A 237,240-nucleotide genomic window follows, 5' to 3' on the forward strand; every position below is an offset into this window, starting at 1 on the left:
ATCCCACATCTGCCTAATACGAAGTTTCTTGCACATTCCTCTGTTAAATTTCAAAGATGGGATACTGGACCAAACGGATTTGGTCTTTCGTCCCACCAATGCTGTATTGCTCTGAAGGGATGCTTTAGGCTCCTTCTTGCTCGTCCCTTCCTGTTTTTTCTCGGGATCCTCAAACTACACAGCTTCCCCTTGCCTTCCTCCCCCAGCCTGCCCCATCCCCTCTAATCTCCACAGCGTTTTCTATATTAGTCTGAGTGGCTGGGTAGGTCTCAGCCTCCATCTGGGGGGATTAAACCTAATTTATCCTCTTAAGTCAGCAACAACTTCCCCACTGAGTCCTCTCCCTCGCTTGGCCTTCGCCCCAGCACTTGGCTACCACTTCAGCCCCATCCCTCCCAGGGAAACCAGGGGAAAAAGGAAGAAACCACGCACCCAAGGGTCAATGCCCATGCCCCCTGGGGAGAGCAGCAGCCGAGCTGGGGTCCCGCAGGACGGGGGGGAGCCGGGGACATCCCCTGGCGCAGGGGGAGGGCAGGGGTGGGCAGGGGCTCCCCGCTGAGGGAGCGGTGACACACCGCCCCACGGTGCCCGGGGCGCTCCCGACTGCCCGCCCCGCGGGCAGGGCCGCCCTGCCGAGGGGGCACCGCCGGCACGGGAGCCACCCGGCAGGGGACGCCCCGACCCCTCCCTCGGGGCCGGGCCGGGGCCGGGGGCTGCGGCGCGGCGGGCGGCGGCGGCGCCCCGCGGGGGAGGTGCCGAGCCGTGCCCAGCGCCGCCGCGGCCGCCCCACGGGCGGCGGTAATCCCATCACAGGGCCGGCCCCCGCCTCCTCCCCCCTTCTCTTCCCTTCTTTCCCTCCCCGACCCTGCCCGCCGCGGGTACAAGCCCCGCCGCTCCGCGCCGCGCCGGCCCCAGCCCCGCTCCCCGCCCGGCTGCCGCCCGCGGCCACCCGCCCCCACCTCCCCGGCTCGGGCGGCGGCGGGGGAACGCGGCGCACATGGAGGTGCCGGGCCGCTGCCGCCGCCGCTGCCTCGCCTCGCTGCTGCTGCTGGCTTCGTGCATCGGGTGCGCGGCGGCGCCGCGGAGGAGCATCCCCCGCCGGCAAGGTAGGGCGGGCGGCGGTGCCAGGCTGGGGAGATGCCCGTTCAGCGCCGCGCTTGCAGCCAGCAAAGTTTCGCGTCCCTTTACAACTAGCCTTGCCGCGGGCCGGGGGGCAGACGCCAGCGGGGCCGGGCGGCAGCTCCGCCGGCCGGCCGGGCAGCGGTGGCGGGGCAGGGGCAGTGCCGGCCGCCTCTCGTGCGGCTGCTGGCGCCCGGGGTCCGGTCAAGGCGCTGCCCTGTGAAACGAACGTGCCCGTGAGCTCCGGGCGGGACGAGCCCGCGGGGGGGGGGGGGGGGGGGGGCGCCGCTCCCCGCCCTCCCCTGCAAGCCCCTGCTTTTTTTTACCCGAGTTTCCCTGGAGCCCGTAACCTGTGGTGCTGCCTGAGCAGAGTTAGGAGCCAGCTGAGCCTCTGTGCCAGTCAGAGGTTTCCTGCCGGCACGGCTGCGCTTCGGCTGCGACATGTACGTGTGTGGTAGCGAAGAACGTGAGACATAGAGTAGTACACGTGAAAGAAAAATGGCAAGGGAAGCAATAACTTCATAACAAAAATGTAGTTTTTCAGTCCCAAGCATGATGTGGGCTGCTTCAAGGTCCTGCTTCTGGCTGAGCGTTGCCTGTGACCTGCGGGAGAGTTCCCATGGCTGTCGCCGGGTTTTGCGCGTTGATCAAGGTGGTGGTACGCAGTCCTTAGAGGTTGGAAGTTAAAAACCTGGCCTCTGAGCAGGTTTTACAGCCCCTGCACTCAGTCTGCAGTGTATGGGACAGTAAGGTAAAATGTAAACGGTGAGATGGGACACAGAGCATGGTGAAGTTTGACATTCTGCATACTTAGAAAATTGTGATGCTTAGAGAAAATGTTGATGCCCAGGACGGTTTCAAACACTGAGACTATCCTGGGATCTTTGAGGCCAACACAGATTTTTATCACTAACTTCACTGGTGTCAGATCAATGGAAAATGTAACAAGTGTAGTAAATTCCACTGCAGCTCACAAAGTGTTTGCAGGATCAGACCCTTTTTGTCTATAGTCCACAGTGTTAAAAGATTTGTATTGCTGTTTTTTAGAACCAGTGTTGTGCATTCTCTTGCTCTTGTAAGAAAAAAAAAACAACAACGCCTGTACAGTTGGAAACTTAATACTTAAAGGCAGCCTGAGCTTAAAGCCCTTACTGGACAGATGGCTAATTTTACTGGTCTGACCTTGTCTCTTAGGGATCTAGTCCCATGATCCTTGGTTATCATAATAGCTACCATTAAGTGCTTGAGGAAATCAGATAGACAGTAGTTGTGAGTAAGACGATTAGTAGCTTGTGTCAAAATACTAGAGATGTGAAGTTGGGGATGGAAATCTGTAAGTATTTTTAAAGATTCCTCTACCGTACTGGAGTACTTGTTTCCCCTAATCACAGCAGAATGACAGACCTAGTGGAATTGGAATGTATTCCTATGCATTGAATTAAAACAGTTTAAAATTGGGAAACAAATGATTTGTAGTAGTGGAGAAGATGAATTAATTTGGTAACATTGTGTGTATGTTTGTTTTGTTAGGTATACATTTTATGTTAATTTTTTTATAACTTATGTTTTTTCAAGTTCACTGACTGATTCAGTTGTTCCTTTTCTACTTTTTTGCTGTATAAGAAGTAGCCTGTTTTATATGGGAACAATTTTTTCAAAATCTGTGCAAACATTTGAAAATCCACTTGTAGCAAGATTTGAAGAGGGAAATCCCCCCAGACAGTTTGTGTGCAGCAGTGTGTGATTTAAATCCCATCTGCATGCTGCCAATCTAAAAGTAGTGGGTGAAGAAGAGATAAGATGGTAAAAAGTTCTTTAAGATTTTTTATCTTCCTTTCACTTTGCCCTTTCAATAGCAATAGAAGTGAGACTTGTACAGGAATTGTAACTGAGGTGAAAGCGGAAGGTTGCATTGAGAGAGAAGTGATAAAACCAGTTCATCTTCAATAACAGGAGCTGACCGGGAGGTCCGGTGGATCAAAAGAAAAAAAAAGGATAGTCAAATGCATCTCCATTTGACCAAGTTTTTCGTTCAGGGCTTGCGTTACAAGGATCAATTTTGTAATCCCAAGAAAGCAGCAGAGTGACAAATCAGCCTGTGAAGTTAAAAATGAAGTATATAGTAAAATGGCCACTAATACAACTTCTTAAATTAAACTTCGGGGAAAAAAGCCGTCGTGCTCAAATTTGAAACATCCTGATGACTGCTAAACTCATTTGAACATTTATTTACAGTTACACAATACATTTGCTGGAGAAAAGGAAATGGGATGACAGACAGTTTGGGAATGGCTTAAAACAAATCCTTGGACATTGTGTGGTGGATAGCGCAGTTGGGAACAGATTAGGCTGGGATTCTCTAAATCTTGTACTCCCAGAAGCTGGCAGTCGTGCTGCTGCTGTCACATTGTTTTCTTGCTTTTGCGTTCTGCAAAGACACAGATTTTCACCACTTCCGTTTCAAGTTTCAGTCAACTGATTGAAGGCTGGAGAGCCTAAACCTAGCCCCCGATGTGTAATACTACTAATATAAAAACAATAATATTGAATTTTTATGGCTCTGATTTTAGAGGATTATAGGGAAAAGAGCCGACCACTTAGCTGATTTCCCATGGATGTTCATGGCATGCACTTGTTGCACTATATTGCACTGTTACTTTTTTAGTATCAGAGTGCAAAGTTCCAATACCCTGTAAAATGTTAAAACTGTTGAGTTGGTCTGCACGGAGAAAATAAAATATTCATATCTGATGGCTAGGTATCCTTTTTTTTTTTTTTAATATTATGCTTGCCAATGAATATAAACAAAGAATTTGGCTTGTATTTTATCTATTTCCCAGATGTCTGTAATGGTGGACATCACTGGCTTTGAGTGTAAAAGCTGGAGGAGTCAGACCGGTTAAAGTCTGAAGACTTTACAAGAGTGTAGCACTCAATATCACAGATTTTCGAAAGAGTCCAGCTCCCCAGTCAGCACTACAGTAAATGACTTTTTTCCCAAAGAACTTGGCACTGCGATACTTGAGTACTTTAGAAAATCTGGCTATAAGAAGAGCTGCTGGATATGGAACACTTTTGAAAGTTACAGCCTATTTAGCTATCAAAATAGGTCAAACTATGTTGAAAATCAGGTCTACAGATAGGGAAAATGTAGCAGTCTTTGGGAAGGAAGGTGCTTATTTGAGTTTTTTAAATATTTACATTTTTTTGGAACAACAATAGAATAAGTTGTAGTTCACTGCCATAATAAATTCTGTATGTAAAGTGTGCAAGGGTGAGGTTGATCTGCTGCTGAATGTGACGTGTCTGAGGAAAGGAATGAGTCCGAAGCTGAATGATTCCTAACACGAGGGCTGCAGAGCTGGCAGAAATGGTGTGTATATGTGAGCTAAAACTAATAAAGAAGATGTGAATAATTTATTTGGAGGAAGATTAATATAATTCTTTTATTGTTTCAGACTTAGGCCAAAATGTGGGCTATCAGACTGCACTGTTCGATGTGTTCAACACCAATAAAATCAACCAAGCACTGATTATATATGTATGTTGTTTATCGCATTTGGGTGTAAGTTGTGTCACAATGTTGTGGGACATTTTCATTTTGATTGGACTTGCTCTTGTACCTTTGGTGCCCATCTCCTGGTAAATCCTGCTAGTGCTGATCAATCCCATCACCACCTCGCACAGATAACGAGCGTTCCCCTAATACCCTCCGGGGCAGCAATGGAAATGCGCTAAATTATTTCACCTGAGCATGTTACTTAGTATACCACTGCTAATCACTCATTGTGAAGTATGTTTTCTCATTTTAGTTAGTCTTATTCACAGCAAAACGTGTTCCATCCTTTCCATCCTGAAATCGCTATCTTCTTCTGTAAAAGGGCACTGTTTTGCCATTGCCACCTCTAAAACTCTATAGACTTCCACCAGTGTTCAGAGAGGTAAAAGTAGCCAAGAAATTTTTTAAAATGGGTGAAATTATACCTATACCAGATAATTGGTGTTCCCAGTGATGCTTTGGAGAAGAGGGGTTATTTTGGAGTTAAGGCACTAGAGTGAGCCTTGGGAAATGTTTCTGTCCTGAGGCTGTCACAGACTTGCTTTGAGGGGTTGCCAGTCCTTCCCAGACCAAATTTTCAGTTTTCAAAATGGGGTTAGAGTGGTTTTGTGCTTTTATCCTTTTCCACCCATGCCACATTAGACACTAGTAGGACTTCTGTAGGGTTCTCAGCAGAGCTGTACCTCAATTTTAGTCAAGGCTGCTAGGCATTACCTTAGTAATAATATGTAGGTGAATTCCTCCGTATCTTCCAGTGTGCCTTGCAGGAAAAAACGCCCTCTTTTTCTCTGGCAGATACACAGTGACACTGGGCTAGGCAGGGCACAGCATTGTGTACTGTGCACAGCTTGTTAGGAGTGAGCACATGCAACGATCAGATTCACCTTCTCAAGCTTAATGGCAGGGATTCTGAGTGTCAGTCACCCAAAAGACATCCTGAGGAGCAGGAGAGTACCCTGTTGTCTTAAAACGGAAAGTTTCAGGGGATGAATTCTCTTCAGTGCCCCACAAACTTATCAATTAGCTGAGAGTATACTTAGAGTTTCCCATTCCTCAGATCATGCTTACATTGGGACTCAAACTTCTGCCTGATTCTGCTTATATCCCTTTAATGTGGTCTTACTGAAAATAAAAAAAAAAAAGGTGACTAATATTGTTGCTTCATGATGGAGACTCAAAACAGGACTGATAGGACCTTTTCACAGCTTTTCTGCCACAATGAAGTGAAACACTAAAATAAATGGTTATAGAAAGTTTTTCTTGTGTTAAAAAGTTCTTAAAATATATCAAAGATGCCTGTAATCTGAGTAAATTACCATGAGGAGGTCTTTGCAGACTTTATTATTTCATATCACAGAATCACAGAATCACTAAGGTTGGAAAAGACCTGTAAGATCATCAAGTCCAACCATATATTAAAGAGTGTACAATTTGGTGCCCTCTTTATCGGTGAATGTGCAACAGTGGTCTGTGATCATGTAATAAAAGACTTTCTAAACCACAGGCAGACAGGAGACTATGTTAGCTATGTGATCTTGAATAAAATTTCCTAATGGTTTTCTGTACAAACAAATGATTTATCTAAAAATATCCCTCAAACCAAACAAAACCCAAAACCTGTTCTTCATAATTAATTCAAACTGAAAGGAAATACTTTGGGGTAAGAATGGGCAAGATTTGATTTCATTTTTTATTTTTAGTGAAGATGCTTACATGTGAAAACCAAATTAGTTATTTCATATAACATGAACATCCAAACCACAGCAGATGAACATTATTTTTTCAGACTTTTCAGAGTCGCTGAGCTGAGAACAAGCACAGCCGAATTCATCTTTGAAAGTAACTGCTTCAGGAGGGCATAAGCCACTGAAAATTGGAGGCTTAGGGGGAAAGCTCCATCACAACCAGGGAACAAACCCAGCTAATGATACAGTGTGTGATGATCCATAAAACTCTCCAGGTGAGAGGTGTATAGTGTGAAATACACCAAGTTCACGGCAGTTCTTCTACTGAGCACAGTGTAACTACACCCAGGAGTAAGGACTACTCATGAGGAAAGCACCTCAGGATATTGGCCTCCAATGAAAGAGAAAACCACACAATATTGTCCCAGGGAGTCTTTTATTCAAAAGGGAGAGGACAGCTATGGGGCCGTGGGAGAAACCCTTTCTTCGGTTAGTGAATTGCTGGCCATGTAATTAGATGGTCAAAATACACCAACTTTGTTTTCTTAAAAAGATCTTTTATTCAAGCATTGCCAAAAGTTATCTTGGGTATTTTTTAGACCTAGAAGAGATAAACCATGTGCAGGTGCTAACATATTCTGCACCTGGCTTTCCTGGTGTATCACCAAGTGGTGATGGGGTGTCTTTTCGTTTATCACACAGAATCACAGCATCACAGAATCACTACGGTTGGAAAAGACCTGTAAGATCATCAAGTCCAACCATCAGCTAACACCACCATGCTCATTAAACGATGGCCCACAATGCCTCGTCCACACATTCCTTGAACACCTCCAGGGACGGTGACTCCACCACTTCCCTGGGCAGTTTATTGCAGTGTCTCACCACTCTCTCAGTAAAGAAATTTTTCCTAATATCCAGTCTGAACCTCCCCTGGTGCAACTTGAGGCCATTTCCTCTTGTCCTGTCACTACTCACTTGGGAGAAGAGACCAACACCCACCTCTCTGCAACCCCCTTTCAGGTAGTTGTAGAGAGCGATAAGGTCTCCCCTCAGCCTCCTCTTCTCCAGACTGAACAACCCCAGTTCCCTCAGCCGCTCCTCATCAGACTTGTGCTCCAGACCCCTCACCAGCTTCGTCGCCCTTCTCTGGACACGCTCCAGCACCTCAATGTCCTTCTTGTAGTGAGGGGCCCAAAACTGAACACAGGATTTGAGGTGCGGCCTCACCAGCACCGAGTACAGGGGCACGATCACCTCCCTACTCCTGCTGCCACACTATTTCTGATACAGGCCAGGATGCCGTTGGCCTTCTTGGCCACCTGGGCACACTGCTGGCTCATCTTCAGCCGGCTGTCGGCCAACACCCCCAGGTCCTTTTCCGCCAGGCAGCTTTCCAGCCACTCGTCCCCAAGCCTGTAGCGTTGCATGGGGTTGTTGTGACCCAAGTGCAGGACCCGGCACTTGGCCTTGTTGAACTTCATACAGTTGGCCTTGGCCCATCCATCCAGCCTGTCCAGATCCCTGGAGCAGATCCACAGTCCCGCCCAGCTTGGTGCCATCTGCAAACTTGCTGAGGGAGCACTCAATCCCCTCATCCAGATAATCGATAAAGATATTAAACAAGACCGGTCCCAAAACTGAGCCCTGGGGGACTCCGCTTGTGACTGGGTGCCAACTGGATTTCACTCCATTCACCACAACTCTCTGGGCTCGGCCATCCAGCCAGTTTTTTACCCAGCAAAGAGTGCACCTGTCTAAGCCACGAGTCACCAGCTTCTCCAGGAGAATACTGTGGGAGACAGTGTCGAAGGCTTTACTAAAGTCCAGGTAGGTTATATATAAGGTTATGTATATAATAACCTTATAGTTAATAAACACTTTTTAAATAATAGTGCAGATAGCAGTCATGTTAGACTAGTCATTCTAAGAAGGGGACACCAAGCAGTTCTGAGTTTCCCCATGTCCTCAGAGGATAGTCAGACTGGTGTAACTCACACAGAAAGATCTCCAACGCTGGAAGTATCCCAAGCCAAATTATTCTTCACACCTCTCTTGATTTTTAAAGTAATTTAAAATTGCTGGAACCTGTGAAAATGATGATATAGTCAAATATCAACACCTGTATACACTTGGAACTTGCAATTTGAATTATCTTTCTAAAATGAGGGGAAATAAGCATCTTGTGAATGTTGAGCCTGCTGCTTTCAAATACAGAAATCATTCCAATTCTTCTGATGTGTCAGAGGCACTATTGCAATATAGAGTTAAACCAGTACTGGCTTTGTGTTGCTGAGCTCAAAAATCTTCTGAAAAATATCCTAAGTGCAAAGATTCTAGAGAATTTCACTCAGGTTAAATTCTTTCATGCATTAGAAATTTCAACTAGAAGATCATTTTAGGAAAAAAACATGAACAAAACCTGTCAAACCACAAATGATGGAAGGTAAGTGTCTAGGACCAGAACTTTTGTGGTTTAATTAGAGATAGCAGAAGCCAGAATTTGTTACTTGGAACAGAAATGTTTCAGCTCTGTTTCATATTCTCCTTTCTAGATAATAACAGGAGAAGGCAACATGTTTCTAAAAATAAGCAGTCTTTATACGAAGATGACTGTTTACAGAGATGGTGGCATTGCAGCTGGTATTCCAGCCATGAACGCAGAGACCAACATCTTACTGGCGTTTTCTGTTCCCATTCCCCTTTCGTTATGTTCCCATTCCCGCATGAACCCGTTGCGCGTGGGTTGCTACTGTTTTCATCTTAATTGAACAGTCATAACGGCAGTGCTATGATATGGTGAACTAGACATTCAAGAACTGCAGCTCTTTCCATATACATGCTGTTGGAGTCAGTAGGCTGAGATGAGAGCGTTTGAGCCATTTACCTCTGTGGAGTCATAAGGTGTAGTGATCATGGGGAGGATGGAAGAAGAAACCTGCAGAATATAAGGCGAAGAAAGTCACTGCTGGACATAGGACTAGACAGCACCTAAAATGGGCAGAAAGGGAAAAAGGAAAGAGCTGTTTAACCAGCTGATGACAAGAGTAAGGCATGGCTTGCATGCTGAGGCAGCCCTGGTAAGGGTTTGGGCCAAAGGGTTGGACTCCGCAAGCTGTGGTGGAGCAGGGAATGCTTTGTGGGGATTAGGGAGTATTAGATGCTAGCTTTATGGACATCATAACTGTGCCTGGGTCATTTGCTGTTTGTTCCCTTACATATCTTGTCTTTATTTATGCTGAGATATATTTCCATGTCTCATTGTCTCTTGCAGCAAAGAAGGTTTCATCCCTCCCAGTCATTCTCCCAGCTTTCACATCCCACTGGTTGTTACTGGCTTTTTGGATACACAGCCATGTCCCACACTACATTAGTGTGGGGATTCAGGTTTAAAAAACACATCTATTTCTGTCACTTAATGGAGGCAAAAAATTTCCTCTGTAGTTTTTACTGATAATGCTGGTGAATGGAGAGACTTGCTGACTGCGGAAGGTAGTGAAATTATCCCATTTCTTGTGGTGGAACTGGGTCAGAGAAGAATGTCCTGCTCCTTGAGAAGATGTCACATTTCTTCCCTGACCTGGCCTTCAGCAGCCTTTTACAGAATCACAGAATCACAGAATCACTAGGGTTGGAAAAGACCTGTAAGATCATCAAGTCCAACCGTCAACCAACAAACACCACCATGCCCATTAAACCATGTCCCACAATGCCTCGTCCACACGTTCCTTGAACACCTCCAGGGATGGTGACTCCACCACTTCCCTGGGCAGCTTATTCCAGTGTCTCACACTCTCTCAGTAAAAAAATTTTTCCTAATATCCAGCCTAAACCTCCCCTGGCACAACTTGAGGCCATTTCCTCTTTAATAGAATCAGTTTCAATTGAGCTGGTTTCTCCAGTCAGGCTGGGATCACTGTGCAGTGGCAGCACTGGTGGATGTGTCCTTGCAGCAAAGAAAGCCAGCAGCATTCTGGGCTACATTAGGAGGAGTGCTGCCAGCAGGTCGAGGGAGGTGATCCTTCCTCTCTGCTCAGCACCGGTAAGACGCATCTGGAGGATTTGGTCCAGTTCTGCGCTGCCCAGTACAAGAGAGATGTGAACATACGGGAGTGTGTGCAGCAAAGGGCCACAAAAATAATTAAAAGGACTGAAGCATCTCGGGTACAAGGAGATGCTGAGAGGAACAGTTCAGCCTGGAGAGCAAAAGACTCAGGGAGATCTTATCAATGTATATAAATGTGTGATGAGAGGAGTAATGAAGATGGAGCCAGGCTTTTCTCACTGCTGCCCTGTGACAGCACTGGGGGCAATGGGCACAAACTGAAACACAGGAAATTCCATTTCAACATAGGAAAAAACTTTTTTCCAGTGAGGGTAACCGAGCACTTGCCTGGGGAGGTTATGGAGTCTCCATTCTTAGAGGTAGTCAAAACCCAACTGGGCAAAGTCTTGAGCAACCTGCTGTAGTTGAGCCTGCTCCAAGCAGGGGTTTGGATTGGTGATCTTCAGAGGTGCTTTCCAACCTCATACTTTCTGTGATTTTGCAAAGTGTCACAAGTGTCTTTTGAAACTGTGTATTTCAGCTCTCACGCCTAGCTTCCTTTGAGCTGTCCTCCATCCTGTCATGGCCTGAAAACACCAGCTGGATCAACTGCTCTACTTTCTACAGAGAAAGTGGGTGTTTGCTTTAGTTGTGATCAATACAAAGATGTTTGGTGGGAGGTCACTAGCACTTTTGAGGTGTTGTAGCTGTATGAGACCTGTGCCTAAGCCTTGGCATAACCAACCTACATGTTTATTTGTGTGGTACTCTCTGGGGCATGACCAGATTGTTTTTTGTCCACCAATAATGAGCTTCAAAACAATTACTCAGGACTTGTAGGGATTATGGAAACCCAAGACGCTGTGTATCCTTGTTCTCACCCTGCACATTGGTTGCTTGTCACATGGTCAGCTTTGTCCTCTTTATACTTTAATATTTTGTGTGTATGTTTCCATAATACATGTAAGATTGTCAGGTTTTTCTATCTGGCCACTTTTCAAGAAGTTCCCCTTGAATTTTGTTTCTTATACCAAGTATGCTATTTCTTCAAGAGCTCAGTTTTGTACTGTGTATCAGCGAGACAGAAATTTGTAGTAGATAAAGCAAAGAGATTAAGAGACAACAAGGAGAACATTTTTCAAGTAGCATGGAACAATTTTGCCATGGTTCCCATTGAAGATAATAAGCTTTGGGTAGCAAACACCTAGAAAATATACCCTTAAGTGATACTAATTGATGGGGAAAGAAATTTTCAAGTTATTTATTTGGCATTTTTGTAGCTTAACTGCCCTTTTTATTTATACATATTTTAATATATATAATGAATCTATATTTTTTGATAATAAATATAAAGTCTTTGATATGTGGTTTTCTTATGTATTTTACCCATGTTGTAAACGCTCAGAAAATGTAGCAGGCTGACTTTTGTCCTTATTTTTATCATTGAATTTCAGAGCAGTAATAGCCTGCTTAGTTGAGTTTATTTTCACCAACAATGCCTAAGACTCAGTTAGGAACTCTAAGCACTGTGTGATCAACTTTGTTAATGTTTTCCTGTTTCTGCTTCCAGTAGTGTTTGGAGTGCCATGTTTTCTGGAGCTCCTCCAGAGCACCTCAAATGCGTAACGTATGAGAGGAAAGAGAACGGCCCTTTTTTTTTTTTTCTGGTGGAAGTGGGTTGGATTCTCTTAGGTGATGCCTGAATTGGTGCAAAAGAGGTGGGAGAAGCCCTGGGGTAGGAAGGTGGAGGTAAATGCCTGGAGGGAGAGGGATGGAGGAGTGGGGAGGTGGCAGGGCAGCAGCAGGTGTGAGACCTTGCCCTTGCTGTTGGCAGTGAGCTGCTGCTTTTGCTCAGTGGTAGGATGAAACTGCACCTCTGGATGACACAGTTTTCCTTGGGTGCAGAGTTTCTTCTGCGGCTCTCTGGGTCTTTCTCACCCAGGCAGCATGTGCAAACCCGCTGGGGTGCCTGACTGGAAAGCTACTGCTGCCCGTCAGCTGAGTGGCTTTTTAATTGATTGCTCTTCCCAGTGTAGTCCCATTATAGAAAACCATGGAGGGAGACGGGGTGGAGGGTATGCCAGGGGATGCACTTGGCATGCTGGTTCTCATCCAGCCCATCCTACAGATTATTAAAGTCTATTGCACAGACATGCTAGCATGCTGTCGCATGTTTTCAGCTACTTTCTAATACTTAAGTTAAACCTCCCAGAGACTTTTTTTTTTAAACTGGTGAAGTAGGCAATGAGAAGACAGGCAGTACCACGGCAGGCAGGGCCGTGGCAGCAGGCAGGGCCAGCCACAGCCCACCAGCTGCTGGACACATCTGCAAGGACAAGGCAAGTCTGAGCCCAACCAGGAAATCCCAAGCCAGGAAAAATGTTGAGCTTTGCATTCAAGCAGCCTGTAGGCTGGAGCAGGGAGAGGTAAGCCTCAGTGCTTCCCCTTCTCCGGGAATAGGGATCAGGCTACCATTTTCCTGTGCCAGGCCAAGATGCTGTGGAGATGTCAAGAATTTGGGCAGCCATGTCCCAGTACTGGGGCTTCCACAGCTGAAGCACAAGCCTGGTTTTAGGGGCATGAGCGCATAGTGACAAAGGTTGACGAAAAGCTTGAGGTACTTAATGCTTTCTTTGCCTCAGTCTTTAATAGTAAGACCAGTTGTTCTCCAGGTACCCAGCCCCCTGTGATGGTAGATAGCGGTGGGGAGCTGAATGAAGCCCCCATATTCCAGGGGGAAATGGTTAGTTGACCTGCTACACCAGTTAGACTCCCACAAGTCCATGGGACCAGATGGGATCCACCCAAGGGCACTGAGTGGCAGAAGTGCTCACCAAACCGCTTTCCATCATCTACCAGCAGTCCTGGCTAACCGGGGAGGTCCCAGTGGACAGGAGGTTAGCAAATGTGACATCCATCTTCAAGAAGGGCTGGAAGGAGGATCTGGAGAACTACAGGCCTCAGTGATGGGGAAGATTATGGAGCAGATCATCCTGAGTGCCATCACATGGCACGTACAGGACAACCAAGTGATCAGGCCCAGTCAGCATAGGTTTAGGAAAGGCAGGTCCTGCTTGACCAACCTGATCTCCTTCTATGACAAGGCGACCCGCTTAGTGGATGAGGGAAAGGCTGTGGATATAGTCTACCTGGACTTTAGTAAAGCCTTTGATACCGTTTCCCACAGAATTCTCAGACTCAGGCTTCCAGGAATGTACCTGAGGTTATACAGGTGGCGTTGTCTTGGTGAGGCTTTTTACAGGCATCTATACTATATTTATACTGGAAGTGGAAAGCGCTTCCATTAGGAGAAATATTTCACCAAGTTATCTCAGATACAGGTACAATGTATGCACTTGTGTTAGTCAGACTGGCCTCTGATAAGTAATTATTAAAAAAAAGAAGCCTGTAAGAGTTATCCAGAGATTGCCCTGTCTGTTCCTCTTGACAAAGGCAGGACAGGTATAAACTAGACCTTTGCTCAGAGATAATGGTGTCCCCTGCTTTTAATAACCTTCAGCACCAGGAATTCCCCAAAAGCGGTTCCAGTGTGTAACCATCCACAGCTAGAAGTTTTTTTCTATATTTAGCTCTTAAAAATTTATTTAAAAAATCAGTTTCTGCTTTTCCCTCTCACACCTGGAAGTCACTGTGCACTGTGAAGAGCTCCACTCCTTTCTCCCTCCCTTCTCTGCAGAGTTGGAGCCTTCCCGGGAGCACAGCCTTGCTCTGGGGAGGAGCGGAAGGAGGGGAATGGGGCTTCCCACCTTTGCCCTTCTCTTCTGTGATATGTGGGGCCAAGGCAAAGGAGGAAAAGCCGTGACAAAGTCACTGCTGACACTGTGCCTGTTCGTTTTTAATGGAATTCACAATGTTGCACTGTAGCTTAAGTTCTAAGCTTTGTCTTCTTCATTCCTCTTCCTTGGGCTGTAAATAACCTGATGACCGTTACCTCAGATGTACCTGGGGCAGATAACAGATGCTATATACTGCATCAGAAAAACATCACGTGGGTCCAAGCCTGCCATTATTACAATGTTGAGGGGTTTTTTTCTTTGTGTTTATTACAGTATTTTTGAAGGACTAACCGAGATAAGGTTAGTCTCTCTAAAGTTTTGTGCACCACAGTCTGGGTCAAAAACCGTGATGCCTCTATAGGGCCATACTACCTGCAGTCTCTGCACCGGTGCTCACTGTGGCAGCATGCAGGTGATCCAGTGGATTTCCTCTTGTCAGGAACTAGTGCACTAGCAGTGGTAGGTGACTCATTCAGAGCAATCACTGTCAAGATTTCTCCATTTTTTAATGTTTTTCTTGTTGATGTTGCTGCTCAGGGTACAGGACCAGAAGAGACTGGCTGAAATTTTCTAGTTTCAAGTCATCATCCTTTGTAGTTGTTGCAGCTGGGAGATTCTTAAACCACTGCTGGGCAGTAGGAGCTGGAAAACGCTTCAAAGAGATTAAAAAATGGCACATTTTTTTCATTTAGGATTTCCTGACCTTTTCCGGTTGGTCATGCTGTCTTCATTCCCACGTGGTGTTTGCATAACCTCATTCAGTCTGTAAAAAGAAGGGAAACAAGAAAAGACCCTATCGCTGTTTATTGTTTTACAAATGAGAATTTCACCAATATTTCAGTGAGAGAGTGAATGGGCCCTATTACACTTTGTTTCACCTCTAGGAGTGGACAGATTTTACTTCTTAAAAACAGCTTTTTCAATGATAAAATGCTAGACCAATAAGTCTCAGGTTTTTTTATGAATTAGTGAACTGAATTAAATAATGTTTAAAGCAAAAGAAATCCAAAAGAATTTCTTTTTCTGGAAAATGTTTTGCTCTGAAAACTTCAATTTAGAATTAGTTTAAATTGTCTTTCATGAGGTTTTTTATTCCTGTTGCCTTATATTGTGATGTTAGTAGCGACAGCTGGCATTTCATCAACAAATTTATCTTGTTTCATGAGACACAAATAGGAGACACATCAACCTGGAAAATAAGGAGTCCTTCAGTCTGTACCTCTTAGCTGTCACCCACAAAGACTTAAAAGTAAGATAATGAAATGGTTATCTCATTTTGCTGGCCTATGCCCTATCATTAATAGTAGTAAAGAATATGTAGTATAAAGATTTTGATGTTCCAAACCACAAACTAGTAAATGTGAAATGAACCATCTGTTTTCCCTTAAATGAATTACCGTATTTTTGCATGTGGATTGTATCAATGATTTATTTGTATACTATTTCAGGACCTGTAAGTAACTGTGACTACCTGCATGCCTTGAAAAAAGGAAAGAGAAGATGAAATGCAGAATATAATTAAAATTCTAAAAGAAAATTTTACAACCCCAATCCTTTCAGATATTCCATTCATGAATATTTAAAAAAATACTGTTTTCAGTCAGTATTATTTTCATCTAATTCAAAATGTAAATCAATTTTGAAATTTCCTCTAAAATAGTAATACCAACTGTGACGAGCTTTATCCAACTCATCCAAAGCACTTCAGATGTGAAGCTTATGAATGTATTTATTTTGAAGTTGTTTTTTCCTCATACCTGTTCGTCACTGTAGTAAGATTTTGGGGTCATTTCATGACTAGAAGGAAGGAGGAACTTGCCTGTGTCTGCATGAGCAGTTTTCTTGCAGTAGCTGGAGGAAAGCATCAAGCTGAAAGGGTTGCTCCTGAGCTCTGCACGATGCCAGCATGGTTAGCCTGGGAGCAGTGAGTGGATTAATTTGAAGTGTTCCCATTAGGTACCCAAGCTAACTCTGCTTAAAATTGCAAGGGTAGACATGGAAGTGACATCTCTGCTGGTGGATTCGGTGATGGCAAGGAGCATCCCAAGGCACTGATACATTGACTAGCCCAGGCTGTGGACCATTCTCAGGAGGCACTTTGCCTGTGGCCACCCTGATGGTAGCCTATGGTGTTTAATTTATGGGCAGAGGCTGTTGTATGTGGCAGTGGGAGCCGCAGTGGAAACTATACTTGCATTGATAGGATAAGCTTTTTTACCATTTTTAATTTGAGTTGCTTTTGTGAAGCAAAAAATTAAATAATGGTAATTATTTAAAAATGGTGAAATTAACTCCATCTTAGGAGAGAGCTCATGTATTCTTCAGCTCACTTGGAGAGCTTGTTTGGTGACTTCTTCACTGGTTTAGCAGTTTTTGCATATTTTTAGAAGTACAGAACCAAAGAGATCTATAAAGAAGAAATAAGACAGCCGTAAGCAGAAAAGTAAATACAACGTTGTCAGCTCAACATTGTTTATCTCAGCCGAATCCTCATTAACTTCTTGTATTTTATATACTTTTACAATGTTTAGTCATAATATGTTAATGGCTTCTTTGCATGGGACCAAAGTCATTGCTTCCATCACCAGTTTTATCAAAGCATTTTGGACAGTATCGAACTTTCTGTGCCTGACGGGTCAGAAAAGGAGAACAACTGTGTTTGTACAAAATATGTTTGATTTTATTTTTATATAAATTGGTTCCTTGATCTTTATGATCAGAGCTGATATCCGTGCCTTTGTAGGTATTGACCAGATCTAACTGCAGAGGACATGTGCAGGTGGGATCATCACTGAGGCAGATCTTCAGAGTAAATACCAGTAGTAGATACATTGCACCTCCCTTGTCTGCAGGTTCCCATCTAGCAGGCTGCAGAGGGTAGTAGGCTCCGTTGTGGTTTTGCACTGTGTATGGTGCTACCAGATTAACAGAGACATCATGCTGAATTTTGAGAAGAAAGGTATTTCGGACCTGAACTGTAGGAGGAACTACAAATACGCAGAGTTTTACCCTTGAAAACTATTTTTATTTTTTATAGTCTAAACATGGCCTTTGACATAAAGACGTAAATATTTAGACCAGTTTTAATACCCATTTTTAGCATGCCTAATACATGACATTCTGTAAAATCTTGCAAAATACCTCAAGTGCACATTTATCTAAAAATAATTTGTTAATGAAACAGCGATATGTATTGCAACCGTTGTGATCAGCTGACAAACTGCATTGTTATAGCGTTGCAGCATGGCTGTTTCAAAGCTCTGACATCTGTTGCACCTCAGTGATACAAACATTGCTTGTGTCAGATCGCGCAGTCACTTTGTTATGGTTGTGAAGGGAAAGTTCAGTCCAAAAATGGACATTCTTTGCTTTCTGCCAGGTTGTGTGAAGCTCGGACTCTGGCAACCAGAAGTGACTCTGAATGATGCACATCAATAAGCTGCAAGGTCAGGAGCGGTGACAGCGGAGGGCTGTGGGGACTGCCACAGTGCATGAGATGCTCGTTTCTGCCTTGCCCTCTATCCTCCCCAAGAAATAACTCGGTGCTGGCCCAGGTTTTCCTTTTCCTCTTGGCTCCCGGTTTGACCAGGAGGCAGTGTGGTTGCCGACAGGGAGAGCGCTGCGTCCCTACTTGTCAGCACGGTTTTGTCACGGGGAGGGCAGGATACTGCAGCGCGGTGAGCGGATCCTGCACGCTTACCAAACTTCATCATTTGACCGCTGAGCATCATCTGAGGCTGCTTGCAAGGACAATGCTACGTGCCAATGGTGCTTACACCTGGTTTCCAAGCATGCCCCCTGCCACCGTCTTTGTTGCGTTAGGGGAATTCCCTGACTTCTAGGGAGAATTAAATAAGGAGGATGGAAATATAGACCTCTCCAGCTCCTTGCTCTCGTTTTCCATGGCTTAAGTTTGTATTTACTCCTTCAGTGACAATTTATAGGTCAGTGTAACTGTGGTCAGTATTTGGCTTTCTGTGTCTCTTTCATCATCTGCAAACTGAAGATAGTAGTGTTTAGTATGGCTGGGTGAATAATTCATGGCATGGCTCCTTATTAAACAGATGTTGCCTGTGTTTGCAGATAGTCTGCAAATGGACTGCATTTCTTTCAAATGTATTTGTTGTTCCAAATTATTCACCAAATACTTTCTGTAAATAATTTTATTGGTCTATAGTGCATTCAGAATATGAATTTGAAGCCTGCCTTATAAAGTATTTGTCATTGCTGGTTAATAATAGTTATGTCAGCAACTGTGCCTCCCAGCAAACTTGTCTCATTGAGCCTCCCCAGAAAGTAATACAAGGATGGCACAAATATGAGAAGAGTGAATGTTCAGGGGCTATTCTTTTTCCTTTACTACTGATGCAGCTCTAATACTAATCTGCCTCACTGGGTGCTGTGAAGATTGGAAAGGTGTGATTCAGTTTCTGAATGTGAAATGCTGCTTAAGTAGACAGCGATACCCCAGCCCTGGCTGATCTTTCCAGCCTCTCCTTTCGGTAGCAGGTGGTACGTGGTGGTATATTGTCCAGCTACTGCTGAATGCAGTGCAGGAGGTGAGCATGAGAGGCTCTGCTGTGCTCAGAACCCCTGAACCAAGCAGGGATCCATGAGACTAAGTCAGTGCTAATAAAGAAAATGGGTGAGGGCCCAGAGAGCAAGTTGCATGGCATGGTTTGGCTCTCATCCATATGGCTGAACTCCTTTCCTTCCCAAAAGATGCCTGTACTGACCTGCAGGCTATGAGCGTGCTCTCCTCCAGACCATTCCTGGGAGACTTTCCTAGGAGGCTGAGCCTGTGCCACAGACTGTACAGGCAGTATGGATGTGTAGATGTCCCTGCCTTTGGGTCCTGGGTAGTTTCCAGCATCTCAGGAACATGTTTAAAAGCCTTCGGGTTGCTCAATGGCATTGCTCGAAGCACTGGGTGGTTATTTGTTTACTTGAAGGTCCGTCTAGGATGTGCTCAGCTCCTCTGTGCCCCTTCCCTGGAACCTAGGGGAAGGGAGGTGCTGCTGGGCTCCCTGGAAAGGGGCTGGGAGGGGATTGCAGCTCCCTGGTTTACCCTCTGGGAAACATGACAGGCTGGGAGGGAAACTGGGAATTTGGCCTGTGGCTTGTGTTTACGGAGTGGGAGCCTGTTAGGGCAGACTGTAACTCGTGTGCATGCTCCCATTAACTCAGGTTACATCATTGCAGTAATGAGGACAATTCATGCAAGTAGAGCCCTAAGTGTGTTTTCTCTCCTTAATGTGTAAGTGCAGCCCTGTCCTGTTACAGCTACACAATCTTTTCGGGGATATTATAATAGTGCATTAGTCTTCAGAATTTCTTTCAAGTTGAACTGATAAGCAAGATCATTGGGGTGTGTAGAAAACACAAACCTCTAGCATACAATGGGCAGTCCCTTTTTCTGAAGGTGGTTTGTTTTTTTTTTTATCCCCCACTGTGTTGTTTTAACCATAAAAGGAAAAAAAAAAAAAGTTCTTGCTGAGGAGCCCATTGCATGCAGTCCTTGTGTAGCCTTGCCCAGGAGACAGTCTGCTGGGAATTTTTTTAGGTAAGAATGGCTGAAGCTTCAGGCATAGAGGCTGAATGGTGAGAGAAGTTAGGGTCTCTTAAACCTCATTTATCTATTTATCCTTTCATGATTGCACCTAGCACTGTTCAGGATTTCTTTTAGCGCTGAAGAGAAATAAGTGGATAAAAGGGCCAGGAGAACAAAGAGTCATCGGTGTTAACCGAGAGGTGTGGACCCTGACTGGCTACCCTTGCTCATTCAAAAAATTTCCTAGTGGATGGAAAATGCAGGGTCAGTTTGAAAAGGACCAGAATATCAGTTCTTCTCTTGTTTTAACTACTTGGGTATTGATGCTGATCGATACTGTGCAGAGTTTGCAAGCTGGTATTTTTTGTATTTATTTATCTTCAAATCAAATATGTTGGTGGAAGTGACAAGTATAAATCTGATGTAGGCGTGCTTCACATCTAAAAATGACCTTTACAGTAGCTTGTCTTCTCTTGATATTGTCAGAGATAGTGGAAAAAAAGGGGGAAAAAAGGGTTTTCTTAGCCTTTACTTAAAATTTTCATAAGTAAGGGCGTGCGAAAAACTAAGTATAGTAAAACTGTTGCCTTGAAAAAAATGAAGTTGTTGTTAAAGTGTCTGAATCAGTTCTCTGTTAAAGTTGTTTGTTAGGTGGTTTGGTTTCAAGAGCACGGATGATGGTGTTGAGAAGTTTCGTTAAATGTCTTGCTCAGGTTGCAGAGCAGACATGTTCCTCCGCCTGCCACTTTCTCAGACAGTAAATGCAGTTGCTAACACGTTTCTAGAGACAGGGCTCTCAGGGTTTCCTTCTTCTCCAGCCTTTTTTATTTGAAGTAGTTGAATTAGCCATTGTACTGAAATGCCAGCCTGTACCATGGGAGGAACATAAGTGTGGTGAGACCTGTATAGCCATATAAAAATGCCCTCCTACTGCTGCAGCTGGTGAGAAGTGGGGTTGATCATGGCAGCACTGAAAGCATGATGGCAAGAGACCCCATTGCCATAACCTGCATCTGGAGAGGGGTAGGCAGAAACTGAGAGGTCCATTGTGCTCTTCTCATCAGGCTGAACTTGCTTCTTACTTACATCATTGCCCTTCCCCGCCATAGCTATCATGAAGGAATTGAGGTTGCAGAGGCCAGTGGTGATCAGGAGACCTCTCGGTGGCCCATGAAGGGGGTCTCTTGGCCTGTGCCAAAGCAGCAAAGGGCTGAAGAGGAGACATGTTTTGAGTTTGGTTTGGTTTTTCTCACACCAGGATATTGCTGTTGGACATGAAGCCTGGGTGGGGTGGTGAGGGGGAGGCTGAAGGTGTCCATGAGGTGTCCTGAGTTGATCAACAGCTCCTTGCCACTGAGAGAGGGCATGTCCCCTTCACCCCTCTTTCCTGGTATCCCACTGCTGCCTTGGAGGGCAGAGGTGGAGAGGGAGAAGGTGCACCCAGGTCAAATCTGAGTAGTGGGCTATGTTTCACAGTTTGGAACAAGGGCAGCACACATCTATTCTTCTTCAAAGCCATACCTGCCTGGTGCCTAAAGGCGAGGTTTTATGTCTTATGGCTTCTTATACAATGTCATTTTGCTTTGAGCAGATAGGCTGGGGCCTCCTCTCGATATACTGCTGGATTCACTGAACTGCACAGCGTTCAGTGTGCAATGGAGGATGCCAAAGCAGCATGCGAGCACCATCACGGGATATACGGTAAGTGATCCTCTATGCTGCTAGTAGAGGATTGCAATGCCCTACATGGCCTCAGACTATGCACGCGGCATGGCAAAGCAAGCAGGAGAGCCCGCTCTTGTAGCAAATCATGCCGTTGTCCAGAATGAGGTCAGGGGACAGTGGGCTTGAATGGAGTGAGCTGTAACTTTGAGAAACAAGTGGTTCATGTTTCAGAAGCAGGCTATGATGGGAATTTGGGTTAGATACCAAGGGCTTGTAGTGGATATAGATTGCTCTTCTGCTGTGGTTTTCATGCGAGGATCTTGGCGCTCTCTGCAGCTGATAAAACAGTAAAGTAGAGCAGAGCAGGTTGATACTACACTGTGCAAGTGAAGGGAGATTCATGGTGATTTCAGGGCTGTTCAGATCCTTTGACTCGTACTTCCAGACTGAGGATTGCTTTAACAGGAATAGCTTTTCCAAACTACACCTCTAAACCTTCCCAAAGTGGCAGCAGGTACAAGGGAAGGAGAGTTTCATGGTGTCTCTTCCCCTGATAGATACTGTACTGCATAGCATCCCTGGGAGCCCAGCCACAGTCTTAAATATCAAAAGAGGCTTTTTTTTTATTCCCTCCTACTTCTGTGGTGAATCTCCCTTAGGGAAGTAGGGTGATTTTCCTGTTTTACCCAGCAATTTTGTAGGGGAGGCTCTGACTCCTTTCAAGCCTCTGCCATGTTACCTTCTGCCTTTTGGGCAAAGCGAGTGGCTAGCCTAAACTGGGTGCTGTGTTTTAGTGTGCAAGCAGAAAAACAATGAGCACTAATCTGGCATTTATTCATTTTTATTAGGTATTGCAGGGCAATGAAACTCAGTCCCAAAATGGAAGTTAGCCAGGGAGGAATTAGCACCAAAGATGTGGGATATCAACTAGAATTGGTTGGTTTCCCCTTTAACGAAAAACAAATAGCAGTTGTTTTTGTTACGATTTTCTGTGGAAGGATTTGAAATTTCCAGGAAAAAAAAAATCCAAAATTCAGTTTCATGTGAAAGGGTGGGAAGCAGAAAACTTCTGACTACCTTTATTATTAATGTACACCAAAAGAGTGGGAAAATTCCCTGAAATAAGTATTTCTGGTACGCAAGACCCTTCATTCCATGGTCCTGCAAATGACATTAATGCAGCCCAGGTGCAGGGTTGTTTTTATCGTTACGAAAGGGCTTGTTGTCTAGGTCACTGAGAAGCACTTGCTGTGGCCAGAACCTGTCTCCGTCAGGCTCTGTGCATAGTTGGGTCCATTCTTCTGTGTGAAACCAGAGGTGCAGTGAGTAAGTGGCTTTTCTGTAGGTCATGATATTTTTCAAACAGTTGCAATACTTTATAGTCATAAATCATAAATAGTTTTCACTGTTCATGCAGTACATCAAGCACTCAGGCCCCAGTTTATTTGTAAGCCTTGAGGTCATGTGTGGCATGATGGTAAAACCAATGACAAACAGCATTGGTAGTGCAATACCTAAATCATCTTCACTTCATGTTAGCTTTTGGCCCTCTGGCATCTCAGAGTCTCTGCGCACAGGACATCAGACTCTTCCTGGCTCATTAGTCTCTAGTACACTGCAACAGGCACAGAGAGACATTTGTGATACAGCGATTTCTATAACGACATAATCGCATAATGTCAGTATCTTCCTTATATGAATTAAGATGCCTGACTTACGCAGACCAGTCCCACAAGTCTTCAGCTGCCCAAGCTGACCATGGCCAAATGATGCACCATTAAAGTTGTTAGTTCAAATCTGCCCTGAAAGCTAGACTGTGCTTCACCTCAGTTCAGCATATACGCTGTAAGGTGGTGTCCTTTGGTCATACTGACAACTTCTAGCAAACATGAAGGGAATGTTAAACGGTGTTAGCTTTTCATGCTTTTGAAAAGGTAGGGGATCAAAGACTCAAATGTTGTCCACAATGTGATAACAATGCACTTTTTTTTAAGTCATTCTGAAGCACTGTGTTATTGCTTTAACTGGCTTGGCTATGTCTTCTTCCCAAGGTCTTTTACTCAGAGGTTGAAGATGACAAAGCAGTTAAACAGCTCTCACATGATGTTCCCCTGAGTTTGGATATGCTTAGTATGGTGAGTATTTCTTTCCATCAACAGTCAGAGCACTGGAGTGGAGCTTGCAAGTGGGATCTTGCAACTGTCTACTTGCTGCTGGTTTGTGAATTATGCCGAGGATCCAAGCCCCAGATCTGCTCTGGGTATTAAGCAAAAGAAAATCACAATGTTTTTCTGTCATCCAGTCAGTGTGATACACTTTTGCTCTTTGTTGTCTGACTAGTTTATCATGTAGCACTATTGGGACTTGCTTGTGTCTTCCCAGCACTGACTTTTGACATCTACTGAAATAGAACTTTTAATTTTGAATATGCATTTTCTGTGCATGTCCACACATGGAAGGGGAATTGCATGACTCCATACACAGGCAGAGTTGCAATATCAGTGTATGTGTATTGCAGTGTCTGACACAGGTAAGTGTGTGAGTTAAAGGAGACACAGTTTTCAGTGCATTTTTGTGAGAGACTGTGGCCTCCTGAAATACAGGATTTAAAATTTAATAGTGCTGCTTTAGTTGCAGTTTTGCAAGTCCGTCTCCTAGAAGACTCCCTCAACTTCTGGGTTTTTTTGTTCTTGAAAGCACTACTTTTCCTCCTTGCCTTCCCATTTTCCCCCTTTCCTTTAGTTCTGTTTTTTCCTTTTATTGCTCCTTTGCTTTCATTTCACTCTCCCTTTGTCTTTCCCCTTTTTCTGTCTGATTTCCCCTTCCTTTTCCATTGACAAATGAATACTGCCGATCCTCTTCTGCTGCACGGCTGAGCAACTAGTGCCGAGATGAAAGCAATTCTTCTGTACTTCTGGGTGGTTTTAATACTGTCTGCTTTTAAAGGGTATTCTCAAAACCTGCCGGTGCTTCCTCAGTGCAGAGAAGCTGCTTTTTGAGTTCAGCAAGGCAGAAGGGGAGATTTTCCAGCCTCTGCTCAGGCAGAGAGCGAAGGAGTGTTGCAGGCTGGGTGTTGTGAGGGGAGCACTATCATACCACGCTCTGCAAAAGGCAGTCTGTCCATGAGACAGCAACGGTACCAGCCCAGGAATCAAAGACTTAACATGTGCGCACAGAAGAGCATTCCAATCTTTATGTGGTGATCCTTCTTCACAATTCAGTTTTTTCCTCCTTTCTCTTCTACTTGTCTTCATTCTCCTTTATTTCCTCACCCCTCTTCCTTCAGCCTCCCCACCTGATGTTCAATGATATGCATTCACTGATATTTCCTGATGCCTGCTGGGCAGTGCTCAGAAACCTTCTCTGTGAGAAGCATGAGTGAGAGGGATGCTCAGATTTCCTGCAGTTTTCTGTCACTCTGGTTGTCAGTTCTGACTCCTGCAGGTTTCTGGGATCACAGCAAATGAAAGAATCCCTTTGCTGTGATATATTATTTCTTTATTTATGCATTATTTTCTCCCTTCTGATCTTTATCTTTGTATTCCTTACTTGCTTTTTTTCCTGAAAAAACATTCTTCCTAGTAGTGCCAACAACGATCAAACAGCACATTATTTTTTTATCTTAATCTTGACAGCAGTAATTCTTACTCACAGGGAGAACAGAGTCTGTATCCCAGTACTCACACAGATGAATAACAGCCACATAAACTACTATATGCTGCAGGATTGGCCTTGTTTTAATTCCCTGACCCATTATTTATGTGGTTTTGCCATCACTTTTTGGTATGTTACTTCATTAACAAGTCCTATTTCCCTTTTTCTCAGGGTCAGCTTGAAGGACAAGCAATATTTGTAAGTATTGCTTCACATGAAACTTGGTCACAGTTGTGATTTAAAATGAAATTGAACATTCCTGACCTGGTCTTTCCACAGATTCACACACAAAAATTGATCTCAAATGTTGATTTTAGTTAGCACTTACACAGGATCTTTTGTAGTCAAAATGTGGCAAATAGTAGCTAAAGCTCAAAATCCAGAGGTGAAAAAGGTGGACACATGTAGGTATAGCGGCTCCCTTTTTAGCAATGGATGAACTTTCCTATCAGTCATCAAAAGTATTTATGGATGTCTTGTTTTTCTGGAGGAAATTTGTGTAAAAAATGAGCTATGTCCAGGCAGTGAGGACTTACAGGGGACAGGGACAGCTGGGTAGTCAGACAGAGAGTGATGGGGAAGAATGAAGCAGTCCGGCAGTGGGGGAGGAGACAGGGAGGAAAAAACTTGAGCCAGTCCAGTGAGAGCCAAAGAGGAGGAGCGTGGGATGAGGCCAGCCACGGAACGCCCAGGAGGAAGGAGTGAGAGACTAATAACTAGTATAAAACAGGTTTGAAAGAAATACCAGCCCTCTTAATGACTTTGCAGCTGGTGAATTATTCAGATTAATTATTTCCAGTCATGCACTTGGTCCAGTCTGCTTCCCATTATCAGTAAACAGATCAGGCTTATTCTGAGGGGGGAAACAAGCAGGAGGTGCTTGGGTTTGGGTAGGACAAGGGCAGCAACTTCAGCGTTTAACTGAAATCCCTAACATCAACAACCTCTTGCAAGCTTTTTTTCTCTGAGATCAGATCTAGGAATGGAGAAGTCCCACAAAGTTGGTGGATCTCACACAGCTTTCATGGTCTGAATTAAGGGAAGTTTGTTTGGACTGTCGGAGGCTGATGTCCAGATGAAACCTCAGGATATGCTTGAACCAGGACTATCTGGTTCGATCCCAGCTGAGTTGAGTCTGGATTATGGCATTTCAGAGTTGAGGTTCCACGCTGGGCCCCTTTTTTCTGCTTGATAAAAATAACACTTCGGAGGGGTAGTTGTGAAGATGTATGACTGACTGGGATTAATCAGCTCCCAGCTGTCATTAATCCTCAGGAAGTGGTGTTCTCGCTGAAATGCTTTCTGCTGTGTTCATACCAAACTCAACAGAAATCTGCAATAGTTTTGTGGTGAAGTGTGCATAGTTCGTGTTTCCGTCACTAAGCCTCCCCTCCTGGTGCCGGGTGTGACCTTGCTGCTTTCTCAGAGGCTTCTGTGGACCATGCGTAGCAAGAGCTGAACTGGGTCGCCTGTTTCTGTGTGTGTGCGTGTGCCTGTGCGTTAGCAAAGTGGATAATGTATTATAGCTGTATTATGTCATCTTATAACAGAGAACATCTAAGTGAGAGCAGCAGGAGAAATGCAGATGCAGTAGAATTTAATAAGGCAGTTGTTCTACTGGGCATAATATTCATGAAGTTGAGCACAAATCTTAAAAAAAGAAAAAAGCAAGAAAAATTAGCAGGCTTTAAAGGTGGGAGGGTTTAAGTCAGGCACAGAGCCCTGGGGAGCCATAGTGCTCCCTATCAAATCACCAAACACACCAGTACAAAATGAGGACTGACCAGCTGAGGCCAGTAGTGCAGGGAAGGAGTTATCAGGGAATCAAGTGTCATTAAATCCAGCTCAGTGTCTGCAGCTACGCTGTAATCCAGGATTTGATGTTTTTTTGGATTAAACCAAAACAAACCAGAAAACAGGTTTTCTTTGGAAAATAATTTGTAATCCAGGTTTCTGTGAGGCGGCTTACTGTGCAGCCTCACAAGCAGTTTCAACACACTCGGAGGGAGTGCAAGCTGTGTGGTGAGGCAGGGAGGGATATATGGTTTCTACGTACACCTCTACCACAGAAAACGCATCGCGTTGCTTTACCCTATTCAAGGATGTGAGATTGTAATGAAAACACAAAATGTCATTTTGCAGGGTTTTAGCCAGAGTGTTGTATAAGACAAGAAAGTGAGGTTGGTGCCTGGTAAAGCCTCATCGGCAATATAGTGTCCAGTTTGAGGTATCATGCTTCAAAATACAGAGGCAATCTGAGTGGAGAGAAAGACTACAAAAATGATGGGGAGCTAACTCTTCCACATACCACCTACATTCCTTATCTGTGAGGCCACTGTGTGTCTTTTGGGAGAAAACTTGGGTTTAGGACCCTTCTAAATACAAGCAAAAAAAAAAGAGATTAAATATATACTCCCAGGCTCCTGGACAGTGGGGTACAAGGAAATGTGTTTCTTCTCCAGAATCTCTTTTGAAAGTGTTCTGGTGTGAGGTGGGTATTCTCTGAGACTGCCATGGGTCAGGGTAGCTTGGTGATGTTCTGACTCTTCCTTCACCTGTTCACAAATGTCTTGATCCTAGAAGATTAGAAGATACTTGATCTCAGAGATATCCACTGTATGTCCAACAGCGGTGTTCATGGAGAGGACATTGCCAGAAGAAAGAGGCAGATAGCCATGTGTGTAAGGCAAGAGAGCACCTTGCTGAGGTTTTGAGAGTACACATGTTGCCCTTAAATGCCTAAGTAGATATTAGGACTTTGATCTTGATTGGCTTTGCAGTCAATGAGATTCGTTCTGTTTAGTTTATAGTAGACTTGAGTGTAGAGGTAATAATAATATGAGGCAAGTACATCAATATCCCAGTCTCTGCAGAGGCCAAGTTCCTGAATAGTGTAAAAGCAATAAGACACATAATGAAGGATTTTTCTCATAAGAATGAATGTAGTAAAGAGGGATGCCAGCAGGAACAAATGCACACAGTTTAAATACAGACGGACAGTACATATGGTATGGAGGATGGAATGGCAGGAGCAGGATTATCAGTATTGTCATTGGGAGGAGGTACTGGCTTTTCAGCAACTGGCTTTTCAGATCATGTTTTTGAAAGATGTCAGTCACTTCAGCTGTGAGACTGAAAGACCCGGATAAATCTTTCAGTGTGAGTGTTCTTGCTGCCTCTCTCTGGGCAGTTACTTTTCCAGCATTGTTATCATCTCTCTCAGATGAATCCAAATCATTCAAACAGATCAAGGGTGAATGATGGAAAAACAGGAAAATGGTCAGGTGGTCCATGTTAATAGGAAATCAGTGATGGAGCTCCAAAACCACGGCTAGAGAAAAGACAGATGACAGGGTGTTGCCGAACAATGTTCTAGTAATGACATAAGTTCCCCAAAGAATAGAGAGGGAGACTTTGTCCAAAAGACCGTCATAAGGAAATTTAGCAGTAAATAAAATTTTGGGATTGTTTACTATTTTACTGCAACTGGAAATGCAGATTTAAAGTGTGTTCCAGTGTGAAGAGAAAGGAGATCTCTGCATTTTCACATGCACTGTAAATAATGTTTTTAATGTCAGAGAATGAAAAAAAGAAGAAAAGTCTCTGTGAAAGAGTTTTTATAAGTGGTTTTTTTCACAACAAAACAGCCTGTGGTGTAGAACCTGGTATTTCTGTTTACTTGTATGTGCTGTCAAAATGTGTAAATCTGGGATTTGCATCTCTCTACAGATAGGCTGCAGGTAAAGAATACTGAATTTCTATACACATGTACCCATGCACCATTAAAGACCAGATGTAAATGTCCTAAGCTGATCCATGCTAAGTGCACCAGCCAGTGATAAAATGTAATTTGTTGGTGACATTTGCCAATTTCTGGGAGATTTGAGCAGGGTCCTCTGAACAGTATTCAGCAGCACAAGTTCTTCATGTGGAGGTTAACATTGCCTTTCTTACAGTAGTTGTCTGTGGGTTAATCTTTCTGTGTTTGTAGCAAAAGGACAAATACGGGAAAAGCTTGCTTTAGGTCCAGGCTGATAGCTAGGCTAGAAAAATTGTGAGAGGCGATGGGACTGGTCTGCGCCCTGAAAAATTAAAGATCTTTAGATCACACTGCAGCAACTTGCTTTGTTCTCGGGAGCTTCTACGGTCTCTGGATTTAAAAAAAACACAAAAAAAAAAAAGAAAAAAAAAGAAAAAGCACCAGACTGATACTGAATGCCAGCACTTGGCTCAAGGGAGGAAGTATGTGACTTCGACTTCACCAGCAAAAAAGCCAGACAGTGAACGCAAACGATCTGCAACCTCGTGAGTCATGCTGAGAAATGGGTCCAGGTCACCCCTGTGGATTCCCCCGGGGCAAAGCTGCAGCTTGAGAGGAAACACGTGGTGCTGTTTGTGTTTGTTGCTTCTGAGCTGTGCTGGGGACAATCCTCCTAAGAGGTTCCATGGAAAATGACATGTAAGATCCCTGAATCCTAAGTCACAGCGCCGTCCCCAGTTACATGGAAGAGCTTTCACAATTTTCTTGTCTTGTCTTGACTCTGGTAGGAGGTTGTTATTGGTGATCTAAAGCCAGGCACTCCACACCGCGTTAGCGTTGGAGCGTACGGCTGGGCAGGGAAAGGACGACCCAGCATGCCCAGAGACGTGACAACCTTATCCCAAGGTAATGCTGCGTACATGGCTTTCTGTTGCAAAACTGGCAGGGCACACGTCTGTATCACAGCAGGTCACTCACAGCTAAATCTCTGTCATGTGCAGTGTCGTAATATTTTACTATTACCTTTCCACAAGTATGGGGTTTTAGAGGGCAACAGGAAGAGGGAGAAGCCTCTAAATTTGATTCCCAAGTCTGTGGGTGTTGGGTTTAAGTGTGTGTTAGCCCATCCACTTCTCTGATGCTGTTCCTTTGCATTTCTTCTGGCTTAGATAAGTGCGTGCCCCCTGCACCACCCTATCAGCCCCAGATCGTGGTAGTTTCTGATTCAGAAGTTGCATTATCCTGGAAGCCCGGAGTGAGCGAAGGAAGTTCTCCCATCCAGTACTACACGGTGGAGTTTATCAGGCAAGTTTGCCAGTGGAGTTTGAGTTTCAGTGTTTGTGCACTACAGGTTCTTTTTACCTAAACTGCACTATTAAACTGCATGTAGATTCTTCTCATTATTTATTTACTTACTGTGTATAGTACACTTAGTTTTCCTCTTGATGTGTGTTGAATTACCATGAAAGTTTAAAGACAAAACCAGAAATAATCTAATTTATTATAAAATCACCAATAAGTTGTACGTTCTGATTGAAGAAAACAAGGTCTCAATTGATCTATTCCCTCTAATAAAGGCCTGGGTGAATGAAGTTTTAAGTTTCTTCTGTCATCCAATGCTGTCGCACCATGCTGAGAAAAGAGTGTGTGGCAGAGCAGTTCCCCTGAGCAGGAGTACCCTGGGCTGCTGTAGGAAACAATCCAGGGATTGCAAACTCAGCGTGTTGGGCAATTTTGCCTGACAAAAATCTTTTGGGTCTTGCGCTTGCCGGCCTCAGACTTGCTTTGTTATCCTAATGCTAATCAAGTTTACATGAAATGTAAACTCACCACTCATTCGTGGTGAATGCAGTCAAATCCAGCTGGCAGCCGGTCACAAGTGGAGTCCCCCAGGGCTCAGTTTTGGGTCCAGTCTTGTTTAATATCTTTATTGATGATCTGGATGAGGGGATTGAGTGCTTCCTCAGCAAGTTTGCAGACGACACCAAGTTGGGCGGGAGTGTTGATCTGCTCGAGGGTTGGAAGGCTCTGCAGAGGGATCTGGACAGGCTGGATCGATGGGCCCAGGCCAATTGTATGAAGTTCAACAAGGCCAAGTGTCGGGTCCTGCACTTGGGTCACAACAACCCCATGCAACTCTACAGGCTTGGGGACGAGTGGCTGGAAAGCTCCCCCGCAGAAAAGGACCTGGGGGTGCTGGTTGGCAGCCGGCTCAGTATGAGCCAGCAGTGTGCCCAGGTGGCCAAGAAGTCTAACGGCATCCTGGCTTGTATCAGAAATGGTGTGGCCAGCAGGAGTAGGGAGGTGATCGTGCCCCTGTACTCGGCGCTGGTGAGGCCGCACCTCAAATCCTGTGTTCAGTTTTGGGCCCCTCACTACCAGAAGGACATGGAGGTGCTGGAGCGTGTCCAGAGAAGGGCGACGAAGCTGATGAGGGGTCTGGAGCACAAGTCTTATGAGGAGCGGCTGAGGGAACTGGGGTTGTTCAGCCTGGAGAAGAGGAGGCTGAGGGGAGACCTTATTGCTCTCTACAGTTACCTAAAAGGAGGTTGCAGAGAGGTGGGTGTTGGTCTCTTCTCCCAAGTGAGTAGTGACAGGACAAGAGGAAATGGCCTCAGGTTGTGCCAGGGGAGGTTCAGACTGGATATTAGGAAAAATTTCTTTACTGAGAGAGTGGTGAGACACTGGAATAAACTGCCCAGGGAAGTGGTGGAGTCACCATCCCTGGAGGTGTTCAAGGAATGTGTGGACGAGGCATTGTGGGCCATAGTTTAATGGGCATGCTGGTGTTTGTTGGTTGATGGTTGGACTTGATGATCTTACAGGCCTTTTCCAACCTTAGTGATTCTGTGATTCTGTGAAATGTTGGCCTTTCTGTTTAGATTTTTGGGGGGAAGGTGAGGTGTTGGTGGGTTTTTTTTTTCTTCTTTTATGTTGGAACTCTCTAAAGTTTGCAGTAATAGAACTGAACTGTGAAAAGTTGCCAATCAAGTTGCTTTTATAAGACGCATATGAAGGGTCAGGAGGAGGTTGTTCTATCTGTATGCACAAACAAGTATTCACACCTGACTGTTCATATACTTGTGTAAGCTGATATCTGCATACAAAGCTGTTTATTTTCATGTGCTTGCCCCTATGTTTACCTTACAGTGAATGCAAAATTCAACCTTTGGAGGTTTAATCCGTTGGGTGAACACTTGATGACAGGTTTTAGTTGAGGTTCCTGGGTAAGAAGAGGGAATTGCTTCTTTAACTACTCTGAGCTGCAAAGGTCAAAAAATTGTTCTTAGAAAAACACATTCATTTTTAAAAAAGAGTTGTTGTTCAAACAGACAGAAAGAACTATTGCTTTTCAGTGCTTGAAGTATGGTTGCCAGCCAGAAGATACTGATATAATGAAAAGAATTCCCAGGCGCAAAGCCTGCTTGTGAACTTATGTTGCACTTTGTGTTTGAATCAGAATGCCCCATGTTTAGTGGGAAGCCATCCAACGTTGGTTGCACTGGGAGGCAGGATGTGAGGGCTGAAGATAGGTCATGGCCATCATGTAAACTCTGCTGTAGCATTACCATGAAATTTCTCCAATAACTGTTTTTCAAACACAATCATTATCTGAGCCCTTCTCTCTTCTCTGTCATTTGCTTGGTGGATGGTAGGGGGATTTTGCTGGGTTCTGATTGACTGAACTTCTGTTGCCTCTATGCTTTTCCTGGAAAGTGGAGCCTGGAGGTTTATGTACACCTCTTCATAGCACCAAGGGCCTGCTAATGGAAGAAGAAGTGGGCACCATCATCTCCATCTGACAGATTGAAAGTGCACCCTTGAATGTTTTTGTTCAGTCAGAGAATGGAAAGCTGCCTTCACTGTTTAAGTTGAAAGATGCAAGTAATTGAAATTTCACTGTTTGGTTGTTTTTAGACTTTGGGAAAGAATTGCTAACAACACAATGTTTTGATTACACTGTTTAGTTTGAGGTTTAAAGCTAAGCTTGAGGTGTATTTGTTAATTTTGGGATTATGCTCTCTTAGACTTGGAAGCTTGATTACGTTTTTGGAGAAAGTTCGATGAGCCATAAGCCCTAATGGCAGTTAGAGGTAAAGATTTAACTTTAAGCTTCATTGTCTTTTGCTGCATACAGTTTTAATTACTATAAAATGTATTAACATGAGTTAAAGCTGTTAAATTGAACCAATGTAAAACCAAAACAAAACAGTGCAAGTAAATTTAGAAATAAGTCCTCTTATGTCAAAGAAATACAATATTATTCCATGCTTTTGCAAAATTAATGACTTTCTTATGAAAATCTGTAATTTCTCCTGGGTGCAGCACAAACCTCTGAAAACAATGACATTGTTTAAATCATTTCAGTCCCCTTAGAACTAACTTTATGACTTTAACCCTAAAAAAAACATGCTAGGAGACTGAGATGAGGGAAACCCACTCTTTTCGTTTGCTCAACTGTGATATTGGGGATTAAAACCTCATGAAAATACAACATATTAATTGTTTGCACATACCAGAATCTAATCAGAACCTGAGCTAACCTGCGGTCTGTTTCTGCTCAGGGTCTGAATTTGGGCCTTTATTTAGGCACTTGCCTGGGTTTTCCTTGGGACCTTTTGGTTTGCTGTAGGCAGTGGAGGGCTGCAGGTGGTTTCAGATGTAGGATGGGCTGGGCTAACTCAGGCTCTGCTCTGCTGATGACTATAAGAGGACGCTAACAAGACCACAATCCCAACTTGGCTAAATGCTGAAGATCAGGAGGGTGAATGTAGGTCTCGCTGCTCACTGCACAGTTCACAGGAAATGTATAAAAGAATGTGTTAAACCCAAAATAGCTAATGTAATCTGTGGCAGATTGCAGGCTCAATGTTAATAGGCTGTTGCTTTATGCTGAGAAATATTTTATGACAAACAGCATTCTTATGAAAGCCCCTCAACAAGACCCTGGACTTAAACATACTAGTTTGGATGTTTTTCCTAAAGATACTATAAAAAATTAATTCTTAAAACTGTCTTGAATATTTTCACTGGAATACTCCAAATTCTCACATTTTTAATCTGTTGAATGCCTACCCAGTTTTCTAAACATGGAGACTAACTTGTCCAAATTTTTATAGTCAGCTGGCTTCTACAGAACCATACGTGTTTCAGCAGCATATCCTTTAAAAGGATCCTTGGTACTTAGATGGACTCAACAGCTTTCAGTATTAATCTTGACATAGAGGGGAAAATTTTCAGTGTCTCAGTAGTGACATGAAACTTCTGCTGCAATGAACTAGGTGGGTTCTACCGATAAAACTGGGGAGATTTATCAGTGTACAAATGTTAGGATGGAGCAGACTGAGCGTAGTGTTGTGGGCGGATTTCTTGATTAGTTTGAAGCCTTCCCCCTAAAAAAAAAAGTGTATCCCTGAATCCATTCCATGCCAAATTAGCTGTCTGTGGCACTGCACTGAACTGGGCAGTCACATTTGCTTTCGTTTGCAAAGAGCCCAAAACAACAGATCTGACCAGGGACACGCCTCCTAATGCCCAGCAAAAATACCTTTAATACTGCTTTCCTGATTAATGCATGAAACATACATCTGCCTCAACATTTACCTCACTATTTGTGAGGGTTAAATCCTTGCAAAGGTAATTAATGAAGAAAGAGGAGTGAAAGGTGTAGAAATTAGGGAGAAAATTCTTAATGATGTTAGACAGCATCAGAGTAATATTTAAAAAAAGGATGAGGTTAGAAAATTCTCTACTTTTCCTTTCCTCAGAGTTGAACTGGCATATTGGTTGATAACGTTTTGTAGAAAGTATCCCAATAAAGCTAAATAATAATTACTAAAAATAATATCCTATAGTGTGTTATCTTCCATATTGAGTATTTTCCATAGCGAGTAAGAATGTATTGTAGTTGTCACCATATTTATTATTTGTAGGAATATTTTGAAAAGAATTTGGTAGAGCTGAATTTGCCACTTGAGATGAGTACGAACATGGCACAAAAGAACAATCAAAAACCGTATAAAAATTGGATTGCTAGCAGGTGCTTCACTCCTTTAAATCATTTCCAGGTGATTTTAAGAGGAAGTTCAAGTGAGTATAAAATTGCTGTTCTCCACATCAGAAAGATTTCCTTTCCTAAATTGAATCAGTCCCCAGATTAGAAGGTAAAGCAATGTTCCAAAGTTTTGGGTACATTTGGGGCAGAATTCTGCCCTCAGTTTATATCTGTCCTATTGACTTTACCCATATGTTTATTATCTTAAAAACACTCTGACTTTGTCACTGGCCAGATTCTTACTGCATGGCCTTTCTGTGTTGGAGATGCACAGCTGTAATTTCTAGCGCAGAAAATGCCTGTAGAAGTAGTCTGATTTCTCCATGTGCAGACACATCATCCGGAGCAGCCCTGCAAGGTCCTGGCTGGAGACAGATTTGTGCGGGTCCGGGGAATGTAGTTCTGCAGAAAGACATGAAAAAATGGCATCAAAATGAGCCCTTCCGGTGTAGAAGTTGACACAAACTGAACGTTGATGCAAAAAGGACCACGGGGACTGTTTTCAACCAATATGTTCCCAGCTTAGAAAACACAGGAGCTGCCTGGCCCTGGATGCCATCACCAGCTGAGTTTATTGTGTTCCTCTCTCCATCTGTTTGCCATTTTTTCATCTCATGCTGATTTGTTCACACAGGGAACGTTCTGGAGAAATAGCAAAGGTCAGGTGATAAATCTGCCTCTTTCCCTGTCCTTCAGCTGCACGTGCTTATGTTTGCAGGCATTTCCTTTAGTATTGACTTCTGCAGAGGGAAGTCTTGCGAGAGACAGTAAGTTGAAGGCTAGCCTACGGTTTGTGTTATCTCCTAAATCTTTGTAGGGTGCAATATCTCCTTCAGGTCCCTTCCTCAGAGGCGTGTGTTTCGATTCAGACACAGACACTAGCAGGGTCTGTTGCAAAGAGACTGTGAGACAGCTCTTGAGCTAGCAGGAATTCCTTAGGCTGGAATTAGAGCCGAAAAAAGATGTGCACAGGAAAATTAAAAACACTGCTAAGCAAGTATGTGGAAGGAAGTGATGTTAAGAGCTTTCATTTGGAAAACACTGTGCATTTTCATTTTAGCCCAGGCTCAGAGAAGGGAAACAATAAAAGAGTAGCAAAAATAAATGCCCTCCTGTCTACCAGGAAGGGGTGGTGGAGGGTGACTTAGGATGGTCTGTTTAGCTGTCATTGCATCTTGTGCATTTGCCTGATTTTATTTTTAAGTTTAGCAAGACGAAGTATTTGCATGATGTGTGCCATTGCACACGGGAGCCAGGCAGCTGGGAGCTGCCGCTTTCTCACTGCATTAGCCCTGCTGGCACAAAGCAATGAAACCTCAGTGATCAATAACTCTTGTATTGACCAGTAAAAGAAAACATACATTAACTTTGCCATTTCCTTCCAGCTGCAAATAAACAAATACAAAATGCCTGCCTTGTGCTGTAATTTTCATTGGAAGACTATTGGAGACATTTGCAGCTAGTCCTATATAAACATTTGTAGATTCAGGGAGCACTTGGAGGTTATTTCCTGTAATAAATATCACAAGGACATCTTAGAAAAGGACACTGGAATAATTTTCTCTGAAAGTAATTTCTGTCCCTATTGTACTTTCCTGGGCTTCAATTTGAGTATTTTGGGTGGCCTAGACTTAATGTTTACATTTTTATTTTGTTTGTATTTGTTTACCTTCTCATCCCGTTCTCTCTTTGATGAGAAGAGACCACTTTTAGAGAGAGTAGAAATTGTGTAAAAGCATCAGAATACTCTCTCAAAGTATTTGAAGTAGCCCTCCCCTTTCTGATGTCCCTCTGCATATGCACTTAAACATGAGACCAAACTAACATGTGAATGGTTGTACTGATTTCAGATGGGTTATAACAGCACTTAGGGCAAGGATTTATTGGCAGTTGGCTTCCACTATGAATCAGGAGTTAACCAGGCATTTTCCAGAGGCAGACATGGGAATTTTGTTGCAAAATCCACATACATAGGCCAGGTCCTCTGCATTATTGTTCTGTTTTTTGGTTGTTTATTTTCTGAAGAGAAGGCTTTGGATTGAGATTTTCCATTGTGGGTGGATTAACCTGATTGCCTGGGAGATCAAATGTTAGATTCTCATCCTGCTAATGCTTGCGTATGTTCGAAGGGACTTAGTGGCATTAGAGCACAAACTCTTAGAAATAAATCAGGATCTTTCCCTCTATTGCAAAGTATTGCTTTATACAGCCAAATAGGAGATTGGGAACTGCTAGTATTATACTTCCACTTGAAAACTGTGAACCCCAAATCCATGAAAACAGATAAACAGAACTTGAATTGTCAAACTGTCCTCTAAACAACCCCTTGGCTTTATAAGCAATATCTGAATATTGGTTTTGTATCACTGTGTAATTTTGATATCACAGGCTTCGCAGCTTAGTAATGGTTGCACAGTCTGGCCCCTTCGAGTGAAGTCCGTGATGATTTAGCAGGCTTATATCTCATTTATTTTGTGTATTTCCCAGGAAAGTTTAAAGGCAATTAATTTATACAGCCAGCTTTAGTTATTTATGATCCTGGCTTTTTCTGATCCTGAAGGCCAGACCTGGACAGCAATTGGACAGTAATAAGAGAGCAGATCCAGATGGAATCCATGGTTCTCAAGGGACTTCTCCCAAATACCAAGTATCAGTTTGCCATCCGAGCATCAAACTCCTATGGATCCAGCCCTGCCAGTGCACCGAGCGACATCATCCAAACATTCAGTGAGTAGAACCACCTTTTTGTAATTAAAGCTATACAAAAATAAAGTATATCTGCAAATAAAGTGTATCTGTGGAGCCTGTGGAGGGCGCTGGTGGAAGGAGTCGCTCTCCAAGCACAGGCACTGCCAGTCTGACACCTCTCGGTCCTGTCCATGGAGCTTGCAGCATCCTGTGAAAGTCAAGCCACAAGCAAAGATTTGAAAAGCTCCAGGCAGAAATGCTCTTATGCCATTTCTTTGCTTTGGAAGTCATTTCCAGATATTTTTGAATCGATACTTACTGACTTTTGTGCTGGCTTCATGCAGAACTGATAAGTTAAAATCAGGGGGATAAATGAGAGAGACAGGTCTATTGTTCATCTTTTTTTTCTGTTCTTTGGAAATGAACTGTGTATATTACATTTATAATTTAAACAACTTGGAAAAGCCAAAGCAAATCTATACTGTTTTCTGAGGAGTAAGGCTCTTAAACTATTAAGCACAATTATGAAAATAATGATAGAAACAAGTAAGCATTGCTTTTTGGTCAGAAGCTGCATAGCAAAAATATTAGATGAAAATGCATTCAAACATACTTGAATAATCACAACTTGTTAACAATTATATTCACATTTGAGTAGTGATGTAGGCCATGCACATTGCAATAAGGGGAAGGCCCTGCGCCCATCTCCTGGTGGCCTTCCTCAGGATATAATCCTCTGTTAGTGCTAGTGTCTGTATGGGCTGACTTTGAGGTGCTGTTGCTCCTCATCACCCCCAAAATCACAGCTGTATGTGAGAATCCCAATCAAGCTGACACAGAGCACATTGGGAATCGTACAAATAACGTCTCACACACAGCGAAAAACCCAATGTCACAAAAAGAGTCAATGCAGGAAACAGAGCCAAGGCTGGCAGGGTATGGGGACTAACTGAACTACGTCCTTAATGTGCCAGACTTCTTATTGTCTTTAGAAGGTTTCAGTACTTTCAAGTTCCAGTTTTGAAGGCATTTATAGGGGACAGAATACCATGCAAGAAAATGCCTGGATATGATTTTAGCAGATTAATGAACTATTAAAAAAAGCAACAAAACTGACTTTTTTTCTTTTCTCACCTGCACACTCAATTGCAAATTATCTTCAATTACCTGGTAGAAAATGAACAGCTGATATTCAGGTAGGACTGTGAGCTGTGCAAGAAGAATTTGCGTACTGCAGAAACGTGGACCACATCCATAGTGATCCACCAATTTAACCCACTAAGGATTTATTTCAAAATTGCCTACCTATTTTGGAATCCCTCATTTTCATTGACTCTTATATAGCAGTTCCCGTTCTTTTTTCCCCTCTGTCATAAATTCAGTCCCTTGAAAAGTTTGCATGAAGTTTGTTATGGCTGCTGAACTCGTAAGTTTAACTTCTGAAACAAATGTTTGTGAAAACCATGAAGGTGCAGCATGCACTGGGATTCCTTGGCCCCTGGATCCTCAAGGGTCAGTTCATGCTGGCTCTGGCACGCTTCTGTGCTCCTCGGTATCCTGTTTATCTTTGGATGTGAGTGGCTGCATTCTTTGGTCAGAAAAGATAAAGTGTTTAGATCTCTTAATAATGGTGGAGTAGTCTTCATGCTGTGCTTATTACGGCGGTACGCTAGGAAAGGCACTTTGCCTTTGGAAACCGCCTGTTCTTCAGAAACCTGTCAAAATGGCTCTCAAACATGGATTTTTGTCAATAGAGCTTGGAATTGAGTTCATGCCTGGTGTATACAAACACTGATTTCTGGAGATGTTCACAGACACTCTGTGCCTGGACCTGATCTGAAAAGTGAATGTATTATGCATGTTGCGCTGCTCTCTGAATAGGCTCAAAAACTCTGTGCTGGTCCATGGTAGGCACGTGGATGTCACTGTAGCTGAGAGGCTGGTTTCCCTGCACCAAGGGGCTGGCAGCACTTGGGGGGCACCCTCATGAGCGGGCAGAACTCCCCCAGCCTAAGGCCACATCATGTCCATGATATGCTCCAGCCCTGCACCTGGTTGCTTCTGCTTAAGGCTACTTTGGCAAACTCTGGGTCCTTCGGCAAATGCAAATGTGCTTTCTTTGCCAGTCTGCTCTTAGTTTCCAGTGTGGATTTTGCAAATAGGGTTAAAAACTGCATATATCCACTATACATGAAAGCCTGTGTTATCTTGTGGATACTTGTCTTCATAACAACTAGCTTTTTGCAGAGCAAGGAGTGGTGTTCAAAGGCAGCAAAGGATGCACGCCTTTAGAAATAAATTCTGTGGCTTTCTGGAAGCAGGAGTGTAAGTATAGCAGCTGTCACTTGGCTTTTGTGGTGATGTCTGTGTAAGAAACTAGGTTGATGTTAACCAGATACACAAGTACATTGTGCATTAGTAGAATGAAATGTTGTGAATGTTGTGAAAAAATGTCTTGATTAAAGCCATGCAGAGCCTGAACATTTGTTTTTCCCCAAAACACTAAAAAACCCTGAAGAGTGATTTAAACTGTTGACAAGTTTAATGTAACAAAAAAAATGCATGCTAAGCTTAAGGGCAACCGAGTAAAACTTACTCCTAGTTCACATTATGTATCTGCAGGTACCTTCCCACTTCTAGTAGCCAGAAAGCCAATGGTTACCTTCTTTGGCCCAGTTAATCATTCATGTCAGTTGCTCAGGTACAGACATTTGGTGGCTATGAGGTCCCCTAGGTCCTGTGGTTTTCAGCTGTCACTGCAGGAGGACATGTGCTTCCTTTGCATCTCCCACACACCTGACAGTCCTCTGGGGATGTCTCAGGTACCGTACTGTGTCTCAGATGGCATCAGATGCCTGAATCTGTCAGAGTGCCAGCAGATACCTCTTAGTCACCTATAATTGCTGGAAGGGTGTCAGACAGTTGGCATGTCTGAAAATAGTGCATCTTTGCTCTTCGGGGTGCGCATTGAAGGAATTACTACCTTCATTATTAAAATGGTACCTCCTCCCATGTAAACAGTGAAACATGCCACAAATACTTGATGCTATTTTCTGAGTGACTGTATATTCCTCAGAAGTACCTGAAACATCTTAGGAAGCTGGCAGAAGTCCATACGATATCTGGCTCCTTTGCATTACACTCAGTCCACATAGTGGTGGCACTAAGGTCCTTAGTGTGTTTGGGTTTTAAGAATTTGTAGCTTTATGCTTGTATATTCTGGATTTTTATGCTTGTTTTGAAATAATTAGTGCTTTTCTGATGCTTATTTTAACTGAAGAACAAATTCCCAGCATTACCTCAAATGCAATGGACCTTCAGCGTCTGTGTTGAATTGCATAGTCCATTGCAGCTCTTGTAGGCAGGCTGAGACAGAGATGAGTCCTGCAGACACTGAGTCCATGCTACTTGGGAATGTTTTCTCTTGGGGTTTATCTCACTCTTACACGTAATTCTGTTATTTTGGTTTTAAAAGGTGGCTGGCTTTGCAGTACTCGTGACTGCATTGTTTCAGGTCAGCATAGGAAACCATTGTCTTTGTTTGCTAAAATGTTCCTCTGAAGGGGTGTGGATGGTATCACCTGATGTGACAGACCTCCCAAGGTCTGTGCAAGTAGAACATGTGGCCTTGATTATAAGCAGTTACCCTCTTACCTAGTAAAAAATGCATGCTTGGTTTATGTTACATTGCTCCATTTTCAGGGAGGAAAGAGAGGGCAAGCTTCCCCAAGGGTTCTCATTTATTTGTGATTTGTTTTTTTTTTTTTCTGGAGGGAAATGATGTAATCAATCTTTGTTGCCTTTCTTAATTACAGATGCAGGTTCCAGATATTTCACTTACATGGTTGTTGGGTTTTTGCTATATTGAATCTTTCAGTATGTCATGGACAACTTGAAAAAAAGATTTCACATATCGAGTTTAGTAACAAAATAAACTGTCCCAAAGAATCAAACAAACAATGTGTCATCACCTGCATCGCCTAAATACTCTTCATCTCCTGGGGAAACAGATGGGGTTTGCACCGTGCCTGGAAGGTCACCAGCCTTGGGCTTTGCCAGACCAACAGAGGAAGCATCTTCTGTTAAAAATACCCTCTTGCTTGTCTCCGTAGCAAACGTGACAGAAGTGGCTGCTTCATCTGGGTACATCCCTTCCTCTGGTCCTGGCTGTCACCACCAGGCTCATACTGAGCAAGACACTGTCACAGGTGCTTAAATGTTCTGCCTGGTTCTTGAATATGTCTGCTTAGGCTCAGGCACAGGAAAACAGCAGTCTCTTGGGCCCAAACCTTGATGTAAGTGATGGTGATGAGTCTTGGAGATAGCAAATGGAGAAGGTTTTCCACAGAACTGTTTCCCACAGATCTCCAAAGGCTTTACAAAGGCAGCGTTCACGTTTATACAGACAGGGACAAAAAGCAAGAGACAGGCCAAGCAATATGCAGTGCCTCGCTGTGAGTCACTGACAAGACTAAAACTCAGATTAAAATGCCCCTGATGTATTTTGGATTTAGACCTCTGAGGGGTTCTGCATGAAAGCGATCAGTCTGTTAACACTTCCATTCGATCTGCCCATGTTGCAGTGCCTGGTGGTCTACCTTCTACACGCTCCTGTGTCTCCTGATCAGTATGATGGTGGCCACCTAATTGGCAAAACACAAGTTTGTGTGGCTTTCTGTTTGTTTTGAGGAAGATTTCTTTGGTATAACTTAATCCCTGACTATTAGGGAAGAAGCTGGCTAAAGTTCATGACCCTTCAGGTTTTCCAATTAATTATAGAACAGGATTATAGGACCCGGTAAAGGGTCTTAAACAGGCTTCATCTCCTTGTACACTGAAACACTGATTTAATGAAATATACCACACTTATAATCTCTGTAGTCATTGTTTTCGTATTTGCAGAGTACCACTTTGCTTAATTGTCCCTGATTTGCCACCCATTATGCGATGAGCTCTCCACCAAAGCTACCTAAGTGCTCTTAAGAGATGGGCTTACATGGGGGCTTCTCTACAAAAAGTCATGTTAGCTTCTCTGCTTTCTGTTATTTTGCAGTTTTGTTGCATCAGATCACATATGGGTATCATGTCACATCCAGTGAGCAAACACCAAATGTAAGGCAGAGCAAGGCAACTAAGAAGCCAGTGGGCTGTTAGATGGTCTCATCATTTGTGTGTGTACTCACCTGTCTAAATTCAGGCATAGTTAGAAGACAGTACATATCCACGTCTTTATTGCTCCCAGGTGCGTTATGCGTTACCAGAACTGCTCACAGATCAGCAGGTAGCGTAACGTAGCACGTGCTGGGTGAAACTCAGATGAAGCCGGGGGGAGTGAAAGCAGAGATTTGGGGCCATATTAGACACCTGTGGGTATTAGGACACCTTCTGAAGTTATACTTCTCCTGGTGATGCCAAACTTATGTCCTGAAGGTCTTTGAAGAAGGGTCTCAAAAGCAGTCTTTTCTACCAGCCACAATAAGCCGTAACTTCTTTCCTCTCTCCAGGCTTTAAATGTTGTACCAGTGCAATAAGGTGAAAGGAATCGTTGTCTGGTTTAACATAGTGGGTACATTTTGTCTCCCAAGGTCTTCTGTTGGAAAGCACAGAATGGTTTGGACTGTCAGATGAGAGAGGCACACCTTGTGCTTGGGCAACTGCCTGTCTCTCCTAAGTTACCAGGTGTCATTGCATGCTGGTGGTTATTGATGTAGTTTAGTGATAACTCCACTCAAATCAGGAGAGTTACACTTCTGTACAACTAGCACAGCATTAAAATCATATCTATACATGTAAGCAAGTGTGCATATCTGAATGTGAATTCGAGACCTAACATTTTCCTACGTGTGAATATGAAGATACTTCATTCTCTGTATTGCTTCATTCCTGCCATCCTTATTGAACCTAAATCCCATTAAGCCAATAGAAAGTTTACTTGAGAGGAGTAAAAATGTGGCAGAATTTGGACTACAACAGATATTTATTTTGTAGTTTGTGACCTCTAAATTAGAAAATGGAGTTTGTGTATCACAGCTTGTTTGAATACAGATTAAATTGTTTTCCCTGACACATGATTTTTCGTTTCCTTTTCCCACCTTAGCTTTATGGCTTCTGCTACTCTTAGGTAAATTAGTTTCATCCGTTAGAAGAACTAAATTAGTTCTGAAGTAGTTTCACACACACAGTATGCAGGCAATAGGTAATATGACAGACCTGACTTAAAAGCAACAGCATTCCAGTGAGCTGAAAATTGCTGCATCTGCTGGGAGCTGAGTTAGTGCTGGGCTCTGCTTCATTCATGTAATTTCTGTTAAACTGCAAGTCACATTTATAGTGTTTATGTTTGAGATTTTTCACACTGAAATTCTTTTGTAGAAATGCACACCTTATAAAATCACTGTTGCCAAAGGAGATTCTGATGCAGTGATGGATGGAAGAGGTCAACCTTGCAGTTGGACTAAATAATTGTTGTAGGTCCCTTCCAACTGAACTATTCTATTCTATTCTATTCTATTCTATTCTATTCTATTCTATTCTATTCTATTCTGTTCTGTTCTGTTTTGTTCTGTTCTTCCTACCTGGAGTAAAATTATCCAGTGATGGTGATTAACCTGAGTAGCTATTCAAGTGAATACTAGGAGTAAGAGGTTTTGCCCACATTTTGATAATACCTATTGTTTTCCATAATGAATGCAAGACTGGGACCAGTTCATAAACGTGCAGTCTGTTTCTCCAATAGTAATCCTTCGCCTGTGCATTCACAATCACCAGCAGAAATAATCTGGAGGTAGTTTGTCCAATTGGCCTCATCTCATTACCAGTCATAAAGCTATGAGTTCTCTGTTTAGCTCGGTTGGTAGAACTCTGTGTTGAATAATTCTGTTTAATGCACAGTTAAATTGTATTATTAAAGGATGATTAGGTATACATGTTAGAGTGGAAAGCTTTATACACACTCTTTCCTGGCCTAGAATGTTGTTTTGATTGCAAATGTGTATGCCTCATTACCTCTACTCATTTGCCTCTGATTTTTCTGTCTGCTGATGTAACATGTAAAGCCCATTGATAAGTAACTCCCACAGAGTGTATGGTAGGCAGCCAATTAGCCAGCCAGGGCATGCGTTTGTATCTGGTGCACATATGCTTGATTTCATAACTGTCTGCCAGGATTTCTGGGTTGCAGTCATGGCAAAGGAAGAGAGAGTACAGTAAGATTTAGAAAGTGTGCTCTTGCCTGAATCAGGTAAAGTGAGATACTTTTCCTTTATTCTCCACTGAAGTGGGAGGTGGCTGACCCAAGCTAGACTGGCTCAAACGGCCCGACAGCACTGTGCCCACACTGCTCCCTCTGAAAGTCTGCTGAGCCTCGCTAGCTTTCGCTGGCTCCATTGGGTTGTTCAGTGGTGGCAGTGAAACTCTCACTACTATGAAGGGGCACTTTCTGGCTTGTCAGGTCTCCTTTCTGCAGACAGCCACTGCCCATCAAGACTTTGCATCTCTGCATCTTGCAATGTGAAGGACCTGCTAACTTACGAGAAAATATGGGCAGCTTGTGGCTGCTAAAATAAACAAGCACACATGGTCAGCCTGTACAGAGCCTTTGTAAAGGAAGGATTACCTATGCTATTTTTAAGTGACTGCAAAATATTTTATGGAAAAGGCAAATGTATGAAGTCTGTTGTTTTAATGGTTATCAAACGTTTGTCTATTCTTAACCTTGTTGAAATGGCAAGTAACAATAGTGATGCAGTTACCTGTATTATCTTTCTTCATGAATTCTGGTAAATTTTAATAGTTAAAAAGCATAAACCATTGTTTAAACAGGATTTGCTATGTAAAGTGCAGAAAAGCACAGGTATTTTCTACAAGGACCCTCTTACTGTTTAAACTGGCCATTCCCAGCCCAGAGTCCTTCACAGCGCAGTTCAGTGCTCCAGGGAGAGGCAGCAGCAGATTATGCACATGAAAAACACATGATGCTTGTGCACATTTCTTTTTTCAAGGTGCTAAATTATGTTTTTAAAAAATAGCCTAAAAATACACTTAGGATGCTAATTTCAGGGCCATTGGAGCCAGTGAAGTCAGATAAAGTCCTAAGCAGAGTTTCCCAGAAAAGTCCTACCTAGATGCATCTCTTTTGCTGTTCCAGTTATTTGGTCACCAGTAGGGCAGGTACGGGACTGTGTATTTATAAAGGGGGAAAGTTTGATCTAAAACCAATACAGTTATTAAAATGTTGTCTGTGTCAAACAAGTTCAGAGCCAGGAAGAATGATGGATAAAAGTCAGTTTGCAGTGAGAGAACTGAGCTTTGCCTGCTTTGTTTGGGAATCACAGTAAGTGACTAAACGAAGGTCTTCACTTTGTTTTAAGTTGCATGTGTATCACTTGGACAGTGTCTCCCATCTTCAGGCTGACACTTGTGTTGTCTGTACAGGGTGAACATTAACACCACTTCAGATTTCAGTGTGGCAAATCAGGGGGTGGTAAGATCTGAGTTGCTGTGTATAAAGAGAAAAAAAATATATGAACTGAATATGCCAGTTCTGTCTTTTTAGGCTCTGAGGAGTTAGGAAGTGGAAGCTATGGGCATCGGTATATCACAGACACAGTGACTGGTGATGATGATGGATTTGATATTGATGACTCAGACTACGACATTTACATAGAAGAGGTAAATTTCAAGATTCTACTTCGGCATTTCTGTTTTCTTTACAGTCTCAATACTTTAAAGTGTCTGATCTTGTCAGGAATTTTAATGTCTGATATTATATGCTCAGATATAATAATGTGGTTGTTTCTTTTTCTTCAGTGAGGATCAGTGTGTTGCCTCAGATCTGTATGTTGAAAGGTATTAATTTCATTTGCATATAGTGTTTTATGTTTTACTTAATTTGTGTTTCTTTATTTCCTTTTAGCTCAGACCGCTTCCTGCTATCAAAGGAGGCAACAGAAAATTTCTGGTTGAAACTAAGGTCACGCCAGGGTCTAGTTCCAGGCTGCTGTCACGGGTCCTTACAACCACTTCTGAACCTACTACTTCCACTCTCACCACCACACGGCCTTCAACCACAGCGAGGGCAACTACGGCTCGGGCAGTGAGGAGGGGCGGCATGTCTTCTGCAACGCGCCTCTTTGATCTCTCCTGTGATGAGGCCGTCTGTTCTGCAGACAGCTTTTGTGTCAACGACTATGACCGGGGCGGCTCGCGCTGCCACTGCAACTTGGGAAAAGGAGGAGAGACGTGTGCGGAAGGTAGGTTTCTGCGTGCCCACTACTGCTGGCTTCTCTTTGGGGCAAGGAGCAGCTTCGTGATGATCCAACCACAGTGCACTTCGGGAATAGCCAGCTGGGCTTTATGGATTCCTAAGGACAGCAGCAGCTTCCACATCCCAGTTCAGACATCAGCCCCTTTGCTTCTTTTTCCCCAGCTAGGTGTGAAGAAGTTACTCTTTAACAGAGTTGAATGCAGACCGTGTGTGAAGGTGCACAGGTTAATCCTCCTTCCCCCCACTAGGAGTGGTAGGGTGATGGAGCCACATATGTTGGTAGGCACCCAGGCCTGACAGGGTCCAGCCATGGCATCCACAGCTTCTAGCAGGGACATTCAAGCCCTCTTTGACCCTTGCCTTTTGCCTGCTGCTGAAGCCCTGAACCACCCGCATTTCCAGCATAGTCCATTGGATGATGCTGATCCTGCAACAGGGATGTGGGACAGAGCACCCGTTGTAAAACCATCTCCAGAGGAGGCTTTCCCCATGGTCTAGTGCTGGAGTGGTAGGCCCAGCACTCATGTCAGGCAGCCTGGGGCAAGGGAAGAACAAAACACTCTCCCCAGCTCAGAATGCATGACCTGAAGCCTGGGTCAATGTGCGGAGGTGTGGTGGTCCCTGTCAGGAATTGCCATGCATCCTCTTGGCTCTCTGCACGGTGGCTGAGCCAGGGCAAGAGCTTGCTGAACTGAAGGAGGCCATGCTGCTTGTCCTTCCTTTGCCACCTTCCTGTCCTCTCCCTCTGCCGACCTAACCTTGCCCTTTTGCTGGATCTGACGTTGAGCTGATCACCTGGTGAGCCAGTCCAGCTCACTTACCACACCATAAGCAGGTCACTTCCCTGCCCGCCCCCCCCACCTCGGAGTTGTTTTTCTTCTGGTTTGGTGACCAAGGGGTGAGATGAATGCCAGAGCTCATGCATAGTGAGTGTCCCGTTGCTTGTAGTGGTGCTGTCCCACCAGCTAAGAAAGACCTGATCCATCCTTCTGCATGCTGATCTGATCTGCCAAGGCCCTGCCACACAGCAGAGCATCAGAGACACACGTTTCTTCTGCAGGCTTGTGTTAGACATCCGTGATGCATAGTGTCGTGCATCGGGGATACAGACCCTGAGGGTGTTTGATCTTCTCCTGGTGCTGGAGTAAAGAAAGCTCATTCTAAAAGCAATCTATTGTGACTCAGCCACATGGAGCAGCTGCAGATGTGCTTTTTGGCCTCCATCAAGTATGAAGAGTCAAGAATTTACTTGAACTGACATAACTATACAACTTGTAGAGTGGGTTTGTTAACCACCATTTTTCACAAGGGAGTGTGTTATTCCTTGGTAAGCAGTAGCATCATGTACCAATATTCCCTTGTATTGAATTTCTCCACAGCAGCCAATATTTTTAAATAGTCTATTAATCTGAATGAAAACAGACTTTTTTTTACAATCAACAGCTGCATGGCACTCTGGTCTAGTCAGTTCTGCTTGTGATCAGGGCATGAGTTAATTGCTGTCTGCTGTGGTTGCATTCAGGTTTATACCACCAGTTCTTTTCACCTCAGCCTAAAATGTATGCCTTGCATACAAAAATGCTGAGAGAGATGTGTCCAGATCCAAACAGGCAAGAAAAACCCACCCAGTATTCAAATAGCAAAGAGGAATAGGACTCCTCATCCTTCCTTCCTCATTAGACTTAGATCCTCTGCAAAAATAAGAATTCAGGTCTGAAACTGTGTCTGTCCTCAGTGCTGCTTAGGAAAATGAGCTGCAAACATAGCAGTAAGACATCTCTCTGATTTTCTTTTTCTGTGCTGAAGCCAGGATGGTACTCTAACATAAGACAACAAAGGGTGAGGATTGATAACGCCAACTGACAAGAGCAATATGAAGGGCCAGGGATGGAGAGATGCCTGCAGGCACTCTCTTCTCCCCATCTCTCCCTTTACCTTCTGTCCTGAGCTGGCTTGCGGGAAGCACTGGAAGCTGCTTTGCTCTTATGAGCCATCCAAGGATTCTGCGGATACTGGACGCAGCAGCTATGGAGTAGCAGTGACTAATGTGGCGTGGAGTCTGGCCACATTTCCCGCATATGTTTTTATAATCCTGCAAAACAGAAAATTACTTTCTTGCATCTGTGTTAAATGAATTCTTAAAAGGAGATAAATATAAAGTAGATGGGTTCTGTCTTCTGTAACAAGGATGAAAATCTGGAGAAAGTTCCACTGAAGCCAGCAATTAAACTGTTGAGCAGTATTTGGCCCTCAGTATCCTGTTTCTTTCCAAGTTCACCAGATCCTTGGGAATAAAATTAGTTGTGAAAGGTGGTAGGAGGACAAGGCAATAGGTTAACTGATTGTTGACTGCTGCTGACTAATGCTTGTCTCTGGAGGAACTTTGCCTTGTGTTTTTACCTGATATTATCTAGTGCTAAATGTGTGTATTGATTTTTATATGGGAGAAAAATGCTAAATAACATGCTTCTGTCTTTGCTTTTCAGATATTATTATCCAGTATCCTCAGTTCTCTGGCTACTCATACATCACGTTTGAACCACTGAAAAACTCATATCAGACATTTCAAATTACCCTTGAATTCAGGGTAAGTTTAAGCAATTCCAAGCCCACATAGGAGCTTTAAATTTTATTCGCTTATTCTGATGATGTGGACAATGGAACAATAACTTAGCTTCAGTATAGCTTTAATGTAATTGTAGTGAACCAATACATAATCTTCATCTCTAAAGATCTGGCTTCACCTTCAATAAATGCAAATGAAGATGGTAAACTGAGCTAAAATGTTTACATCCATTATTGGTAGGCAGTGTGTGAGAGAATCCCTGGGACTAGTAATACTGGCATTGAAGACTGGTGGCAATGTACATTGGCAGGGTTATAGCTATGTGAATGAGCTACAGGCTGAAGGACACCTCAAATTTTTATGAATTACAGTTTGGAAGTAGCATGCAGTATTTTTGCATATAAGAAGCTGTGGTCTTGTTCTGCTGAGCAAAATACTGCCCTCTATCCAGAGTTCCTTTCCTATCCTGCAGGATGTAAATAGGCATTATTTTCCACCTCTGAAGTTTAGGACACCAGCTACTAATACGTGCAAGATACTAGACTACTTAAACTACAGTTCTGAAGTGTACATCCCACAGCGACTTGTGTTAATGCTGTGTGTGTGTTACAGGCAGAGCTGATATGGCTGCCTGTAGGGAGGGTGGACGACCGCTCGGATCCACCCCTGCTCCCACATAAGGCAGACTTGCCAGCCTTACAGCCTAGGTATGAGACTGTCACTAGAGCAGCAGCAGTCGGTTGGCTCATGTGGTGCTCTGACACTCCTCTGGCAATTTGTCAGCTTAAAATGCAGGATGACTGCGAAAAGCCACTATGTCAGCTGCTATGTAGATACGGAGAAATCCTGCCTGCACAGGTTGTTTGGCTTCAGAAGTGTCAGGCTCTCTGAACACGTGAAGCAGGGTGTATGTATTCCTGTGCAGTAAGTCTGATGTGTCTGCCCTTAACAGGCTTGCTAGGACAACCTTCCTAGGCTTTGTGCTCAGAGGTCTCATATGGGACATGTCTGACCGTCTTTAATGCTAGTATCATACTATAAGTAGAAGAGATGTTCTTAAACCATTTAAACATTAAGGCAATGTTTTTCTAGGTTCTTCAAATGCAGGATTCAAAATTGATCAACCAATTTCTGATTCTGCAAGTTAAAAACTCCATCTGAAAAATGCTGTCCCTTTTCTGGAGAAAAGTCCCCCAGTGCTGCTTGCATTTATCTGTCACTGTGAGGCTTAGAGTTTGATTTTTCATGTTGATGTTGTGATTGCAGGCTGAATCAGAAGATGGTTTGCTGCTATACTGTGGAGAAAATGAACACGGTCGTGGAGATTTTATGTCACTAGCAATCATCCGACGTAGCATCCAGTTCAGGTAAAAGTCCACCCTAAATCTGAAGTAAAGAGAAGAGGCCGTTGCTGCCTCCTGGGACTTGCTATATGTGATGAGTATCTGTCATGTCTTAGAATTCTGCCCCATGCAGTGCACAAATTGGACAATACTACTTCATTTAACAGTTCTTCAATATTTTTTTCTCTCATCCTTCTTTAGTGTGTGGACATATGCCCTGTTGAACACTTTTTACTCAGACCTTCGTGTAAAGGCAAAATAATCAGTTTTCTTCAAGGCATTGAAGAAGTCTGGGGCTCATTGCTATGTTACCAGAAATGCTAGCGAACCACTGCTTTTGCTAAGCTTATGCTATACCGAACTGTGCATAGTCAATGTTTTTTGCTTCACGGCAACAGGACCTGCAGATAACGTAGCAAAATAAAGGATTTAATGCCAGCAAGGCACCAGGAACTTAATCTTATATCCCTGGTTTAAATGGGAGTTGGATGTTTTTTAAATGAAGATGGAGGGGGTTTCTTGCAGTCCCATAGATATGAAGCATGCAGAAGAATATCTCAAGGATCTCCTTACTTGGGGGGGTGAGTCGTTTGAAGGTGTAGAATAACAAAGTGGGTGATGTGCCTTAGTTGTGTTTCTGTTCACCTGCACTGAACAGCAGTCAGGGAAAATGGCACGTTTTGTGAACATTCAGCTCCATAACAACTCTCCTGGAGGTCTCCTTGTCAATCAGTACTGAGTTTCACATAGAATCGCAGAGTTATTAATGTAAGCACTGCGTTTCACCAGGGAGCTAGAAAAATTCCCAAGATAAATTACAGTGATAGCAGGAACTCAGATTGTAATAGTCTCCATCCTGAAACAGTTTCAGCTGTTGGCAAGCTTTGTAATGCACTTGGTACGGCCAGAGGATGCAAAAACTTATCCATGGGAGAAAGACAGACAATGAAGTTTGAAACTTAGAACAATTCATATGTAGACCCGCTGTCTAATTTTCCTGTGGTCTGCTAATATGCAATGTGAAACAGAGGTTCCCAGAAGTGGAGGGAAAATGTGGAGTCTAAAACCGACTTTCGGTTTTTTGGTAATGTAAGATTGTCACCTTGCCTTCTGTGTCTCACGCTCCCAGGTTCAACTGTGGCACTGGAGTTGCAGTCATAACGACTGAAAACAAAATCAAGCTGGGGAACTGGCACAGTGTCACATTGTTCAGAGACGGGATAAATGGCTGGCTCAGGATGGACAACGATGCTCCAGTGACAGGAAAATCTCAGGTGGGTAGTCCTGCACCTGCAGCTTGACCTTGGGCTCTCTCAAGATTATGATGACATTTTTTCTTGCCAGCAGAAGTCTGATCAGATTTAGAAGGTACATTTTTATTTATCAATGTTGGGGCATTTAGTGAACCAGGATCAGTGTACAGATTACTCTTCCACATGCGTAGTTTAGAAATCGTATAGATAAATATCCCAGTGTTGAATCCCATCATGGGTTCCGTGTTGTCCTCCATGCTTGCCCTGCTGCCCTTCTGCTACGCCTCTCTAGTCTCAGATACAGGCTGCTGTTAAAAGTTTGCTAGGTTTTACAGCTGCTGTCCCTGATTGCCTTCTTTTTCAAGCCTCAGAGAGCTGCTCTGCTTCCTCAGCCAGAAAAATTAGATGCATATGTGTATGCATGTATATATTTAAATGCATATAGCCACATGAGGTTTGTATACAGAAGTGTAGTTACGTGTATACCATGGACATAGATTTAAGCACACTAATGGAGATAGACATTCTGCCCTGACTTGTATTAACACCAGCAATTTCATATGAGGCCACCAGCATAAAATATAATAGCGGAAGATGTCTTGACTTGCTTATCTGTTGCCAGGCCAGAAAACAGAAGCGGAATTAAGGCACTGAAAAAAAAGGCAGTTGCAGATTGTTTCAGATGTCTTTTCTCTTCCCTTTGATAGCCACTATTGGCATGCCATCCCTAGCCCTGAAAAAAAGTGGCTTCAGACATCTTATTACTTTACACTTTCATGTGCAGGCACTGAAGGGAAAAAAATGCTGCGCATTGAGTTCTCATCAGCTGGAAACGATGGAGGAAAGAATTTCCATGTCTGTCACGTGTCACTATGTGTTACGAATGCTGTGAGGCCACACAAAGGGCAAATGTGAATCAGGAGAGATATGTCCCACAAAGACTAGTTCAGCACTTTGGTAAGACTGCATCTGGCTCCACATGGCCAAGAAGGATGAAGTTGAAGAAGTAAAGGTGCAACAAAGGACTAGTAGGAGGGTCGTGGTTCACAGAGTCTATTACAAGAACAGTTTGACAGTGGACACACATCTTTCTAGCTACAGGTATACCAGGTGCTCCAGGTGCTGTTCTCCACCAGAACTTGCTGCTCCTGTAGTATTGTTGCTCCAGTGAGTCCTCCTCAGCCCTTCCTAGTTAGAATGACTGAATTAGTCTCAGCAGAGTGGTAGCCTTTTCTGACCTGGTTCATTTTGACTGGAACAGTTTAGGGAGTGCCTACAAGAGAAGTGGAGCTTGGCAGACCAAGGAGGGTAGGAGCATCAAAGGCACTGGAAAACGGCAAGCGGCTGGAGACAGGCTGGAGAGCTGTATGCCCACAGGCCTGGCATATACGCACCATGAAACCCTGTGGACATATGAACTCTCTTTAGCCATAGGCTCCACCTGAATTATTTTTCCTTGCTGAAATTGAGATCTGTTTGATGTGTTTCTGCAGTGCACTGTGCAGTGAACACCCCTAGACACAATAACCTTGGCTTATTTAGCCTGGCAAAATATAGCCTATGGGGATATAATTTATTGTTATAAATACCAGGGAGGCAGGGCAGGGGTGAAAAATCCAGACAGCTTTTAGGCTAAAGGTCATCGCTGGCAGGAGGACACTTGCCTATGAATAAATGTGCGAATTTTGAATGTTTTCTTCTAAAGGGCAGTGAGGTTTTGAAACAGCCTTTGAGTAGGAGGCAAAAGACATACACACTGACCTATTTATGGAAGGAGTTATGACTCCATTGTCCGCAATAGCATGGAGTTTGATTCTATGATCCAAAAAGTTCTGTTTAGTTGGGGTTTTTTATTCCTTCCTGGGCACTATAGCAGTGTTAGTAAACTTGTATGTGTATGTTTCTGTAGGTAGATTAAGGTAAAAAAAAAAAAAGATGGGGAGTAAATTTAGTGCTGGCAAAGTGAGCAAAACCCCACTGAAGTTGTAGTTGTGTCAGTTTATGCCTTGTCTTGGTTTTTCTTGTTGTTTTTTTGTCATTTTATTATTATTCAGCATTAAGCACTTTCTGGGTTCTGTGCAAAAGGCAATATCCCATTGGTCTGTGTCCCACAGGGCTTAGAGTTTCGAAGACAAACAATTGTGGCAAAATTAAAGGTAGAAATTGCAGCAAAAGGCAGATCACAATCCCTCCTCAGAACATAGTGATTTTTAAGCTTTTTATGTTGCATTAAATAGTCCATGTTATCATGATGGATGCAGGTGCAAAAAGTAACATTTAAAGCGATAGACTGGGTAGAGTAATGACTAATGGAAAGGAATTACCAATGAGCGACCTGCATATCCCCTGACACAATTCTTTGTGGAGAAAAAAATTGATTATACATAGAGTGGCTTAATTAGTTATCCTGTGTTATATCTGTTCTACACCATGTCGTCCTCTGTTTTCCCTTCAGGGCCAATATAGTAAAATTACATTCCGGACTCCCTTCTACGTTGGCGGTGCCCCCAGCGTGTACTGGCTGGTCAGAGCCGCAGGTACCAACCGTGGGTTTCAGGGCTGCGTTCAGTCCCTCAGTGTCAATGGAAAGATAATTGATATGAGACCCTGGCCATTAGGAAAAGCTGTCAGTGGTGCTGATGTTGGTAAGTGTAATGGTATGGGGTCTGTAATCAGTGATAAACCAGGGGCTACTTTTTTTGCCTGTTGAAAAAATTGAGCAATGGTCCAGGTTTGAGAGATGGAATGTGTGGTTTCTATTTTTGGCATGGTATTTCTCTGTGGCTTTGTACATAACTTTTGCTGGGTCTGTAACAGGAGAATTTTATCACTTTGTACAAGTAAACATCACTGTAGTATATGAAAAACCCTTGTGGATGCAGTTATGCAGCACAATGGTAAAACCAGTTTTCATGAGCAAACAGGAAACTCAGTGTTGCTGATATAATTACGTCTGCACCGGTATTTCTGCCAACATGTCTCAGGATGCCTCTTCATGCTCCTGACTGATACGGTCATATCATCAGAAATCAATAGTATGCACGCTGTGTTTGTATTTAAAACACTGTGGACACAACTAAATGTGTTTTGCCTGAAGGCATTGTTGCTCTTGTCCAAAGCAATGCAATCTTTCAGACCCACAGCAGTGCTGTGGCCATTCCCCATGAAACCCCATTACTGCTGAGGCAAATAGGCTTCCCTGTCAACCATCCATTGTTTTAATTTCCAGTATGTTTTGAAAGTACCATGGAATAAATTCTTTGAACAGCTTTATGAAGTGGTATTATTATCTCCCCTTCACAGATTAAAAGATGGAGAAGCAGAGAAGTTAATTAACTAGTCCTGTCTTATTTATTCATTTCTATTTCATCCATGTAATGGGCACTTGAAAAAAAGACAGGGAAACAAAATCCTTGCTTTAATGACCTCCCAGTCTAAACAGTTTAAGAGTAAGAGTAAACCCAAGTCAGAAAGCAAGTGGTAAAGGCAGGAGATAGACCCCTTATCACTAAACTCTCTGTGCCATGCTTCAGCCACAAAGTCATCTTTCTTCTCTTCTATAGCTGTGCATTTGGCATCCCAGGAAGGAAGTGATTAATGAGAAACTTCCTAACAATCACTCTGTATTCTCTAGATAACATGACCAAACCTCTGTGCAATACAGGCGGGGAACACAGTGGCCCAAGAAACAGATGCTGAAAAGAAGAACTTTGGAAGCAGAGAGTAATTTCACAATAGAGTGAGAATCTATGGAATTTAGATAGATAGATGAAAGCCCTGCTGAAGTTCTCCAAGCCCTAATCTCTATTGCCTTTTGGTTGCAGCTAGCTTCATTCCCATCCATGAATGCTCCACATGCTACTGTATTAACAGTCAACGTCAATGAAAATAAATGCTGGGTTCTGCCATGTGTGACTCAAAACTGAGTGATAGAGCCTTGCTGTCCTTACGTGGCTGCACATGCTTATATGAAACTGTACCAGGAGAGACTTGCGAACAATATGCCATATAAGTTAAGCTTAAAATAAAAAAATTGCAAGTGAACTCTGCTAGGGTTTAGGGATGGTTTTTGCCAGCCAGTCTGTTTTCTATTGGCACAGTGTATAAATTAGGGGTGCTGTGGTATGTGGACTGCAGAATTGAGGGTGGGGAGGAGAGGGGTCCATCCTGCCCCTGCTCCATCTCTGCTGGCTGCAGTGGAAGTCCCACCGGACCGTGAGCTAAGGGGCTGATTGGGGAGGCAGCGCTAGTGGTTTGGAGCCAGCGCGGCAGGACCCTGTAGTCCCACGGCAGCTTCCCTCCTTCCTCATCTGCTAGTGCACCCAAGCAGATGCAGCCATCAGACCTGTGGTTTGCCTTTTTGGTGTAGTCACCTCTGCTGGCCCGAAGGCTGTGATAAGTCACTGAGACATTGTGAGAGCAGCCTGTCCTTAAATACCGAGACTGCTCCAGTTCAAGCTGTCCCTCAAACCAGTGAGCCTGTGACTTGTTCCATTATTGTTATCTTCCTTGTCTTTTTCTGTTTCTCAAAGACTTTGTTTAACTTTGATCTGTTTGAACATACTGCCAGCATTGACTAACAGTGTAGCAGATGCAGTAAAGGTGAGCGTTGTCTTAGTTTTTTGTTTGTGTCTCAACTCGATACATCTAGATCCTTGTTTACCCACATGTCTTGGCTCTGTTTCCTTGTCTGTAAAACACAGCTAGTGCTGCTCATTTCTGTCACTGTCACAATAATTGAGGAGTATGTGAGGGATCTCAGAGACCAGATACCCATCCTGCTCCGGTTCACCGTGGCTATTACAATGCAGCCCAGAAGGGGAAAAGATGGCTCAATAAGCACTGTGAGCACTGCTGCTCCCCCGGCTGGGCATGGGCCAGCCATTTGAAGGGGTAGTTGTCCCCTTCCACATAGAAGGAGAATTTGTTCCCTTCTGGAGGACTTGTGTATTTTGCTTATGCTCCTTGGGTTAGCCCTGGAGCCCTGCATTATGACTGCTGTGCTCAGACCTTTCCTCTTTACAATGAAAAATGGGCCTGGCAGGAGTTCTGTAGATGTGCGATACGAGAGAAGTCTGGTCTGGCAGGGAGTTGTACCAGATGACCTGAGAGTTGTTACTCCCTCTGTCCTGAGTCGGTGAGAAAAGGTAATTTTCCACCATGGGCAGCAGAGTGATTGGGATGAGCTAGCACATCAGCCATTCACATCTACATACTTCTCTGTGCTTTTATTTCTGGCTATAGAATGGGAAATCAAACTGTAAAGCTGGCACTGTATTAAAGCCAGTACCTTATTGAAGATTTGTAGAGTCCTGGTCTGGAAACAATCTTTACAATCAGAGTGCTGTATTTAAACAAAACAAAAAGGGCATATCCCCTTCTTGCAGTAGTTCTGCAAAATTTCTCTCAGTCATCTCAGATAACAAAACTTCTCCAGTGCTTATTGTCAGAGCTGCCTCATGATGCCTGTGTCATCTCCGAGGTGATATTTCAATGTGCCTCAAAATAAATGTCCAGTTCTTAGTTTGTCATAAACACTTTGCCCCTCCAAATGACGTGCTTACACTTGTCCACCACGAATGTCTTATTTGGGCTTTCTTAATCTTATAAGATCAGTTTGTTACTATCAACGAGGAGAGAATTATTTAATCAGAAACTAAAATAAAGGAGAAAGTAAACAAAATCAACAAGAGCTTCATCAGATGTACATTTGACCATTGCATAATCTAATGTTATAGATATCAGTTTTACAATGTAAATGAGTAAATTATTTGTTCTACAACAATTTCAGCTTAATTCCAGGAAGAACAAATCATCTCCTTGTTATTTTAGTTGATATGCCAGCATAGTAGAAATGCTTCTTAAACAGGCCATATGCTGATGATATGGATCCCTTTTAGTGCAGACAAAAGGGCTGATAACTCATTTTAGTTAATAAGATTAGTGGATGATGATTAACACCTTCCATGCTCACCATGGCATGAATTTACAGTGAACAAAGAAGCACTTAAGGTAATTGAAATTAAACACATCACACTGCTTGTAAACAATCTAGAGAGATTTCTGTTTTATGAGAAAATAAAGATAGGAACAAGAGCAGAAGAAAAGTAATCCAGGGAATGATTGAAAGCTACAACTGTCATGGTTTGTTAGTAAGGGCTATTCTTTGCTACTTTTAAGGTCTCTTGCTGGTCTGGTACTAAAAAAAAAGGGCTAAAAACCAAGTTACCTTGTCTAAATTGCACAGCATTTGACAAACTGGGAAAGAATCTAGGCAGGAGAGCAAATTCTATTGTTAGTAGCAATGATCAACAGCCAAATAAATCTTCTTTAACAAACTTTTCTGATAAATCAATGTTCTGGCTCTGTGTTTAGGTGAGTGTAGCAGTGGCATCTGTGATGAGGCATCCTGCATCAACAGTGGTACCTGTACTGCGAGCAAAGCAGATTCATACATTTGCCTTTGCCCTCTTGGATTTAAAGGTCATCACTGTGAAGAAGGTGAGAGGATGCTGGGCTGCGTATATTTCTTTGTATGTCTTAGTGTTCAGTGTGTTTTCCACATAGTGATATCCAAGGAGGTCTTAAGCTATTACATTGACAGAAGAGAGTACTTGTTACTTCGTCTTTTTAAAATCACATAATGAAACCCTCCCCCACCATTCATTTTGGGGCTACATCCAGCTCCTACATAATCAGTGATTCTCCAACCTCTTTGCTTATTTAAACTAACTATAATTAAGCATCTCAAACTTACTTTTCAGAAGTTAGAATACTGTACCACTCCACAGCTGCACGTTAACTCTAAAAAAATCCCCACTTTCCTCCTAAAACCAGTGTCAGTTGTATATTCTGAAATGTGAAGGACCCTATATCAATGTCCTGCTGAAATCACAGAGATACAAACAAATAGTCAAATACATATAGCATTATTTTCTGTGCTGCAGAACTTTTCACACCACCACCCACTGTGTGCATACTTGCTCCTTTGAAAAATACTGTGGTGAATCAGTAAAGAAAAGGAGCACAAAGCTTTATAATACAAATATATCACTGGAAAAGGAAGGGATTAAGGAGGAAAGCAGTGTTGGCTAGGATAAAAAAATGTTTTTAATTTGGAAGATGAAATTTTTAGGTTGTTTCTCTTAACGTTAGCTTTAAGTACCTAACAAGGGAACTGACACTGGTAGGTAGGAGTCAATCCCTTACCTTTGAGCATCAAGTGACCTGCTTGTGTATTCTGGATTTCCAGCACTCACCTTGGCCATACCTCAGTTCAACGAGTCCTTAAGGTCATTTGCTAGCACACCCTGGCCCTTGGAACCACAGAATTACCTTTCCTTCATGGAGTTTGAGATGACATTTCGTCCAGATTTAGAGACTGGTGTCCTTTTGTACAGCTACGACACAGACAGCAAGGACTTCCTCTCCATTAATATGGTGGCTGGTTACGTGGAGTTCAGGTTCGACTGTGGCTCAGGAACAGCTGTTATCAGGTAAACAGCGTTGCTTGTGTTTCCTTTCCAACAGTGCCATGGTGCTGATCCAGGAAACAGCTTCCACAAATACATCAAGACCCTTCAACCTGGAAAAGAAAGAGTTTGGTGGAAGTATGATAAAGGTTTTAAAATTGTGAATGACGTGGACATAAATAAGGAATGATTATTCTGTGTTTTTTCAATATGAAAGAATTAGAAGGAGCCCAGTGAAACTGCAAACCAAAAATTAACAAAGAAAGAAAATAAGACTTTTTTTTTTCAGACAGCACATAAATAAGTTGTGGAAACGAATTGTCACAGCATGTTACAGATGCCAGAACTATAAATAGATTAAAAAAAAAACTTAGACGAATTTGAAGAAAGCTCCATTGAGAGAGATCAAACACAGTTGTACGGATGCAGCCTCTGACTCAGGAAATTGCTAAATGACAAGTTGCCAGAAGCCAGGAGGTTATATCAAGGGAAGAATTACTCTATACTTGCCCTGTTCTTTTCTCTTGCTGAAAAGCGGCAGAAATAGCTAATGTCGGAGACCTTTGCTCCAACCCAAAATGGCCCTTCTTAGAACAGCCTTCAATCTTTTTCTGATTACAGCCATCTCATTCCTATTACTGGCAACCATAAGACATTAAAGTAGATATCATTCATCATTTTTTTTGCCCCAAGAATATTGTTGTGCTTCAAAACACCTTGGACTAAAGTTTAACTGAGATGTAGGCTTGTAAAATGTGGCAAGAGCCACAGGCATGAGCCTGGGAGTGGAAACTGCCCCTTTCTATTGGAAAGCAGAAGAGCAAGCAGGATGCCAGCTAGCACCTGGGTCATGTGCATTGGGGAACAAGAGTGTGGTGAGATAGCTGGGTAATGGGGGAGACTCATGAGACCAGCAGGCTTTGTTGAAAGTTGTCAGGATGTCCTGTACAGCTCCTTTTTCTAGAGAAAGTGTGCAACTCACACCCTGTCATCAGCTCTGTCAGTGATTAAATAAGATAAATAGATTCCCTGTTTTTCATGCCTGCTTAGCCAATATCCACTTAAAAGTCTGCCTTGATCTTCATCATACTGCTTCACGCCTACCCCTTGTCCTAAACAGGGATATAACTCTGGTCATCCTGACTATAGGACCAGGCTTTACTATATTATGATATAACCAGAACACAATCATAATGTCTTTATAATTAAGGATGATGCAAGCTCATTTATGTATGTCAGAAGCAGCAGTAGGAAGGCTGACATTGGTGAAGCTTGGGTTTTGCCTGAAGTGTCCTGGGATGGAAGCAGCACAGTGTGCGCAGGGGGCTCAGGAGGGTGCAGGGATGCCGAGCGGATGGACGGATGCGAAACCTGAGCTATTCACCAAGGTGTCCCAGAGGGGAATTTGTTGTCCCCTGGGATTTCCCTTGGCCAGGCATTCGCAGGATCAAGATCTTCATCATTTGGTGTATTTTTTAAGGTTCAGTTAATGCGGGGAGAAGTAATCCTTAAGCCCACAGCACATGAAGAGCCAGAAGTGTTCAAATGCCTGCAGAAAGCATTACCAGACTCATGCTGGTTTCAAAAAGCCCGTGAATCCAATAGCTAGCTTGCAACTCGGAAGTGATGACTCTGCAAGGCTTAATCATCCCTAATTGTAATTAAATCTAGCAGAGCAGGAGGGTTAGCATGATGATGACCTAATCAACAGAGGAGATAAAATGTATGTATTGCCACTTATTAGGTAGCCAAACCTAACTGGTTCATTTATATGTACATATTGAGTTCTTCAAGGTGATTAAATTCTGTTACCTGTTGATTTACCCAAGGCAGGTAAACCCTGAATGCTACTACAAAAGAAAAAGGACAAGTGAATGGCATTGCTTGATTATATTTTTTTGTGGAGGTTTTCTGAACCAAGTGTCAAAGTAATATTGCCAACATCATCCAAATAGATGAAAATGGGCTTTGAGAAAATTTGGAGGAGTAAAATAGATACAACAAAAAGATATCAAAGTTCATGTTGATTGTTCAGAAAAAAAGAAAAAAATGAAATTGCTATTTTCACATTTTCAAAATTATATAACTTTTTAAATCAGCATTTGAATCACTATTGACTCAGTATTTCAAATTACAATTTTTTCAGTTCTTTCATTTTGAAATGCATCTTTTTTTCATTTTTAAATGTAATTAGCCAGAAAATACAGAACATTGTTTCACGCAAAACAATTTTGTATTTTTTCATTGAAAGCTAGAAAGTCTTTAGGTGCCATAGGTAACCCAGTTTCTGATTTTTCCAGCTTGACCAGTGAATCAAACACAAATTTTCATTGCTCCTGGAGGAAAGGCTGCAAGATAACATTTAGACGTAAAATGCTTTAACCAGTTTAGTAAAATGACATTCGAAAACAAGATCTAAAGTTCTGCAGAACTTGTAAAGGGGAATGTGGCTTTGCCCTTTATACAGGCTGCTATTCCTATTAGTGTTGAACTAATAAAGATTGTAAGAACAGTTTTTAAAGTGCTCCCTTTGGGACTGGTGAATACTTTGCACAACTGGGGATTATTGTTCCTAGCCAGGATCTCATCACATCATTAGGATCATATTTTAGTTGCTTCCCCTTAATGTACAGCAGCTGGGCTGCGTGTGTGCTTGTGTGTGTGTGCGCGCGCGCGTGTGTGTGTAGATTTCACTGTAACAGGCTGCATAAATAGAACTGATAAGCCAACACAAAGTAGTTCTGTTTTAAAAGAGGATGAAGAATGTGAGACTAGATCAGCCATTAAGTGGGAAGCTTTATCTCCAAGCTTAGGTCATTGTGAAATGAGGTTGTACAGTTGAGACAAAAATTTGTCTTTATGCATTATAAATGAATGAGCAGGAAAATTAGCTCAGAGGTAGATGAAACACATGCTGATTATAGAAATGTTTCATTTATAAATAAAAGTAGAGTGCTTGTTACTTGCCGTAGGAACATGGTCTTACTTTCTTTTGCTGCTGGGGCTCAGAAATTGTGTTACTTCCTCACAAGGAAAGAAATGCAGTGATTTATTTTTATTTTTTATTTAGAAAATCATCCCAGAGGACTTGACTTTTTAACATCACAACAATATTTTAAAATATCAGAAAGGCAAAAGCATAAAATACTTGAAAGTTTTCTTCCCCTTCAAACAGGAGTGAAGAACCTGTCAGTCTGGGTCAATGGCATGAATTGCGAGTGTCTCGCACAGCGAAGAATGGTATCCTACAAGTGGACAAACAAAAGCCAGTGGAAGGGATGGCAGAGGTGAGCATATGGCATGGCTTGTCGTGAATACAGCTGTTAGACTATAAAATGTTTGCATGGTAAACTGCACAGGCTGCTCTCAAAGCTCTTATAAGCTCAAAAAAGTATACACGTTAGGGCAACATTTTCTTAAGCCCCAAATTGGAAATTCGTACATGAAGTCTTCCCTCTCAGGACAGGGATCCTTGTAAAGGCAGCTGAAACTACAGCCTTACCTGCTCTTGCCATGTAACTGGACTCACATTTTTGTGTTTCGTTCATACATGTTCTTGAGGTTGTTTTCTTGGTACTTACTGGTTGTGGCTAAGTCTGTGGAATGACATGTGCACGATGAAGTGCGTCATCTGATACTGAAAATTACATTCACAAAGTCCTGTTTTTACTTCTCTCTGAATATTGTGCTGGAAAGGCAGGCCAAAAGAGAATTGTTTCTTTGACTTCTCCTTGCAAAAGTAATTTTCAGGACAGAGTAAGGGCTGGAATACTCAGACAGTTGATGACTTGCATTTTATTCTTCCCTCACTAAGAGGTCATAGTGAGTCAAGCTTGTAATAAGGTGAAATTTTGCTTGTACCGAGCAGGTTATTCACTCTAAGCATTCAAATGCATACACAGAGGTACTTTTTTATCCCAGGTACCTGAGGCTAGAACTGCTTAGAAAATGTCTTTATTCTTTCCTAGTGGAAAGTGTGGCCAGAAAACCAGAACCCAGATCCTGTTAGCAGAAGAATCTGAAGGTTTTTCTGCAAACTGGAAAACTATTGAAAGCTTAGACTTTTCTTGAAAAATGTAAAAAAATTGAAATCCCAATTGTCTGTCAAAAAACAGATTGAGTGGGAAGCCTTCAAATGGAGCAGTTAAGACTTCTTTAGATAGATAGGTCAAGATGAAGACTCCATTTTTTTTCTCTAAGTGCTGCAGTGCTGCTGCAGAAGGAGGTTGGCTGGGATCTGCCAACAGAGAAATCACAGGAGCTTCTGCAGGACTGGAGTTATGCAGTTATCCTGTCCTTAGCTGCTAAACATTTTTCAGTTTACTCCAGGATCCTGACTAGTCCCATCAGGTAACTGCTTCTGGTAACTAATGCAAAATCAGTTTCTTTCATTTAACCCCATAACTTGCTATGGGTTATCTTTTTAGATGTTGGAAACATTGAGTAAGTCTCTGTTGCATGGGTTTTGCTCTGATTTTAACTTTATGAACCTCATTCTGATTCTAGATTTACATCAACGTACCTCAAGTCATTGCAAATAGAGCTAGATGTGCAGTCAGAAATCATAATGAGTCAATCTTTCTTTCTTCCTTCAGTATTCCCATTTTGAAATACTTTTGAGATTTTTCTCAAGTTTCTCTAGTTCTGATTAGGGTAAAGCGCAGTCAGTAGAGAGTGTCCTACAGTGACTTTCTTGAGAGAATGGGACAAAGAAATGCAATAACGGAAGTAAAGAGACACTGAAGTAAGCTATAACATCTAATGTAGGCTAATCTGAAGATAGAAGCATGGTTCCAGCTACTCTAATAAAACGTTATTCTTATGTTTCTTGCAGGGGGCTTTCACACAGATTAAGTGCAGCTCTGAAATATTTATTGGTGGAGTCCCTAGTTATGATGCTGTGAAGAAGAACTCTGGGATCCTCAGACCCTTCAGCGGGAGCATCCAAAAGGTATGTGCCCAGAGAAACACACTGAAGGCATTTATTTCCGTCTCATCCAGTGCACACTTTAGGTAGAAACCTGCCCTTTCACCGCTGGCAGTATTCAAATAATCCAAGATTTCACCTCAGGAGCCCACCACAAAGTGATTCAACACATATTTCACAGTGAAAAGTAATTCTAACTTTAATAGCCAGTAAGCATTACCACTGCCGATCTCCCTATTAATTTCCATACTGTGAGCAGCAAGTGAGCAGAATCCATACAGGATCGAGTTCAGAATGATGCACAAAGCTATGTCAAGATTAGAGTCCTCAGAGTGCCCTGTAGCATCTTATATAAACAAATGAACAGAAGAAATGCTCAAGTACTTCAGCGTATGCACACTGAGGCAGCTAAATGTCTGATGTAACCAATACAGTAATGGGTGAAAAAGAAGGTGCAAATTAAAGTGGATCCCAGCCCAGCTAGAGTATTCTTATACCACACAGCAGTTGCACGCCTCACTGCCTTCCCCTCTTACAATTTTATATGGGGTATATGAATGGAGGAGATCTTTTTCGTTGTTGGCAAACATTAGGAATGATGTTCCAGTGGGGTCAGCTGTGCATGGGTGCCGTTCTCTTCTGGAGAATAAATCTGTAAATTCATAGTAAGGCCTAAATAAATAATAAAAAGAAAGTTCAAACGGAACTAACATTTGCTTTCCCTAGGCATACTTAAAATAATTTGGATAAAGCTAGTGTGTTGGCTCTGAATCCTCAGAGTTTTAAATGAGTGAATTATTGCATCAGATTTACTTAACAAATAAAAAACTCTGATAGAGCATATCATAACAATTGGTCAAGGGCAGAAAGGTAACTGCAATTCAGTGTAAATGGTTTCATCACTTGGGCCAACATTTTTCACTATCTTTGTCAGCTGTCTGGGGGAAAATATGAAGTTCAAGAAAACTGGGGGAGTGTGTAATAGTGATGGGAATAGGTCAGTCACATGAACATCATTGGAAAGGTGGGCTTGACTAAATACAGTGCATTTTGGAGTACAGGAAAGAGAGCCTAGGAGCAATTAACATAGGTCACACTTATAAAGTGAGGGGTTGTACTCTAGAATACAGAGGCACTGGTAAGGGTTGGGAAATGCTGAGCGTGAGCCCTTACATCTATGGTGTAGTTAGGAAGGTGGATTTGCCCTCTGAGAGGCCTGAATGGGATGTGAAGGAAGAGTATCGCCTGCCTTTTGGGCACTGGGAGACTATTAGTTGACTGCTGTGTTTACACATAGTAGGATTTTTGAGAATTGTATAGAAATAAAGCTGCAAACATCACCAAGTACTGGAAAACAAGCTGTATATAGAAAGACCTAAGATCACAATCTATTTAGTTTACTCAGATAAAGTTAGGAATTGAATTCATTGTGGTCTGCTGGTTCACATGAGAGTGAGATTTCTTTGAGTACCTGGCTCTGAAATGATGCAGAAAAAGACACAATGAGAAACAATGTCTAGAAGCTGAAGATAAGTTTAAACCCAGAAATGAGACACATTTTTAAGAGTGGTGGCTTGTTAACCTCTGGAACAATATATCCAGAATTTAGAAAGCAGCTGAAAAAGTAATGGAGTCTTCACTGGTCCCTATTAACATAGGTCTGGATGTTTTTCTGCTGTTGAGTTGTTCAGTGCTGTTTCAAACAGAGTATATATGCTTGATGCAACCCCTTCTCCCAGTAGAACCCCCTAAGGTGCATCGTCTGAGTTTTGCAGGAGCCAAGAGTAACTATTACCATTCTGACTTCCGGCCTTAAAATCTTATTTGTTTGTGAAAATGGACTTCTTACTTTGATGTAGCTGAGATCAGAAGCCATACCCACATGTAATCTCTCTGCCAAGGTATCAGCTGAGATTATAGAAATGTCACTTTATATTGGAGAACATATGTTGCTGGCACATTGGAAAAATCCCAACATTTAAGAATTCTCTTCAGTTTATATGCAAACAGTTTTGTGAAGTCATTAATTATGTTTTTCATCCCTCTTAACTCTAGCTTCTTTCAGGCAAGATGAGGTACTAGAAAGCAATAGAAGATGTCAAAAAAAAGCTGTTCTGCTTAGTATTTCTGTTGTCAACACTCATGTCCTGGGGGGTTTCCTGATCTCAGAAATGCTTTTCCTCAGCAGTGCTAATCTAATTTTACTGTCCTAGCTCACAGCTCAGCTACAAAGCATTGCACCAGTGTTCAGACACAAGACTGGTAAATGCCACAGAGCTTCACCCCATGCAGGTGTTGCCTAAGGCTGTGTCACAAAGCGCAACAGAAACTCGTCTCCAGTGGGTCAGGGTGAGCAGCAGAATGACTTAGACCTCTGCGACTTGAAAACACACATTACAAGAAACAGGTTTTTGGCCAAATTTTGAGGGTTAAGTTTCTCTGAAGTCTTTTAGAGAAGTCTTCTGACTAGCAGTACAATATTGGGAATTTGGAATTTTTTAGCATGTGTTTTCCTTCCTTTCTTTTTGTTTTTTTAACACATAGATTATCTTGAATGACCGGACAATTGATGTGAAACAGGATTTCACTTTTGGAATCAACCTAGCGAATGCTGCCCACCCCTGCGTGAGCTCACCATGTGCAAATGGAGGCACCTGTGTTCCCAAGAAGGACAGCTACGAATGTGACTGTCCCCTGGGCTTCGATGGGCAACATTGCCAAAAAGGTAACGATAGTTGCATTTCAATCCAGACATCCGGAGCTGATCGCAAAAATACAAGAGATTTAGCACCTGCAACTGCTGTTGTACACATCCATTGAAACAGAAAGCCTGGAGGCCAGAGCTCCATTTGCATTCATGCACATTCCGTGTACCCAGGGAAGAATTCATTTTGTTATTCAGGAACATGGTAACTGTTATCCCAGCACAGAGTTATGATCCATAGATAGCAGCCTGGTATCTGGTTGCTTGTGGTGGCCAACACTGAACGCTTCATACACCTCCCTAACTATGCAGTGCTATACAAAGGGGGAATTCCTGCCAACGTCCTCCAGCCAGTGATTACATTATGTCCTGAAGCATGAGCATTGATAATGCTTGTAATTTTATCCTCCCTAGGGCTCACAACAAGTGCTGTTCTCATGTACAGAAAGGTCTAGTCCTTTTTCAGACACTGACTACTCTGATGGTAATTTCACCATCTGCACAAACCCTACCTTGATACAGCAATGGAGACCACCAAGGAGGAAAAACTGCCCAGGTGCACATTATTCTTCTTTCCTCAGAGCCACTGTAATAGTTGAAACCTTAGCTTAAGGAAAGTGTTCAGATTGCATGAAAAGTGTTAAAAAAAAAAGTGCTTTGGATTATTCCACTAGATGGAGATGTTTCCCTTCTGTCAGGCTTGATCTTGAAAAATTCCTAAGGGAAAGTTTTGTAATGTAACAGTGAACTCAGTTCAAAAGCGCAGACTGACATTATTGTCCTCACCCCCTCCTTCATTTCTCACAGACACAAACTTCAAAGTTGAAAGTAGTGGTTTTGGTTAAATTGTGATGAGTAGATTGGCTTTTTCTTCCAAAAAAGACAGTGTCTTAGAACAAAAAAATTTTATTAAAATACAATGCAAGAAACCCCTTCGCTTACATTGTTGTGGTCTAACTAATAGCTGGAGAAACGTCATTTATCCCAACTTCTCTGTGGGGAGGAGGGAGAATTGCAATTGTGGCTTTCTAGGTATGTGCAGGGTGCTAAGCTCCTGACTTCAAGATGGTATCTGCAGCAGTACAGAGGTCTTCAGGGGGAGTCAAGGCAAGTGAACGCTTTGTAGCTTGGGTGTGTGACTACCTGCCTGTTCAGTGAGCTCCTGTGCCTCGGTTGGGCCACAGCTCTTCACCACTCGTCTGCTTCTGACCTGCATTAAGCCCGAAGAGCAGCATGCCGAGCTGCCCACTGCTGCACCTGCCTCATGGGCACCAGCAGTGCCGCCGCTCGGCTGGCATGCCACCGCTCTCCTCCGTGTCATAACCTGAATGGGTGTCTAGGCTTTCAGAGACAATCTGAAGCACCTTGTGCCTTTGGCTTAGGCTGGATCCTGGGTGTTGCTTCCTATGTGAATCCAACCTTAATTCATTTTTAAGAGTGTCCAAAAACATGAGTCACCTGCTGCCTGTGGCTGCTGTTCAGGTGCCTCTCAACCCCCCTGCACTTGTGCAGCCTCAGCTGCCACCGAAAATCCAAGTTTTTGCTGATGGATGTTCAGAGAGCATGGAGGTCCCTCTTGAACCTCAGTCCATGACAGACTTGATGAATCTGCAGCAGATTTCTCAAAATAATCCTTACCTCTGTCTCTTTGGTAGGGTGTAGACATGGCTAAGGCAGGATGCATGTGCGTGTCCACTTCTATTTCAGAACGGGGTTTTGGTTAGTGCACTCAGCTGGTATGTGAGAGGCTGAAGGTGCAGTCTCCATCCTGCTTGCTGGTGGGCTGCTGTTACCCTACAGCCTGAAAAAACAAAGTGCTTGTGAGGGACTGCACCTCATTCTCCAGAATTATACATGCCACTTATAATGCTCAACTTAAATGATGCTGGTATGAGTTATTGTAACGGATCATTGGCCGAGGATTCAGTGGAGATTCTGCTGGCATTGCTGGATTTTATATCTTCTGTCCAGGCTGTGGGGAGTGTTAAAGGTATTTTTGTACTTAATTGTAAGATGTAGTAGAACAGCGAACTGTTGCTTTCCCGTGGTTAGAGCAGATCCCTGGGTAAACCATGGTGAGTCACTGGGATTTGAAAACTAAGACTAGCAGAGAAGTTTCGTGCTGGTCTTACCTGCCTTTACCTTTGTGTGTTTTGAGCAGGCAAATAGAAATACTTGAGGCAAAACAATAATAAAAGAGTGCTACCTTCATAGGTGATTATAATTGCTTATGGAAATGGGAAGCAGGGATCACGCATTTGCAGGGAAGTGGGCATGAAACTGGATGAAGGGAGATTTTTATGCTATAGAAAAATAAAACGAGAATGTTCTTGTTTTGTTTTGTGCTGACTCACTGCAGAGTGTGGAAGTTACTGCCTAAACAGTAAGTACTGCAAATTATGTGAAAACTGCTCTGTCATTGTGCGTCTGTGTCTGCTCTAGCAAGCTGGATGTTGGATTTCCATTAAGCCTGGCAAGCTTCTGTCAATAAGCCAAAATATTTTCTGGGGTTATACAGTACTTCCTTAAACCTTGTCCTGTTGATTTTTTTAAACTGCATCCAGAGCATCTGCCAAGTGCAGAGTGGTGGCTGTAGGGCTGGTCCCTGTATTCGCAAAGCAGTGGGGCCAGGCCACTGGCTGAGTCCTTTGTAGGGGTAGGTGCTACTTCAGGCTGCCCTGCAGTTCAGAGCTCATGCCCACTTCTCATGAGAGCTTTGGTGCCTCTCTGCCGAATTGTGATGAGCAGAGAGTGAAGGTGTTTGGTCCTAGATCTCCTTACTGGCCCTGTTCCCTTCCAGTTGCAAAGATCCTGCAGGCATCAAGGGTACTGCTATACTTGGTTTTCTGCAGTCAGATTCAGTGCTGCGAGTGAAGGGCCTACAGAAGAGCAAGCAGAGATAAATGACCATCAAGCTCCATAGAGGAAATGCAAGGGCAAGGACTGCTGCATGGCATGGGCACGTTCCCCTGCTGAAGGCAAGAGCAGTGGGGCTCTAGTGCTGGTGCGGGGTGTGATGGGTGAGGAAGGGCTCCTTTCATGCTCTGCTGCCATCCGCCGTGGTTCAGAGACTGTCCAGTGCAGAAAGTGTCAGACCCGGCAAGAAATGTCTGGCTGAGTGTAACACATCTTTTGCAATCTTCCAACGGTGCTGGCAGGCTGCAGGCTGTGGACAGCCTGTGGTGGTTTCTTTAGACACATTAGGCAGCTTTCCTGATTTCACTACGGATGAAGACAGCTGTTTGTCACTATCTGAAATTCTCAGTCTTACCACTTAGAGCTAAATTTCGTGTTGCTGTTGTTGGCTGCCAGACTACATCAATTGTTGCATATCTGTGTTACAGTGAGCTCTTAAAGCCCAGGCAGTCTCTGCTTTGCGTAAAGAAACCAAGCACCCATGCCCTGAAAAACTTGACATTTATGTAGATGGGATTAGCTGTGGGTTGAAGGGATTAGTTCTTAGGAAGGATGAAGGCAGCTATTCTAAAAAATTTATAAAACTGATTTATATTAATACAGCAGTCAGTTATGAGAGACCAGCCACAAACTGTAGGATGTTCACTTGAAAGAAAATCTGTTCAGGCCAGTGCTCATAGCCTACTGAAGGCTGTGTATCAGGGATGTTCAGTGATTGATAGCACACACCTGAGTTATTTTGCCAAGTCTTCTCCATGGGCAGCAGTACACTAGCTCCAGGCCTGGTTGCAGTGTGTGCTGCTGTCCCAGCAGCTGTACACCACAGCAGTACTGGGGCTGTCCCTAGAGAGATGGGAGATGCTGTGTGTGTGACACTGGTAATCTTGAGCAAAACACCCTCCAAGACAGCACTGCAGCATGTCAAATGCACGTGCCAAGAGGCTTTGCAGCCTCTGTCATACAGCCTTTAGCGTAGTCTCAGTTGCTTTCAATAGACCTAAGTGATTAGAGGCACCCTGTATATCCTCCCCAGAGACAGCCTTCCCCCACACTGTACCCCAGAGGTGAGCCCTGAGCAGGCAGCAACTGCTCTATGCAAAGTCACATACGCAAAAGGAGAAAGTGGGGAGCTCAGAGGTTGCCTGTGCTGCCTCCTGGCCTTGCTTTTCAGGGGTGAGAGGTCCCAGCATCTGCTCTGCACTTGGTGCTCCATTAGGAGCCAGGGAAGAGTTTCTTAGACTAAGAGCAAAGGGTGGTTAGTGCATAAACTTTGGCAGGAGGGTGGCTTGAACCACATGGAGAATCAAGGAATGTGGAAACAAGGATAAAAATTAAATTTGCAATGTTTTCCCAATACTTCATATTTTCCTGCGCTAACATTTATGGTGGCGCAATACATTAGGCCCATGACATGAAGGCTGTAAGTAGAGGACTGTCATCAGTTTAAACTACCTCAACTACTGCACCTACATTTAGGTACAAACTGGTAGTGCCTTTTTGCAAACCAGTGTGAGTTCAGCTCAGTTCTGTGCCACCGGCGGGTACCTGCGAATGCAGGAGTGAATCAATAAAACAGTCTCATCTCTTTTTTTTATCTTCCATTTCCACGTCAGCTAACTGACATTCATCTTCAGTTTTTTTATTTACTTTTCAGCCATTACAGAAGCAATTGAAATCCCACAATTTATTGGTCGCAGTTACCTCACATATGATAATCCAGATATCCTGAAAAGGTAATATATCTCCTGTGAACATAAATATTCTGTTTGTTAACCATTATAATCCTAGGAGCCTCATGAGGGAGGATGGTGCATATTTGAGTGTTTTAAGCTGTATTTGACATATTTCTAAATTTCAGGAAAAAAATACATTTTCTTTGCATATGCTTATGGCTCAGTTTGTTATAACATCTGAGCATCTTGCAAGCTGTAGAGAAGTGGCATGCACAGCCTGTGTCTGGCATGGAGAAGGACTGGTATGCGCTTTCTGAGAGCAAAGAACAGACATACAGACCCTGAATCTGTAAAGAGACTAAGGATTTTAACTCCTACTTTAGCCCAAAATTTAGGTCCTCAAACTTCTTTTTGGCTGCTCTGTACCCTAGAAGATGCCCAAACCATTCTGTGAAATTGTGGGTTGTTTCAACAAATTCCTCCATCTGCCTGTATTTCAGCCACTGGCTAGAGCAGGCTTCACAGATGTCCTCACCTTCAGCTCAGTACCTCTCGCCTACCAGGACTTTCTGATTTGCCCTTCTTACGCTTCTTCCACTGGCTTCTGAGGGCACCAAATGTACTGGATGTCCTCAAATTTTGCTTGTTCAATTGGATTTCACACTAGGCTGGGGGAGATAACGGATTTTCTCTTAGTTATGTGGAGTAACTGAGTAGCTATTGTGTTTGGGATTCTGGAGGGACAAGTCCAATTCCCCCACCCCGACATGCTGGAAACGGGGAAGTGAGTCCCTCACACATCAGCATGCAAGCAAGTTGCAAGACAGTAACCCCCAAGACCAGTGGAGAAGAAATGCTGCATCATCTTTTATGTTTTTTTGAAAGAAGACTGTCCCAGTTCAATATTTTACTATTATTTCCTTCTTCTACATTAAACAGGGTATCAGGATCAAGAACGAATGTGTTCATGAGGTTTAAAACCACAATGAAGGAAGGTCTTTTGATGTGGAGGGGAGACAGTCCCATGCGACCTAACAGTGATTTCATTTCTCTAGGCCTTCAAGAAGGAGCATTAATATTCAGGTAAACTTTCTCTCCCTTATTTGTGTTACACACAGTACACTCAGGGCTTGAAGGAATTGCCATAACACATCCAGTGCACTTGTCCTTTGATATAGCATGAGACAATCACATCCTCAAGGTTTTGTTCAGTGATGGGTCCCGTTGTTTTCTGCGAAAGGATGTGAATTGAAAAGATACGTGCTGTAAGCTTTGCATCACTCCCCCTCTGTCCCTCCCTCCCTCCCTCCCAATTTTTAAAATGTGATTTTCTAAAAGCTACCTTATGAGGGTACAAGTACTGCCAGTAACTCCCCCCATGCCTCTTGAAACATTTGCCATCTCAGTTAAGCAGAGCAGGTATAGGGTTTGCAGAGAGAGCAGGGGTCAGGGAAAAACCCTGCTGATGCCCGTGCTCACTGCAGGCTCACTCTTCACCAGGGAGTGCACATGGCAGCAGGGCTCCCACCTTCTCAAGCCCCCAAATATCCAACCCTGTGTCACAAACCTAACTGCCACCAGGCTTTATTACTGCCACCATCCACAGAACCACTTATTTAAGAAACAAATAATATTACTGTCAAAAAATTGAAATTGGGAAGTGTTGGGAAGTGTTGGGCTGAACTCATTTTCTCTCTCCAAAACACTTTCTCCCTTGCAGACACTTAGGCAGACTCAGTGCAACTTTCTGCATGGTGCTTTTTTGGGACTTCTGTCTTTTGAAAGCCCTATCTTTCCTCATGATCCCCTTTTAGGTTGTGTAAGACAAATATTGAAACAGCAAACTACAAATGCCATCATTATTATGGATTGTTGTGAGACACTGTTGATTAAAAACCAAAGATTTTGTTAATCATTTAAGCTAATTTGAAGCTATCTTTTACTTGACTTCCCTGATTGCTGTTTGCTACCATGGATACATAGACAAGTTGTACATTTCTATTTAAATTAATTTCTTTTAAGCTTTTTTTCATGAGATTTTCTGTGGTTAACTTTGCAAAAACTCTTAGTTTCCTCATTGTTTTATAAACAAGGAACTGGCTCTGCATAAATAGAGCATTTTTTAAATGTCTTTGGGAAAGCCTGTCTTTCCAAGATACGTGGTAGTAAGTAGCCACTCTATTCTGTCTGTTCTCTGGGCACAGTGCATTTTTATTAGAGTTGTTGCTATCCCCCAGAGATGAAGATACACGAAAGTTTTAGCCCAAAACAGCTTAATTTTATTGAAATATCTGTACCTTCCACACTCTTTTAGGAAGGTGAAAAATTAAGATCCCAAATTAAAACTCTCATAAACAATCACTGCATACTGAAAGGGAGCACCGAAGAAGATGATGAAAGGACAAATGCAGAAAAAAAAAGTATCAACTTCTTTGAGAAAGAGTGATCCTCATGTTGCTTTTCCACCTTTTGAGAGGTGAGATCAGGAGAGTATCAGGTCTGTCAATTGGTCAGAAGTATTTTCCTGCAGTCCAAAATTAGGTATCTGTGTTCTGGTTCAGTTTGAAATTCAAAACAAACCTTTTCTTTCCCATTTTCTGTGGTCTAGCAGAGTAGGTTCCCTGTACAGCGTAACTGCTGCTGTAAATCCTTTCTGTTGCTCCCTGCCTCTGTAGAGAGTTATATCACTATTGTAGGGGATCCCTATTCATTAGGGATATGAATCTCCTTTTTGTAACCAAAGTTCTAACACTTAGAGACAATCCTGAACACTCGAATCCTTCTGTAGCTCTCGACCTAGATGAGTAGCTGCATACTGGGTAAAAGGAGATATTGTTTGAGACTCACTTAAACCTCTGGGGAGGAGTCAAATTTAGGACAACCGTTTTGCTCTGGGCAGCTCATGACTTAACATGCTGTTCTGGAGTACCTAGCCCTGGCCATGAACTTAATTCCAGGTTCAGCCTTTTTTGAAGAGGTGATGATGTTGGCTTTAATCTCTCTAGCTTGGTACAGGCTGAAGGCCAGCAGTGGCTGGAACAGGCTAATTCATCCTGCTTATTTAGGCAGCTGAGCACCCAATAGCTCATTGTGTTGTAGCATCTACTTCTCCTTTGTGAAGGGAAGGTTGTAGAGAGGTGGGTGCTGGTCTCTTCTCCCAAGTGACAAGTGATAGGACAAGAGAAAATGGCCACAAGTTGCGCCAGGGGAGATTTAGATTGGATATTAGGAAAAACTTTTTCACTGAAAGGGTCGGGAGACACTGGAATGGGCTGCCCAGGGAGGTGGTGGAGTCACCATCCCTGGAGGTATTTGAAAGATGTGTGGATGAGGCACTTAGGGACATGGTTTAGTGGTGGACTTGGCAGTGTTAGGTTAACTGTTGGACTTGATCTTAAATGATTCTACGATTCTGTGTTTATGTCTGCTGAGCAGGTTTAGTACCAGCAAACACAAAGATATAATCAGAGCTGCAACTGTAGCAGGGAACTTAATGATTGTCTCTACATTTATTTATTAGGCTTCATCCTTTCTAACATCACAGGTCTCAACCTTCCCTATAATTCAGATGATTTGTAGATCTGTTATAGGTCACGTGCTTATTTGCTCTTGTAATAATTTACTCATTAACCCTGTTTGCAACCTGCCACTGCTCTCTCCCATTAGGCCAAAGATGTGGAGGTCACTGACCTTTATAACCTCCTGTTTCAGGGAGGAACTGCCATGCAGAGGCCCGCTTCTTGATCCCATGGGATGGTGGTGATGGTACCCATGCTGACCTGGGGAGGAGGGAGTTTTGCCTGTTGCTCCATGAGCCTGGCTTTGCAAAATATGTGCATTGCTGCTGGGCTTCCAGAGGACTCCACCAGTCCCCTCCAGAATCTGAGCCATAAGGGGACCTCTGGGGGCTGAGCAGGTGGGGCACAGAGTAAGGATGCCTGAGCAGTTTGGCAGGCAGCCAGTCTTTGCAAGGGAGGCAGTAACATTTTCTTTTTTTTTTTTAATTGTAGCTACAATTTGGGCAGCGGCATTACTTCCATCATGGTGAACGGCTCTTTCAGCGATGGCCGGTGGCACAGAGTCAAGGCTGTTCGGTAAGTGGCCACGCTTCATCTGGGAGGCGTTTTGGAGCCATTCTGCCATTAAAGGTGCTGGCTGGTGTGTCTGGATGCTGATCGGGTGTGAATCACTGCGGCTCCACACTCTCACATCACTTAGGAGTTGAACTGTTAGCAACTTGGCTGTTTCAGGACGAGGTACACAAAGATTATTGTATTAGAGGTGACAGTGCCAACTCAGCACAGCTCAAGGCAGGCTGCCAAAGTCACGCAGGGCTATTCTGGGGCTGTGACAGACATTCTATTAAACCATACCATTTGGATTAAGAGTATTTTTCTTTAATGTCTGCATTTTGAAATTCCCTAGTGAACATTTTGTGGGCTGGCACTAGCACAGGAGCATGGACAGTGTATGCCTACTTTTTCTATTTGGAGGAGGTGCAAACATCTTGCAGTGTATATATAACTCGTATTTATAACTCATTACTTCATGGGAGGCAAGTGTGCCCAGCAGGGAAAGCACACGTCCCTCTCTTCATGGGATGGTCGTTCCCTGGAAATCGCAGGCTGACATTAGCACAACTTGTTACCAAATTCAGTGAGAATAGGAGCCCATCAAGTGGCTCTTCTGTCAATGTGGTTATTGACCATATATAAAATGGAAGCGCCCTAAAAGCTCTACTAAGAAACAAAACTGCTTATGTTTTACCTTAGCTTCCTTATTTCTTCCCTTCTGTTGAAGCTCCTGCTGTTTACTTTTTATATTACATCTGATTTTTAACAACACGCCAGAACCTGTCCATCCTCCCCTCTCCCCCAGCTGTGCAATTTACTTCTTTCCCAGTTTTTTCTCCTCCGCAAATGTGTCCCACACCCTTTGCAGGTCTCTGACATATTAGTTGCTGGAAAGTCACCCTGAAAGGTCTGGATTGCCGTAGCACACTGCTGTCTTTGGGGCTCCCCAACATCAGTCCCAAGCCTTTGCCATGAACCCTGCCGAGCACTGAGTTGCCCTGGTCTCCTGGCAAGGGGGAGATGCTGTTGCTCCTCCTCCCGCCTGGCTGTAGGCTAAATGCATGAGAGTGGGGTTTTTTTCGTTTCAGGGATGGACAGTCTGGCAAAGTAACCGTGGATGATTACGGTGCCAGGACCGGTAAATCCCCTGGGAAGATGAGGCAGTTAAACATCAATGGAGATCTCTATGTAGGTGAGTGCTAACCATTCACTTTCATGACCCAGATGCATTTTTGTGTTTGTGAGATCAGCTGCAAGGCAGGGCATCCCAGCTCCATCCATCTCAAGGTGAAAGTTTCACGCGGCAGCCTCTGGTCCTCCACAGCCTTGTTTTTGTGGGGAGGCCTCTCTGGGTGGGATGGGGCGGACTGGTATGAGAAGGGACCAGCACTGTGGGGTGCACTGTGGTACCCCCAGCAGGTACATAGGGAAACAGCGAGTGGCAGCTGCAAACCCTGCACCTTAGTGGGAATCTGGGCACAAGCTTATTTAGCTCTTACTGATGCTACAATTTCTGCAACAAATAGCTAGCGTCCTAGTTTATTACCTCCTGCTTATCTCCTCTGTACTTCCAAGTGCTTAAAAGCTGTATTTAAAAAAACACAGAGCAACCTGTAAATTAAAATTCACTTCTGAGGTGCACTAGGAAGGCTACTGGCATTGCTGGGCATGCAGTCTGCCAAGCAGGAGCAGACACCTGTGTCAGTGAAGAGTTTCTCATCTCTGCCTTTCCCCCAGGTGGCATGAAGGAAATAGCCCTGCACACAAACAGGCAGTACATGCGGGGCCTGGTGGGCTGCATCTCCCACCTCACGCTTTCAACCGATTACCACATCTCGCTGGTGGAGGATGCCACCGATGGGAAGAACATCAACATGTGTGGAACCAAGTGACAAGAGAGGAATCCCGGTGCCGAGGACCTGTCGTGTGCTTGCGTGTGTGGCTGAGCACGAGCTGGCTGCCACAGCCCTCTACGGCCAGCCCATGTTTGCCATCTGGGAAGGTGACAGAGCCAAAGGGAAACCTGAAAAAAAAAGAGAACATTTTTCCCTCTCCTTTCCTCTGCTGATCAAACCAAACGAAGTATTTTGTGTAGGAGCCGTCCCCTCTACCTGCTAAGTGTTTAGTAAATGCTAAAGTTTGTGCATCGGTGCAAACAACAAAGAAATGTGTGATGTTACAAGTAGCTCCATGACTGTGTTGTGCTCCTTAGGTTATCTTTTGTAATATCAGAGAAAGCAGTCTTGAAACACTTGCATTCATCCCACCCTGCAGTGGTACAATGGCTGTGCTGTTCAACAAATACACCACTGGGCAGTGCATCTGTGCATTCAAATGTATGTCCCAGAACAAGCAGTTCTCCTTACCACTCTCTGATTTCGCTAAATTATGTTTCATCCTCTGTAAATAACAGCTACAGTGACTGTTTTCAAAATATTGTTGTTTGTTGAGGAGGAAAGTTCTTAAAAGTCTACTTTTTTATTACAAGCAACAAAATCAACGAACCAATTTTGTAGAAGTAATTTTATACTTGTATATTTTTTATAGCAGCAGCAGACCTGCTTACATGATACAACTTTTAACATTTAGGTGTACTATATAATTAGCTCTTTGCACACTTTCCTAAAAATAGCTAAGTGACCTGTGGTTTAAATTTGTTATACGGGAGGCTTGATGTCTGTATTATACAGTTTTGGTGGGGATATTTGTGAGTTATGACCAGCTTTAAATCTGACTCTTTTTGTTTTGTAAATTTTGACAGTTTATAATTGTACATTATGAAGCTTTCCTGGCTTAAACAGATTAAAAGATTAGGAAAAAAAAGAGCAAATGCTTGCTACTGTGGTATTATAAATCACTATTTTTTTTTGCTGAAAAATGAGAGAAGGGATGTGCAAGAGACCTTGGTGGGTCACAGTCCTCTTAAAATAAAATGTTTTCTAGGCACTGGACCAACACTTATGCAACCTTGATTGCCAAACGGTAATTTAAGCAGGCGAACAGAGTGCTGTCGAGACACTAAGGAAATAGTCCAGAATTTCATAGTTTGGAGATTTTTCTTCCTTAACTCTTTGTTCGAAGCAGATCAGTGAGCCATCAGGGGGGAGTGCAGTGGGGCGCCCCATGGCTCACCACATGCCAGCGATGGGAGAAGCACAAACCTCCTCAGCAGTGCAGGCTTGTCTGAATGCCTATGAGTTAAAAGGACCTGATGTGGCAAAAGCAATGGAGACCAGGAGGTTTCTGCTGCATTTCCACTGTGCCCAGGGTGCTCCTGGCTCCCTGGGAGTTAAAATACGTTCCTGAGGCTCGTCCCACCTACAGCTGCCCGTGAGCAGCTGCAGGCTCAGGTGGAAAAAATAGTAGCTGGTACTAGATAATGGCACAGGCAAAATAGGTGCCAAGTAGACCCCAGCCCCTCTTCTGCATGCTGAAAGGCATAACTTGATCACTTATGTAAAAGAGCTTGTGCTCCTTGTATACATGGCAGCAGTGGTCAAAAACAAATACTGAGACTTGTCAGAAATAGAAAGGAACAGGAAAATATGTTGTGGAACATGTGCACCTGTGCTGTGCCCCCTGTTCAAAGCACACTTCAGAAAAACTGTCTGTAAAAGACATAGGCAGCTTGCAGAGGAGCTGGAGACACACATGGCTCTCCTTCCAGGAGAGGTGCAGTTTTGTTTGACTTGGAGAGCCCAAGAAACCTGTGCACGGTGGGGGAAAAGCAGGATAAAGTATATGATCAAGATGTGGCTTTAAAATGAAAGTAAATGGAATTACATGCTATGGGTTGTGAAGGGGAATTGTGCAGAGTTTGAAAAAGGGTGAAAACTAAAAGCTCTGGAGGCTGAAGGTCTTGCCGGCCACTCACTGCAGCAGCCCTGCGGCGGTGGCCAGACACAGCCTGCGCTCGGGTTGTGTCTCAGCCACTGGCTGCTGGAGAGGAAAGAGTCACGTTTTATGTGCCACCAAATGGTGGTGACCTCTCCTGACCTGGTGCAGGGTAGGGAGATCCGGATGGCTGTACTCCAAGTCCTGGGGGCCAGCCGTGCCACCGGTGACAGTGGACAACGCTGGTCCAGAAACAGCATCAGCCTCTGTCACATGTGCCTCGCCTTTCCCATCCTTTCCTTTCTGTCGCAGGGTTTGGAGAGTGGCTCCAAGACAAACATCTGGTGAGAGAGGTCTCTATTTTAAGATAATTTACTGCAGAATAACAGGCATTTTGGTACAAGGCAATACTTCTCCAGAACAAAAACTGCTCTTTGAAATGCAGGGTAGGGGTGGGGGAGTGGGTAGGAAATACCTCTGTCGTTGTTGTGGAAAAGGAAGAGCAACAAACAGCAGCTCCCCAAATGCCTGTTTCCAATTGTGCATATCACCGCGCGAGAATTCAGAGGTGGTGGCATCACCCCGCTGCCACACAGACTGAGCATGAGCAGCACAGCTGCATGGTGCCGGCCAGGCAGCGGGGAATAGCAAAGATGCTCTGGGGTTTGAGTCCTCTAAAGAAAAAAAGAAAAAAGTCCTTTCTGCATCCTTTTAAAGACAGTCTGAGAAACTTTCGAAGAGGGAAGCATCCTGCATCCACATCTCCAGTCTCCCTGGCGAAGCTCGGAGCCGGGTTAGGGGCATGGGTTTCTGCTCAAGGGACTGAGCAAGAAAAAGGTGCCAGAAACACAGGACCATCTGACCAGATGTGGGGTCGGCAACCCCCTGATGCTGGGCCAGGGAATGAGAGGGGAAAGGCAGACGGTGTGTGGCATAGGGCTTAGTCATATTCCCAGGAACTGGCCTGGATGTGATGCTCACTGTCTCCGATGCTGTTTATTAATCATGTTATTTATTGCTGGGGCCATATGAGATGCTCGGCATGACCCTGGTGCTGCAGGAGGAACTCATGACCGTTGACAGCCATGTCCTTTTGCCACAGATGCCTGTGCAAACCAGCAATGAAGCCAGCAGTCCCAGGTGCCTGTGCCTCTCTCTGCAATTTAATCCCCTTCCTAAAATTGCAGTCCTTAGCTTTCTTCCAGATTTTCCACATTTATCCCAAAAGAAATCCCTCTCCACCTTCTAGGCTGAACACCCCCCCTTAGTGCCAGTCTTGGATGGGCCAAGTCAGGCTTTGTGCTGGGCACTGGCAGTTGGGCAGAGCTGCTCCGTGCCTGCCTGTTGCCCTGCCCAGGGCACAGCTTATCTCACTGCTCTCCAGCACTCCTCCATCTCCCTGGGGACCAGCTGCTTGGGAATCAGCCATTAGGTTTACTGAGGTCATCCTAAAGCAAAATAAGGAGAGGAAAAAAAAAGAAAACAGAAGAGGAAAAAAAAGGCAAGCAAAAAGAGACATCAAGTGGACCTAAAGCTAGACAAGACTCAGCAATGGTCCCCATGATAGGCAAATCCTTGCTGCACTGGTGTGCCCTAGGTGGTCAAAGGTGGGGGGCCAGGAGCTCTTTTCTGTCCCAGTCATCCCAGCCTGGCCCAAGGGAGCAAAGAGGCAAAGAGGAGGAGGGGGCTGCCAGGGATGGGGAGCTGCCCATTGCGCCTGGCATATCAGCCTGCCACAGGTGCCTGTTAAAGTTATTATTTCAGCAACCAGGCTTTGCTTTTGAGTGTTCATTCTTTGAGGCTTTTGCTTTGAGTTTTCATTTTGTTGATAAAGCAAAATAAGCTGTGTGGGAAACGCATCGACCCAGCTCTGCATGTGTGGCTCCCTCTGCATCACCCCTCAAGGGGCAAACCTCCTCACTTTAAAGGACTAGATAAAATGGAGCCACAGTTTACTCATGGAGAGCTGCAGCCACATCCTATCAGCCAGATGCATCTTTTTATCAACATTTTATTTCTTTGGGGGGGGGGGGGGCTATGCATGCACACAGTGGGGTATTCCCCTCTCTGAAGCCACACCTTGCTCTGATGTCCGAGTCAGGGCATTGCCTGCTCTGGCGAGCACATCCTTCCCTCCCACTCTGTTTTTCCATCGGTTTGAGTCACCACGGGCACCCCCGGTTCTCTTGTTGGGCAATGATGTGTCCCTTCCCCTGTGCTCGCGCATCTCACACATGAGTAACAGCCCGGCGCCGGCACCTGCGGTCGCTGCAGCTCTGCGAGGGCCTGGCTTTCCACCCCAGGGACACGACCCGACTCTTCTGTGAGTGCCCTCTTCCCAAACCCCTGTGACAGAGACTGCCTGGCAGCACTGCGACAGACTGCCCTTATTTCTCTTGAATATCCATTCACTGTCAGAGCATTTTTCTTTGTTTATTGTGTGGAGGACAAAGACAACGTTGTTCCTCTCCTCCTCCATTTCTTTTTTAAGTTTCCCTCAGTCTTCCTTTCTAGGAAAACAGCAGTGCCAGTTCTTTCAACACCGTCCCCACAGGTTGTTCTTTCCAGCACTTTACGTTACCGTGATGTATGGGGACAGCACGGAAGAAACGGGACTGCTGAGCATGGACACCCCACATTCAGGCTCACAAAACAGCAGCTCTCCAACCTTTTGTTTGTTTGTTTTGCAGATCCTTGAATAGTTTCTAGTGGCAGTAGCGGCGGTGTACATGGTTGCTTTTTGTGGACATGGTGGAATTTTCCTCAATTTTCCTGTCTGTTGAAGACACCGGAGAGGCAATATTTCATATTTTCTTTACAATTTCTGTTGCTTTCATTTTTCTTCCTCACTACAGCGTTTAATGTTGGCGTCAGCAAAGCAGAATTCAAAAATGAAATCGCCAATTTTAGGCAGTTTTCATTTGAACTTCTGATTGCTCTTACCAAAATACAGGGTTTTTTTTTAAAGACTAGCAAATGCCTCAAACACAGGGACTCTGTAACCTTTATTTATGTGTTGAGAATAACTTTTTTCAGTTGCAAATGCAGGGAAACGCGGGATGCTAATGCTACAGCCGGTGCCGCGTTAGGAGCCGCCAGCATTGACAGCACAGGGAGTCAAGCAGAAGGTAAGGATGTGTGCTGGAGCAGGCCCAGGAAACACAGACGGTTCGATTCCCTCTCCCAATACTTGTCCTGATGTTGAAAAACGGGGCAGTCCACACACCCCATCGTTACCCAACCTTCGAACTCGGTTGCTGTGATATTTTGTAGCACAACTTACTTTCTTTGAAAGGCTGCCATGCAACGGGAAATTCAGACTCTGTGATTTTAACTACTCTGTAGAAGTGCCTGTATTTGTAGTTCCCAGGTACCTCATAAATGCACCCAAATTTAAGAGCTCCAGCTCACAACTGGCTTGGGGTATTTCACCTACAGTGGCTGTGCTTTGTAAACGTGACGCAGCAGGACACGTCCGTAACTGATTCCTGCGCTGGCTTAGTGGCTAGGACCCCCCCATTTACCCCCGGGCTGAATCAGCCCAGGCGCGGGGCCCGCAGAGCCGCGCACTCCCTGCGCGTGGGCAAGGCATGCGGTGGGGCCGTTGGCCGCAGCCGAGCATCCTGCGCCAGGGCAGGGATGGAGGGGGTCAGACCCACCTCGCCTCTCCCAGGGCCCGAGCTCTCAGCTGCTCTGGCACATGCGCTTTGCAGTGGCAGAGCACAGCCTGGGCTAACTGCTCTGCACCCACTGTGGACATGACACAGCTCCATCCCTGCAAAGAAACCAGCTACTTCCATGTTCTTCTGGTGCTGCCGTCGCATGAGTACCTCCACGCCAACGGACGGGGAACCCCAGCTGTCCCTGAGCTGTGTGAAATACCAAACCCAACAGGATGAGTCTGATTTTGCCAAGGTTTGAATGAGCTGTATCTGGACAACTTCCAGCATCTTCAGAAGATATTGCGAAACCATCATCCTTTTTTCTTCTTTTAGTCCTGAGGCCCAGATGATGGACTGAGACCTGTCTTGAACTCATCCCTGGTGTTCCTGCACTGGCCAAAGCAGTTGCAGGGCTTGAGAGCACAGCTGTGGGATTTGCCTGTTGGAACAATCGAAGCTTTTCCTCATTTCCACAGCTCTATGCACTTCAGTCTTTTCAGAGCAGTACTCTTCAGTCCTGCTTAAAGGACTTAGTACCCTTGATCCCACACCTCCCCAGAGCTCAGTGGAGCTCACCCTTCTGCCTAGTTGCTGTCATACCAATAAGCTGCACCAATTTGCTATTGCAAGACAAGGAATTGACTCTTTGACTTTCGAGACTGCCTCCAAAGAGATAGAGCACAGTGCATCTATCTCAAAGAGATGGAGTGCACACATGCAACAATGGCCTTCATGTGACATGCTGTGATGTGTGGCACAGGTCTGTCTGCACACTGCTAAGCCCGTGAGTCACTCCCTAGTTCAGATGGTGGTTAGATGAGACACAAAATGCCTTGGCTATCACTAGGACAACAAGTAAGTGCTGTGACATAAATGGCATCAAACATAAGGCCCATGTTAGAGCCACCATAGAAGCTGATCATCTCCATTCCACTAAAACACTGAGAAAGTGTCCTGTGTCACACAAACCAAGCCCACGGTCTGCAGCCCGGGCCCCTTTTCCTGCCGCTATATATTTCACCCCGAAATAGGGATGTCCACCACACAGACCTGTCCCCAGGGACAGCCTCCAGCTGCTCATCTCTGCAAACCCTCAGCCCAAGCCCACAGGGAAATCACATCTCAAAACCGCCGTTGTGTTACAGCCATAAACCGAGGAGGACATGGGTAAGTCAACGAGCCTTCTTCCTATCATCACATTGCACGGCAGAAACCGGGAGGGCTTCAGTGAACCATGTATGTACACACAACGGCATGCTGTGCTTAGGAGAAGCTGCTCAGAGAATACCCGCGTTACTACCCGCTCTGCCGATCAAGAAGCCAAGGCTGTGCTTGCCAGATCCTGTGGTTATTTACTCTGGCACAAAATTAAAATAACTGTTTGTACTGGAGCATGAACAGCATTTAACTCTTACTTAAACATGCAAGCAAGGAATATCAAAACATGTAAGAGTGTAAGAAAATATATTTATTAAATTCCATGGCAGTACTATGGTAAAAGTGTTAAATACATGCGTATTTTTAGACACCCAAGCAATACAACAGCAGTTACAACAGCCAAGCAAACTAGGTTTAAAACATATGCAAAGTTGGTATCTTAGTGTTAGGTTAGTCTTAAATGTCATCTGCCACATAGGAATATCATTTCCCCAACATGATCCCACGCTTCCTTTTTCAAGCATGCATTTGTTTAAATGCTTAGCTAATGAATTTTCACGTTGATACACTTCGTTGAATCAGTATTTTACGTGGTATGCTACAACTTCACTAAAGTGCCTTGTGATAATTTTGCTTAAATTGTGAAAGAAATGTATTTTCAATAGCAGATTTGGAAGCTGGAAATCTTCAGTATGATTCAGCAACAGAAGTATGTTAAATGAATGATTAGATTTAGTGTGTTAGGAAGACTGTTTTGTCAGCTCGATTTATTGATTTATTCTCAGAGTTTCTATAGATTACTATTTCAAACTGGCAAACAATACTTTCACTAGTATTAAACAAAAGTCCATTAAAATCTTTGTAAAAACAGAACATAAAAACATCTCTAAACAAATTATTTACGCTGTAAAAAATATGGTATAAAAAGAGCTAAAAAAATTGAACCTGTTCACAGTATATATTTTAAAAGTTACAGCATTATAGTACAATGTTGTGTTTTTTTTCCAGGTGACCTGTATGACTCCAGAAGCTCTGCCGTTCTGTGCGCCACGACAGGATCAAAGTTCAAATTACTGTTACCTTCGGGTAGGATTTCAGACATGAGTCGATTCAGTTATCTTCTTTTTTTTGCTATCCCCTGCTTTACAAACTTTTCAGACATGCTATGAAGTATAAAGTGTTGTTCATTCTAAGCCACTCTTGAATCCCATTAAGGAAACATTGACAACATGATGTTCAAGGATTCTTTTTTTATTGTATTACTATTAAAAAGTGTGAGACCTTACCAGTTTCTATTTTACTTTGCCCTGCTTGAGCTGTTTCTTTTCTGAATTTTCTCAGCCCAAATAACGGAAATGAGAAAGTTTCATTTTTTCCTTTGTCCCTGGGTAAGTCTTTCTTACTACATTTTGCACAACGTGAGACCACATGAGATGCGAAGGTATTGAACCTTCTCATGGAAGTTGTGCATACACTTCCACTGGAGCTTGCTTTCATGTAACAACAGTCAAAGTGCAGATTTTGGACCATCCAAAAACCTACCCAGAGATTCTCTTGGGTATCACATTAAAAAATAAGGATGCCATCTGCTCTGCTGCACCACAAAGTCACCCGGGGAGCACTAGCAGAAGGAGAGGGTAAGACTGGAGAGGGATTAACCCTATAATCCTGCCATTAGACCAGCTCACCTGCATGGGGATGCTGAGCCCCTGCCCTCCAAAATACTGAAGTTTTCTGGAGACTTTTTTGTTGTAAAAGCAGAAGGAATTAATAGATTTTTTTTTTTTTCTGGGGAAAAAGTATTGTCATGCACTCTGGGACAACTTGTAAAGTTACAGAAACCCCTGCCAATATCATCTGAGGTTTGTTTGCAAAACATGCAAAAAGGAAACAAACACTGGCTATCTTAGAAACACAGCGGAAAATCCAGAATTATATAAACGGGGGAGGAGAGGAAAGAAAATTGTTATGGAAGACACTGTTTTCCAGCTTCTAAGGACATACTTAAAAATTTAAGACAGGCCTAAACGTGAGGAAAGTAATTTTTAAACACTCCAACATTTCTGAATCCGTGTCTGGCATTTGGGGGTCTGGGACTGTGTTTCCAGGCTTGCTAAGGAAAAGGCAAAGAAAATGCCAACAACGAATCAGCATCTCTGAGCATCACCCACACAGGGCACCACTTAGTGCACAGCAGCACAAACTCTGTGCAGTGAGTTGGGAGGAACACAGATGGCAGCTGTCTCCTCTAGACAAAACTGCATCTCAGAAGGCATATATTCAAGTACGGGGCTCCAAAAAAAAAGCTTTGGGAATTGCAAGCCAACTTCCTCTGCAATATGTGCTTAGGTACATAATGATGTAAGCACATATGTGCATAAAGGGATAGGACTTTTCTTAGTGTTAAAAATATTAATGCCATTTGCACTGAAGTCTCCATCAAAGTCTGTGGTGGAAGAGAAGATGCTCTCTACATGGGAAGCTCTTCATAAATTGATGGTACACAGAGCCTTGTTAGCAACCTGATTCTTAAAATGTTACATTTTTTCTATGTATTTCAAATTGTTTTACTATATTTCTATCTACTTTAGGTATACAAATATTCTATTTACAAAGCAGTATTTGTCTAAAAATAGAGCAAACAATTTCTCCCTGCCTTTTCAGACTGATGTCTAAACGCCTTCTCCCCCCAATGCGTCCAATTACCTTCATTTTTGCTACTATTCGTGTTCAACCGAGTGTCCTGGAGGACAAGATCACAGGAAAAACCACAGCCCTAAGCTTTACCCAGCTGAACACATCAAAAAAAGAAAAAAGAAAAAAAAAAAAGGCAGCTTGAACGTGCCTCTTCAGAGCAGCCTAAAACTCGAGGTCAGCAGGAGCTTACTGCTGCCATGTTCCCAGCAGAGGAAAGCTCTGGTCCCACACATAAACCAAAGACAAAGAAACATGTTGCATTTGCCAATTGTGCCGTGACTGACAACACGGCTACTGGTTCCCTTTGGAAATGGTTTAACCATGAAAGCAGCAACTACAGGTAATAAAGACAGCTACCACAGCAAATGTCAGTCATTGGGTCCTAAGTCTGCCTATGCAGCCACTGCATAGCAGGGGAGGTAATTCACTGCCTGCCTGTAATATTAGCTTACTATCTTGTTGATTATTAACTAGTAGTTCTGTGAGGTATATTACATGCAGGTCTACCATCCCAATATTTAACACACAAAACCAAGATCCCAGATCCCCCTGCATGTCAGAACAACAAAAATAATGAATGCATCAAATAGGACAGTGCACGATGTTACATCAAATGTGACTGATGTTCCACGCATACAGTGAACAGTACAAAAACCCATTACAATCCCCAAATTGTCACATACGACAGGCATGGCTCAAAAATAAAAAGCAGCAGCACTGATGATTTGCTTCAGAAAGAAATTGCTTGGCATTAACACCCTACACCTCTGAACACTAATCCAGCTGAAGGATTGAAGCACTGAGTTAGGAGTAACAGTGTTTTGGACACAATCCCTTCTGGTCATATCCCTTCTGGAAGTTACTTTTTTGTTGTTTTTTAAAAAAGCTGAACTTTCTATTCTTCTAGAAAAAAGCAAAAAGCCAAAAGAACTAAAACAAAATAGAGGTTCAATAAAGAAATAAGATCTTTCAGAAAATGATGGTTAGGAAATGCAGTACTTTAAGTTTCCTATGACATTTTTCAGAAACAATTTGACTGAAGAGGCTCACCAGGAAGCCCGAAAGCACTAATACAAGGAGTCTGATCCCCTCTGAAGCTCAAAGTTTTAGTCTTACAATCGTTATCAGTGCATTTAGAAGCTAAACAGCACCGTGCTTTGAAAGTGAATTTGGTAAGAAGACATTCCTAAAGACGCTTCACTGGTTTAACAGGGCACTTCGGCTCAAAAAGCAAGTCCGTTCCCTGACAGTCCTTGTCACTCATTCTCACTGCTCCATACACCTAGGGGTGTCTTCACATGGCCACTAAATTAGCACACACCTTTTCACTACCCATCTGGCATCTGGATTCACTGCTGAAGGTTTAAGATAGGCATTTGAAAGGAGTCCTTACCAGCAGCCCTGAACAAGCTCAAAGGAAACCACAGAGGAGAAGCAGCTAAGCTTTCAAGTGCTGGAATGAAAACTGCTTACTGGTTCATAATCATTAAGCAACAGTAAATGATGCTACATATGCTGCACGAGCCTCTGTCTCTCCCCCGTTTGCCTCACTCTTCTGCTACTGACAGAAGGTGATGCATATGGTAAGCCATTGCTATTAACAGGATTCTTCTGCCCTACATCCTGGAAGTCAGAACACCAGTCAAATAAAATACATAGTCAGTTTAAAAAAAAAAAAAGTGACAGATAATCAGATGAGAGTGCTTTGATAACATCAAGGCAGACCCTGTATTTGTGGACCTTTCCCCTACCTAATCACTAAGAAATGAAGCAATTTAAAATGCTCTTGCCTTTACTGAATAGGAAGAGCAGCACAAAGGAAAACCTGAGTATGTGATGCTTGTGTTTAAGTGATTCACCGTGGGAGCACTGTGAAGGGTGTTAGGCTGCTCCCTGTGAGTTCTGTGTATTCTCTGCAGCTGCCCCAGCTTCCTGTCTTCCAAATTAAAAATTGCTAGTACTCTCAAACTTCAGTTTGGTTTTGATTCTTGCAATAAACAGCCTTATGAAAGCAGAGTTATTCTTTATGATCAGCTGTTCCGCTACAGAGGGGTTTTTTTGTTTGGATCGCCATGCAATACTGACTGCTCCTCTGCATTGAGAAACTGCCCCATAGAAAACCCGAACCACTACCCATACACTCTGACCTTGACACCTTCTGCTTTCAATTAAAAGCATATGGCAGCACAATCTAAAATTCATCTTAGGAGATAAACACATTAAGCCAAATCTACACTAGTGAAAAGAAATCTGCTCTAGAAGAGATACTGTGAGAAAGAGTTGTTACTATTAGGACATAGCCACCTCCCAGCTATCAAGCACGAAGGGCAGAACTGCTTCCTTTTATGTATTAGTTTAGTGTTCTGAGTAATAGGCAGTAATAGATCAGGCATGAAACTGTCTCTTGTGGTGATGTCTGGTGACAGATGAGCACCAGCTCTTTGCACTGCCTGTCTGTCTTTTCACTCGCAGCTCTGCTAATTCCAAGTTTCAACCTCAAAAGCAGAATCCTATCTGCACTTTCTCTTCTTTCAGACACACCTTGCACTCTGTCAGCTCTGCAGACAGATCCTTTTTTTACTGGCTTCACGTTTCACTCTTCCAGGAGGCACACACAGACAGTTGTTACTGATGATGATTTGGATGCTATTTAGTGTTTTGCCGTTTTGGCAGTTTTGAAATCCCTATGTATTTTCACTCTATGGAAATGGCAGAGACATACCAACATCTGAAACTGCACCATCTGTTGCTGTGACTAGGTTTACCTGACACTTAGTTTTATTTTGATGGCCAGACCATGTGGTTTGGAGACCAAATGTCTGACAGGCTAGCCATCCTCCAGCTCTCACACCTTTACTACTAGCAGCTTAGCCAATACAGCCTCCTTATCTGTTTTGGGATCGTGTTTAGAAAACCATTCCCCCATCTTATTTATTCAAAAAACCACAAAGTAGCTAAGGAAATTGAAGTCTAAAAAACCCATTTGATTAGGACTTAATGGAGACCTTTTTTGATCAAGTTTTTTAACATTTGACCTCTCACCACTGTGTTTTACAATAAGGAAGAGGTTAAGGTAGAAAACACTTTCTCCTGTAAGCTAGTGAAATCCATGTGTGCCAGAGTCTGAAGTTTACACAGTGAAATGTTACAACTACAGCCGCCTAGAGATGCATATGTGAAAACAAGGATTTTTAAAGTTGATTGTTCTGAACACTCCTTTAAGCACACAAATGTACATCATTTAAGCTTTTTTTGCATCACATGTTTGGTAAAGGAGAGGTAGAATTAGTGGCACTAAAACCTTGGTTTCTCCCTGCCACTAGAGAAATCCCACCTTGTAATCCCAGGTAGGATTTGTAGAGAAGGTCCTGTTAGGTAGACACTGGAGAACAGCCAGGCAGCAGGTGGCAAAGCTAATACAATGAAGACCATCCAAAGAGCAATTTGTTCTCAAGGAGCTAGTACTACTACCTCTAATTTCACGTGCCAAACTGCTTGGACAACTAATGTTAGTAGACAGAGATTTCCCCATGGCTTACATTACTGTATAGTGCAAAGACTGCTGAACACTGGGGGTGAATGGAGTACTGTACCACTTTGAAGCAGGAGATCTGGAGCTGAAGCTATGAAATACAAAATGCATTAGTGCAATGTATTAGGAAAGATTAACTCCTTAACCAAAGGATAGAAAAAATATAAAGCATTCTAAGTTCTTTTAAAAAAAATGTTTTAAACTTTATGCAGTTCTTGTTGAGGTTTAAATCAGTGTTACACTTTTTTCCCCAAGTTTGTACCCCTGAGTCAAACATTGAATAAACATTGTACAGTAGGTACAGAAACTAGTGTCTAGTTAAAAAGCAGCAGATTTGAATGGCCATTGCTTCAGAAGTGTTAAACAGTGACAACACCCTTCTGTATGGGAGAAGAAAAAAAAAAAAAAGCACTCTCATTTGTTCTTGGTTTATAACTACTTAAAAGATCTCAACAGTTTTCAACCACATTGTTTCCATGTGTTAGGCTGAGGTTTGTGATAAATGAAACCTTCATAAGGAAACCTGTTGGGCCTGCGTCATTTGAGTATGCACAGTTGAGAACAACTACAACAAAGCAAAGCAATCTTTCCAAGTTATAAGTTGCACGAGACCATATTAATCTTGGAGCACTATGTGAAGGTAGGCAGAGTTCTTGGGCTATGATTATCAGGAGCTCTAAACTCAATACCCCTTATATCCAATATATTTTACTAGAGTAATAACTAAATTGCTATAACTTTGGCTGCTCTGCCTCTATTAAAATGGAACATTAACACTTTCGCTAACTTAAACATAGCATTCAGCTCACTAGAACCTCTGCTGACTCTCTCCAAGAATAATTCATGCCTTTTGCACTTTTCCTCCTCCTTTCTTTACAACATCAGGAATAAGAGCTTATCTAGAAGGCAGGTTCAGGTGCAACAAGGACTCACTGTTAATCACTTGGTTTGTTCTGGAAAAAGTGTGTGAAGGACCACCCTGTGTTACTGGGTTTGGGAGAGTCTTCATCATCTTTGGGGGGAAGCAGAAACTGTCGGGAATTAATGGAGCATGGGCTCCCAAAAGATGCATTTTCATTGTTGCTTTCAACTGATCCAGGAGAGTCTGGAGTGTCCATGTTCCAGGCATTTGTGTTTGCTTGAGGTCTGTAACCTGCAGTTTTATCCAATTCTTCCTCTGTAGGTGAGCGACTCTCTATTTTCAGAGCACTGATAGGCAGCTGCATTTGCGGCTTATAGCCTGCTGTAGTCACTAAGTCTATTTCTGGCTCCTCCTCTGGTTTAATTTGAGGCTGATACATTGACTGGATGTCAATGTAAACCACCTGAGATGACCCCACAGGTTCATCCATAGGGGGATTTGAGATCTCCTCTTCAATGATAGGGGGGCAGTAGGACACAACCACATGGTTCTCCGTTTCTGAGTCAGAGCCATCCTCAGGCACAGTGGTGTCTGCTGCCGGGGACATCATCTCTGTGTCTTCAATCTTGGGAGCTGCAGACCGTGTTTCCACCACTTCAACACTATTGGGGGTGCAGGGGTTCATTTCCAGTGTTTTAAGTGTTTTACTGCCCTGAAGTGAGAAAAAGGAGAAGGGGGAGAGACTAAGCCAAAGACCTGGAAATCCTGAAAGCAACAACTTGCCCAAATTAAATTGGTATCTTAGCTTGTGGTTTGCACTCATCCTACTACCATTAGTACAATATAAAAAAAAGTTACTTAGTTCTCATTTTCTGGCTCATCATACATTCCTGTTAGTGTTAAAAGTATTTTAGCCAACTTAAAGAGACTCCAGATCTTGCAGAAAGTGTTTGAGAACTCCTTCCCCAAATCTCATCTTTGTCTAACTCATTCCAGAAGGTTATTTAAATATTACACCCAGTTCCAGCTACTATGTCTACCAGGAGGTTGGGGATATGGCATGTACACGTCTCCACACTTTCTGCTTCTCCTAACACTATGACAAAGATGGGTACATTACTCCCCCATTGTTATCATGTATTGACACTTCCCATTAGTGCAGGGGGAGAGAAATGCAGCAGTCCTTTCCTAGTTCAAACTTTGCAAGTAACTACATTAACAAGAAAGCTCTAGATAGCACCTGGCAGAAGTTACTCAGAAACTTGTCCTGTTCCATCCTGCCACAGAGGTTTTGTTCTACAGCTGGAGCAGAAGACTCAAAGTTTGTGGAAGAATTCTTTATTTGCAATACCTTTTAGAAGTTTAAAATACTAGATTTAAAATGAGGGTTACCTCACAGATGTTCTTCTGAAACTGCAGTGCCTTACTGTTCTCAGGATTCGGGATCTCTGGATAAAACGTTTCTTTAATCCTTTAAAGAGGAAAGAACAAACTTTTAAAAGTTACCAAGCCCTGAAACAGACGGCAAATACACAAAAGGAGTCAGGACATTTCCCTTTAATTCAGAATACTGAAGACATCTGGCACAAAGATTTAGTGTGTTACACTTTCACTGAGTATTTAATGGAAAAAACAGCAAACCTTTTTTTTTTTTTTTTAATTTTTAAACTGGGGAACTTGATATGCCACGTATGAAAAGCTGAAGACAGGATGTCTACCTGAGTGTTTGTGGATGGCTCACAAATTACAGTATGTCGCCAGCTTATTTCCACTTGGGAACTATTTGTAAGTGGTGCTTACTGGGAGACAGGCTCCTGCAAAACCTTTTTGAATTCCTGACCCTGACCTCTCTCCAGCTCAATTTCTCCTTGACCTTCTACAATGTGTTTTTGCCACCCACCTTTAAACAAAGCCCACTGACATCTTTGGGTCCTTGAAGAAAACAAAGAGTAACTAAAGTGGTGGAAAACTCTAGCACTGAAGCAAACACATCCAGGAAAAGATCAGAACTGAATGCATTTACCATTCCCTCTTTCGGTAGCAGAAGATGCTGGCCACCACTCCAAGCAGCACAACCACTGCCACGGGGATGAGAATTGCAATGATTAATCCTACAGCTGGGGGATGAAAAAAGAAAAGACAGTAAATATATCTCTGAAGTTACCAGCAAGTTTTATGCCTTTTCTGATATTCCCATAGAATACAGACTGTTTCACCAAACTCATCTAGCAGTGGTCTGCAAACAGTGACAGTGAAGTTTATGTACACCATACACTTGCCCTTTGCTGGAAGGGCAAAAGTCCATCCATAATCAGAACTGATGCCGTGATAACTACAGGAATCAGCAGATACTTCTCTCTGATTGCTTAATTGCGAAGGGCTTCATACGCAATGCAAGACTGATTGCCACTGTAATTTCTGTCCTCAGTAAACACTGGAATTGCACTTTCAGCTTATGTGAAATGGCCAAATCTCTGGTAATGGCTCTCACAGGCCAACAACTCACTGCACAAACTGCACTGCCTTTTATATGATTTGCAGTGCTTCTAATCCCCAGGGTTTAGGTCCAATACATTCGTGTTGCCTTCCTCCACTGATGTTAAGTGCCTCAAGTTTGATTTCTCGTGTATTTTAGTTGCACCCTAGTGTTTAGTCTTTCATATTAAATACTTCCTTTTTTTTTTTTCTTCATTCCCCAAAGTCAATCTCTTTTTTCCTAACTGTCTTTCTGGGTTTGTTTCTGTCAGGGGATCGATAAAACTGAATTCAAAGCAGAGACGCATCTGTTTACAATTCTGAAACTGGTAAATATTTCCACAACATCTTTCTTCCCACCATGTATTAGCAGATACTCATCATGGGAAACTTGACAAAAACAACTAGCTGCTTGAGAAGACTCAGACTCCACCATATTTAGAAGTAGTTTAGAAGTTATTTTTCTTGCATACATTACCATGAACTACAAGGTAGCTGTAATAGGAAAGGATTTTCCTCACCCTGAACTGTACCAATTTTTGTATTTAAAAATAACCAACTCAATAAATTAAAAATTAGACTGTAGGCCCAAGCTACCTAAAGGGACCAGAAGAAAACCAAAATAAGCTCAGCTTTATATACATTGCACAGGCCCTGTGCTGAAGACTATTAATGAACAGGGATATTCAACTTACAGTCCTCCTTTGTCACCACATAGAGGCTGTTTGGAGGGCTCAACCCACCAGCAGTGTAGGCTTGTAGGTCCAGTTGGTAACTTGTTTTGCCTTGAAGATCAAGTATTTTCAAAGACTTCTTTGTTAAGTCAGTGATATTCTTAACTTTAAGTTCTGGATTCCCTGTTTGTTTGGAAGCAGTAAGAAAAGCATAACCTTGTAAGAAAGGATTCACAAAGACAGCCTCAACTTTAGCAAGACTTTCTTGAAGTCAGCGTACAAAACCTGAAGAGCAGTCTGTGCAATGGAAAACTGAAATAAAGAATCCTAGCACTGCTGCTTGCTTACACAGCACCAAACAGCACAGGAGTGTGGTGTTGCTGCAGATTGACTTCAGTTTCTTACACTCCTGCTTGTCCTCTTACGTTAATTTGAGTCATGCTTCAGTTCTGTACAGAGATGTCCTTACAAGATGGGTGCTGGAAGAATATACCCAATTAAATATAACCACATAACCGCTCCCATGTCTCATCTACCCAGGGTATCTGTACACAGGGCAGTGTGTCACATTGCCACTTAGTCACTGAATAGCTTTATGGCCTCAGTGAGCCAGGGTTTTCTCCGACTTTTGCCTTATATTAAAAAACAACTGTGCTGACCACACAAGGAGCTGATTATTTCAAATGCTTTTGTCACATATCAGCGGCCAGTTATGCCAGTGAGTAATACAACTGAATTATGATTAAAGCATCTTTTTTTAAAGTGAAATTAAATTATTAAAAAAAAGAAAAAAGCTTGAGCAAGGAAGTTGCAATCTATAGAGTTCATTTACCTGATTCTGAAAGTCTAGGCTTTAAAGCATCTTTTTCACCTTTTGCAAAGGAAAGCCGATATCCTTCTAAAAACCCCTGACAATCTTCAACAGGAATGTCTTCCCATTTAACCAATATAGAATCTGAAGAAGTTTCTTCTACAGTAAAATTTGGTGCACGTTTTGGAGCTGTAGGGAGAATTACGAAGGAAAAAGCTAGTAAGAAACCACCTTATCATTAAATGCTGAATCCATGTAAGCGTTACATCAGTTTTATTTCAGGGCTAGCATTTTCAACTTCTTCCTGAATACTTTTTCCTCATTCTCAAGAACATGTGAAAAGACTTGCTCTTGTGCAAAGTGAATACATTTCTCAGTTGCTAGTAAATTTCTTCTGCATGTTCGATGCATTTTTTGTCCCATAAAGTCTTCATCCTTTTACCTTGAAAGCTTCCAATCTGTTGAGAATACGTATGGAGAAACCTTCTGGGAAACTGTTCAGGATTTTTACAGAGATAAAAATGACTGAAAGCTGAGTTTCTGGTAAAATTGCCTTAACCTCACCTTCAACCTTAGCAATGAAATAAGCAATGGCATTTCCAAGGGCTCAGATTATGTCAGCAGCTCAGTTTTCCAAGCAAACTATTTTAGCAGAAAACACATTAAACTTAAAAGTGAAATGGGTTCTGTAGTTACAATACAATACAGTTGTGATGTTAAAAGGTAAAACCATGTTCAGATTCCTGTGAACAGAAAGCATTCAGACACCAATGCATCTCCAGGCAAGCAAAACTCAGCCCTGACCAAACCACAGTTACCCAGACGTGGTTGGTATGGGAGGGAAGGCAAGTGCAGTTCTCAAAGTGGCTTGTATGCTAGGATCTAGTTCTGGTCTAAGAAGTGCTTCTAAACAGAAATGTTGTAGACACTTTTACTATTTGCTGAGCTGTACCAAATGTGCTCAGAAGTTTACTTTGACTTGACAAATCAAAAAAAGTTGCCTCCTCTCCTGTGGAAGTGATCCCATCCCTGTGGTTCAAATGATGCCTGTGCCTTCAACTCCGAAGACAACTGTCTTCAGGGCAAACTTCTGTGTCACCTTGTGCCACCACACAAGCTGGAGAACACAGGGTTATTGCATGCTGAGAACTGGAAGTAGCTAAAGAAATGTATTACCACTATATACAGAAAATGAACAGAATTCAGTAGTAGGGTATGGGAATTCTGGTCTCAATGTTCTGCCAACACTGACCTAAAAAGACGCAGTCTAAATTCACTTTATAAAGCTCCTGAATGATAAAGTGCACTTACGCAGCTCTTTCATATACCCAGTTATGTTTTTCAATAACTGATATCCACTGGATTTGCAGCCATATAGTGAAAAGCTGTATCTCACACCAGGTTTAAACAGAGCTGCAAGAAAAAAATTGCTGTAAGAATATTTCACTTACGAAGAGTGATACTTCTAGATTTCACATAATGCAGACTCACATAAATGCGTATTAAAAAATTACAAAGTCTTAGACCACAGTGTTAGGTATAAGTACTATCCCTACTTGTAATTCCTAAAAAAGCTATGCCATCAGATGCAGTTTAGAAGCAGTAAGCAAATCTAGCTCCTGGAGAAATTTTGGTTCTAAACAAATAGGATTCAAAACAAGCTGCTCAAATTGCATAAATTGCTCTTTCCATGGGGAAACGCAAACTGAAGTTACCAGAAACAATCCCCTTCCTTCCCTCCCACAGCAGCCATTTAGATCCTGCCTCCTCCTCAGAAATACAAATGTATTTTGAAATACCCAGGCTTATTACAGCAACAGTACAAAAGAAATTCAGAGAACTCTCAAAAGCGGTAGTGGAGCACTTTAGCAATGAACTCCAGGCCTGAACTGACTCTACAAAACACAGATAATCATCATCACATCTTCACATCTCTTTGGTGGAGGCACAGGTGTTTGGCACTATAATGTGTCAAATAATTTACCACTTCCTGGGATTTCCTCGAGTCAGAGGTGTACACTACTTTCAAGATTTTTTTCTAAACAAGATGCCACTGTGAAACTCTACAGAAGTCAACTGGGTTTTGCAAGAGTTCAGGTCCAGCCTGAGAGATTCTCCTGGCAGGACTAAGCACAGAGGTGAATTTGCCAGCTTGAGCCCAGCCCTAGCAGCCTGGTAACTCCCACAATGTGCCGCAAGAAGCATCCCGGGAAAGAGCTCAGGACTAGAGCAGTGCATCATTGGACAGACATAGTATTGTCTGCTTAGAAAAAGGAAGCTCTAGCCAGCAAAAATGAAAACAACATGGGCACAACGTTGCAATTACAGGCAGGAAAACATATTGCCCCCCCCCCGCCCCCAACCTTCCTATGTGCACAGCTCCAAGTTGTTTTCTCTAATGGAGACTTTATAAGTAAACTCTTCTGTATACCCTTTTAGACAGCAGAGAAAAATCCTACATCTTTCCTGGGTCTTCTCTTTCCTCTTCTGCTCCTCCTAGTCCCACCACAGCTGAGTTTCATTTCCCTGATCTGCCCACCAGCACCTAGAGACCTGGAATGTGCCCTGTTCCAGGAAATTTCAATTGCTGACAGCAAGCCAATACATGGAGGTCACACTTAAAAAAATCTGCCTCATGTAAAACCAACAGATTAGTCTTCCCCCATCCTGAGCAGCACTGTTTATGTTTAGAATCCAAATAAAACCCAAAATCCTAGATTAACCATTATGAATTAGGCTGAGTTAGGAAGTTGTTGGGTGTAGCTAGAAGAAGTAATTCCAAAACAGTTAATAAACACAGAACTATAATAGTTAAGACTGATATTTGGATTTGTCAAGGCTGTGTAAGAAATTAAAATAAACACAGTACCAAGAAGGGGTTCATTTATATACACAAGCACACAGCTATGCAACAATCTTCAACCTATAGCATTGGTGCTGCTGTCATTTCACTCGCTGCTCAGGCTCTCAACCAGAAAGACTCACAAAAAATTATTTTTGACTTACCAGACTTTATCACTGCATCTGTTGTATTTGAAGGAAATTTCTGCCAGTCCACACTACAGGGTTCAGACCCAGATGAATGACACCATTTTACTATGTAGCCACAGGTCATGTTGGGGTAAGAATTCCAAGAAATATAAATTCCATTCCCCATTGCCACAGCCCGATCTGTTTTGACATTGTCTGCAACAAAGAGGACACCAAAATCCATCAGAGAGCAGACACTTATCTGTAGTCCAAGCTGGAAGAAAACCTTCCATCCACAGCACAAAGGTTTTATAAACTGCAGTCATTTCTAAGAACAAGAGGCGCACTCCCGGTACTGTGAAATTTGAAGCAGTGCACTCAGCTATGCTTTCTGAAGTGCTGGAGATCAGACGTAGCCTGCAGCAAATCCCTCAGCCAGCCTTAAGTATTATGATGAGAAGTGCTGCAGCTCATGACTGGCTTAAAAAGCACTTATTTAAGGTAAGGATTTACAGCAGATGTCAGGTTCAAATCTGACTTGACACCAATTTGGCAGGAGCCTCCAGCTATACATTCCTACTGTCATTTCATCAAACAGTTTGCTTTGTGTTTCCTTCAAAGTGTCTTGCTGTCACTCGCCCGAACACAGACAACCATTTTTCACCAAGAATCAACAGCAAAAGTCAACTTTATGGAGGCTCCAGTCTTCCAAGGGTAAATTAAGAAAAAAAAAAAAAAAAGGTTTGCCTTTAGTCTATTTTTCTTGTTTCTGATTATCAAAGGTTTAGCTGCCCTTGAAGTGATCAGATCTGGGAACGACTTATAATTCCTGCAGCTTCCCTCCATGGCTGTCCATCAGATGGGACCCTGCAGAGCTAAGGGATGTTTTCCAAAGGCCACCACAACAGCTGTGGCCCCACAACAGATCTGCAAAAACAATCTCAGGTTTCAGTTTTCCCTTTTTCAGTGTTCTCATTTATGCTCCCTATTGAGTGTATTATTTCATCTTATTAAAGCCATAAACTATGGAAGGCTGAAGGGCAAGGGCAGTTTTTAAGAAGCAGTGCTGTAAAAACTTCACTCTCACAGACGTGCTGTGAATGTCGGAGGACTATTTCTAAACAATCTTAACATACAGCTAAGTGTACAATCCTTTTCTGGCTTGCTCATGGCAAGAAAGACACACATGATTAAAAAAAGACAAGTCAATTCCAGAAGTCTTTCAAAACTTTTCCCTAAAAAACTACTATGCATCCAGTGAAACTATACTTATATGATACTGGAAGAGAGCATATGTCTAATTAGACTGCTTTAATTTTCCTATTTACAGGAAAGACTTTTTACTGACAGTGAGCACATACTCGCTAAAAAATGCTTAAATATACCACACTCAATTTTATTTCCTGAGCCAGACGACTAGAAATTCACCCAGGGCAGTACTGCTCATTTTGCTGTATTTATAGCTGCAACCTAGACTAGTAGAAATAACTCCTACCATTACAGTACTACTGTGGTAGGGGAGCCTAACAGCCAGATTATATGCCCCGACTCCCTACAGAGCACTTTTCAGAGACAGTGACAAGTTAATTATGGCAGAGTACCCTTTGTTTGTGTTTTTAGTTTTTACAAAACCTCAGCAGATCTCGAGCTTCAGAGCCACTGCTCTCTTACGGACATTAAAAGTACTTACAGACTGTACACAGGAAGCAGCCAGAAAAGATGTTTGGGCAGAAATGTCATCCAGTTCAGTGAATGAGTCATCTTTCATGACTCCAGTCAGTGACTCAGATAATTCCTATACCAACTTGAGAGCAAATCTTCAACGAGTACAAGTTGGGTAACACCAAAGGGAACCTCAGACATCCGAGAGAAAGCTATAAATGAATGCAAAGCTCCAGCTGCCATCAGCTGTCCCACACCACAAACCTATTACAGAGACCTCCCCGACTCCCAGTCTCTTTCTTGCACTGCTGAAGGAGAGCTATAAGAGTATTTTCATTCGTTCAACTGTCCCATACAATCACTTTTCCCTCCAAGGAGCAGACTGAGAATATACTTTTAGGTATTGGCATTTTGGAGAGGCCCAAGAAACATTAAGAGCAATGGTCTTCCTTTGCATAGAAACAAATGCATATTTCTCTCACTGCGAATCTCAGTCAAAGCACATTTCTTCCTGTGAGGGATGGCACTGTCTTAACCTGAGTTGCAAGAGGAGCAACTGTGATACCTGTTCTCGGGGTGGGGAAGGAGAAGCAACACCGTACATGCTCTGGACAAACAAGCAGAGAGGGGCCTCGCTGTGTAAATCTGTCCTCCCTGCAGAGGATCAGCCAGATCGGGAGTTAAAGGTTTGGGCTTTGGGAGATTACACTCTCCTGGTGTGCAGGGAAGCATGGACTCTCAATAGCCACATGCAATATTATCTTCTCCCCAGGCTCAGTGTTAGGAGTAGAAAATCATTATCTGGCTCAGCTATTTCCCATTACAAAAGCCCGCAGCAAGAGTGGCAGTGTTTTAATTGGGAAGCTAAAGTCCTACCTCCTTTTCAAACCCCAGCTCCTAGCACAAGAGTGCCAACACTCTACCAACAAGCCCAATTAATATTCTCCTGCAGAGCTCACAGGCATTGAACTGACAATTCTCTCCTTAAAAAGCCACACAACACCCCAAAACTTTATTCTGATTCTCTTTAGCATGTAACACTTTTCAGCGTCTCAACAAGAACACACAGAAATAAACGGAGCTCCCTAAACGTCAGAGATCAACACTAATGCTTTGAAGTATCATCCTTGCTGTTCCTGGGAGGTCTCCAGAAAAGTGCAAATAGCTGCAGAGACTGCACACTATCACGCTCCTTTTATGCAGCCAGCACAATTAACTGGTGAGACACTACCCTAAAAGCAATTTTTTTATTCCCCTACCCAGTAGATTTGGGTGGGGAAATAAACCATAAACCAAACACAAACAAACAAAGCATGTATCATCTTATTTTTCAATAAACAAACTCGCCCAGGTATTCCCCAAGCTTTGAAGGTGTTTAGCTCTCTGCTGGGAGCACTCACCACTTGGAAGTTCCACGCTTGTTATCCTCGAAGGAGGAGAGGAACCTGCATGGTTTTTGGCTACAACACTAATTACACAGTCATTTTTTCCAAGTTTTATCTCAGTACTGTTTGAGGGTTCGGTGACTTCTTTATATTCCAGTGATGTCTCTAGCAAGTAGCAGGACACTTCATGAGACACTATTTTTCCATTGGCTTCAGAAAGGGATAAAGGCTATGAACGGACAAAGAGTGCATTAAAACCAAAATGGAATAAACAAAAGACATAGGACAATATGAGTTTAATGTCCTGATCTAGTCTGATGAATGTATAGGACTACAAGGCAGAAAAGACAATTACTCAAATGTGACTTTGAGAATCAACACATAAGTTCGTAAGTTTTTAATTTTCAGCTGGGTTGTATTAAAAATTTAATTCTTCATGTGAAATGCTTCTCAAAGCAATGTTTAAATTATAAAACTTTAATAATATTCTCATTTGGGGAAAAATATTTGTCTCAATGGATGGTTCTATAACAAGGTAAGAAAAGCAGTCCCATTTATTGACTATAAACTTCACTTATTTATATATGTGTAAGGAAGTAGTTTTTCATAGAGTTACATTACATAATATTTTAAAACTTTAAGTGTTCTATCTACCTTCCAGAAGATTTTTAGACTTTTTCCAGAAGGACTCCTCTCTCTCCAGATATCTGGTCCTCTTGCAGGAGCTAAGGAAAAAAAAAAAAAGGAAAAGATGTTTTTGCCCCACCCCCAAGTTGCACAGTAGACAATTTACCATCTATCAAGAAGTTAGCTTTTTAGGTGGCTAATTTTAAAATATATGGCTTCACAAGTTCAATATTTTATCATCAGAGAATTACGTAAACTTACGGGCTTCCAATGTTGTGTGCTCCTCTATCCTGCTCCATCCACTCCACCTCCAGAAATGGTCAGCAGCCGAACAGCGCACCCTGAACTGGTATTTGGTATACGGGTGCAATGCGTTCAGCTGAGCTGTGTAAATTGAGAATTTTCCACCAGGCAGGGAGACGTTGTGCTGTTAAAAGTTTACAGAAATTGACATGCTACATATATGTTGCTTGCTCCTAGATTATGCTGAAAGTTAATACCTAAAAAGGTGGTATTTTTCCCCAAGAATATTAACAGTGTGAAAAAAAAGCTGCAGTCATGCCCTAATAAGAAAGTAATGAATGAGAAAAATATTTCCTATGCAGTCACCCTAAACAAAGGATAATTTTTCAGAGATCTGCCAAAATAAAGTCATATATAGCACAGAAGTTGAAATATGACAGAAGGTAGCACCTTTAAGATGTAAAGCATGAAAAGGAAAGATAACACTGATGAGCCTTCAACGGGATGAGCTCTGCACAGAGTAAGAGGCTGCTGCTTCCCATCTGTCCTGTCCAGTCCCCCTCTCCTATATGCGGCAAAACTTCTGCTCACATGAGGCAGGCCAGGATATCATCTCTGGTATTCAGAACCTGCACTTCCACTGTGCATGTGCACATTAAACTGGGTGGACAAAGGCCTTTTTCCTAAGACACATGCACAGAAGCACACTAAAGAGAGTCTGTCTGACCAAGATGCTTATCATGCAGTCTTCTTCCTTTTTCCTTCAAAAGACGGTACCCAGGTCTTACCCGGGTGATGTCTGTTCACAGCTCTTAAGACAGGACTAGTCTCTCCAGTTGTTCTTAAAATGGTGTAAGTCTAGGGAGTACTTCAGTTTCATGACCACTTAAAGAAACCCTAAGCCTGGGAGTATTTTTTACTGAATCTAATTATAACACATGTGTATCACAGCTGCCAAAAACTGGACTCCAAGTGACTTTAAGCTGCAACTAATTGTGCATTTCTAAAGCCAAATGACAACTTGAAAAATATAAAAAAGCCAACAACCTCTTATATGGACGGAAAAGCTTCTGAAAACATCTTCAAAATGCCATGTAAAAGCCCTAACAATTTCACAGCTACTTTTGCTTGTTACAGGGAACCCTTGGAGGTTTTTTATTAAGCAATCAGAGACAACATAAGAAGGCTGTAAAAGCTTCTACCAAACTGTTTGCTGCATTTCAAAGTATCTGTAGCTGTGGGCTCTGATACAGGTGCAGTGAATCAAACTGCTGTGGCAGCATAAGACCTTACCGTCCCCCACTGCCCCAGATTACTAACCTGGTAGCAGAGTTCACAAGCAAGTGTGTGTCCCAGGCTTCAAGCAGCGTAACTGTGGCTAGACAGAACTGTGCAAACCTACTTTTTTTAGCAGTTTAAGCTAACTGAGCTGGGGGTGGGTGACACTCGGGTGTTTGTTTCCCCTGCTGACTGCTCCAGAAGCAGTAACTGTTGAAAGCAGAGAAATGCAGACAACTGTGGGTGATGGTATCTCAGACTATACACCAAAAATCCAACACAGCTCATCTGTCAGAGCTGTTATGTACATCTAAAAGCGAGTTCCTTCTGCTGTTAATTCTAAAGATATCTATGATTTTCTTTGCAGTACCTAATCTCTGGGTACTACTTTAACACATGTCATTACAGAGAAAATGTAAAAGTTTAAAGCTTCCACACTCATTAAGTGCTTTGGAAGTATTTTAATAACACTCTTGCAGAGCATGCATTAACAATTACCCTATTATTTTAGAGGCAACGTATATAATGATTATCTTCTGTCTTAGCTGCATCACTTCTATTGCTTGAGTGACTTTTTTGAAGGCTGTGCCCAACAGGCAACTAAATGCAGTGGGTAATAGAATACTCATGCTAAAAATCAAACAAGCATTGTAAAAAGCAGCCTCTGACGTTAATGTGCTCAAATTACAAATTCAGGCTCTGTGCACTAAGACCTGGTAATTCAACACGTGCCTACCAAAGCTGGTCAGAGATACTCCATCTGAATGAACAAACACAGAATTTAGGGGTAAAGCTCAGGCCAACTGCATATGCAGTTCTGCCATTAGGCTTTCCCAGTGATACAGATCATCCCACAGTAAGTTAGGCAATACAGAAGAAGAGTATATATTCCCACCACCTACACTCAGTATCTGATGCTGGTGTCTAAATTAGTATCCTAAGCTCCTCGGACAGTCAGCAGAGTAAATATGCGGCTCCAGTCAGTGACGCAGAGCACCAAAGCCAGGCAGCAGCTGGAAGCCTGAACACTGGAAAATCTGAACCCCACCCAGAAATACCACCTTCTCTCCAGCTGCAGAGGTCTTCATTGGGGATTACCCACTGATATGCTCAGTGGGAGAATCCTTCCCTATCCTGTCTCTACACCACTGACATACAAGCAGGTTTAGCAGCTCCATATTACAGCCACATGCATGTCAACTGCTGACAGCAAGCAAATGAACAGTTCTCTGAGGGGAAAAAAAAAAACAAAAAAGAAGAAATTCAACTACAGACTGCAAGAGGCAATCTGAAACAACCACTGTGGAAGTCTGCAGGGCAGCAGTGCATCTTGGAACAAGCGTGTGTTAATGCAGTTTGCACAAGGAAGAACAAAGCACAAGGACTGTTACCTAAAGGCTCAGCATAAAGCACTATGCACCCTCTCCAACTACCAAATAACATGGTGGGTAATTTGACTTTCCTCTAAACTGTTTAAAGCCAACCAAAAAAAAGAAAACAGGCAACAACGGAGATGAGCAGAACTTTTTCTGATTTTAGTAAATGAACTGCCAGTCATTAACACATTAATCATTTAATAAGAAGATCAGAACAAAGCTTTTAGAGAGAAAAGAATTTGAAATGTAATTAGTTCAGTGAAAAAGATCAACATCTGAGCAAAAAGAAAAAAAAAAATCTATTAAAAGCAACACTTACCAGTTTTCGCTCAGAGTGACCACTGCTAATTTCAATTTGACACAGAAGCCTGATCTCAGCAAAGCTGCCGTTTATAAACCAATGCAGACGGACGCTTGTGGAGCTGTTCCCAGAAACAGTTAACTTTTCTGGAGTTTTTGGATGAACTTAAAAAATAAAGAAAAAACCCTCAGTTCTAAGAAAAAAAAACCATTCACTTTAGTTCAGAAAAATCTGATTTTAAAAGATCAAAGAGAATCAGAAGGATAAGTGAGTGATCCAATCAGCAACTAGGACAGCTGGTGCTGGGAAGGCACCTGCAAGCAGTCTTATTCCTGATGCTCTTCTCAGCTATCAAACATTGGAACAGATTTAGTTAAGGCTGAGTGTACTAGCATGTGTGATAAGGAGTTGTAGACACAGAAAAACATTTCCCCTCCTACTGACTTTATCAAAAAAGCGAAACACAAGCTATTTCAAAGGACCACAGTGACGGATGAAATTCACTCAACTTTGTTCACATTCTGGGAACTTTGTACGTTAGAACTTAAAATCTGCAGACTAGGACAGGGTGGGACTCCTGAACAACCTCTCCCTCCCAAAAAGTCCTTTGATGGAATTTGTCAATAACATTTAGTAGCATTATTCATAGCTATAAGAGAAAAAAAATCTCTACTGTTGGAATTGGTCCAGTTACCCTAAAGGAAATACGTACTCTATGTTGGGAATTAAGTGGACAGTGAGGGAAAGAAAGGAAAGGAAAAAATAGGAAATAGCAGTCGTATCGTGCAAAACAGCCCAGTTTGTAATTAACAGAAACAAATTGTGCTTTTTTTGGACCTGCTAATTTAATCTGACAATTCTAATCTCAGGCTAGCTGAACTGGGACATGGACAAGAAAACCGCACCATCTTCAATTTCAAATCCAGTTTTTCAGAGAGAACAGCAGAATTCTGCAACCATTAGGAACCCTTGAATCCTCAGCTGTGGTTGTGGAGGCAGATGGCAAAGGACAGGGAAGACAGCACCAGAAAGTTGGTCATCTTCTCCCTTTCCTTGTTTAAACTGAAGGTCTAATGAAAGAAGTAATTTCTTTCTACGAACCATGACAGCAAATGATCATGGCTATTACCAATAGCAGGTAATACTCCTACTATTACCTTTAACCTTTTAGTGCTACTTTGTTTATGCTCCAAATCCTGCTGTTGTAAACCTGCATAACATTTTGCCCTATAAGCAGACACTGAAATACAGGGTCACTTGCAGTTCATAAAGTTACACCTAAATTTTAATTATTGATGTGTAATAGAATATGAAGTAATACATTAAACAGCAGCTGGCTAATTATTAGATTACAAGTAGCATTTATCCACACAGCAGTGTATACAATCTGGTAGCACTGCTGTTGAGACAGGAATCTCCCTGTACACCCAATTGTCGCCTCAGGACATGTCCTAAACTATTTTCTTTTCAAGTTCAAATTATCAAACACAGCAAAATACTGGTGACAATAAAGCAAAATAATGACAAGCATACGATGACAGAGTTCTTCAAAACCCAAAACAAACAAGTGGTTAGCATGCAGTAAACATCGTAACTTTCTGCCTTTGTAATTCTTAAGTCTTACCTCTCTGAGTTAAATCAACCAAAAGCGATGACTCTGTTTGCCCGATAGGATTGGAGACGCCTAATATGAAATCATAGGTTTTCTGATCAGCCAGTACTGGAAAGCCACAGACACGCTCTCGGTTCATTTCATTGACTTCGCATGAAACATTTTTACCAGATATTCTACAACGTAAAAAAGGTCGGGGGGGGGAGGGGGCAACAACTTAAGTTTTGAGTAAGATACTTTCTAGCAACAGTCAGAAGTCTAGACCGAAAACACAGTAAAGAACAATGGGTTCACTGACACATGGCTTACAGAAAGATTTGATTGCAGAGGCATATCTAACACCACAACGCAGGTTAAAGTGGCATCAGTCATGACTTGCCCTGTTCTCACGTGAAACTCTCCTCTTCCACTAGCATAACATTTCCATCCTCTCACTTCTCAAAAGCCTGGAAAACAGGTAGGTCCTGTAAAACCACCTCACAAGTCACAACTAAGATTCTGATTTAAATTATCTTTGTTCAGATCAGCATACATTTGCATTTAAAGAATGTTCTTAATTGCTTTCTGAACTAGGGAGATGCAACACACATTACGTCTTTCTATCAGCCCTGCCAAATCTAAACTAAGGTTTGTTACTTGGGATACATCCACTAGTCCTAGCTGGTTTTAAATCAAAATCAGGAGAGGCAGTCTGGTTACAGTCAAGACCAGAGTTACGTCTTCAGGGGTAAAATCTAAAGTGTGTATCTGTATGTATGTACATATACAGAAGTTGCTTTAATTACAATCTGTGGAAACCTCTCATTCGTAGCACAAGTTTAATTTCTTCCTTCAGCCATTTTTATTGTGTTCTATCTGAGCTCTCTCCACACCATACCCTCCATTTCAATAGCTCAGTGTGGGCTGAGAACAAGGATGAGAATATTTACCCTGAAATGCAACACATTCACCTCCTCACAGCTTTGGGCTGAGCAAAACAAGTCTGAACTACACCCTCATTTATGAGCTGAACATGGGCAGCCAGTGCCTGGAGCTCCATTCCTTTGAATACGTGCTCTGTTTTGTCCACCTCTTTGCACCCTACCCAATGACTTTTTTAGCACTAGCATCCTGGATGACATCTGTGACAGTAACTCAGTCCTCATTGCCTCTGACTTGCTTCAAAGCCACCATGAGACTCCATTTCCCATCAGTTTGTGTGACTCAGGCCTCTCCTGGCTCCTTTCCCTCACTGCTCCTTTGGCATTACAGGGGAGCCTCCTCCCCATGAGAGTTTTGTTAACTCCTTACTAACTTCTAATCACAACCACCAAGGAATCCCATTTACAAGTGCCATTCCAAAACAATACTTTACTTTTAAGGCTATACATGGCCTAGGATGTTAAGACAAACCACTGGGACACCAGTCTTCACTTCTTTCTGTGGATGATGCCAGCGTTATCTGTCCCTTTCAATGTTTTCCAGGTAACGTGCACTTTGCTTGCTCTACACTCCCTAGTTCTTAATGCTGGGAGGAGAACAGATGTAGGCTTATTGCTATTTTCCCTAGTAGCATTTGGGAAATGCCCTATCGCCTGTTTTACAATTGTTCCTCTGTGAGTTTCTGTCATCCTGCATAGCAGAAGCTCAGTAAATGTCTGACAGATGATCTGACACAGGTTGCATATAAAAAAATTTTTAAAATTAGTGAATGACTCCTACTATCTCCTGAATTTTCATATTGGTCTTACCTACATGTTGGCAGCAGCCTGACACGCTAAGCCCTTTATTTTCTTATGAGCTCATAATGGCATAAGTCTTTGGGAAAAGCGATCCTTAATTCCCATTGGAATTTTGCAGAGCTAGACAAGGGTTCTGCAAGTTTAGTTTAGTTTCAACTTCCACAAACTCTTGAAAAGTATTTTAGGCTCTGAACAATGGAGACTACCTCATTTAAATAGGCATTGTGCAGTAAATCACAGGCAGCAACGGATATATTCCAGTTCTACCCTTTTACTCCTTTTAGTGCTGAATTGTTTTACCTTTCAAATAAACTGTACTTTGTTTTTCGTTTTCCGTATAGTCCACTGGGTCTGCCTGGTTTCCAGGTGCATTTTATTATCAGGAAGTTGGATGTTTCACAGCTGAGGTTTTGCGGAATATCAGGGGCATCTGTAGCATTAGAGAAAACCAAAACAGTTAGCTGATGTTTTGCCATCATAGTGTGACAGTTGGGATGCTACCTTCCTGAAAGCATCACCATTCGTTTCTGCTGGGTCTAGATTGCGTGCCTCACAAATACATGGTAATAGTTACGATCCAACCATGTAAATAATATGCTTTAAAAAAATCCCAATAAAACCGATGGAGAATTATTATCGTCAGCCCCATCTGACTAACACTTGACTCTAGGCTTCGAAGTGGGTGGGTAATCTGGTAAATCACATGCAAATATGTTCACAAGCTCCAGGCTCTGACCTGGAAGTGTTTCACTGAAACTCTGCCAAGACTCTTCCAAGATTCTGAGGATCAGTTTAGCTGCTAAGCAACGCAAGAATGCTGTCAGCTGTGCATCACATTTTCTTACATGCTAGCCCCATCACTGCTTTGAATTCTCCAAGCAAGTCATGTCAAGGAGATGCTCCCTTCAGCATGAATTCCACACTGAATGTGAAAGTTAAAGCAAGCCCTGAGTGGCTCATCCTCTTCACCGTTTCTTTGGAAGTGCCCACCTTTTTCTTTTAAAGCTTGTTCTTTGCCCCCATACTAGAGCAGTATTGAGTGCCTTCCTGGAGAAGATGGGCAGTGCTCCCAACAGAGGGTTACCACACTAACGTGAGACTAAGCAGAGCACTTATTTCAAGTCTCATACACTTTTCCTCAAAAGGTAGCACAGTAATATCCACACAGTTGCCCTAGAGAAGGGGCACTAACACAAGAGGCAACAGTGGCAGGCTTAGTTCAGATTATGAGTAGCGGGCCAAAAAGAACACTTATTTTGCCAGGCCTAGGCTTAAACACAGTGGTGTGCCATACACATTTACTTCCTCTACCTTTTCTTCCCCAAATGTCTCTCATCAGCAAGAGCATCATGACAAGTCCTCTCCCTTCCCACTAAGTAGGTACCACAAGAAGATACACTAGCAGGAAACAGGCTTTACCACATCTCAACTCTTCAAAAACCACTGTTTGGGAAAAAGCTATGGGATTATCACAGCCTTCATTCAGGAACCACTGACTTATTACCTGGATGATTCTCCCACAAAAACAAATACTGCACAAATAATGTAAAAATGGCATCTCACTGAGAAGTCATAAAAGGTTGAATTCTAATTTGCACTTGCTATCACACACTTAATACATAAAGTCAATGAGAGGAGGCACAGGCTGGCGTTTGGAATATACTCTCAAAATCAGTCCAGTTTCTCCTCTCCTTTCCCTCAACCCCAAGGACCCTAAGTTCAAAGGCAGGCATTTGTAATGGGGAACAGGATTCTAATGGGCAGCTATTGGAAGATAACAACTCTCAAAATCCCTGTAGGGAAAACACAGAAAGCTCTGAAGTGACCAATTATGGGAAATAAGAAGCAAGTACTTTCAGTAGTTTGTTTTAAGAGGTATCTGTATCTGGAAGAGATTTCTGAGGCTGGCATGGTTATACAGAGAAGATACACAGTGATTCAGTATCTTTAAAGAAAATACTAAAAAAAGGTTTAAAATATTTTCCAGGAAAGACGAACTGTCAGCTGGGTTTCTTTGCTGTAATTAGCTCCCAGGGAGCTACTGCCCGGGATGAGCATCTGTTGTTGTTGCAAGTCTAACTGTTTTATTGTCTTCATTTGACTGGTTGGTAAATGAATGTTTTCACTTACAATTCTTGCTCTTACTCTCGCCTTGCCATGGACCAAACTAGAACAGATGTAAGCCTAAAGTGATACAGACTGAGGATGAATCTTCGTACGGCAATAAAGTACTAAGTATTCCAGATCATGAAGACGTGCCTTAGAAAAAGAGATCAAGGAGAGAAGCACTGGGACGGGTTCTAAGAGAAGAGGGCTTACATGAGTACCTCCTCATCCTCCCGGCCTTGGTGTCTTCTCCATGGGCTGGAGTTTCTACAGTGAAATCAAGCAAGTACAATCCCAGTTCATCCTCAGAAACCAAAGCCCAGGGGAAAAAAAGCCACAACAGTATTTGTTTTCTAGCAGAACCCTAAGAGTCTCAAAATGAATCTCGTTTCCCTAAGGTTAGTAAACATAATGATACATACATCCTACAAACAAGACAGTTCCATCCATCTCATCTTCGGACAGTATGCACACTACATTTGTCCCACTGGTATCTGAAGCACTGGCATTTAGCACTCTGATTGCACTGCTCCGACTGCTCAGATGTATTATTGGGTATATTTCTGGTCCATAAGTCATCCGTTGTATCTGCTGTCCTTCTTCATGGACGCAACAAATTGTCACATCTGAACCTACTGCCACCACGGTGTCCTGAGGAAACACCCCACTCCCATTGGGTTCAGTATCTTTTCCTAGCAGAGAAGGAAAAACAGGAAACAAAACCAAACAAAAAACCTCACATGAGCAATTTGCTATAAACATGGTGCTGATCAGCTAAAATGTGACTTAGGAGCACTCCAATACATACAGATCAATGTTTACCAGGTTTCATTAACTAAGGATTGCATTATTTCTCTCATCAGAACAGCCCCAAAAGCAGCAGCCCATTACTGCCTAACACTTTTTCTCTGATTTTGGCTTGCTTTTCATAAAGCAATCAAAGTCCATGTGGTGGGAAGGGAACAAACATACCAGGGACAACTTCTACTGGGCTCCAGTCACTCCAATCTTTGGGGCCAGCAAACTGTGTTGCATTAATGTAACAGCGAATCTTCACATAATGTGATGTACACTCCAAAGGCATATCTGATGTCCAGTTCCAAGAAAGAATGATGTCTTCATGAGTCAGTTTTGAATAGTAAGTTACCTACAAAGTTTTCACCCAAAAAAAATAGAACCAAGAGAGAGTTTATGACGACCTGTTAGCGACAACCTATAATCTCCCAGGTGTCAACACAATGGCAAATTAAGTGAAATAAATCACAAAATCCAAAAGATGGTTGGAGTTTCCCACCTAACTTTCAGTTGTGTTGTGAATTTACTTGGGCAAAAGCCTAAGATGCTGAACAGCCCACCAGCCAGAAATACCAGAGGGCAGACATTTGAGGGAGAGTAGGAAGTTCGCCAAGCATATCCAAAGGTATATATTGCATCCCAGTATCTTGGGCCTCTCCCAGGAAGGGAAATGTTCCAACTTTTCCAAAATGAAACTATTCTAATACTAGTCCCAGGCTGCACATTTTATCTTTTCTCCATTCCTACAAATTATAGCACAGAGCTATAAATTGTCCTGGAATAACTGTGGTTGCAAAAACATAAAAGCAAACTGAACATTCAAAGACCAGCAAGACTTGAGACACTGTTGGAGAAGAAAAGCAGAGATAATGGTGTAAAATATCTGCCAAATTCATAAACAAGTTCTAATAAACCTCCCCCACCGTACTAGATTAAAAAAAAAGAAAAAAAGCTGTGACTGTGCGTAAGTACTGACAGTATAGTAGCCAGTGTCCTCATAACTTTGAAACTTAACAAGAAGTTACCCACCAGAAGCATGACTACACTCAGGTTCTGCAAAGCTTTCTTCAAATGACTTCCCAGAATATTACCGAGAGCAAAAATTGTATATATTTTTTTCATAAAGGAAGTAAAGGACTTACTTGTGTGACTTTTTCCATTGCTTCTTTACGGAGTATCTGAATCTGCCAAAAGGCATCCAGTTCATATGGGAAGACTGATCCGTTACCACTCCACTTCAGATTTAATGTGGAAGTTGAAAAGTCAGGTGTTAAACTAAGAATGCGTGGAGTGAGAGGAACAAATGCTTGAAAGAGAGAGAGGGAAAAAAAGCCATATTCAAGTCATTAGTCAGCAACACCAGCCCTACAGGTGTTTAACAGCTTCATCTCTCTGCTCTCAACTGGCTAGTAGCCATACAAACATGTAACTCAACCTCTGTAATTAGAACAAGATGGGCTCTGTCATTACTTGAGCATGAAAGTTCCCAGGAAAGCACAGGTGCTGATGAATCACCTGGTAGCATTTTCTTCTAACATCTCAACATGCAGATGTGTGAGTAACTGATCATGAATATGACTCTTCATAATGCATAGTAAGGGAGACATCATGTCTTTCACAACCTTCATTCAATGCCGCAGAGATAAAGGAAACATGGTGACAGTCTTTGAAGTGTACATGAGAACACATTTAAGGGAGGATGATGGAAAATCCCCCAAAGGAAGAAGTGGGTTTTGGACACCAGCAGGGAAGAGCGGACTTGCAACAAAAGCTAGAGTAGGGTGAAAGGAGAGCAGAAGCACAGGGTGGAAGAAGCTCACGTGAAGCTCTGAAGAGGATCATGGGGAATGTGATTTTAAGCTACAACAAATATTAAAGGCATGATATGGTGATGCCATCAGGACAGGGAGATTAAACAGAAGCTTCTCTTCTACGAATGGGTGGTGGTGAAGCAAGAGGCTGAGAAGCAGGCAAGGATTATGGCAGTTCATCGGGCCTGGTGCAGGATAAATCCTTTTTATAAAATGTGTGATTTATCCAACTTTGATCCTGGCCGAGGCTCTGAGAGCCTGCAAAGCATCCAGCACAGTCAACATGCTACGTGGGATAACCTGTGACGAACTTGAAAGACCCATCCTGCCTGGAGTCAGCAAGATGCTGAAGAACCCAGTGTGTTTCCCCTATATTTTTGAGTTGTGTTTTGTTAAAGTTCTTGAGCTGCTCTCAACTGAAGAAAAAACTGAGCCATGGATAAAAGGTGCTAGTGACTTTAGATTTTGACTGCACTAAAGGAATAAGCAAACCAAAACCAAAGACGAAATCATGAGCAAGTGCCGCAGATGGCATCAATGCCATCTTCCACTTACAACTTCCTGCTTTGGGAGGAAGGAAGTGGGAAAATGTCTAATTGATCTATGACTCCAATATGATGCAGTCTACCTCCGAAGCATAAATGTATTTGCTCAGTTTCATACACCTTTTAACAGACTGGGTAAGTTGGGCATATGTTGAGAAAATATGAACCTGTCAGGAGTGACATATGATATAACTGCCCTTAAAATGTTGTGAAATTGTAGGAATAAACTACTTAATTCTGTAGTGGTTCAGCATTTAAAATGGGAGAACAGGCACTAGGAAGTTTATTCCCCCTTTCCCAAGTCAAATCTGAGCAAGTGCACTTTATGCCCCATGCAGGTACTTCAGTATGTAGATCAGGAACTTGTTTACAAATCCTTCCTTATTTGCTATTAGGAAAAAAAAAAGGCGAAGAGTGATGAGGGGGATGTAACAATGTTGTACTTCATTTTCCTCCTCACATTCTGTGCCTGATTTCTCTGCTATGATCTATGGATAAGAGGGGTTTTCTCTCCCCTTATGGGGATCTATTATATATGGTAGATTCATATGGACTCAGCACATCAACATTTTACATACAGGAACACTGCCAAAGAAAACTGCAAGTATATACACTTCTGGAGCATTGTTAATCATAGTATAAAGGCCTTATGTACACACATAAAACCTTATACTTACAGATGTCTTTCTTGTGAATTTCAAATTCTTTGGTAGCAAACGCAGTTCCAGAAATGCTGTTTGTGGTTATTGTCACCGTGGTGGAGCTCTCTGGGACTGGAATCTCGACCCTTTTCTCCTTAGTTTTAAAACACACTGGAGGGGGGAGGTCACTGAAAAGACATGGAGGATTAAGCAGGTATTTCAGCTGATAGGAAGCTAAGGCAAGTTAAGTCCTATTCCTAGGACACTAATAAAACACAAATTCTCTGTAATATAACAGAGAGCTCCATATCAAGTCTGTGAAAGAATAAGACTTTCATGGGCTTTGGTTAGTATCAGATTAATCTAACAGGCATTCCTTGTGCACCAGTTGTATAATGCAGCTACCTAGTTGTTAAGACAGAACCTCAAAGTGAAAAACTGACTTTTTAACCAAAAGACCAGTCACCATGAATCAGTATTTCAAAATAAGCAAAACAAAATCTCCCAACACCCAACAGTACCTTCCCCTGCCTTTATATTTCCTCTCTCACTCTCCCTCAATTTCTTCTCAAAGTGATGGCATATGGGTGCAAATCATCATCTGTGTCCCCATCTCAGAACAAATCTTTTAGCTCCCTAAAAGAGGAGCTGAAAAGGGAAAGAGCAGAGGGCAGGGGAGAGAACTGCTAAGATCCCAAATGGAAATACAGTCGGCGCGTAATGTTTGTGCAGTGCTCAGCACAATGTGATCTGGCCTTTGTCTGGAGGTCGTAGATACATACAGGAAACAATAATAGATGCTTCAAGTCCCTTTGCTCATTATCATTGATATGCAACTAGAAAGGCAAAAAGTTTGGAAAAATCCCGACCTTCCTCTTGGGGGAATGATGGGAGGAAGGAAAGCGAAGAGAACAATGCCAGACTTCCTGCTGAGGGACTTAACTCACTTATGAGCTGGAACAGGACCCTGGAGCTCCCATCAGCTGGAGTCAAGAGCTTGGGTTGAACTTTTAAGATTCATGGAAGACTCTGGGCTAGTGAAGGCCAGCTGAGACTTGAGTGCTCAGAAAGGCTATTCTTCCTCTCTACTGAGATATTATTAGAGGATGTTTGGGCAACCGAAAAACAAAGTCTCTTTCCCTCAGGGAGGTCTGTACTAAGCTCAGCCCTCAGCCTCTCTGCTTCAGGGACCCAAGCCTGTTCTGCTTTGCTAAGGAGAAACAGCAGCTACATGACTGTTCTTGTTTAGAGGGCAGTACCTCATGAACTCTACACTCCTGAACTCTGGCTGCAATGTCACATATATGTGGGGGTTTTGTATAGAAATGATAGCTGGCAATGCAGGAGGAATAACTAGACACAGAAAATCAAACATGTAGGTGGAAGAAGTGCAGCCAAGCCCTGGGACCCCAAGGACAAGTCTGGGCTGCCTGCAGAATTTACAGGAAAAAAGACAGTACAAATATCTGGATTGGGGGCAGGATCAAGATACAAAAAGGATTTGAACTCATCCCTAGCACATGATAAATATTTGGCAGACCTACAGCATGGGGAATTGCACATGTAGTTCTCATTAGTGAAAAACACGTGGAAGATTTAAGTTTTTTTAACGTTTCGCAAAATTTTCAACTTGCATTCATTTTGGAAAAGCCATTGTAATTGTGGAATAATTTTTACGTTTCCTCTAACACAATGCTCTCCAGACAGCTTAAAATTTATAAAGGTTATAAGACAGCCACCAAGAGATTTTTCATGTTTTTCCACATGTGAATCTCAACACTTATGTCATATATTCTACCGCTTTGGCCCGTAACACCAGGATTTGCTTCTTCCAACTATCATTTCCTTTTGGATTGAACCTGGTATGAAGACGTCCCTCATGAAAACTCTGAGCAAGGGCTAGGCAGACACACAGAGAAGTCTGAGTAAACGAGAGCATCCTCCAGTCCTTTGAAGACAGCAAGCAGGAGATTTTGGCAGAGGAATTGTTAGCATGAAACAAGACTTTGCCAGAAACTCCGCCACTGCCTAAGTTAACAGTGCCTGGAGGGAGCACCACCCAAGGAAAACCGATGGGGAGATGCTGGGAAACAACAGCATCACAAATTCCATGGGCAGTGACTGAGGAATAGCTACATTTTCATCATAGTTTGGTAGTTTTCAACCAGGTATACAGGGGACTTACTTGGTAGTGTAGCAAAAGTCAGTTTGTCCATGTCTTCTTTTAGAAGAGACATCCCAAGTACATATCATTTTACGTAAATTGTGTGTTATGCATTTCAAATTCTGGGGGTGCCCCAGGGAAGCTGAAATCATACAAGAAATACAGTCACAAACTGCAGGTCAAAAATGATCAACTGTAAAACAACTGCTGTTGTTTGCATCTATAGCTATTCTTTTTACATTTTTATTGCATGCATGTCTGGCCAGTATTTTAAAACTGTTGAATGATTTGTGTGCCTGATTACAGACAGCCACAGACTGCCAGATTTCTAGAAGTACCTAAAATCTGGGTTTATACTTGTGTGAAACGACACAGGCAGCTGTCTTTTTCCACAATACCCATTCCTAGCCTAGCCTAATAAGCAGGCTTTGGGCCAACGGCAAAACCGCAAGCTTTGATGATAAACTTAATGAGTTTTTTTGCTCTCTTCCATTGTCCCACGTGGAGGGCAATTAATGACAGAAGGGCAATTAATGATAACGTGTGAAATTGTTGCAGACAGCCGACATATACAGCAAGAAGGTCTCAATGCAGACATTTACACCAGCTGCATATGCAGACTATCACAGTTGCATTATGGAGAATTTAACTCCCAGCTTCGCACTGGTTTACAGGATGCTGCTGGGTGCTGGAAAGCAGAGCCCAGGCCTGGCAGTTCCTCCATCCGTAGGATGGTGTGGGACCACAGAGGTGACAGTTTTTGAACAAACTTATGGTAGGAAAGCAACTTAATTAAATGGTGTCAGTACAGAAACTACAAAGAAAAAGTAATTAGTGAATTGCATTGCAATAAACTCACCTATCTCTTGGCTATATATTAAGCTTCTTAAACATAAAATAGCTAATGCTAAAAGGGAGCGAAGGCTTGAATTCTTCCACATTCTTCTACTGTTTGTTTTCAGAACAGCAGCTTCAAGCAGGAATAAATGTCATCTTCCAACAAGCTGGTCAGTTCTAAAATCAAAAACAAAACCAAAGAAACCATCAAAATTCCAGAGCGGATACTCCACAAACACCACTTCTTGTTACATCTACTTTTCTTTTAATGTGCTGCTCCCAGGCATAGCAACTCCTTCCCCTTCTTTGTCTGGCAAGCAAACCTTTTCACTGTCCCAACCACTCCTTGATGAACATGTTTTCAGCGAGGCATTTTTAAGATAACCTCAAGAATCACAGACATGTGAAACTCAACTGTCCTCAGGCCTCCTTTTCAGGACCATCTGAGGCCAGAAGAGAATAGACATGGCAGGGTATTCCCCTAGAACAGGTCTCTTCAACTTAGATGAAATGTCACATTCACAAAGGGTCCTGTATAACGTGAATGCAAACATCCCCTGCTTCGGATATGGGTTTAAGGGGACAGGGAGAGCCCATCCGTTTTCCTCACCCCTTTGCTCACTTTTCATATTGCTGCTACTCCAACCTATGGGATGCCTGAGATACTGCAGAATCAGATCTCCTCACCCAGGATCACTGGTTCAATCCAGCGTTAAGTAATAATTTCTGGGGGGAAAAAAGGGGGGAAAAAAAAAAAAAGAGAGCCATTTCTCTACTGAAAGATACTTGTTGCTATAAATATTGATCTTAAGGTGAAAATTACCTAGATTGTTATGTTTAATGGGTTCTTTGAAGATTAATGGGTTGCAGGTTTTCCAAAGAGAAGTTCAACTGTTCAGCGGGATCTGGGGAACACATTCAGTTCCACCCACACATCAGCCACCGTCAGATTTTGTTCTCAAAAAGAAAACTGTGGAAAAGCTTGTGCTAAAGGCCAGCCGATCCCTGATGCATTGTTGCCCTGACACCTGAAAGCTCTGAAGACTTGAGCACCCTCCCAGAGACCATAACTCCCATGTAGCAAGGGGTCTTCTCTCAGTGACCAGCAGCAGGAGGGACATCTTCATGTACAACATAGCTGAACCAGCCTCTCCTACAGACATCCTACTCACATTTTGTCCAGGCTACTTCTTTTAAAAAAGTCTTACGTGGAAAGGCTCCTGACCTTATCCTAGAAGTCTCTTCCAAAGCTAGATGTACATCATTGTCAGAATAACAGACTTTGCCTAAAAGCCTCAGTAATTTTTAAGGAAACCTCTCTTCACTGAAGTCCTCTGTGCCACCAGAAGTATGTTCCCTCATCCCTGCAATACAACCGTATATATTTTTTATTACTTTTTTTTTTTTTTTTAAAGTAATTCTCCCTCAGGGAACAGCTGGGAATACCTGAAATACTCTTCGGTCCCTCACCAATCTGCACTGTGTGAGGAGAAACATAATCAAATAATCCAGAGCTGTTCACAAAGGGTCACTTCTTTCTTTTGGTCTGCAACAACCAGACTGAGGGAAAGGCCCAGGCAGCACAGGAGCCAAGACATGCTATGGTAAAGGTCAGTGTTACATCTGGAGGGAAGAAACACCCTTAAAACTTAACAGTTATTTTATTTTCACCATGTTCTCAAGCCACCTGAAGACCTCGCTAAAAACATACTAATTTAAGCTATACTACCACCACACATACTCAGTTCTTCTTTTTATATATTCCTAAACTGTAATATCCATGCTACGTAACTTGTTAAAGGCCAAATCAAGAGTAAAGTTTGACAAATCCACGTTCAGGTAAAGATGAATCAAGAACCCACCAACACATAAAATATAATAATCTCTGTGCCAAAAGTCCCCCACTGCATTTTGGTGTCTCTCAGGGTCTTCGTATCGTATTTGTCCATATTACTAATGAAAACATGGGATGTTACCTCCATGATTAAACTTTGCTCACAAACCTCTAACTTCATCAAAACCATGAAGACCACTCAGACAGACCTGGGAGTTACATTAATAAAATGACTGATTTCTATTTGCAATGTACATGTAAATTATATCTGTTTGTTTGTGAGTGCTTCTTCAAAGGCCGTTTCTGGTTTGCAGAAAAGCCCGAAATAAAAATTTCAAGTTTTACAACAAAATTAGTTGACAGTCCCCGATCAGCTAGCAGAAGCCAAGGAAAGAATAAAAAAAAGGGAAAGCACTGATCCTACCTGAAGGAGAGAAAACTGCATGGAGAAGTTAATTAAATCCCAAGCCTCTCACTTTCTAAACACATTATCTGTACAGGATTGTGCAAAACCTGTTTGGTCATGCCAGGTTTACAAGGCAGATTCAGCAACTACACGTGTGTGTGTGTGTGGTTCAAGAAAATCTTCTGGTTTTCTCCACACTCTTTCAATACATAGCTTACTGAGTAGTCGCCCTACTGCAGAAGTTTTAGGAGTAACATCATAGCAGTGAATTACAAGAAATCCGAGTCATACCAAATTCTCCTAACTCAAGCACAGTTTTAATTTCTGTTTCAGAGTCAGGCACCTAAGGGAACCTATGTACTTTCATGCAGACCATGATGAGTGTCTTGTAAACCACAATCTTTCGTAAGAAGTACAGACTCCCTGGCTCTTGTCTTCTCATACCCATTTTATAGCTTGCTGAAAAGTTGGCAATTTGAAGCTTCATGTCACATAATTAAATGCCATTAGTCAGGAGAAAAGATCCCCATGTATAGGCTTGTTTTAATTATAAAGTTACAAAACAATTGAAGTAACTTAAAAATAGGAAGTTCACTTTCTTTGGATGAAAGCTGCCTTCCATCAGTTCAAGACTAATTCAAACAAGGCATGGAGGTTTTTCCTTACCCTGGAGAGATATGAAAAGCATATTACCCACTAGGCAGATGTACTCTTAAGACGGATGGGACAACGTAAGAGTCAGAGTTACTTACTTAGGACAAGAGAGCTGAACCTTGTCAGAGGAAGGCAAAACTTTGACCAGTGCTGGCTGGAGCGTAAGCATCTTTACATTGTAAATTTTTATTTAAAAAAAACGAGATGAAGGGGGGTCAGCCTATTCTCTCCACCAGAAAGAGCAACTGCAACGAAACCATTTTTAACAGATGTCCATCTTAAAAAACATCAGCAATAGCACATCCCTTAACAATCTCATTTCCTTGGGCACTAGGAAACTTCCATGTGTGTCACTTCACCGGCATTATCATTAGTGCTCTCAATGTGCTACACAAGTATCTCTTGCTCCATTTTAAGCGTATTACTTTGTCCTATCTCCAGCAGGCAAAGAACAGTTTTTCCTCTGCCTTGCAGCAACCTCTTACATAGAAGATGACTGATACCAGGTCTCTACCAGCTCCTCCCTTAAAAATTTCGATTCTTTTCACCGTTTCCCAATCTCAGTTTCTAGATTTCTGATCATTCCTGGAACAAATATTTCTCTGTGGACCAAATCTGCTATATCCTCAGCTTTGAAAGATTTCTGCCCCCTTAGCTTTATCAAGCACAATGAAGGAACTTTTCTAAGGCAAATCTATGCGTAGTATCTGTTTACACAGCCCGTGCCATATTTGCTTTTCTTCCAACATTCAGACCTTGTTGACTCAATTTCAGCGTGTGATCCAGCCCCGGATACTACTGTATAAAGCTGCCACGTAGCTGTTTATCTAGTACTTCAGACTCCAATCTCACCCTCAAATGGACTGCAAACCTCCTGACTTAGCGTGAGTATATTTGCACAGCGAATTCATCTTAAATGCCTTGCCTGAAACGGTCTTTCACTTTTGAAATTTTAAAATACGGAAAAAGCCTCCCACAAACCTATGCTAAGGAACAACATCATGTCTGTATCCAAAAAGTATCCACATGCAAATTCATGCCATACCACCAGCAAAGGCATGGCAGGCTTCAGTATACAATTGCCCATATTTAAGAGCAGCTGCTAAAAGCAGGATTCCACAATAACTGTTGGAAGCTACAGTACATGGAGATGTCCTGACTTCTGCTCAGGGCTTTATGTTGTGCAGAGAAACTACCCTTGTGCCTGTGGTCAGAAAGAAGTCATTTTAAATTGCTTTTTATGTAGATGAGCTAAAAAAGGAACAATTAGATTCAGATTCTTAACCACTAAAACCAACCGATGGTGGCCCTTATTTAAAACAGCTCAATACCAACTGTGGACTTTTAAATTACTTTTAAAGATGTTTTGATGCATACAGTGCACTTACTGGTGATCAGATAGATAAGAGAAGGAAAGTATTCCAAGTCAATAATGTGCGCCTGGGAAAATACCTGTGGACAGCTTTCCTTCAAAACCTTCTTAGCTGTAAAGGTTAAAGGTTCTCTGACAAGCTGAGAAAATGAGGGCAGCACCAGCTATTGACAGTGACATGCTAAGACATTACCAGACTCTTTAGACTTAACCTGTCAAAGGGAAAACCAGAAGATAACTAGTACCTCTCCTACTGACTGTGTTTCGTATTACGTATTTCTTGGCTTAACTAGTTCTGCATATCTTTTTTTAAAGAATAGCTGACCAAATGCTTGATTCTCTTTAAAGGAAAAAAACCCCAGTATTTTCTTAGCCAGTTGTAACAGCTCAGTTCTCTAAGCACAGAATTTCTCCAAAGCTCCGTTCTACTTTTGATTTTTCTGGTCTCCAAATGTATATCATTGTCAAGTGCTTGGAAACCACTTTGAAAATAAACAAACAAAGCAGATGAAAAAAAAATCAAAAATCTTTCTGGCCTGCTTTCTGCCTGCAGTCTAATCTGTCAGTCACAACTCTCCAGAGTTGGTCACAACCCTCCACATTTGGTTTTAAAAAACCCTATGAATTGAGGATCAGTGGCCACACTTTTTATGACTATTTTTGTGCTCCACAAGCAGATGATACTTAAACAGGTTAAAAAGTCGGCTTATTCAAAAGGTTTAGGGAAAATGTAAGTGGAGAATACTAGATGAAACCATGAAACCAGCAAAAACATACCTATTAAAGATAATAGGAGAACTCCGTTTGTCAGTAAATTTTCTCAAGTTACAATTTATTTGTTTTTTCTCCATGGTTAAAGGTATCATCATAATAAATTACCACCAAATGGAACATTAAAAGCTCTCAAGGAAAATTATTATATAGCACACCACCAAAAAACTGTAGAGACTGATGGCAGGCTGCATTTTTGGCAATAGCGAACAGCCGTCATTCCAAATACAGCCAGGCATAAATGCAGGTGCTAAGTATGTGCCTAGATCAAAACCTTATTGCTAGAAGAAAAATTATTCTGCTTAGCAGGTGGAGAATGCTCATTTTACTTGTCTCTGCCCAAACATACTAATTTAACCTTCAAAGTGAAAGAAAACACTCCTATATCCAGATAAAAATGCATCTATCAAATTACACATCCTACTATTGCCAACAGAAAGCTTCCAAAAAAATTCCCCTATCTGAAAGTCCATGCCAGAAGTACACATTTCTGGGAAACCATGCAAATTGCCAATACAGCTGACAGTAAAGACAATGAACACAGAAACAGAAGATGAACTGGCTTTCTTTAGAACAGCTTTGCTGATCCCACAGCCTTCAGTCTTTGACTTTCAAGCTAGCTGAGTAATAAAAAACATGGAAGTAGAATTAATAAGATTTATTTGAGGGGGTTTGGCTGTTTTTCAATAGAGTACATTCTTCCACCTCCTTAAAAAAATTCCCAAAGTTGAGACAAAAATCTCTCTTTAGTAATCTAAATGCAGGCTTTCCCTCTCTGTTTTATAACATGGCAGCATTCCATGTTATAAAAGATTTGCAGGACATGAATCACTGAAACGCGTTTATAAATGAAGGCTGAATCCCATTTGGGAATCTGGCTTTCCCCAGTTTTGAAGAATTAATTTAAGAATCTGCTATTTCTCTTTCTGAAAGCTGATAAAATAATTCAAGTTGCCTATCTGCACCAAATGCACTCTCCTAATCTGCAGCGGAGGAAAAGGAAACAAAGACAGGGTGTCAAGGTATTATACGGTAAATATGCAGGAGTGCACAAGGCCACATTTTCAGTCCTTGGAGCCAAGCTTTGTTTTGCTGGGTTTTTTTCCTGTCAAGCACGCGGAGAAAAACTCCCTCCCCACTGCTTCCTCTAGCTGCCAAACAGCAGCATCCCCTCTGAGATGCTGCGGTGGCTTCTCAGCCTCGCAGCCACTCCAGGCTGATTCTGCTCTGCAAGGTGAAGTGAGATGTCGGGACGCAAGACACAAGCTCAACACAAGGACTGACACTTTCACAAATTCATTTTCAAAGCTCCTGGTCACAAGTACCATCTACAAAGACAAGCATTTTGGCAAGACATTTTACCAACAAGTGTAAAGGTGCACCCCAGCTGGAGGAAGTATTTCACCTGGCTCAGAGTCTAAGGCCCATGCGCAGCTGTACCTGCTTTCCAGTACTCCCAGTTCTTCCTTTCTGCAGATCCCAGGACTGTTAAGCGCTATGGAAATACAAATAAGCAAGCTGCAGACTGGGAGAGGTGGTGCATACTTCTAGGTAGCAATTAGCATGAGAAGCACCCTCACCTGGCAAGGAGATGAGAGAAAACTCTTTGCAAGGGATTTCCTGACTTGAGGAAGGTGATGCATGAAGACTACATACAGGACAGGGATCAGAAAGGTTTGAAGACATTTGCTCAAGAAATCCATGAAAAAGCACCAAAATTCAAGGGTGATTTTATGAAAGCATTTGGACAGCACAACACACAGAAATACACACACATAAACTGAGAGCCTTAGGACTTGCCTGTAGAAAGAAAGCAAAATATACAGAAGAAGCAGATGTCAAATAGTTTAATCACAGCAATGGACACAATTTTGAGAAGGATTTGGAAAATACAATGGAAGACTCCTACCAGTTGTGGTGTGGTCAAGTTTGGTCATGTGGACCAAAAAAAAACCCCACCAAACAAGAACAAGCCAGGTGGCTCATAGAGAGAATTTGTAAAAATATCCCTGCTGGGAGAAAAAAAAAAGAAGAGCGGTGATGATACTGAAGAGGCAGAGTAGTCAGACAGAGCAGTGGGCAGAACAAAGCAAAGAGACACTGTAGAAATCGATTTATTTTTACCACAATTAAAATTGAACTTATTAGATTACATTTTTGGGGGTTTTCAAGCTAAATACACATTTTGCTGAATTATGCCTGTTTTCAATTGAACCGTATGCTAATTTGGAAACTGTTAGTCCTACTGAAGTCATTTGCCATGCCTTGCCCAGTGTACACCACGCAAGAGTGGTCCCCAAGCCAGACGCTGCATTTGATGTTGCTAGTGGGTGATTTTCAGAAGAACAAAGACACTTTCAAAAGACGATTTGGTGTCTAGATCCTGAGTTTGGAAGCCCTTGCCCGTATCAATTAGCCACCAGGCACGTGGTTAAATACAAACACATCCATCACTACTAGGAACACAACACTGCTCTCCAGATGGTAACAACAGAAAACAAACTCTTCTGAGAAACACAGTGAATCCTAATACTACCAAAAATAGACTAAATATGTTTTGGGATATCTGGAAGCCTGTTCACGATTTATTGTTGTTACATATTAGGCAAATGTTATTATAGATTACCCCCTAAGCCTTATTAGACGTCAGAGAAGGCACGCTAGAGAGGCCTGGACTGCAGTCGAGTAAATGTTGACTTCACTCTGCAGCTATTTCCTCAGTAGGGTCTCTCCATCCAGCTGCAGAGTTCCATCAAGCTTGTAAGGACACAGTACGCTGAGACCTCACCTCCTCATTCTGTGTGAACTGAACCCGGACAGCATGTTCAAAGGTTATTGCAGGGGTAAGAGGACAGACAAAGCATTATCAGATAAGCCCGACTTCCTTAGGAAGTCAGCTCAAATTAACAAGCACAGATTCTTCTCCCGTAGAGGTGCAGATGGAAAACACCTAATCATCTGAACAAAGAACAAAGCGAAGGGGTGAAGGTTAGGGCCAAAAGAGAAATTTTGATCTTCTAGGCTATTGTGCTGTGCAGGAGAAGGAAACAGCTCGGAGTCATTTACACACTAGCATTTTAACCCATTCAAAAATTTTTTTGATACTGGCAAGTTACTACAACTGGCAACTTAACACTGCAATAAGGTGAAGGATTCAACTTATGTATTTGCGTAGATCTGACACAGCTACACACGTTTCCTGATATGCTTGAATTTGGTGACCTCATGGTCAACACACTTCCTAGAATTCTTGCGCTTCGCAACGCAGCACGGAACAAGTACACTGAGCGAAGGCACACAAGTCTGATTACTTGGTGTATATAAAAAACACCTCTTATCATGACTGGTATGGCTACTCACTATGCCTTTTCAAAGCACAGAAACAAATGTACCCAAATTTTTTGCAGTGCATAAACCTAGAATCAAATGAAAATACTCAGAGAAGGTTTCCCACTTCTCCAGTGCTTGCTGCATTTTACTGATAATGATGAAATAAAACACAAACCAAATATTCCAAAGCACATTTCCTTTTTTGGGGTACTGTTAGTCTCTCTGTAGTTCTCAAGACAGCCTATCTTCAGAGGAAAATGTGATTTGCCCCCATTAGCAATTGTGCTTTACTCAATGTGAGGTTCAAGGGCCAGAGCATGTCACTCAGACTTCACAAAGAGGGCTGTAGAAAAAAATTGCTGTTCCTCAGAAGAGACATGCTATCTACATAATTCTGTCCCTGCCGGTCCTCTTCAGCTCGTACATCCTTATGAACTAATAAACATTAAAGAAGTTGACCTTATTAATGAAAGTTTATTTTCCTTAATCTGGCAATGTCCAAAAACTTATTTTGAACTACAAGACCTTTAATCTTCTTTCCATCACAGGAAAAGCCTATTTAGTTTTATAAGAGAACACTGATAATTACTGAAGCAATTCCAAGTGGTTTTTTTTTAAACAACAGGCAATGACCTGAGGGTTGGAATCCTTCATTGTTTACAATGAAACCTGTGGTATTCAAATTATTTTTAAGGTACAATGAACCAAATCCAAAGAAAGTCTGTCTTCATGTGTACAAACAGCATATAAATAGATCAAATGCTGAAATGCGGCTTTCACATTAAATAATATATTGAGAATAACAAGCAACGGTTATGCAATAGCCTTTTAAAGTGAATGTAAGGAATGAGAGTCACTTACGAGAAATAAATTGATTTTTTAGTAATCGAGGGAATGGGCAATTCCTGAAACTATAGATCTATCTTTTCTGATAAATTCCCATTGTATTAATCTTTCTTGAGACTTTAAAAGGTCTCATGCCCTGCTGTATTTCCACTCTTAGTAAGTACCAGATGTGTCACATGAAGACATACTGCAGCATGTTATCATGTGTAGGCTACCCTTCCACTGGGGTGAGCAAATGCTTTCCTCTCTGCTGCACTCCCAAGTGGGCACTCAAGCACTGCCATTCCCCTTCCAACCTCTCCAAAGAAGGGAAGTCTACAGTATAGTATGACATTATCAGCACAAGTCTGTCCACGCGTAATTATATAGCAGTTGGCATTTATTTCTTTCACATACTGTTTTAGCTGTACCTTATTCCCCTCCAGCTTTTCATTTATATATATGCATGCATACCCTCCTTTTAAGGCGGCAAAGTGTACGAATCAATCTTAAGTACTCAGAAATAAAAATATTGACTTCTACAGTTGATATGCATCAGAGCTGGTCTCTTTCCTAATTAGCTTTCATAGACCCAAGACAGACCATTGCCAGGCTATAAAGAATAAATATTAACTCTTGCACTTGTGCCTGCATGTACACGGACACAGCTACTGGAAACTGAGACTTACTCTCTCTCCCACACGCACGCCTGCTCATGGTACTGGTGCCCTCTCATTCTCTTACTGTTCACAGTCTTCATCGGAGCCATGCACCCAAAAGACACGCAGGTACACCTAATCCAGCTGTCTGAAGCTAATACTACTCCTCTTTGTCCGCTCTGCTCCTCTTGCAAAGGCCTCCAGGTCCCTACAAGGGACTTACGGTCCATTTGTTTATCAGTTCTCATAGCAGTACAGCTATCAACCCAGTGCCTCAATGCAAACTGATTAATTCATGTTATCCTTTCTCCCTCTCTAATAGACTTCAACACCTCCAAAATACAGCTTCAGCTCAGTTTTAGTGTACTCCTCCATGTTATCCCCAGCTCTACAAACATGCAGCACTTCCTTAACTATATTGCCTTAACTGAAATAAACCACTTACTGCAATGCCAAAGGCACAAGATGTAGTTGTTTTACAATTAAATTAACAGCTGGTTTTCCATTTCAAATAATTTAGGCTGAATATTCAGTTTAGGCAGAACATTGAAAACAAAATGTATAAAAAGGTTCAAATTTTGTTTTCAATTTCTGCTAAATTACTTCAAAGCCAATTCAAATATAGACTGAGATCTCTCAGTCCACAAGACTGAAAAAGATGCTAAAAAATTCCTAAGTTTGTTCAGAGTACTCCGAATGAGAAGTTTACATCTTGTCTGTTGGTTGGATTTATCTGTCTTAGAAGGCTTCTTGATTTTCCTTGATGTAAATAAACTAGTAGCTCTTTAGCTGTTTCATGGAGGGTCTCAGAATGGAAAGTACTGCTATAAAGTACTTTGCAGGGGGATAAAACACTTAAGTGAACTCTGCACCATTAAAATAGTGCTTCAGCAAAAGCAACAAAGCAATGGTGAGCTGAACATTTTAAAATAATATGCAAGATGGCTAGGACCCGTATGTATCACTTTTATTGCTGTAAAATAAAGCAATGCTTTTCTGTCATTCCTTTTAGAACTTAGCAAAGGCAGCGAATTGGGTCCCTGTAGGTAACCCACCAGCAAGTGCTGAGACAGCAATATCTGTAAGGCTAACGGTGCCACATCTCATTTAAAACTGAAAGCAGCTCATAGAAAATTGAGACTGCTACTAACAGAACATAGAGTGAGTCAACTGAACAAGTCTCTCCTGACCTGATTCACACTTAGAGTAAGAATACAGAACAGAAATTTTCAAAGCCACAACTGCACTTCATCTCACAGCTTCACATCATTTTCACGTGACCGTCACTACATCACCTGTAACTTGCATCGGCCTCTTCTCCCTCAATCCTCCCCTGAAAGCAAGATTATTCTCCTGAAGATCTCTTTTTTTTTTTTTTCTTTCTTTTCTCAAGGGTGACTATAAAAAAGGGCTGTGGAGAGGGAAAAACAACCTTGGATTTTACACACACAAGGCACTCCAACTTTGCTATCTCTGTTTAACAGGGTTCTTCCTTCCTGCCATTATTAGTAAATCTCACAGTTTACTTCTCTCAGTATTGAGCTGATGTACAAAAGAAGAAGGATTTCTTACTTACTAGCTTCTGTCATCAATAAATCCTGTATACCTACACACTGGCATGGAAAAATCTCTTCCTGTGGAAGGCTGTTCATCACATTTTTCATGCATTGTTGCTAATATGTTTAACTTTTTTGTTTCACAACTCAGCAATGAAGCAGCTATTGTTTCCAAACTGCTGAGCAAGTCCAACTGTGGGAACGAGAGACGTGCGACAATTCTCAATGGTCTTTCTGGTGGCTGCAGATTGAGGTGCCCAGGCACGGGGGGAGAAGGCGGGGGCGAGGGGAAACCTAACTGCAGAGAAGAGAGAGTTAAATGGACAACTAACCTTTTGGTGCAGTTGTATGAATGACATGTTCTGCTTCAGTTTATTTTTAGTTTCTATTACAGTATTTTATTCCATAGGAAAATTTCTGCTCTTTATGCATCCAATCAGGTCCATCCAGATATATAGTGTATGATTCAAAAGGCCACGCATGTTCTTATAAGCTTACCTGTCTAAATCCAGAGACCAGCAAAACCTCTAACATAAATTTCATGGTATGAAACACCGATGCCTCACTTTTTCTTCCTTTTGTGAAACGCTCTTCTACAAAAGCTTGTGCCGATTTCACCGCAAAGCAAGTCATTAGAACCCACACAGCATTTAAAAATAACACACCCTCAAACATCTTTGGAGAGTACTCTGCTTTTCCCATGTCTGCAGTCTTCCATATTAAAGAGCTATACACTGGAGCGGTACAAGGATCATATTTGCAAAACATATTCAGATGACAATGCATATGACTCAGGGACATAAATATTTGACTTTAAAATAATATCTACAGAAAGTCTTTGTAAGCTATGGTAGAAGAGATTAAAAAGATCAGCAGTACATATATGTATTAGGAATACAAGTGACATGTGTATTTTTTTTCCAAATCAGAAAATTGAAAAAAAAAACCCCAAAACCAAAACCAATTTACTATCATTAAACATGGTAAAAATTAATGCACTTTACTTTAAAAGAAGCAATCAACTAGAAGCAATTATTACCAATACTTGTTAAATTCTTATTAAAGTGATCAGTTCATCAAATATCTGGGTTTAGATTGCAGCATCATATTCATCTTAATTCTCCAGTCCCATGAAACAAGCAGTTAAATGCTATCAGAGATCACCTGTGCCTTCTGATGAGAAGGTATTTCAAAGCCATGGTGTGTTCTTGTGACTAACTACCTGCTGATTTATGCAAGATAAGAAGCCTCAGTAACCACATATATACACATACTGCTCCTGAACTTGCAAACTCAGAAGTATATGACTAATTCCATCTTGTGAATAAAGGTATGCATAAACTTACATTTGCACTGTTGGCAGGAGCCCAGCTGCAGGACCTTGTGACAGGCTCAGTCCTTAGTCCTCAGTATGGGAGAGCTGAATGCTTAACTGGGCAGTTACATTAGGTACCTGATGTTAAGATTCACATATAATCCACCGGGAAGAATGCTACACTACAGGATCACTCAGAAAAGATGTGGAATTATAAATATACCTTCTGTGTGTAAGTGTGTAGAGAGGAAAATTAACACTATTTTGCTGAAAGGCTGTTAGTGACCTAATTCTAAGGGCAGCAATTGTAATGCTGAGTGCTTGCTCCCATTTCTGTCTGCAGTAATCACTGCCCAAAATCTAACCCAGAGTTACCTACTGATTAGCAAGCAAGCATACAGCAGGGCAAAAGGATAATAAACAAGAATCCATTGTTTCCAAGGATACATTCTTCGCATATTAACACCAGCTGCACCACTCGTTAGTTAAAATATGGGGAAGCAACTGGAAAACGTTCAATTTTCAAAGTATCAGTTATCACAGCTCAAGCAAATAAATACATAAAAGTCACTGAAAATAAAAGTCCTCACAACGTATTCTGTACGGATGAGACTACCTTACAAAAGCACTTGATCCAACAGCACAGAAGAAAAACAAGCCATTCATTAGCAGTGGAAATGGTTTAATCCAGCAAAAAGTTGATTTATACACAGAATCGAATGATTACTTAGAGCAGTTCTGGTCTGAGAGATCATCTGTTGTTGCAAAGCCTAAAACAATGCAAGTATTTAGTTCAACAAGGTTACTTGATCACAGTTCTCTATTACCTACACAGAGAAAGGATTTAAACATAACACACAAAATATGAGATAAGAGAGTCAATGCCATGTAGTAGACCTCCACTGAAAAGTTCACATTGTGAAAAGTAAAGCTAATTAAGTATTTGCAAAGCTCTTCAAGGATGGGTTGAACTGATTGAAACAAAAAATAAGATTGGATGCATTCCTAAAAAAATTCTAAATATGGGCTCAACACAAGTCTTCCCAGATTAAAGTCTTCGGTTCACATTACACTAGCGTCAGACTAGATTAGCATAAATCTTGCACAGATCTCACATTAACAAGCGTTTTAATGGTGAAGGAAAACGATATACAGGGGACAAACTACAGATTTTGAGGTAAGATTTTAAATTGGGGTCACATAACAGCTTGCTGGATTTACATCCAGACTGACCCTGTCATTTGAAACATGAGGCAACATTTGGTCAAAAATATCTTCTTTCAAAAACTTCCTAGCATTTTGAAAAAGAAACAGGCCAATCACATTTAATTTAGAGGAGAAGGCTGTTCTATATTGGGAATTGTGACAATGCTGTTCTAGCACATGAATTATGAGTTACGTGCCTGGAGACCTGTACACTAAAGACTTCTCATAGCCATGACCTTTGGAAGAGTATGGAGCAGAGGGAAGGAGGGGAAAAGGAAGAGGAACAGGTAAACTCTAGGGAACAGATATTATTATCCTCAGAACCAGCAGAAACCCTAGTAAAAGTAAAAGAGTTTGACTTTTATGTCCACCTCACACACACAGTACTTCAGTCCTTGTTGCACATAACTCAAGACAACACTGAAGTCTACAATATAAATAAATCACATTTTTGTTCTGTTTTTTCTCTCTCTCCTCCTCTCTCTCTCTGCCTAGGATTAAACATTAAAAGCTTATCTCCTTGGTTTTAGCTCCAGAACAGCTGTAAAACCTCCGAGGTCAAACCATCTCTTTTGCCGCAAGCGCTGAACTTGATCCAAAACATGAAATATTGTGAAAATTAGTTGTAGTTGAAATACTTATAACTTATATTCACCTTTGGGCTTCAGAGTCTGCAGAAGCCCCACCTGTAATCCTAACCACTGTAATTTTTTTCTGAAGTTCATTTGATTTAAGCAGCATTTTTGCCCTGCAGTATTATTAAGACCAATTATTTGAGAAAGCTATTTCGAAGCTCTGTCCTCACTGATTTTACAGTTAAGAGAGGCCATTAGATCACCCAGTTCAAGAAGGGCAAATACGTGGTCAGCCATACAAACAGGGTTACATCATGTGATGAGCAGCTTCTGGGTGACCATGTATTTGGAAGGGAGAAGGGCTGCCAGGCTAAGGCAGATACCACCAGAGAGCCCTGAAAGGCAACTGCCTGCCCCAGCCAGCCCCATGCTGAGCAGAGCCATGCCTTGTCTCCCACCTGTCCAAATCTCCCTCTCCTCTGGGCTCTCCAAGATATGTGGGATGTGCTGCGCAACTCTCAAACATGCAAGTAATTTGAAATGCAGCTTGTAAAGTTACAGAAAGCATGAATATCAGAGGTTCTCAAACCACCCTGGTGGACTCCAATGTGGAGGTATCTTCAACCCCAGCCTAAATGCTGCAGACGGGCTCACCTTCGCACTGTTTGGGACCAACATGTCCAAGTCTGAACTAGATCACTTTGCAGCAAGTGGCCCAGGTCACCATCTGGCTCCAAACCAGCTTTTTCTGTGTTTCTACATTCAAAGTGCTTGAAATGAAGAGAAAGTAGTTTTTAAACCTTTAGGCTGAAATGTGTGGCGTGTCCAAGGGCACAGCGTGGGGGGCATTCGAGGGCATAAAGCCAGCTGGGATAGAGCTGGCTTGCTCTGCTCACCATGCTAGCCAAGCTTGCCACAGGCCACATCCACACCATCCAGAATAAATGTTTAACCATGCTATCTAGTCAACTGAGCCTGTATTTCCTCTTGCAGAGAAGTAATTGATTTATCCAGGGAGCAAAACTAGTTTAGATGAATGGCTGAGGCCCAGAAGTAAAACATGGACCATTTCTGGGCCAGACTGACAATGTAAACCACCTTCAACCACCCCTGTTACTTGTACTTTTATTATACCTTTAAGCAACTTGTGCAAGAATGACAAAATTATGCAAGCATAAACAGCATTCCAGCATACTCTTCAGACAGTGTTTACCACCTAAAGAAATCATACAAATACATTGTTTTATTTAAATTTCATTGTTATGCACTGCAAACTACCAGGCTACCTTGATATGAAGCTATGAAGGTTCAGTCAATATTACAAAGCTATTACCAGTGCGGCTATAGGTACACAGCAAGCACAAATATATACCTCTATTTTAGGAATATATGTATGTTCCAAGAGAAAAGTGCTTTTGACTGATGATCAAAATGAAGTAAGCTACACTGGCAGAGAACAGCAGTATAATGTTGCTCATCAATACAGAAGCATCCCCAAAAAAATCAAAATGCCACAGTAATTCTCTAACCAATGTTACTGTATCAGTGAAACTATCTGGCTGGCGAGGAAAATGCTGCAGCGTAAAAGCAACCCAAAGAAAGCACTAATTTATCTACTTAAGACTTCAGGAAATTTCAGGAGGCCAAGGCTGGCTGAAAGGCTGTGCTTTTTGGTTTTGCAGGAAGCTGCCCCTGAATTGCTGGGTTTACAGGTGAGAAAGGAGACTGCTCCCTGACAACACGTGGCCCAGGAGAGGGGGAAGCCATCCTGCTCCCAAGAGCTCCTCTAATACCAAGCTGGCAACACAGGTTGTGTATCCTCTGCTGTGGGCTGTGCTGTGGGACTGCTTTTTGGCAGGGTAGGAAGTGAGGCAGAAGGAGCAAGGAATTGCTACAGTGCTGTCCTTGTTTCCATGACACGTGCTTTTATAACTTGTGCTCCCTGAGGTAAAAGGCATAATTTGGACTCAACAGCTGACAACTCAGCAGTTCTCTGCCTGTGGGATAAGGGAAAGCTGCTTCTGTTGTAGCAACAGTCTTTGACCTCACTCCAATGCCAGCTCCAGACAGTGCATGGAAGGGAGGGGAGACATATGCCCTTCAAAACCTTACACCCTGACCAGCATTCATACCAATGGGTTAGGAGTTATTTTTAGCTTAAGCACTTACTGCTTGCAGTGAAACCTGCTACTAGGCATGATTCCAAAGGGAAAGGCAGACAGCAGCGAAGTGGCAAAAGCCCCCTGCTCAGAGTTTCTGGTGCTTGCAGGAAGATGCACAGCAGGAGGGCTCCCACAGTCTGCAAATTTAGGGATTGCAAATTTTCCAGGGGAGGGAGGACAGCAATGATCAGCAAAAAACTGATGGTGCATAGGAAAATATCCAGTCCCTGGATATTCTTCTCAGTGTCAGATCAGAACCTCCAGGTATCATTCATTCTAATTACCATCTGATAGTTTGTAAGTCAGTAAGCAAGCCAGGCAAAAAACACGGAACCTCTGCGTTTGCTAGTGATCAGTATCCTAGCTGCTCCTCCACCCTCCAAAGGTAGGTAAGAAAACAGCTCTGGCCATCTAGGAATTTATATAGCCCCCACCATTGCTGTGCTAATGACTCTGGAAGAGATCCATGAGATTCCAGATGATCCCTGAAGACATTTAAGCACCTATAAAAAATGAACTTTTGATGCTTAAACCTAAAAGAAACATGTTCCACTTATCAACAGCTAAGTATTAGTGGGGGAGGAAAAAAAAAAAGGCAGAAGGAAGAGAGAGGTGATGATAAATTTTGTAGGCATCAGCATGCACAGATGCAGTCTCATCTTTGACAGGGCCACAACACTTGCCTGATGCTTGGACGCTCAAGATTCACAAAGCAATTAATTCCCTGCCAGTGTCTGCGGATAAAATGTGCGCAGGACTGCAGAACCAGGTTCCCCAGAAAAAGCAGAAGCCATTGCTTTTGTTTAAAGACATAGTCAGAAAAAGAAAGCAGCAGTGGTGCTCCTTTTTCTAAGGCAGCCCAGCCACTGCAGCACTTGCTGGGGTATGGAAAACACCTCTGACCACCCCAGAGGCTACTGGAAGTAACAGACGAGTCAGGATGGAGACTTCTCCAGCCTTTCTGTAGATGGCATTTCTCTCTGCAGCTTAAGTAACCACTGACCTGGAGCAGGACTCCCTGTCCTTGTGAGTGGGCACTCACTGGAAGCGAGGGACCACGGGCTCCAGGTCCTGCTCCCAAGGATTTTTTACATCTTTTACATTAAACTGTTTATGGAATGAAATACATCAACCAGCTTTGGGGCATAGAGCACAAATCACCTCTCAAGCCTTATCTACAAGTAATTTATTTTTCTTATTTTTAGACAGAAATTTCATGCCTAACAGTCAAAAAGAAGTCATAACTAAATCTCAGGGGAAAAGACGCACCAAAACATAATCATTTCAACTAATTCTAGCTAATTACGGTAGCAGGAGTAAAATTTACTTCCATAGCTGTTCTCCTTGTCTCCCTGCACGTGAATCAATGTCTAACTCAGAGCAACAGCATCACCTCTCAAAAAGCCACCAGTATCTCGTATGAGTTCTCAATCCTTCCACCTATGCGAGTATTTTTAAAGCTCCCTTTTCTACTACTTTTCTTCCCTTTCTACCTTTTTTCCTACTGCTAATTAACATCCCTTCACTTGAATCATCTCTGTATTTCAACATCAGTCTGAATCTAAGATTCCAGTGTTTCCATTATAACTGTGTCCTAGATCAATACGTATTATTGAAAACGGAATTAAACTAACTCCAAGAAGTTTCCTGAGTTCTTTTTTCTGTTTTCCCTTCCATTATCCAAAAGCTGCCTTCAACAGTTCAAATAAGCTCATTACAAGATAATATAAACTATCATTTAAAACTGTATCAGATAATTTTTGTTTTCATCCAACAAATGTACCAACACAACAGGAACTGCTGAATTTAGCATCCTCTGCATTCCTCTGAGCACTAGCACACAGTATAAGTGGAAAAGAACTTCATTAACCTGGTCACATCACCTATTGGGTCATCTGCAGAAAAACATAATCCATCTGCATCAGCCTTGTGATGCACTGCACTCTGCAAGATAGAGTCAGTATTTATAAACATCTAGACTGTTTAAGACTGCCAGACACTTTCTTCTGGAGGTACTGTTTCATCTTTCAGGTGGAACTCTTACTAACGTACCGAGTTTAAATAAATCGTCTCAATAAGGCACAAAAATTGCTGTCAGTCACGCCCTGGATTAAACAATCTAATATTCATGCTCTAAGAGAGCTGTTTCTGATATATTTACAGACGGTTCTAGTATTACCTATGGATATTAATAAATTCAGGGGTTTCTTGAACGTTTACTAATGCCCTGAGCTGCACAATGTTGAAACCGATTGGACCTTATAGACATAGGTCGTAACTCATCGAGCACTTGAAAATTAAAGACCCATTAATTCCGTGCTGAAGTGGCAGCAGCAGCTTTGCCACCTGTGAAAATAAGTTACTCTCTCTTTCTTGGAGAGCATCTCCACCCATATGGCTGTTCCCATGTATTCCTGACTTGCCTTTGGCAAGCCTGTGAGCATGCCCTCACCTAAAGGTTAAGTCTCTCCCTTTCCTCAGCACACCTGTAAAGGGATTTTGCACAATCTAACTCATAGATAGCGCTTGCCACTGGTTGCTCTAAGTGACTAAGGTGGTATGTTTGGAGCGTGCACAATGGAAACTGTTATCACTTAATAACGCTGATAAAAGTTTGAATAGGTGAAACAGTGATAAGATGAAAGGATGTGAAGACTAAGTAAACAGAAAGCAAAATCAAACAAAATCAGGTGATCTACTGACTGCCTAAAAGCTATACTCCAAACCAGCTCCAAGTCAGTGATTTTCAAGCTTTCCATTTGTGGACTTCTGCAACATTTTCCAGTTCAGATACATAGCCCTGCAGCCTACCGACACTAGGCTATCTTTCCTTAGTAGCCTCAGCAGACCTCTCAGAAGTAACCTGCAGACCCCTATCCAGCTCGTGACAGGCAACCCATGCTGAGCAATACCAACCATCTGCAGACATGGCTTGTTCTGTGGATCCACTCCCTTCATATGCTTCTGTCTTTTCTACGTCCTAATCCTTCCCCTCATCAAACATAATTTTTGTTTTGATCTTGATTCATATTGGGGCCAAATCGAGGAGACTTCTGTGCACATGCTTACCTTTGTCTACAAAAACATACAGAAATTAAAGCTTATCTTTATCACCAAAACCATACAGCATACAATGGTTGAGAAGTTAAGGACAAGCACAGACTTCTTGCAGATCAAGGCATTCATGCATTCTTCCCTACAGGATGTGCAAAGCTTTTATATAAAGCATATGTGCACTGATGGATCTACATTAAAAAACATACTGTCTCAGCTGGCATTGCCACATGCTGATTTGAGAGGGAACATGGCATGACATGGACTTTAATCTTCCCCACAGCTACTAGACCTGCTAAGTCTGATTAACAGTCTGGATTCATGCTGTGAAGTCAAACTAAGGGTGTAAGAAGAATTTGAAGAATTCTTTTACAGTAAGAAAAAAAGGCAGAACGGACTTCCAGGTGAGATGTCAAAGGCAAGTCACATTGCCTTGCTTAGGTAACAAGCTGGGTTTCAAATACAGCAGAAAGCTACCCAACGCCCATGCTTCCCCGAAAAGAATTTGAGAGGACATGGCCAGCTTGATTATGGAATATGAATATTTGACTGTTTTTGCAATGGAGATTGTAAGTGTGAAAGTCTGTGGAAAACAATCAAAGTGAAAATTCCTACACACCAGCTCACAGCCCAGGTCTCCCTGGCGCTAGGTGATTATAGTACCTACCCAAAGCTTTACTCCCATTTACAGCAAAGTTCCCAGGCATCCACCACCGATGACAATTAAAAAACCAAACAGACCACGCATATCACCAATTCCTACCGAAGCAACACACAGCATGCCAGCACAATATGCCGAGTTCAAATTTACTTACACACCTTGAATTTTAACAAGCGAATGACATTCTTTCCAGAACTGCCTCAGCGGCTTAGAGACATCTTTTTTAAACCCAATCTCTAAACACATTAGAAATTCAGTCACTCAAAATAGACACAGCAAGCTGCCACTGCGCCGGTGTCCCTCTACAGCCAGCGTGCGGCGAGGCGTGCAGCACGTCTGGATGCTCCCCAACTGCAGCAGGGGCTCCGGATTCCCCTCCTAAGCTCCCCTTTTTCGGGTGCTACCTCTTTAAAAATGTTTTAAAAGCACAAAAAGAGGCATAAATATTATTTACCCGCTCGTCGGTCCTTGAACCAACCAACCTGCCGGCCAGCAGAATGAGCTGTTGACAAAACACAGCCTCTATTGAAGCCGCAGGCTCCGGGCAGCGGCAGAGAGCAGCCGCCGGTCTCTCCCCCGTGCCCCCGGGGGAGGCTGCCGCCGCCTGCGCCCGCACCGGCTGCGACCCCCGCCGCGCCCCCGCAGCCGCCGCCACCTGTCCCCCGCCCCCGGCCGAGCCGCGACCCGCACCGCCCGCGCCAGCAGGAAAGCAGGGAAGCGGGCGGGGGGCTTGGAAACCCCGCCGCGGCCCCGCCGGGTCCTGGCTGGGCTGTCAAGCCCCCCCTTCGCCCCGCCTCGCCGGCACCTCCCCGGGGCGGGCAGAGGGAGGGATGGAGGGGGCATCTACCATCGCGCCCCGCGGGCCACCCCCCTCCCAGGTGCGAGCGGGGCCCCTCCGCGGGGCCGCCGCCGGGAGAAGCCGCCCGGCCCGGGGCCCGGCACTCACCCGCCGCCGCCTCGCCGTGCCCTGCGGCAGCCTCATGCCGCGGGGGGTGCGCGGGGCTGCCCGCGGCGCGGTCCCGGGCGGCCCAGCTCCGGCGGGCAGCAGTGCGCAGCGCCGACAGGAAGGAGGGATGCAGCCGGGGCGGGAGCGAGGGATGGAGGAGAGGGGCTGGCGGGCTGCCTGCGGGAGGAGCCTGCGCCGCGCACCGCCCGGCGCCGCCGCCACCCCCGGCCCTGCCCCCGGGGCACCGCCGCCTCCCGCCGCCCGGCCCGGCCCGGCCCGGCCCCGCTGCTGGGGCCGCGCGCGGCGCGGGGCGCGCCGCCGGTAATGCTGGTTTTATCGGGCCGAAACTACCTAGGATCTCAGGCTGGCCTCCGCCTTCAGTGGTGTTGCCGGCGTGTAGTCGGGACTGAGTGGTTACAGAGAGTTCGGTGGCGGCCGTTCCGCTGGGTCCCCGGCGGGCTGTTACGAGCGCGCTGCGGGGTGGGTGAAGTCACGGGTCGGATCTGACCGTTTCAGGTTCTCTCCGTGACTCGGTCAAATACCCGTCGTAGAAAAGTATCTTGAGAAACTCCGATGCTGCCCGCCCTCCAGGGTTTGAAGCGGTGGGCCTGGCCCTCCAAACCCAGGAGATTCTTGACTCTCTGTATTTGCCTCTAGTTTTTGAGGTCTGGGACTTGACCTCCAACATTTCTTGGAAGCCGCAACAGCTACATGCCAGCCTCTCTTTTAAATTAAAGTTGAAATCCTCACAATCCCACAGTCTCAAGAGTCAGACAATTAAAAAAATACATACCACGAGGCCCATAAAATCTGAAGAGTTGGCAAGCCTGCGGCTCCTCTCTTGTCCCCCAATAAACCACAGCAGAACGGGGAGAAAAAGTAACTGCTCTCTTCCCCCTGCATTTTTCCCTGCCTACATTTTCCTACAGAGGTTTTCCAAGTTGCTGTAGGTTGTTTTTCTTAGAACCTAGGTGATCAAGAACTGCAGGTACTTGTATGGAGGTCCTGGGCCAGACCTGTGTCCCATCTTGGCTAAGTATTTCAGGTCCTCAAAGCCAGAGTCTTCTGCCATGCTGCACATTCCCTGCTCAGGCTAAGTGAACGCAGGCTATTTTGTCGAGAAGAAATCTTCCACTGCTTCTTCCCCTTTCCAGTGTTTTGGCTTGTGCAAAGAGAATTGACGCTTCAGTGGGCCAGCAAGAGATGCGTGAACCTTGCGGTTAGGTCACGCATCTGAACATGACTTCGGACCTCTTCTGGCTCAAGAGCATGCTTGACTTCAGGCCTTGTATCCTGAGACAGTTGTCTATCCGTTGACCTGTGTCACCTTCTCAAGAGGAGGGATTGAGTCTCCTTATATGCTTACCATTCTTGGGAAAGAAGGGGTTTTTTCAGACAGCATTTGGAGAGAAGCCCTGGGCTGTGAATCCCAAGCAGAAGATGATGAATTCTCCCGATGCACATTAAAACATTCATAACTCCAAGGACAGACAGACTTTAAGAGAGTTCTCTTAGGGGGTCTTCTATCTAGTAAGTTTAAGCAGTTACCTTTCCAGCACATCAGTCAGCTCTGCACAGTCCCAAATCTCTCCCCACTGGGGAGGTCTGCTACATGGCTAATTCTGTGGTCTAGACTTCACTCCAGGCACCAAGAGGTTTGGTACGTCAGCTCCCTAAGACCGTTTTTGCATTTAGTTCCCCGTTCCCACTCTAGCCCAGAAGCCCTCCTGCCCTCTTTCCATGCAACAGCAGCCAAATCACAATGAAACTGGGAATAGCCATAGCACCAGAAGGCTTGGGATGAAGGTGGCCATTTCATTGTACATGGCCCATCCAAGGGAGGACTGCCTCTGCCTTTCTGTGTTTCCAGACCTCATTAATTGGATCCTGGTGCCCTCCCTAGCCTCTGCATCCAAGGTTCAGAAGGATGCAGCTGCGCCTATGCCGTGGATGACAGACACACAAATGCAAGTTTCCATCCACGGAAGTGACACAAGAACTTTCTTTCAAAGGCACTGAAAATGTTAAATTAAATTGTACCACCTTTCTTTTCTGCAGCTCATGTTCTTCCACCTTTAGTAAAGGCTCACAGGCATCTCACTTGTCTGGAAGCCCTGTACCATGTACATGGTACCATGTGTACCATGAGTAATTGCGGAAGATCTGGCTTATTTGACGAAATCAAGCAATAGTAAGTTTTACTGTTTTCTCTTTTTAATTAGCAAGGCAACTTCCTTGTAATTCACGGACATTCCATACAGGAACTGGAAAAGAGGTTTGGGGTTGGGTTTTTTTAAGTGGAAAAATGTGATTGTGAAGTTAGAAGAAGCTAACAGAGCAAATCAGAGGTAGGGTAGTTCCTGAAGTTATTTTAGGATTTTGATATTGTATTAATGACTCAATTTTTAATGACTCATTTGCAAGTTAAGAAACTTTCTAGTTCTGATGCTATTTAAGACGAGTCTGTATAGTACAAATTTCAAGGTGATAAAGCTACAGATGGTTGGCATCTGTTACCACTTTTTTATACAGTGAGATATGCTAATTTTAATATTAATATCCCCTAGACAAATGACTGGTCTAATTATCCTACTCATTCTGATCTGCAGCCTCTCTCATCATGGGACCTTCCCTTTAAAATGTCTTAGCTGCTATATTTTATAATGAAACTTATCTGCATGTAGTACGTATATGCAGGCCATTTATTTTGTTTCCTGCCTTGTCTCTGGTTTCCAGAAAACTGAAAGACAGATGCTGGAACACGCACTGTATCTTTATATACTCAGTTTAGAATTTTGTCGTTGATTTTAACAGAGCAGGGATGTGCCTTTCAACATTAATACTTTGGACAATGAGAAAGGAAGGGTTAAGTCTCTCTGGATAGTAGGCTAGTTTTAGTTTATCTTAGTTTATCTCAGTGCTTAGTATTACTTAGAGAACAACATACCTGCTGTCTAGGTCAGAAAAAACTTCTTGGGACATGTAAATTCCAAATGAAAGTGAGAAGCCCAGCTAGGACATTTTCATTAATGAGAGTTTCCTGGAGCCATTTAGTCTTGTATTTAAGGGTGTGTTGGTTATTTATGGCAGAGAAAAGGAACGGATATGTCGATGTTCTGGAACTTTTCCTTTGTGCATTGTTTCCCATTTCACAGTTGTATTTGGCACCCACTTTCCTCCAGCCAATAAAGAGTATTAAAGAACTTCCTTTGCTGAGAAGTTGTGCATACATTTTACAAACCATACAGTTTAACCAGAAGTGTGAGACGTAGTACTTCTACCAGCATTTACAAACACCAGAGACTGTAAATATATAATATTGCCAGCAAAGGTCTGCCAATGATTCTTTTTATGGGCTATCTATTCCTGTTTTCTTAAAAAAAATTATTATATAATACAACCAACAAAGCAAATTTGGGTCCACAATGTATTCAGGAAAGCCAATAACAAAACTCACACTGGATGTGATAAGAGCAGGAGTAGCCTCTGTTCATGCCAAGAATAACCTCGAGTACTGTGGATAGTGCATGTGTTTTGGTGCACTCACAAAGCAACAGCTCTTTCCTATGAGGTCTCAGTGGAAGCATCCCTGTGTTGTCAAGCTGGCGCAGAGCTATTCTTGGAAATGAGTACACTGACCCTAGAGAAATAAACTCTTTGTAATTAATATTTTTCAAATACAGAGAATTTTCTTCATCATTAGGGACCTATGCCTGTAAACCCAGTGACATGTTGGCAATATATTGCTAAAGGGCTTCAAAAAATTCCCTGGTCTGCAGGAAAACCGTACGGTCTATTGTGGGTTTTGTGTTTGCAGGGAGAAGTGATGAAGGACTTTGATCTACTGACCTGCACTAACTTAGATAGTGCCATGATTTTAAAAAGAAATGGAAAGAAAAACACTACTTGCCAAAAACAATTAAATTGAAGGCACTTGTATTCCTTTCACTGGAAAAAATTCTGCCTTGGATGACTGAAAAATACATGGTTTGGCAATACTGGATTCACTACCTGTAATAAGACTCTTATGATTGGCAGTGAAGGTAAAGCTTCTCCCATGCAGTACAGAGACACTAGCAGGTGGATCTCATTGCCACACACTGCCAAGTGTCAAGATTGTTGTGTCCAAGTGGTCTGACCAGGGTCATCTGTGCATAGGACAGAGGACAAGGGGCACCAACTGTTGAGTCCTCACTAAGTATGTTGCGTCTGTCTTGACTGGCGACGACAAACAATTTTTTCGAACAGGTCTTTTGTATCTTCCCGAGTCAAGCAGTTGTTACGCAATGATTTTGCCTCAAACCCTTGTTTGCTTTATCCTCCAGGACCTTTTGAAAAGTTTCTGCCCATTGCCTTATTACCTCATTCTGCCACCTTTATGGCTACTGTCTGTCTTTCTCTTGGGAAGATGTTATCTGAGCCCGTGTTATCAGACCATGGTTTTGGAGGTGACGAGTTGCCTGTGCTATGGCTTTATCAGAGCAAGGGGACTGAACTTTTGGTCTTGTCTTCTGGTCTTGATGTAAACAACACACTCCTCACCGTTCCTTGATTTGACTGCTGTCATTCATGTCCATCACATCCATTAATGCTCATTCTTTCCACCTTGCTCTAGTGTGTCTTCTGATACTTCCATAAGCAGGCATTTCCATTTGTACTTCATTCAGATGAGTCTTAATGCTTCAGTTACAAATGTCTACAGTGGCTACAGTGAACTAATGCCTGAGAAGAGACCTGCTGCTGAAGTTGCACTGCTAAAACAACCCACCTGCTGTAAACTGATTAACAGTTGCAGGCCTGCTTCCCAATCTAAGCATTTGTCCATCCTGCAGTTGATTATACTGGCAGTGTAAAGTTCAGCACATGCTTAATCATCATGTTGGATGTGTCCCATTGCTGAGTCCCATACAGTAGCATGAGAGGTCAGTCTTCAGGTCAGTGAAATAAGATGCTGCATAGTTTCTGGAAAGAAATGAAGCTAAATATAAATTTCTGAAGAAACACCAACAAATGGTAACAATCTTACTAACTGTGGAAGGGTTGGTGGAACCAGTCCTAGAACTAGGTCTGATTTATGGATATGAATTTGAAGAGCCTTACTTTGCGCAGTAGTGGAAGGGCCTAATTACATCATGAAAAAGAGGATTTATGAGAGTCAGAAGCTAGTTCAGATTTGTAATAGCCAGAGAAGCATGGAAATCTGCAAATAAAAGATACTGAGAACATCTCAGACATTCATATACTCTTAATATGTTAACATCAGTGTATCCCATTCAGACACCCTGCCTTGCTCTGTGCAACTTTCAACTATGTTCCTACTTAGCAATTCTTGTCACTGTGGTGTTGGCCCTGTTTCAAATGCAGTGCTATTCCCGTCAGTCATACCTTTCTGCTCACCAATTTATGAGCTATATATTGCCATGCTTTCTTTATTTCTATGAGATCCCACAAAGAAATGTCCCCTGTACTATAAAGCCTAGTAAGTTGATGCTTCAGATTTTCTGTGCTTCAGTCCCTGGCCTGAACATGTCTGATGAATGTCAGATGAATTTGAAGCACCCTAAGCTGTTACGAACTTCACATGCACTCCAGAGCTGATCTCTACATCAACAGGAGCCATTTGACCAGAATTCATGTAACTCAGCTGAGCTGCCAGTTTCAGTGAGTCCTGAATAAGTGGCTAGAATTTTCAAAATTCTTCCTGCATAAAGTTTTCAGGGAGCAACACTCTCTCCCCCCGCTGAACAATATCCAGGGAAAGAAATAAGCCTTCTCCCATACTACCCTTGGGCTGAGCTGTAAGCTCACTCACTGCTTGGAACCAAATTTCTATGCATCAGCATGAAAGTAGCAAGACAAAGACAGCTCAGCCAGAAAGGAGGTGGAGATATGTAACAAACACTTTTCAGGCGCGTATGAAGTTCTATATTTACATGGTTCATGGCATTCCTCCTGTCATTCTTTCCATGTAATTTTTCAGGTGTGGGTTTCAACACTGCTTAATACAGTGCGTCAGAGATTGGGATATTATAGTATTAAACAATGTGCAAATAAGATACCTAAAGGTGTGGCCTTGGAGGATACAATGGCAAAATCCATTTATTAGAAGCAACTTTATCCTTTCTGGGCCTGACTTTAGAAACATTATTGTTTGGTGTGTTTCAGTCACCCTGGTTAACTACAGTTGTCTTGCACAATAATAAAAGGTCTGCATTTGTACATAAACAGAAATTCTAACTCTACTGAAGAAGATAATCCCAGCATATTTGGAAGTCAGGTTGAAAGCTGTTTTTATAAAAGCGATCATTTGCATTAGGTTAAATATTGTGGCAAATTCTGTACCCATTCCAGGAGTTTCTATCAAGATGGACCTAGTTTTGTCCTCTGTTGTGTTTTTATTTTTATACAAAAACATCCCTACCAATGACGTACAATCCTAACCTAGTACCGACTTAATTACATATCTGCATACATCCTCACATCCTCCTTTCTGGAGTAACAAGCACCTTTGCTTTCACTAGTTTGCAGATTGCAATCTCGATCTGCCTCTGCACATCCTTAGTAAAGCCAAAGGAGCTGCCCACCCAGGGAATGATTTGTTGTGGCATCAGGGCTGTAAGATTAAGCTTCTTCAGGCAGAAAACTATTTTCTGTAAAACACGTCTTAGAACATGTGTGGACAGCACTGGAGACACCAGAAATGTACATAAGCGCTGAAAATTGTGTGACTGAGCATGCTCTGTCTTGCTCCCCATCTTTGACAAGCTGGATGTCTAGGCAACTTCTTTCACCACTTGGGTCACCTGAGATGCAGAGAACAACCATCCCTGTGTCATAGAACCCCATTTGTCAGTATGGAGATAAAACTGATTCACATTCACACTTGGCTCTGTTCAGTGCTCCCTGCTCTGAAGCATAGCTCACCAGGGAAGCTGCAAAGCACGTTCTTGAGACAGATACTGTGAGTGCATGAGGCACAGGCTGAGTTAACACATGTATTGGCCTAGATCACGGTTTGGCAGGTACTTTTTCTGCCAGCAGTATGAACTTGAGCACCCGTTGTGTCGCTTCTTCTATGATCCTCTACTGCATTGTGTTAGCATAAATCTTTGCACACATCCACACAGTAAGACAGATCAAGGAAACAATTCCTTTTTTTTTTTTTTTTTTTAATTAATCTCCCCTCAAGGTATTTTTTAACTGAATAGTTCCCCTGCTGTGAATTACACTGAACACGGACATCAAGCCACTGGAAGGCTGGTAGGAGGTAGGAATAAACAGGAATAAACAGCCAAGGGCAAAGGTTGAAGGGCTATAGGGCTGGAATAAACAGCCAAGGGCAAAAGTTGAAGGAGCAGTCCTGCTGCGTGTCAAACCACAGTCCTGGGCTCTAGGCTGTCCTTAGTCTGGGAGAGGTGGTGAGTTCAGTCTTCAGCTATGTGCCTTAGCCACTAGACTGGAGTATTTCTGGCATGGTCAGGGACACAAGCAGACTCACAATAGCAAGGATGGACTGACAGTAGGAACCTGAGGAAAACAGGGAACTTGCCTTCTGTCCATTGTCTGAAGCAACATAGTGACAGTTGAGGGAGCAGAGCTGTATCCCTAATTGCAAAGATCATCTGGACTCTGCTCTTTGTGAGCCCAAATCTCAGCACGAGAGCAATACTCATCCTCCACAAACCTCTATAACCAAGTCATTTGGGTACCCACTGGAACATGGAAGCTACCTTGCCTGGGAGGAGTACCTGGCTTTCAGTAGAACATACATCCAGGAAGCCTTTACTAGGCTCCTAATTCCAGTTGTAGAGGTACTTAAGTGAAGCCTCAGTAAAGGTGTTTGGTTTTGGCATGCTGGCTGCTGCAAGCTCCAAGTGCTGAATGCCTCTTCAGCCTGTACCTGTTCTCTGTTTTATGCATGACGCTGCTGTGGAATGGAGCCTGGAGCTAAACATGGGTAAGTTACAGGCACTGCAGCACTCAGCATTTTAATGTTCCTCAAACTTTGGTTAGGCTGCTAGTTCTCCTCATTTAAAGGAAAATCGAGAACTCAAAAAACCAAAGCCCAAACACACTCTTTGCTGAACCTAAAATATATAATCACAAATCCATACAGGCATCTGGTGAAGAGGGGAAAAGGCTCACAGGAAGCAACCTGCTGAGCACAGGGCACTTGTTCTAGCCAAAAGGAAATTCCTTTTGTCTCATTTCTTTTCTCAGTTTTGCTTTACTACACAGCTCTGTAAGCTGAGGTTTTGTTGTCTCCCCTCTTTTGATATCCACCGACGGGCAGCAATTCCGCCATGCCTTGTTCCAGACCCCTGGCCTTACATGTAGTCTTCCTCATGCCTGTCATTAGCAAGACTGATGCCAAGGAAGACTCTCTGAAAGTCTTGACCTTAAGATGTAGAATTTACACACTGTGTGAAGTCACATTTAGATGGAGTCTCTCCTGGCTTTGGAGATGATGGCACTAACATCAATCTTTTGTTACATCTTGTGCTACCTATTCACAATCCTCAGGCCTCCCCAGCTGGCATCTGTGGCCTGAAGCCCTCTCTTGGATTTAAACACCAGAGAATTTTCTCTCTCTGAAGTCACACGGCAGAAACAACAGATGCCATCGTATGTCGGTGAAAATATCACCTCCAACTACAGAGGTGGTTAAAGGCTTGTTTGGAAAGTGGAAGAGCTTGGGTGCAATGGGCAAGGGTGCTCCAGAGGATGTTTCCCATATCCACAGGGTGCTCTGACCACCTCATTAGGCTAGAGGGCACTGTCCACTCTGCTTTTGAAGCATGGACATCCCTTGAAAAACAGAAATGAAGTTATAGAGGCAGAAAAGGCTGGAGCAGAAGTGAAGGTGATTGTGCAAACAGTAGTGCCTGGGTAGGAAGGGGGAAGTGCAAACTTCTGGTCCCCGCTCCAGGGCATGCATTTTTTGTGTATTCAGGTGCGAAAGCCATGTATTTTTCACACAGAACAGTTAGGCTTGCTGAACTAAGGAAGTTGGGAAGAAAGTTGTATTTACCCATGACTGTCACACTATGATTCACCCTGTCCCTTATTACAGGCAGCAACCTTGACCCATCTTGTGCAATCCTACCACTTTCCCGGACTTCAGAGGAACACAACTCTTTGTGTTGAGCTATTCCAGAATGGCCTGATTGCTCCCACAGAGAAACCCGCACAAGAGAGCCTCGACAGAAAGACTTGCTGAAGTTTCCACTCCTTCTACAGTTTAACATAAGCTGTGCCAGTAACAGGTTTTTCTTTAGGGTCCAAGTGGTAACAACTTCCCCCAAACCTTCCACATCTGGAGGAGGCAGGAGCTGCAGTAGCCATTGGTATGTGCCAACTAAAGCTCAGCAGCAGTAAGAAAAGGTGACTCTCAGGAAGAAAGGGCCGATCATACTGTTTCGAGCTGGGAGTACAGAGCAGCACTGTCCTGCAGTGATACCAAAGCAGGTGTCTCACTGCTTCCATGCCCACAACTCCAGAATTAGGAGACAAGCTTATATGCTCCACAGATGACAGTGGTTGCATAAATCATTGCTTTTTTGGCAAGAAGTGGTTGCCAGGAAGACTGCAGGCTGGCTGTTATTATTGCACATGGATGTGAAGTCTGTGCTGGTAGTGCAGCTGGCTCTGGCTCCGGAAAGAGGGAGTGTACCAAAGGCTTCGGGGAGAATTTGTACCAGTTCACCTGTGGGATGGGTTCCCACAGCTGGCAAGAAGAAGAACAAGAATAAGGTCTGCTTCAAATAGGAACCACTCAGCACAGTCTCAGACTGACCCAGAAACAAGCATTTCAGAAGAGAAAGTTTGAGGGACAGTGTAACCTCAAACACCAAAAGATGTCTTTCTACAGTTCTGCAAATGCTCTTGCCTCTCTCTCTCTCCTTGTTTTGGTTGGGTTTTTTCCTTTTTGTTCTTTCTTCCCCCTCCTATTGCTCTTTCCTTTTATTATCCTGAAGCTGGTTAAAGGGCTACTCCTATACTTTTGTATAGAGGGCTACCCTCTGTGGCCCCAAGTGTCATAGAAATTTCCAGAGAGCTAGCCCTCATTTCATGCTGCAGCAGTCACTGACCAAATGTGATGCTATTCCTACCTTTTGAGATAAAATACAAGCTGCAGAACCAACACACTAAATATCCTCCCAGAGATGCCTTAAATTTTCTCCTTTAATTGCAGCGCTGTACAGAGAAATAACTTTCACAGGAAATTTCTGTACTGGAAAAAAATGGGAAGCATGGGACTCTAAAGATTAGAGAGGAAAGGTTATCTTTGTGTTTAGCTAGTCATTTGCAGCTTCCAGCAGTTGGAAAGATAAAGCTATGTGACTGTTAAATTTTATTAAGGGACATAAACCAGCTCCATATTTATTAGCATGAATGTTTAATATCAAACCTGGCTAAACAAAGTGAGTATGAAACCCTTGTCTTTGATGTATGCAGGAGCAGATCAAGTCTCTGCAAACCTTTGCTGTCAGTTCTAGTGAGAAAAGAATTGAACTCTCTACTATATGACCTATGCCCTCAGAAAGCTTTTCCTGAAAAAGATGAATGCAACACAGAGGATGACTTTAGTGACATTATCATTAGAAAGATTGATACTTTACCACTATGACTCATTCTTCCCCCATAATTTTATTCCTAAAAGCCAATTAATGATGTTTAAAAGATGTGTGTTAATGCTTGCTCTTGCAAACAAATGTAATTAACACATAATCTGTGATTTTGCAATTTTACTTTTGAAATTAACACAACACTGAATAATCTTTACAAGTTCCAAGATCAACACATTTTGCTTTTCCTTGAGGAAGAATTTTATGCATGAAATCCTCTTTTTTTAGGCAAAAGAGAAAAAACATTGGGCAGCTCCTAAATAACCTTAATACATTAGTATTAATTGCTGACCAATCTGTGTACAATCACTATCTAAATTGCACATGTTACTTTAATGACAAAAGTTAGCTTTCCTTTAGTTCCAGGCTGGTACATTTTCTGTATTCTTTTGCTTTATTATTATTGAAGTATTCCGTTTGGTTTTACAAAACTCAGAAAGAGAGGCAACAATTAACTCTATCAAGGCAATATATTCCACAAAATGTTACCTTTCCAGTCTATGTTTTTTCTGATGTTCAAAATCTCCTATTTGAGCCTAATCTGTTCAGAAGAATGAATCTATAGCATCTGAAATAATCCAAAATTACTTAGATAATGAAGAATCTGTGATATTCCAGATGAGCAGAAGAGGACCTCCATTACACTATTTTTGTATGGCTCATTCATCCAGCAAAACCTGAGGTGTTGATGGCTTGTGAAAAGCAAGAGAAGATGTGCAGATCCAGACCTAGAGAAAAGAAAGCGTGTAGAGCTGCCTTAAGTATCAGCAATCTCTGTCTCCCCAGTGCTCTTTGGAGTGTGATCCTATTGAAATGATTTTGATGACAAGAGCTTGGAATCTCTACAAAGCACATCTTTTGGCGCTGATCTCACAGGTTTGCAAAAGACATATAAAAGGCTGTGTTCTTCATTTCCAGGTGAAGTCACAGGACAGTCTTAAGGTGCTCCAGTATCCTTAAAAGACATTTATCCAGTTTCCCACCACTTCCAAACAGCAGAACTGAAACCAAAAAATGTCCAGGGAAAGTGTGAGTCTACTGTTATTTTGTAAAAAAAGCAGCAGAAAGTGATTTCAACTAAGATATGTTTTCCCTGCCCCAAAGGTTTGTTAGGAGGACTCTTCTGGTATATATTTGTGAAGGTCTGTATAGCCAACAGACAAAGAAATGAGCAGGAAGAGAAAGTAGCATGGAAATACCAGATGTCACTGCTGAAGCACTTGCCACAAGCACCTGAGAAAGTTAGATGAGAGCTCCTGTGAGTGCTGGCTGAAAGAAACAGGGAATTACGAGCAGTGGAAGAAACTCCAGCTCTTAGAGTCTGGCATATCCAGGGATACAGGCTTACTAGGTTCTTTGCAAGTAAACTGGAATACATCACAAAAGGTCTGAGTCTGTCACTGCCGCCTTCTCTGAATGGGAATCATCTACAATAGCCTGCATTTTGTTAGTTGCTCAAATGAGGGGGGCAGGAGAAGCAATATTGCTTGGAAGGCTCATACAAAACTACCCAAAATTATAGGATACACACATCTTAGAAATATCCTAGATACAAAGTATAACAACTGAATACTGAACAGTTGCTCAATGTCCAAAGTGATGTTTCACTTTTATCCTGAATAGTTACTACTGCAACCTAAACAGCAGGCAACAAACCTGAAAACTTAAATAAACAGAGTCCAGCCTTCATCTACAAATAAGTCTTGCATAAGTACACAGATCTGAAGAGGTTTGGTATTTTTTTTATTCTTCACTCAAACAATTTAGAAGTGTCAGTGTATATGGCATGAGAAATAATTTTCACAGGCAATTTCTGTATTGGAAACTAATGGAAAGCATGGGGCTCTAGTGGTTAAGGGGAAAAGGTGGAGGATTACTCTGAGGACAATGGACAGGGCTTTGCAAACCCAGTGGTTCCCAAATTTTGGCATAAAATATTGCTGTGTTTTTGCCACTGAGCGTAGCCCAACAGGCATAGTCACTGTAAAGACAAGGACATGAATTTTAAAGGTGATGGGCACCCACCATTCATATTCGTTTCTGCAAACACAAACCAACAGTTCTGAGTTGAGGTCCTCCCTCTGAAATAATGTGGAAATGCTTGCACAAGAAAACCAAGTGAGAAGAAACAGATAGGGAACAAAAGAGGGGCAAATACACCCAAAGTCCCCTGTCACCAACTTCTGAATACAACCACTTTCGTATTAGAATAAGGGAAATGTACTTCTAAATAGTTAAAAAAAATTAACTTCCATATTCTGTTACAGAAACTGTGCAGATCTTGATGTGCCTCTGGAAATGTCAGTGAAGAATGAGGGCTAAAAATCCTTTATAAGAATGACCTGAGGTGCTTTGGTCAGTTAAAACTTTTTCAGCAATAATCACACTCTTTACATTTTCTGTTTGTGAATTTTTAAGAACACATTACTATTGACTTCTCCTGAGAGACATAATTTGATCATGATAGACTTGAGCTTTCAGCATTCAGTGATGCCCATATGCTTTTCATTGGAGTCAAGAAAAGAATTACGCTGGTGGTTTTCACAGATGAAGGCTTAGAATAAGATAGGAAGTTTTGAATCATTTTAGATTTAATGACAGACAGATGCCAGCTTGAATATCTGAAAAGCCACATGTGGAGGTAAAAGATGAACTGTGGCCTTGTAAAGATACTCATATTATACATGAAGATTATCAGCGAGATTGTTATGGTCAAAGGTTTATTACATGATGTTTATGCTATTTCTTTCCTTTAAAAAGTAGACAGAAGTGTAGACCATATTTTGTAAAAGCCTATCAACTCACATAGACATCACTATGATGACATGACCCTGAAATTCTAAAGGGGTGAAAAACCTTTTCTGAAGTCCAAAATCTTAAGTTGTTCAAAGTTCATTTGTTTGAGAGGTGATGCCTGCAGCAACAGATGTAATGCAGAGGGAACCTCCTGAGGAAGCCTGAGTACATTCAAAAGCTTCCGAATTATTCCAGTAAAAGTCTCTGTACAGAAAGTTCCAGCTCACTTCTTGTTTACTTGGTTAGCTGCTGTAGAACAGTCACATAGGATTTCCCTAACAAATCACATGTTCTCGAATTGCAGCATCCTTGAGCCAAATGCATAGAAAACCTTGGGTAACCTTTCCTTCCTCAATATACACAGGGAGAAATAATCTGTTTTCAACATTTTTGGCCCCTGCATTACGTAGATCATAGCCAAATAATGACCTATTTCAGCATATTTCCTCCTGTACTCTAAATAGCATCTGTATCATTTTCTGTCAGTCTTACACTTAACACACAGTACTTTGTAAGCAAGAGGGTCATACATGTAGTAACATTATATGAGTGTAGGTTTACAATTGTGAATATTAGTTTACAGGAAACTAGCCTGTTCCAGGTGCTGTGAGCTATTTTACCATGCCTACTGAGATAAACAGACCTGAGGGTAGAAGAGGCTTTGAACCAGTTTTTGGAAAGCCTGGTTTCCATTATCTGCTTCTTTCTTAGGTGCTTCAAAGTCACACATTGCCTCGCCCTTGAGCATTTGGCTTTCATTACAATTCTCTGAGCTCTGAGTGCAGGGAACTGCCTGAGGTCAGTGTTCTCATTGCAAAAGATGCCTAAAGATAGCCAATACAAAACATTAATGACACAGATTTGTCCACATTCCTACTAAAATGGGGGGAGATGATAAGAATGACATTTTAAATGTGTTGAGTACTTGTCAAGAGAAGGGGAGGTCTGAATTCTAACCCCTGCTCCAAGGACTGTGTATGCACTGAATCTAGTTACTGTTTCTCATAAATAGCCCTTTAAGCAGGACCAGAACCCAGGTTTCCATTAGTCCATGAAAGTGCCTCAATTACTGCATTAAGAATTCAGGGTCCTGCTGTCTTTTTGCTGCTTGACGAGACTGGAAGTCTTTCTGTAGAGTGACTTGGTTTTCACAGAAGGGGTGAAAAAGACACCTATTGCCCCTGTCACTCACACCGCTTGAAGAATTACCTGCCTTGTGTATGCAGTTTCCTTGAGCCAAATGTGTAGGACACTTCAGGTAACTATTTCATTTTCAGTCTACACAAGAAAGAGATGCCCTTGTACTTTTAAGTACCTATGGCATTGAAAATATAATATATACTCTGAATTATCCCAATAAAAAATGCTGAAACATAAGTTCTAATTCACACTGTCTTGGTGAGTTATTGAGAAAAATTTATACAGGCTTTCCACTTATTAAGTAATATCTGTGAAAGATTTTCATTCCCCTTGTGAGGAGAGTGGATAGTGCCTTCATGACTCAGGCAAATAGGTGAGAATATGATGAGAATTTCCACTGATGTTTCTTTTAGGGGCACCAGATTTTTTGTGACACAGTTTATTAATTTTCATCGCTGTCATCATCACAAACTTCTGTTCACATCACATGTAAAGCAAAACCTGCTTAAATGTAATTTTATTTTCTTAAGGAGACTATTGTAATAGTGGGTTTTTTTCTTCACTTAATGCAGAGTAACTCAGAAAATATTTTGTGTTTATGATGGCTTCCTCTCCAGTCTGCTCCCACAGAAGGCAATAAAAATCTTTGTGTTGACATCACATTGTTACTGATAGAATATGTCTTTAAGAATAGCAACAGTTCTCTTCAGGATTTCATGTTAGTACTAAAGGCTTTGTTCAGATCCTTGTCATGGAAAAGCTCCCTTTTGAATTCAGTGAGCTTTGGATAAGCTGCTTCGACTCTGAGGCCAGAAATTTTTCTTCACTAACACGGATTCATTAATTTCGGTAACTACCAGCAAAGTAGGCATGATGTGTTCTCAGTAGATAAGAAAAGTTGCACAAAGAGAAATTTTAGTGATTTATTGAAGATGACAGTCTAGATGACAAGCCTGTGGCCACACTAGAGCTCAGAGTCTGGCCAACACTAGGCACCTAATTTTTAGGAAATGAATAAAGTTGTATCTCCTCCATCATACTGTATCTTGAAATCCATCCAGGAGAGAAGCTCTGAACTATAAAAGCAACTGTGCTGAAAAATATTCCTTCTCTTCAACTAATACTTTGCAGGCCAGGCCCGTAGTTCAAACACCCATTTCTAGGGTGACATATGTGCAAATTTTCAGTAGTATGTGTCCTTCCCACATTTGTTATGATTGCAGCACTGAAGAGTTCATGTCTTCAGTAACTTTTTCATTTTTGCAAAGCACAAACTTTGCAAAAACACACCATTTTGTTTAAAGGTTGTGTTTAGTTCCCCTAAACCAACAGAAATTAAAGGTTTTGGAAACCATGTCAAGCTTACTGTATAGACTGTGCACAAACTTTGTGGTTACTTTTGCCGCTCCAGTGACTCACCCTGAGTTGTTTTTGTATTCTTAAAATATAGATTTGGCTTCAAATTCAGTTCATCTTGTATGGTCACATTTGCTGTAGTCTGTCTTCAAATCTGGATGACAATTGTAAAATAATTTCTCTTCTCTCTGTGCCACCGACTCTTCCCAGGTAAGTCATTAGTGTACCTTTTATTTCTGTTTTCAATTGTACATAAAACTTAGAAGAAAACTGCTAGTTAAAAATAATTCTGTTGTAAAATCACTTAGAGGAGGTAAATACCCTTCTCTCAATTTCCAAGCCCAAAGGTGATGCTTTCTTCATGGTTCCATGAAATCACACAGAATAAAGAGTTTGGGAATCACCGGTGGTTAGCTGCGTCGGAGTGGACAAGGACAGCTTACACACACCTGCTTTAGATACACTGGGAAGCATCCTCAAGCATGAGCATCCAAAACTTAGACATGGTCTTCAAGGAAAAAAACCCAAACATTTGTCCTGATTTCAGGAATGTGGCTTCATTGTATTAGGAAAACTACAATGTAACTGCTTCTATAATAGTTCAAATTGCTACAGAGGTATCATTTGGCTCCAGGTATAATGTTTTAGATGCAAGAACTGGGAGCATTATTATTCACTACTGTGTATTTCAGGGCAGCAATAGGTACATTTTCAAATACTTAAGCAAAAAGATAGAGTTTCCAGAAAATAAGTGGGAAGGATTTTTCTTTCATAATGGCAATTAAATCTGTCTTGAAATCCACAGCCTGCTTGATCATTCTGGGCAGATTAGCTCCTCACGCAGTTTCTGCAGCATATTACAAATGAGCAGTAAGCTACATCTCAATTTTTGTTATTGCTTTCAATATTGTGTGTGGCCAGCCCAGCAGTGCAGTGTGCATTATAAGCACCTACATCACAGTTCCCTTTCACCACAGAGGCCCTGGCAGCAGCAGCAGCTGGACATTCCCCACACCTTTTTGGACTCAGGGAATATGTTCAGACTTCTGTTCAATCTGAAGTAGTACCTCTTAAAATATGAGGTTCATCTTTTGTTTATTTTGAGATCTATATAAGTAAACTCAGGAATTATGTGAATGGTGATATGGCTTACAATTTGGTTTGCTCACCATTTGGCAGACCATAATCGCAATGTACTTTGTCTGTTATATAGCTGCCTCTTACTGCATGTGGCTACGCCTGCAAAGCACAAGCCTCTGCTGGTGGTCCACTTCATTCCCACATACTTGCTTCCTTTCCCCCTTCATGGTTTTAGAGATCATCATGACTAATGGCTCCTCAATTTGCCCCAAACTCCTTCTGTAAGGGCATGTTTTTTGTGTAGCTGGTCACGCATATTAAGAGCATCGTTTCAACTTACTGTTTCCACTTTGCTTCATTTTGGTTGACCAGCCTCAAGCAGCAATGGAAGGACTTTCCACAGATGCTTCTTGGTCTGTCTTGTGTCATTCTAACCACACACTTTGCCCACTGAAGCTATGGGGATTAAATCACTATTCATGTTCTTTATTGACACCACCCTCCCATCATTTCTAATTAAATCTTACCCACACATCCTGGAGCAGTATTTTATTTCTGAAGATATTTAGTTTCTTTCTTTGTCTTTTTAGTAAGTGACCAGGTGTCACTTCTATGTAAAACAAAATACATTAAAATGGTCTGGTATATCCTAAACTCTGGTCTTCTGATTTTAAAATAAAAGAACACACATTCCTACTCCATTTACCTCCTCAGATTGGCATTAATATCACTGTTCTCTGATACTCTGTCAATGCTCTGAGGTACTTCAGCTACCAAAGTTTTGGTATCTACAGTTATTAGCTACTAGAGAAGCTTGTCAAAAATCCTCTTGTCAGATTAAAGCCAATAGTTGGTTTTATCTTTATTTATCTCAAGTCCCATTTTTCTTTCTACTTTCTTGAAGTCTCCAATTATCCTTTGTATCATATTTTCTTTCTTCTGGAGGCACCGAAATTATTAGTAACATCAGAAGGACTGGTGAAGATCATCTAATTTCACTCCCTCCAACAAATTTTATAATTGTGCCATGACTCCAAGGACACCTTAAGAAGACATGAAGGAGTCAATCTTTCTGTCTACTCCCACTCATATTTTCCAGAAACCACATTGCTATTCAGCTGTTATCTCTTATGTGTAAGGGATGAGTATTTAAAATGTCACAAATGGGAATTTATAAACTGTAATGGGCAGAAAGTTTTGTGATACTTATTACTGTCTATTTAAAAACTTTTTAAAAAATGCTGGAGAAACACTGTTTTCAGTCCAACAAAGTCAGTTTGCATCGTCTTTAAGCTATCGTATCCCACCATCCCCCAAAGTCCCTTCCATCATCTCTCTGGTTTCAATAATTCAGTTCTAAAATTCCCAAAATTTTGTTTTTTGTTGTTGCTGAGAGTTCAAACTGCCTCTTAAATTTCTTATAAATTTATCTTCTACAAACAGCTCAGCTATCTGTAACATGTCTATACTAAGAAAGTCATTAAAGAGTTCCCTCCCTCTGTCCTTAACTGCATTCTTGCGTTCTGTCCTTTATCACACTCACTTCTTGTCTCCATGTGTTGTAGCTCTCATAAAACACTCCCACATTATGTGCATTTTGCTCTTGCTCCATTTGGTCCACCAAATCATGCAAATGCTGCATGGTCCTATAATCCCTTAGGGGTTTTTTTGGCCTTATCACACTTAGCATGAGACCAGCTTGGAAGTTATATTCTCACTGTTGCATGTCTGCCTCCAGTTATGTACCCATGAGCTGTTCAATGATACCTTGTTCCTATCACTTTATGATCAGCTTTTATGCTTCCAATCTTCGGCTTGCATCTTGAGACAAAATATGCAATCTGATTACTAGGAACCATCTCTGTAGATAAATGGCTATGCCTGAGAACATTTTTATTAAGAAACTTTCTGTACTATTCAACTGTATCCTTAACTGTGACAATTCATCTCATGTCACTGTTAATTGTTACATGATAAACATTAGATCACTCTCACTGTCTTCCATATATTCCTTTTCTACTTTGGTATTGCAGTCATCCACCACTATTTTGGTACCACACTTTGCAAGATTCTTGAAAACATGTCACAATCAGCACAGAATTAATGTTTTATATTGTTAGGTATTTCTCTGCTGGGAGCACATTTATTTATTCCTGATGTACTAGAAGTTCCACGAGTTTGAGATACAGCCAGTTTGCTTGGTTTTGCCTTCAAAGCATATAAATGTTGAATATCATTTCAGTGGCTTGATAATATATCAATGGAGATATATAATCTCCTCTTCCTTGACATTCTTCCAGCACCCTTGCCACTACAATAAACAGTGATACTCCTTCCTAAGAAGCAGAGGTAACTTTGGACATCTTTCCCTCCATTTGGTGTAGCCCTTAAGGACCACCTGGGAATGATACCTCTCTTTCCATGGCCATGGAATCACTCACCATAAAGTTTATTTCCATTAAACTGTTGATTGTCTTGTCTGAGTAAACTAGCATGGATTTCATAAACTTTATTAGCAAGACTGTCACGTGCATGTCATTCTATATTTGCTGCACTATAGTTTGGAGAACTCCTGCTCTGGGTAACAACTTTCCTTGTATTTCTGGTAAGGATTACCATGCAGCAAAAAATATTTGTTGCAGCAAACAGTAAGTCTAAGCTTCAAAGGCACCTAAAGAACAAAGGCCCCAACTCACACAGAATTTGAGTACCTACATCCTTGCACTCCTTTGAAAATTACAGCCCAAACACAGCACTGAATGCAGCTGTCAGAGACTTTGAGATGTCTCACAGAAGATATACTTCTATGCTCTTTTCTGTCAGCACTTATTATGTCAGAATAAGAAAAAGAGAGATTGTCTTTTACAGCAGATGTTATTCCAAGATTCCTTTTTCTTAATAAAATCAATTGAAATTGTTTAGGCAAGAGACAGCATGCTCTCATCAATGTCGCGTCTAGAAGTCTGTGGGAGTTCCTGTAAAGCAAAAAAACCCTGTATGTCCTTTTAAGTAAAAACAGCATGAATACCCTTTCTCTGGATATCTGTCTACATATCTACATCTGACTATGCATATCTGCAGGATGGTATTGCTACTGCAGGTCTAATTTAACTATAAAAAGGAAACTGTGACTTAGAATTTCTCCTCAGAATGTTTTTATCTCAAATTCCATTGTTTGTAATACTAGGGCACAGCCTTAGGGCCATACTTTCCTGCTGTTGAGATGCCAGGATCACAGCTACAATGAAGTAGGAAGTAAAGCACTGTGAAGAAAAAGCAGGCTGCCTGTAAAGGATTGATCCAGCAAATTAGATAAGTAAGTTTTAATTCGAGTGGGTATTTAGTTTCTTTGTTGAACAGAGATGGACTTGAGAGTAGAGTTAAAAAAAGCTCTATTCTGAAATGCTCTCTTTAGTCTTCATCTCAAAAGTGATAATGGTTCTGTGGGATACAGAAGATTTTACAAAGACCTCCTACAGATCACTCAGTAGCCTGAACGGAGTTGTACCCCAAAGTTGCACATGGAGAGCATCTCTATGTGTTTGTCTCCCATGCTTGAAATGGAAAGGATATTCAAGTGTTTCCTTGGCTCTATCCCGAACTGGCCAACTGTGCAGTTTTGCAAGACTCCTACAGGTAAAAGTAAACAGAGATGAGGTAAATAGGCCAGCATTAGCAAAAGGGGCAGCAGAAGAAAGAGCAGCTGTCTGAAAAAGCCTTTACCTCACATGCCAACATCCTGAAGTACCTAGGGAATATGCTCTGCTAACATTCTACGCTACAAAACCTCTCAGATTTTAAAGGAGAGAAACCAGTGAAACTGACGAAAATTCTGAAACAGGTAAGTATTTGGGATGCTTCCTATGCCATTTTAATAGGTGCATTTCTAATGGATTTTTATTGTAAATGGTTGTACATTAATACAACCACAGGATGCACTTGATTGCAAATCTGGTCCCTCTAGTTTAAGAATCATTTCCATAGGGCAACAGCTGAGTAGAGAAAAGAGACCCTGTAAAGAGCAAGACACTAGCATGGAAGTTAGGTCTGGGCTCAGTTTTACTCAGCTGTTAATCTCTCAGAACATTGCTGACGGTGAATACTACAACATTCATCATTGAGAGCGTGTAACTCGTTCTTCATTCAGACAGAAATAACAGGCTTTGGTTGAACAGCCAACATCTTTTCCCTATGACAGACCTAAGAACTGGAAGCACAGAAGCCAACACACAGAGCCTGGAGTAGTGGTGCTGCTTAGAGCTGACTAAGGGGAAAAAATAAGAGGATGTGTATTTGCTGGGTTGGTCACAGCCGCCCACAGCCTTACCCCACACTGGTACCATTTAGTGGGATGTGTTTCATATCAATCACATGATGGGGGATTCTGTGTATGTGTACCTCCTGTATCTGCTCATCAGCTTCTCAGCTGGATCCACTGGTGCCCACATCAGCTGTTCTCATGAAAAAATGGTCTCCATTAATAACTTAATAGCCTGTTAATTAAAGCATCCAGACTGTGTCCTCTGGTTCAAATCGGAGAGCAGATCTTTCTTATGTCAAATGGGGCAAATTTCTTCCATTTCTCATGTAGAAGTTATCCCTCTCCATATGAATTATTGAAATAGTCTTTGGACAAGAAAAATAGAACTGTTTCTGTCCCTTGATGCTTAGGACACTATTCTGGAGCACTGGGATTCCTTTCCCTGCTCCAAGCAGTATTTCAGCGTTTTATGATAAGTAGAAAAGCTTGAACAGCCTTAAATATCTACCAGTCTAAATTATCTACTTTAGAAGGCAGTGACTAGACTGCTGAAATGGGAGATGGCAGGACTGGATTTAAATTCTTTCTTCTTCAAATAATTTTGAATAAGGATTTAAAACAAATTCTTCCATTTACAGGGACCTCCTCTTGCTGTCTGACTTCTGAGTGAAGCCCAATGCAGAGGCGTAATGCCTAATGGTAGAAACTTAAGAAATGTTAAAGGCAGAAAGTCAAACACAGAGATTTTAAGCAGCTAGACACCTACATGGCAACTGACTCTGCTGTAGAAGTTCTTATTGGTAACATGGTACTGAAATATGGGCCCTAATATATAGTCACTTAATTGTTTTCATAAATCTAGTTGCTCTGACTTTGGAGGCTGTGCTGAGACCTTTTTCCTTCTCCCCCAGTGAGATTCTGCATGGTCACAATTGGATGATCTTTCCTATTTAGACTGAAAATTTTCCTGGTGGGGATTGTGTGTTCAGTGGATCCTCATCAAAGCCTCAAGGTGTTGCTGAATGCAAAATAATCATAGAGAATGAACCACACTCATTGCCTTGTGTGGCAGTTCTGGGCAAGCAGTCTTGAGATACTGGATACTGGAAGATAATGGAACTGCAGCTTGTGTAACTATGCTGAAATTGTTTTCTCATGTACAATATAACTAAGACATATGTAGTATTAAGGCTGTACATAGTCTTATTATGTACTTCTTCATCCAAAAGTTTGAAGGTAAGATTTCTGAGTGGAACTCTTCTTGTCACATGCCCAAAAAGCTTATCTGCTTTTTCCAGGCTGAATCAAAATGAGACATTACTTTCCCCTACAATTCTTGTAGAAATTCTATGACAACTAATGATGAAGAATTACAGTATAACTAACTATATTATAGCTTTTGGAACTGTATAAAAGGAATCACTAGGAAATTTGTGAGCCTTCTTTACCTTCAAGACCTATTGTGCTAAATAGGGTGTACTGAAGTACTTTAGAAAGTCATCACTTCAAAATAGGATTATCTGATTAAAACAAACTTGGGAGATGTATTTTTTTACTGTCTAGGTCATATAAATAAGCATAAAGTCTTCATGTTCTTTGGCACTTTTCACAAGCACTAAATAAGGAAAAAAAAGTACAAAGCATATCTATGCAAATCCTCATCAAGCCAGGTATGCTATTGTTGAATACAGTTAGCACTTAACAAGGTAAGTAGGTAGATGTCATTATGGTTCTCACCTTGCTTTACAACTGCTGTTTAGAATTATGTTTACTGCGTGCATGCTCCTAATGCTTGTATGCACCTCAACAACCTTTACATGCTTTTAGTAAGCTCATTAAGAGCTGCTGGTCACCAAAAATATACTCGTGATTAGTTATGCTGTAGAAATATACTGGATTAAGTGAATCTACCTTATTAAGCACCTTAGTGTCCAACTACCAAAAATATATGTAGGCAATTGCAGCTTTGAGTCTTTACTTGGTTGCCTATGAAGAAAGCTTGTAAGGCAGACCACTTTTTAAAGGCATAAAAGATAATGTAAACCCGACATGTCATTTTAGAAACTTTAATTGTTTCAGAATAGTGCAATTATGTGAAATGAACATAAAAGATCTACAGCTAATATTTGTATGCTGTTTGGCTCAAAGAAAATATTTATTGAAAGGGATAGGGCAGGGTGCTGAATTTGATGAGGCTGGAATTACAGCCAGTAAACAGGATAAGCATTCACTCTGGAAGTCCATGCTTTCTAGAGAATATTTCTGAAATAACTAAGGAAAAAGAGAAATAGGAAGAAAAGGGAGCTCTGCCAGTCATGACAAGATTGTTTTGTAGAAGGAGCAAACAGGATTAGCTATAATGACATTATGAACTAACTCTGTGAGGCAACACCCACATAAATCAACAGACAAAAGGGAAGAGAGCTGGACTCTGCAGTAATTGTTAATAGCAGCAAAGTATAAGGCATTTTACCCCCATAATGTGGAATACTGTTCTAGTTGTAGGACTATAATTAAAACTGTCATTAAATATGGTGTCTGATAGCAAGAGTTCTTCTGTCCAGCATACGAGGGATGTTGGAAATCAAAGCTCTGAGTTTATAAGGAAAATTTCTTTAAAAAGTGGCTGGAATTATCTTTTTACCAACTTTTATTTTGTCAGTGTGTTCAAGCAAGACAGCAGGATAAACAATGTTTGCATGTTGTCCCTTTTCTGCAAATCACTGTTCGCTTTCTGCTTATTTCTCTGAAAGCGTACTACTAAAGATATACATGCAGTAAGCCATCAAAACCAAGGAAAATGTGCTTTCTATCTGTTATCACAGAAACAGCTCCATAATTGGGAGAGTATAACCCATTATGGTAGAATCTCCTCTATTAGTGAGAGTCTACCTGTATCAGAGTCAAGCATGTGATAACCTCTAGAGGAATAAATTATTCCACCATCACCCCTGCTACCAAAGTCTTATCTGATCTCTGGCTTTGCTTTTCCTGTGTTGTCACTGGTGGACTCAGAGTTCATCATATTTCCTGTGCTATTTAAAGAACTTCTTGGGCTGGTACATTATTTTAAGCCTGCCTCTGTATTCCTTAAAATATCAACAGGAAGCATTTGCCCTACACAAATCATAGTGGCTTTACAGTTCTCAGTTCATACAGAGAGATCAGATTTGGCACATTATATATGTAAAAACAAGATCAGGTTTGAAAACAGAAGACTCCGGATCACATAACATTTTCATTTTCTGCCTACTCTTCAAACACAGTTTCCATATTAGGGAACCCTACCACAACTGCTTGGGAAGGTCTTTGAATACAACTTGGGATGTGGAATGTGTATCATGCTGAAAAGATCCTGTTGGAGCAAAGGATGTAGATATGATCAAGGAGCACAAAAGCTGTAACTTCTGAGAGGAACTGATTGTGAAAGCAGAGTTGTGTTGTGCAAGGACTGTTTGGATCCAGCACTTGCAGAGTTATTTCACCCATATACACCTGAGATTTTACACAACATTTATTTTGCTTCTGCTCAGTAGGAAGACTGTTACATTCACACTGGGGCCCCAAAAATGATTTAGCCCTAGGCCATGTTCACATAATCTCTTTTCTCCTGTTAAGTCTAAACAAATAGAATGTCAACTTACTTGAAAGTTTTATGAAAACTACTTTCTCCTATCAAATAGGCAGAATTATGGCTTATTATTTATCTGATGAATTTGCAAGGGAAAGGCTATGGAAAGGATCTAAGGTCACTCACAGAAGCCAGCGGAACTCCTTAGTGCTATGTGTCCTGGATCACAGGCTGCCTCTCTTGAGAAAGAGGAGCAACCTACATGCACAGGGTTTCTCTCAAGCAAGGAGAAACATAGGAGGAGGATATAGGCCAGGTGTTCACCAAACACAGTTGGTTATGAACATCCCACATATGAAAGAAAATTTACTTAACTCGTATTCATCCTTGTTATTAAATTTGTTTTCTCCTGCGCTTTTTTAACCTTCTGAGTCTATGACATTTAAAATAAAAAGTAAACAAAAGATAACCTGAACCCAAACCAGGTTGCTGTCAGCTGGGTCCCAGAGTTTGAAAGACACCAAAGCAAGCCGATTCATGGGTGTGCAAACAAGTATCGGTAACAATGAAACAATTTTTCTCAGCTATTCCTCTTGCCTAGGAGGCATGTGGCTCAGCTTGGTCCACAGACCCCACGTTGTGCCAGTGTTAATGCTACCATATGTGTTAATTCCTCAACAATTTGGAAGGACAGTGACTTCCAAAGATAAGGTGGAAGTGATCTCTTCTGCACTAACATCCTCTTATATGTGCAAGGGCAGCTTCTGTCCCTTGAGCTTTGACAACCACAAATCCATAGATGCTCTCCAGGCCCACACACACAGAATCTCAGAATGGGTGAGGTTGGAAGGGACCTCTGGATGTCATCTGGTCCAACTCCCCTGCTCAAGCAGATCACCAGTTGCCCAGGGCCATGTTCAGGTGGACGTTAAAGTCTAAAGGTTGGAGACTCCACCACCCACTGGGAAACCTGTTCCTGTGCTCAGTCGCCTTCCCAGTAAAATGGTAAAGTGCTTCCTCATGTTCAGATGGAACCTCCTTGTTTCAGTTTGTGCCCATTGCCTCTGGTCCTGTCACTGGGCACCTCTGGAAAGAGCCTGGCTCCATCTTCTCTACAGTCTCCCTTCAGATTTTTATACACATCGATGAGATCCTCCCCTGAGCCTTCTCTTCTCCAGGCTGAACAGACCCAGCTCTCTCAGCCTTTCCTCACAGGAGAGATGCTCTAATCCCTTAATCACCTTAGCGGTCCTTCTCTGGACTCTCTCCAGTACCTCCATGTAGGTTCTACCAGCTATTACACAAGGCTTTCACCCTATGGGGTCAGTGAAATCCTATTTCCCACCACAAACATTCTGAAAGACGTAGGGTTTCTAGAATTCCCTCTTAATTCATCTCAACAGTGGAAGGGAGTATTAAAGTGCCTTCCAATCCCTGATGTTGTGGTCTACTCTCCAGCACTGCAGAACCCCTATAAAAAACTAACCCACCAACAACCCTACCCAAACCCCACCAAACAACCCCACTAAAAAAAAAAAAAACCCTCACAAAATTATCTCTGAGAATATTCTTGCTTTGAAAAGACAATTTTGCAGAAAGTTCACCTACTTCTTCATTCTAAATGTTCCTTACAAAATCGTGAAAAGTAACAGAGAAAACAAGGTGCATGTTTCCAAGTAGGATACCTTACCCTTTTGACTGAAACTGGTTATAGGGTTTATGAAAAGGGACAAACATGTTTCTAGGTCCAAGGCATTAAGTCCTGCCAACATATCATGTTTCACAAATCAGTCTAGCAGATGTGACAGAATCTCTGTGTTCTTTGCAACATTAGCCAGGGCATCATTATCTTTATTTTTTGTACTGCACCATCAAAACTAGAGGCATGAAAGTAGGACCCTGCAGGTTTGATCTACACATTCCCAGTGCTACACCTTCAAATTTTCCCTAGCACCTGCACCAGGTTTGGTCTGGTTAGCTGGATGTCACAGGCTTTTATTTAGAGGACAGAGTACTTGCATGTCATGCTTCTCTTTTTAAAGGAACAAAAACTTTTCCCTTTCAAAAGCTGATTCTCTCTCCTTGTTTTCTGTTTAGGATTAATCCATTCCTGCCTCCTAGCAACGACTTGCCATTACAACTCCAGCCAAGACAGCCAGTAAACATCCGCTGCATAAGTACCTAATGCAAGTGGAGTTAATGAACTGTTTGTAAGTACTGTTCTCTCTAGCTAGCACAGCCTAAAGATCTACACCATGTACCCCTCTGTCAGCACTGTCAGGGAAGAGGTCTTGAGATTATCAGCAAACACAGCAACATACTGCTGACTGATAAACCTCCGCTTGAGTAACTAGGGAAAAATAAGCTCTTCCCTGGACATACCAAATGCAGATCTGAATCTGGACTTGCTGTGGACCCTATGAGTGCCATACAGTGACTGCCAAGGAGCCGACAGAAATAGCACCTGCATTCATCCATTTAACCAGAGCACCTGCATTTGGTGCTTAGTTATTCTAGGATTATTCTGTAGTCTGTGGAGGGAGGGACCCATGGAGAGCAATTTAAATCTGAACCTGAATCGGTCTTTGGGGGTGTCCCTTTCACTCTTTCCACTAACTGCACAGTGAGTTAAGACAGCTAGACTTTTGACTTGGGCATCTCAGCATCTGAAGCTAGATAGGCTGAATCCGGGTGTACCTCAGGAAATCCCTGTGTTTCACCTATGTCATTATGTGTATGTATGAATAAGCAAAAGATGTACAACCAGGCTGGTGTCATCTGACATTTTCTCCGCATAATTTGAACCTGAACTGTCCTAAGCATCTCAGAGATGCACCTTATGTCATGCAAAACTGTGGTCAGTGTAGATGCTACTGAAATGTGAACTTTTACATTACCCAGTTTATTTAATTCGTCCTGGGCGATGCCTTCTAACACTCTAGCCAGGTGTGTATGCAGGATACTTTACTTATTTTACTGATGAAGTAAACTCGTTCAGCTTGTAACAACTGTGTCCCAAACCAGTCCTTCACTCTTTCTCTGCTAACAAATTTTAGCAGAAATATTGGCTTAAGTGATTCCTGTCCCTTGCCCCATGGCATGGCACAGAACTGTCTTTACTGTGCTAACACTACTGTTTGTGCAATCGTGTTATAATGTAGATCAATAAACAAACTTAATTCAAAAAAGAATCCTTGAAAAACTGAAGATCTCTTAGACTGAAGACTGCATTTGAGAAAGCACTACCCACTACAGTAAATACAGGGGTTATTGTATGGAGAAATCTGTTATAATTCTCAGCTGGATTCAGATCAGGTTTACTCATTGGCTTTTGACAAGTGAACTCTCAGGTCACACAAAAAGCATTGTAAGCCAGATATGATACGGTAAACTGTATGTGGAATACTCTGGAGAGTTCAGATGGGAAAGGTAGGATTTATCTCATTTCATGTTACACCCCTGCAACACGGATCTCTGCAGCTGAAGATGTTGCCCTATGCTCCTTTACAGATAATGGAGAGAAACAGCCTTTTAAAAATGTGATCAGTTTCAGATGATAAGATGAATTGTGCTCTGCTAAGTGCCTGTTTCTCACCACTGACTGTAAGTGTGGAGTGACTAGCTCAGCTGTGGACATCTGTATTGTAGATAGCTATGAATTCCTCCCTGCTTTTCCTTGCAGAGACATTGTCACACTGTTGCTTTCATGCGTGTGCATATGCACACACATGCACATGTGTATATATATACACACACACAATTTAATTGCAAGATAACATATATGTCTGCATGTGTTAGTCCCCATGTATAAGCCCATTCCCCTGTGATCTTTCTGCCAAAGTTTTCTTTTTATAAAGTGACCACAATATGTGCTACAAATCACATGGGCTCTTCAAAGCTGAGAAGAAAGGCAACAAATCAGGCTTCCTTCTCTTCTACATCATCCTGCCAGCTAGTAAATAGCAGAAGATTCAACTGCTAGCAGCAGCTCTTTCCTTGCACTTAATAGTTGGGACTGGCTAAGCACAAAATCAAAGCAGCATCGGGTGTTTGAATTAGCACAAAAAGCATCGAGTCCTTGGATGTCCATGCTCCATAGGCAGTTTAAGCACACCTCCCTGTAAGCCCCATTACATGACATAAGAATGTACAAACTCCAAACTTCCAACAATCTCCCTTTAACTAAGAGGAAATTTTAAGTTAAAGAAGTTAGCTAATAACCATATAGAGACTCAGAGGTTGTTTGCTGTGGACACTGTGTTTGCTGTGTATTCTCCTTGCACAAACATTTGTATCTCCTCCACTATACACAGTACAGTCAACTAAGTATCCTTTCCTATGCCTTATGAATTAATCCACTCATTGTAGTCACATACATCTAAAGAGGTGAAGGTGCTAGGACTTAGCCACCCTTGATACCTAAAGGCATCTCTTCAATCTGCATTATTCAGCCTGAACTTCACTGTTGCTCCTCTCTCAGCTTGCACTAAATGTGTTGGACCTGCAAGAGTCAATGGCATGAGAAAAATTCCACTACAGTTTCAAAAACAGCAACTAAGCATATTCACAGATTGTCCAACATATGGAGATTTCTGGGCCCATCTAGCTGCATTCTACATGGATTCAGAAATATACAGAGGATTAAATAAAATTCCGTCTTCCTTCCTGCTGCTTTTCTGTCTCTTTGGACTAAAACCAAACTCTGCAGCACACAACATATTGCTTGTCAGAGTGCTTTCCTGCCAGAGCAATTTGCAAACTCCAATTATGCATCACAACATTCTTGCAAGGTGGAAAGGAAATTAAAAAGCTGGCAACAAACCATCACTTGTTGGAGCAATCTCATGTTGGTCAAAGCTTACTTTTGAGCCCAGGGATTTTAAGTAACGGGCCATGGGAACACTGAGGCAGAGGACAGGACCCCCAGACCCCCATCAGTGTGAATGGGAATGGAGGCTACTCAGTGCTTGCACAATCTTGGTCATCCCTCAAGTTTGATTGTTTCATCCCTCAGTGAAGCCAAGTGCTTTTGAGAAACTGGTCTCAAAAAGCCAGACTCTTACAGAATTTAAAGCAGCAGAATGGTGACTAACAAGATCTCAAAAGCACCTACATCCCCAGCTCCCATCTAAAATCCCACAGATACCAAACTGACTCTTTAGATATTTAAATACTTTTTAAAATATGGCCTTAAATAAGGCACATCAAATTCAAATCTCAGAGGCTGTGATCCTCCATCCCCAGAACAAACACCCTGCCTCCAGAACCAGTTTCTATCCCCTTGTATTGTCTCCATTGTCTCCCTGCAACGTCTGCAGACACTGCGGCACCATTTGGGCAATGTCTAGTGGTCGTCTTCTCTGCCAGTTCAGTGTTTGTAATTTCTATTTCTTCCTGTTTTTGAAGTGGCTTATCTGGCACAATGTTATTACAATGTTATTATTTGCTGGCCCAGTGAAAGTATGATTAAAGCAAAGAATATAAACAGGCTTTGGAAAAAGATGTAATTTAAATCCTTGCTGATTAATTTCATTCCTCTGTAGACAACCACTGAGTTTAGAATGAGGGGTGGGCCTCAGTCAGCTCTAACATCTGGACCCAGAGCCACAGGATAAATTCACAATAGTTCCTGTCTTTGCAACAGAATAAACCGCTCTTTTAACCCTAACCTTCCCAGAAATCGGTACATTCAGACTCCAGGGAGAACTGTGAAGTAAAACTCAATCTCTGTATCAAGCAAGAGTCTGGAGCCCTGCTGCTTTGCAGTCATATGATGCTTAGCAGAAAACTTTACCTCCTGAGAGGACCCTGGGTGATGATGTTTCCCAAAGTTACAGAGCATACCAGAGGGGCAGTCAGGAATTGCCTGCTAGTGAAGATGAAGTGTAATCTGCCTACTACCACTACTTCACCTGAAACTCATCTCTCTCTTTTAGTAAGAGTTTGAAGCAGAAGGATAAACTTTGAGCTCATTGAATACAGTCCTCTGGGAACTATCAAGTTCATTCATCAGGAATTATTCTCAGCTGCCCTTCCTGGGAGGAGCAGGAGGGAAGAACCTATAGGCTTTCTGTAATTGATTTGTGATGGGTCAGGTTCACAGAGCATAAAATAAAAAGCCTTCTATTAGGCTGAAGTACCCAGTCACTAGTGCAAGGAAAAGCAAACAAAGAGCTTCCCTTAGCTCAAACACTGTGGTATTCTCAGCGTGTGAACATTCACTGACTTGATATTATGCATATATAGCCAAGCTCTGGCCTTCCTCCACATTTACTCCTCCAGTAGCCACATCCTGGTTAGCCCGCCATGCACAAACCCAGCACGGCCACCCGGGCTTGGAGTGTGAGAATGGCATACGCAGAAGGGAGAAGAGCAGCTGTGGGCATCATGGAGAAGCATGCACTACAAATGGCATAAAGTGCGGAACAAAAGATGCAGACGTGGAGCAGGAATCCTCTAGGTCGAGGGAATTCTCTCCCCACCAGCTTGGCTGGGAGCCACATTCCTACATTCCTGGCCCTGCCACGGAACAAGGCCGTGTTGTAGAGCAAAGGCCGAATGCTTTGTTGTGGGTAATGTATGTCAGGACAGCTTGAACAGAAAGCCAAATTTTACAGTTCCTCTGCTGGCCATATCCTGGGATCTGAACTTAAAAACACTTAACAGATGATTACTAGATTAAGTTATTCTGTAGTCCCTTTTGATACAATCCACTGAATTTTAAACAGTTTCTCTTACACTGAACTGAATTCTCTGGATTAAACTACAGCCTTCCTTCCTGAAATGTTTCTGACTTGATTTAGAAATGCCAAGACACTGAAGCATCAAGAATAATTTTCTGCTGAGACTTTTAAAGAGATTTTACCTTGCAATACAAACTCTGAGAATGACAAGTGCTTCACACAGAATATGACAAGAGACTCACACTTCCGTCAGCAGTTTATATGCCATTAAAGCCTGTTTCTTTCATGTGCTGAAACAGCAGAACAGATAAGAAGTAGGAACAGACATAGTGTTCTGGTATTTACTATATTTTAACCAACCATGTCTTAGGTGAATTACTGACCCACCTGTTTTCCAAGGCGTAAGAGATATGGGACATTTGGGAATGGTGTTTTCATGCACTGATATGATGGCTCAGACACACAGGCAAGGGAAAAATTTGGAGTCTGGATATATTTCTTCACTACCTTCTTTGAAAAAGGCCTTTCCCTCTTCCTTTATAAGCCATGTGTGTGCTAGAGAATACAGAGCTTGTCACTACCCCTCCAACATCCTACCATAGAGCCAGGTCCTTCCCTGGCTAGGTATGTGTAGGGGGAAGAGGAGATACATCAGGGTGTCAAGGTGAAACTTTCTGATTACCACACAGAGATCCTGGAACCCAGAATACGTTATAATTTAAACTTTTATTGCACTTTTTCTTTTGGTATACTGTCCATAGTGGTTACAGTCCAGGGGACAATTAGATTATGTTTATACTTGTAAACTACGTAGTGCCAGGAAACTTACGTGCATATTGACAATCAACTGCCTTCACTGTTCAACTGTTAAAGTTGAATGGTGGGGTATGGCTTTAGCTGAGGCCAGTAGGGCTCTCCCAAACAATTCCCAGGCATGCTTCCTTGAATCAGTCCCAACTGGTAGTCTGGATATAGCCCACCCATTTTGGAGGGCAAAAGAGCTTAACAGCATGGACACAGCTATTCTGCGCCAGTTAAACTCAGTGCCAAAGAATGCGTTTTGTTTCCTAGTATAGGAATTCCCTAGTATACATTTAGCCTGAGAAGCCTGGCCTTGCCATGCTGAAGATAACTGACAGAAATGGAATATTCAAAGGTTTCGCTTTCAGCTGCTTTTTTCCTTCCCCCAGTTCCTTCTGTCCTTCTCTGTCCCTGCAAAATCTGTCTAGATGCTTGTGCAGTGGTCCCAAATATGCTAAAACCTGTGTGTTATTTGGGTCCTGATGAGAAAAAGGAGGTAGCTTTATGTCTAGAGAGGAGGGGAAGAAAGAAAAGAGAGAGAGAGAACTGTTGATCATGGCAATTCAGAAAGAACATGAGTGACAAACAGCAAGAATCAGAATGGATGTTTCTGGGTGTGTGAGCAGTACAACTGCAGTTTCTCTTTAGAAACACATCCATCAGAGGCTCATTTACCATGAGCCGAGCCAGTCAATTGGAAATCTCTATAATAATTCATTTTTGTTTTTCTCATGAAGTGGACAATACAGGACAACTCCAAACATATTTTTTCCAACCAGATTCCCTTCAGTTTTTCAGTCTAAGGTGGCTGTATCACAACTTTTGAAGAAAGTTTGGTTTCTGAAACAAGATATGAACCAAAGGCCATTCAGAATCCTTTTCTTCATGGAAACCATTCTATTTCTGTTAAATTTGATAACAGCTTGTTTTTACAAAATAAGACATCGATGCCAAATTGTAGCTGGCAATATAATCTAAAGAAGTGTCACTCTGGATATAAACAGGAAATGTTTAAAGTGCTGATCCAGTGATTAATGAATGTTTCCACAGCTATATAGCAGCCAATTTTTCCTTTCCTTGGAGGTTACTCCATTACATAAGCTACAGAAGGTCCAGAACTTTGGTCCCACATATTGAAGTATACAAAAACCAGCATTTCTGTGCAAATGCTGGCATGGTTTTCTCCCTTTGAAATCAATTACAGGCATTCTCACTTACTCCAGTGAGAATGGGAAGCAAACCAACATCTGAAAGAGTTTTTGCTCACACCTCTTTTTTCGGGCCAAAGCAGTTTTCTTCTGTAAGAATTTTCAGCCTTCCCTAAGTTTATTCATAGACACCACTCCTTAATAGTCTGACTACAGCTTAGTGAGAAAATCCTCACTTTCCTCTCTCTTAGACACCCTAATATTTTTCCTGGCTGGGAGAAAAATAGTGAATTTAACTGAGTAGCTCTGACCACTATTGTATGGATCTAGCCAGACACCCACAGTAGTCTTTTTAGGCTGCCTATAATCTAAATACACGTTAAAAGGGAGCCTAACAACAGAGTCCTCTAATTGCCTGATCTAATTGTCTGACCAAAGAGTACCAATTTAGGATAACAATAGTACAGAGCAGAACTTGTTAGCTAGTACATGCTGTCCTCAGACCAGCAAACAGTGAAAAGAGAAAAATAAAGGAGTGTGTATTTATGTCATCTTCTCTATTCTTTTTTCAAGGACACAGAAACCTCAGGCACCCAAGGGAGCCCCAGACCTTCAGGACAGATGCTTAACTTGGTACTTTAATTTGCAAGCCAAGTGTATCAGCATCTCTTTGGTGGAATTTCTGAGAAGCAGAATCTGCACTGACCAGAGCCTCTCTAGATGAACTGAAAAGAAAAATCAGGTGGAAAAACCCCAACATGCTCGTGCTTTTCTAGTGAACTCATAGACAAGTTTAGACCTACCCTTGAGAGCCAGCCAGGTGTTCTTGAGCTTCTGCAAGGTGTCAAGAGATCTCTACTTTCGCTGGAAGCAGCAGGAGTGAGGAGGACTCTGCAGGAGATGAGATTACAATTCAGCATTTGGTTTCCTTTTCTCTGTTCTTTTTGGAGAGGTATTTCTTTGGTTTTATCAAGCACAAGACTGCCTTCTTCCTGCTTTTGCCATATGCTGGGCATCTGAGCTCTCCAGTAATCCTTTGTTGTGTGAGGAGGAGAAATCTCTGTATAAACATTCACCTACAACATAAAGACCATTTGAGGTAATAACTTGGCAGAAAGACTCTCTTATGTAAGAGGAGTTGCCCCAACCTAAAATGTCTCTACCACATAGCTTTCAGGAATGAAGGGTGTTTAAAGTTAATAACTCACTGTTTAATAGTTAACTTGCAAAAACGTGATTGTTCATATCTGAAACAGGTTGCCTTAGGAAAAAAAAAAAAAAAAGAGACGTGGCATACTTAACCTTCTTTATTAATGTTTAGTAGACAGGGAAAAGCTATATGTAATACATAGCTTTATCCTGTAGAAATGCATGCATCATGTATATATTGTGTAATTATTGTGTATATGTACACAGCAACTAAATACTCTCATTAAGGACATGACCTCATGTTTGCTGAAGTCCATGAAACTGCTATTGACCTAAAGGACTTTGGATAATTACTAGACCCGAATACTTAAATTTAGAAGTGTCCACTAATGCCCATAGAATAAGGACTTAATTAAGGCTTCAGGCTTAAGTAAGACTTAAGTGAGGCACAAGCACTCTGTAAGTCTGGCTCATTTCTTGAGGCACGTTGTCTCAAACCACTATTTCTCTTCCAGTTCTAACCAAAAGACTACTTCACCTATTTGAAAAACAATCCAAGGCCCATGTTGTTCTTCGCTGTGACACTGACTTTCATTCACAACCAAGTAAATAAACTGAACTCAGTGTTTATCCCTTTCTATTTTTCCCTTTTCTGCTTGCGTGTGTGGGAATGTGTGTATTTTAATTTCTTTATTTATTCTGTGATCACTTTGTGCTTCCTGAAGCCACAGCTTTCCGAGTCAAACCTGAGTATTCCCAGTATAGTCAGACACTATTCAAGGAACAGGCAAGCTTTTGCTCTCCCTGTTCAAAGAGGTCAGCTATGTTGTCATGTTTCTGTGTCATAATTTATTTTTCAAGTATAGACAGTAGTTTGCTCAACCACTTGCCAGTAGATAGCTGTCAGTTTAATCTCCCCCTTCTCATTCAAGCAACTTGTGCCATCCTGCCAGCATAGTTCTTGGTATCACAGATGTAGGGAAGACTACAACTGTAGGAGACTGACTATAAGAATGGGGCTGCATTACTGTATATACAGGTGCATACAGAGTTGTATATTTGGAAAAAAAAAAGAAAGATAAGGCTATTCATCTGTGCAAAATTTACAACCAAGAACCAACTTCTCAATATATTTAGGTATTTAGGTACCAGTTACTTCCTTAATAATGCCAAATATGGGCAAAGGACGTATATAAAAACTGGACACATTTATTTGGGTCCTTCCATAGTCTAATTGTAGCTTGATGAAACTTGAAGCATAGACTGTAGAGGAATGGCATAGACTGTAATGAAACCAATTTGATTTTTGAAAAACAAAATACTACAAACTGTCTGCCGTCCCAGAGTTTGTTTGAGATCTAATAAAACTTAAGAAGGTCTTTATTCTTTTATTCATTCCTTAAAACAATGCTAAACTGGATTTTGTTTTGTTCAGGCCTCTGGTTCAACTGTTTTAACTTTCCTTTCTTGCAGGAGGTTTTGGAAATCTTTTACCATTAATAGATCTAACTTTTAACCTGAACACGGGCAAAATTGTCAAGTTTGTGCAACACAACATACTGCTAGAGACCTAAGCTAGTTCCACTGAGCTGATACATCAAGTCTATGTAAAACCATTTTGGGAAACAGATTTGCCATTTTCATATCTCCTAGCAGGGTACTCAGCCCAAGAGTTAGGATGGATTGGGTTTAGCTCCATGTGAGCTAATAAGAATACAAAAGTATTCTGTATTGGAGTCTTTTAATGCATTACCAAGCATTAAAGTATTCCACAATAAAGTCTGTACAGTACTTTATGCAGAAAAAAATTGAAATCATGTCCAGTTAGAGGGTCTTTGAAATGTAGTAATCTGAACAGAGTCATTTCAAGAAGCAACAGTGGTAACAGTGCTTTGAATAGACTTTTCAGGGTGCAGTGAGGGCTCGCTTCTCCCTAAGGGAAGGAGAGCCAGGATCTGAGCACAACAAAGGGATGGCCGGGCAAGGGCCACACCAGCCAGAGCCCAGACCCCACACTGCCCGAGCAAGGTGAGCAGAGCAGCCTCAGAGATGGTAGCCAAGTTCAACAAAGGGTCCCGATTACCAGGTGAGTACATGGTGATACGGCAGGGCTGAGGTCAAGCCGGAAAGTAAATCCACACACAGGTCAGGATCAGGATGATTTGATAAAGGGCAACCCAAGGCAAGACACAGCTCAGTGATCATGGAGCAGCCCCACAGTGACGAGACAGGTTTCAGAACAAGCAAGGAAGTCAGTCTGCAGATCAGGATCAGTGGACTCCACTGCCAGGCTGGGCTGTGGCTGAGTTAGAGATTGGTATTCCTGCAACAACGTACCTCCAGCAGGGACTAAATCCCTGACATGAGCTCCAAAGAGGCACCTGGCTCCAAGGGCAGGGTGTGGGTGGAGGCCCCAGGTGAGGCTGGTCAAGGCAATTAAGACCTATGGGTACACCCAGGGGACTGACAAGATCCAGTCTCAGTAGCCACAGTCTTGAAGATTAATTGAGTAATTCAGTCCCTTACTCCAGAATCTGCATGTTCCTCCTAAATCCATCATCTGCTAGTATGATATTTTATATGTAATATGAATAGTGTTTAAAATATGTGTATTATAAGTACTTATGTAATGAAATTATAATGTAATTTTAATATATTAAAGGTGTGATATAATTTTCCCTTAACTACTTTTGTACTGCAGCTTTACTCACTGCTGCTCTCTCTGCCTTCTCCTCAGCTTTCATTCACTCTCACAGTGACGTTATTGGAAGACCATTAATTTTCAGTAGCAAAATAAAACATTTTTTACTCCATGGCCTTGTAACACTGATCTTAGACCGTACCATTGTTTTCAGTGCATTGAGCTTATCTGATGTATTACTGTTCATGGTCAATCAGCCATGCGTCGCACAAGAAGGCTCTTCAACCAGTGAGTATTTGGATGGAGGCTCCGGCCAAAAATTGTTTCAGAAATGGAGATGTTACAACTGGTCACAGCTATTGCATGCTCTGGTTTCGCCCCATGCTCTAAAGAAGGAGGTTATGAAGGTATTCAGCCATGACCCCGATAATGAAATAGACTCTGCGTGACAAAAGCACCACAAGTAGTACTGCAGCATGGACAAACACAGAAGAAAATGAGGGCTCAGAAGGAAAAAGGTGCAATGAAAAACTATTTTATCTTTCTCTAAAATTCAAAGAATTTGAGAGCAGGTTTTGTGTGTGTACATCTTTGTAACCCTTGGTCCTGTGTTCTTTCTAGCATGTCCGGTTTGAGTCTCCAAATAATTAAACAACCTGATACTTCACAGTAGCATTTACAGTCAGCACTCTCATTTCAGGCTCTCATTCAGATTTAAACTGAGCATCAATAATGTAGAGTCCTACTTTGGAATTATTACAAAGATCCCATATTTATGACATACAGGTACACTCCAAGATGCCAATTATACCAAGCACCATCTCTCTTTAGGTCATGTGTTTCTATGATACACACACAGGGTGTCTGGTGTTGGTCTAGAAGACCCTGCGCCAGTATGCATGTAGGCTGAAGGTTAAAGGAATGGGAGAACTTGCAGATTTATAACTATAAGAAGATTTTTTTCACAAGATAAATGGTGTACTTGAGGAGCTACTATATTCTTCTGTATGCACTTGCAGCTGCTAAACCACTCAGAAGGGCACAGTTGAAAGGATACTGACCTAAATCCCTATAAAACAGTGTTGATTTCCATTTACACCACACACAGCTGCAGAAAGATAAGGCAAACAGTGTAAGTGCACCTTAGTTGGCTATAGCCAAGCATTTTCCCTGCTGAATAGGACCATCATTTTCACTGGATAGTTTCAACTCTGGAAGCTTCTGCCGTTTTGTATGACATGGAGATCATTAGTTCAGCAGCCTTCTGTTGTTAATACATCCCTGAAGTAAAATGATATCCCTAATTCCTTACTAGGAAATGATCCAGAAAGCTTCTTTATTCTGGCAGTGCTTTGCATGCAAGTTAAAACTTAGCTACCCATCTCCTTACCTTCCTGTCTCAGCAGATTCTCTATCTGGAAAGAACAGTAGCCTGTCAGCTGCTACAGTCTGATGCTCTTTTCTAACCTGGCGAAATTAGACTTGAACCCACCAGCAGAATGCTTTTCCCACAGCCATGCCTTTTATTTCTGTACTTAGTTAGTCTGATGATTACATTTTGAGGATGACCTTTCTTATTAAGAACCATTAGTCATGCTTTGTCTACATTTAGTAACCCCAAGTTAGGAGAATGGTTTCACCTATGTGTATAGCTCAGTTTCTCATCAGTATAAAATTAACAAGGAATTATGTTACTGGTGCATACACAGACAGGGACAGATTGTCAGGTGACACATATACTCCATGTAGAGGTTAAAAAAAAAAAAACAAAACAAAAAAGAGATCAAATACTCATCCTTCTTTGCATTTCTATGAAAAAAGGGGAGGGGGAGAAAAGTGAAGTTTTTCCTGCACATGCTGTTGAGAAAACTGCTACTGTTCCATACCCAGAGAGTGGAAAATTACAAAGGCAGTAATAATGGACTTTAAATTGCAGCTGCAACAATGAAGCTTAAACCTTAAGGAACACTTTCCTCTAAGAAAAACAGTGAAGCTCTAGCATGGCTTGGTTACAGAATCCAAAGGTGGAATCTCACCTATAGAGGCTTTTAAGAACAGGATATGCAAATATCTGTTAGGAATGACAAATATTCTGTTTTGAGGAAGGAAATTATCTTACCCTGGGAAAAGGAGAGGGACCAAACAACCTCTAAGGGTCTTGTTGCAGGATTATTTTCTGATTCTTCTTATTTCAGCAGAGATGATTCATGGCCTGGAAAATGTGGCTTATTAATGGAGATTAAAAAGAAATTGATCTACTAGGTTTGTGAAAGAGTTTATAAATTCACGGAGTCACTGTCTTTTAGGATATACCACAAGGAGGAGAGTTCACATTTACCTAAATGGCAATTTAATCTGCCACAGGTCCAGGCAAGTGTTTGTGGTGGGAAGCTATACTTAGAAAAAAATAAAAATAAAATGTGATACGTAAGCATTAGTCATTAGAAAGCTGATGGCATATCTCCACACTAGGACTTGGGGTGGCATTTACTTTACTATTATTGCTTATGAAAATCTCTCCTCAACTAATTGTCTAGGTCCCCTCTATAGTCAGTGGGGAGGAACAGATGGCTCTTGGAGGTGACAGAGCCCATCACCCTTAGACATGTCAACGTGCAATACCTATTTCTGTGTTGACTGAAGAGGGAACTGACATAAACATCAAAGACTAAAGCTGACAAAGACAAATTTCACCCCTAAAGTTTTTACATTGATATGTTTTCTGAAAAATAGGGTATAGTTCAGCTGCAAGAAAGAGTGTTTGTCCTTCCTCTTTAACTGTATGAATCAAAATAAATTCTCCCTAGTTTGGAGAGCTCCATATATCAGTCAGTCTTCTGCAAAATATCAGATTAAATAATTACCATGGTCCCATCCAGACTTGAATTCTATTAATCAAAAAAATTTGCAGAGGCCAATTAGATCTCATAGTTTCTACAAATGGGAACTAATGCACAGAGATACTAAAGATCAGATTTTCAAATGTAAGGCCTACATTGCCAGTAAAATTTTTTGCATAATCCTAGAATTTGTGTGTGGTAATAGACACTAGCATACACAAATGATTGGCTATATATTCGTATTTTATGGGGTTGATTTAGATAACACATTCTTTGAAAGACTCGTTATTCATATTGCCACCTTGTACAGATAATACAGCTGAGAAGGCATGCAACACATTATAATTTACAAGAAGAACTTGAAGTGGTTAAAAATGTCCAAAAGCTAAATTTAAAAAATATAGAGCATTAATATTAAAAAAAAAAAAAAATTAAAAATCTTGAAATAAGCTCATGAGGAGACATCTCAGCTGTTTTTCATTAAATAAATGAACAAAAAGGCATGTAGGGAAGAGCTGCCATAATGGTTCTGACTTATAAACACATGAAAATTAGCCTAAACTTTGCATGTTCATTTATTACTTCAGTTTCTTCCATTTTGCTTGTTTCTTTGGTTGTGGGTATTGATATGTACACTTGGAAAAAAATGCTTTTAAAATATGGTTTTGTCATTTGTTTTACGGACCACAATCATAGCCCTGGAAGGAGGACAGGAAGAACTAAAATGGTATGAATCCCAGGCAGAAAGCTGCTGAGAAATGTTCTGTGATAGTGAACTCCAGCACCTTTGGCTCCCTCTTTCTGTATTAATGAGTTACATAAGATCATAAGTATAGCCAGTACCTGCAAGCCACCGGCAGTAAGCTGTCAGTGAATCCTCTCTCATCATTGCTCACAGTCCTGCCTCACAAATGCATCAGCTAATGACTTATCAGATTAAATCAGCTGAGACTGAAAAGTGGGTTACACTCAGGAAGAATCTAGCAGGTATTCGGCTGAAGTTAGTATCACCAGGTTGACTGGCTAGAATGTGTTTGTTTAAAAGTATATTTGAAAAGACCTCATACACAGCTCACCTTTTTGTAGAATCTGAATGAAAAAAGACTTCATACACTACGTTTTGTCCTCTCAGAGCCAGATGTGCTATAGTAATGATTAAAACCCATCTGGAGTTAAATGCTACCTGAGACAATATGCCAGTGACCCAGGACTGGATGCCTTTGTAAAAACCCTACTGCAAGACTGCTCATATGTTCTAAGCAATGCCTCCAAAGTAACAAACGCTTTTGGCTCTAGGATGGTATTGTCTACAGACTTCCTGACCCTGAAGATGGAGGTATCTGGATAGGGAGTACAATGCAGTGGAGACTGTGGGCGTATGGCCAGAGTGGAGGAAGCTGCCCAATGTTTCCCATCCAGTTAGCCTCAATCGACATTCCCAGTGCCAGGCCACAACACTGCCTTTCATTCACCCTATGAGCAACAGTTTGTTCAGAGAACAGTTTCCTTGTTGCACCGTTTGAGGCCAGCATAGGACAGAATTGGCAGAATGCACAGTCTGCATGAGTGGACAGGCCTTCTTCATGACCTGTCCACCCAGGCACGCTGAGAATAACTAGCAACAGCAAGGCAGACGTGCTAGGGCCTGCCAGGAGGTCAATGCAGAAACAGGACAGATTTCATGTGAATCATGCCTTTATTTCCCTTCATGGTGAGGCACATGCCTTACTAGAATGTGGACTGCTTCCCTTCCAGCAACCAATGCTTCTTAAGACTTGCTGATGAGAGCAAGTTTCAGTTGCTTTGGAAGAAATCGGTAAGAAAGATGACAAGGTGGCATATTAACTTATCTCAGCATTTCATTTGGCCTCATTTTCCATGGGAGACCTGTTTTACTCAAACTTTCAGAGATGAAAATAAAGTGCTTTGCTGATACTCTTTTTTTTAAATTTTTTTTTCCCCCCTAATTGTGGTTTCTCAAGAGAGCTGTACTGTAGACAGAAACCAGCTAGCAAAGGGCAGAGACAGCAATCAGGAATGATTACACCATACAAAAATGTCAGTGGCATAACATGACTTAACTGTGATTCCACAAATTATAGATGAATGCAGAGACAGAAAAATCAAAAGCAGAAAACACACTGTACCCTTTATATTCAAATGCCCCAAATTTTACCAAATTCCTTGGACCAATTCCAGACATTTACAGAAACTAGCTGCTGCTTTTTGCACTTCATCCCCTGAGAATTGGGTTTAGGGTAGAAAAGTTAGCCGGAGAACTCAAGATTAAACATATACTCATCTTAAAAGTTCAGATAGGTCGTATTTACTGAGACTCAGATAGCAGACTCCAGCACCAAATGTGATGGGAACAGGTTAGAAGCTGCGTGTAATGAAGAACAGAACATTTCAAAAGACGTACAGAACATTGAGGTTCAAAGGGCTGGAACAACATGACCTCTAAAACTCTGCTCCTACCGAAAAGAGCCATGTGTGCAAAGGCCTGGAGGAGGAAAAGGGAGACATGAAAGCTTGCTCTCAGTGTTTTATTAACTGCCTCTTTTTAGTGATGGACTATCAGCACATGCTTAAGCTGACACCCACCTGAGTGCCAAGGACAGTACCAGAAATATAGGGTGTCCTGCTCCTGCATGCATTTACCAAAACCTAGGGAGAGCTAGAGGGTCTCTGCCTCTGCTCTGAAGCAACCTTATGTAAGTGTTAAGACAGGGCAGAAGTTTGCTCTTGAATTCATGAAAAGAGCCATCCAGACACAACTTGCCTAGTCTGTTGCACATGCTGGACACAGTTTCTGTTCTGAGAAAAAATCCTGGAGGCTTCATCATTTGTTTTTGGTCCATCTAAGAAGGAGAACTAGACTGTCATATTTTTCATATAAAAATAATCAAAACCAGCAAACAGCCCAACTGAAACACTAGTGAATCTGTTTCAGCTTCTCACTTTGCTTTAAATCTCCTGATAGACTTGTTTTATGTTAGTTCTGTGAGCAAAGCAAGAACACACCTGGCCATCTCACAGCCTGGGGTGGAGTGCTGAGGTGGGAGCCTACAGTGCATGCCCACAGTCAGTCAGGCAAGACAAGCAAACGCTCTCTCAGGCTTTCCACTGTTTCAGGTTAGGATTGTTCATCCTGGACTATGGCAGAAGTTTTGTCAGTTCAGGAAAATGACAATCTTTGCCTTTAAACCCTGCTATTGCCCATCCAAAACAGTTTACTTCTGCTTGAGAGAGACAAGAGTCAATCCTTTTTTAACATTTTCCCAGGACCCTGCACAGGCATGTTGCAAAGCATTTGCAGAAAAGCAATGGATGATTCCTCACGATACTATTAAAAAGTAGAAGAGCACGTAAATCTTTTGTGTACAGACAAGGAAGGGTGGAATGTCTCAGGTAGCAGCAGAAACATGACCTTTAGGGTCTATACATTAGGTACTACGAGAGGCTTAGAAATTTTGCTCTGAGGGCAGTCAGGTACTAGTGCTGCAAGTACCTTCTTCCTATACACCCTTGCATGTGAGCACTAACACACCCAGATACGTTGCCTCCCTCAGCTTCTCCACGTCTTACTGAAACAAGCCTAAGTACAAAGTCATGTCCTTGCCAGAAATCTCTCCAAGCTCAAGAGCTTGAGGTTCTCAGGTAAAGAACAAATCTCAGACAATTCTGGTCCCTGGAAGATATTTGCAGGTTTCTTTCAACTCTGTTTTGTGATGGAAACAACTCTGAAATTGTACTTCTGGAGTTTCCCAGAAAATGGAGAAAACAGTTCCCACTCAACAGCACAGTACACAGAATGTCTAGTAAAAAATACTTTGCAATCCCTCATTCTGCATAAAAAGCACATACATGGTATGTCCCTCAACAACTGGTAGGGGACATAACATGAAAAGGTATTATAATTGCACAGCTAGACGTGACAGGGCCATAGTTTCATAAGCAAGCTATTAAAATTGTAAGGTCGATGCATGTCTTTTCATCTTGTCATGCTGCTTTTACACTCCAGCGTTTTGTCAACTGAGCCTTTTTTTCTCTTGAATCATCTTATTGAAAATAAAATGCATGAAATCTAGGTGTAGCCTCGTCTGCAGCTTAAGAAAAACCTTTGAAGAGGTCACAGAATTATATCTCATTAAGAACTGCACGAAGTATCAAGACCAAAAAAATCTTAGCCAGCCCAACAAACCCTGCAAACAAGGGTGATGCCACCAGCCAGGAAACGTATAGTGGTCCATAAGGTTGCTACGGTAACTGTTGGATTTGTAGCACTTGGCTCCCATACTTTTTCTCAAAATCACCACTGCAACTGCATGACACTGTGAATCTCTCCAGTGATACATGAACTTGTCTCAGTCAGCAAGTCCTGCAGTTCTTCCTCAGAGGTTCAGAGCTGATTGTAACTGGGCCCTTTTGTCAGAGGCAGGGTGTGTGATAGATAAATGGCCTAATTCTCACTTGTACCAAAGTGCTGATGCTGATACAGCCCCTAATGTAAGTGTGATGATAAAGCTACTTACAATGGTACAACATTGTCCTCTTCTAATACAGAAACAAGCTGCATTCACACTACAGACAGGCTAAACTTGGAAGTTTTACTGGCAGAGACACGCTGGTTAAGAGTGTGGGGAAAAAACAACACACACCTCTCCGACAACTGTGCTGGCAGACACCCCAGAGGTGTCCCTAGATAGACAAAACAAGTTTCTGCAGGAAAACTGTAGCTGTCTGTGTATGCTCTGCCCACATGAGAAGCAAGGTAGTTTGAATTAGCTTAGCTCCCCTTTCACTGATGTTGACCCAAGGTCTAAAGCCATAGTCGCGCCAGCCTAAAAGTCGGTAAAGCTATTGAATTCCAGGAACTGGTAAAGGCAGTAACAGCCAAACAACTCCTTTGCCAGTGTACATGTCTTTTCCCCAAGGAAGGAAGTGCACCACTATAACTACTATAAATAAGGCCTGAAACCTCTTCAATTATAACAGTAAAGTTAAAATAGTCCAGAAGTTGGGGTAGTCTGAGACCACTTTACTCTTTGAGTAAAGGTGACTGCAGAGACGCAGTAAGAGATGCTTTAGAACAATGTATCAAAACAGTTGTTAAGGAGATCACGTAGGTTTATTAAGCCATAGGGTTTTATTAGGTAGTAGCAATAACACTATTACAGGGGAGGGTAAAATTGCGGGCTCAGGCAATGTCAGGGAAGCCCTACTTGAACAAGTAAGGGGATTCTGAAGAATGGCAAATTTGGACATCCCATTTGTGACTCAGAAGCTGGGGAGGCTGCAAAAGCCTCCCTGCTGCCTCATGTACAACACTTTGTCATGTACATTTTTCCTCCCATTGTTTTACAGGGCTAAAATTAGTGCAGAGAGTGACTGTGGAAAACATGTATGGAAATAAGGAAACTTGGCTGAACATGGCTTTGTTTTTCAACTTGTGTGTTGTACTCTCAATGAAATAAAATCAGAAACTGTTAGCTTCAGACCTTGATCATCCTCCTAGAACGTATTTCTGCAGTGTCTCCTGGCACAGAGGAGGGATAACCTTTCCAGATCAAAGTCAAGCAAATAAGATGTGTGGTGTGGAATAGCCATAAATTCTGTGGTGGTGTTTCATTTAGTATTTCACTGGTGCTTTTTTATAACAAGAAGTTGAGCAACTAAAGATTGCAAGCTCTCAGCATGAGGTCATATCCTCCATCCAGCCCCCCCATTGTCCTCCTACTGCTTGTCTTCCACTGCACTTCCCAAACACATCACTTTTCTTCTTCCCTACTCACTCTTTTTCTACACTGCTGCAAGTCTCACATGGCTCCTTTCTCCTTAGCAGCACTCACCACTACTACCATAATATTCCTAGAGGGCTGTCAGGGCCATGAGTGCACCAATAGGCCTTAATTAGCCTGATCAAGGCTTTATCCACTTCCTAACAAATATGCTCTTCCCTTCCACTCCATCGTTTCAATTCCTATAAAAATGTCTTCATCATCAGATCCCTTTGTTTCCCATCTATCCTAGTATCCTCAAATTCAGTGTTTCTTTCTTCTTCCCAATTCCAGTGCAGCCAAAAGTTGAAAAGCCATGTTTTCCCCACAAATGCATGCAGCTTAGATTGCCTGGCCATCCTTGGGCTAAAGTTAAGACTCTTGTGGACCTCAGAAGGACTGCTCAGCAGACATTTGCTGTTGCCTACCCCCACAGTAACAGCTGTGCTACCACTCGCTTCTCTTTTTCTCTGTCTTAAAACTTGCAGACAGGATCAGCTTAGATATTCCTACTTACTTTTTCTCACGTACATCATTATGATTTCAGCTGCCTCTGACTATAAACATAGCAGCAGTCTATGACAGGGTGGTCATCATTGAAGACACCTGTGCAGCTAGAAACACATGAGAAACAGGTATGAGGGGACAGCAATCACAGTGCATTTATTCAGAGGCCAGGAATCTTGCCTTCCTATAGAAGTGCCTAGACTATATACAGTGTTCTCTACCCTACTTTCCAGTAGAACAGAGCAGAACATAATTTTCTGATCAAAAACAAACAAACAAAAACTGAGATCTTCTCAACAAACACTTTCACTTTTGGAATTTGCCAGGTTTAAGGCTTCTAAACTGATTATTACCCAAAAAGCTGGAGGGTTAGAGGAGGAGATATTGTTACCGAAATGCCCTCTGGTGCTAGCAAAAGAGGGAAAAATCCTTACGTTGTTGGTTTCACTATCCTCCTCCACAGTCAGTTCCTTCTTGCTCTCCACAGTGAAAAACAATGGAATTTATCTGATGCTTTCTGATCAGGACCGACATAAAACTATAGCAGAAGAGTCTTAAGTAATATATTGCAAGCCATTCTTGGACAACCTAGGTATGGCAGTCCAAGAATGTCTTACAATATACTAGTTCTTGGGAAGTCCTCTACAGTTCCCAAGAAAGCACCTGGACGATGCTCTTAGTGACATGATTTAGTTTTAGGTGGTCCTGTGAGGAGCAGGGAGTTGGACTAGATGATCCTTATGGGTCCCTTCCAACTTGAGATCTTCTATGATTCTATCAAATATCAGATCCTAGGAGTTAAACACTACATTACAGAAAACACATTAGGCTGAAAGGCTTTGTGCAGCCTCTTATCAGTGCTGGTACTGTGTGGACTGGGAAAAGAAAAGGAGGAAATCAATGATTACACAATCAATCAAAAGGTGTCAGACAAGCTTTCAGGGCAAATAGAAGTCTGTGTTACAGCTCTGTGCACACAAACCAGTGGAGACAGAGAATGGTTTGTGCAGTGTTTCAGTCCCCGCAGCCCACAGCTCCCAAAGGCAAGCTTCACTGGGGAAAAAGCTGTTTGACAAATGACACAGGGGTTGACCCTGTTTCAGCACAGATTTCTGTGAAACTATCTGCAGCAGAGAGAGGAAAAACATACAAGACAGAAGCCCATGAGGAGGATGCAAAGTCAACATGTGGGTTAATTGACTGGGGTGGTGGAGGGGTTGGTTTATGAAGTCCCAATATACTAAAGTCTGCACTTAACTGCTCAACAAACAGCAGTGCAATGCTTTTGCATGCTCATTTGCCAGTAAGTGTGACAACCAGGACTCCATGTCTCAGAAGGGAGGCTGAATATATATTCTTTTCTTTATATCTAGCTGATGGCTCTCCTGCAAATTACGAGAAATGCAATGCTTTCCTTTAAAAGGAAAAATGGAAATGGGCTTCTTGTCAGCAGAGAGACACTAGAAGTCCCATTAATCTCACTTTCTTGCCACTAAAAAGCAGAGTTCAAACATCCTGCAACCTTTACTGATAGCTAATAACTTGGCTCTCAGAGAGCTAGGAATAAAAAAAAGTATAATTCTTACCGGAAAAATCAATGTGGCCCTTCCTCTTAATTGTAGCTTCTGTGCAGTGCATATATTGAATGTAAAGATTTGCACCCTATTTTGACAGCACTCCATCAAGTAAAAAGCCCACTATAGGCATCTGCAGTATCCACTGCTGGGTAAGTAGAAGAGATTCTATTTTCTGTGTGCTACATGTTCCCAGAGAAGAGCGTCTCCACTGCTATTTCATGTGCCTGTCCTGTTGTTGAACGTTAGTCATTTGCACTGAGCATTTGCAAAACTGATCCAGTGACAGATGAAAATCCTTCAGTCCCAGTGTGTTAAAACTGTTCGTGATTACTTTAGTATGTACTTTCTCTAACACAAAATCATGTCAGTTAACCTGAAAAATGCACATCTGCTCTAAGTATGTAGGAAGACAAACTATACCAGTAATTATTTAAAATTCATATGGTACATTTATCTTTACAAGTGTAACCAGCACTCTAAATACACACATGATTGTTTAAAAAATAGTCAGATCAAACGATGATAATAGTGATACATGAGAACAATAATAAATGTAAGTGCTGACAACTATATAAAACCAAAAAAGAATCATAAAAAATAAGTGATTAAATATTCATAGGAAACAAGCATCAAAGTCATAGGAAGGTAGCCTGACCAAAGCAAAATCATTACAACCTGGAAAATCTTGACTTTTTGTTAATTATTGTTTAAGCCTTACTGCCAGTTCAGAAAAGGCAGATTTTTTGATACAATGATTTGACACTGATTTGTAATGTGTGCCATGACAATTTGATGCTCTGGGTCTACAGACCTTTTTTGGGCTGTTCAAATCAATGTTTACCCTGGCTTCAGTTTTGCTAGCCCTTCACATAGGAAGAGGTCTGACTGCCACCAGTGGGACAAAGTCCCTGAATTAGGAATGGCCCAAAAAAGGTCTGTACACCCAGAGCATCAAATCCACTGATCTGTGTCTGTGGTAGCTTTTCACTCCTGCCAGGTGGGAATAAAGTGCATTTGCTGAAGAGGACCAAAAATCTTTCAAACACACTCAAACCTGTATGCGCTTACACACATTTATCATGCTCTCTCCTAGATATCATATCTAAGCCTTGAACTGAAGGCAGCTACAAGGAACTAAAATAAATAATCAGAAATGAAATTTGTGGCATTTATATAAAAGCATTAACACCTCTGGCCCAGACTGCACTCAGCCTCTCCATGATACACAATCCACCTTTTCCATATGATGTCCCACAGCCCCTCTGCTGCCTTGTCCATTAGCTAGGCATGGTGTTTCCCTGTCACACAGCCACTGGTCATAGGGTCTTTCTGGAAGAGCAACATTTGCATCTGCTCTACACTTGACCTGGATTTAGGAAGTGCTAATGGGACAGTGCTAAATCTTTTCAGCCTCCTGGCTGTCATCTATGTAGCTTGAGAGGTTGGCTTATTTAGAGGCACACCCTAGAAATCCCACCCTGGCACAAGCTTCCAAAGAAGGTCCCAGCCCCTCACTGGGAACCATGGGGCTGGACTGGGCCAGCTGGTTCAGGTCTCCAGAAGGTACACTGGGGCCTTTTAGAGGGTCACAGAATAATTCCACGTCTGGAACGTATTCCATAAATACTAGGAAAACAAAGTTGTTTGCCTTTATTTTTAGGCTGCTGTGGTGCCTTGTGCATCCTCTTGCCAGTGTATAATGAACAGCCCTACCTGACTGCTCTATTGCTCGGATTATGTAAGAAGGATTATGCAAATTCTTAGCCTGTACCATTACCTCACCCTCCCTCTAAAACTGGGTTTTAAAGCTTCCTCCTTTTAGCCAGACTTGCCTAAAAATCAAAGTCATGCTGGTGCAAGTTTGATTTTGAAAACCTGCCTTATCAGACATCTCTTTCATGCAGACATCTGTAAACTTTAATGTAAATGTCAATGGAAAGCTCATTCCAGTGCATAGTTTACTTGTTTCATGTGCTTTTAATTTTATTTATCTATACAAAGTTCATATTTTCCTTTATATGTTTATGAAATAGGCATTTCCTTGTTTCCTTCCCTTCACATGAAGTGATACATACACTTGTATAAATGATTTTTTTTTTTTTTTTGTAATAGCAATTCTTTTCCCATAAAATTCAATGATTTTCACTTTAAAAATGGGAAAAAACGTTGAAAACAAGCTTTAAAATTTTTGGAAATAAATGGTTCTTTTATTAGTAAAAGCATTAGGGTGTCTCTGAGGTACTACAAATAAAATAATTTATAGTAAATGAGATTATTATTGCTGGGAAAAGGACCACTTAATGCCAGTTTTCTGTGGGAAAAACCAAATAAGAGTAACCCAATAGGGGTGCTCAGAAACATAGAGCAAATACTTAAAAGCTTCAGGGATCCAAAACAACAAGTGAAAAACACATGCTGAGGCAGCAATTTGGAACAGGATGTGTCTGTTCATCCTTAGGGAGGTTGTCTTAGTGTCCTGAAAATGACAATAGGAAGCCTATTTTATCATTGTGTTCTTCCAGTATTATACCAACTTGTCCAAAGGAGCTCTACCAGCATAAATGTGGAGTAACGCAGTGTTGAGCCAAGTCTGAATACACAGACCTGAAATAGAAAGTGTTCAGCATTGGAAGGATGTGAATTGCTGTCTGGAAATCCCATAAACAGACCTGCATGGCTGCCCTGAGCAAAGCAGGCATGTCAGGGTAAATTTGGCTCAACATACTGCCATAGCAATCAGCTAGTAATGGCTCACCTTCCAAAGATGGAACTACTACAAAATTAGTAACTCGGCTATACAGCCCCATAGCTGGACTGTTAAAAATCCAAAACGAGCCTTGAAAATGACAAATAGGTGCATAATATTCACTAGATATAGACATCAAGGAATGCATTAGAGGTTGGTCTGCATTCCCTACTCTTTTTAGTTTCAAAGTATGACAGTCTCCTCCTCTTCTCCCACAGATGCCCTCGATGCTCTGCCAAGTGTCTCAGCTGCAATTCTCAAGTCAAAGGGGATGATGGCATTTGGAATTTCTCAGATCAATAGTGCAATAGGTTCTGTCCCCTGGACATTGAGGACTGGTCCCTACCAGTTACAAAGTACACTCAATCTGAACTCAGTCTCATCTCATACCTGTGCTCTCATGTGCTCTGTTCTGGCTCTCTTGGGTGGTTTATGTGGCACCATGGGGGTTCAGGCTATTTATTACAAAAAAATACAGATCTGTCAAGTTTCACACATCTGAGCTTCATGCTTCCTTGCCATTACTCCTCTGTGTCACCTACTCAGGCGCTATAAGGAAATTTCTCTGGTTTTGACTTTCCACATGCTTGTTAGTGCAGAACAAACTGAAGAAAGCAATGGCACGTGGAGGTGGAGAAGTCTGAATGGGTTCTACACGGTCTCTTCTATCATTCAGCTTATATGGTGTGAATATCTATTCTAATGTTAGGCTTAGCATGTAAAGTAACTGTTAGCATAACAGTTTGCAGTTTGTAGAAATTTTTGCTCTTTGCATGCATTACAGATGTGAACGGATTAATCCTCATGAGAATGCCATCTTAAAGACAACAAAGATAAGAGACAGAGGGATTAAAGCTAAAATGCAACACAAACATTTGCTGGCTAAATAAATGGCCTTTCTGACCTCAGGGATGTGCTTGAAAGCTTCTTAGGTGTCTCACAGCTAGGTATCATTTGCACCTACCGCCAGGTTACTAAAGGCATTTAAACAGCTCATTTGATTGTAATTTTGAAGTAGGTAAGAATTAGATGAAACAGCTGAAAAAACTGGCACTAAGAAATTCATCCAAGACCACACTGTCAGAACTGTGACTGTACCAATAGGTCTTAATTGCTCTGCCCATCCTCACCTGTGACCTCCACCCTTTGCCCAAGGCCCAGGAGCTCCATGTAAGCTCAGACCTGGGCCTTTCACTCCCTGACTGAGCAACGTTGTTAGCATACCTACCTTCAGCCCTGCCTCCTAGATGACTCTCGGACCTATGCTGTAGCCTGGTTTACAGTCCTGTCTCTGTTCCTGACCAGACTCCCTAGATGGACCCTGGACCTCATTCACCACCTCCCCATGTGTGGAGCTATTGATGGAACCAGTTATCAGCAACCTTATTGTGCCCAGCCTGTTCAGCTGGGATGGACCTGTGCTTTGGTGAGAGCACAGTCTGTGTTGTTGTTGCCCTTGGTTTGTCCTACCTTGTAGAGTGGCCTGCTTTTGCTGCTCCTTGACACACAAGACAGAGCCAGATTTTAGGGATCCTTTCCCTACTAGAATGACTGCATGTAAGATCAAAACCAAAACTAGTTGTCTTTGTTGTAAATGCTTGCACACAGGACAAGAGGAAATGGCCTCACATTGTGCCAGGGGAGGTTTAGATTGGATATTAGGAAAAATTTCTTCACTGAAAGGGTTGTCAGGCATAGGAACAGGCTGCCCAGGGAGGTGGTTGAGTCACCATCCATGGAGGTATTTAAAAGTCTTGTGGATAAGGCACTTAGGGACATCGTTTGTTTAGTGGTGGACTCAGCAGTGTTAGGTTAATGGTTGGACTTGTTGATCTTAAAGGTCTTTTCCAACTTAAATGATTATATGTTTCTATTCTGTGATTCTATGATTTCTATTCAATGCATTGGGCCAATGTGCAATCTCAGTATCTGCATTGTAAAAATAGAGAAATTTCCTGAAGTTCTACTGTACATTCTACTGTACACCTATGTGAAGTCAGAATTTGTCCAGAACAGCATATAATCTTGTGTAAATGATTAAATGAACAGGAAATATGTCACTGATAAAACAAAAAGTAACAGTTCTATTTTGAAGACCTGTGATATGGCTTCCCTGCATGTTTTGTTCAGGTAAAAAGATCTGCTAAAAGCTTTGGGAACATGCAGACCATTAATATATAATGAGAAAATACTCTCTGTTGATTACACATTTGAGAGGAACAAGATAGTAGGTAGAAAGGAGGGAAAAGAAAAGCACTTACAGAAAAACAAGATGCAAAACATTATCAGAAAAAGTGAAAGCAGTAAGTAAATTAACAGAACCTGTCACAAATGAACAGGATCCAGTTTGGCAGGTGGAGATGGTAGTGGAGATTAATGCAGTATGTCAACACTTTCTGCCTTACCCATCAGAGCATGCAGACTAATTCTGTTGAAATTCAACTGATGAGGAAAAACACATGATTAGAACACGTGGACATAGTGACTGCAAAACATGCAAATTGTGCTACAATTCTTAACGACATAGAATGTAAAAAACTTATAGAGAAAAACTCATAGAGAAAAAGGAGCTCAAACACAATTAGAAGTACATTTTCAGCTGAGGGCATGTGGGAATTCAGCTGTAGAAATTTCATTAAGTTTAATTGGTGTCATGGTGTGAAGTCCCTGTGCATCAAGTTGCTAATGTACTTTATGAAGAGTGGATTTTTGCTTCTGAAGATGCATTGAGGAAGAGAGTGAAAATAGTGAATTCACCATATTATGGGCTCTGAACATCTAAAATCCTTTTTCCTGGAGCATATATTATTACTGTCAGTCAGCTTCGACCTGCATGTTAGCAAATGACATCTGCAGCAGAGAAAAATAATCTGTATGTTGTTAACTATTCTGAACCAGGAAATAAGTCAAGAAGAAAATTCTTCTACTTTTGTCCCTTTCATTTTTTACTCAAAGGATTGTTTTGCCTTTTCATATTATGCTCATGAATTTTATCATTGGTCTCTCTAGGAGTATTCCCCATGTGGAATAAGAGCTCAGCTGAACATTTCAAATTAGGCCCCAGTTTGTCTAGCTAAATTCAATATGTTGACTTCTCCACTGTGACAACCTAGAGGGCTAGTGATTTACTGGCACCAGAGGATGCCAATGGAAAAAAAGGAACCCTCCCAAGTTAGCATTCCATTTCATTCTCCACAACAAATTGATGAAGTGTTGGAAAGCACTCTGACAGGGTTGTGGATTCAGAGAAAGAGGCATCTGAAGTGATTTATAGGGTGAATATATTTAGCACCATCAAGATTTCTCGTTTTTCTCAGGTTACATATCTGTCTTTATCCAGGCTGTGTTATATCCTTTGCAGGAATGAAGTGGCCGCTGAGAAGACGAACGAGAAAGTGTGAGTATATGTTATACAGATGGCCAATATGCAATGCTTTCAGCAAATGTTTCTTCTCCTTTTAAATGCTTTTATGTTTCTTGTGTTTTCTTTCTGATCTGAATATTTCTTTTTAAAGACCTGAGAAATCGACTTTTATGAGGTCGATTATGAAGCAAAATATGTGAATTCAATGACAGAAGATGATATTGTTACAGAAATTTATGTCTGCTGAGAGATAACTTTTCCATTTCCAGAAAAAACATATTCAGATTTCTGAAAACAAGAAACTGAAAGAACCAACAGTATTTTAACCACATGTAGCTGGTGTTAACCAATGGGAACAGTCTGGAAGAGATGTAGTTAAATTCAGTGTGTCATATTGAGTTGTCTGAAAATGGTGCTTGGCACAGCTTGGGTGAACCAGGATTATAATGAGAGGTAATTTGGAAGACCAATACCCGTTTGAGGAGAAATTTATGTGAGCCCCTTTATGGCTGCTATACCTGTGATTAAAGAAAAGAGTTACTTACATCTCTTATCCATTAGCCTTTCAAGACTGCATTACCAGGCCCTATTCCTGAGTAACATGCTATATAAGTTTAATGATGACTAAAAGGAAGTAGTATAAGATGACAACTTACACAGAGGAGTCACTACAAAATTTCACTGGTAATTTTTTTAGGTGGAACAAGGGAAATGTCCAGTTCAGGATAGCTGAAAGGTACAGCTCAAGCCAGTGTTTTACGAGTGTGTCAGAGCATGGGTCTAATGGAGACTTCAGGATGCCTCTGTGAAGACTTCAGTAGATTGAGTTTGGCTAAGCTTTAACATTTTTGAGATGAAAGAACATAAACTTGTTTTAAAATAGAGAAGGTCACATTGCGACAGAATAGATATTAAGAAGGTTTATAAGCCTGCTAATTATTTTGCTGTTGGATTCGGGCTTACTCTTATACCAGCAGTGTAGTGGATTTCTGACATGCAACCAGTTTCACACAGCTCCTCAGGTTCATAAAAAAAGCGCTCTCTCTACCACCTCTGAGGTCTGGCTGAGGGTGTGCTTCCTGCTTTTCTCATCAGCTTCCCAGTCTCTCTGGATCCATTCATTCTGTTAAGTGACACCAGGGCAGGGACTGTTCCCATGCCCTGGGCCAAATGGCAGTGTCCACACTGTACAGAGCTGGCTCTGGGTCTCCTTTGTGTTCCATGTGGTGATTATGCAGCTCTAAAATATTTTTTGCATGTTTTTTCTTTCAATTTAAGATTTCTAAGAATAGAAAAAAGGCTATGTTCAGGGATAGGGCTTCAGCATATGAATGCCTATTGGGAATAGCCTGGCACATGCTATCGCCTGAACCATACTCAGGCAGTATTTCAGAGGGTGCTATCTGGCACAGGCCAAAACTGTACCAGAGTATGCTAGCAACTAAGCAGCAGCTCAGTGTTTAAGCTCCTCTCCTAAGGCTGTCTCATTTAGAAACAGAAATACAGCCTTAGTGCCTCTCTTCTGCCTGCTCCACCCCACACTGTGGAAAGCACTGTTTCCCCACCTTTCCGTCCTGCTCCTGGCAAGCACATTCATGTGCTTTTCGGGGGGGGGGGGGGGGGGGGGTGGGATGGGGGGGGGGGGTGCGTGCATCAAAAGCAGACATCCTCTCTGTTACCTGACCTTCTCCCAGGAGAATGCACAGACAAGACATAATAAACTGCAGCCAATGCAGGCTCAAGAAAGGATTGAACAATATTACACTGAATCTGTCAGTGGCCGTTAAGCAGTGTCCAGATGCAACCACAGCCTCAGGAAGTCATTAAGCTGCCAAAGAACAACAACTAGGACAGTATACCAGGCAGCAGGTCACATTGTTCTGGCTTTTGCTAGGGATCTGTTACCGGTCCCTGTCACAGCCAGGATACTGGGCAAGAGGAACTTGTCTACTTACAGGCTTGTCAGCATGACAGTTCTTATTAAGTGGTCAGAGTAATGATTTGACCTTCAAGGGAGGAGGAGGAAGGGGAAAATACATTCTTCATCTTGCTTACTATGTTGATTTTGGGTAGCAGAATGCCAAAGAAGTGCTTTGTCTTGGGAAAAATTGGCCTCCAATTTCACCTAACAGATACCAAATTCAGGTGTAGTCTTATTATCAGGCATATTCTGGGGATTTTCATGTGTTTATAAACATTGGCTTCTTAGGAAGAAAAAGGATTTTAAATACATGAAAGCTGTAATCTAAAATTCTCTGTTATAATCTTATTATTTCTAGCTGTTTTGCATACAAAGGATGACTCAGTTTTAGAAAACCATGACCTTTTTACAGACAATCCCTGCCCAAAGGCAAAATACATAAAAGAAGTTACCTGTCGTAATTTTTCACTTGCATGCACTCATGCAATGATTCTATGATATTTCTTGGTACTTGGGCAGAGCAGAAAAGTGGGCATAAAATAATCTTTCAGCATTTAATAATGCATGCATTTATTTTTATGCAGAGATAACCTACCTTTTTTTCACCTGAGATATTTAAAAAAATTGTCACTTAACAAAAAAGACGTGAGATCCACCCAAAGTGACATGTTACTATCAATTTATAATAATTTTGCCAATACAGGCTTAAGAAAACCTACACCAGAGCAAGCTAAGGTTTATTTATTCTTCACTAGGAAGTTGTACTTCTTTAGCTGCATAACATTAGGCTGTGGCTGACATGGCCCATGAAGCACATATTTAATATTGGAACTTAGCCCAAAATACAACTGACTTTGCAAAGTCAGAGACTGGTCTTACTGTAAACTGTCTGAGAGAAGAAAGGAAGGACTCAATGTTTAAGAAAATCGGTTGTTCACCATAGGACATTTGCAGACCTTGCAGATGACTTTCTCTTTGATATTGAGAGACAGAGGCATGCTAGGACACATGGTGGGGAGTATCTCCTTTAAAAACAGGGGTCAACGTGTGGCACAGTGGGGCAGGGACTGGCTGCAGTTCTGGAGTGTGTCTCTGGCAGGGCTCTTTTATTTCAGAGACCCTGTAGAATGGCCACTATCCCATTCCAGGCTACATGTCCAGATGCCATTGATTAAGGGACCACCAGCTGTATCTGGTGCGTGGAGCAAGAGAGAGGCCACAGTGCGAAGCTCAGTTCTATAAGAATCTATTGTACAAACCCATGTGTATTTCTGTAGTTGGGGGACAGAGGGATAACTGTGTCGTTGATGGGACTGGATAGCCTTGATACTGCTGAGTACACCAAAAATGGAAGAAACTGGGGCTAGATTTTTAAAAACATTTTGGTGACTCACTCTCCTGGTCTTCTGTATTTTTCAGAAGGCAGCCATGCACTGAAAGCATCTACCATGCTCCGATTCTTGTGCGTTCTAAGAGTCTAGCAGCAAATGTCACTGTCCCTTTGGTTTACTTTCTCTCCTCTTTCCCCTCTCTGAGTCAGATTGTCATAGGATTATAGGAGTAGCTTTAGGTTTTAGAATTACCAGCTCCAAAAAAAGTAAGAGGAATTGCACTTAACCTTTTCCTTTAACTTTTCAACTAAAATTCTTAACAGGGCTAATGATTAGGGAGGAATAAAAAGCAAAGGTTAGAACCACAAATAGTGTAGGCAGGTATTTGCCAAATATCATGCCTGTCTATCGCCAACACCTCCAGCTCCACTGCCCTTGTCCCCAGATTATCTTAAGCAGAGGTCTCCAAGTGTGCCAGCTATTTACTTCCCTAAGAAGGTATGCAGGAGAGAGCCAACTGATAACACAGTGTATGCCACTTGTCAGCCCAGAAGTAGAACATTTCCAAATACTTTGTTATTAATAACGTCAGGTTACCTGGCTGTTGTAAGAAATGCAAAGGTCATACCACGTTCAGAGCTTAGTGTTCAACGGAGCAAGACGTAAACTTCAAGTTAAGTTACAACTTTTCTAAGAAACAGAAATCAATTGATCCATCATTGTCTTTTCCTATGAAATAAAGATCTTAAATGATACTGACCATAAACAAGACAGCTGGCAATATTAAGCTGTTGTTTCAGTTATACAATTACATACATTAATTTTCTTTTTCCAAACATTAACCATTCAAGTGTTGCTACACTGTTCTGGTTTGTTCCTAGTTTTGGCAAAATGCCACCTCCATTCCTGAGAGTAAAATAAGGAGAAACCAGACTGTATTACATTTAATAATTCATTTCAAAAACTTCAAGATTTGGACTAAATCTTGCAATATGCTAATGGGACAATCTGACAACATGAGACTTTGTATTGCTTGTATGAAAATCTGTCCAGATTTGGCCAAATCACAAACTTACAGAAATACCATTTATGGGAAAGTTTAGGAACACCTGAGCTAGGTCTGAACACAATGCAGTGCCACACAAACATGGTTATTTGGGTCCCAGTCCAGTGTCTCTGAGTGGCACTGCATTGTATTTGCACCCTTTGATTATTGATGCCTAAATTTCTGCACAAGCTAAGTAAAGCAAGCAAGCACCATCCTGTTGTATGCCTTCAAGCATTTCCCCTAATCAGAACTGGCAGAGAGCCTTATTCTTAAGTAAAAAGTCACACCATTAATCTAAAACATTTCATAAACATGCATCATAGGGTCAGAAGGGAAATGGAGAGACAATGAGACTTGAAAGACTAGGTCAGTACTGAAGCAGGAAAAGACTGCAATGAGCAGTTGAGAGAGCTATTTCTCTCTACTAAAACACTAGCAAGTAGTAATAAGTGAGCTGTCAGTTCTGTACTCTTGGTATGTTACTTTACTACAGAATTAGACAGCTCGTTGGCTCCCTGATCACTCTGTTCCCTGTGAACCTCTACACATTTGGACTAGCTGCTCTTGGTTGGGCTTAGATGATTTTTGACTATAGTAATGGCATGTTTATCAGATACAGTCCTGAGAATCAGAAAAACACCCTTACTCACTGCAGTCAGTGATACAGATTCACAGAATCACAGAATCACTAAGGTTGGAAAAGGCCTGTAAGATCATCAAGTCCAACCATCAACCAAAAAAAAAACCAACCAAAAACCACCACCATGCCCATTAAGCCATGTCCCACAATGCCACATCCACACATTCCTTGAACACCTCCAGGGATGGTGACTTCACCACTTCCCTGGGCAGTTTATTCCAGTGCCTCACCACTCTCTCAGTAAAGAAATTTTTCCTAATATCCAGTCTGAATCTCCCCTGGCACAACTTGAGGCCATTTCCTCTTGTCCTGGCACTCATCACTTGGTAGAAGAGGCCAACACCCACCTCTCTGCAACCCCCTTTCAGGTAGTTGTACGGTATGATGAACAGTTGTCAACATTTTACGAAGTTTCTTTTTCTGCTCTGAACCTGGTGACAATGCAAGTTAGCAAAACAAACTCAAGAGACTGCAAACACAAGGAGAGAAACAAAACAATAAACCTCTTTTATCACATGAGAACTAAAATTGCAAAAAGCTGCCCATATTCCCCTGAAATATGGGATGTTGAAAAAAGGTTGAGAGGGGAAAACCCCTGTTTTTCTGAGAAAAATGTTCAGTGCCACTCTCTAAAATCAAGCAGCCCTAAAGATTAGGAGAGGCCCTTCATAAACAGCTTCTAAAATACACAATCTTCTGTGTATTTTAAGTACACAGAGATACCACAAAAATTACTGAAACTACTGCCAGACGAAATCATGAGGTCATCTAGGTCATCTCCCTGCCCATCTACAGTATCTGTGTCACTCAGTGATATTTGTCTAATTCATTCTTAGTTTCATTGATGGGTATTCAACAATATCCCAAGAAACTTAATCCAGAAACAGGCTAATTAAACTTTACCTAACGCTTCTAGCACATATCTCCGTTGCTGCAATTCACACCCACTAATTTCTGTCCTCTCTGCAACATTTTATTCCTTTCCTCTTTTCCACAAATCTGAAGCTGTACCATGACTCCTCAGAGTCTTTTCTTCTCCAGACTAAACAACCACCTTTCTTTCCATCTTTCCTAACAGGTCATATTTCAGACCTTTTGACCTGTAACTTTATTGCAGTACTAATCACTCAAGGACAATATTCCCTGAAATGGTGCAATTTAGATATACCAAGGTTAGGCAGGTTGCCCAGTGGAGACAACTAGTCATTAGGTTAAAACCATGCTCATGTGCTGCTGATTCCTCATCCCCAGCCTGCCAGTTTGTTTTAATCATCTGTTGCCTTTCATCATAAGCATCTTAATCCTCTCCTCAATACATCTGAGCAGCACGTAGTACAGTGTACTACAGTGTGTGTAGTACACACACCTTCTGCTGGGACTTCCCATGGTCCTTTGTGTAGATGCGCCTGACAGGTGCCAAGTACATCCTGACCTCCAGTGGATCTGGATTCATATACTGCTTGTGTAAAAGTGCTCAGCAGCAGTCAGGTGGAAAACCTGATCGAAGGACCTTTTTTATTTTTATAATTTCTCCCTGTCACCTTCCCTGCTCTCCAAGAGACGTGTTGAACCTCACTGTGATTTGTCAAAAGTTCAACAGCTTTTCCTGCAATCCTTGTCCTTTTGCATATTAGCACACCGACATTTCTCATTATGGGTAGAGATCAGAGTTGATCACTGCTATCAGTGTTAGGTAGTTCTAGTCATGCATGCAGTGAGTTCAAAGGGGTTGAAGAGTGGAAAGAGGAACACACAAAGTTATGAGGATGAAGCGTAGGTAGTGCTGCGTGATAATGAAAATAATGGATCTGTGGGGGATGTTGGATTTAGCCCTTTGGCTGCTCTAACTGAGCAATAGTAGAAACTATGTGCATAGAGTAGAACCAGGACCAAGACATGTAGGGGCATTATAGTGTTTCAGACACCACCTTCTGATTCATGTGTTCTAGGCTGTCTGTGCATTCAGAAAATGGGAAAGCTTCTCCTGACTAGTCTCAACAGAAGTGTGTGGTTGCAAGTGGAGGCAGAAGAATAGACCATGGTGTATTGTCCTCTTCTTACTGTTACTAAATCAGTAAGAGTGGGGCTGCATTCTTTGCATCCCAGTGGCTTGTATGTCCAGGCCCTAATTTCTGAGCAGATCAGGGCATTTATGTAATACTCTTTACCACAGTAACTTAATGGGGCACACAGAAGGTAAAATTAGATAGGTACATGAATCTGCTCAGCCCCAGTGTTCAAAAAATGTGTAGACCTGTACACGTGGCATTGTGGGACATGGTTTAGTGGGCATGGTGGTGTTGGGTTGATGGTTGGACTTGATGATCTTACAGGTCTTTTCCAACCTTAATGATTCTGTGATTCTGTGACTCTGTGACTTCAGTGGTGGAAGACTTTGAGATCACTGGAAGAGTAGGTGGATAGAAGATATTTTCACCTCTGTTGCACAGGTGATATCTTGTGCACTTCTGTGGTCCAGTACATAACTACAATATAAAGCCAAGTAAAATTGCTCTGAGATAGTCAGCCTCTTTTCCTTACCACTCAGCTGCACTGTAACATTTTCTAGAGGGAAGCCAGACCAAAGGAAAGAAAACATGTTATTATACATTAGAACAGTGTTTGCTTTCAGTGGCTGGAACAAGTCTTTCCCAGGAGATCTTCCCGCAAGTTCTCTTTTCTCTTACAACACTCATTTACTCATGACTTTCACTTGCTTTGTCTTGGAATTTCTAAGCAAATTATTACTTTCACGTTTTCAAAATAGAAAATTTGTTTCCAAAGCTGAAACCCTCAGACTTAGTTCTCTGCTAGTCCAGATGCAGAACAAACTTGGATAAAACTCTAGTTATCCTAAATGTAAATGAAGATGTTCCCCTATGGTGACTACACCATATTAAACATATTTAATCATATGTTGTAAGGTTTCTGTACAGTAGAATATACCCACTGTTTTATGGGCGGTTCTGAACTTCTCCTGGAAGAACAATAGCCTACATGTCTGAGTTTTCCAGAGAAAGGAAAGGGTATTGAAAAGCTCTAGATGTCTTGCAGGCAAAGCTCGTTCTAGCTTTACTGTGTGACAGGTCTGACAGTCTTGCTTGAGAACAGTTCTGCACATTTGCAAAAACACCTGAAGCTTCGTGCTTTTGGAGGGAGGAATATGCTTATGGAATTGAAGCAATTGTGAAGAACTGTTTCATTCTCTGAAACTTTTGAAGCTTTCTGAAGGTGTTTAAGGGCAAGACAGGCTTTTGCTGGGAGTTATTGGTCTTCTAAGCATGCTCTGACTCTCTCGGTTATGGTCAGAAGTGCTAAATTTAATGTTCAAGTGGGGACAAGGCAGTAATGCAGAAGGACATTCCATTTGGCAAACAAAGCAGAAGTCAGAAATAGATCACGAATCAAGTAGAGCTGAGAATCAGTACTGGAAACTGTTGGAATCTAATGCACATTCTTACTTCTAAAATAAAAATGGAAATATTTCAGGGTTAATTTTTATTTTCACCATTTAGCTTCCTACTCTCTTACTCCTCAGAGTCAATAGGAAAAGAATTTGCAAGTGTCTGAGAATCAACCCCTTCCTGCTGAGTGGAAAAAAGCAAGAAATATGGCTTACGAAAAACATCAGCACAAGGAAGTGAAACCTGTACTAGTAGCTGATGGAGGGCTCTGGTATGCCTTGAAGGAACCACGAAATACTACCTTTCTGGGGGAGTTGTCAGAAACCTTCAACTGGTCCTAGGCATTTTCTGGCATGCAGAGAAGCCTGTAGGGATAAAAGCTATGCATGTGTCTACATGCAATGGGAGGACATGGTCCTAATTATACCTCTTACACCTCTTTGCTGAATTTGTGTGCAGGCTATCATCACTAGTATTAGCTGGTCTGTGGTTTCCCTCCTATCCTGCACTAGGATGGAAAATGGAATACAATAGAAGACAAAACAGTCTTTGTTCCTTGTGTCTTCCTGGAGTGAGGCATTGTGAGCTCCAAACTTTTCTAAAATCAATAAAGTCCTTTAAAAAAGCCATCTCCCAACAACAACAAGGAGCTTCAATTCCTCGTTGTGACCAATTTCCTGGGGTGAGTCAGTTAATGTTGGTGCCAGAGCACTAAGAAAAAGAAAAAGGAGGGGGGTACCTGCACTTATCAGCTGTAGTTTAATATGCTGCAACAATACTTGGAGAGCCTCTGATTATCTACAGCCAAAAAGTGCTCCAAGAGATAAGTATCATTATTTGTTGTTTCTGCCAACCTCTTTCATTTTTCAAAGGCAATATGTAGAGGCTTGCATTAGTTGTGCTCTAACATGGGATCAGGGCTGTCATCCTGGAACAGAGTGCTCAGAAGTACTTAAGATTTGTCTAATTATACTTCAGATGTTTGAAAGATGGAAGTGGTAGTTACCCCTAAACTTTGCATTATGAAACTATCATTTGGCAAATTAAAAGTCCCCCTTCTCGTATCAAACATTTAGAGAGAGATTAAGGCACTGTTATTTCACTATGTCACCAGTAGCATTACTTTTAGCTATGGCAGTGAAAAAAGGTTTCTTAAAAGTCTCCTAAGACTCCTAAAAGTGCTTACCAGTCTCTCAGAAATTGAATATTCTGTGAATTTCTTTCCTAGATTGTGCTGGTTAGCCATAACTTAGCAGGCCTGGAAAACAGAGACCCAGAATTGGTGTTTAGCCCAGCAACTAAAAAATCATGAGCTGAGCTCTTAGGACTTTTGGAAGGTAAGCTGCATGGAAAGCTATTGGTGTTCAATCAACTCTGAACACTCAGATGGCTGTCATGACCTTGAAAATGTGGTTTCCTTCCTGGCAGAATATCAAAAGTAAGGAGTCCATCCCTAGAAACATTATGTGGGAAGACAGAATGCATTTCTAAGCCACCAGCCCAAAAGAAAAGACTCAGTTCAGCTCTAGAACAAAATGAAATGTAGACCTCAAGGTTTGTTTTAGCAAAGTGTCTGGATATGGCTTCTCAGTACAGCTTCAGTGGTTGATATACCGAGGCTGGTACAGCACTCTTTGCAGTTCTGTGCAGGAAAAATCAGATTTCAGAAGTAAATCACATGGATATTGTGTCAATGTGCTCCACAGAACTATGGAGCTGCTGAAAGCCCACAGAAATCCCATGTGTGTGTTGAGTAGCAGCCCAATCCATAACATGTCCCCCTGAAGCCAATGGGACAAAATTACTTCTATGGTACTTCAATGGTACTGTAGTGTCCTACTGTAGTGACTTCCATATTTCAGATGGGCGTCAATGGATATGGATTGTGTAAACCTGGAGGTAATAGAAGTGTAAGTATCTTCAAAGATCCTCAAAGCTCTAAATGATGTCCAGGGATTTCAAGAAAACATTTGATCCTATGTTAAAAGCCTGAACATCACCTTCTCTAACCAGCTGGGGAAATAAATTACATTCCTGCACTGAATCACTCCCTTCAAAGCCAGTTATGATTAGCCCAAAAACAGCTGAGGGATTTCAGCAGGTCCCACAGCCATAACCCTCCCTTCACTTCTCCCTCTGGCCTTCTTGGGAAAATCTAGTTAAGCTCCCCCACATTTACCAGATCAGGTTTTTTGGCTTTTTTTGCAGGCTAGTGCATAATACTTATCCTCAAATGCTCAATCAGTCCTGAAATAGAACAAGAGTGTAATTTTACACCGAAAGCTTAAATTGAAATATTATCCCCTTGTGAAGGCCCAGTCTAAAGCACGAACCACTGGTTGGCTGTGCCCAAAAGGCTGTATCTCATCTGCTCTCATTCACAACTTTGACGCTGATGATGCTACCTCAATCCCCAAGTAGGGCAGCCACAGTCTCCAACAAAAGACCAAGAAAAGTATAATTTTCTTCAACACTAAATAAATTTGACACAATTAAAGAGAATTCTTGTCTTTGTGGACAAGAAATTTTTTGCTTCTGGATGCCAAGGCCAAATGATGAGGCATCTTACTGCCTGCAAAAGTAAAACTCCACTCACTATCACTTGCAGCATAGCTTTGGAATCAGAACTAAGCTGTTTTATCTTCTAGATCATGTTCCCTTGTTCCTCTTTGCATATCATGTCCCATTCAATACTCTTCAATTCAAAATACACCATCTTCTGAGAGTATTAGTAGGACTGGCTATTTTAAATAGCATTGCTTCACTGCACACAGACTGAGCTTCTGAAGATCTGAAGTGTGGCGTGTTTACTGTCATCCAACTAAAGCCCTATGAAAGTGATGTATGTCCTATTTACTGACTAGCTATAACTCAGAGCCAATGTCAGGGATCCCACCAACCTCGGACAGAAAAGGCACTTAAAGAACCCCTCATTCTACCCCCAGCTCTTTGCTGTATATGTCCGGTACAAGCAGACTGCTCCCAGATCCTGGAGAAGCTACACCCCCCACATAAAACCCTTGCTCAGAGAAGCCTCTTCACCCCTATCCCAGGGAATCCACCAGAGTTTTTACCATCTTTCCCCAGGTCATCACTTTCTACCTATCTGTAGAGAGATCTGTCCCCAGTACGAGGCAGTGGTTTTAGCTTAGTTTAGATCCAACCAGGATACTGACCATCCCATCCCATCCCATCCCATCCCATCCCATCCCATCCCATCCCATCCCATCCCATCCCATCCCATCCCATGCATTTCTTCCACCAGTTCCCTTCTTTTCTCTGATGTGTAAGTAAACTGTTTCTCGTCACTTCAAAGGCTGTTCCCTTCTTATTTATCATTCCTTCTTCAGAATCTGAAGGCTGACTAGTTTGAAATACCAGACTCCATACCTCCTGCTCAATTTTCAGGTGAGTGTTCTGAGCTTACATATGGAACCATGCAAGTCTATTCCTTTAACCTCCTTGCAAATCCTTTTTTCAAGGTCATCTGCTGCTGCTGTGCTGTGATTACTGTTCACCAGTATGGGAGAGCTTTTCAGTGGATAAGAAATCACCCGTAACTATCGTGTTAGCTTACTTTACTGCTGAAAATTATATTCAATTTTCAGCAATGCGTAACTATCACAGCTATAGAAAACAACACTGAATTCTGTTCTGCCTCATATATCATCAATAAAGCTGTCATCCAAAGCTTTGCTTTTTGACTTTTGTCCTTGGAGATCATGACTGACCTAGAAGGAACTTAGCTTGGCTTTTAGAAATACTGGTATGTTTGAAGTCATGAAGAAGGGCAGATGGAATGAAAAGAAAATCCCACAAAGCTCTTTTTAGAAAGATTTTTCTAATTTCCGGATTTTTTTTCTTTTTCTGGATTTTAACCAAGCCGCTGTCCCTGTTTCTGAATGTTGAGAGCAGCAACACTTAGCAAGTACCTGTATCTGCTCATATGGTGATCTGAGGAACAAATGTTATTAAATTCAGATTCAGCATCCAAAAAAGAAAGATTGTTAGGTAGCTATTACTCCTTTTTGAGACTAGTGTCTGTACTTCACTTCCGCAGAAAAAACATATTAGAAAAGATAAAGCTGTGTTAGAAGGAAAGAACGCAGGGAAAAGAGGATGGGCTTAGGATGTAAACACAAGAGTCTATTCTATAAAGAAGATTTTGTTGTAAGGGTATGTTATAAAGGAAGATGAGATTTTGTTTAAAATCTCCCTTTTCAACATTTATCTATAGACACTTGGCTACTCCCACGCAGGCACCTTTCCTGCTGCCTTCAAGTTCAAGGAACAAGGCTTGGGTTTTGGGTCAAGCAACTTCTGAATTTATTTTTTTCTTTTGGAATCACAAGCATTCTTAATCTCTTCAAACTTGAGCGGCTCCTTCTTTGGAGCTATTTTCTCTCCTCTTCCCTACCACTGATGCCCTCCCGCTTTCAGTACTTGTAATACATTTTTCAGGCCTCCTCTCCTCTCTATACTTTCTTATCAGGATGCAAAGCATAAGTCTCACTCGCTGACAACTGCAATTTCAATTAAGCCACAATTTGGCTTTTCTTTGAGCCATTTTCTCATATTTCTTTTCCTTCAATCCAGACTTTTTTCAAAGACTCTCCTACAAAAAAGCAGAAGATGATAGGTTTAGGAAGTGTGAGGGTCTGTGCTGCTACCCCTGAGTTTCATTGACTCTTTGTCCTTTGCTTGAGCCTTGTGTATTACTCTTCAAGAGAGTGCTGGTTCCTTGAAATCAGTCCAAACTGAGAGATACAAGGACACTATCAGAGTGACTGTGAAAACCTATTTTGTCAGGATCTTTGTATAAATTTAATTTTCATTAAATTATTTAGATGTTCTGAGTGTTACAAAAGATCTTTCGAAAACCTAAGAAACTCAAGAACCTCATTTATTTCAATCAGGTTTCTCCTGATCACCTCTTGGACAATGGGAATGATTTTGCTGTTCCATAGAAACTTTATAGCCATTTAAAGGTGTTCCCACATTTCTTTTTTGCAATTACACTGATGAGTAAGGAAGGCCGCCTCCTTCACCTAACAATTTGAGAAAAACAGAACTATGACGCAATCCGAACAAATCTACCCAGCTCCAGTTAACAGTAAACTGAATGGTGCTCATTATATCAAGAGTAAATTGGCAAGACTACAGCAAAGTAGTTCCATTAACGAGTTTATCCTTGCGATATAGTTAAGCTGCTGGAATGTGCATTTGCGCTATGTTGCCAAAACAAATTACGCTCTGCTATAAAAGTCACTATTGTTTTTCTGGTACTGCAAAAGATTTAAACACTTCAGAGCTTAATGATCACAGTCCTTTTCAGATAAACCTGTCTTACTACAAGAGAGAGAGAACTTGATTGTTGGTGAGAGAAAAGGCCCAGAAAAAGGTAAAGTGTGAGGACTTCACTCCAGATCAATCAGTAACTTTCTTTGCAACCTGTACTAAGTCATTTGATCTCTTTTCCAGTGAATGTGACTGCAAAAAACAAATGGCTAAAGTTTGACATTTATAACATTTCTAAATCCTGGCTGCTTCAGTGTAGCAGTTTCTTAGCAGTTTCTTAGGTATAAATAGAAAATTAATTTGTAGATTCCTAAGAATCAGAAGCTGGAGGCTATTTATCAGGGCAAAATAAACATTTCTTATGCTGAGAAGAACATGACTGAGTCTTTGTGTTCATAACACAGACAGCCAGTGGAGAATGCTGAGAAAAGCAGAGCTTGGAGAGACATTCATCAACTGGAAGCTCAATGTCATATCTTGCCATAAAACCTACACTCAATGCTTGTCAGATTGGTATGAATGCTATTTTCCAAGAACCTTCAGGTCCCACAGACCTAAGCACTTTATACAGATTTTGTGGGTAAGGAATATGTTAAAAAAAACTTCTTATCTACAAAGATTAAAATGGAGAGGGAAAGCAACTTGCTTAGGGTCATATAAGAAAGACAACCCATATCTCCTAATTAGAGTTGAAGCAAATCCAAAAATGGTCAGTCCTTAAATATAACCCTTATTTTTCCCTCTATCCATAAGAAAACACAGGCAGTGGGGAGGAAATAAAAATATTTGCAAAAGGATAACTGAAATTAGACCATATTTGCTTATTCAAATATCAGAAAGGTATTGTGTATAGTAGTCAGCACTCAAAAAGTGTTAATAGATACATCAAAGGAATAGATAGAATTGCTTGATGAATGAAGACCACAATTCCACCACAGGTAGATTGCTGCTGCATACTCAGGCGTATTATTTTCATGTTGATACAGGCAAGAAAATTAAGACCTAGGAAAGCGGAAAGTTTTAGTAATGCTGACTACCAAAGAAAGGTTATATCTGTATGGTCAAAAATAAAATGTGAAAGAAGTGCTCTTAGAATGAAGATACAAAATAAACTCATGTTTCTGAGGAAAAAAAATGGAAAATAAACATGACAGCCATATGTGTATTTTTATAATGGGACGAGGAAGTTGCATGGCTCTACATAATATTTAGACATTACTGCATAAAAATAGTGTCTGCCTAATACTGTAAAATTAGAAATTAATTTCTAATCCATTTCTTACAGAAAGCATTTTAAAAAATGAATGCTGGCAGTATCATTTAAAAATTAACCTACCTTTTGCCTTCTGCTATGAATGCAAATATTTCCTATATGCATTTTCCATTTTTTCCAGAAAAAAAAATTGAAAAGAAAACCAAACTCTTGTTGCCAGTATGTTTCCATTTTTCTCATTCAAGTCTCATATACTAGTACTGAGTCTCCTAGCTGAGTGCCCACATGCTACCCTTCAGGAGTGCCCACTTTTGACTGACTTACAAGTACTAGTGTGAAAACAGGAAATTCACTTATTCTAGTAGGGTCTCAGGCCCAAAAGCCTTTCCTTTTTTCTTTAAAAATCTCAGACTTGCTCTTTTAGCAGGTTTTAAGAGCTTCATAGCATCATAAATCTCTTCCACTAAGTGAGGAGAGTTGCTAGCAGAAGGATTTTGTGACTAATTAAACAAAAGCAGATCATGAGCATGTCAGCTAAGGTTTATGGTCTTGAGATCTGCTGTTTTAAAGACAGCCCGTGGTTACAGCAAGGGGCACTTCAAAAGGCAGGCAGCATTTCTCAAATAGTGACATTGACACATGCTAAAAAAAGTCTCCATTCTTAGCTCAGCCTCAGAAGAGACAGCAATGGTGTGACCTCATAACTGTTTATGGCAAGAAATCCTGCATCTTAGTGCACAGCATGCTTAGAAGGAAAAGCAACCTCAGTAGCTATAATGCTGCAATCAGAACAGGGCTGTGAGAAGACTTTGCACCACTGCAACCTCGGATCTGACACACAAGTTGCAACCATTACGTGCACTTCTCCTCCATATGCTCCTAAAAGAGAGCTCCGGGTACTACAGTGAAGAAAAACAGTCTTTACAAAAATCATAATTTTCAAAGCCATTTTCCAAGCATAAAAATTGGACCAATTAAGCACAAGACAAAACTGGGTCTAGGCCACATGCGACTTTGAGAACTTGTGCAGTTTCTCCCTGTTCCACCCTAACTATCCCCTGAGCTGGCAAGATCTGAGTATGTAGAAAGAGGCTGCAACCATTTCTTTTTGCACTGAAGGTAGATGACAGGAGATATGCCTTTCATGTCTGCACATTGGCCTTCTACCTCTGGCTTTCCTGTCTGCCTGTGACTGAACCTTGTAAAGAAAAACTGTGGAGGCTTCTGCTTATTGCTGGAGAGTTTTGTGCTGCCCTAGATATGAAACTGTGATTTCAGGTGTACAAATGCATTTTCTCACAAAGCTGAAATTCTAAATTCGTGTGGATGCTGAGCTAGGTGCAAAGTACCAGAGTTACTGAGGAAATCTTATAGCAGAGGGCAATGGATCCATTCCTGCCTGTTCTTGATTCTTGTGTGACTGCACTAAGTTGCATTTTTCTTAGCTAAAAGGATAGAAAGGCTGCAGTGTCCTTATTGGACTGAGATAAAGACCTGGACACAATTGTCAGAAGCTCCAGAAGCTTGGTCTGCATAGGAATCCTGCTGAGACTGGACAACATGTGATAAGTCTGCTGAGTACACAAATGTCACACAAGATCCATGACTTTTGGCAGCGCTGCTCTCCTCTCTTAATGTTTTCAATTTAGAAACAGACAGTCATATCCTGTAGCATCTTTAGGTTCATTTTTATCTCTCCTACTCACACATGCACACACAGATAAAGATGAGACTTGACATTTGTGCAGGGGAGTTTTACTGCAGATGAAAAATTCCATAATTTCTGGCAGGCCTTAACATTCCTAACATCTCAGAAGATTGGCAGGTGACCCGTTACACTTCCTTCAACCCTATTCTAGCAAATAAACTGATGGAATACTTCCTGCTTTAGCCTAGGATTAGTAAATGCTTGCAGTGCTGATTTGTGGAGGCAGAGTTGTGGTTATTAAAGTTCAAATTAGTGCCTTCTTATCTGAGAAGCACAATCAACATGCTCTCTGTACAGGTTTGGGTTTTCAACTCTTGAAGAAAGCTGATCAGCTCTAATATCACTTTACTTCAACATAGCTGCCTATGTTGCAAAGCACAATATGATAATTGGGAAACTGATTGCTTTGTCACTGCATCTATGTGCTAAAAAGGAGAAAAAACAGTGTTTCTTTCAATTTAGCATCTCTAATCTCATACAGTACAATAAGGCTATTGTTGATAAGGTTTTGACAGTGGGCATTTTTTGTTTGTGCTTGAGTTTGTAATTGCAGGCAGAACCTGGCTTCCCTGTGCTTTAATGTTACAAATACCTTCAGTAAAATCCAAACACAGTTGCCTTGTTGCAGTGTGCTTCTTAAAAATCCTTCTGGTCCAAATTGCTGGTAACACCTGGTACATTTGGTAAGCACCAAAAAGGGCAGAAATATGGAGAATGGAGAAAGGGAATCAAGTACTGTACAAGCTAAAAATCTGTATTTAACAGAGAAACTGAATCTACGTGGCAAATGATACAAAGAAAATTCATAATTGCTCGCATGCTAAACCAGGAACTGCAGCTAACTAATAAACAGGACTGGAAATTCTCCTGGGTGAGAGGGACCAGTCGAGTCTCTGTTGTTAGTTTATATGACTGAAATGTAAACCCACCCTATAACTGGTAGGGCCAATGGAAAAGGCCTGTGCAGAAGAGATCAACCACTCTGGAGTCACTGAAACCTCACACACCAAGAAATACACATATGAATTAGTTCACTAATATAACCCCATAGAAGGTACTAGTGAAGGTCCATAAGAAGTGCTCATCCTGGAAAATTATAATGAAACACTTTGTAAACATTCAACTTAGCAAGAAACTGTTTTAATGGCTAGGCATGTATGCTGTGCTAGAAGATGTATGCTGGATGCCTTCTGCAGATGCAGAGAAAACATTGTTAAAATTGCCAAAGCTTACACCAAACTGCTTTCATCATAAGCTAAGGGTTTTTTTAAACACTAGAGAAGATTAATCGCTGAATTAGAAGCTGAGACTAAAAGCCATTATTAGACCTGCTTATGTCCCAATATGACAAGCATTAGTCTGTCAAGATGAGTTTTATACCTATAGACATACATAGAGCCATACATCACAAGGACTATTTTACCAAACTTAAAGAAATTATTATTAGAAGAAAAATGGAAGACTAAAGAAAAAGAATGCAAATTACAAAGCTTCCAGGAGGTATTTATTGCATAGCAAAAAACCCTCATGCTCCCATTATCAAGAAAGATGAACTATTTTACTAAAAGTCTTGTTTAGCACAAGAAATAAATGAAGAATGAAAATAAGCATTAAAAAGGGACTAATTAATATAAATTAGAAATTAGCAAATACATACAACTGATAAGGAAAGCAGAAGATTATAGATAAACCTATAGCTATTAGGATGAAGAACATGGAAAAGATTTTGTAATTGTATTTGAAACAGAAGAAAACCTCTCAGTGTAACAGTTCTACTTCTGGATGGGTTTAATCCTTCTAGAAGACTCGTTGAGGAGAAATTCTGCCTGCTGATACTTGTTTCTAATAAAGCTTGGAAGAATACGGAGATTTCAGAAACTGGAAGAGAGAGAATGTTGAGCCAAAAAACACTGATAAAATACATACTTACCAGGGATAAGAACTAGCCACTTCCTAGATTTCTAAAAGCTGTAGTCAATAGGAATCATAATTGGTTGAGGGCCTTTTGAGGGAAGATCGTCAGTCATCAGTTTTCCAAGACTGGATGCTATCCCACGTTTTCAGAAAGAATTTTCTTTGAAAATAAATATGAAATCACCTTTGTGGATGACACAAAAATAGGGGTCTGGCAAGTAAAAAGAAAGGTAAGCAGAGAACAGCCACAAATCGCTTGGATGAGCTGGATTCCTTCAAACTAGAAATTTAAGTGGGTTTAGATGAACAAAAGGAGGGAGAGTTTCCTAGAAACAGCATTTTTGAAATGGACATGGGGCCAAGTGGACAAGGAACTCCACAGAAATATTAGTGATATAGTGACAGAACAGTAAAATTGATGTGACAAGGAGGAAGGAATCAAACAGAGGGAAGTAGTAGTACTGCCTCTATGTCTAAACTGCTGAGATCCATGTCAAAATAATACAGTTCTACAGTTCAGATTTTCAAGAGGTTTTGAGGAACTGACAGGCTATAGAAAGGTACATCAAAAAGTCTTTGACTGGTGGTGGAAATACCTCATACTGAGGGAGGTATTACACCATCACAGGGCCATTGAAAGCAGCGCAGAACATGGATCCACTCACCTCTTACTCCCAAAGGATTTGAATGTAACCTGCAAGCCATTTACAGGTGGCCTGAGTACCCATGGTAGTAATACCAACCTAATGGTTTATTTGCACTACGCTAACCTGGAGGGGATTCATATGACACAGGAAAAGCAACACAGACAAGATCTTTTCATATCCTTATATTGTGACTGGTGATTGTGACAGATGAAAACATATTTTAGCCAAAATACAAATCATGCATCAGAGAAACCTGGATCACATGAAGTTAAGAAATCTAAGACTTTTTAACCCACTAGGTCATACAGATTTTGAAGTTTGAATATAATCCTGCAGATCAAAAACTTTCCAGATATAATGAATCTCCTTACAATTGTTAGTTCAAATACCCCAGGTGTTCTTCTCACTGTTTGCTGGTCATCTTAAAACATCTTAATTTTCTCCTGTCTCTCATCCACGGTTTCCTCCTTGCCCAACATTCACACAGCTATACTCCGTTTTCACTGCTACATGGTGAGACATCCACCAATAGGTTAGCCATTGGGCAAATTTCATAGTAGCTTTCAAGGCATTTTATTACTGCACATTATCACAAAGAAAATATGCAGCTATGGGCAACCGCAACAGAGTTATTGTGATCCTCTGATTTCTTCCTGTGAGTCAAAATGAGCTAAACCCAGTACAACCATAAACTCTTCAAAGTACATCTAAGCATCCACTAGGTGCTCAAAGGATTAACATCAAATGCACAAGAAAGAAGTAACTTGTCTCTCACCATTCCTTTTCTCCTCCCACATAGGATGTTTGGGGTAGCTACAAGATAACATTCACTGAGGCTAAAACAGAAAAATTGATATCATCAAGTTGTCATTCATGTATTCTCATGTAGAGTTCATGCATCCTTCAGAAAAAATTGAATAGAATTGGTGAGAAAGCAGATGAAGTAGCATTATGGTCAGAAACAGTAGATAACACAGGTTTGCTGAGGAGTACTTTCTTTTTATGTGGACTGATCAAATGAAGACGTTCTTATTTCTTCTTCTGGGATAATGCCTCACAAGCATGAGTAAGCAAAAAGAAATGTGGTTTTTTATACAAAAGCTATCACTTGCAATGGTGTAAAAAGGAATTTACATGAATTTGAGGGCACTTCTTGATTTCTTCTCTATGTCTGCCAGGAATAAGAACAAACTATTATACATGTAAAGTCATGAACTGGTAACTGGAAGGTCATTCAGTATCTGGGACAGGAGATAGAAGTGGATAGTGAAGCAGTGGATCAGTAATGATATGCAAAGGATTGCCCTAGCTGATCAGAAAATTACATGGAGTAGCAAAGAAAAGCAGAGAAAGATGTTGTGGGGAAGTGAAAGAAGAGCATCTTCCACACGATTGTGTCATCAGCGAGTAAGACTTGGTGTTTCAATGATGTCAATGGGTTTAACAGCTAAATTTTGGATTATAAACCATGGTAGCAAATCTCCAGTAATCATGAGTTCCTTGGCATAATCTTGATGCTACCATGTACCATACAATATGAAGAACAATTCCTATCGGAGATAGAGAATAAGCCAAGGCCCACTACCCAGTCAGTAAAAGCAAGTTCACTGTGTGACCCATTCAGTGGAATAAACCCAGATATACTAAGAATTTGTCCAGTTCTTTTAATTGATATGTAGTTTACCACATTACTCATAGATTTTTCAAACCTTAAACCGTTTGCTGGAAAATTTGGTGGCACTCTTAACCTTCTCAGATATCCACTACACTTCCTACACTCTCCTTTTCTGAGATAACACCACTTAGTCTCTCAGGTCAATAACCTAGGAATTCTCATTGACTACACTCTCCCATGTCTTTACCTGCAGGTTAGGTCTAAATTTTAACCATCCTTTCATCATAACATTTCTACAATTGAGCCTCTTCTATCTATATAGCTAGCTAAAACTCTTCTGAAGACTGCTGTCTCCCATGTCAGCCACTAAGAAATTCCCCTCTCCAGCCTTGTCCAGCTTGACCTGCTCATAACTATCCAGTATACTATTGCCAGCATTTTGTCTTTGTCTTTCATTTTGACTGGTTACCTTTCTTTCTGTACCATACCACTGACTTCCCGTCTTTGTCATATCAAATATCTTTTCTTTCAAGGCCTTTCATGGGCTAACCCAAGCATAGACAACCTTGCTGACCCTTAAACCAGAGGGCTAGGAGCCACAAGACATTCACCATATCCCTCAGAGAGCTGCGTGGAGAAAGAGCATAGTTCTACAAAGATGACAGTGGCTCCCCAGGAGACCCACAATTCTGTCTGTGGTTTGGGGTTAATCTGGGTCCTAGCATTATCTCATAGTGCCAGCCTCAGAAACCCTTGCTGGCTTAATTTCTCCCACAGAGAGGAGCTGAGAATACTCAGCAGTCTGTTCCAGCCCAGCCCTGGTGACATGACATAGACGTAGAATGGAAGCCACGCTTGAACAGCTTGAGAAATGCATGTAGTGTGTTTGCTTCCCCAGAGGACCTTCACACTCAATATCATAAGGTTGTTGAAATTTTAACCATAGCTAGACTGTCATACAATACTGCTACTTATCACATAACAAATACTGTTTCTTTGTGCTTCCCTTTCTGCATATAATCACCAGCTGTAATAATCACCAATTTTAAATTGCCACAGCTGTTTGGAGTTTACATTTATTTTGTCCAATATTTGTGCAGAACCTGGCATAGAGGAGACTGAGGTTCCAGGACAGAGCTTCCTCAGTAATTTAAACACTTAGCTATTGCTGGCTTTTTCATCAGGGTGCCTTACCACTCAAACGCCAGAATATTTCCTCCTGCAGCTTTCTGCATGTATCTCTTATGATTACACTGTACAAAGTGTGTGGACACTGGCTCAGTAAAACTGGCTCAGTAAAAATGCCTAAGTAGGAGGTATTTGCTGTTCTAAAGCAGGATCACCTTGGTTCACACTTCTGCATCCACCCAGTGTCTTTCATTTGCTGTTGTTCTCCTGCAGAATACTTCTGTTCCTTTTCTTCTGGTCTAAACATGCCAGAAACAGTTTTGTAGTGGTTGAAAATACCGCAAAAAGCTGGCACAGCTCTGGCAATTTTAATAGCAGGAACCCTAACAGAACACTACCAAAGTGGATTTAAATGAGCTCCTTCCTTAACCCCATGATGGGACAAGCAGATTATCCTGGAACAAGTTACAAATATGAGCTGTGAATGCTGATATGAGCTGTGTGCTTTGTTTCTTGGGATTTGTACAGAATTAGCTTGTTAAGCAATTGCACTTCTAGCTCAGAGCAGAGCCTGGCAGCACAGAGCTAACACCAATGTGTCTGCACACAAAGAGGAGGGCCACATCATACTGAGATGCCTGAAGCTTCCCTATGCTATAGAAACAGATTGTAGTGAAGGGCTTAAATCTAGCACATAAAGGTTTTCATGGCCTCTCCCTCTCTTCAATTTCCCTCTTTTGTCTTCAGCTTTTGTGCTTACCATGTCTCAGAGCAGACAGGAGCTATTTTGCTTGCAGGCACTCAGCTCTCGTCCTGGTGTTTACAGAGGATTCGTAACTTCTGCAAGCCATTTCAGGAGTAGAAATCTACAAAAACTAAAAAATTAAATAATTAAAAGAAGGAAATGGCTTTTTCCTACTATCCATTACTGCCTGGATGCTAATAGCTTTATCCTGCCAATGGCTGAGAATCTCCTGGAAGGAAGTGAGTTCCCTCATTATTTTAATGTAATTTGAGTGCACTCAGTGCCTTGCAAAGGCACTTGACACCTCACAGGAGCAGATGCTAAATGCTTAGTACATTAACCATCTGACTGTTACCCTCAACCTTTTTGATAATTGGGGTTATTTAAAATGCCACATACTGCTGCTCAAATATTGATAACTCCTCTCCTGACCTCTTCTAAAGAATATAAATAACTCATTAATCATCACTTAGTTATCTTCTGCAAATAACAATACATGAGACGGACACTTATCTTGAGCTTTTTGTGTAAACAATATTCTCTATCTGAGAAACTAGCAGTCTGCTACAACCTAATTTGGCAACAAAAAATTATTCCATTTAACGCTTACTAAGTAGCTTCACAAAACTGTCCAGGTAGTTCTTCTGAGTTTTTCCAAGCAAAACAGCAGTTTTTCACTACTAGACTCAGCTTTCTTTTTTATAGTAGATGGAAGAAATATTGAGGGCACACTAATAATGTATTTTCAGAAATTTTTCCTTTTTTATGGAGGAAAAAGCTGACATTGACAATTTCTTTAATGTTTGGTAAGTGTTCGGAGACAGTGGTTTATTGGTATACAAAACATCTATAAACACACCCCTGTGGTATTCAAGAGGGCAGTAAGAATAAAATAAACTCTAATTTTCCCAAATTAGAAGCAGCCAGACTCTGTTTACCCTCAGCTACACTTCTGCTTGGAGGGCAATGTACAAAAAATGAGAAAAGTATTTACGTTGTTTTTTCCAGAAAGTACCTTGGAAGCTGTTCTATGTGGACATTTACTTGGATGAGTATGAAAAATCACGAATCAGAAAAGTCACAAAAAGCAATGAGGTTCTCCCACATTCATCAATGCATCGATGTGTCAATAAACATGAGAGGCTGTGGAAATTTACAGGAATTTGCAGACCTCAAAACGTCTGAAAAACTTTAATGCATTAACCTACTGCGCCACCTAGCCTTGCCTGGAGGACATTTTCCCCTGGACTCTGTTGTCATGGAATAGCGTATCAATGAAGAAGTGTATTTAAATATTGAGCACACACTGAAATACTTCCCTGGGTATAACACTCTAGTATGAGGGTGATATTATTCTAGCTTGTGTCTTGGAAAGCGTTGTCTTGGAAAGCTACCTTTGTAGAAAAAGACTTGATCTGCAAACCACTATATGTATGTCAGCAGAGAAAAAACATCATACTGCTAAGCGACACAAGTCCAACCTTGCGTGTGGCCTAGAGGCCAGTGCAAACACACTCTAGATCAGCAGAAAAGCCACTGTTTGGAAGCACTTATTTTTTTCAGGGAAGTAGTGTGGACAGTGAAGACAACAGAACTTTTCTCTAGTGTGAATTGGATCACCAGCAGAGGCTTGCTGGTAACAACACTAAAGCTGGAATAGCTGGTGTAGGAATGCTCACGATCCCATGAAGCATGGACAATACTTTTGACTATGCTCACAAACAGCTCTAATGACATATTCTTTGGACTGTTCCTTCCAAAGTCTGCCTCCTCCCTAGTTAATGGTCATTAACTGGCACAATCAGCCACAGAGATCCCAACTCCTAGCACTCCATGCAGTATCCAATTGCTTGGTGCTCTCAGTTGACTACTCAAGGATGTGCTTCTAATGTCTCCTCTTCCACAAGCTAGACTCCCTCAGCCTTGCCTAGATGCACCGCTTAATGCAACACTACCTTTGTCACAGAGATTCTTTTATTCAGTATGGCAGACAGGAAATACTGCACTAAATGTCAGCCATCAAACCACTGAGCCTAACCATCCAAAGAATCCAAGGTGCAATTTTCTTTAAATAATACAGCCAGCCTTTTATATATTACATCATGCATTCACATTATATCATCTTCTACTGTGAATTTATTATTAATTTCTAATTGATTAATCACCTTACTCATTCACTAAATACACATTCAAGTTTCAACCATTACTAGCAGTATTCATGCTGTATAACTTAAATAGCTGAGAATCTCAGCTTACTGAAGAAATAGTACGCAGCACTAATGTTCCTAAAATTTCAAGACCTTCTGCACTCCAATTTGTTCTTTCTTTAAATCTCATGCACCCTAAGCCAGACTCTAAATTTTGGGAGAAGAGGAAAGAGATAATTCATTAATTCTCAGTAGTGGGAGTTTGGGTTTCTACTTCTGGCTCATCCACCTAACACCAGGCATTTTTCATTTTTCCATGAAACGCATTAGGTTTGTCATCCAGGATGTTTCATCACCTTATAAAGAAAGGATTCTGATTGTTGCTGAAGTATTTTGATTTACACAGCATTTGAGAAGCCTGACGTCCTCTTCTAGAGCTTGATTCTGCTTTCCATGGACTTTCTACTGAACAAGGCTTTCCAGAAACAAGATTGATGAATACAGCAATCCAAAGCCAAGACATGGGAAAAAATAAACGTCCATTTTTTTAATTTTCAAAGTTCTTTTCCATTCATTTTATTGACTACTGTGAACTGACATATAAGCAGGTATATGAAGGTAGCGTTACCATTTGAAGATCACAGAATCACAGAATCACTACGGTTGGAAAAGACCTGTAAGATCATCAAGTCCAACCATCAACCAACATCACCATGCCCATTAAACCATGTCCCACAATGCCACGTCTACACATTCCTTGAACACCTCCAGCGAGGATGACTCCACCACTTCCCTGGGCAGCTTATTCACCACTCTCTCAGTACAGAATTTTTTCCTAATATCCAGCCCAAACTTCCCCTGGCGCAACTTGAGGCCATTTCCCCTTGTCCTGTCACTCATCACTTGGGAGAAGAGACCAACACCCACCTCTCTGCAACCCCCTTTCAGGTAATTTTAGGGAGCAATAAGGTCTCCCCTCAGCCTCCTCTTCTCCAGGCTGAACAACCCCAACTCCCTCAGCCGCTCCTCATAAGACTTGTGCTCCAGACCCCTCACCAGCTTCGTCGCCCTTCTCTGGACATGCTCCAGCACCTCAATGTCTTTCTTGTAGTGAGGGGCCCAAAACTGAACACAGGATTCGAGGTGCGGCCTCACCAGCGCCGAGTACAGGGGCACGATCACCTCCCTGCTCCTGCTGGCCACACTATTTCTGATACAAGCCAGGATGCTGTTGGCCTTCTTGGCCACCTGGGCACACTGCTGGCTCATCTTCAGCCGGCTGTCGACCAACACCCCCAGGTCCTTTTCTGCAGGGCAGCTTTCCAGCCACTCGTCCCCAAACCTCTAACGTTGCATGGGGTTGTTGTGGCCAAGATGCTACTGGCCGTTGCTTATTCAGCTGAAAAACTCAATTGGGCTGGAATTTTCTATGCCAGTTGTCTGTTGTAGGCCACTGTCCAAATGACTTACCAGTTTCTGACATTGATATTTAAAGGAAATCTGGAGACCTTTTAGAGCTGTTCCACTACCCCCGATGCTTGATACAGTGGAAATCCCCACACTCATTTTAAACAACTAGCAGCGAGGCCTGAAAGCATCTGGCTGCAGCAAGCCTGTTTAGCCTGCTAGTTCAGATTTCTCAATTTGCTCTACAGTAGACATACTCTGACACTGTGTGTAAACCAAATAATTCTCTTATGGGTTAGACTAGCATAGTACTAATTTGGGAAAGTGGAACATCTATGGAAACAACTATTTTTTTGTAGCAAGTCAACAATCACCCTGTGAGAAACAGTCCTTTGCCTTAGTCTTATTTGTGTAACTGTCTGGCAGAGAAGCATGCCTGTACTCCATCATGTCCTGTCAGTGGCTTGTTGTGTCCCAGAAGTCAGGAGTGGCCTTAAGCTTGTCCCATGACACCAGAGGGACTTTTGCAGACGAGTAACCTATGTGTCATCTCTTGCTAGCTGCTATCTCCAGCTGGAATGCTGGATTTTGCATCTGAAAGCATTACTGGTCGCACACTGATACGGTCCAAGAGTTCATTCCTACATCCTTGATTTTTGCTCTGCAAATGCTGGGCAAAAAGAGACCTCATCCTACTCCATTACTGTCTTCTTGCCCCAGTGCCTTGTCTGGTTCTCTGGGAAATACCAATGATTTCTCCATCAGATACCAGGCAGAAGACTTCACATCTGTTCTTACATCAGAGTGAAGGTCCACAGCACAGCAAGAATGCACAAGGAACCCTTTTCTCTTCCTTCTGGATATGCCCATCTCTATTATACAATCACTCAAAACCGGCTATTGTATCTGGACATGAGAGACAGTGCTGTATATATGACCTGAATAAGTGCAATCTAATGTAACCATAAAGGTCATCAAGTAGCTCTGCTACCACTATAACTAGTGTTCTGGTCACACAGACAGAAATCCTGGGCCCCGTTTTCATCCCAGCAAACTTTCTCACAGAAAAAAAGCATATATCCAGAATATTTGAGCACACAAGCTTAATATATGATAGTGGAACAACTACTATGTTCCACCAAACTGTGCTGTCAGTCTCCTATCCTGAAATGTTCCATCACACTCTTGATATTTTATTAGTCCAACGCTCCAAATACGGAATGAATTTTAACCCGTGACTCTCACGTGTGTTTGCTCTCGATGTCTCTTCCTCTAGTTTACCACAAGATGGTAGCAGAGAGTTTCTCCTAAGAAAAACTAATCAATACCGTGTGTGTATCAAATTTGCGACCCAGAGAGTGGATGTTTTTGAGCTTAATCTCTTTGGGATGAGCCAGTAAACCATATAGTCACCTAAAGAGGCTCTTAGGCAGAAACTAATTCCCCCTCTGGAATCCCATCAAGCTATCCATTAACCTGAAAGTCTGAATACACTGGGCATCTCTTCATTCAAATTCCCGGAGCACCCAGACTTCATATGCACAGAATTGTTGCACTGTGAGGAGCATACAGCTTGCCCAAATGCTTCTGGGGTCAAAAACTAGGTGGGGGAATTCCTAGGAAGATAATTTCTCAGGGTATGACTATTGCATGGTGCACATATTTATCCCTCACAGGAAGATGTTGAGGACACCCTCTCTTAAAACGTGAAGGCATACAGTCCTTATATAATAGCCTACTGACTAGAGTGCTCAACCTGAAAGTACAGAGAAGGATTCAATTCTCTCTTCAGTTGAAAGAAGTACAAATACATGCTTGGAACAACCCCAAAGAATGACTAAAGACACAGATTTAAGGATAGTATAAATGGAGACAGCTACTGTCCTCCAGTTAAGACTATGTCATTGTTCAGAAAGACACGGGAGGTCATGGGATTTGGAGAGGCAGCCTACTTGTGCCTTGTGCAATCCAATGGGAAGGAATAGTTCTGGGACATGAGCAGGTTGGAATTTATCTACTCAGAGGAGAAAATAGGACTTTTAAAGGTACTTGGAAGATGCTGGTCTCTAGACCCCAAACAACCTCAGGGGTAAATAAATGGTGTATGTACTCATTAGTTAGTGATGAATTTATTACTGTGCTCAGCTGAAATCAATTGCATTTCTAATACCACTAGAAAATTTTCGTAGCTCTGGCATCTTTAGTTTGCAAGTAAGTTAGGTAGAGAAAAGATGGGAGATTGTTACTTCATTAAATTGATGTACATAAGTTTGGATTATATGACCTCACGGATAAGGACCACAAATTTTTTTTTAGCTTCTGAGCTGGGTTTGAATACTTCAGAATAACTAAGCTGCAGCCTTTCCACTTGACAACTGGGAGAAAATAAAATATGGAAGATGTACAGAATAAGTCTAAGTCAACTTCACATATCTCAGTGTTCACTGGGGAAAAGGACCTTGTGAATAAAACCAGAACTGAAATAATTAAGCACTATATAACCATGTGTATACACAAAAAAGTGACTTGAAGTTACATATTAATTCTAATGCTGGTATTTCCTTACATTTTACTGCTTTTTCATCTTAATAACAACTGTTTGACATACAGATTTTCGTGCAATTATTGGTTAATGGCAAATAACTGATCATTTTTTCTTCAGTAATCCCATAACCTATTTGTGCTACTGTGCTTTTCATTTTTTAGAACAAGCCTACAGTTGTTACATATTATGTGAGATCATATCAGATTATACATGTATAACAGCTGCACCATCTCTTGTTAGGAACTACAATTATTACTTGATCAAAGAGATATGCCTGGAGGAGAGACTGTTGCGGGAACCACTCAAGTTTGTGTACAGTACACTGCGATTCAATACAAGCTCAGGCCTTGCCTTTTACAGCAACCTACCACAGGCACAATGGAAATGACTACAGAAAGCTCAAATCTTGTTTGTGTAGGAAACTCAGGAGGTACCTGCAAAACAAGTGCAAACAACTACACCATTCCTCCCTCCTACATTCCATGAGACAGTTCAGGTTGGCAGCAAGGAATCCTTGCTTTACTCCAAGCTGAGTTAGCTTTGAGAAGCAAAGAATATTGGCTCAGTCCAACACTAACATGGCTATACAGTTTCAATTACTTTCCTCTGCAGCTGTGGAATGACCAACATTCTCCCAGAGGAACTCCATAAATACTGCTGAAAACCCCTTGTAATTCTGGTTGCACTGAACAGTACACCTGAAATTGTTCAGTCCGGTGCAGTTCAGCTGAAGAACACTTCCCTGTCTTTTGCTCTGAAAGAGTATTTCTGCAACTACTGGCTCTAAATATAAAAGTGCAAAGTTGTAGTCTTAAGCAGAAATAATTGAACAAGCAGGAAGAGGTGGAGTTGGCAAGATAAAATGATCTGTGGCTTACGGAACATCACAGGTGGATCTTAAATAACGTTCTGCTTCTGAGTAAGCAGCAAATGCACAGACAGGTAAGAAGAGAAGTGTCATCTGTAAGTAAATATAGTGTTGATAAGGCTCCTGTTGGGAGTGCTGTGTCCTCCATTTCTTTTTTCAGAACTGGACTTCAAGAGAGATGTGAATAGCGGTGATCACAATCAGCGTTCTTTAAACCACTGAAAGAACTGAGCTTATTTAGCCTAGAGAGGGCTGAGGGTGTCCTGTTATTAACGTTCAATATTTCAAAGGCTGCTCCAAAACATAAAAGAGTAACTTGTTTTCTATTAGTTTGTAGGCAGACACTGGTGGGTATAAAGAGCTAGTAAGTAGTTTTGGTTTACGTATGAGACAACCTTCTACCACTAAGGACAGTTAGGTCCTAGCCAGACACTGCCTTGGAAGGCAGTGGAGTTTCTGACAGTTGAAGTTTTTAAGAAAAAATTCTGAGAATCAGTATGTGGGTGTGATTCATTCTGCTTTGGGACTAAAGATGGCTTCTTTCACACTATATTAAATATAAATTTTACAACTGAAAGGACCTCAGGCTTTTTCGTACAAATTACTGGCTTTTAATAAGAGAGTCAACATCTCTAGTAAACTGTCCAGAAACTCATGCGTACAATCTTTAACTAACTGGAATCAGAAACTCTTGAAATACAGAGTAGTATTTCTGCTTCTACTTTAACATAGTAAAGGAAGGTCTTTCACTGCATTGGTTAATGAGGAACTTTTAACTACCCCATTTCTTGTGTTTCAAGTCTTTGATTCAGTGCCTGACAAAGGGAATTCTCTTTTGTACATTCTGTTTGCGGAATTTTTTTGTTTTCCTTTGAAATGGTCCTGTTAATGCAGATAGCATTGTTCCAATTGCCGGCTTTCTTCCTGAAGGATGGAGAAATCAGAAAACTACCTTTTTATTACTCATAAGGGGCACATTTACTGCACTGTATAAGTCAGTATGGGTAAACATTATTAGTATACCAACATTAGTGGTAGAATTTTTAAATGCTGGAAGTAGACTATGTAACATTACAAGCACATTATTGAACACAGAAATCAATAGAGAAAAATTAATTTTAGATGCTGAGAGGCTACAAAAACTTGATGTGTGAAAGGGGAAATATTCTATTTTAGGTACAGCTGACACTAATATATTGAAAATACATAATTTAAATAAAGCACTTCTAAAATTAGTATGGCTAAAATTGAGAAAATTAAAATGGAAATTCAAGCTTATCACCACCACCAGCAGCGTCTGTCTTCTCTGCTAGTGAATATACTTATTTTTTCATTCATTCATTTATTCCTTATTTATTTATTAATGAATTTATTTATGTGTTTATTTTAAAGTTGGGACTAAAATATCCTCCTGGAGTTCATGTCCAGTTATATTATATAGCACAGCAGCAAAAGCTAGAGGCAATATTTGGTCTGAAAACTGACAAGAGAAATTAAAAACAAAGCAAAAAGTAAATATTAGTACTTCCAATTAATGAAGGAAAACTGTCTCATGGAGATTAAGTGGCATGACTATTTTTCTATTCAGAACCCTAACCAAGCTATTCTTCCCTCTTGGGCCAGGTTGTTTTCTCTGTCTAGCCAAATATCAGCAAGTAGGATTTGCAAAATATGCAAAAAATCTGAATATTTTCCCCTGACTTGTTTATTTTTTTTACCCCAGAATTCTGCACAGGTGAATTATTAGTGAGTATAACCCTACATTGCCTGAATTGTAGGCAGGCAATGTGGAGTATTGCTAGCACAAACATTTATATCAACAATCTCTGTCTGAAGGTAGACACAAAGATACGCATGCACACGTGCACCCCCCCCCACTTCATGTTCCCTGCTTATTTATCTGATGCATTTAATCTTCCAAACAGCATTGCTGTGGTTTTACTAGTGTTATATATTCTGTGGACTTGCTGTTTAAAATCCCAAGTTTTAGTGTGTTGCCAGTTAATACTTCTTACACAGTCCAATAGGATCCTGTAGTTTCCTGAATGGTAATCATTTCAGCACTTGCCTTCCTAAAGCAGAAGCTCAAAACTCTTCACCCAAGTGTTCTTACTAATGAAACTTGCAAATATTTGTATCTGGAGAATGAAAAGGAAAAAAAGACATGACTAAATGATGACAGCTAATGAATGAATGAAAGCAGCCAACAGACACAGCAGTCCGCACAGCAGTCTCCAGCCTCTGCCAGTCGATTTTCTAGATCGTAGGGGGACTTCTTCTGGCTCTCTGGAGAACTCCTGGGAACTCTTTCAGGAACTTCAGTGTGTCCACTGCTGCCAGGAAGAGATAGCTTCAGGAAGCCTTGACTTCTAACAAGGTCTAGCAACTCCTAATGAGTTCTGTCAGCTATTCATGATAAAAAGGTGCTTTGAGCTCTTGTCTCCAGCTGACTGTAACTAGGGAGGATGTTAGAGAGAGGCCTGGTTTAGTGCAGCTCGCCAGAACTCCAAGATTCTACAGATACAAAAGCTTGAATCCTCAGTTGTGCTGAAGCAGGGACAGGCAGCATCTGTGTGCATTGGGTTGGGAAATGGAGATACCCATGATAGTGAAGGCTGGAAGCTTGTGACTTCTGGCACCAGGAGGATGTCTCCTTCTCTGCCTGCAGATCTTCAACTACAGAACAGGCTCTGTGTCCTGGAAGCGAATGAGAGCCTGGGAACTGTTTAACAAAGCACCAGAAAAGCCAGCTGAGCCTAAGCATGCAGAGGGTGAGTCATAGCAGGAGGGTCCCTGCTATCCTGCTATGGGGGACAGAGGCTCTTATCTGCTGACATAATCTACTGTCAGGGAGCTCTTCTGCTGCTGGGTGCTTGGATCCAGGACATTGTGGAGAGATTGCTTAGGCTTGCCTGGCACTGAGACTAGTATCCCATGCTGATCTTCCAGGTACTGAGACTAGTATCCTGTGCTGACCTTCCATGTGGGTTCCAATGATGTTGGAACACCCTGAGTGAGCCCAGGTGGTATCTCCTCAATCCCGCCTGTGAAGGCGAAAGGTGCCCTCAGTGAGTGGAGAATTCTGTGGGTCAATACATGTTGGCACAGCTGGTGTCAACAGCAAGGAATCAGCTTTTATGACTAAGGGATTCTTGCTGAGCATTGAGGACCTTTAGGAGGAGATGAGGGCAACAGAAGTGAGGCAAAAGAATCTTCGCCAACAGGTTGGCCATCCTGACAAGAGCTTTAAACTAGGAATGATGTGGAGAGAGATGATGACTGACAATGAAGTGAGGGAAGGTGGACTGGGTTGGCAATCAAAGGGTACCCACCCCAAGCTTATGCACACAAATAAGGAAGCTGAAAGGACAGCATTATGGGGGAAGCTTTCATACTTGGGGGGGGAATTATCACACGTGGGTGCCCACCTGAAATGTGCTATGCTAATGAACAAACAGGAGGCGTCAGAGAGCTCTGTGTACTGATGCATGGCTATGATACTGCCTTTAATTAGCAGCAAGGAGACTGCAATACTGTGTCCAGTTTTGGGCACCCCAGTTCAAGAGGGATGTTGAGAAATAGGAAAAGATACAGCAGAGAGGTACCAAGATTATCAGTGGCCTAGAGAACATGAACTGGTTAGTTTCCCAAAAAGGAGGCTAAAGGCAACCTATAACTACCTGAAAGACAGTTACAAAGCAGACAGGCAACTCTTCTTGGTGGTGGCAGATGGCACAAGGTAACATGAGGCAACAGTCACAATTTGTGGTTTGGGATGCTCAGGTGGGATATTAGGAAAACTTTGCCCCTAGGAAGGAAGTGCAGCACTACAACAGGTCACCTAGGAAGGTTCTGAAATTGCCTTCCTTGGCGGTTTTCAAGGCTTACCAGACACGTGAAGTCCTCCTTTGAATGGGAGACCTGTTATGGCCCCTCTTGGTGTCGCAGATGGGTGATTTAGACTGCTTAAAGAATCACTGCCAAAAGCACCAGCAAAAGTGGTTTTATTGAAATATGATGTTGTAAAAGTGCAACTTAACAAAATTCAATAGCAAGGTTCACTCTATTACTTACTGCACAAAGGATATAACAATGATTCAAAGTTACCAATACAGAATCAAAGTTGCCAATAAAAAAATCAAAGTTGCCAATAAAAAAATCTTAAGTGTATTACAATACCAGGTTATGCATGCTATCAGCCACTTGCCAAAGGTCTGCATTTGGTGGGACGTCTCTCTGCTTCAAGGAGCAACCTTGAGAGGTGTCCCAGCTCAAGAGGAGATTGCCTTGCAGCCAGCTGCTTAGCAAGGCTCAAAGAAAGCTCACTTAGGCTGTCATATTTATGCAATAGAATGCCTGGCTTGTAGTCAAATTACCTGTGATGGTAAAGGTGTGCATGAGACTCCTTGTACCCACAACTTTCTTTGTTCCTTGATAAATGGGTCTTGGAAAAGCCAGCTGCTATTCATGTGTTAATCACAGAATCACAGTGTTCCAAGCTCATATGCATTGATGCTCACCATGTCACTCTGTTCCTCTGTGGGTTTTCAGAGAACAGATCGGAACTAGAGAAGTTCTTGGCCTGGTTACGGCTTAGGCCTTTACCTCCTTTGGAGCCTGCACCCAACTACCACTAGTTTGGTTAAGGAGTTGAGTGCATCCGTCACACTCGGTCAGTTTGTTCAGGTACTTTTAGCCAGGTGCAGAGACTCTGCAAGAAGAATATACATAATTCAAAATAAAGGAGTTAGTTATCATCTAACACACAGAAGAGCTAGCTAGGGTTTAATGAGCTATTAGACTAAGCTTGCCACTCATGTTAAGCTACCCAAGAAGTCTTCACCAGGCAGGCAGACATGAGTCAAAAGGCAAAGGGTCACTTCCCATGGCTCTCTGGAAAGGATTCCCAGCATCACCAAGTTGCCATCCTCCACCAGCTCCATCAACACTGGTAACATGACAGAATGATTCCCAGCTATTCCCCAGCTAGACTGACTCGCTTGGCCAGGGTTCCTCAGGCGATTTTTCCCTTTAGTATTTTATACCTTTTCATGCTGGTATCTGAAATCCTTAAACTACCAATGATCTCATGTCAACACCCCTACTTCTGTCTGTACTTTCAACTTTCTTATCTCTCTACAGGTGATCTCATAGCTCTTTCATAGCAATATGGATCCATATTATGCAGCTGTGCTGTATCAGGGCTGGGACTTGGAAATATGTACATAGGCAGCTAAGCACCATAGGAGAGGTGGGGTGAAATTCAGAGCTGTGGTTACAGAAAAAGAGGGTCTCAGGTGGGACTGGATGTCTTCTTCTAGGCCTTTCCAAACTACATTGCTATGATTTGGTATATAAAGAACCAAAGTGCCAAAGGCACCCAAATGGGGAATTTAAATTCTGTAGACACCATGACACTTGACACATTGCAGTGCCGATTTCTTTTGTGGATTTACCTTTTTTCTTTTCTTTCTATTTCAGTTTTCCCACCTCAAATATGAGAAATCTGATAACTTGCTTTTGGAAACACTTTCCGACCAGGCTTGAGAATGCCTTACAGACATTATTCAATAACTTGTTAGGTTTTTAGGTACTAATTAGTACCCTCAACATTATTTCTAGATAGCAGTGAGTTCATGTGTTCGTAAGTCTGGAGCATTCAAAGGATAAACTATTACATTGTCTGGATTATGTGGATCAGTGTGCAAAAGCAGCATCAGAGATTATTGCTGCTACCCAAATGGAGAGGCAAGGGAGGGCTGAACATCTATAATCCACAACAGAGTTGAAATGATTCAGAAATTGTTAAATATATCGACAGATTTTAACAGGTATCTCCATGTTCTGGTTTTGTCTGGGATATAGTTAATTTTTTTCATAGTAGCTAGTATGGGAATTGCTGTAGCAAGAACCCATTGTTGCTAGCCAGGCTAGGAGCAAAAGGAGTTAATTGCAATATTAAAACCTATAATCTGGCCCAAAGGGGTGGAGATTGTAATAAAAATACCTTTAAATTGTTGTGACCCCATGTTGGGTGCCTAAAAGGACTGTTGTGGTTTAAGCCCAGCCAGCACCTAAGCACCACACAGCCACTCACTTACTTCCCCCCTGCCCCAGTGGGATGGGGGAGAGAATCGGAAAAGTAAAAGTGAGAAAGCTCATGGGTTGAAATAAGAAGAGTTTAATCAATGAAACAAAATAAAATAATAACAATTACAATAAAAAATTGTAATGAAAAGGAAAATAACAAAAAAAAAAGAGAAATAAAACCCAAGAAAGACAAACGATGCAAATGAAAACAATTGCTCACCACCCTCCGACTGATGCCCAGCCTGTCCCCAAGCAGCGGTCTCCCGGCCAGCTTTCCCCATAGTTTATATGCTGAGCATGACGTCATATGGTCTGGAATATCCCTTTGGTCAGTCGGGGTCAGCTGTCCCGGCTGTGTCCCCTCCCAACTTCTTGTGCACCCCCAGCCTACTCGCTGGTGGGGTGGCGTGAGAAGCAGAAAAGGCCTTGACTCTGTGTAAGCACTGCTCAGCAAGAACAAAAACATCCGTGTATTATCAATACTGTTTCCACCACAAATCCAAAACATAGCCCCATACTAGCTACTATGATGAAAATTAACTCTGTCTCAGCCAAAACCAGCACACTCCAGTAGAGGCCTAAAAGAAGAAACATTTTCAAACACAGATGAAGGGGCTCAAAGCAGAAAAATCTTTAAAATATTATGTGCAAAAATTTTCTACCCCTACATTAAAAGACAAAAAGGAGTGTAATGACACCCATTCAAAATTTAAAAAGTACTAGATCTAAGCTGTCTTAATTTATTCCCTTTAGTTTTCATTACATGATATGCCATTTTTCCTATCAAATCCCTTAATGTACAAAACTCCCATGTTTTACTGATCACCTATTATTCAAGTCCTACTTTCAAATACAGAATTGATAAATTTCCAGTAAGTTTTTCTAATTAAACTGTCTAAGAATATTAGAGGAAAGAACTTACTGGCATATAACAGAGAGTTGTTAATAAGCATAAGGAAAAAAAAAACATGCCAAAATTTTGGCATCCAATTTTAGACATCTGTGATTTGCATTGTCAAGTAAACTAAGCAGTTAGATGACCTTTCATGTACGTACTCCTCTGAGTTCTGATGCAACAGTAAATGTCTGGTTCTCGTGCCTCCAGACCAGCACGTAGGCAATGAAAAATGAGTAACTAGTGACCCTCTGTGAAAGGCTCAGTTTACATGACTCACACAACATGCACAGGAACTCTGTGGAAGAAATAGATGTAATTCTCCAGAATAAGGTTCTGAAGAATAAAACTATCCTTTGACTAGAAATCATTTGCTTGACTAGAAAGCACAAGCATCATGAGAAAATGGAAAACCTGACTAAAGAAGCAGAGTGTTACTCAACAGAGGGAAGCACGAGATATCACTGCAGTACAAAGAGGTAGGGAACAACTGGCTAGACACCAATTCAGAAGAAAAGGGTCAAAGTGCTGAAGCGGATCACAAGCAAAGTGTAAGTCAGCAACAATGTGCTGTTAGAAAAAAAGGCAAACTATGTATCAGGAGGTATAAAAAGTAATACAGCCTGTAAGGCAGAACACTTCCCAGTCGACATCCTTCTGATGAAAAGCAACGAAGTTTTGAGAATTTGAGACAATCCAAAGGAGAACAAGGAAAACAGTGCCTTAGTAGGTACGTTACTTTTAACCTACGAAAGTAGCTTAGGAAACAGAAAATAAAGAGACAGAAGACCTTTTTTATGTAAAAGTTCTTCAAACTGGAGAAACGTTCACCCCGAACACCCTGAAAATGAAGTAACATGTTCAAACACAACTTTATCATGGCTACATCTTCTCATGAAAGCAGTGACCCAGGCAGCTTGCGGCACACTGTACCTCTCTGAATGTCTTACCGAGGTCTGTCAGCTGGGGACCCACAGCCAAAGGGCAGGGCAACAGACGCGGTAAACTTCTGAATTCCCTTCCTGCCTTACGGTACTACGATTTTGGGAGCGGAGAGTTTGACTTTGTGAGCCATAATCTTCCTTAATGTGGTTTCTGAGTGGGATTTCATCAGACAGCTGCATGTGATACCGTGTTGCAGCAGCAGACTGGTTATGGCCTTGACCCTGAGCCCCGCTGCAAGCACCCGGCCACCTCCTCGCCCCGTCTGCCTTGGTGGCCAGAGCGACGGCCCCATCCCCCGGAGCGGGGCCCAGGAGGCCCAGGAGCCCTGGGGCCATAGCACCAGAGACACAGGCGTCTTGGAGACATAACTCCTACGTGCGGTTTCTGACCAGCGCGGGACTGGGAGGATCGGGAAAGAGTTCGTTTGGGCAAAGTGTCCGCTCCCTGCTCCCCACCGTCCTCTCAGGCTAACCCTGCCTGTCTTCTTCTCCCTGCTCGGCCACCCCAGCGCCGGCCCCTGTCCCCGGCTGACCCCAGGCCCTACAGCCCCTCCTCGCCCCGGGGGCACCGCTGCGGCCCAGCCTCCACCGCCTGACCCCTCCTCCGCGGGCGCCGGCTCCCTCGAGGAGAGGGCAGATGGCCGCAGGCGCTGCGTGAAGCGAGGCGGGCTGGCCGGCGCCCTGCCCTTGGGAGGACAGCCAAGGGAACGGGCCGCGCTTCCCGGAGCTGAGGGAGAAATTCCTGAGACGCTGCTCACCCGGTCTCCGCGAGGTGGAGGAGGTGCCGCCCTGCCCGGGGGAGGGACGGCCAAGCACGGCCGCGCAAGCAGCTCTTCCCGGCACTGACCGGGGGGGCCGGCGCGTGTCGCTGGACGCCAGGCGGGGACCTGTCTCGCCCCCGTTCCTGAGGGAGCTGCTCGGCGGCTGCAGGTGAGTTACGGCGGTCTCTCCCTGTCGCGGCAGCGCCTCGTTCCCTCAGTAATCCCCGCGTCCCCTCTCCTCCCGCGGCGGGACCCCGGCCGCCCTCCCAGAGGGGAGCTGAGCCTGCTCCGCTGAGGAAAATCCACCTTCTCCGCCCCGGCGCATTTTCTGAAACGCTTTGTGGAGTTCTTACTCTGAGGTTTAGTCCTTCTGGTGCCTGTTAAGCCCTCTTCACCCTTCGCCTGCCATTTAACCCCTGTTTTTGCAGGCATCCCTCGGCACGGCGGGTGCGGGAGGGCTGCGGGAGGGAGTGGGGCCGGCGCCTCGGCACCGCCTTCCTCGTACTCGTCCTTCATGCTCCAGAAGCAGACTGCCCCGGCGGCACCATCACTCACCGTTGAATTTAACGCGTTTTAGGACCCCCCCCAACCTTCTCTGCTTTCAAGATCTCACTGCTTAACTACAGCATAAAAGCTGCTGGTTTGGCCTGAGCAAAAATTACTAAGGTGAGGTACATTGCGGGATGAGGATGCTGCTCCTTCCAGGTGATGAGGTTTGGTTTTAACATCTCCTGTTCCTACAGCTTAGTGAAGGTGTTGACTTGCTCAGAAATGCAAGCCCAGACCTTTAAATCCAGCATCTTACAGAGAAAAAGTGTGGCTCCTGCTTTCTTTCAAGCGGCTGAAACCTCTTGTTGAATCTCAAAACCATTGGAGTAAATGAGGAAACATCATAAATTCCAGTGTGGTTCCTGCATTCTCTGGAGTTTGACTATTTTTTTGACATAATCTTTTTATCTCTTTTTTCATCTGAATATTGCATGCCTGGGCCAGTCCCTACTCCAGCAGAGTAAACTAGATCCCAACAGTGTTACAAGAAAATCATGCCTGAAAAACATGGCAAAATTATTCTTCCTGTTGATATGAGTCATGGCACCACTTTATGAGATTCCTTCCCTAGAATTGTTAGCATTTGCTTTCTGATGGGGCAGGAGCAGTCTTACACAGTTTGTTGACCACTTTACGTTTTTAGACCCCATTTTTGCACTATTTAATTGCTTTTTTGTTTGGATTCCAGCCTTCATGGGACCATGAAGTACCTAATGTTTTCCTGTTTTGGCAAAGCTTTTTAGAAAATCAACAGCATGCATCAAAGAGCTTTCTAATTGTCAAAAAAACAGGAGATAAAGCTATCCCTAAGTGATCAAATGATTACATACCTATCAGACCTTAATTATACAAATTCCTTTCTTCCATGTGCAGCTTTAAACATATTGCTTACCCATTAGATCACAAAGATTTATTAGGAGCTTATACACTGATGTATTTTGTGTGCTAAGTGTAATTGAAACCATCCTTAAAATTACTTGGGAGAAGAAAGCCTGAGTACAAGGACTAAAGGAAGGGTTCATCCGCTTTAGAATGTGGTGTCTCAGCTATTCATTTTTTTCAGAATTGTTGCAAATTAAATTTTCTATAAACAGTATGATGTTTATTTTGAAGGGGGATCTATTTAGTTGTAGGATGCTTTGGCAGATGCTACTTTACCAACACTCAATAGGCTTCCGATGGCTTGACACTGCTCCCTGTTTCAAGTAAAGCTGCCTCAGTTGGTTACCAGCTCTGCACTGTTGATTTTGCAAGGGATATCATATTGGGAATTGCAGGAATCAGGAGAGCGGAGGCACACTTCAGTGCAGAGTCTTTGTACAAATCATTGACTTAGGGCATTCTAGCTCGTTTTGGCACTTACCTAGTTACCCATTTGTTTAAGAGGAAAAAAACACCTCCGGAGGACGAGTTAGTCTGCTTGTGGTCTGGCTTACCTTCTAGGGGTGCCTCTTTCTCTTTGGTGGCTATGGAAGGAGCTTATTAGGTTTTGGCACTAAACACATCAGTTATGTTAGCGACCTTGTACTGCGCGGTATGAACTGGAATTGTGATTCCTATCCTCAGGCTGTCTGTCTATGAAGTAGAGGGAAGGAGAACGTAGTATGAAAAATGTGATATAAATCCAAAGTAGTATTATTACTGCATTTGCTTCGCTGACAGTCCTCTTCCACATCTGGTTTAGGACAATTTGTTTGATCAATAGGGTTTATGATTTTATGTCCCTGTGTAATACTCTCCTTTAAACAGATAAAGTTTTCTGGATCCTAGCAGCTGAAAACATTTCTTTTCCCAGCCTGAGTACAGGCTCTGGTTCATTTGAGGATGTGGGTTGTGACTGGCAGCTGTTATAAATAAGCAAAGCAAAGGGCACTGGGAAAGGAAAGTTGTATGATGTATGATTTGAAATATGCAGCTTTAGGAAGATTGATACAAAAACGATTGACTCTGCAGTCAACTAATACTAGATGTTCATAGCAGGGGTTTCCTTTCCTTACACACATGGGTATCCCAGGTGCTGCAGCAGCACTGCTCTGCAAAGGGAACTGCACAACGGTGAGGATGATAGTTCTGTCAGCTTGGAGGTGTGGTCGAGGTCTAGTCGGACCATCCCCTGCATCAAAACCACCTCAGTAAAGAATAGAACACAGGTCATTGTCATAGGCGACTCACTTCTGAAGGGAGCAGAAGGCCCGATATGTAGACCAGATCAGCTACATAGGGAAGTCTGCTGCCTACCTGGGGCCCAGGTTAATGATGTAAAGAAGAAGCTTCCCTCCCTAGTATGGCCCTCAGATTATTATCCCCTTTTGATCTTTCAGGTTGGCAGTGATGAAGAAGTGAGAAGAAATTCAAGGGCAACGAAGAGACATTTCAGGGCCTTAGGATGACTGGTCAAGGGATCGGGAGCACAAGTCGTGTTCTCCTCTATCCCTCCAATTGCAGGGAATGACAAGGGGGTAAACAGGAAGAGCCAGCAGATCAGTGCCTGGCTCTGAGCCTGGTGCTACCGGCAGGATTTTGAGTTCTTTGACCATGGCTGGATTTACAAGACACCAGGCCTGCTGGCAACAGATGGGAAAAGCCTATCTCAGAGGGGGAAAAGGGTTCTAGGACAAGAGTTAGCAAGGCTCATTGAGAGAGCTTTAAACTGGATTTGAAGGGGGATGGGGAGGTAACTGGGTTTGCTAGAGAGGTGCCTGGGTGTAGTAACTCAGCACTTGTGGGGCAGCGTGCTAGTATTTTTGAGAACCAGAAGGCCTACCACCCCTAAGAGTGAAAACTACACGCTCAACTCCCTCTCTGAAATGCTTATGCACCAATGCACGCAGTATAGGGAATAAACCGGAAGAATTAGAGATCCATGTGTGGTCGCAGAGCCATGATCTCATTGCAATTACTGAGACATGGTGGGACAGCTCACATGACTGGAACGCTGTCATGGATGGCTGTGTTCTTTTTAGGAGAGACAGGCCAGCAAGGCGAGGTGGTGGAGTTGCTCTTTATGTGAGAGAGCAACTGGAATGTGTCAAGCTCTCCCTGGGGGCAGATGAAGAACAAGTTAAGAGCTTGTGGGTAAGAATTAAGGGGCAGGCTAATATGGGAGGCACTGTTGTGGGTGTTTATTACAGGCCACCTGATCAGGATGAGGAAGCTGATGAGGCCTTCTACAGACAGTCGAGAGTTGCCTCACAAGCACAGGCCTTAGTTCTCATGGGGGACTTCAGTCACCCTGATGCCTGCTGGGAAGGTTACACAGCCAGGCATGTACAGTCCAGGAGGTTCCTCCGGTATATTGATGATAACTTTTTGACTCAGGTGGTGAAGGAGCCAGGAGAGGTGTACTACTGGACCCTAGTACTGGCAAACAAAGAGGGACTGGTGGAGGACATTAAGGTTGGGGGCAGCCTTGGCTGCAGCGATCATGAGAAGATAGAGTTTAGGACAATCATGTGCAGTATGCACAAAATGACAAGTAGGATCGCAACCTTGGACTTCAGGAGGGCTAACTTTGATCTCCCCAAGAAACTGCTTGGAGAAATCCCAGGGATTAGGGCTCTAGAGGGTAGGGGGGGCTCAAGAGAGCTGGATGATATTCAAGTCCCACTTCCTCCAAGCTCAGAATCGGTGCATGCCTAAGAGCAAGAAATCAGGCAAGGGAAGCAGGAGACCTGCATGGTTGAGCAGGGGGCTTCTGAAAAAGCTCAAGTGGAAGAAGGAAGTTTACAGTACCTGGAAGAAGGGACTGACCACTTGGGAAGATTACAAGAATGCTGTCAGAGTATGCAGGGATGAAATGAGGAAAGCCAAGGCCTCCTTGGAATTAAACCTGGCAAGGGATGTCAAGGTCAACAGGAAGGGTTTCTTCAAGTACATTGGAGGCAAAAGGAAAACTAGAGAAACTGTGGGCCCGCTGTTGAAAGAGACAGGTGCCATGGTGACAGGTGATGCAGAGAAGGCGGAGTTACTGAATGCCTTCTTTGCTTCAGTCTTTACTGCTCCAGTAAGCCCTCAGGAGTCCCAGACTTTGGAGGTAACAGAGAAAGTCTGGAGGAAGGAAAACTCCCTTCGTTGAGGAGGATCAAGTTAGAGACCAATTAAGTAAACTGGACATCCACAAGTCCATGGGTCCTGATGGGACGGACCCGTGAGTGCTGAGGGAGATGGCAGAGGTCATTGCTGGACCACTCTCCATCATCTTTGAAAGGTCCTGGAGAACATGCGAGGTACCTGAGGACTGGAGGAAAGCCAATGTCACTCCAGTCTTCAAAAAGGGCAAGAAGGAAGACCCAGGAAGCTACAGGCCAGTGAGCCTCACCTCCATCCCTGGAAAGATGATGGAACAGCTTGTTCTGGGCATCATCTCAAAGCATCTGGAGGAAAAGAAGGTTATCAGAAGAAGTCAACATGTATTCACCAAGGGGAAGTCATGTCTGACCAATCTGGTGGCCTTTTACGATGGCATGACTGGATGGATAGATGAGGGGAAGACAGTGGATGTTGTCTGCCTTGACTTCAGCAAGGCTTTCGACACTGTCTCCCACATCATCCTCATAGGCAAGCTTAGGAAGTGTGGGTTAGATGAACGGACCGGGGGGTGGATTGAAAACTGGCTGACAGATAGAGCTCAGAAGGTTGTGGTTAGTGGCGCAGAGTCTAGTTGGAGGTCTGTAACGAGTGGTGTTCCCCAGGGGTCACTACTGGGTCCAGTCCTGTTCAATATATTCATCAATGACCTGAATGAAGGGATAGAGTGTGCCCTCAGCAAGTTTGCTGATGACACAAAACTGGGAGGAGTGGCTGACACACCGGAGGGCTGCGCTGCCATTCAGCGTGACCTGGACAGGCTGGAGAGTTGGGCAGAGAGGAGCCTTATGAAATTCAACAAAAGCAAGTGTAGGGTACTGCACCTGGGGAGGAATAACCCCATGCATCAGTACATGTTAGGGACTGACCTGCTGGAGAGCAGCTCTGTGGAAAGGGACCTGGGGGTCCTGGTGGACAACAGGATGACCATGAGCCAGCAATGTGCCGGTGTGGCCAAGAAGGCCAATGGCATCCTGGGGTGCATCAAGAAGAGTGTGGCAAGCAGGTGGAGGGAGGTTATCCTCCCCCTCTACTCTGCCCTGGTGAGGCCACATCTGGAGTACTGTGTCCAGTTCTGGGCTCCCCGGTTCATAAAGGACAGGGGACTGCTGGAGAGGGTACAGCAAAGGGCTACAGAGCTGATTAGGGGACTGGAACATCTTTCTTGTGAGGAAAGGCTGAGGGACTTGTGTCTTTTTAATCTGGAGAAGAGAAGACTGAGGGGGGAATCTTAGTAATGCTTATAAATACTGAAGGGGCGGGTGCCAGGAGGATGGGGCCAGTCTTTTTTCAGTGGTGCCCAGTGACAGGTGGAGAGGTAAAGGGCACAAACTTGGTCATAGGAAGTTCCATCTAAACATGAGGAGGAACTTCTTTACTTTGAGGGTGGTAG

General features: G+C 42.1%; 2 protein-coding genes across 4 annotated transcripts; one reads left to right on the forward strand and one right to left on the reverse strand.

Moving 5' to 3' along the window:
- The first annotated feature begins 997 nt into the window (after positions 1-997).
- Positions 998-78,698, forward strand: EGFLAM (EGF like, fibronectin type III and laminin G domains). 3 transcript variants are annotated; one of them, XM_059833621.1, is made up of 24 exons: positions 998-1,106; positions 21,345-21,457; positions 23,473-23,556; positions 25,247-25,273; positions 29,624-29,741; positions 30,005-30,140; positions 37,451-37,617; positions 46,133-46,248; positions 46,493-46,829; positions 49,330-49,430; positions 50,676-50,776; positions 51,882-52,026; positions 54,461-54,650; positions 58,381-58,506; positions 59,258-59,501; positions 62,653-62,764; positions 64,312-64,428; positions 66,949-67,129; positions 69,468-69,491; positions 71,679-71,757; positions 72,637-72,780; positions 75,708-75,791; positions 76,859-76,962; positions 77,508-78,698. In XM_059833621.1, exons 1-24 carry the CDS (start codon positions 998-1,000, stop codon positions 77,660-77,662), a joined length of 3,114 nt encoding a protein of 1,037 aa, XP_059689604.1. In that variant the 3' UTR covers positions 77,663-78,698. The 3 variants fall into 3 exon arrangements, with proteins under 3 accessions (XP_059689604.1, XP_059689603.1, XP_059689605.1); XM_059833620.1 differs by having other exon boundaries at positions 21,348-21,457; XM_059833622.1 differs by lacking the exons at positions 998-1,106; positions 21,345-21,457; positions 23,473-23,556; ... (3 more) ...; positions 37,451-37,617; positions 69,468-69,491 and adding an exon at positions 44,016-44,045.
- Positions 78,699-84,631: 5,933 nt separating this feature from the next.
- On the reverse strand, positions 84,632-138,484 carry LIFR (LIF receptor subunit alpha). The gene is made up of 20 exons (XM_059834432.1): positions 138,384-138,484; positions 117,572-117,726; positions 116,734-116,854; positions 114,585-114,736; positions 112,694-112,857; positions 111,729-111,903; positions 111,179-111,448; positions 108,951-109,080; positions 106,942-107,105; positions 105,336-105,481; positions 102,381-102,546; positions 102,147-102,217; positions 101,508-101,721; positions 98,482-98,661; positions 96,787-96,888; positions 95,497-95,664; positions 94,686-94,847; positions 93,539-93,632; positions 92,908-92,986; positions 84,632-92,227 (listed from the first exon to the last, which is right to left on the reverse strand). Exons 2-20 carry the CDS (start codon positions 117,651-117,653, stop codon positions 91,589-91,591), a joined length of 3,279 nt encoding a protein of 1,092 aa, XP_059690415.1. The 5' UTR covers positions 117,654-117,726; positions 138,384-138,484; the 3' UTR covers positions 84,632-91,588.
- Positions 138,485-237,240: the final 98,756 nt, after the last annotated feature.

This window comes from Gavia stellata, chromosome Z (assembly GCF_030936135.1).
Source record: "Gavia stellata isolate bGavSte3 chromosome Z, bGavSte3.hap2, whole genome shotgun sequence".
NCBI classification, from domain to species: Eukaryota; Metazoa; Chordata; class Aves; order Gaviiformes; family Gaviidae; genus Gavia; species Gavia stellata.

What these genes read in the sequence shown, in the direction of transcription:
- EGFLAM (XM_059833621.1), top strand. Translation starts at nt 998, where the DNA reads ATGGAGGTGCCGGGCCGCTGCCGCCGCCGCTGCCTCGCCTCGCTGCTG. An exon ending in GTTTGGATATGCTTAGTATG is followed by an intron (nt 23,557 to 25,246) that starts GTGAGTATTTCT and finishes CCTTTTTCTCAG; the next exon opens with GGTCAGCTTGAAGGACAAGC. An exon ending in ACGACATTTACATAGAAGAG is followed by an intron (nt 46,249 to 46,492) that starts GTAAATTTCAAG and finishes ATTTCCTTTTAG; the next exon opens with CTCAGACCGCTTCCTGCTAT.
- LIFR (XM_059834432.1), bottom strand. Translation starts at nt 117,653, where the DNA reads ATGTGGAAGAATTCAAGCCTTCGCTCCCTTTTAGCATTAGCTATTTTA. An exon ending in GCACACAACATTGGAAGCCC is followed by an intron (nt 102,218 to 102,380) that starts GTAAGTTTACGT and finishes TTTTTTCCTTAG; the next exon opens with CTCCTGCAAGAGGACCAGAT. An exon ending in GCCTAGACTTTCAGAATCAG is followed by an intron (nt 94,848 to 95,496) that starts GTAAATGAACTC and finishes CCAAACAAACAG; the next exon opens with GGAATCCAGAACTTAAAGTT.